General features: G+C 33.7%; 6 protein-coding genes across 20 annotated transcripts; 3 read left to right on the top strand and 3 right to left on the bottom strand.

Moving 5' to 3' along the window:
* Nucleotides 1–25,261: 25,261 nt before the first annotated feature.
* LOC143231964 (uncharacterized) lies at nt 25,262–67,813 on the bottom strand. Of its 3 annotated transcripts, XM_076466869.1 has the most exons (5): nt 66,726–67,813; nt 64,648–64,852; nt 51,778–53,656; nt 28,596–28,681; nt 25,262–27,454 (listed from the first exon to the last, which is right to left on the bottom strand). In XM_076466869.1, the coding sequence occupies exons 3-5, from the start codon at nt 52,383–52,385 to the stop codon at nt 27,213–27,215; spliced, it is 936 nt and encodes a 311-aa protein (XP_076322984.1). In that variant the 5' UTR covers nt 52,386–53,656; nt 64,648–64,852; nt 66,726–67,813; the 3' UTR covers nt 25,262–27,212. The 3 variants fall into 3 exon arrangements, with proteins under 3 accessions (XP_076322984.1, XP_076322982.1, XP_076322983.1); XM_076466867.1 differs by lacking the exon at nt 64,648–64,852; XM_076466868.1 differs by lacking the exons at nt 64,648–64,852; nt 66,726–67,813 and adding an exon at nt 58,297–59,192.
* A 3,350-nt stretch (nt 67,814–71,163) lies between these two features.
* LOC143231966 (nuclear receptor 2C2-associated protein) lies at nt 71,164–78,117 on the bottom strand. Its single transcript, XM_076466870.1, has 4 exons — nt 77,962–78,117; nt 76,091–76,181; nt 74,234–74,410; nt 71,164–72,144 (listed from the first exon to the last, which is right to left on the bottom strand). The coding sequence occupies exons 1-4, from the start codon at nt 77,997–77,999 to the stop codon at nt 72,028–72,030; spliced, it is 423 nt and encodes a 140-aa protein (XP_076322985.1). The 5' UTR covers nt 78,000–78,117; the 3' UTR covers nt 71,164–72,027.
* A 146-nt stretch (nt 78,118–78,263) lies between these two features.
* Nucleotides 78,264–96,978, top strand: LOC143231963 (methyltransferase-like protein 25B). Of its 5 annotated transcripts, none has more exons than XM_076466863.1 (12): nt 78,264–78,525; nt 79,659–79,768; nt 80,107–80,249; nt 83,365–83,474; nt 84,411–84,575; nt 85,865–86,035; nt 86,931–86,981; nt 87,900–88,033; nt 89,316–89,440; nt 90,727–90,856; nt 94,727–94,914; nt 95,284–96,978. In XM_076466863.1, the coding sequence occupies exons 1-12, from the start codon at nt 78,421–78,423 to the stop codon at nt 95,427–95,429; spliced, it is 1,578 nt and encodes a 525-aa protein (XP_076322978.1). In that variant the 5' UTR covers nt 78,264–78,420; the 3' UTR covers nt 95,430–96,978. The 5 variants fall into 5 exon arrangements, with proteins under 5 accessions (XP_076322978.1, XP_076322977.1, XP_076322979.1 ...); XM_076466862.1 differs by having other exon boundaries at nt 83,365–83,516; XM_076466864.1 differs by lacking the exon at nt 89,316–89,440 and having other exon boundaries at nt 83,365–83,516; nt 90,761–90,856.
* Nucleotides 96,979–100,539: 3,561 nt separating this feature from the next.
* cert (ceramide transfer protein) lies at nt 100,540–142,496 on the bottom strand. 2 transcript variants are annotated; one of them, XM_076466860.1, is made up of 14 exons: nt 142,344–142,496; nt 131,289–131,600; nt 123,949–124,065; nt 121,810–122,056; nt 118,331–118,435; nt 117,563–117,744; nt 110,201–110,299; nt 109,462–109,551; nt 108,379–108,459; nt 106,850–107,011; nt 103,976–104,039; nt 103,251–103,453; nt 101,985–102,111; nt 100,540–101,163 (listed from the first exon to the last, which is right to left on the bottom strand). In XM_076466860.1, the coding sequence occupies exons 2-14, from the start codon at nt 131,514–131,516 to the stop codon at nt 101,036–101,038; spliced, it is 1,833 nt and encodes a 610-aa protein (XP_076322975.1). In that variant the 5' UTR covers nt 131,517–131,600; nt 142,344–142,496; the 3' UTR covers nt 100,540–101,035. The 2 variants fall into 2 exon arrangements, with proteins under 2 accessions (XP_076322975.1, XP_076322976.1); XM_076466861.1 differs by lacking the exon at nt 142,344–142,496 and adding an exon at nt 135,366–135,429.
* Nucleotides 142,497–147,040: 4,544 nt separating this feature from the next.
* betaggt-I (geranylgeranyl transferase type-1 subunit beta) lies at nt 147,041–168,309 on the top strand. The gene is given in 10 exon segments (XM_076466859.1): nt 147,041–147,204; nt 150,562–150,686; nt 152,955–153,022; nt 154,480–154,628; nt 160,703–160,756; nt 160,758–160,833; nt 162,012–162,057; nt 163,267–163,451; nt 164,515–164,623; nt 164,902–168,309. Coding segments are annotated over 10 exon segments (1,110 nt in total). The 5' UTR covers nt 147,041–147,064; the 3' UTR covers nt 165,060–168,309.
* A 10,218-nt stretch (nt 168,310–178,527) lies between these two features.
* LOC143231959 (myocyte-specific enhancer factor 2C-like) lies at nt 178,528–224,447 on the top strand. 8 transcript variants are annotated; one of them, XM_076466851.1, is made up of 9 exons: nt 178,528–178,970; nt 209,152–209,454; nt 212,100–212,303; nt 212,572–212,712; nt 213,593–213,746; nt 214,010–214,218; nt 218,776–218,884; nt 220,702–220,816; nt 221,365–224,447. In XM_076466851.1, the coding sequence occupies exons 2-9, from the start codon at nt 209,401–209,403 to the stop codon at nt 221,633–221,635; spliced, it is 1,257 nt and encodes a 418-aa protein (XP_076322966.1). In that variant the 5' UTR covers nt 178,528–178,970; nt 209,152–209,400; the 3' UTR covers nt 221,636–224,447. The 8 variants fall into 8 exon arrangements, with proteins under 8 accessions (XP_076322966.1, XP_076322967.1, XP_076322968.1 ...); XM_076466852.1 differs by lacking the exon at nt 178,528–178,970 and adding an exon at nt 184,942–185,176; XM_076466853.1 differs by lacking the exon at nt 178,528–178,970 and adding an exon at nt 184,954–185,318.
* The last annotated feature ends 584 nt before the right edge of the window (nt 224,448–225,031 follow it).

Below are 225,031 nucleotides of genomic sequence, written 5' to 3'. Positions count from 1 at the left end.
AAATTTGATTTGTTAGAAAGGGATCAGAGAAGGGTTACTAAAATGGTGCCTAGTATGAAGGGTTTGTCATATGAGGGTAGGTTAAAACCTCTGAAATTGTTTTCTCTTGAAAAGAGAAGAGTTAGAGGAGTCTGATAGAGGGATCTGATTTAGTAGTGTAAGACTAGAGGGAAGGCAGCTAGTCATCACCACCCACCGCCAACTCTTGGGCTACTCTTTTACCAACGAATAGTAGGATGGACTGTCATATTATAACGCCCCACGGCTGAAAGGACGGGCATGTTTGGTATGACAGAGATTCGAACCCGCAACCTTCAGATTACGAGCCTAATGTCTTATCCACCTGGCCATGTCGGGCCGAAGATACATATGATAACATTACTATATCTCAGTAATGAAAGCAGCGGAAACACAGTTATATTAAACACTTTTGTTAACTGTTAATGCTAGAAATAATTCGTTTCCACTTCCTAAACCTTCTCACTCTATACAGAAGTTTTGGTTTTTAAACATCAGACATTTTTCCTAATTCCAATAGCTGTTGCTTATTCCTAATGGTATATTGGATCTTTGTTTTTATCGTTGTCTATTTTAAGTGCAATTTCAATGTTTTTCTTTTTTTTTTCTACCGGTACCTGAGTGTATATTGGGAGACAGTGTCACTTTGTGCTTTGCACTCACAGTCGAATTGTTACGAACTTAATCCCAGCTCAAGGCATGCTATTGTGTCTCCGAGCAAGTTACTTTAACCCAATTATTTTAATCTACCAGCTGTGCTAAGAAATTAACCTACGATAGACTTGCAAACCATCCAGGTATTATTATCCGCTCGTGCCAATGAAACAGAATTTCAGAACCGGATTCTAAATGCTGTACTGACATAGGAGGGATTTGACCTCGACCTTTTTAGTGTATCTTGACACTGTAATTAAAGCCATCTATTAAAGCTAACAGTCTGCATAACTGAAAACCTCAAGGAATTTTTAGTGGAATCAGGATTTCTTTAACAAAGAAGAGAAAAGCACTTTAAAACATCTAAAATAAATGTAACTTAAATTAGCACTAAAGCTGCTAAAGACACTACTCTTATGATACTATCAAAAACAGAATTCGAACAAAAATGTTATGGAGAATTTTACAAAAGTTAGAAAATAAAACAGTAACTTAAATAAAACATAGGAAAGGAAACGTATTTTTAAAACACCTGAAAAACAAAATTTGACAAAGATTATTTTTAAGACATACATATGCAGGACACTAACGCAACATTTCTCAGTAAGACCAATCTTTCCAACATATGACTGCTTCAGTTACGAATTATATTAATAATTAGTTTGTACTTTAAAACTATGCACACAAAAATGTCTAACTGTCATGTACAGCTATCAGAAGTAGCAAACAAACTAAAAATAATAATCTCTTAATAGTAATGTGTTTAGCTTAATCAATGCATCGTCAAGTAACGCTGAAAAAACATTTATATTGCTCTAAACAAAATAGACAATGATGAAGACAGGTATCTGCAAGAAATCTTTAGACGATAGGAAATATTTATTTGAATTAGCAACTGTTTTGTGTTTGAATAAAGTCTTCTATGTACAAGAAAAGGCTTAGAAATAGAACACTCATTATCTCCAGGATTATCAATATTATTCCCCCATCAGCAAAAAATTAGAGACCAATAATACGCTTGTATTTACGTCACTTTTCTAATAGATACGTTGATGACATCCCATGTGGTTTTAGGAGAAAACAAAAAATAATTTTCTTTCACACAATATAAATAAGACAAAAACATAAAATGTACAACAGAAAAAGAAAAAAAATCAAATAAACTTCCTTAACGTTGAATTTAAAAATTCACCAAAAGAAGACTCAAGACGTGTCTTCCCGCATACGATAAAAAAAACGTAAAAAATCGTGACATTAAATGGTTACGTAGTAACAGCACTGAAACTGTGCATCAGTGAAAACGTGGAAAACGAAGTTCATATAATAATAGAATGCTTCAAAATAAAATAAAAATCCAAAGAAAATTGATGACACAGTCATGAACACACCAAATCAAGGAACGAAATAGGCAAAAACAACAAGAACAAGGATTGTTTGTTTGTTTTGAATTTCGCACAAAGCTACTCGAAGACTATCTGTGCTTGCCGTCCCTAATTTAGCAGTGTAAGACTAGAGGGAAGACAGCTTGTCATCACCACCCACCGCCAACTCTTGGGCTACTCTTTTACCAACGAATAGTAGGATTGACCGTCACATTATAATGCCTCCACGACTGAAAGGGCGAGCATGTTTTGTGCGATCGGGATTTGAACCCGTGACCCTCGGATTACTAGTCAAACGCCTTAACACATGTGGCCATGCCATACCCAAAAAAAAAAAAAAAAACAAGGACACCAAGAAACTGATTAAAAACAGGAAAACAAATTCATTTGTTGTTCAGTGGTGGCGTTTGTAGGTATTTTAGTGAAAACATTACTTAACTTGAGGAGGAAATTAAGTAACAAATGCAAACTAAACGTAAATAATTCGGGAACTAACATTATTTTATATTAAAAATATTACAGCGCCATAGTATAATGTTTGAACTGCGGAAGTTCCTACATTAGAGAAACAGGTAGGAAAGTAACAACTGAGTAAAAATAACACAAATTACTGAGAGAATTAAATGTGAATGAATATATGGTTGAAAAATAATACAAAATAAATTTTAAAATCTAAAAATATTTTACGTGGATCAAACCAAATAAATGAAGAAATTTGGAAGTATTAAGAATATCAACAACTTATAACCCAACTTAGATAAAACATCAGAAGTACTGTCATTTTGGTGTAGGTAGTGTTATTAATTTATTCATTTTGTGTTTGCAATCTATTGATGTCGAGGCTATGGAAATTTCTAGAAGGCTTAAGTTGTAGACGTATGAATAACCGCGACCAGACGAGCGAAAAGTAAAGTCATGTTAAAGAAAAGTTTAATCAGAGGAAATTTAGAAAACGTAAAGTTAGCCATCGTGGAAGTGAATAGTGGCCTGACGGTTGATACGTTAGAGTGACATTAAAAGTTTGAAAAAGGTAAGGAAAATTATTTGTTTCGTCAAATGGTGTTTTAAGCTAATTGAACTGGTTTGTGTGGACTTTGACAAAAAACAGAAGACTATTGCAAGTAAGAAAAGAAGTTTATTGGAGGTTCACGATACAACTGTGATAACTCATGCGACAACGCGAATGAATTATATATGGATACTATTGCGATAAAAATAGAAACAAAAATAGTTCGGCTTGCCAACTAAATTCTAAAGCAAATGAACTAGCCTAGGTGGACTTTTGACAAGAAGAGAACTATACAGTGTTTAATGTACAACATCATAGTGTAAAAAATGTTTGTACATACATTTAACTTGTTTCGAATATATATATATATATTTACAAAACAAGTGAAGTGCGTGCTGTTTGTTTATTCTCGAATTTATCGCCAACACATCACATACACCTACTTTAGAATAATCCTTAACCCAACACACCTATATATTTACATTACTATATGGACTATTAAAAATTAGTTTTTCAAAGCACTGTTATATATCTATTACGTTATTTACATGAAAAATACATAGATGAAGCTTTATAATAATAAAATTAGAGAAAACTACACTACACTCCAAATATTCATAAGAGAACTTTAAATCAACATTTCACCTTTGTGGTTTCTTCAGGACTATTACATGAAACTGTTTGATATTAGAACATTCATTAAACTATACAACTGATGTTGTAACTTTTTCTAAGTTTGCTATCAAAATATATTTAAATTCTCCCAGAATGAACTACAAACTTAGAAAAGCAACAAACTTTCAGCACCACCTTTAAAAATACTGTCATTTGATTGGATGTATACAAGGCTTGTTATGCGCAGAAATTTAAAGTTGACAACTATGGGGGATTAGAGCACACATACTATATAGTTATAAACCATATCAACACACATATCACATGCATAATAATAATAGCATTATACTTACCAACATGACCGAGTCGGTATGCATAGAGATGTTGGGCCCCCCACCCTTTGCAAATACCTGTATGTACATATAATGTCAATGTATGTGTACTTTAAATGTTGTACTGGATCATGCCTCACCAGTAGCTCTTTCAAAACCTTTATATAGGTTTATGGTACTATCTGCAAGACAAACAAAATTATCTTCTCAGCATGTCTGCTACGTGTCCTTTTTAAACAACCAATAGCAAATCTTTAATACATCTTTAGATAAGGGATAACTTTCGTTATTCTAATGGCTGTAATATCCCAAAAGGCAAAATGTTTATTCCCTTGTTTCTAAGTGTGGTGGATGATGGGATTGATTTGATGTAGCAGGAACCGTAAATCTGACTTCAAGATATCAACATGAAATGCTAATATCAGAAAATAGATCTCCGAAAGTTTTAGACATCTTTCGTGATCGATCCCATGCCCTACCTTCCACTTTTATGAACAATTTCAAGTTCACGTCTAGTGTCAACCATTGTGTGAAACTTAAATTCATGTCCGACGTCGCTCACCACGTAAAGAGAACTCTGTATTGAAAATTATTTTCCTCATGAATAATTGAGTTCTGTGATGAAGTGATTTGTTTTCAAAGTGTCAGATATTATTTGAAAAACAATTTATCACTCTTGAAGATGGCTTGGAGCTTTTGTTTTTGATCTACTAGACTTTTTAAACAAAAAACATTCTCAAACGTGGACCGAAAAATAATCACTTTTCTTCCTACTCCTGACACAGTTACACTAGAACATACTACTGTTCTTTCTAACCCTGAATACAGATTCCACTGCCATATACTACTGTACTTTTTAACCCTGAATGTAGATTCTACTGGAAAATACTACTGTTCTTTCCAATCTGAACACAGATTCAACTGGAATATACTACTGTTATTCTTAACCTGAATACAGATTTTACTATAATATACTACTGTACTTTCTAAGCCTGAATGCAGATTTCACTGCGATATACTACTGTTCTTCCTAACCCTAAATGCAAATTCCACTGCGATATACTACTGTACTTCCTAACCCTGAATGCAGATTCAACTGGAATATACTACTGTTATTCCTAACCTGAACACGTGTTCTTCCACAATATACTACTGTACTTCCTAACCCCGAATACAGGTTCAACTGGAATATGATACTGTTATTCCGAACCCTGATCGCAGATTCCACTGGATTTGTTTGTTTGTTTTTTTTTAAATTCACAAAAGCTACTCGAGGGCTATCTGTGCTAGCCGTCCCTAATTTAGCAGTGTAAGACTAGAGGGAAGGCAGCTAGTCATCACCACCCACCACCAACTCTTGGGCTACTCTTTTACCAACGAATAGTGGGATACACCGTCACATTATAACGCACCCACGGCTGAAAGGGCGAGCATGCTTGGTGCGAGGGGGATGGGAACCCGCAACCCTCAGATTACGAGTCGCACGCCTTAACGCGCTTGGCCATGCTGGGCCGATTCCACTGGAAGATAGTACTGTTATTTATATTACAATAATTTTACTGTGAAAGCTATTACTATGAGAAATATATTAACTTGAAATAATTATGTTTGTCTGTGCATAACAATCTCTGTACAAAAGCAGTTGCTAGTACTCTATTTATAATAATAATTATGTAATTCTAGATAAATAAAAAGTACTTCAGGTGTCTGTGTGATTTTAAAGTATGTCAATACATCTGCCATTGATATGGGGGAGTATGCGAATTACCAGAGTAATAAATACAAATACATACCCTCTGAATACTTCTCAGTGGTCAAACCGAACTAAAAGCTTTAAGATATACCATATCAGCACGATCAGTAGAACATTGTATTTTTTGTTTTAAATTATTTATGTTTGTTTGTTATGAATTTCACGCAAAGCTACTCAAGGGCTATCTGTGCTAGCCGTCCTTAATTTAGCAGTGTAAGACTAGTGGGAAGGCAGCTAGTCATCACCACCCACCGCCAACTCTTGGGCCACTCTTTTACCAATGAATAGTGGGATTGGCCGTCACATGATAACGCCCCCACGGCTGAGAGAACAAGCATGTTTGGTCCGACCGGGATTCGAACCCGCGACCCTCAGATTACGAGTCGAACGCATTAACCATCTGGTCATGCTGGGCCAATTATTTATGTAAGATGTCTTTAAAAAAAACAGACGAAAATGAGATGAATTTTATATCCAAACGCTGTACATCACAGTTAAAACTCCAATGTATATTTTTAAAGTTTTTATTTCACTCCAAAAATGACTCAAAGAGAGGTTCTACGATCGAAAATAATAAGACACACAGATGTACCTGACGTTACAATAGACAGCTACAGATACGATAAATGAACGCACATTTGACTACTTTTATATTTCTGTTTCTTCAAACGATCAAACTACTCTTTATTGTCGGATACGATCCATCTTAGATTTCTGGAAATCTCATGATTTGATTCTCTTTGATATAGAAATGCTTCAGCGTCTTTTTAAACAAACCAAACGAGCTCCACACAGTTATTTTAATGTTTTACACATGTTCCTTTTTGAAGGTTCAAAATAATCCCAGAAATGAAGTTCTACAAAAGCCCAAACCATATAGGTACTTCGCCTCCTATACGAGAATGGAGGGAAATACATGTGTAGGAGAAGGGGGGGAGGTCTCTAAGGAGAAAAAGAGTCATCCATCAACTACCAAATAAAATCCACCAAGAACTCAGGTTAAGAGTTTGCTAACCTTCTATTATTCATTCAGCTACTAAATAGTACAGTAGAGTTTTAAAAACGTTACTAGGTGCCATCACTTCCTTCTTGTGCGTGTTTCTCTACTATATAGAATCATCGTATTTGTAATGCGTTAGACATACTAGCTGCCTCTCAAAACATGCGTTGAGCAAACTTACCAACCATAAAATGTATTTGTTCTTGTGTAATGTCTCTATTGGTTTTCGAAGATAAACTCTGATTTTGAATTTCCAATGTGTGTGTTTGTTTCTTACAGCAAAGCCATATCGAGCTATCTGCTGAGTCCACCAAGGAAATCGAACCCTCCTGCATAGTTCCCCAAAAAAAGCTGAAACCCTTGGGGTTAAATAAAGGTTCAACTTGAAAGCACGTGAGCTTCTCTCTCTCTCTCTCTCTCTCTATATATATATATATATACATGTATGCATAATAAAGTTGTTCCATTTCCTTTTGATTATTTATTAATTATTCACAGAATTTTAAAATTAAAATCAGAAAGTCGTATCACGCACTATCTTTTTTCTTGTTAGTAAGGTAATTCATCTGACTATTTGTCAAAGGGAAATGGAAAACCGGGTGATTAAACTGTACTTACTAATGTTTTCAGAGAATGGATATATTGTTACACATATTCATTGTTTTAAAAAAGGAGTTAGATGAAAGAGTGTATAGAAATATCAGTATTGCGAGACAAGATAAAACTAATTACGAAACACGTTTAACAATTTATATTCGACGATCCTACCGTGCACCAATGGTGTACGAAAAATAGAATTTGTTTATATTGTTATTTTTCAGGAAATTATACGACACTTGATCTTTTTAATTGTGGAATGAGTCTAAACTTACCTCACGAAACAATAAACTGTGTACAATAAATTTGGTCAATAGTAGTATAATCCTCAGTTTGGCGAGTTGATTCTGTACTGTTGTATCCACATATTGGGTAATTTTCTATCCTGATACTCGGTAAAGAACTAGATAAAGTAATTGAGTGGTATAACTCTCTGTGTAAAATACAAGAACAACATTTATGGTATCTTATTAGAAATCCTGTAACCAACACTCAGGGAGCCTTAACCAAAACGGTGCATTGAAAGACAAAATAACAAAACGGGATGGTTTTCGTCGCTAATTTTGGGATTAGAAACAATAAATTAGAAACATTGAGATCTATAAGTACGATACAAATGTTGTGTTACATTATATCTTTATAAAACGTAAGCTCCCCGGTGTCTCGCGGTTAATCTATAGACCTACAACGCTAAAAATCTGGTTTCGATATCAGTGGTGGTCACCGCGTAAACAGCATCTTGGGCTGCTTTGTGATTAACTACAACAAACAAGCATACAGAATGTTAACAATTATCCTCAAAGTTCATATTACAGCGTTCCAAAATAGACAAAAATAATGTATGTGCTGTAACTAGTTACACGCCATAAATGATTTTAAAATTAGAACTAGAACCTTACTGAATGACACACAGTCAATAAGAATAGCAGAAGATCAGCCAACATTTCTAACAATTATTGTACCAAAAAACAGCACCATTGATAAATAATGACTAATACGAGATATGAGATTAAAAAGCGATCTTCACTTCAAATGTCTGTTTATTGAATGTGTATTGTTTTCTGTTCGTACTAGCGATTTATTGTTCCAATGTATAGTCTCAATACATGCTTTAATAAGCACCTTTTACCCAAACAATAGGTACTATTACATGAGTGATAGTAAAAGAAGTCAGCAACGAGTATGTAACTCCAGTTAAAAATCATTGTTAAATAACAATGATCCTGTTTGTGTTTTTTAATTTTCGCGCAAAGCTCTACACGTGGGCTATCCGCGCTAGTCGTCCCTAATTTAGCAGTGTAAGATTAGAGGGAAGGAAGCTACTCATCACTACCCACCGCCAACTCTTGGGCTACTCTTTTACCAACGAATAGTGGGATTGACCGACCGCACAGTATAACGCCCCCCACAGCTGAAGGGACGAGCATGTTTGGTGTGACGGGGATTCGAACCGTCGATCCTCGGATTACGAGTCGAGTGCATTAACCCTCTGGCTATGTCGACCTCTTGGACAATAAAAAGAAGTCATTATAACGATTCTTCTGCTCGGATTTCTTCATATTTTGAATAGCGGGAAATTGTGATTTAGAACTGAAATGTGGGTCTTACGGTTAAAGACTAAAATTGCAGGATAGCACAAAGCTTGTTTTGTATTAAAACTCATTTTAGCGAAGCAAATTATTTTGAAAATAACATTGCACAACAATTTTTTTGAAAAGTTTTTGCTGATTGTGACAGGTACCTGGTGGATATGCACAAATATAATTTTGGTTTTGCTTCATCACGTAGGAACTCTGAGAAATAGACAGTTAACTGTTTACCGGCAGTAACGTATTTAATTGCGTTTATGTTTCTAATACGCTATTAGGTTCAACATAATTAAAAGTGTTTTGCTCCTGATTTTCGTTTGTATTCAATGTCCGGTGCATCACGTTGCAGTGTCCAATAGTAGTCGGCAAACATTAACGGATTCCAGTTGCCCTGATATCGTTTTTCCATTGTAATAATGTCCTGGTGAAACCAAATTTATAGGACGTGATGAGTAAATATGGATTCAAGTTTCGTGATCAGCAGCCAAAAATCTATAAGGAACACCCAACATTGTTCAAGAAGCAAAAACTTTGTTGTGCAGTGTAATTTTCATAATAACCAACCACTCAGTCTACAGAAATCCGGCGTAAGTGCAATTCATGTTTGTTTATTTTTTATTAATACGGTGTATTTGTAGTGATTGTCATTATTGATTTATGGTTGTACAAAGACGTTATGTTATCCAAAATGAGTTTCATGTTATCATAAATATTTTTCCATCGTACAAAATGAGAAGTTACACTTGAGGTGAAGGGGGCTGTTTTATACACCGTATCCAGTTTTCACATTAAATTGAAATATAACTTATGTTTCAGCATCGTTATAAAAAGCCATAATAACATTATGTAACAACATTTTTACTTTTTCTTGTTCCTGGACAGAAAGTGTTATTTTCCAATTGCTTATGTCTAAAGTAAATGAAAAAGACCTATTTTTCTCTTCAAACTTTGCTTTTGTGATCTGGGAGCGTATAACGAAAGCACGATGGGAGACTATATTTGAGGGCTGATACGTAAAAGTGACGTATTAGAGTCGCAAATCTCGAAAAACTACTCACTTCTAAATATTTTTGTGTAACTTTGGTACAAATACATGTAAATCTTGATTCATATGTTGTTTTATTCAGACCTTATGAAATTGAAAATGTGCAAATTTGCCCGTTTTTACATAGAAAATAGTCTTTTGGTATTTTTTTTATCTAGCAATGATGTAAGAAAACGAAATTAAATGTTCTGTACTTGTTTATCATGTGCGATATCAAACTTGTGCGGATGTCAATTAAAGTAGCAACACAAAGATGATTAAAATTCATGTGTAGTTTCTTGTAGCCAAGTAAGTTGTTTACACCAGTGGAGAAATATTGCACAGCATATTCCTGATTTTCAATACGTTGTTATTGTCGTCGTACGTCCACCTCTAGAACAGCGGTAATAAGTCTACGAATTTACAAAACTAAAACTAGGGTTCGATTTCCCTCGGTGGACTCAGCAGATAACCCGATGTGGCTTTGCTATAAGAAAACATACACACACACATTGTCGTCGTAAACAACAGCTAAATTGGTACATTAAAACCAAACTGTTTTATCTATATAAATATATAATAACAGCACTGTCTGATGTATGGCCATGTAACTGCTTCCCAGGGTGCGGATGAATCTTCGTCAAAATTGGTTTGAAGGTTCATGCGGGGGAACATAAAAAATCTTTTGTTTTGTATTTTACATTTCGTGGTTTCTATAGGTTTTTTGCGATTTGTATCCATTACCTCACTTTGTTATAAGTTTTTCAACGGTTTCTTGAGGAAATTCGTTGATGTTGATGAAGTGTTGTTTTATTATGTTGATTAGATCGTTAATTCGCCATTCGCTAGTACAGTGGTAAGTCTCCGGATTTCCAACGCTAAAAGCAGGGGTTCGATTCCCCTCGGTGGGCTCAGCAGATAGCCCTATGTGGCTTTGCTATAAGAAAACACACACTCATCATTAATTTTATCTGGTGACCATAATTTTGTGGCTGTGTTTATTTGGTTTCTTAATATGTTGAGTTTTTGTTTTGCTTTACTTACTGATCGCAGGGAATGTATAGTTCAGTATGGTTGATTTTTCTGTGGATTTCTGTTTTCAGTTGTGTATCTGTTCTTGTGATCTTGAGGTTGAGAAATGCTATTTAGTTAGTTTTCTCGTGTTCATAGGTGAACATAACGTTTGGGTGTATGAAGTTAAAGTGGTTGATAAAAACCATATGTGTTTTCTGTACATATGAATCCAGTAAATGTATCATCAACAAACCTGTACCAGCATAGTGGTGGGTGTAAGGCTGAATTGGTTGCTTGTGATTCAATCTGTGTCATACAAATGTTGGCTGGAACTGGAGACACGGGATGCCCCATACTTAAGCCATTTTTTTGTAATTAGTTTTAGTCATTCAACATTAAGTTAGAGTTCACTACCACCAAACCTAAATCACCTTCTCTACTTTACTTTAATAAAAGTTTTAATACCCTTGCCAGCCATCTTGAGATACTCGTGGTGGGGCAGAGCACATATAGTCCATTATGTTGGTTTGTGCTGAACTTCAATCAAACTAATTAAATGCGAATTGACAGAAGAGGGTGGAACAAGTTAAGCACTCGTTCCATTCTCCCTGGCATGGCCAAGCGCGTAAGGCGTGCGACTCGTGATCCGAGGGTCGCGGGTTCGCGCCCGCGTCGCGATAAACATGCTCGTCCTTTCAACCGTAGGGGCGCTATAATGTGACGGTCAATCCCACTATTCGTTGGTAAAAGAGTAGCCCAAGAGTTGGCGGTGGGTGGTGATGACTAGCTGCCTTCTCTCTAGTCTTACACCACTAAATTAGGGACGGCTAGCACAGATAGCCCTCGAGTAGCTTTGTGCGAAATTCCAAAACAAACAAACCAAAACAAACCTTGACATTTTATCAAGCGTTCATGATGAGCGAGTTAACTTGAGATAATAAAGGTACAATTCACATAATAGAAAGCTATCTTGCTCTGTGTTCTTCGCTTATCACGGTTCGAGTGTTTTGCCACCGAAGCTATATAATGTCTTCATAAAAATACTAATGTCCGATGTGAATTTGCTCAAGTTAAGTGGTTTGTAATATTCGAAATTTATAAACATTCCTTGTGAAATATATGAAGTTCCCAATTAATAACGTTAATTACAGTTATGGCTTTCGAGGTTTATATTACACCAATTATAGCAAACCAATAACATATAATGTCTATTTGTGCGTCGCATTGGTTACATTTATAAGAGTGAGGAGAGTGTACAGAAATTCCAGGCTGCACAGCAATATTAACGATACACTAGTGTTTACGAACACACACATTTTGTTGATTTTTACAGTCGACAATCCTTTATACTTTTAGTAAACAGGTGGGAATTTCTTAATACATATTTAACAGTATAATTTGTGTATATCTATAAATATAAATGAACATCTATGTTAAAATAGATATATAATAGTAAACCTGTCACACGTTTTTTACAACTGTTACGTACGAGGTCTGTTCAAAAAATACGCGGACTGTTTGAATTGCGCGGCTCCAGTTAGTTCCAGGGGAATCCGCTTGGTGTCGCTAGGTTCGCACAGATCAGCTGATTACGACGCCATTTCCCGATTGCAGATATCTTCATTTGTGTATTAGCTACGCGGTTTTAAGTGAAGTGCGATTTTTTTCGTTTGGCGGATTTCAGAATGAATGACCTGAAGGAGCAACGACTTGCTGTGAAATTTTGTGTTAAACTTGGAAAATCTGCGACTGAAACTTTTGCTATGCTTAACACGGCTTACGGTGATGTTGCTATGAAGCGTACGGCATGTTTCAAGTGGTATGAACGTTTTAAGGATGGTCGACAGTCCATTGAAGATGATGAGCGTCCTGGACGTCCTTCCACGTCAACTGACGACCCACACGTCGACAAAATCAACACCCTGGTGCAGGCAACTCGCCGTCTGACTGTCAGGGAGCTTGCTAAAGAGTGTGGGATATCAGTTGGATCTTGTTACGAGATTTTGACCGAAAAATTGAAGACGCATCGCGTTGCTGCGAAATTCAGCCCTCAGAACTCGTGAGTTTTTGGCCAAACACTCGATCACTGTTCTTCCACACCCCCCTACTCACCTGAACTTGCTCCTTGCGATTTTTTCTTATTCCCCAAACTCAAAAGACCCTTGAAAGGAAGAAGATTTGAGACAATTCCCGAGATTAAGGCAAATGCGATGAAAGAGCTGGAGGACATTACAAAAGAAGCGTACCAGGACTGTTTCAACAAGTGGAAACACCATTGGGATAAGTGTGTGCGTTGAGGAGGAGAGTACTTTGAAGGGGTCCCAGACCTGTAACTTCTAAATAAAGTACATTTTGTTTTATGACGTCAGTCCGCGTATTTTTTGAACAGCCCTCGTATTACGATTTCAGTTCACCGGAAATTTGAATTTGAATTTAGAAGTTAATAAAATGTTAATATGTCAAAGTTATGACATTTTCCAACAAGATTGATACACAAAATTTTCTTTTTCAACACAAATATATTTTAATATACACACAACAATACAATTTATGCTGCCACACCTCTTTTGAGCTAGTTGGTTCGGTTGGCCTAACGCCACTTATAAGCTGAATTTTACCGATGAAGATATTTAATGTCCTCGTATAAATACTAATGTCGGAAGTAATTCACTAACATTGAACGGTTTGTAATGTTCGAAATATAGTTTTGTAGTTCTGTAGTTTTCCAATTAATAAGCATTAATCACAATTATAGCTTTCGAGACTTATGACACACTAATTGTAGCTGACCAATAATAATCTTCTGTCTTGACTTACTGCTTTTGTACGACTCACGTGAGTTTGTCGAAGTTTCAACGACATTCGAGAACGAGCTACCGTTTTCGTAAAACAAATATTATTGATTCTCACTCTCAAGAATCTTCTACATATTTAGAGAACAGGCGGTATACAGCCAAGAATATACGTCACATGCAAAAAAATAAAACTATGCTGAAATAAGCATATGTATTAAAACAAACGTATAACGGGAAATTCGTATGCTACTATCTCACCTAGTGTAAAGGATATTCACCAAATTTTGTACGAAGGTTCATTAAGTCCATGAGAAGATAAGGCAAATTTTGAGTTTTGTATTGCGCAGTTTTTACTGACGTTTTTTTAACCAATATTTCGCCCTCATTAGATGGATCTTCACCAAATTTGGTTTGGAAAGTCCCTAGATTCGTAAAGAGACACATACAAGATTGCGGTTTCACATTTTGTGTTTTGCAGTTTTTATGGGCGTTCTCCTGTTGTTTTTTTTCTTTTTTTACAACTACATATAAGGGAAGCAACTTTTCATTAATCGTGAATTTACATAACTTCCGTCGACAAAACAGGTTCTCTAGTTAGTTAGTTTATGTATTAAGTTTCAAAATGATGTGATCCCTGAATTTATCAAAACATGAGGTGTTCATAGAGACAACAGTGTTGTTGACAAGCTGAAAGTTTTTGAAATATGGAAGGAATAATAAACAAAAACATAATAATTTGTTAAACTTACCAAATAAGTCAAAGATTACCAACTAAGGAAACTTAAACCTGGAAGGTTAGAACAAAAAATTCAACTATATGGTTTTGAGTCTGTTTTACTTCACCTAAAATCAGAAAGGTTCGAAAAAAACTGAACTATTGAACTTACCACATAAATTAAATGTAGCAACAAAAGAACCTAAAGCCAGAAAGATCCGAACAAAAACTAAATGCCAAACGTTTCAAATAAGTTAAAGGTACCAGCCAAATATGTTAAAATAAGAAGGATCCCAAAAACAAGTAAATAAAGTTATTGAACGTGACAGATAACTCAAAGATTACGAAGCAAACAATAAAATGGATGTCCAAGCAATATTGAAGATGTTGAGCTCAACCCAAATGAATTAAAGTTAATAAAAATAAAAAGAGAGAATAAAAAAATCGAATAAGCTACTTTAAAAATTGATATATTTAAAAGATTGAAATGCATGCTGGCAACATTTAATAGTAATACAAAATCTGTCCAAACGCAAAGAGTGGAAGAGGCCCTGCTCTGAAGAAAATGCAAGATATACTGTGATTCACAAAATTTTCGTAGCTTATTAGACGAAAATAAAATTATGTGGCCATTAAGAAATAAAAAGTCTACACACATACAAAATATATAAGGTATCTCACGTTAATTTGCAATATAATTTGGGAAAGTAAACAAAAATTACAAAATAGTCTTCAGACTACGGTAGTACAGAAAAAAAATCAAACGAAGACATTGCAACTCGATGGTAAACAATAAAATATTGGATATTTATTTATAAAAGGATAATCGATAAGTCGGATAAGATAAAATAGCATAGAATGACTGGCCAAGAGTATGTTAAAACATACCTATAACTGTCGTAACTAAGAAGCAAGATTTATGTGCGCACAGATTCTGAGATTTAAATAAATGGTAGGGGATACACTTTTTTCGTAGCTTTTGCAAGACTTGTGAATTTTTTTTTAATTTCTCCGACTTAAAAATACCTTCAAATTTTCTGACTTTTCCAGATTTGTATGAATGTGTGCTTTATTATAGTAAAACGACATAGAGCTATCTGCTGTGTCCAGGTTTGTGAACACCCTGATTAAAATAATAAGAACACAGTTTATTTTTATTTTATAGGAGTAACAGTAAGACACATATATATATATACACACACTGTATGATACTTTCCCACCATATTCTTCTCAACAGAGTTAAAATAAATTATTCTACCAGCACATCTAATTTATATAATATTCAGTGTGTGTCACGTCAGGCTTGATTTCTCGATATAAGTGTCTTTAAAAACTAAAATGCACTTGGCCAGAGAGAATAGTTTGATTACTGCCTGCTCATTACGATTTCAATTACGGAGGTGCAACAGGGCCGTGAGGAAGAGTTATAGTGAAACCTTATAAGTGTAGTAAATATTGGTATAATAAACCTAAAGTAAATACAAAGTGTGGGATCACCTAGCTTAGAGCCATGTGCATAGCATTTATTATGAAACTTAAAATTATCTATGCAATTTTTAACTTAAATCGTTTCTGAATTAAGTTATTTTCTTTTATATCACCAACGTTTCAAATAAAACGCAAACCCCTTTAATTCGCGAAGACTTCAAGAAACTAACAAATATTTTTTTCCAGTTTTGTTATTTACACATTTTATTTTAAACTTTTAGTACATGGACTAACAACAATATTAGATTATACCTTTGTTGCTAAGCAACATAGCATAAAAGCCATTGTTGGAACATGTGTTACCAAACCGCATTGGCTTTACTATATATTAGTTGTTAATCTGATTTTTACCAATAATTTTTATTTGAATACGCTACGAATTCACTTCGTAAATGAACTTAAATTTTCTGGTTTATAAAGGAATTTACATACGTTTGACTGCCTTGACCACAATTTTCTGCTTTTTGTTTGTGAAGTTTGACTTCACAAAATTGATTTATGTCACTTAGTTACGAAACGTGAAGTGGGGTGGTAATATTTGCTCCGACATTTTTGAGGGGTGGGCAACATATTTTTCATAGTGGCCACAACTGTGGATAATAAAAACAATGTTGGCCACACTATTAAAAAAATAATAATTGAAAGATGTTAGTTTGATCAAAATAATTGCATTTCAACTAACCTTCAATATGAAAATTGATGGGGTTTTCAATTAACAAGTTTCGTGAAATTTGGCTTAATATCTATGCTCAATGAGCATCTTAGCTTTGCCTCTAAATTTATGTCAGTAAGATGAGATCTGTATTTAGACTTGAGAAAATCTAGCGTAGAAAATGTTGACTCACACACCCATGTGGGTCCAAACATGGAAAATAATTTTGAAATTGCTATCTTTAAATTTGGAATACTCTCATTTATCAGAATAGTGAGCCACCTCTCTCTTATAGAACATTTTTGTTTACCTTTTATTTGTTCTACACTTTGCAGGGTAAGCATCTCGTCTTCAAATTCACACTTATCCAAAGACAAAAATTTCCTAAGTCAAATTGAAATGGATCATGCAAAAATTCAAATAGCAATTTCAAATTTTTAAATTCGGAGAAACGTGATTCAAATTTTTGTTCCAGTTTACAAAGAGATCATCTTTAGCATCAGATAAATCATAGTCCTTATTATTTTCTAGAAAAATATTCAACTTTGCAAAATGTGTCAAATCATTATTTTGTAAATGTTCTGCAAGAAGACTTATCTTTAATTGAAATTTATGAATAGACTGTGATTGCTCGCTTATTATTTTACCTCTTCCCTGAAGCTTCGTGTTCAAATTATTCAAGTGAGCCATCAATTTCAGGAAAATTTTCAATCTTACCTTTATCAACAAGATACTCTTTCATTTGAAGAAATAAGGAAGTAAATCGTTCCAAGACTTTTCCTCTACTTAACCATCTTACTTTTGCAAAATCTGTAAGGTCATCAAAAGTACAGTCACTGCTTTACTTCAAAGACTCAACAAACTGTTGATTGATGAGAGAGCTTCCACTTCTAATATAATTCACAATTTTTACAGCAATGCCCATCAAATTTTTCAGTTCATAGCTTTTAGACATTTGAGCACATAGATTTTCCTATTGTAAAATACAATGGAAAAATGGCAGTGTGGATTCACATTATTTTTAATTAAATGCTGCTTCAAAAGAGAAACAAATCATAATTTTGCCCCAGTCATGGCGGGAGCATCGTCTGTTGTGACAGAAGTCAACTTTTTAAAATCGAGATTGAATTTATTTGACATTTCAAAAAAAGTTTTAAAGATGTTTTTACCACATGTTCGATCTAGTAATCCACAAAGGCCAAGCATTTCTTTCCTCACTTGAAGATCTGAGGTTACATATCGAATCCAAAATAGCAGCTGTACAGATTCACTAATATCTGTTGACTCATCTAGTGCCAAAGAAAAATACAAACAGTCTTTTACTTGTTTAAGCAACTGATTTTCTGTCTTTCTCTAACTATAGCATTTTACGGACAATTGTTCTTCGACTTAATTGCAAATTATTTACCTCTTGAAGAATATCATATTCTATTTTTGAATCATAATTCTCCAAGAGTTTCAATAAATATTTCTTTTACTAGTTCAGCATCAGAAAATGAATTATTTTTTGAGCTAGAATACAAACTACTTTATAGCTAGCTAACGTAACTAGCTCCATCAATGATAAAAATCTTTTTAGGCCTCCATTTTGTTTATGAAGTTGTGCTTTCAGACGACTAATTTTATTCATATGATTTTTGCTATCATCCAATTATTTTACATCAAATTCGTTGTGAAAATTGTAAAAGTGTTGCTTAAGGTTGTATACTTTATTATTCCTAAAAAACTTGGTAACCAAAAGACACACTGACTTATTACTTGCTTCAATCACTACAAATTTCAACTACCGTCTTTCATTAAATTCTAGTTTCATGTTTTTTCCAGTCACGCGCCATTCTCTTTTCGACAGTAATACCAGAATCAATTAAACTGTCTTTATTTTCTGAGTGTTCACCATCATCTGGATTCTTTTGTTTTCGAATTATCTACTAATCTGTATTATGGGATTAAAAACAAAATATATCTGAACACTTAAAAGTTGCACAATAAAAATATGTTTGCAAGCGCATTTAAAACAACGCACACTCAACAACAAACATCTAAACCAGACTGACGATACAAAATGATCGGAGTCGATGGCAGTGATGAAGCGCGCGACATTAGCGATGACGTGAGGCAGTGCAGTTGCTGATTACCAAATTTGCGATAAAAAATAAATGATGGAAAAAGTTGATTCCTAAACTTGAGCTAGACACATATTGTGCTATCCATTGGCCACATGTGATCATGGAATTGCCCACCCTTGCACTAGTATATCTTAATAAAAGGCCTGATTAACCTTCTGATGTTAAACTTTAAGAATAATTTTATCTTCAAGCTGTAAAATGTTCTATTACCAAGCGTAAAAAGGCCCGGCATGACCAGGTGGGTTAAGGCGTTCGACTCGTAATCTGAGGATGGCGGGTTCGAATCTCCATCGCACCAAACATGCTCGTTCTCTCAGAAGGGGACGTTATAATGTGACGGTCAATCCCACTATTCGTTGGTAAAAGAGTAGCCCAAGAGTTGGCGGTGGGTAGTGATGACTAGCTGCCTTCCCTCTAGTCTTACACTGCTAAATTACGGACGGCTAGCGCAGATAGCCCTCATATAGCTTTGCGCGAAATTATAAAAACAAACAAACTAAGCGTAAAAATTTGGTGTTAAATCTGTTAAATATTCTAATGCTGAAGAATTAATTATATGATTACAATTCAGACGGATAATTTTATTCATACGATTTCTGCTATCAACTAAAAAAAAACCTACTCGTACTTGCTAACAAATATCATACTATGATGAACTGGAAACTTAGGATTCGGATTCTCTATCTCAACCAAACTGGAAAATAAAGCTCCTTATCTAAAGAAACTTTATATCTCTTTACTTTATAATTGGCAACAAAATATGGATTATATCAAAACACACAAACACTTTACTGTTCTTGTTATATCGAAGGATGGTTTGAAACATTCGAATATTTTATTTCTTTGAATTTCACACAAAGTTCCACAAGGACTATCTACGCCAGCCATTCTTGCTTTAACAGTATAATTGTGGAGGAAAGGCAATGAGTAATCACCATTCGGCTGAGAGGGCGAGCATATCTGGTGTGACGCGGATTCGAACCCGAGACACGTCGAGTACGAGTCAAGCGCTCTAAGCACTTGGCGATACCTCGCAGGTATTTTTCACTAAACATAACATATTCTGGTTGGTTTTCGATCTCATAAAACAGCTTATAAATTATAAAGTTAATCCTCCAGAAAAGTTTCTCAGATCTGGTAATCAAGAAAACTGATACTCTAAATAAGTAAAATTAAATTTGTTATTTATTAAACTCTTTATTTGACCGTTATGTTTTTCCGTTATATTTAAATCATGGACAGTATCATATTTAAAGTATCTTTCTTATGTTCAGACAAAGTTAATGAAACACGCTTTATTTAATATTTGCAATTTCATTTCAATTTACTTTTAGTAAAAATACATAAAACTTACTTAAGAGTTTGTTTACTTCCTTGTTGTTTATTCTCCATGACTGAATTCCAGGAGTTCCTAAAGATTGGAATAAAAAAACAAGTAGCGAAACATCACGAGATCGATTTCACATTGCAATGTATATATATATTTCACATTGCTATGTATATATATTTCACATTGCTATATATATATATATCAGACAACAATTCTTTGTTTTGTGTGTGTGTACGAATAAGGACGATAAAGGAAATTATAGTTTCTTTTACAATTATATGGAATTTAATACCAAAAATAAAAAATCTTAAAGTACCAAGGATAATAAATATTCTGAGACGAAACATCATAAAAGCCTCTAAACATTATCTCAGTTAATCTATAATTTAGCCCTATATAAAATTCAATGTGTGTTACGTCGTGACACGGCTGATTTCTCATAAAAGCCAAAATGCATTTAGCCAAGTAGAGTAGTTTGGTTAGTGTCTCCCATTCAGTGACGGAGATGCAACGGGGCCATGAGGAGTAGGTGTAGTAAAACCTTATAAGTGTAGTGAGCGTTGGCATAACAAGCCTAAAGTATAGACGCAGTGTGGAATCACCTATCCTAGAGCTTAGTGTATAAAACTTATCATGATAATAAAAATATCGAATCAATTTTAAATTTAAATCGTTTGTGAATTAAGTTATTTTCTTTTACATCACCAACGTTTTTAATAAAAAAGTAAACAGCTTTTATTTGCAAGCACTCTAAATAATGAAAGCAACAAATATTTTTTTCCAGTTTTGTTGTTTACACATTCATCTTTACTTTCAGTGCATAGACTAACGACAATACATTGTATTAGGTTATTTTTGGAACACGTGTTATCAAAACGAACTGTCTTCTCTATATATTATAGGTTGTTAATTTGAATATTGACCAATAATTATTCTTTGAATACGCCACGAATTCACTTCATGATGATCTTAATGTTGATTGGCTCATTAAGGAATTTAAGGACGCTTGACTACCACGACCAGACGTTTCTGCTTTTTGTTTGTCAAGTTTGATTTCACAAAATTGATTTACGTCACTTAGCTACGAACGTGGGGTGGTGGTGGTAATATTTGCCTCGCTATTTTTAAGGGTCTATACGCTAGTGCGTCTTAATAAAAAGCGTGATTAACTTTCTGATGTTAAACTTTAAAAATAATTTTATCCTCAGGTTGTAAAATGTCCAATTACTAAGAACAAAAATCTAATGTGAAGCCTGTTAAACATTCTAATACATTATACATTATAATATTCTTGTAATAGTAAAAAAAAAGCCTACTCGTACTTGCTAACAAATATCATACTATGATGAACTGAAAACTTAGGATTCGGATTCTCTATCTCAACCAGACTGGAAAATAAAGCTCTTTATCTAAAGAAACTTTATATCTCTTTACTTTATAAGAGGCAACACAATAGGAATTACATCACAACACACAAACACTTTACTGTTCTTGTTATATCGAAGGACGGTTTGAAGCATTCGAAAATTTTCACTAAACATAAACATACATTATTCATGTCCTAATTAGCTTTAGATCTCATAAAACAACTTATAAATTATGTGCCTTCGATTGTTACGAGTGTGAAATAAAGCCACTTCAGATAAATATATTTTTCGAAAAAGGAAATTCATAAAAGTCACACACGTCAAGGTTCACGTAATCTCATAGAATCCCCAAATTTTAATTCACTGCTTTTATCTTTCTTAACATTTTTAGAAAACCAAGTTTGTTCAGGGATTTAATTGAGGATTCAAGCCATTAGCGTTCCTGGGATTTTGACTAGAATATCAAAGTTGACCACAAGAGGGTATTCCACCTATTTCAAAATCAAAATTTAACCTCTAGTCTTATCAATTTTTTAAAACTTGTATAGTGTAAAGAAAACGGCAGTACATAAAATACGATGTAATATATTTAACCAGTTTAACACCTGAAAACAAACACGATAATTCTCTATTGGATCCTAAACACATAAAATATTCCAATACATCAGAATTTTAGTAGAAAACATTTCACTGGACAAAGAGATAAAATATTCATTACCTAAATAGGCAGGCGTGTGTAATAAATATATTTATCATTTTCTTTTTTATATTAAGTACTTTTTATTATGAGAATTATTTTACGTAGCATATGCAGATGAATATGTTATTGCATATAAACACTTGGTTAGAGTCTGAAAATTGGTAGTTATAATGGACTTAATGGTTGATGGTTGGGGGGTTATACTAGTTAGTTTAGATAACTAGTTGTGACTATTTGTAATTATAATTTGTCTACTGAGCTACTATTTAGTGCCCATAATGTGGGCTGGAATGCCATCTTCAGGAGTTACGTACATTTTGTTTACCCCCTAGTCGCAGTACTTGATTTTTCTTTACTTTGGATGGTTGTTGTTGTTTGTTTTGAATTAAGCACAAAACTACTACACAATGGGCTATCTGTGCTCTGCTCGCCACGGATATCGAAACCCGGTTTTTAGCGTTGTAAATCCGCAGACATACCGCTGACCAACTGGGGGGGGGGGCACTTTAGGTGGTAGTCACCTTTCCATAACTGTCTGCAGGCAGTGAAGGGTGATATAAATGTGGGACGTTGTGGGTTTGAACACCCACATTTCTTTCTCTTAATTTCTATTTCTTTTGATTATTTAATAATTATTATTATTTATGAATCCATACGTATGAGACTGGTGAATAGAGGTTAAGACTAATAGACGGTGTATCCCAACCGCAAATTTGTCGCACTTCTACAGTCACCTCCGAATCCGAGAGTACATTTTTTTATCCCACGTTATAGCATGTGGATCTTTTTAACTTATGCAGCGTTTTAAATTTTTGTTTAGGCTTGTTTTTACTTAATGTAAAATATTATTCGTCAGAGGTTTAAACTTCCTGTTTTTAACGCAGTTCTTCCTTTTGATTTTGTTTCATTTTACTTGAGTGTTGAGTATTAATATTTTGACAGGGAATGACCAGATGGTTAAGGCACTCGACTTGTAATGTGAGGGTTGTGGGTTTGAATCCCTGTCACACCAAACATGCTCGCCCTTTCAGCCGTAAGGGCGTTGTAATGTGACGATCAATCCCACTATTCGTTGGTAAAAGAGTAGCCCAAGAATTGGCGATGGGTGGTGATGACTAGCTGCCTTCCCTCTAGTCTTACACTGCTAAATTAGGGACGGCTAGCGGAGATCGCTCTTGTGTAGCTTTGCGCGAAATTCAAAAAACAAACAAATATTAATATTCTATATAAGTGTGTGTGTGTGTAATATTATATATATATTTATGTGTGTGTGTGATTCAAATATACCTCCATATTTACTAACATTTAAATATAGTCTATCTGATGTAAATGACCTAATTCAGATCAAAACAATTTCAAAAAATTATCTACATTTGTTTGTATTAATTCAATTAATAAGAAAGAGAAACGTCACTGAATAATGTTTGGTATTTCATACTTTTAGACTTACAGCATTTATAACTGAAAATTAATTTAAAAGTAAATTTATAAAACTAGTTTTCTTACTTCTTTTTAATAGTTTTACATTTTGACTTTCAACTGTCTTTAGAACAGAGGAGAAAGAGAAAGTACTTTGATTTAGCCAACGTTACATAAAATTCTCCTTATGTAAGCCATATACAAAAAAAAAGTCACATTTATATTGTAATTCCTGTTCTCTGAATAGCCTAGACGATAATAGATTTTTCCTATTATTTTACTCATAATTAATTAAAATTGAATAACTGAGTAAAACTTTATATTATAATTAAAAATACACGATTGATATCAAATGTACAACTTAGCTTTCAAATGGCGTTTTAAACTTTTCCATTACTCTTTCATGCTTCCTACAGCTTACAGAATGGTTTGCATTATTGTCAACAGATGGCAACACAAGCGGAAATAAAAATAATAGTGTGGCAGAATTCCAGCTTTTACCGCTGAACACGTTTTGCACTTTCAACAACAAGTGTTTTATAAGAATAGCAATCAATCCTGTATTCGGCTCAAAGTAAGAGGGGAAGTAGGAGGTGATGACTGGCTGAGCTCCATTTGGTCACTGGTTCAAAAGTCGGTGCTGTACATAAACAATAGAGGTCTTTGCCCTTGCCATTTAGCCCATAGAGTGTCGTTTATTACCACGTTACAACGAATAATTCTCAACATCGGTCTAAAAGCTGTCACTTTATTCCTAGAATATTAAAACGTATGGCAATACTTAATAATTATTTTGAAAAAGTAGTGAGAAAATAACACTAACCGAGATACGATGTTAATCCTGGACGATAAAGTTCACAGAAAGCGCCCTCTATCCATTGACTTTTCTATGATTTCTCACCGTAAGAGAAAGGCAAAGGTTTAGTAGAGAGAGAAAAAAAATTGATACTTTCATATCAGTGAAATTTGTTTGTATTTGTTTGTTTTGAATTTCACACAAAGCTACTCGAGGGCTATCTGTGCTAGCCGTCCCTAATTTAGCAGTGTAAGACAAGAGGGAAGGCAGCTAGTCATCACCACCCACCTCTAGCTCTTGAGCTAAATCAGTGACAATCGCAGTATAGAGAATCTTAAATTACCATATTTCAGATGTAAGTGGGAGACATTCTCTTGTCTGCCTGGATGTTTAAAAAGTACGATTTCTCCTGAAAGCTCATGTTTAAGTGGAACAAGATATGCATAGATACAAAAACGTCCAAACAGGTGACAACGTTTAGGTAGTGAAATTATACGCATCTTAAAAAACAACAACAAAAAACATGAACCAGTTTGTATTTTTGGACTAGTGTAAGCTAATGAGCTGTGTTTGTTCGTTTGTCTTAGAGTAAACCCACATTGAACCATCTGCCGTGTCTGTCCCACGCGGGAAATGTCAGCCTTGATTTTAGCGTTGTAAGTCCTTAGACTTACCGCTGTGCCAATGGAGGACACGATTGTAATAAACAAATACATATTTAATTTATAAAAATGCTCCGACTGTAAACACGTAAGATATTTCTCATAGATTATTTTCGATCCAGCACACGAATTGTAAGGCCATGAAAATAAGGTTAATGATATGTTATAGTAACTTCGTGACTTACTTCTAAATCTTTCCAATAAATCAAACAAAATCCTGAACGTTAACAAACAAAAACAAAGACATTTATTTGTATATTTCGTGCTGCATTTATGTGCAAAAAGCTTCGTACAAATGCCTACACGGCGCTTGGTGAAGGACATTAAAAGTACTGCATACAAGAAGCTAGAGCTCAAATAATAACATTATTTACATATGCGCAAATATACACAACATGCGATATATATATATCTTTTTTTTTTTACATACAAATGTTCAATACGCCCTTTCATTAAGTACAAAGGTTATAAATACTATTTAACCCTGTCTTCGTTACTGTGCTAAGTGATTGGTGAGAAAATATAAACCTTGCCTTACGCTCTTAAAACATATAAGGAACTTTCCACATACAAAGTTTACTATTCATTGCACTTGTTAAAAAAAACAACAAAAGTATATAATGACGTTACCTTCCTTATCAGTACAATGAAAGTTTTAAACAAATAAAAAATCCTGTGGGGGGTCACCGGATCTAGTTTACGTCAAATCTGGGATTAAGAGAATAATGCACAATTTTAAACACTAACCATATAATGATCATCTATCAAAATATTATTATCAAAGCGACATTAGTTAAAATGTAGTATTGCGTTTCACATATGTACATCCACAATATTATTATCAAAGCGACATTAGTTAAAATGTAGTATTGCGTTTCACATATGTACATCCACAATATTATTATCAAAGCGACATTAGTTAAAATGTAGTATTGCGTTTCACATATGTACATCCACAATATTATTATCAAAGCGACATTAGTTAAAATGTAGTATTGCGTTTCACATATGTACATCCACAATCAGCCAATTTACAGTAATTTCACGCAACAGTCTGCAAACTAATTTGCTGTCTTAACTCAGTACACCCGCTAAGCTCGATATGCTACTCGTATAATACACGATTCCGAGTAACATTAACGACACTAAAATTTCGAAAAACTGAATTTGAAAAAAAATCTAAATACCAAATAATCGACGACTATAAGTTAATGAAAACAACTGAAAGCATGGTGAAAATTACTTCTATAGGTATATTCTCAAATTTCTAGGTAACTAAAATTTTTAACAAAAACACTGGAATAAATGTTGTTTTTTCTGATATTACGAAAATTGTGATTAATCAGTTTTAACAGCATTTTATATTTTAAACGATACAGTAGGCAAAATAAACATTTTTTTTTCTCTCAGGGGTATAAATAAGATGATTTTTTAAACATCACAATAGTTTTATCACTGTTCTACAACACACACATTTATAAGTTATTCAAGCATGTAAACTAATTAATGGTAATGAACGTACGATTATATCTAGCACAGAAAGTGTCGTATAAGACTGTAAAATACCCACGTTGAAAAATACTTTACGTAGCACAAGAGGTTTTTACCATTATGGAAAATTTATAACCACAGCAACCATATTTTCAATCAGACTGAAAGTCCACACTTAAATACAGGAAAAAACTAAAAAAATCTCTCCAAAGTTACTGTTGAATTTATATCAAAAATACATTTTCGCTAAACTTGATTGTCGTCTTTGTTCAACTAGGTAATGAACAACAATGAAAAATCACTATTGTGGATTATGGTATCAGACTTATGACTGGATGAAAATTGTATAAATACACCATATGATATTATATTTCAATTCACCAATACTTCGAAGGCTGGAAGGAAAATGGCCGTCAGCTATGACATGACGCTCGTTATTGTGACGTCACAACAATTGTGATTTTGATGACCGCAGCAAAATCTCGAGGATAAAAAGGTAAAACTTAAATCTTCAAGCAAATAACTACAGTGGAATCAGTTGTACGGTATAATGCCACCAACAATCCATACCACCCATGTGAATAATAGTGTGAGGCTTTTTCGCCGATATAATATGGCGTGTAATCCACCGAGCCCTGCAGTGATGAGTCTGAACCCTGTTAACAACTTGTAAAAATTTAGGCCTCACACGAGGGTTGAGAGTTCCATACTATGAGCCGTGACGTCTGGCCCTATTAGTCCAGACTCGCGGAGTTGACTAAGTCTGCTTTCCACTCTCTCCCTGCTTTCTTGGGTTTTCTCCCATTGCCACAAGTAAACGTTCTGTACTGATACTGCCCCACAGAACACGATTCCAAGGCCTATAACTATGCTTGTAACTATGGCCGGAACCTCGTGAAAATGAATGAACGTGAACAAGATAACACCTGAAAAAAATAATAACAATTATCGGTTAATGCCCCGTTCAAATTGTATCCTCTTTTAATTATTAACAAAGTTACAAATTATACATTTTATTTCTTCAATCTGCTGCCCTCTTTATATCCAGAATAACCGAATTTCAACCCACGTTTGAGTGTTTTTATTTTCTCTAAAGATAGAATCAGATCTAGCCCAACTGAGAATTACTATAAATTGAGCGAGAGTTCTGTGTTACAAGAACACGTCGGCTCGGCATGGCCAGGTGGGTTAAGGCTTTCGACTTTTAATCTGAGAGTTGCGGGTTCGAATCCCCATCGCACCAAACATGCTCGCCCTTTCAGCCGTGGGAGCATTATAATGTGACGGTCAATCCACTATTCGCTGGTAAAATAGTAGTCCAAGAGTTGGCGGTGGGTGATGATGACTAGCTACCTTCCCTCTAATCTTACACTGCTAAATTAAGGATGGCTAGCGCAGATAGCCCTCGTGTAACTTTGCGCGAAATTTAAAAACAAACAAACAGAAATACGTCCACTAATAGTAATAATAATTCAACACATTTGAAGATAATGCTAAGAAGTTCTAATAAAAATAGTAAAAACGTAAAGTCCCAATATAAAGTTTTAGTTTATTAAATAAGTCATTAACTTAATTACTTAAGTTCAGAAAACGTAGTGCTGTTAAGCTAAACTTCACAGTGGGAAGGCAGCTAGTCATCACCACCCACCGCCAACTCTTGGGCTATCTTTAACCAACGAATAGTGGGATTGACCGTCACATTATAACGCACCCACGGCTGCAGCTATGTTTGGTGTGACGGTGATTCGAACCCGCGACCCTCAGATGACAAGTCGAATGCCTTAACCACTTGGCCATGCCGGGCCTAAAGTCAAACGGTAATTATTCAAACTGAAATATCATTATCTAACCTAGTCTACCTTCTATTGTATCTAGGTTTGGTTGTTGCTAAGTGTAAAGCTACCTATTAGACTAGTCGTGTTCTACCCATCACTGGTATCAAACCCTATTTTTAGCGTTTTAAACCCGCAGACGTACCTCTAAGCAGCTGGAAAGCTCTTGTCTAGCATAAAAGATATATTTTATTTTTAAAAATTATTCACAATTGTACTTAATCAATTAACTTACCAGTGAAAAATATGGGTATGGACAAGAAAAACCCACCAATTGCAATTATCCTCGTGCAAGAACTTCTTTTCAAAAATTTAATGGTCCTGAAATGATACAATTAATAATGAGTATGTTATATATATAAACACACACAACTGATATTATTATATGATTAGAGCCAAAAGACCATTGGCATGAAAGTATTAATAAAAATGAAATTTTACCAAAAATATAACATCCGAGCAAAAATCATTTAGACTTCAGAAAATGAAGCGCTGGATCAAATATATATAGAGAGTAGTGCGCAGACATTCGTTTCCTACCTTATTGTTTTAATATAGAATTTTTCACGTTACATTCCTTTCACTCAAGTTACCCATTGTTCTGTATCATTCACCGAAAGTAACATCTTGTCTGCCTATAGGAAAGATGGTTGTAAAGTTGTACGTAATGTATAAAAGAATACAGCAGATTTCTTCAATGGTAGGGCAAGAGTCGACCTGCCAAGAACCATAACAACCACCATAACATTTTGTTTCACCATACGGCAATCTGAGGAAGATTGACTCTCCCGAAGAATGGCACGACCTTCCTGGCTGGAAAAGGGGATCTGATAACTTTGGGATTAGCTTCTTCAGACAATAACAGCTTTATCTCGAGACAAATAAATCATTTCAGACATTACCATGGCCAATAAGCAGTCCACCATTTTAAAGAACCTGTTGTTAGGGTTAAGGTGAGATTGAGAGAAGTTGGACCATTAGACTTTATGCTTGTTGAATATTTGTCAATTTTTGAAATTAAATTTTGCAAATACTTTGTGTGTCAGTTTTATATTCTATTTACTTCTCTTGTTGTTCATGTTACTAAATTCGTTTTAATTTGTTGCTTATTACTATTCATGTGTTAACAAAGCAGTTCTATCTGCTTTTAGATGTATTGTTATATATATTTGTTATTCAGAAATACTAAGTTTAGTCCTTCTTTATGTATCATTTGGTTATTATTATTTGAAACATTTGAAAAATCTATCTTATTTCACACTCTCTGAACTTAACATCTTATGTTAAAACTACGTCCTATTTTAAAGGATTATATTTATGTTTAAAGTATTAAGGTATTTCCTTTTGTTTCTGATGTTTAAGCTGATGGTTATGAGGGTCTTCTTACTTTAATATCACATGTTTCGTGAATGCTATTTAACATAACTGCCCCGGCATGACCACGTGGATTAAGGCGTTCGACTCCTAATTTAAGGATCGCGGGTTCGAATCCCCGTCGCACCAAACACGCTCGCCCTTTTAGCTGTGGGGCCATTATTATGTGGCGGTCAATCCCACTATTCGTTGGTAAAAAAGTAGCTCAAGAGCTGGAGGTGGGTGGTGATGACTAGCTGCCTTCCCTCTAGTCTTACTTTGCAAAATTAGGGACGGTTAGCGCAGAGAGCCCTCGTGTAGCTTTGCGCAAAATTAAAAAAAACAACAATTAACATGGTTTACTTTGTGCAAAAATGCATTTATTATTATTTTGCATCGTGTATGGAACTTTTCAATATCAAGCTGAACTACTTATTGAATTACGTTTGCATTGAATAGTTTATTTTTTATGATTTTCGTTCATAGTATTTGTTAAAAGATTTTAATTATGTTTCGAGCATTGTATTATCGAAATCGTAGCTGTATTAACGTTTTTCTTCAGTTGTGAATACCACCAAATTGCATTATCTGTTAAAGATCATTATTATTGTGAAACAACTATTTAAATTGGCCTATTAATGTTTTATACTTATTACAATTATTACTTTTCAAGGTTTTTAATTTTCCGTTTTATTTCCTCCTTAGAGGGTTTATTATGTTTCATTTTAAGGTCAAATGACTTATTTTGCAGTGTATTTTTGCTAAGAGGCATTCTTTATTTCTGCAGTTGCCAATGTTAATCGTTGTTAAAGAGTTTTGTTTCTGCTATTATAAATAAATATTTTTATAGGGGCGAGAGAAAATTACAACATTCCTTCACCAATACATACATATAAATTTAATTCATCTTAGAAATTACGATTTTGTCCCAGCTTGAAGAAAAGTGTAGTATGCTTGTTTATTTGTGAAGTTTGCGCAAAGTTACACCAGGGCTATTTGCGCTAACCGACACTAATTTAACAGTGTAATACTAGAGGAAAGGCAGCTAGTCATCACCACTTACCGCCAACCCTTGGACTGCTCTTTTACCAACGAATAGTGGGGTTGACCGTCAGATTAGAATGCCCCCGCGGCTGAAAGGGCGAGTTTGTTTGGTGCGACCAGGATTCGAACCCGCAACCCTCAGATTACGAGTCAAATTCCTTAACTATTTGGCCATACCAAGCTGTTTAGTATGTGAATACATCAAAGGAAGAAAGCATAGCACGCATTTCCAACCCTCTTGTTTCAATATATTTTTTATAAGTTTTCATTAATTCATTAATTCATCAACCTTATTCACCATTCAGAGGAACTGTTGATAAGAAGGTGGAATTGTAAAACAAGGACCGTAAAATTTGCATCATTATATTTTTCGTTTCAGTATTATATAATTAGCAGTATTTACTTGCATTCTAATAACTTAAAGTTTTATGCTGTTTTGTTGACTTTGATGACAGTTATTTTTCATAAAACCTCACGAGTTGTAAACTCTGCATCACTAACCAATTGCCCGGCATAGCCAGGTGGTTAAGGCACTCGACTCGTAATCCGACGGTCGCGGGTTCGAGTCGCCGTCACACAAAACATGCTTGTCCTTTCGGCTGTGGGGGCGTTATATGTCAAGGTTATTCCCTAAGAGTTGGCGGTGGGTGGTGATGACTAGCTGCCTTCCCTCTAGTCTTACATTGCTAAATTAGGGACGGCTAGCGCAGATAGCCCTCGAGTAAAATACCTACAAACGCCACCACTGAACAACAAATGAATTTGTTTTCCTGTTTTTAATCAGTTTCTTGGTGTCCTTGTTTTTCTTGTTTTTTTGGGCATGGCATGGCCACATGTGTTAAGGCGTTTGACTAGTAATCCGAGGGTCACGGGTTCGAATCCCCGCCACACCAAACATGCTCGCCCTTTCAGCCTTGGGGCGTTATAAGTGAGGGTCAATCCCACTATTCGTTGGTAAAAGAGTAGCTCAAAAGTTGGCGGTGGGTGGTGGTGACTAGCTGCCTTCCCTCTAGTCTTACATTGCTAAATTAGGGACGGCTAGCGCAGATAGTTCTCGTATAGCGTTGCGCGAAATTCAAAACCAAACAAACATAAAGTATCACACATTGTGAACCTCGTGGTCTGATATTGTGATAAATTACTTCAGCTATGACTCGTCTTTAGTTTTTAAAATTTTTAACAGGTATCTTTAAAATCAATCATCAAATTGAAGTGGTTTTAATGTAGAACTGTCTAACAGTATTAATGGATTTGTCTCCGTATGAATCTTTGTCTAAACTGGCAGTACCGTTGCCTTTAAAAGAAATGTTCAGGGGAACTTAAATGTAGCTAGGCACATAAATTACGAAGTGTGTGTTTTTTTTCTTACAGCAAAGCCACATCGGGCTATCTGCTGAATCCAAATTAAGAAGTGAATCACTTAACTTGCAGGAATGATAGAAAAACGAGGCCACACCTAAAACTTCAGTGGTTAGGCTGTCAAATGATCTATTCCCATTTTGATTTCTTTTTTCCTTTTTCATTCTTATGCTGTTGTAAGAAAATTTACAAAATATAATTTAAATCTATTGATCCAAAATCTAAGCCTAAAGAGAAATCCTTTTCTTCAGTTTCGGTCGGGGTATAGTTAGATAAGCTATGTGTTATTTTGGAGGGGTCTTTACTTTTCAATTTAATTCAAACATTGTTTTTTGTGTTTAGTCACTTAACACGACAAGGAAATATTTCACATTTCACTGTGCATTGCCTTCCTTAACTTTTCAAAAGACGTCAGAATGAAAAAAAAAACTACGTAGATTCTTAATATTTTATTCAGAGATACAATAAACACTTCGTAAGATATGTAGAACCTATCTTTTGCATATTTTTATTACCTGGCCGCTGTCGATGATAAAACGAAAAAAAGAAGGCGTTTAAAATTGTATATAATAAGGTATATTTTAACCGCAGCAATAATTGGTCAGTGGTTTGAGTTTCGCGCAAATGCTACTCGAGAGATATCTGCGCTAACCGTCCCTAATTTAGCATTGTCAGACAAAAGGGAAGGCGGTTAGTCATTATTTTGAGGTACTTTTTTAACAACAATAGTGGGACTGGCCGTCAAATTATAACACTCCCACAGCTGAAAGGGCGAGCATGTTTGATGTGACGAGGACTCGAACCCGCAACCCTCAGGTTACGAGTCAAACGCCCTAACCATATACCCATGCTGAACCTTCGATACGTAAAGAATCGCCTAAAGTTCACAAAACTAAGTGTCCTATAAGACGAGAAATATATGTATATATATACTCTTCAAAACAAGAAACGCAAAAGGGATATTTTTATTATTTTAAAGAGAAATATATGTAATAACGTTACAAGCTCAGAGTATGTGATGTTACACGTGTTAAGGCACTGATTGTCAGACCAAAATGACAATAAAAGTTGTACACTTTGAAAACGGAGGAAAACATCGGATTTTTCGCCAAAACGCATGCGTGTCCAATATATTTGTTTGAGAGATCTGCATGTTCTGCAAGTACAACATGTGCAAAATCCCTATAAAAGTGATGGGTTCTCGGTTTCCGTAGCTCAGTGTTAAGCCACCGACACGCAATACGGTTACGCCAAGACTGATTGAAGCACAACGCAACAACGCCATTGGTCGCTTGGAAGCAGGCGAATCTCGATCAGATGTTGCCAGAGATGTGAATGTCCACCCAAGCACCATCACAAGGCTATGGAATCGTCACCAACAACATGGATCAACTCGTGACCGTCCACGATCTGGCAGACCTCGTGTGACCACGCCCGCACAAGATCGCTACATCCGGTTACGTCACCTTCGGGATAGGACTACCACTGCAACGTCTACTGCCTCAACCATACCAGGGCTGCGTAGGATTTCCGATCAGACCGTACGCAACCGTCTACGAGATTTTTAGGCTCCATGTGCAACCCATCATGGTGAACGTCAACGACGTTTTTCAACATGACAACGCCCGTCCTCACACAGCCCGACTCACCACTGTCTTCTTGAGACACCACAACATCAACGTTCTTCCCTGGCTATCCAGATCACCAGATTTAAACCCCATCGAACATCTTTGGGATGAGTTGGACCGACGTCTGCGACGGCGACAACCTCAACTGCAGACTCTACCTCAGCTTGCAGCAGCTTTGCAGGCTGAGTGGACAGCCATTCCATAGGATGTGATTCGTCATCTCATCGCTTCCATGGGCAGGAGATGCCAAGCAGTTATTGATGCTCACGGGGAGCATACTCGTTATTGACGTTGAGTAAAGTTAAACTTCACCTAGTGAGCGTGGACTTCGCCTTTGCAGACTTTGGATGTTCAGCAGTGAATGTGCAAAGTTTCACATATGTCATACAGAACTACCCGGAAAAACTTGTTAACAATTCGTCTCATAATTTGCCTTTTGCGTTTCGTTTTTTGAAGAGTATAGTTTGATTTATGTATTTATATTCGTAAGATTCTATATCACATTTAGCAAGGCCCGGCATGGCCAGGTGGGTTAAGGTGTTCGACTCGTATTATAAGGGTCGCGGGTTCGAAACCCCGTCGCACCAAACACGCTCATCCATTCAGCCGTGGGGGCGTCATATTGTGACGGTCAATCCCACTATTAGTTGGTAAAAGAGTAGCCCAAGAGTTGGCGGTGGGTGGTGATGACTACCTGCCTTCCCTTAAAAAAAAGAAACAACAAATAAACGCATCCAACAAAAGATCGAGCTGAGACTAAAACTATGCGTTTGAACTTTGTTTGTTTAAATGATTGTGTTGTTCCGATTACGGATTTTTATGTCTATTCTTGATGTGGCGCAACTTCAATGTTAAATTAGTCACAGAACAGTTGCAGTTATTAAAGGAACACCATATATGATAATCACGTTCTCGCAATCAAATAAATCTCAGTTTATTTTGACACTTTAAAAAATCAAGTTGAGCTTTACAAGTATTGTAAACAAAGAAAAAGATTAGCGTCGTTACACTTTTTAACATATTTAATTATACTATAGAATCTATAACACTATCAGTAGCTGCATCATTGTCGTAGAATTTATTGTCTGATTAACTTGTACTAAATCAGCTTGTTCGGCCAAGCCTAACCGACAAAAATCCTGAAAGAGAAGTGGCAGTAAAACCTGACCTTCAGAGAGAGAGAGAGAGAGAGAGAGAAAAAAAAGAGATAAAAAGAAATATGCGGGTGAAAGTAGAAAGATGCCGGACAGGGGGAAGGGAAATCACCGCGCTGAACGGGCCGTAAAAAAGTCATATTCGAAATTATCGTCCAACATCCCGCTGGCCAGTGACGGCTTCTTGCACGTTTTTAATTTCGGTCGTGCCGCACACAAGTGATGAAGCCATGCGTCTTAGGTCGATGACTGACCACTGGGGACACGAGCATGGGTTTCGTTCACTTAAAATTAGGTTTCTTAATCTCACACCACTTAGAAGCAATCCAAAGTTGTTTACAGTAATTGTATGGAAATAAAGAGTTCGTTTGTCTGTTCGTTTTCTACAGCATATCGAGCAGTGAAACACTGAAGTTACACGTGCTTGTGCAAAATATTAATAGGGGCCTTTGTTGCAATATAAATTAGTACAAATGATGATAAAGTTTTGTTGTAATTTCTTTATTATCTGAGCCTTGCAAAGAATGGACAGGTGGTTAGGGCGTACGACTCGTAACCTGAGGGTCACGGGTTCGAATCCCCGTCACACCGAACAGCCGTGGAGGCGTTATAATGTGATGGTCAATCCCAATATTCGTCGGTAAAAGAGTAGCCCAAGAGTTGGTGGTGGGTGGTGATGACTACCTGCCTGCCCTTTAGTCTTACACTGTTAAATTAGGGACGGCTAGCACAGATAGCCCTCGTGTAGCTTTGCGCGAAATTCAAAAACCTGACAAAAACCTCTCAAAAATGTCACCCTAAAAAAACTATCCTTATAGGATTTGCTGTTCTTCTTCAGGTGATATTAGTTCCAAAACTGAACTTTGCCGTGATTTATTGCAATCAGGTCCTCGGTCAATGTGACCGATATGATAAATGTTAGATTTAAAAAACACACACACGATATTCTACTAACAAACTAGGCATTCACACAGCAAAAAGCATACGTTTAAACGGTAACTGTATTTGATATTTTAAAAGTTGTACCCTTGACATTCAATAATGTGACAATTACGTTGTAGTAATATTTCAGATTCGTTGAGCATATATTACGAACACGAAATATCGAGTGACCCAGAAGCCACCTTTCAGAGTACTGTTTAATTTCAAGCTCAGATATACAACACTTAAAAAGGAAGCAGATGATACGGTAATCCAGAGGGAAAAATCACCTATACGTCAAAATAGTCTACAGATAAATCAGGCCATTATAGTCAGATGTGCAAAGTAAAAAAAATATATGTTCGTTAAAAGTTTTAAAATGTCATGATACATTCACATAAAAAAGCATGCCTTCAAAGCTTCTTTCCTGATTAGCACTTACACACTCCTTACAAACATTTTATTCCATTTCGAAAAAATATTAAAAACAAGTAAAGAAAATATTGATTTTGTTGCTGAGTTTAGAGGGCGCCGCTATTTTTAAGTTTGGAAAATAAAGTATAAAGCTATAGTTTGAAAAACAGACAAAGAAAATATTGATTTTGTTGTTGAGTTAGAGGGCGTCGCTATTTTTAAGTTTGGAAAATAAAGTATTAGCCTATAGTTTGATAAATGTAACCTCGTAAATTTCACCGAACAAACATTCAAAAATGTTAGATACGAGTATTTCACGAGTTATAAACAGGATTAGAATATCGAACATCTTCAAAATCAAAGGCAGAAATATATATTTGTAAAAGAAAAACAAAAATCGAATCCAAAAGCTTTAAAAAGTGCTTTATCTCATAAACAGATTCAAATAGTCATCTTATTTTAGAAAGCGCCAAGGATTGAGAATTTTGTGGGGTAAGTAATTTCACTTCGTAATATGATTACGTTAAAATATTTATGAAAAAAAAAATTCGTTTCATAGGTTTGAAATTATACTAATTCCCAAAGTTGATGGATACGAGTTGGCTTTGTGGTAACGCCGTGTTCAAATTCTTGTAATATCGTAAAACAGATCCCGTATTTTAAGCTATGCGTGCGTTATAAGAGCTACAGTCAAATCCTTAATATAAACTGTTTGTGATTAGGGTACTGTTGACTGGCTTCTTTCTCTCTGGTCAATGGTACCAAATTAAGGGCGTCGGCGAAAAGGCTTAGCAGTTTTATTGTAAGTACAAAATACAAATATTTATATTTAAATAAATAATGCATGTTGATTTGTAAATACTTGAAGAAAATGTGCCAATGCAACTTAAAATATAAAAGAGCTTTCCCTTGGTGTTTAGAAGGCAAAAATTATAACGTTGTTTATGTAGTAGCAAATATATGAAGTACCCATGAGCACAAAAATAAACATAATAGAACTCGTGATTATTTATAAGTTAATTCATACCACACATGATAATAATAATAGTAAATTCAATAATCGCTGTAGATGAGCTTTTATTGGAAACCGATTTAAATTCTAATAGAAAGTTAAAGTCACAGAACTGAACACTATTACCATAATTGTAATAAAAGTAGTACACAATAATCGTTGTATCAGGCATCGCAAAAACAGAAGGAAAATAAACAACTTGTTTGACTTTAGAGAGTCTGTTTTTAGGCCCAAACTTGGAATTACAGTATATTCAACTTTTCACTGTATTTACAAACAAACTGCAACAGTGATACACCTCCAGCTGTAATCACACTATAAGTTCAAATTAATTGACAAAATAATGCTCTGTGTAGCAGTAAAACACAGAATTATCAATGTGTAACTTGAAACTGTGGTTTTCATTCAAGCACAAGAACAAAATTTAATATACGGACATGAATTTCATTTAGATACAAGGATAATGTGTAATGTGCGAACATGATCTGTAGTTTTCACTAGCTACATGACAAATATATGTTTGAGCATATATTTGAATCAGTTGTGGGGTAAATTTTGTGTTGAAAACATCGTTGATTTGTTACTGAAGGTATCACGTATTTGCCCCTCGTGAACTAAATATCATTTTCACCTCTTACATACACAGTAACAAGGCGCATCTATTGTACAGATCTTGTATAAATTATCTGTATTTATTTCTCACTTACGAACAGGAAACGATATATCTGATGTGTTTCTGTGTGCTTGGTTTTCATGTTCTATGTGGTTGTTGTATTTGTGCAACATAAAAGATTAAGTGTATGATCCATCCTTAATTATTCCTGATCGGAAAAGCAAAATTCAGTATAATAAATTGGCTTTAGTAGCTTATGAATAGTGTTTTCTCAGCGAACAAAAAATATCTCAGTCTTTTTCATGAAACGAGTTTCGTCAGAACAATAATAAAAATAAAAATAATAGCGAGTGGCCTATGCGAACAGCTCATAAATCGGTTTCATTGTAGTTTTTATGAGGCTCCAACAAATTCATTTTTAAAAACCGGTTTCACCTGGAATTTTAGAGCTTTAATGTGAAATTCTACAATTTTAAAAATATTTTAACACTTGGATACTATATACTTGTAAATACTTCTAGCAAATATAACACGGGGTGCTTATATTTTTTTTCCAAAGATAAGGCCCGGCATGGCCGGGTGGTCAGAACGCTCAACACGCAATCTGAGGTTTGCGGATTTGAATGCCCGTCACACTAAACACGTTCGCCCTTTCAGCCGTGGGGTCGCTGTAAGTCACAGTCAGTCCCACTAGTAGCCCAAGAGTTGGCGGTGGGTGGTGATGACTAGTTGCCTTATCTCTAGTCTTACACTGCTGAATTAGGGAAGACTAGCGCAGATAGCCTCTATGTAACTTTGCGCGAATTTCAAAACAAGCAAACAAACAATCAAAAAATGAAAAAGGGAAATAAAATGTGTAGCATTATAAAAATATAAATCCGATATTGGAACTGATATAAAAGACAATTATTTTACTGTATTTTATATTTCATAATGGAAAAGAAAATTTTATCTTGATTTTATTCAGGATGTCCGAAAAACACATAGGTTCAATAATTCTTGATACAAAATAATAAAAAAACTTATAACATGAGCACATTCGAAAGGTATGCCTTTCTTCTTGGCTCGGCATGGCCAGGTGGTTAAGGCACTCGACACGTAATTAGAGGGTCGCGGGTTCGAATCCCGGTCGCACCAAACATGCTCGCCCTTTCAGCCATGGGGGCATTATAATGTGACGGTCAATCCCACTATTCGTTGGTAAAAGAGTAGCCCAAGAGTTGGCGGTGGGTGGTGATAACTAGCTGCCTTCCCTCTAATCTCACACTGCTAAATTAGGGACGGCTAGCACAGATAGCCCTCGAGTAGCTTTGTGCAAAATTCAAAACAAACAAACAAACCCTCTAGTCTTACATTGCTAAATTAGGGACGGCTAGCGCAGATAGCCCTCGTGTAGCTTTGCGCTAAATTCAAAACAAAACAAACCAATCTAAATTTTTTCCACCTACTGACCGGAGTAATTAGGAAAAGAAACAACTTGTTTATTTAACCACACTGCAACTTGATAGGAAAATCTGACACTCAGTAATTTAGAATCATGGAATAAACTGCGACTTTAAAGAAGTCATGAACCTCATGGGTGACCCCCACATTTTGTTTTGGTTAAATGGCTTTGGGTTTCTTAATGCACCTAGCTTATTTTGCTACGTCTCTAAATTGTCAGGTTCACATTTACCGTAATATTAACCCTTTTTAATATTTATATATTAAGCTAAATAACCACGAGTAACATTCGCGGTAACACTTGTGCACTGTTCTTGGGAACTCTTAATACACTGCTCAGCATAGTACATGTGTTTGTACAGTCTAATCAGTGCATCTGATTTTGTAGAATAACTTTACTAGAGCCCCCCGCTAGTACAGCGGTAAGTCTACGGATTTACAACACTAAAATCAGGTGTTCGATTCCCCTCGGTAGACTCCACATATACCCCAATGTGGCTTTGCTATAACAAAACGCGCGCGCGCGCTTTACACAAAACTAATTTTAAATATGTAATTGTCATTCACGGTTTGCTATGAAAATTTCATGATGTTGCTTGCGTTAAAACATTACGAAAACCTGTATGTAAACAGGATGAGCTTAGATGAAAAAGGTGGCTATTTGCAATGCAAAGCAAAAGGCTCTAAAGTTATTCTGATTTTAATTAACGGCCCACTAAACATTTCATACTTAATGTAAGAACACTGCGAGAGGTTGACAGGAAAATAATTAACGTATTATACAAATAATAACCAAACACTGATAAAAAGAATGATAAAATTACATGCTATATTTAACACTAGCATTTAGAATTAGTACTGGTCGGGGTTCTTTATCTAACTGTATATATATATGTATGTATATATGCGACTGAAAGGAAAAGTTTCACAAATTATGAGTTGTATTCGTACATGATTTGTGAAATAGCACCTTGCATATAATTGGATGTCAACCCATCAAACCACGATGGATACTTAAAATATCGAATGTTATTACTACTTAACAAATGAATATTTTCTTTTAATTTAAACGAAAAGGAAAAGATCTTTGCACGAATGCATAATAAAGAAAAGAGCTCTAACTTCATAAGGAATTCCTAGCCATATCTCTAACTTCATAAGGAATTCCTAGCCATATCTCTAACTTCATAAGGAATTCCTAGCCATATCTAACTTCATAAGGAATTCCTAGCCATATCTCTAACTTCATAAGGAATTCCTAGCCATATCTCGAACTTCATAAGGAATTCCTAGCCATATCTCTAACTTCATAAGGAATTCCTAGCCATATCTAACTTCATAAGGAATTCCTAGCCATATCTCGAACTTCATAAGGAATTCCTAGCCATATCTCGAACTTCATAAGGAATTCCTAGCCATATCTCTAACTTCATAAGGAATTCCCAGCCATATCTCTAACTTCATAAGGAATTCCTAGCCATATCTCTAACTTCATAAGGAATTCCTAACCATATCTCGAACTCTTGGTAATTAAACTAGGTGTTTTGTTTTGTGATTGTCTATAACACAGTTTCACGGAGGTCTTAACACTATTCATTAAGCTCATACTAATTACAATTATTTATACACGTGTCGATAAACACGACAAAAAATATAACAAAGCAGCGTATTGTAACAAAACAAAACAAAAACTCCGTATACATAAATGTGATGGTGAAAGAAGGAGAAAAATAGGAGAAGTAAATAAACTTAATTAATATTATTATTGAAAAGAATGAATGAAACAATACCACTTTTAATTACCTGATTTTGAGGGCTAATTATTAACTTGTTACGAAGCCCCTCAAATGCAACCACAATTTACAAGAATTCGATTTGTGTTATGTTTGTTTTTAATTTCGCGCACTGCTGTACACGAGAGCTATCTGTGCTAGCCGTCCCTAATTTAGCAGTGTAAGACTAGAGGGAAGGCAGCTAGTCATCACCACCCACCGCCAACTCTTGGGCTACTCTTTTTACCAACGAATAGTGGGATTGACCGTCACACCAAACATGCTCCCCTTTCAGCCGTGGGAGCATTATAACCTCAGATTACGAGTCGAGTGCCTTAATCATCTGGCCAAGCCAGACCACGTTTGTGTTACACTCTAAACACAGACACATATTAAAGGACTGTTTTATCCTGTGGCACTTCATTAGAGATAAAAAAATGTTCAAGAAAATATCGTTTACTCCACGTTAAGATTGATGTTCACGAGCGAAATCGAATATGTAAAACCGCTACATGAATGACGTTTCCTTAATATATAGATAATCCTTCTCAGCACGTTTTCATTATTCGAAACAAGATATATATATATACTGTCAACTTTCACTAACAACCGTTAGAGTGTGAATCAGTTCAAGTAAATGAATTTTAATTAACTTTATTTAAATAATTTAAAAATCAGATTTTTATATAAGAATTGATGACGCAACATTATTTCAATACTGGTTATTTATTTATTTGAATTAACTCCACAATCACTCACAGAACTGACTTTTATTGTTTTTGCTCGCAAAATAAACTGATGAAATATCGTATGTAGATCAGTCAGTGGATAACACTCAAACCGTCAGATAGCACGTGTAACACCAGCATCACCAAACTTAACAGGTTGTTTTGGAATTAAGAAACTAATGAGGTGGCAAGTCTGATTTGTTTTTGAGTTTCGTACAAAAATACTCGAGGAATACTTACACTAATAATCACTAATTTAGCAGCGAGAAATTATAGATAAAACAGCTAGTCAATTATAATACCTCTGTGACGACGACTCGAACCTGAGACCCAAAGATTGAGAATTGATCACCCTAGCCGTCAGTCCATGTCAAACCATAAAGGGTGGCAGCTGGTTTTTCCCAATAGTCCCACTGTAGGATTGCTGAGTTGTTTTTTTTTCCCTCGAGATACTGATTTAACTTTGCTTTCAATAAACATTTGTTCTTAATTATGAAAGTAAATCTTATTTACATGTATGAAATAAAACAGTAAAAACATTGAAAATTTAGATTGATTTGAATTTGTTTTATATTGTGCCTGAAGGTGTTAAGCATTATAAGGTGAGTAGGAATCTTAGACTTTGACATAAATATCTTCAGGACAAGAATCGTTATGATGACTACATGACAAATTCCAAAATGTGAAATGCTAAATATATTTATCGATTAAATAGTTTGGTATCCAGCAGATGGCGCGACACACAACTTGAATTATTTTATATTAAGAATTCACCGACACACTTGTTGTTAACAAAGCACTTTGAGATGATTAAAAGCAAAACAAGCTTCAGTTTGTCCTGTTTTATGTACTTTACGCAAACAATGTACAAAAATAATTTTAATTAAGCGAAAAAAATGTCACATTCTGATATTCAAATACGCTCCCACTTGGTTTGAGATATATATACTCTCACCGGCAACAATCTGCCCAGATCAATTACCCTAAAATTTTTAAGAAGTATGTTAAAAGAGTGGTTAACAATAAAACAGACTCTAAAAAAATAAAAATGAATTACCTTCGAAGAATTTGTTTCCAAATACGAAAATGTTTCTAGTTTCTCTCGACAATGTGTCTCAAAAAAAAAAAAAAAGAAAGACAGAGAGAGAAAGCAGTAACGTTATCACGAAAATCTTACGCTATATTTTATGAATCAAACAAGATCGTATACACTTTCTTTAACGACTTTTCATACAAAGAAACAACAAAAACGAAAATCATACGACGCATAATAGTTATAATAGTTATCTAGTTAATTCTAGTATATTTAACCAACAAATTATTTAATTAAATCCATCATAATTATCTCTCTGTTCAACAAAATAAATGCGAGTTAGTTTTATCTACATTACAAATAAATTATTACATTAAAGAAGCTTTTAATTAAATCAACGAATCAAGATCCACAAGAGCACAGGACTATTCCATTTAACGTACCAAAAAAAAAAGAGGGGGAGTTAGCCTCAAACACTTTTCACATTTTCTCCTCCAGCCATTCCTGGGCCGTTGGCTGCTTATTTCAGATTTAAACCCCTGAGTTGGAAGGGCAGACTAACGAAACGTTTGTTTGGATATCAAGACGAATATTTTTTTGTTTTTTTAATTTCGCGCAAAGCTACTCGAGGGCTATCCGCTATTTAGCAGTGTAAGATTAGAGGGAAGGCAGCTAGTCATCACCACCCACCGCCAACTCTTTAGCTACTCTTTTACCAACGAATAGTGGGATTGACCGTCACATTATAACGTCCCCACGGTTTCGTGTGACTGGGATAAGACGAAGAATGTTAGAAAAAAATAAGTTAAATTAAGTAGCTACCTCTACGTTTAGACGAAGTTTAACGTACTAAAACGTTTTAAAACGTTATGGTAGTTAACAATATTCATTTTTTACCAACGTGTAATTAGAGAAATGTTTCATTACATTATCAAACTTGACTACACATTACGACCCCCCATCTCTCGTAGCTCCTTTGGCAGCATGTTTCTTTGTAGTTGAGCAAATATTTACATAATAGACTATTTGTGCTTTGTGTCCCACGGTATCGAAACCTAATTTTTAGCATTATAAATCCGAGGACTTTCTGCTGAATCCCTAAATGACAGCAATAAACTTGCAGGCTTGTAACACTAAACTTCAGTGTTTGACACCCGCAATTGGCACAACGCAAGTAATCCATTGTACAGCTTTAAACTTAAACGAAAAAAAATCAAAGACAGTAACAAAATATTCACTAATTTATTTTCAAGGAACAGGTTATTCCATAACACTTGCAAAACAATAGGAACCATACAAAAAAATGTGCGTGTTGTAATTGGCCCACAGAGGTTTTCTTTATTGCTTCACATTAAACTACTTGGCACTATATTTTATTATCTGTAATCAGCGTACTCTCTTGCATTAATTTATAGAGTTAAAAAATTGGTTTGCTAGGAGGTTTAAACATACAATTACAATGGAGTACGTTTGGAAAGCTACTCAACTAATGTAAAGCAACTCTGACTATGAGCTCGTTTAATTATATAAAAAGAACTTTAAACGTATCTTCTACAGCGGTGATTTCCAAACCCTTTTAGTCTGAGGCTCCACTAATGTGAGGCCCCCCCCCCAGTGGTACAGCGGCATGTCTGCAGACTAACAGCGCTATCATTCGAGTTTCGATACCCGTAGTGGGCAGAGCACAGATATCCCCCCGTGTAGCTTTGTGGTTAACTTCAAAACAATAACAGCCCTTGATGTGAATTAAAAACTCTGAGACCCCGAACTTATACAACTGCCTTAAAATGCTATTTTAAAATGCCCTCCACACACACTAATTTAGCATGTTGATAGAAAAAAATAATGCCGTAGTAAAAACAAGCAAGAACATCACCTTTCGACATACCATATCATTTGATTAACTCAACATAATTCTTCTCAGTGTAATGTTTATTTAGAATTAAAAGTATGGTTTGTTTGGTTTGGTTTGGTTTGAATTTCGCGCAAAGCTACACGAGGGCTATCTGCGCTAACAGTCCCTAATTTTACAGTGTAAGACTAGAGGGACGGAAGCTAGTCATCACCACTCATCGCCATCTCTTGGGCTACTCTTTTATCAACGAATAGTGGGATTTACCGTCACGTTATAATGCCCCTCCCCGGCTGAAAGGGCGAGCGTGTTTGGTGTGACGGGGGATAGGAAACATTCTGTTTCCGTAATGACATTTTTTTTAATGCAGACATCAGCGAGCAAAGGTTTCTTAAATACGTCCAGACTGTCTAGCTAGATTTTTCTAAAGTTTGTAAAAACAGTCAATCTGAACTATACAGTTCATAGGCACTAAACCATTATTTTTTTCAACAGAATAAAAATGCACTATAACCAACGTATGGAGCGTCATTGGCACTGTTTTAAATTAATCGTGGGCTGTTAATGCTCATATTTAACACCATTCTACAGTTGGTTATGTTTATACTATACACCTGATAGTTTGTTATCGTAAACATAATTCAACCATCTCACTAGTATCACAGATTCATACTCTAAACGTAATATCCATTTATGATCAAAGCAACTGACCTTACATAGACCAAATATGGAAATAAGATCAATCCAGTAAACAGTATAATTAAACATACTTTTATTAAGTTCCTACGTAAGCTACTGTTGTTTTGAATTAAGCACAAAGCTACACAATGGGCTATCTGTGCTCTGCCCACCACGGGTATCGAAACCCGGATTTTAGCGTATAAGTCCGCAGACATACCGCTGAGCCACTGGGGGGAGCACGTAAGTTCTTATAAAGGTTAGAATAGACTTCATCAGTTGTTTTTACTCACTGTTAACCTAAAGGCAAAAGTAACGAAATGCCACCTTGTACATATACGCTGTTCTTGTTTACCCACCCTTGGAAAATGTAAAATTTAAACCGACCCTTTACTTTTCTAGAATCATCGATTTTAACACCTAAAAATCCTGGCTATCATCTACTACTGCCGACAGCAAACTCATTCCATAAGTCAATCACCCTGTTAGAAAAATAAAGCTGTCTTAACTGGAGTCGAACCAGTCTTTTCTCTTAGACGTATGCAAGTTATTCGAGCATAATTTTAAAACAGCTAAAATGTTTGAGACCCAGCTATATAGACGCGCCTAGTGATTATAGCGAAAAAAAATTTTTTTTTGTCGTTGTCAGGAACGTGGAAACAATGCCAGAAACCGAGCGTGAAGACAACAAATATGGACATAAAAACTTACAAATTATGTTTGAAAGCGAAACTAGGCTCACATTACTTAAAATGAAATCTGAAAATTATCTAATCGGGATTTTTTACAGTGACATAACACTTTTAATAACCGCACTAACTATACAGCATTGAGAAAATCTGACACAAAATAGACCTCTGTTTCTTCATATTCATAAAAATACAACTTGCCACCTCCATTGTTTTAATTAATACGTGGTAGTACAAAAGATATGCGAACGTAGATTCCCTTATATTCCGAAGTAATTATTATACGTTTGCAAAGGTCTCTTTTAAACGTATTTAATATCAACACTGAAATAAAAGTAAACAATATGGTGCCCGCTAAGCCTGTTAAAAAATTTCAAATATTTCTTCGCATTCTAATAAGTGTACTTCAGTACGTCATACATGTGTGATTAACATCTGCGCACTTTCATTTCACATGGGCCAACGTTTCAATAGAGTTCATTGTAAATGAATCCGTATTCACACTTGCTGTTCAAGGTCTTTCGTGTAATACACACATTTCGTTTTCTTTTTTAAACTTCTTGTTTGGCCACACAACGTGCTTTCACGTCTCGGGAAAGGAACTGTCAGGACGAAATTATTCTTCGATGCGTTAGCAAATCTAAGCGTTACTTGTCTCTGACCTACTGGCAAACTTTCTATCGCCGAATCTTCGTACAAAACAATATGCAACGTTTTTAGACGAGTATTTCCCACGTAAATAGAAACATGGTTCGTTAAACTTCGCTTGAAATTAGTTGTACGTCATGACATTCTTCTAATAACACCAGTAAACGAACAAAAACGACAATTACAAATGTCAGTACTTTTATAAACGATTTTAAAAAAAAAAAATCTAGCGCTATTTTAAACCCTTCTCAATTTTCAGTTCATTAGATCTCATGAAACGTATGATATATATATATATATATATATATATAGCTTTAACCATTATCATATCATTAACTGGTTCACATGCACTGGACCCGGCATGGCCAGGTGGTTAAGGCACTCGACTCGTAATCCAAGGGTCGCGGGTTCGAACCCATCACACCAAACATGCTCGCCCTTTCAATGACGGTCAATCCCATTATTCGTTGGTAAAAGAGTAGCCCAACAGTTGGCGGTGGGTGGTGATGACTATTTGCCTTCCCTCTAACCTTACACTGCTAAATTAGGGATGGCTAGAGCAGATAGCCCTCGAATAGCTTTGCGCTAAATTCAAAAAAACAAACGAACAAACACGTGCACTGTATATGTATACTCTTTTCAGATCTAGGCCTAACGAGACCTAGTAATCAGGGCATTCGACTCGCAGTCTATAGGTCGAATTTCGCGCAAAGCTATTCAAGGATTATCTGCACTAGCCGTCCCTCATCTTGTGATGATAAACAATGGGAAAGGCAACTAGTTAACACCACCCACCACCGATTCTTGGACTACTTTTTGCCTTCGATAGTAAGAATGATCGTCATATTATTATGCCCTCACGACTGAAAGGGCGAACATGTTCAGTGACAGAATTCGAACTCTAAACCCTAATGTAACGAATCCCTTTAAAAATGGCATTAGTAATAAAGCAAAAAAAAAATAAAAAACTGTTGTATTGCATAAGAACTTTTAAACAGTTTCGTTCTCTACAGACAACTTGTCCTGATAAAAGTTAATGTTAACAGAAGTATGCTCCCCCCGTTTCCTATCAAAATGACGTAATTATTTTATATTTTGTATTGTTAGTGGTACCATTATAATGGAAAAACAAATGTAATCAGTAAATAATTACACAACCATCGCTAATTTTAAACCGACAGCCTAAAGGGAAATCAGATCTCTTTATAGTACCCACTATGGACTTCTTTTAAATCAGTGGTTCCCAACCAGGGGTGCTCGCATCCCTTGGATGTGCGAGATAACATTTGTTATAGCCACCTTCACCTCTATTCTTAAATACATAATTACTGTGAGGGGTGCGAGAACATATTAAAATTTTTTTTAGGGGTGCGGGGCATGAAAAAGGTTGAGAACCACTGTGTTAAATTTACCAAACAATGAATCCTCAGTTTGGCACTCTAGCCTCTATGCCACATCAGGCCCTTAATTCAGAAAAGAAAAACGATTATATGATTATTTATCAGAACGTCTTGTGTTCTCCCAGTTATACAACATTCCCAAAATCCCTTCAGATTTTCTTCTTCGGTCGTTCCAATGTAGTTCGCTGCTCTTTGTACTTTGTTCAGTATTTGAACCCCTGAATTAGGAAATGCGTGATAATGCAAGTCTTAGGCGAACTAATACAAACTTCCACATATTTATGGTTTCATTCTTTTACTATTTAATAATCCGTTTTCAATGGTTTCCTTTTTTTAAGAGTTGGACCTGGTTAGCGTTCCAAACTTTGTCACAAATTCGTGTTCGCCACTTTGGAGATTTGGGTGTGTTACATAAGTGTGAAGGTCAGAAACATTCATCGATTACAGTAGCCAAAGATTTGACAGTGGCTACTGTTCAGTAGCTGCTTTCCCTCCTGTATATCAGTTGATAAACCTTTCCTTACCTTTAAAGACGCAAGTACCTGAAACAGACAACACTACTTTGTTTTCGACAAGAAAGTTCAGTAGATAATGTTGTCACATCACGCGAAATTATTCCCTTTAGTTCCTACTTGCGTATACTATCCATCCCTTCACTACTGACCGGCGTTCAAGCAAGATGGTTTCGCTTCTTCCTCTTCATGGGTATTAGGGTATGTTCATAATTATATACCCAGGAGGATAAGGTGAAAAAAGACCTCTTCCTCCACCCCTAACTTCAATCCGCAGCTACTACTATGATATAAGATGGCTTACGATTATGTATTTGTTTTGAATTTCGCGCAAACCAACACAAAGACTATCTGCGCTAGCCGTTACTAATTTTGCAATGTAAAACTAGAGGAGAGGCAGCTAGTCATCACCACTCACCGCCAACTCTTGGGCTACTCTTTTAACAACGAACAATGGGATTGACCGTCACATTATAACGCTCCCACGGCTGAAAAAGCGAGCATGTTTGGTGTGACGGAGATTTGAACCCGCGACAATCAGATTACGAGTCGAGTACCTTAACCACCTGTGCATACAATGATAGGTTTGTCTGTTTGTTGTTAAGTCTGGAGCTTTAAACGCTAATCCAGATTTTGATAGTCGTGGTGAGCCCAGCACAGATAGCCCATTGTGCAGCTTTGCACTGAACAAGAAACAAGCTCTCCAGCCATCCTGCATGACATTCGCGTATGGAAAAAATAAATAAACATCTTTTTTTCCGCTACTAAAATTTGAATAACGATTCGAGTTGAGATATTCACCATCATTGAACTCCGTAAGTTTAATCGCATTTTCTTAAGAAGGATTTGGATATACCAATGACGTAGCACTTCATCGCGTTTACTATCTGTATAATTATACTTGATGTTCCTTGATGTATCTTCAATAAACTTTTAAGTCTACGAGCTCAGTGGTAGTTCTGAGAAATTATAACGCTAGATATCGGGTTTATTTCGATACCCACTATGAGCAGGAAACAGATAGCCCATTACATAATTTCGTGCTTATAACAAACAAAAAACAAAAGTATATACTTATTTTACTTGAAGTTAAACGTGGTTTGGGATACCCAAATCCACTACACTGGAGAGTCTGTGTGGTCTAAGGTTGACCTCGCAATCCTTTGCGGAAACTTGCTACAGTGGAAATTGTTGTGTTGGGCAAAACTGCGCAATCATGACTATCAACCATTGCACGGTCGATGATGGAAATGGTGATTCCAAGTGCAGAAAGGAACCTAGAGCGTGGATCACATTAAACTGATTAACCCTAAGTTGAAATAAACGGAGTAGATAATTTTAAAGCTGAGATGATCAAACCTGCAGTAACCGACTACATGCTCGATGTAGCAACATTACCATTATGAACCTGTTTAAATGTAGACAGAGGAGAAGAGGAAAGAGGACACACTATTAGAAATCAGTCAACATTTAGCGCAAGACTTCAGTAAAACAAAGTTCAGATAAGTGGCTAGAACTCTGAATATATTTGTTTGTTTTGTTTTGAATTTCGCGCAAAGCTACACGAGGGCTATCTGCGCTAGCCGTCCCTAATTTAGCAGGCGTAAGACTAGAGGGAGGGTAGCTAGTCATCACCACCCACCACTAACTTCTGGGCTACTCCCACGGCTGAAAGGGCGAGCATGTTTGGTGTGACGGAGATTCGAACCCGCGACCCTCGGTTTACGAGCCGAGTGCCTTAACCACTTGGCCATGCCGGGCCTTGTAGGCAGAAGAAAAAAAGAGACAACTTAAAAAAAAAATTAAAAGTGAGAAAGACTCCTAAAATGAAATTATTATAGAAAGATTTTATACTACTAGCACAGTGCCTTTAGAAAAAAACAGACCAGTTTCATAGCTGACCGATTGTTTGTTTATTTTTGAATTTCGTGCAAAGCTGCACTAGGTCTATCTCGGCTAGCCGTCCCTAATTTAGCAGTGTGAGGCTAGAGAGAAGGCAACTAGTCATCATTACCTACCGCCAACTTTTGGGCTACTCTTTTACCAACGAATAGCGGGATTGATGGTTACTTTATGACGGCCCCACTGCTGAAAGATCGAGCACGTTTGGTGTGAAGGCGATTCGAGCACCCTAACCAGCTGGCCATGCTGGGCCACCTGATCAAAAATGGTTTTATAGACATCTGTAGGCTCAATATAACATTTTTGACTAATTTAAACTGAAAACTTCAATCCATGATTTAAAACATCTATTGTGATTTCGATTTATAAGTATGAAGATTTTCGGTAGCAACTGTTAGTGTTGACTATGGGGTTGTGTTTTGCAGTTCCCACAGATTTACGAAAACTATTAAATTTTAAGATAAGATATTTTTTTGTCTAAATGTTACCGTATAATATACATCACATCTCAAAATCGGTTCAAAGTAGTCGACTTAAGAGATAAATAAAAGATCTGACACTTTCTGAGTATAATATTAGTATTGTGTATACATTACGATGACATACATTAAAACCCAAGCCCCTTACAAAAACAAGTAATTTTAAATGACATACACAGTTGTTGTACTAATACAACAGTTCCAGATGTTATACTACTAAATAATACGAGCAGATTATGTTTTAGACGTCAAACACCGAGCAATAAAACGAAAACTAAAACAGTAATAACATCCTATAAAGTCTTGGAGTGCATGTTTCATTTCAATTCATATTTAAAACCGATTAATGAAAACATTGTGGTCACTATAAACGAGTAGCTTCTGCAACCAATGCAAAAGTTCACGGAATTACAGCACTAAAGCACGTGTTTAGATTCCCCACAATGGACACAGCAAACAGCTCAGCGTGGCTTTGCTCTAAATCAAGCAAACTAACAAGCCGATATAAAAATACGATGCTCAACTTTTCTTTTCAAAAACGCTTAAAATCTGCCTCCCTCCAAGAATTTTACAAACTTGCAACGCTAAAAAGAAAGATTCGATTCCCCTCGTGATAGACAGGGTGCAGATACTTTTTTTCGAAGCACTAAGAAAACAACAACCTAAAACCTGACACTGCCGGTAATTGACACACGAATCGCTAAACTGAAAATTGTCCTTTAAATACGCAGTGTGAGTGTATTCTGGACTAAGTAATAGGTAACTAGAAGTCAAGGTTCTTACCTTTCATCTCCTTGAGGAGCTTTAAACAGTTTGATAGCGAAGAGGAACTGTATAGAACACACAAAGAGGCAGCACAAGTTCAGGGATACGGTTAGTGTACTCAGAGCAACTGATACCTGGTAGACAGTAACAAACTCTTCACTTCCCACTACGAGTTTTTTAGGTGATTCAGTACTAAATGATTTTCCATTGCCCAAGTTTAAAGTCAATGGACCAATCTTTTGTAGGAAGAACAGGGCTAAGAAAGCCATCATTAGAGCCAAAAGACATAATAAAGCTAAAGACGCTAAAGTGTGATATATGCCATGATCACTGAGGTCTTTGGTGTGGAGGTCATCCTTTGCTGGGGTCAAAGTATGGCGGGATAGGTTCATGCTCGGATGACCCGTCGTTGCACGCGACAAATCCAAAAGTGGCTTTCCAGGAGTACTAGTCATCGTGAGATTGGTTTGTCCAGCGCCACCTGTAGGTGACCCAGTAGCTAAGCTATGCTTAGATGTGTTCAGAAAACTAAAGTTAAAACTTGGACGAGTGTTGATTCCCCCGTTCATCTTTTGGGTGGAAGGACTCGATGAAACAAGAGGATCCACGTTAATAGATGTTGACATGATGTTCTGGAAAGAATGCGTTTTCTTTACTGGACTTAATAAATGAAAAATGAATTCGAGTTTCTGTTTTACTGGGCCATAGGTTATAGCATACAGAAGAAAACGAGAACGGAAGAAGTTAAACAATACGCTGTGCTGTGTTATATGGTAAGTTGTACGGCATCGTACTGAAGACCTTCCACTAACCTGGCCTGCAGGTTTGGCTCCGTAGGCTAACTTTTAACGTACTCTCTTTGTAATCGTTAAAGTTGTCGAATGGTCCCTCCTGCTGTTAGCTTGGTTGATAATGTTATATGTTTCAGCATGGCTTGTGAAACATGGTGCATGCAACCTTGATGTCTAAATCGTAACTAAACTTATATGTGTTCCCAATACGAACGGTATATTAAACATACTGTTGACATTTTTTAATGGTTATTACCTTTTTAAAAAAAACTTCATTTGTGTTAATTAGTAGACGTATATAATTAATCTTAAACCCGCTATTTCGAGCATATTAATCACAGCTGTAACTGGAACGACAATGGCTGAATACAATGTTGATTCTCCCTAAGAAGAAAGACACAATATAGCAACAGTTTCACCAGGGCGTGGCTAGAGAACACACTGTGTTCGCGCAACTATCTCCTTACAGACACACATCACACGAGCATTAACACTGACATTTACCGTCCATCCAGAGGTTAATATACATATAATATTACAAAATTACAACTGAGAAAGTGGTCTTTTCAAATTTAAAACATCACACAAAGTAGGATTTCTTGTCGTATAACAGATGGAACGAGAGATGCTTTAGAAGAAAAATCATGCGTTTCTGCCTTCAAATGATCTGTACACATTGTGAAAAATATATCTGGTTCGTTAGCGAAGTCAACACCCTGCCCACTCTGCTCAGTTTATTGTGTCATTAAAGTCAGATCGTGAAGACAGTACTCAGAGCATCATACCGAAAGCTTCAAGTCTGGCTTGACCTGTATGGCAGGTGTTGGTTGATAGAGAACAGAAGTATCCACTGTACTAAACAAGACCACGTGTACGTCACAAAGCGGTTATAAACAGCATGGACTGATACGGTTGTCAACACAATACCAACACACATATAACTAAGAACACGTCACCACAACTTTTCCACCGCCCACTCTTTATAGATTTAGCGTTATTTAACAGGTTTCGGTCGGATATTGTTTTTTCTCCGTCACTTCCGGTCTGTCTTTCACTTCCTTTCTCTAGCAGAACAGAGTTCACATGACTCACTGAATCACTTTCACCTATAAAGGAAATTGTATTCACGGTTAATGTACACAGTACTATAAAACTCCCATTCTTCCATTGCGGAAGTTTAACTTAACATTTTCATTTGCTTCAGAACATAATGAATCTACAACATTTCTTCTTTTATTACATTTTAACTGCATTAATTCGGGTTTTATGAATTTACGTGAAAATGTCTATTATCTTTATGATACATGAAATTAATTTTACATATCTTCTATATTATTTAGAATATGAAAGTTAAGCTGTTTTCATTCTGTGCTGATTAAACACAATAAATCACACATTTTGGACATTTTCACCAAATGCACTTAGTACCTAAACAGCTAAGTCGGTGGTAATATAAAACCTGATATTCGAAACCTGAAAGGACGTAACGGAAATCAGTGGTCCAAGAGACAATCGTCAGATTTGAACTTTACCTTGGCAGTAAATGGTGACGTTTTTAATCTGTCTCTTGAAGTTGATAGCCAACAGAACCTTCTAGACTGATTTTTTTTTTTTTTTTTTTTTTGCGGTTTAGAAAATGCATATTTAATCATTGTCCACAGACAGTCATGGCTGCAAAATGGTAAAACAGCCAGAAATAAATTAGTTTCTATGACAATAGGCCTGGTATATTAAAATACCTACTACAGTTTTTGAAGTCATGTTCGTAAACAAACTTCGCATTTTACATTAAGAAATATGAGTGATATACGACGTGTCTTCAAATCTAAGTTTATAAAGTTCATAATGTTAATCTGATTAACTCTCAATTTCGTAGGACGACACACAATCATTACTAGACAACGTCAGTAAACCAACGTGCTAAATACTCGCATATTACGTATGGAACTAAATTAAAACTAGATAACATAAGATAGCTTTAACGACTAAATAAGTTAATTTCTGGCATTACCAATACCAGAGACTGGTGGTTAAAGCACTGGACTCGCAATATGCGGATCGAGAATTCGAATCCTCACCACCAAATATGCTTGTCCTTTCAGCAAGAAGAGAGAGTTGTTATTTATTCCATTTCTTAAATAGTAACAGTTATATAGTTTTCTTGGCTCTACAACTGTAGGCCTGGCATGGCGAGATGGTTAGGGACTTTGACTCGCAATCTGAGAGTCGAAGGTTCGAATTCCTGTGCCACCAAACATGCTCGCCCTCTCAGCAGTGGGTGATCATTATAAAGTTACAGTCAGTCCCATCATTCGTTGCTAAAAGAGTAGCCTAAGAGTTAGCTATGGGTAGTGAAGATTAGTTACCCCCTCTCCAGTCTATAACTGCTAAATTATGGATGGTTAGCACAAATAACCCTCAAGTAGCTTTGCATGAAGTTTAAACGTAACTTTTAACGTATTATAGAAGTATTGTTTTTGATCATTTCTGTACTTTTTAACATATATTACCCCTTTTATATTTCCTACAAAACTGAAATGATTTAAGAGTTCTATTACATATAAATATCTGCACTAGGACAACAGAAATCCTGACGCTGGGCATCGTTCCTGAAAACTCAGTTTAATGTAAATAAACTTTCATTTTACTTCTAACTATGTGGGTTTGATATCGATAAAAGCAGTGTAACCCATCCTCAAATATAAAACTAAAGTTAAATTATAATAAAAATTACCGTACTCTGAAATAACTCAAGAAAAGAAATCGCATGTGGCTTTTATTTGTATAAATTTTCACGTAAAACACTGCGAGTGCATTTTGTATTAAATTACCGCCATCTGTTGGTGTTGTTAATTTTAACAGATGTATAGGTAAATATGAGCAAATATAAAAGTCTTGCTCCAAATTTAGGAATTCAATGAACAGAAAAGTGAAGGCTCTTAATGATCACCTAACACTAGTATCATTCTGTGTTTATCATTAAATCTGCATATAAGCAAAATAAACAACCGTTTTTGCACGTACGCGATATTTCCACGCATTATAAGCGTAATATCTTTGAGGCTTCATCTTTAAGTCTCTTATTTTATATTTTAACAACTCGGGCGTGGTATGTAGTTATCAGATCAAATAGTCTACATCGTATTTCCGAAAACATCCTGCAATTTTAGCTGTGGCAACATTATAAATAAAAAAAACAAACAAACTCGACAACAATGAGTTTCATTATGACGCTCAAAGAGGGTGCTGATGATTAGCTCCCTTCTATCTGGTCATACTTGTTCAAATGTAAGGGTCTTTTATTTGTCTGTTTAGCCTAAATGCGATAAGACGGCAATGAGTTTGGAAAATCCATTTTTTTCTTTTATTGTTGACCGACTGTGACTGACTACGTGTAGCAGAATGAGCCATGATTTCTTCTGTCGACCTGGCGTTGTCCTCACATTTTTGCCTTTCACGTTCCCGACCTTGCTTCGTTAAACTATGGGAGGGAAGTGTTTTCTTTATTATTTCTTTTAAACGAACGTATAATATCCTCCTTTGATTGTGCGGGACGAACAAATGTATGACTTGAAATTAATGAAGTATATTTACAAACCACAAAAAAAACAAAACGTATGAATTTAAAAATCCCTACCCGAGAGATAAAAAAGTCATATTATTCGTGTAAAATTAAAAAGGTTTTTTAACTTCGTGCAAAGCTACTCCAGGGCTATCTGCGCTAGCCGTCCCTAATTTAGCAGTGTAAGACTAGAGGGAAGGCAGTTAGTCATCACCACCCACTGCCAACTCTTGGGCTACTCTTTTACCAACGAATAGTGGAATTGACCGTCACTTTATAACGCCCCCACGGCTAAAAGGGCAAGCATCTTTTGTGCGACGGGGATTCGAACCCACGACCCTCAGATTACGAACGACTTAACCCACCTGGCTATACCGGGCCCAACGGTTCAGAGATTCCACTCAGATGATTCGTTAAAGTGTTACATAACTACTTAATTAAAGGAAGCATCTGCATATATCAGGTGGTCTGAGAAAAAAAAAAAAGGCGAATTGCAGATTTAAACAAAACTCTGTTATTAGTTTTTCATGCAGTGACCAGATTTATAAGAATACTTTTAGGTCTGACCAATATAACTGCTTCGTTATAAGATCAAAAGTTTTGAATATTTTTTCTCGCTTCATTTGTGTTTCCAGTTTTAAGTTTATCAAAGGCACTGAGACGCCATCACTGTACAAAAACTCCGTATCAAAAAACTATTTTTTTTTAAATGAGTTATTCAGTTCAAGTATACTTATGACAATGTACTGGCTCTCCTTTTCAAATACAGCTTTAGGCAGTCACGTGCTCCTGACGGGTAGGACGATAAATGACAGTGCTACGATCTCCGTAACACTGCTCTACTCTACTAGTCTAGTGTTTCGTCTAACAATGAATTGTGACACTGAAAATGCACGGTTTCGATACCTGTACCATTCGTCCATTTTGTCAGGCAACGTGTCGTGAGAAGAACAGTCAAAATAAAAAAGGTGAAAAATAGAAGAAAAAAAATACGTAGAGGTCGACTACACGGCACCATCCCATACTCACGCATGAACGAAAAAACTCCCCTGCAAAAGCAAAACGTGTAGTGTTGAGTGCAGACGATAGCGTGGTTTGTACTCGCTTTAGTGCTGCATGTTTTAAATCTGCCTGTAGAGGTCGTTGTCTGGACAGGTATGTGACACGTGGGTCATTTAAGCTCTAAGCGTTCCTCTGAGGATCCAAGATGGCCTTCCGTTTAAAGCTGTGCTAGCAGTTGATGATTCTAACACCAACATACTTAAAAACACAGAAAAGCAACCGAATCTATTACTCTGGGATCGCAAAATAATACTTTAATAATAGCAAACTTATTTGGTCTTCTGTATACCAGATACGAGCATTTCTCAAGAGCTAATTTCCAACATGATCACAGATTACAGTTTAAAGAAATAACGAAAATTTTTTATCAGTAATTTATACATTTTTAAAAACCTTTTAATGTAAGTGTAATTTGAAATATATGTTTTGTCGTTATATTCCGACGACTCTAACGACACTTAATTTTAAATGACATATAAAGTATAACAATCAAAACGTTTATTTCGTCTTTTGTTTTACACTATCCCTATCAATATTTTCAGTTACATACAGCCTGCTCAAGAAGGCAGTTTCTTTATTTTATAATATCCAAAATAATAACATACGTCCAATATAACAGTCAGTTTTGTTTGAATTTCGCGCAAAGCTACACGAGGGCTATCTGCGCTAGCCGTCCCTAATTTTGCAGTGTAAGACTAGAGGGAAGGCAACTAGTCATCACCATCCACCATCATCTCTTGGGCTACTCTTTTACCTACGAATAGTGGGATTGGTAGTACCATTATAACACCCCCACGGTTAAAAGGGCGAGCATATTTGGCGTGACGGGGATTCGAGTCGAGTGCCTTATCCACCTGGCCATGCCGGACCAATCAGTTTCATAATTCACCTTTGTCTTTAGATCGATAGTGACGTTTTGGGGGAAAAAAACTCATTAAGATAACCTATGACGCTCATTATTAATTTTATATTTTATTATGAAACATAAATTTTATTTAAAAGAAAGATTATTCAAGCTCGTATATAAGCTCTTAATAAATTACCAGTCACTTTTAGATTCAGAAAATAAGATCCAATCCTTGAAACAAGTGAGTAAACCTTTAAAAAGTCCGAAGTACTCACATGATTAATATCCTCGTATGACTTCCTCGCTGTCGCCGGAAAAAGAAACCAAGTGACTTTCTTTTGTGCTTTCTCCACACGATCTGATATACACGTGTGTTTCACATGCAGTTCCCAGGAAGATCAGGAAACTGACAACTGGCGTGTATAGAATCAAGTTTCCCTTGCCCCCCTCCCCCCCAAAAGAAGACGCTAGCTGAAAAATCTTGCAATTCGCTAGTGTACGCTTCGTCAACATAACTATCGTTTCAGTGTTTTGTATCAGTACTTTCGTTGTGAGCTTTAAGTGTTCTACAGATATGCTTACATTTGTATCGATAAATTGAGGTTGTGTTTTTTGCTGATGTAGTAAGTTTTATATTTTTAGAACTGTTTGTCGTATATATATATATATATATATCAAATTGCTTCTCTTAATAAAATGAACTCAAATGAATCACTAAAAACTGTAGTTTTTCGTCGAGAATAAATGTTCTCATTGTCCTAATTTGTCCGAATATTTATCTTGATATCAGGGTATGTACACAATGTGAATGTTGCAAAACCGTCGACAGAACGTCTGACTTTATGTGTTAAATTTATTCAGAGCTTCACCAATACGAATGTTTACCAAAATCTTTAGTGTGTATGTGTGTGTATGTATATCTACTGTGACAAGCAAAAAACAACAAACAAACTTAATTTTCACAGCTATCTTTCAGTAAGAAGATGGACAAAGTGTCACTGAAAGCGAAGTATTCAAACCTGACAAAATTAACGATGAAATCAACAAAATAAAACAACACTTCATCAACATCAACAAATTTCCTCAAAAAACCATTGAAAAAATTATACGCACACACCTAGACCAACAATGAACAAACAACCATAAACCCCAAGATACAACAAACTACAAAACCTTATACTGCTGCGTACAATATGTTCCCGACATCAGCGAAAAAAAACATTTGGAAAAAAAAAAACTTATAACAAAACACAACACATTCCAGTAAACACCAAATTTATTTAAAAATTAGTTACAAAACTAAAGTCCATACTATGTAAAAACTACACTAACAAACACAACACCAACATAATTTATAAAATACAATGCAACAATTGCCACGACTTCTATATTGGAGAAACAAGCAGAAAATAGAAATTAGATTCAAAGAACAAAAAAAAAAAAAAAAACCTTCACACGTTTTTGAACACTACAAATCAAATAAACACAGCACAACCATAGAGAACACCCAGATATTAAGTATCGAAGCAAATATAAACAAACGCAAAATCAAAGAAACCCTATTTATACAGCAACTAAAACCAAAATTAAACCAATATAAAGAAACACCTTTATACCTATACTAATTAATAACCTAACATCCAACTGCAACGCCTCTACAATCCCGTGCTAATTTATATTCTCGTCCTTAAGACATGCGTCCGTCAACGGTCACATTCAAATTCTCTCTTTCTTGACCTGAAGATGACCTAGGAAAGTCGAAACGTTGTTCTCTCCTTATCAGTAACAGTACTAATACCCATACCAGCTGTTCTGAGATACAAAGTATTCAAACGTTGATAATTTTCACAAATGTTAAAGTGATAGACTAGAAGTGTGGTAGTCAACACAAACCATTGCCAATTCTTGATCTGCTTATCTCAGAACTGTGTAGTATAACCGTCACTTTTATAAAGCACAAGTGGATTCGAAGTGCAGCGATCTGTTGAACCTTTTTTTCTTTATTTCGGAACGTAAACTACAAAACCTCTGCTCAATAGTACGACACGCTAACACAAGTAGTTTAGTAAAAAACAAACCCCCTCGTGTGAAACAACGGTAAGTCTGTGGACTTATGCTGCAAGACGCTGGGTTTTGATACCCGGGTGGGAAGAGGACAGATAGCCCCTGTCAGCAATAGTAAAAATATAAAAGATTATAATCTTAACAATCCACTGATGTTTATATAAGTAAATGTTATTTAAATCGCTCAGTAACAATAGTAAAAATATGACATTTTATAATCTTAACTATCCAATGATGTTTATGTAAGTAAATATGTTATTTAAATCGCTCAGTAACAATAGTAAAAATATGACATTTTATAATCTTAACCATCCAATGATGTTTATGTCAGTAAATATGTTATTTAAATCGCTCAGTAACAATAGTAAAAATATGACATTTTATAATATTATCCAATGATGTTTAAGTAAGCAAATATACTATTTAAATCGCTCAGTAACAATATAATTTATCTTGGCTATCTATTGGTGTTAATAATATGTTTTATTAACACTCTTTTAGTGAAAAAAACAAACAAACAAACAACTACAGCGCGATAACAAACTTCAACAATGTCAACGTTTATCACTGACGTCAAATGATATTCGGTTTTGCATTTATATACAAAAGAAAATTTTGAGTATGGAAATGTTGAATTTCAATTTAGTGTACCCTCTCCTTATATATTTTCCAACACTGACACGCTGAACGTTTATCTTCTGTTGTTACAACACTAACACGCGGTATGTTAAACACATAATAATGAAACTTTTGCTTATATGATACTGGAAAAAAAAAATTATTTCGTGATGCGCAACTCCCAACTTCGCGAAATTTTTATCATGTGTACATGTAGATTTGCATTAGGAGTCGCGATATTTCCTTTCGCCTCCGTCTCCCATCACGGAAAACTTTATTTTTCTACATTCGAATATTATTAATGTTGCAATTTAAATGTTCTCTAGATGGAGGTGCGGATTATTAAAATAGGCCTAAAACACAAAACAAAGTTCTAAGGATGAAACGTAATGTTTTATTGTATATGTATAAACATAATAGTGATGACTATTGTATAACCATGTAACTACTTCACAGGGTTTGGATAGATCTTCACCCGAATTGGTATGGACGTTCATTAGGTCCATACGGGGATACATACATTTTGTTTCGTTTAGCATTTTACGTCTTACGAATTTTTTATTGGCGTTTTGTTTTCTTACCACTATCCCATCTTGAAATGTATTTTCACCAAATTTGGTATGGATGTTCATTGGATCCAAGGGAAGATACATATAAATTTTACTTTTGTGTGTTTACTGTTTTCAAGGACGATCTTTTTTTTTTTTATTACAGTTACATGTAAATGGAACAACTTTATGTCCTAAGATAACCTTTCATTAATCATGAATTTACACAACTTCCATCTGAGGGACGGGTACTTCAACTAGTCTTATTTAATCAGAACTAACAAGCTTATGTTTACTTTCTCCAGCCACAACACTGACATGTTGAATGAACCCCATATTATCTATTCAGAACACTAACATACTAAAAAATCCCCTTATTATCTGTTGAGAGCATTGACACGCTCAAAGATCCCCATATTATCTGGTCAGAGCATTGACAGGCTGCAAGATCCCCATATAAACTACTCCGAACACTAACACACTAAAGGGTCTCCATATTATCTGGTCAGAACATTGACACGCTGAAAGATCCCCATATAAACTACTCCGAACACTAACACACTAAAGGGTCTCCATATTATCTGTTGAGAGCATTAACACGCTGAAAGATCCCCATATCATCTACTCAGAACACTAACACACTAAAGGATCCCCATATTATCCGGTAAGAGCATTGACATGCTGAACGATCCCCATGTTATTTACTCAGAACACTAACACACTAAAGGATCTCCATATTATCTGGTCAGAGCATTAACACGCTGAATGATCCCCATGTTATCTACACAGAACACTAACACACTAAAGGATCTCCATATTATCTGGTCAGAGCATTGACACGCTGAACGATCCCCATATAATCTACTCAGAACATTAACACACTAAAGGGTCTCCATATTATCTGGTCAGAGCATTGACACGCTGAACGATCCCCATATAATCTACTCAGAACACTAACATACTAAAGGATCCCCATATTATCTGGTCAGAGTATTGACACGCTGAACGTTCCCCATATAATCTAGAGCTATCATACTGAACATTTATCTTTTTCCTTCCTTTTTGTAAAAAGAAATGACAACAACATATAGTGCTAAACAACTACTTCCATATACAGCAGTTCATGGTTAATACTGGTTTATTTTCTGTATATTTTTAATCCTTTAAATAACATCCCAAAATCAAGATGTATAAAAGGAAAAACATCACTGCTGGTAAACAGCATTTTTTTTCACCATATGGAGTTTTAAATAGTCTTAGTCTATCTTCATATATTTACTTGTGGTATATTTGAGCATTTGTAACGTATAGTTGGGTGTTTTAAGAATCCAGTATTTGATTTGTAACTTAAAATAAGTGCAATCCAATATATATCATAGTGTATAGACTAAAAAATAAAGCAGAATGCTGAAAATTGTTCCTTACGAATGCCTTCTTTCCATAAAAAGGATGATTATGTTATAATTAAACGGTTTTGAAGTCTCACCACGTTGCCACGTCTAACGACCGTGCATCTTGATAAAGTTTGTTTGTTTGTTTTGGAATTTCGCACAAAGCTACTCGAGGGCTATCTGTACTAGCCGTCCCTAATTTAGCAGTGTAAGACTAGAGGGAAGGCAGCTAGTCATCACCACCCACCGCCAACTCTTGGGCTACTCTTTTACCAACGAAAAGTGGGATTGACCGCACATTATAACGCCCCCACGGCTGGGAGGGCGAGCATGTTTGGCGCGACTCGAGCGCGAACCCGTGACCCTCAGATTACGAAGCACACGCCTTAACGCGCTAGGCCATGCCAGGCCTTCTTGATAAAGGCTTTAGTGAAAGGCTGATATGTTCCAAACACATAATTTCTCTCTGTTACTTTCTATAAGCCATCTAGTGTATGTTGACGTCGCTTACCCAGCGTCTGTTCCAACATTCTAATCACAAAAAGTCCATAGGCACTGAATCCGGCAATTTGACAGGTATTCAAATTCATTCGCGAGATCTGTGAAGTAAGTGAAGTTAAAATAGATATGTCGTGGAAGCAGCTTCTGTACATGTGGCTTATACCGCTTTTTCAGAAATATTTTTTATTATGTTGCTTACTGCTGCCTGAGTCAGGTGGACGGTGTTTACCACTGATATTCGTGTCATGAATTTTCACCTGTTACAAGGCGCCGCATTATGTTTACCACGGCTGGTCCGCTATTTGAATAGTCTCTGGTACCCCAAGTTGATCCATATTCCCTTGTTTTACAGTGTTACTAGGTACAAGGTATATCTCCCCTTATTGAAATATTTTTGTGTCAGAAAGGACTCCAATATTTGTTTCCCAAAAAGCGATTAATTTTCGGTGGCATCATACACCAACAAAACGTAAGAAATTGTAAAATGTAGTTCTGATACAATCCGCTCCACTGGAATTCTACATCGGCTGTGGTTGTTACTTGACTTACTGATTGACAAAATCAAAATACATTTAATACAATGTATTCAACCCTCTATATATCTGTACTGATGTACTATCTCAAAATGACTGTGAGAAATATTCGATTCCATGTAATAAAATAAATTTCACACGATCCTTGAAGTGGGTATGATAAATTCTTGGAAGTGTGATACTCATTATAAATGCGGTCCGGCATGGCCAGGTGGGTAAAGGCGTGCAGCTCGTAATCTGAGGGTCGCGGGTTCGCATCCCCATCGCACCAAAGATGCTCGACTTTTCAGCCGTGGGGGCGTTATAATGTTACGGTCAATCCCACTATTCCTTGGTAAAAGAGTAGCCCAAGAGTTGGTGGTGGGTGGTGATGACTAGCTGCCTTCCCTCTAGTCTTACACTGCAAAATTAGAGACGGCTAGCGCAGATAGCCCTCGAGTAGCTTTGCGCGAAATTCAAAAACAAAACAACAACAAAAAACATTATAAATGCCCTGATACGATGCTGGAGGTAATGCCATTCAGATTTTTCTGGAAACTACAATTTGATCTTGGCCTGAAAAAAAAACACTTTTGTTTCATCTGTTTATCTGAATGAATATCAGGACTAAAAGGTTGGTTACTAAATCTTATGAAATGTTCGAAGTTATACTAAAAGCAGTTATTAGAACGAACAGAGAAGAAAAATCACTTACAGCTCAGTGTAAGAGTACAGAATCTGAAACGGAAGAAAATATTAGAACGGAAGATAAAATAAGCATATTCCCAATAGCACTTAAAAACCTCAGTTGTTACCAACAATATATTATGTCACTTATACTGCGAGTTAATGAATCTTACAAATCAAGGAACAAATGGTGTTTAATATGCAGACACAAGTTTAAACTGTCCGTCACTTTAAATTGCTTAAAATACTGCTGCCATGTAAACAAAAGATCTACTGATTATTGTGAAATAAAAAATATAAATTACCTCAGAGCTATATTTTGTTCATTCATTGTAATTGAATGACAGGGGGGAAATAAAAACTAAAATGGGAAGACTCGAGGTTTGTTGAATCAGACGAGATAGAAGTTGACAGCGAGTAAGATACAGGCGATGTCCATACGGAGCTAATAAACACGTGAAGAAACGTGGGAATAAACGCGCTTCGAAAAGGAAACGTGGCACGAGATTACTAAATAGAAACAAATAAGATTATTAACGACAAACAGATTAAAAATGAAAGTTGGAAGTTTATTTAAAGTGAATGATAAAAGAATGGAAGAGACAGAAGATAGTTTCTAGAAGAAGGGTGATGAATGAAAGCTCACGTTAGTTAATTAAACAGAAATGTTTTGCGTTCATGGTAGAACTGTTATTTTACCTACAGCCGTCTCCAAGGGAAATGACCAGTCAGCAGCGCCATCCATGCTAAGAGATTCACTGTCACTCTTATAACGTACCCACAGATTTTCCATAAATGAATTCCTCAAATATGCACAGAAACAAATGTACTTGTCTTTACGAAGCACGAATAAATTTGAAATTACCTGAATAATTTAACGACTTCACATTTATATGCTGATATCACTAATTTACGTTACTTTATAAAAAGTGACATGTGAAAGGTAAGAGGTTGTTTGTTTTTTTAATTTCGCGCAAGGCGACTCCAGGGCTATCTGCGCTAGACGTCTCTAATTTAGCAGAGTAAGATTAGAGGAAAGGCAGCTATTCATCACCATCCACCGCCAACTCTTGGGCTACTCTTTTACCAACGAATAGGGGGATTGACCGTCACATTATAACACCTCCACGGCTGAAAGGGCGAGCACGTTTGGTGCGACGGGGATTCGAACCCGCAACACCTCTGATTACGAGTCGAACGCTTTAACCCACCTGGTCCTGCCGGACCTGAAAGGTAAGGATGACCGGTTCGTTATACAAGTCATATTCATACTCAATCACAAACTATTTACATGATATGTCTACGCATGACTAAAAATTAGTTCAAAGTCTCAAACGGTCATATTTAGGTGTGACGTTAGCGATAGTTTCACGAACGTAACATTTGACACCGTGAGATCCAATCCTATTCTGAGAATTTAACTGGAATAGAAAAAAAATATATTTAAAACTTTATATTCCGTCTGCGCAAGACTGGCTTTGCATCTGTCTTGCTGTTATTTATACACGTTTAGATGTGTATTTCCTGTACATCGTTGATAACGAACGCAATGTTTACGATCTTTTGTAGACCATACAATGGGAGCATGAAACGAAAGTATTGGCGTTACAAAGAAGTCTGTGTAATGTAGATGTATGTATATATAGCGAACTGATACAGTCTCTATAGTTATTGATGGTAATATATTATTTGCCTGTGCACATGTCAGCCCAAGTTTTAAGATATTAATAATTAGAAGATGTAAAGTAATAGCAACAACTGATTATAGTTACTTGAGTGCTCCTACAAAAAAAAACAACGGAACTGTCAGGCGTAAAAACGAGACAGAACCATGTGAAGTCCGCCAGTTTGAGTATTACAATCTAATATTTTTGTCAAAGAATTTCTATGTATCACACTTTTGTTTCTTAACTTTATATACAGATGCTGTTATAACTTGTCTTCATTAAACGTCTGTTAGGACGTTGCATTCACTGATGATTCAGTCAAGCCTACAAAGTGATGTATAACTAATGTTAAATAGCTATGAACTATAAATATTGAGAAAATTATACACGGTAAAGCGCATGCGTAATTTAATACTTACGAACGTAAATGTTTGAAAATGTTAGTTTGAACTGTATCCAATCGCTCAGGAGTCAGGTTGTCTATCATAAAAATTTCAGTTTAAATACGTAAGGTAAATTGATTTGGGACATGGATCGAGTGCTCGTGGAATACAAAAATAATTACTGCAATATATACGAGGTTATGAAGAGAAGAGAAGAACCACATTTAGTTAAACAAACTATATTCTCAAATTGAGAAGAAAGGATAAACCTGATGCAAACATTTTGAGTCTTGTGCAACATTAAAGCTCGCGAACTGACATCAAAATCCTTACCGATAGTTTCTTGTCTTGTTTCATTCGGAACTTCTAACGGTCGAATCAACCTGTCCTTCCCGCCATCGACAGATGTTCGTTAGAAACGCGTACGTTTTGTTTCAAGCACGTGCGCACGCCTTACACAGGGAGAGGTAGCAGCTGCGCCACTGTGGCGACGCCTCGCGGAGCATGCTCAGTGATATAAATGAATGGAGTCTCAGGTGAATGTGCTCTTTGCGTCTCATGCTTTTGCTAAGTTCGTGAGTATCTCTTTCCAACGATTCCTGACAGTTTCAAAGAGTTGCTTCACCACTTGTAGAAGTCGTACTTTAGCCTAACAAATCTGCTTAACTGTGTTTGGAGAAACAACAAACAAAAATCACAGTAAAATAAACCACCAGTTTTACTCCAAAGGCCTTTACCAAGAATCACTATGGCTACGTTAAACACTTCCAAGTATAAACTAAAACTCCACACGACTCTTAACTGACGCACTAAATTTCCATACGTAAGCGCGTTGTAGAATCAAGCGTAAAAACAAGACATTTAACCAGCTTACTTACCCATTTTTAAAATCTGTGTTAAAAGAAATACAACCCTTGCGAGTTTGTACCTTGATATTTAATTCTGATCCATATAAGTAACGTTTTTTTAAATAAGGACCGAGAATTAATTACCCATTGCTCAACTTTTTAGCATTTTGAGTTAGCATAAAACAATCAATGTACACAGCTTGTTTTCAATGTAACTCAATGTATGGCATGTTATCCTATGTAATCAGTTATGGGATTTATGTTCTTTCCCATATAAATGAATTATTCACATGGACAAGATCTGTTTGGAGGTTAAGAGGTGGATTACATTTCTGTCTTTGTACTGATGTCTTCCTTTCATGTCGCCTACAATGTCACAATACCTTCACCTATAGTATCTTTAAAACCTGCCAAATCACATACAAACAAGCAAACACAATTTAAAGCGAGTAACTTTTGAAGAACTTATAAGCTTCCAGTCACGACCGAACTACGTATGTTTGACTTCAAGGTGGAACTACGTTACTTATATGTGCGATTCGTTTACATTTTTCTAACACACTTCTATTTTACGTTCTAACCAACCAGTTATTATGTATCAATTTTAAAGATAATTGCATGTTACATAATTTTGCAAACAGAATAACAAAAATTGTTTTTATAGGTTTTTATTTACTTTGTTTGTAGTTTTATCCAAGTATAATTTTAAAGAAAAGAATAAAGGATTGATATATTTTTTCAATAAAAAAACCTGTCGGTTAAATCAGTTTCGAGGAACGGCTCTCTCTAGTATCTCTTAGCTACGGACAAAAAAAAAGCAACAATGAATGCTCATTAAAAAGAGAGACAGAAATTTAATTTATATTAACGTTGATTCTAACTTATCTGTCTTCCGTCGAGTCACAGCAGTAAGTTAACAGATTTACAACTCTACAAACCAACGTTCGATTCTCCACGATGGACAGAACACATATTACTCATTGTGTAGTTTTTACGCTGAAACAAATAGGTCCAGCGTATTTAGAAAACCTAAGGCATCTCTGTCAGTAATAATTTTCTCTCATTATGGTTCACGCAACCTGCCATATTAATTATCTAGCCACAACCGGGTCTATCATAAATTTCACATGCTAATTTGATATCTTTTAAACTTTGAAGATTTAGGTGAAGAAAAAATGAAAGAATGATAGTTAAAGGTCGGATAACTCTTCAATTTTATTTCAGTTACTCGAGATCAGTATATGATTAAGTGTCAAATGTGGGAATAATTTGCAATATTTGTATGCTGTCATTGAAATAACACAGCTTTCTCTGACCAGATTCAAAATTTTTGCTACTAATCCTTGTTTTATAACGTAATAAAACTTCATTATGAAGTCTGTAAAAAAAACACTCTAGAATCTAATACAAATTTGTATATAACGTCATAAGCAGTTGTATTCGAGTGAAATAACGAATATACTGATAAAAGAAAAATGAAGCAGTGATTTGTTTGTTTGAAGTTAAGACAAAGATACACACACTGTGGGCTATCTGTGCTCTGCCCACCATAAGTATTAAAATCTGGTTTCTAACGTTGTAAAGTCACAGACATGCCGGTGTGCCACAAGGGAGCTGAAGAAGAGAACTCTTGGAGAGTTTTCTTAAGAGACTGATCTTTAAACTTTATCTTTTTACAAATCAATGTTAAAACTGCGAAAATTTGTTTTTGTTCTTATGAAGTTGTTGTTGTTTGTTATTAAGCATAATGCTACACAAAGGATTATCCGTGTTCTGCCCCAGTCCCCCTCTGGGACAGCGGTAAGTCTACGGATTTACAAAGATAAAATTAGAAGTTCGACTCCCTTCAGTAAACACAGCAGATAACCCGATGTGGTTTTGCTATAAGAAAAACACACACATTCTCTACCTACCACGAATATCGAAACATAGTTTCTAGCAGTACAAGTCCGCAGACGTCGTTCTCATGAAAAATTTATGGTTCAAATGTCTTCTTTCAATTGTTTGATTCTTGACATTTTTATCTCAAACTTTTGAAAGTTAAACGTGTGTTTCAATACTTTTCAGAAAATTTAAAAAGCATAAAATTCAATTAGATATAAAAATAAACTATGCATCCGTATAAGGATATAAATTAATTATATATTCCAAAATGTTCAAACAACAGCCTGATGTTGACGTCATAACCATCACGCGAGTGCAAACTCTCGTTGTTACTGTGAAACGTGATAGGCCTCGAATATATTAAGTAACACTTGTAATGTTAAACATTTATCACAAGTGGGAATGATCTTATGTTCATTTAATAACAACAACTTACCGGAGCAAAAATTAAATTTTTATGTATTCGATCGGGTTAAATAACTTGTGAAGATAAAGATAGCTGCAATAACGAATACCATTACGGCTGTTCGAAATTCACGAGTTGCATCAACTGGTTATTCGCATATATATCGTATTTCACCAAGTTGAGCACAAAAATTAGTAAAAACTATAATACCTTTTCTTGTTTCTTTCTGGTTTGAAGTTTTATATTTACCTTCTAGAAAATACAAACACATAAATCGCAACTCCTGTGTATGTCTAAGTGTGCTTGACTAACAAAACCACAGAACTCTACACAAGGATGATATTAAAACTCAATCATTAGCATATATTCTGTAAAATTGTCTTGATATTAACAACAACCAAAACAAGAGTTAAAGAAAATCTGATTGAGGATTTTACGATTGTTAGGGAAACTGATAGTGATGGTGCGTCACCTTTTATTGTATTTAATGGTAAGACTAGAAGACACTAACTTTGGCAAGAGAGAAGTCATCTTCGTTTTCCTAACAGGGTGGATGGCCGTTGGAGAGGTTGCCTTCGAATGGGTGTATGCAGTTAATTTAAAGGAAAGCTTTGAGTTGTTGTTGTTTTTTATTATCATAATTAAAGATTTAATAAGCAAGTTCCGTACTCATTACGCAATACGAAAGTGATAGTGAATCCCGATATTTGGTTATGAGTAGCCTCTAGGAGGCGGATGGTGCCGACCATTTACTATCCTTCTGATCGGCGGTTCTAAATATGGGCAAACTGTGGCTAAACCTTGGGTCTCTGGCCTTGACGTTTACTTCACGCGTCTTATAAGTTGCCGTTTAGGCTGATAATACATAATATTAAGGACCACTACTCTCTTCTGCTTCTTTTTACAGAAGCACCGCCTACAGGAAAAAGGTTGATTTACACACACACACACCAAACAGAAACTGTTTTTTTTTCTTTTTCTTCTTTAAGAATCACTATGTGATTTTTATGAGGGTAAAGTTTCATTTTTATATTCTTCAGTTGTACAACTAACTGTGTCCCTATGTACATCCCAGGGCTCATTACTCTAAACATCAGGTTTCAATACAGTAGACATACCACAGATAGTCTATTGTGTAGATTTGAGCTTAACAATAAACAACAACACATAATTGTTCAACAATGCAATAGCATGTGTTTACGATGATGCTCAGTTAACTCTGACATGAATTCAACAAATGTATATCTATTTCTTTTATAATCCATTTCAGTTGTTCTTTCATAATTTGCTCCACAGTTTATGAAAATAATTTAGGTATAATAATCACTAACTGAAATGCTTTACATATTACATGCAAGAAAGTTTTTTAAGTGACTATATGTATGTATGTACATTTAAATATACAGATATCAGAATAACTTTGAATACGTGACCTTTGTGCTAAACATAACTTTGGTATTCTCACTCACTAAGAAATCCAACTGATGTGAAAAATTGTACAAGTGGTCAAGTTCTTTATTTATTAGTTTTTAAACATTACCTTTGAAGCAAAGTAACAAAATGGTCTCATTCTGTTGACAATTATAAAAATTTTCCACCAGTAAATAAATGCATAAGAAATATAAATACTTGCTTCCTTTAATAACAAATATTTTTATTGCTAACTGTGACGTTTTAGGCATTATAATTTTACAAAATTTAACATTGAAAATGTGAAGGTATTTTAAAATGACAATTTATTTCAAGGATTCCACCAAAGGTGTTTGTTGTTATTATCTGAATAAGAAAAAAGCAATTCAAAGAATTAGGTTTGTCAAAATATGTCAGTTTATCATTCACAATGGTTGTCTTTATTTGTGCTTCTGATTAGTAAACACAAATTGAAGGAATTTACAAAAGTAAAATGTTTTAAAACTGAATATAAATTTATGACATTTGTTGGAACCTGCTACTTTATAGACAATACTGTTTGTACAAAATGCGTTTATATTATAAAACAGTAGCTGCTGGGTAGCAAAAATAATTTACTTTTTTGTCATATGTTTAAAAAAATAAAATCATGACTTTACTAATAACAAGACATCTTTCAATAATCTTTTTAATACATATTATTTATTCATTTTAAAATTGAGAATTATGAAAAACAAAATGGTTTTCTAGGCAGTCTCAAACTCTGTGCTACTTGTGAGAAGCTGGAAATTTAGATCATAAAATGTACACTCCTTAAATTGGCAAGTTAATATAAAAGATTTTAGTCAACCTTCAAACAAATATGTGAAAAGCAAAATAGTTTGCAAAGCAATCTATGACTCCTTGCTATGTGCAATTACATGAAGTGAGTGAGAATTCACTGATGACACTTGTTATCAAAATTATCATCACATCTTAACCAAAAATAAAAAGCGATAGGTGAAGGATAAAAGATATTCCATATATTCACACTACATTGTATGACAAATGTATATTTTTATTACAATATTCAATTAACAACAAAATGTTAACTTTCACCCAATATTTCAAGTTTATAAACAATAACTCTACCAAAAAAATCTGTGCTTGTATTAAATACAATTTTCATATTACTTGTTTCTACAGCCTGCTTTAAGTTAAATGTCTGAAAAACATGTTAAGAAAAATTTCTGTTAACAGCAATCACCACACACTACACTGAATTATTAGATAACTTGAAAACAATTATGTATTTTTTAGTTTTCAACCTTACAAAAATAGTTAGAAGAGAGATTTGAAATAATTTTGCAAGTTGTTAAAAATTGTGCTTTTCAATACTTTAAATCCTAGTAAAAATTATTTTTATAATTAACTTCAAACAGCAATTAATCATGAGTGTCCTAGCACTTAGTGATTAGGATATCAGAATGTAGTGTTAAAATCATATTTGTTCCTTTATTCTTTTTACTATTACAACTATCCTATCATAATATCTGGTTCTGTAAGTAACTGTATAGAAAGAAGGTTGTGTACATTATGTTAAAGGGATTTTTAAGCCTCTCCAGGTTATTACAATCTGTGTGTGTGCCACATATGGTAGACCTCTATATAACTACCATGCATCTTGACAAAAGCTCTGTAGTATAGTTTTTATTGCAAAAGGCTCCACTGTAAGAGTGTCATGTTAAAATCACACAATTCCTCTTTGAAAATTCTGCATAATTCACCTATTATATGAATATGGTGATTTGTCATTGCCTGCTTCAACAGTTTTACCACAAAGAAATGTATAGGTTCTGTATTGGTGGCTTGAGTGGTATGTCTTTGTATGGAATAGAATGAATAAACAATTCATTGTCTAGCTGCTCAAGGTATTTGACTGTTAAATGGAGATATAACTGGAAGATTTACCCTAGTGAACCCATACCCCTTTGGAATCAATTTCATTTGAAGATCTTTCTAAATCATGTTACACCTTGTTGCTTGGAGTATTTACCTTTGTGTCATGGATTATCACATTTTGTGTTTTCTATGCCATTAAGTACAAGGAATATTCCCTTTATGATATTCTAAATCCCCAATTTGTGCGAGTATTTTAAAATATTGCATTGGAAAAGACTTGTATAACTTACCCAGAAGTAATAAATGTTCAGTTTCACTACCTATGAAATACCAAACAATGTCAAACTGTAAGTTATGATAATACTATTTCACAATAACTTTAAATCAGCTGAAGTTGCTATATAACTTGCCAGTTTTAAAACACCATATCAAACCCTGTGTAGGTTATGACTAGAAACTGTTCTAATAGACCATACTCAGCCCTTTGTAGATTATGATAACTGAACTTTAGTTTTAATTAATGAAATACAGAATAACTGTAAACATTTTTTACAACATTTCTTAGCCCATATATTATTATTAAAATATTAAAGACTCACTTTGTGACACCAGCATTGGCCATCAGATGCTTATATTGAATCATCACATTAACTCACAATTCAAAACAGACTGTTTTGTAAATTATATCTATACCAATCAGTGTAATTTTAAATATCTGAAAGTCATTACTTCTTGTGTAATTGTTTTTTGACTTATCTATAGCATACAACTACATAATTTTAAAACAAAAACTTATATTGTTCACACATGTGAACTGGGATCAAATTACTGAATGAGAAATGTATGAAGAGAACAACCACGATCATTGTGTTGCACATCAACACAAAAAACACACATAAAAAATAAAAGTTTGAAAAACACGTTTGATGTCTTTTCTTTTATTTCATTACATTTGATATTTATATGGAATATTGAGCAAAAAAATTCATCTTCCATTTTTTTAACGCTTATCCTGTATTCTTTTTAAATTATATTTACGTCTTATTAAACTTGTTCAACGTAGCATACCCCAAACATAAAACGAAAGCATGAAATAACCTACATCATTAACTTTGGGCCATACCTACTTGGAGGATATTAGACATACAATTTTAGAATCAATATTACATTTACCATACCTTAAAAATAGCTAAAAAAAATCATGGCTACATTTAAATTAAATTATAAATATGTTTTTAAAGATAATTATAAAAGCATGAAACAAAATTCTTAACATTTTAATTTGTAATTACAACAAAATTACTGATGGCTTAAAGTCATGTATCGTGAATCTGACAATATTTTCTAAAAGTTATATGAAAACTACAGTTAATATATAACTTAAAAACTTTATTAATAATCACAAAGGATACTTGTAGCATATTTGTATCTTCCAGGAAAACATCCTGAATTTTCTGAAATTTGTCATCTTTATTCACACTTGCTTCAATCCAGCAGTCCTTTCCAACAAACCCACCCTGGAACTGAAGTTGAAGTTTTTCTACTTTCACAGGTTTTGAAAAATTCAGACATATCCACTGGGGTGAACCCTGTTGTTGTTTTTTTTGTTATTTGAAAATAGGAACCAATTAACAGTCAAGCTAAAATCATATAATATGTAAATTATATGTACACTGACACTAACAGTGCATTTTAAAGCCAAATAATGAGTACATTACCATTTTCAACCGAGTACAAGTGATACATTTAGCAGAAAATTGCTGAGAAACTGAGGAAAGGTGTGTTAGAGAGGAGTTTGAAGTGAAAAAAAAATGAATAGATACTTTTAAACATTATATTTATGTGCATCTGCTCAGATGGGTTTTGGGATAAGCCAGAATACCAAAAGATATAACACAGAGAAAAAAATATTTTATTTTTGTTGTTTCTGGTCTAACTTTTTCATGACATAATTTTTCGAATTTAGGTGCCAAAAGTTTTGCATCCAAAAGCAGTAACTACTCCCAAATTTAGTCGGATATTACCATTATTGTCTTCTTTTGAACTTACACTAGTAGTCTGAAGATAACATATTTAATTTTAAACAATGCCACTATAAAAATATCAAATGTCTACAGTAATATAGAGCTAAGATATATAAAATAGACAAATGTCATTAATATTTCTAAGCAGATTTGTTTCATTTAACAACTAAAAAATACCACAATTTACAAATAGCTTTGAGATTCACATTTGAATATCTGAATGATACAATAAAACAATCACACAACTTTTCACTGTTGTAATATTTATAATAAAAATATATATTTTTGTATTACAAGCTCTACATTGAACACACAAGTTTTTCCATGAAAACAGCCTGGACACGGAAATTATTGCCGTGAAAACAACCTGAACATGGAAATTACTGCCATGAGGAGGGATCACACCAGGCAATAATACAGCCTAGATTCTGTAACGAACACATCACCACCTCTTGGTACAATGGTACACATGCACATCTGTTGTAATAAACAACTTTTACAGTTGTGGTATACTTTAAAGCCCATTTCTTCTGTTACTCAGGTAGCATTTTAAGACTTTCCAGTGTACTTTAGTCACAGTTAGATAAAGATTTCGAGCTAGTTCAGACAGATTTTGGACATTGTTTTCACCCCACAGTGATGAGTATCAATGCAGAAAAAAAAATATGATCCTTCTATATATAATTTCTATATATTATTCCACCAATGAAGAGTGTAACATTTCCCATAATGTTACAAAAGAGAAAGGCTCCAATAACTAATGCCAGAAGACCAACTAAAACAGGATCACTTAATAACCTATGCATTTCTGCTATACAGATTCATATTTAAATAATTCTTCTGTTTTTCATCAAACCCAGATCTGTGTATCCAAAGTGTACAATAAGCATTATGTTTCATTGTTCTAACTAATGGTTTTTTTCCATCATTCCTTACCCCAATTTCAAATCTAAAGGCATAAAGATAAAGATAATTACTTGCATCATCAGCTACCAGGAGCAATTTATGGACTGTAAACTTTTCATGTGCTGGTCATAATTTTTAGCTTTCATTAAATTAATGTCGGAGACATACTGAGGAAGATAGTTAATCTGTGTGAAGAGGTAATTTATAGTCCCAGATATAACACAATTTGTAATACATATTATACACTTTAAGTCATATATCCACACTAACACAAACAGATATGTTTGTATAATTATGAAAATTGAAAAGAATGCCACAAATATTTGAAGAACAATTTACCTGGTCAGAATTCCAGCAGGTGTCATCATTTCTATCTATCATGTACTGCTTACCAAACTGTTTAACATCTCTATTCAAAACAGAGCTTACCCTACAAATAAATAAAATAAAAAAAGTACACAACTTTTAATCATAGTTTTACTGTTAATTCAAACACAAGTAGATATAATTAGGTATATTATTGCAGAATAATATGTTATACACATAATTAAGGGTTATTTGACCCACAGGTGCAAAACTTATGAGCTTGTGGATTCAAATATACCCCAACATAGTTAATTAAATTATTAGTGTTGGGGTATATGAATATGCCATGCATTTTGAATTGTCTATGCTGATATCATGTTATTCTGAGTTTATCATTTATTTTGTATGTGTGTAGGTTTCACATAACCCATGGTTAAGAAAGTTGTAAAATTATTTTGTTTTAACTGCCTTTGTTATCCTTGGAGATAATACCTTTTCTACCTATGGAGGATATTGCTGTAATTCTGTACATTGTCCAAGAAAGTAGTTTGTTACATTCTTCAAATGTAGTTCAAGTGATACTTTGAAGTTATGGTCTTTCCAACACTTGAATTAGAATGACCAATCACATGACTACTGCTAGTTAATCTAGGTAAATCCAACATTACTACAAGCTTAGGACTGTTCAATTTAAATATTCTGGTAGTCTAGATCTGATCAGTAGAAGCAACTTCCTGGGTCTATAAAGCAAGTACACACTCTGTGTCTGAGAGTTAATAAAGACTGTTTTTATTTTATACTGTGTCCAGTCTCTTTTTTTCTCACAAACTCAGCTTCTAAGAAATTCAGTATTTCTATATACTATAATCCTTGTAGGAACTCCTGTTATTAAGTAGACTTACCCAATTGCTTTAAGTTTAATTCAATTTTACTTAAGAATATCACGCTGTTGAATATGTTTATTTGATTGCACAGTTTTGTCTATTTTCTTCAATAAATAAACTAAAACAAAATTAACAAGTTGGATTCTTAATGACTGCACAAAAAGAATAAACACAAACTGAAAAAGGAACAACTGGATTTTTAAAGGAATAGGTGACAGTTTTCTTACCAAATATGAGTAATAAGGTTATTCAGACAATTCGTTTTATTAGGACCATTGTTTTTAATTATTTTACATCTATTTTAATATAAATAATATGGGCTGTAAACTAACTTAACTGGTTTAATCAAAATTACTTTGTAAAACTGTTTATATTCAGGTTATATTATTTTACATCTGAAGGATCTCAAGAGACTTAGTCATTAGTCAAGAATATGGATTATGTTTCAGTATTTACAAGTTAAAAGTTACATGATTAGAATATTGAAACCTTTTTTGGACAGGTTAGTGACTGAAGATAAAAAATGGGTATATTACAAAAATGTTAAGCACTGCAGACAATGGTTCATTGCAGGTACACTGACTAAAGCACAACCCAAAATGGACCTCCACCCTAGGAAAGTTTTGTTAAGTGTTTGGTGGGACATCAGACTTCTATTATCAAATACGGGTGTCTCTTTCAAAAATAACGAGGTGTTAGATGTTACATTTTTAAATACTAAACGACACTGGGCAAATACACTACTATAGTTAGTAGAAAACGGATAAAATAATTTCGTTACTTCAATCTGTAACGTGCCTAACATTGTGTTTTAAACAATCGAACTAAAGTCTAGAATGTCGCACATTAACGCGTTTAGTCTTACTCTTACCGATAGTTGTTTGAAATTTAAAGTAGATCTCTAATTTATCTTATTATATTTTACTTATATTATTCCAGCATATTTTGTGTCATGCCACAGGTGTGTAGCTTAATATTTTATTAATAAAAACTTTCACGATACAATTAAATGAAATTCACCTAATCCTTTCCACATTTTGTAATAAGGAAGCTGCCATTTTGGTTGTTCCGAAAACCAAATACCTTGTACCGGTCAGTGTTACTTTCTGACAAAAATTGTAGAGGGCTATCTGTTCAACTAACGACGCGAAAATGCATATTCACTTGAAATATTTAATCAGTCAGAACTAAGTAATATATTATATGAATTGAACTGTATTTTGTAGGCCTTTGTATAGACACTCACAGCAAAAAAAAAAAAAAAAAAAAGTCACCATTTAGTACAAGCATTTGAGAATATTATTTTGTGTAAAGATAGCCAGGTTTTCATGATGCAAAGCGGTAAACGTGCACAAACATCAAAAGCTACACCAATTTGAATGTGATTGTTATATTCCGCAAAGTGTTATAAAGATACAGCGTATAACTGGTTATTATGTCATGTGATTCAAACGAAGCTTGATTTTTTAAAATTATAAAATGGTGCATTGTAGTAACGAAAATTTTAAATGGGTAAAACAGTACTCATTGTTATTGATGAAGTTTCTAAATGAATATTCATGGCTCACAGAAGCCTTTGTTTTGGTATGTTATTAATTCACTATACAATCTTTAGTGCTGTATATAACTTTTTCTCTAATTGTTTTGTTTTCTTTGCTCTTACTGTGAAACAGACTGCCCATAGGCCTGAGGGAAAGTTTTATAATGCATTTTATGGTTAACTAAATTAAAATAAATAAAAAAGATCAGTCTATAAAATATATTTTTCCACTGTAACAAGATCTTTGTTACTTAATATATGATTTGAATTCAAACGATGTAGTAATCAAGTACACAGATATCTAGAAAAAAAAAAGTCAAAATTCCTACAGAATTTATGTTCATGAATGTCAACCTTAGAATATATTGAACATGGACAGTGAAGGAAAACATAAATAATAGTTTGAAATATAAAGTTCTTTATTTATGCATACAGTGACAAAACTTCATCTGTCTCAAGTCACTCAGTTAAATCCACATAAGTACTAAGGATTGTTCGAGACAAGGGTGTCACCTGAATTTAGTAACAGGGGGGATAATTATGAACTAGATTTGAATTTGGTTGCTTTGAGACTTTTAAGCCCTTACCTTCCAGTCATTAAAGCATTTGTTTCAGGGCAAAAGTGTGAACCACAGTTCTTGAGCTCAATGCTTGCCAGGTTAGATTTTGTAATATTCCAATCTGTTGTAATTTTTGACACTCATGTACATTCATAGCTAAAAGTTTGATGGATGAACATCTGACATCTTGCCACAAAAATGTAAAGATGATAAAATTAAATGTTTACCAATTCATTTGAATGAGGTTGCTAATAAGTAGCTTACATTAAAACAATTTAAAGTAATATGTATTTAAGTACCATTTTGTCATCATTATTGTTCGTCACCACTAACATTGTAAAATAACGGTGTTATTACTAAATGTTTCAACAATTTCTGGCAAAATATAGAAATTTGCCCACAAAGATACATTAAGCCATAATATGTTTATTAAAAAGAGAATGCTTCCTTGCATTTAGTAATATACTAAAAAATTAATTTTTGAGAGCATATTTAGTGATTTTTTTTCTTAAGTATAACAAGTTAGGTTTAAGTTTTAAAGAGCTTTAAGTGTTAATAATTTGTTTACTAATTTATCTTATTGTTAATTTATAACATTTTTAATGATGCTTTAACAGGACTTTTTTACTGAGAATCACTGGAACAAGCTGCCACTGTGCTGGTCTTCTTTTCTATCCAATGTTGGTCCTCAAGAGCTAGGTGATTGGCTCAGTGAAGGAGACATTTCGTATGGCTTATTTCAGTTTTTAACTGTTTAGAAGTATTTTTTTTGGTAAAAAACTATTTTAATACCATGTTTAAATTAAAGTTAATGTAATGAGGAATAGATATTTAAATAGGGAAAGTATTTTATGATGAATTTTTTGTAAAAGGTGTATAAAAATCATGTTAAGGTCATTTTAAAGTAAAAAATTACCAGTTTTTGTAAAAACCCTTTTGTGATTCTTGAAGTTTGCTGATCTTCATAATTAAAATTACTAAATCAGTGTTGTTAACTATTCATAGAAATTGTGGAATTATTGTTCTTATATTAGTGCACTTGTATCATTTTCCAAATTTTTTTAGCTATAAGCAAGTTTGGCCTTTGAGTTTACAAGCTTATCGTGCAACTGTAAATGCATTAGCACTTACAAGAAAGCCCATAAGCTCACCAGAAGCTGTTTACTTATTTTTGAATAAGATCATACCTGGTCATCCACATCAAGAAGGTATATTTTAATTATATTTTTTTTGTAATTATTAATTAGTAAGAATAACTGGTGGGGACCATAGTTTCTGCTTTGTCCTCTACTTAGAAATTATAACCCTTTTTTTATATTTTAAAAATTTAATGCAGCTGATTGATTCAATTCATAGTTTATACTTTTGTTTGGGTCACAATAATCTATCGGGTTTAGAAGTATTGTTGCATTGAGTGGTAATGCTTGTTAAGGACACTTATTACATTGGTTCCCTATCTCATAAACTATCTTGCAGTCTGTATGTAATTGAGAAAGCTTCAAAGTTCTCTGTCTGTGAACATACTGTTGAGATGGTATTAACTTAAATATTGTGTGCAAGTACATAAAGATTTATAATTTGGATCTCTAATTTGATTGCATTTCACATTTACATATGTCTTTTGAGTCGTATTGACTGGTAGAAGATTGGTTTAACCTATCATACTTACATGTCTACACTGTGGCAGTGTTGGAAAATATTCTAAACTCAATTAATTGTAATTGGATGAAGAGTAGGACTTTCTTTTTGACTTACACTGAAGGAGTATTCTGTAAAAAGTAAGAATTACTGTGACAAGTGTATTAGAATGACTTGTTTGTTTGTCTGAACTTAGAGGAAGTGAGAGTAAGTTATAAGGAATTTTTGTTTTTCAGCAAACTTTTAACATAAGTAGACATCACTAATTCAAACCCTTTAAGAAACAAATCATAATTTTATATATTTTAAAAATGGCTGGTATGGGTGGAGAAAGCACTAATAGAGGAGCGAACAATGTTTCGACCTTCTTCAGTTATCATCAGGTTCGTTGCAGATTATTAAATCATAATTTTAGTATCATGCAATAAAACTATGAAAAATGAACATACTTTCAAAATAAACTTTTCACAGTTGCATAAAAGGTTTAACATAAAATAACCCCTTCATTAAACTACAATAAAAAATGAAATAACCACTTCAATGTAAATTACATGGAAAAAAACACATTGTTAATTTAACGAGATAATATAAAATAAAAATGATGTAGACAAATGAGAAAGCAAAACATAATCAAAATAACTATTCATATGAAACATTAATGTTACATATAATTTATAAAATTTACAATTTAATTATATCAATTATAAACATTGTTGTCTCATCAGGAAGTATTTGGAATAAATAATTAATTGTTTGATATCATCATCATCATCTGCCACTCGATTCCATTAAGGAACATAGGGCCGCAATCACTGCGGTTTTCGTAACAGGAATTTAAGTGAGTAGGTTGTTAGCCCATTGCACCTAGCTGTCCCTAATTTAGCAGTGTAAGATTAGAGAGAAGGCAGCTAGTCATCACCACCCACTGCCAACTCTTGAGCTACTCTTTTACCAACAAAAAGTGGGATTGACCATCACATTATAACACCCCCACAGCTGGGAGGGCGAGCATGTTTGGTGCAAAGAGGGTGCCAACCCGCGACCCTCAGATTACGAGTCCCACGGCCTAACACGCTCGGCCATGCCGAGCCAATTGTTTGATAAAATGATGATAAATTAGTTAACATAATGTTAATCACAGAGCATTGTAATCATGTGTAATTGGTTAAAGGAATTTAAACTGGTGAAACAAGATTGTGCTTAATTTCAAATGATTCATATAATGAATAGAATAGTTCATTAGTTATATGTGTCAATTTTATTTAAGCAATTGTATCATTCAAAATATGCACTTAATATTGCTTTTTACTTATGTTTTATTCTGGTACATTTTGGTGTTGAGAAGGGAAACTTGGGGCCTGATTCTAGCATTGTGGTAAATAGATTCAAAATCTAGTAACACTGAGAAGTTTCACTAATCAGTTACATATAGTTTTTTTTTATGTTTGCTAGCCTTCAAAATCAGATTTTCTACCAAGTTTTTGTCACATCATTCTCTTGTAGGAAAAGTTTTAGACAAGTTAGTAATGATTTTATTTTACATTAAAGAAAAGTTAAAGAGTTAAACATAAAGACATGGTGATGCAGCAATAAGTATGACACAAATCTCGTATTGTGAAGCCATGAAACAATTATATCAATGCGTCATCCAATACAGTACAATACAATTTATATATCTTCATGAAATTTGGTCAGCTTTAGACAAACATTATGAGTATTTTGTACAGAAAAAAATCAGAATTTCTAATAAAATATTTTTGCTAAGAATTAATGATTCAGTTAAAGAAAATGAGTATCGAGTAGTACAATTTGTCATAATTTCTTTTATCAAAATCATTACGTGCAAAGTAACATAACAATTTAACAATAAGAAATTAGATAGACATATATTAATTTTGCTTTTATTTCGCTTCTCTTGCCAGCTGCCATTTAGTTGATTGAGCCTAAAAAAAATACTGTAAAGTATGAAGAACTTAAAAAAGATAATATTGGTAATATAAATAATAAATTACAGACAAGACTGTCAAATTTTGTAATAAAATGTTTGTAAAATACCTCTATCTATATGTGCATTGTATCAAGGCATCAGTATCTAGATATATATCTTGTCAACTACTATAGTGAGATGGACGCCCCTTGTAATAATAAAACATAATACAATATCTATCTAGCATTTAAAAATATCTCTATTATTAGTTTTCTTAAAATCTGATTTTATTCAAATTTTTTAATTTGTTTCATTTTGTAGTTGAAAGTGAAGCTTTACGATTTTCTGTTTTTGAGGCAAAATAGTTAAGGGAATTTATTTATGCTTAGCTGCAATCACCAGTAATAAGAATTGTGTGGATTTATGTGGTAACTCCATCCAGATGGAGCTCTATGAATCTCCAGTTTAATAAATTTTTAGTTTTTATATAATTTGCCACTTTCATTTTTATGTATGTTTAAAAAAAATATATCATTTCTTTGAATGCCTTCATTTTGCATTATGACAACATTCCTGACTTCTTGCCTCATTATGGGGTGGAGCTTATTTCAGAAGTAACACAGTAAATATTTATACATTACTTGAGTAACTATGTAACTATTTTATTACTAAAGCTTCAAAGCTGAGTTACTAATTATTCAATGATGTTGGCTTACAGTAAAAAGAAATAAAAATTGTTACTTTTTTGTTTTGAATAGTTCCTACAGATATGACTAAAGTCTCTAAAATAAAGTGGTTGAAAGCTGTGAATGAATTCTCTGCTACTGGTGGTCAACATGTGAACCTGGAACATATTTTCAGAAGACGAGTAAGACCAAAGAAACAGCATGAAATTTTGAGATTAACCCAGGTTAATTTATCTTATACAACGTGTTCAAAATTAGAATAATGTTTACTGTATACCAGTTAGAAGATCATTGGTAGAAATTTAGTAAGTTACTTGTATTTTCAAAGAACTGTTTTTTAAATTTTTTAAAAGGATGCTTAAAAATGAAACTACATGAAAAATAGATTGTTCAATAATACATATGACCTAAGAGTTGGAAGAAGTTACCACATCAGTTGTTTATTTATGTAGAATAATAATTAAGTTATTAATAATGTAGAAACAATCTGAGTATTATTTGATTTTTTATTTCAGACATAACAGTTGGTATATTCTCTATATGTTATTCTATCTATAGTTACAAGTTATTCTATTTTTATGGAAAAAAAAACATATGAGTGGAATAATATCACTTAAGTAAATAACTTATTGCATAGCATTTCAAGTAGTAACTCTCATTCTTAAGTTGTGATATAACCTGTAATGCTGGTAGGTTTTTTGAAGGTTTGACAAAAAGAATTTGCTTGAATAGTTGAAAACTTTTGTACTTAGATGATCCTGTTTTTATGTGTTTTCTAATTTTCTATGTGGACATCACTTCCACTTTTATTTAAACTTGTCAGGAAGTTTGTTTTATTATTATCTTGTTACAAAGTAAATTTTTACAAGCTTTCTTTTAAGTATGTTTGTAACTAAGAGTCTGCATTTAAAACAATTATTTCTAATATATATTGTAATGTAAAAAGGTTATTCAATGTGAGTCTTTAATCATAAAAATTATCTTAATGTGTTATCTTTAACAAAACAACACTGTATCTTTTTATTTGTAAGATGGAAACTTAAATCTTCAGTTCCTAACAATTTGCCACTTTTAAAAGGGGTTTTGATACATTCAATTTTGATGTTTAAATATTTTAGGTTATTGACTTGGTACTTAAACAGATTCAGTGTGACCAGGTTATTGATGTTGGTTCTGGTCAAGGCCATCTTGCTCGTTTATTGGCTCTTGGCTATCATTTTCAAGTGGCAACTGTAGAAGCAGAAGAACAGCATGTCTCAGGAGCTCAGAAGTTAGATGAACAAGTTAGTTAATAGTTATGTATTTGTACACACATGAACACCTTACCTTTGTCCTGTAGTTATATTTACAAATCCAAGCTATTTAATTATATAATAGTTAGTACTTGCTAGTAATAATAAGCAGTGCTATTTTTGTAACCACAAAAGAACTGGTGCTAAAAATGTCATATCTTGGCAAAACACAGCTAGGAAATTTAAAGAGAATGGTAAGCACAGCCAGTTGTATAGGAGGCATATATCAAACGACAAAAAAGAACTATAGGAGGAAAAACTCAACAAATAATGTTGTTACAATGTTGTTTTCAGCAACAGCAACAAAAAACGGTATTGAAAACAAAAAGTTGAACTGAGCTACACCATAAAAATAGGCCTGATAACAATAAATGCATGTATAAAGTATAAATTAAAATACTGTTTATATATATTGTGAACCGTAGTGTCTGTCTAAATGTTCATCTGTCTCCCATTTAGTGTGGCTGATTTCTGCACTGCATTTGAAAAGCTGCACACACCAATAAAGCTCAACATTCACTTTTGAAATAACAGGAGAACAAGCTTAAATAATGTCAATGTCAAATTTTATGTTACAAACAGGATATTCCACACTATTAGTCATACTATCATACACTTTTCAACATGTGACATAAATAACATAAATGTAGATTTACCTATGTTATTGTTGGGCAGCTCTTATTGTGACTGAAATGCTCAACAATTACTTTTTGTTGTGGGCAATATAAGCAGCTCAGTGTTTTGACTTTGAACGAAATCAAGAATGCATCACAACAACCTTTTAAAAAGTCCATGAAATAATTTAAATTGATAAATTAACTTATTATTTTCTCATCATTGGGGATAGGTACCCTTCTTTTTCCACTACTGTTACCTTTGCTTGTAATATAAAATTTTCAAATTAACCTACAAAGGTAAACAAATAAGCTATATAAGTACAATAAAATAATAAATGTTGCTCTGAAATATATGGATAGCTTTTTTTCATTATTTTAATATTCTTTTTCTAATAAAAAATGTTTATGGAGTTACTATTGCAGGCCATTGTGTAGACTTTTGCACTGTAATATATATATATATATATGTGTGTGTGTGCTTTTTATCTTGTATAGACCATTTAGGTATACTCTTTCAGAGGAAAATATTTTTTAGTTATAATTTATTTTAAGAATATTGGCCAAATTGTGTTTCATGATGATGTATTATAAAACATTTTTTTAAAGCGTTCATGAAATTTATTTTTGCCAGAATATTTCATGGGTTTTGTTTCATGTAATAAGGCCTTAAGTCATATGAAGAAGAAGGAACAAAGATTGGCATATTCAGTTGAAGAGGATATTAGTAATGAACTTATTGAAAAGTATAAAAAATTTCCAGTTTGCTGCCATGAACCTCCAAAACACCTTCGTTATTGTGTTTCAGCCTCTTCGACTCCAGACGACCTGTTACAGGTGATAAAAGTATAGTTAAGTTACAATAGAAATAATACAACATACTTATGTTACTTAACATATATTTGAATTAAAGGAATTTCTTGGGTATTAGCTTTCAGGATAAGAGGTAATGACTAAAACCACTGTTTTAGTACTTATGGTGTATAAATGCCAAAGCTGACAAAGCATAATCCATTAGTATCACATCACAATAAGAAAAACAAATCATACTTCTCTAGTTTGAACGTTATGCAGAGTAAGATTTAATGTATCACACATGACTGTATAAATATCATTTCAAATGAGTCTTTGTCTATTATAGTCCAGCTAGACTCGTAAACTCTGTTGTACTGAACAAAAGACTTCATTGTCTGCTTTATATATCAGACAGAGTGTTAATTGTTCCTGTGCTGTCATAAAGTTAATTCCATTAGCTGTAGCCTTTCATTAGCAGAAAATGTATGAGTGAGTTACCCTAAATATAAAGCTTAGATCTAGAAATAACCTTTCTTCATTCTTAATTGTTATGGTCATAAATGTATGCTTATGTCTGATTTTTACAGTTTTCTTACTATACAAGTAATTTTTTTACAATTAAATCATAGAAAGTGTAAAGCATATGACTATAAATTTTGAATAATGCTATATTTAGTTGTTAGTAAGATGTAGGGCTTATTGTTGTTTAACTGTTTACGAGATGTTTTGTTAAAGTCATGTAGTGTGTTGTACTTTCCAGTCTAACTATTGTGCTAGCTATTTGAAGATTAAGTTAGAGTCTGGGATATTTTTCCAGTTTAGATTTACCAGTAAGTTTTATTTAGGTTCAGATGTAAAGGGAATTGTGATCAATCTGTTTTACACTGTCATGAACTTTTTAATATCTCGCTAAAAATAATACTCTTCACATTTCTAGGTCCTCAATGATTCTTGGCCATCAACGAAAGATAACTTCTTCAATGATGTGGTAGGAACAAGTAGTCCTGAGTTATTACTACATATAACATACATATCTATATATATGGTGTATCTAGTCTGTTTCTGGTAGGAACTAGCAGTTCTGAGTTACTACTACATATAACAAACATGTCTATATATATGGTGTATCTAGTCTGTTTCTGGTAGGAACTAGCAATTTTGAGTTACTACTACATATAACGTACATGTCTATATATATGGTGTATCTAGTCTGTTTCTGGTAGGAACTAGCAGTTCTGAGTTACTACTACATATAACAAACATGTCTATATATATGGTGTATCTAGTCTGTTTCTGGTAGGAACTAGCAGTTTTGAGTTATTACTACATATAATGTACATGTCTATATATATGGTGCATCTAGTCTTTTTAGAAACAATGGTACATAATACATATGAAAACCAATGAAGCATCGTACCAGTTTCCAGTTTGTTCAGTGATTGAGAGGTTATTGAAGTATTAATATCAGGATTAGCTTTTCTGTGTATTCAGTTAATTTGTTGATTTTGTGTGAAATTGTTCTAGTAAGCTTTTTGGTACATTACTTATAGTACTGTTAGCAAGTAACTTTTTTTTGGAAGTGAAAACTTCTACCAGTGATAGTAGCCTGTAGTGGCAAATACTAAGAAAGAATTAAGTTCATTTATTATTATTATGTGGACTTTCTTTCATATTATTTTTTATGAATAATCTATAAATGAGTCTGTCAAATCATGGAAGTGATAGAACATAACAACATGATCCTTTCAAGTTTTACATACTGGAAAGTAATAAGTGTTTATTGTTCAAACATATTTTAAATTTTGACAGTTAATTGAGTAATAAATATTGTAGTTTCCTCTACCAAATGATAAATTTGCAACATTGATTCTAACTGCAGTTGAACTTGCATATTAAATGCTTACAGACTCATTTTGGCCTTGTCGGACTACACACTTGTGGAAATCTTGCTTCAACAATGCTACGACTTTTTACGGAAACTTCAGAAGCAAGAATGTTGTTATCAGTAGGATGTTGTTACATGAAGTTAGATATTAACAGGTAAAGACTGGAACACTTAAATTTTTTTGGCAAGCCAAGTAACATATAGTTTAAATAAAACAAGTTCTGTCTTCAATACTGGAACTATTCTTCTAAACATTGTTTTAAACAAATGCAAAAGAGTTGTATAATTTTTTGTGAAATATATTTGATTTTGAAGAGAGCCCTATCAAATGCAGTATTAAATAATTTTATTTGTATTTTTAAATTTTTTCTCCAAAAATTAATAACACTTTTATTGTTTCTCACAATTTTCAGATATACCATTATCAGTATGAAAGTAATTCTTTGTAGCTTAAGCTTTCATTAATCATTATTTCAACTTTAGGTTGCCCACTCCTATACCCTAAGGATTTTCTTATTATCATAGTCACATGTGTCCAAAGATATTTCAGAAAAACTATACATTATAAACTAAAAGTAGATTGAAACTGAATGTACAGATAATGCAATAGTGTTTTATTGACCTTGCAATTTTACTGAAGTTTTTTTATATGGTATTCTAATTTATCCTAATAGCTTTAGTAATTTGACGTATTGTACAAGACTGCACAAGGTGTATCAACTGAGGCTTTGTACATTGTAGACCAGCCTGCCTAATAAGCTATGCTATATTGAGTAAAAGGCCTTGCTGTTATTGGCATGATTGAGAACATAAAACTAAATATTCTTACTGAGCAAAACATCCATAGGATTTAACAAGATATTTTTAACTCTTTTTGAATAAATGTGTGAAATATATGTCATATTTCAGTGTTTAAAGTGCAGAGTTCTAGCTTTTTTTTCTATCCTTTTGTGATTTTTACTGTGTTTAATGGAAAAAATATGTTTTAAATAATTATCAATTATAACTTAATTAATTCTGCACAAAATACAAGGAAGGAAGGAAAAAATCCAAAAGATAAATATTATTAAAACACTTAATTGTAATTTTTATAAGTAATGTTTAAGTGAAGCTACATCTTTTCTCTCACATTATAAAAATAGGATGGCTTGTACAAAGACTGGTTTTGTCTGCTGTGGAAGTAGGCAATGAGAAGTAAACGCACTACACCTTTGTGAAGCTCAGAATATACAGTGTTAATTGTGTTTTTTATTTTCAGTGTAAAATGTAGAAATAAATTTTTTAAAAATCTAAAAATTCAATTAAATTTTGTAAGAAATTTCAGATAGAGCTGTAACTGATTAAAATATATAAGGTATAGAAATAATTTCACTGTTTTCAGAAAGTTAAAACTATCCTTCAATAAAGTGTTTATCCTTGTATTTTCTTATTTGATAGTACTGGTTTGGCAAGTGGTTATCCTCTAAGCTCATTTATCAGAAATAAACCTGAACACAAATTAAATTATGAGGCACTAGAAGTAGCCTGCCATGCCATTGAGAAATATAGCAAGAAACTTAAAGGTGAATCTGTTTGCTTATGTATATTTCATGTGTAAGTTTATTTCAATTGGTATAAGATTCTGCATAAATAAATTATTAAACAATAAGTTAGAGGACAAAAGATACCACTCAAACTTTTAAAAAGCCTACAAGATGAAATTGCACTTTCAGTTTCAAAATATTTGGTATCAGTACAGCTTTGTTCACCTCAAAATGTAAAATGATGTTGTTTTTTTTACAATGTATTAAAACATAAACAAGACTGTAAGATACAGAAATATTTAATATAAATGGTTAGTTAGAATAAGCTATGTATGTAAATCAAAACTAAAAATCAAATTAGTAATAAGAATATAATTGAATATGTTGTTCTTACATTTTTACTTTTATAAAGATTAGAATGCATTATTTTATCAGTTAAGTATTCTCTGTTAGCAATATTTTTTAACAATAAGCTTTATAATAGTTAGTGCTTGACTCGTAATCTGAAGGGCATGGGTTCGAATTCCCATCCTACCAAATATGCCATGGAGGCATTATAACATGATGGTCAATCCCACTATTTATTGGTAAAAGAGTAGTCCAAGAGTTGGTGGTGGATTGTGATTATAAATAACCATCCCTGTAGTCTTTCACTGCTAAATTAGGAACAGCCAGCTCTGATAGCCCTCATGTAGCTTTGCATGAAATTCAAAACAAAAAACAAAAACCCAATAAAACTTACAAGGTAAGACCAGCTAATAATGCTAAATAATTTCTGCAATAAAAAGTAATAATAATAATAAAGATATGAAAACTTGTAGAATATTTCATTAGTGAAAATTAAGAACAATTTCATAAGGTTTGAAGCTGCTCTGTTGTATATGCTATATGATTAGCTTACAGGAGTTTTTCAGAATTCATAAACAAAACAAAATATATTTTCTAAGCACGCGAATTAGACCCTATTTTGTGTCAATGTGAAATTATTTCTTTCTTTCAGAATTTGAAATAATTTATAATAGTGTTAAAATCTATATTTATTTTCTAGAAATGAAATTGCTAAATATATTTAATGAACTTTCTTCTAGAAATCAAGGTGGAAACAAAATAATTCTGAGGTTATAGTAGGAATGAGTAAAGTATTTTCTTAAAACATTGTGTACTATAAAGAACATTTATAACTGGTTACTGTAATTATTCTCATTATTTTGTCACCTGATTTTTCAGTTGTTTTACCTTGTAATAATGAATGAAAGATTTCTGATTTACAAGTAGATAAAAATGACTTAAATGTTTCATGGATGTTTTGTGTAAATTTTGTCTAGAAAATGCTAGCTCCTTAAAAATTCATTGCTATAGAGCCACACTTGAAGCATTGATAAGCAAATATTATCCAGACAAACGTCGATATGGACTTCGAAGTGTCAGTCATGCAGACAGAATCACATTTACAGAGTAAGTGTGTCAATTTCTGATTTCAATTATTGTACTGCCTGTTATGCCATGGTATTACAAATGGTGGTAAAGAACTTGAGGCCTGTTCATGTAGATTTCTTAAATTCTATGATATGACTTCTAAGAAATATTTGCTATCTTCTTATTTGCTTAGAGGGTTATTTTTTTCAAATATTGAAAACAAATCTAGTGCATTTATTTAGTATTTAAAGTACATTATTGTAATTCATTGATTTTGTTATTAAATTAGGATAATACTCACTTTTTAGTTTGTACTTTATCATTAAGAAAATTCATTTCACTTGGTAACATGAATCAAGTGAAATTGAAATAAATACATTAAAAAGTACTAAGTGATGGATGAATGATGTGTATTAAGTACCATAGAGACTGATCCAAAACTTCATAAAAGCGGAGAATACAGATAGACAAAATAAAATTAATCTTATTATAAAAAAAGTGTGAAAAATAGTTTTAGTTTTTTTGACTCCCTTCAGAAATATAATCTTTTATTTGATTTAATATTTTATAACCAAATAAAGGGCCATACTGGCATAGAAACCTTTTTTCTTTTTATCAAGAGGAATAGGCTCGGCATGGCCAGGTGGTTAAGGTACTTTACTCATAATCCAAGTTTAACAGCACACTTAAAAATAACACCAACTAAATAACTATTTATAACTGTTTCTGGATGTAGTTAGTGGGCTTATAATCCATGAAGCCTGTTGCTCGTTTCTTCAGAATTCCTCTAGGCTTACTTGTGTTGTTATGCATTTCTGTAATGATCCCATACTCGACATAGCATAATTATTTCATTGGTGCATATACCATTTCACCCATTTAATTTTAAATATCTGTGAAGAATGTCCATAAGAGAAAAAATTGTATACATCTTTATCTGTTTTCCATATTCACTTTTGTTTGTATTTTGAGTTAGTTTCATTTTCATTGTTTTTTTGTTTTTGAGTCTCCTTAATTTTTTCAACGCTGTTTTAAAACTTTCCACATAATTTGTTATCATAATCTTTTTTTCAAACATTATGAGTTTTTCTGTTGAAAAAATAATGATTAACAAATACTGCTTTAAAACTAACAATTCTATATATTCAGAATCATGTAAAACTGTTTTTGGATCCAATAATTGTTTCCTTCATTAATTTAAAATATTTGTAATATAGTTTTCAATTTATTTAATATTACCATAACACAATATATTTTATACAATATTATGATTAAATATTAATTAATATTATGATTAATCTTTAATAGATGGATAAAATTGTGATTATTATATAATATGGAGTAGTATTGCCCTTTTAGATGTATTGAAATGCAGGAGTTTGCACAAACAGCAATATTGTTGGCTAGGATTTCAATATGTATAACATAAGGCTTCCAAGATTGAAATAACATATGACAAGTACATGGGAATCAAGTGTTTAGCTTGTCAAGTATACTTCATTGTAAATGTGGCCTGAAAAGAATACATGAAACTAGTTCTGTTGAAAATAGAAGTGGTAAAGGTAGAAAGCCAAAAATGATCAGTAGTGATGTTAAGCATCTCAGAGCATTTTTGGTATGGATACATAATGGTTGAATACATATAATACCAATGATCTTGCTGTAAGATATACTACATTAGAACAAATCTCAATGGATGTAGCTGCTCAGAAACTGGTGCAGAAAGGAGATAACTAAACCTAAACATTGAAACTGGCATCAAACCACAAACAGTATATTGAGTAAAACTAGATACATGTGTTCTTTACAAATGAATCCTAGTTTCAGTTATTGGGAAACAGTCACTGACAGATTGTTTGATAGTCAAAAGAAAAACAGTATCACAGTCAAAGTGTATAATCTACAATAAACCCTGGTAGAGGAATCAATGCAGGTTTGGGATGCATCTTAACCAGTGGTGTTGGTGATTTATACAAAATTGTTGGCCCTCTGATTGGACAAGCACATTCTGACCCATCTTGCCATTCTTTCAAAAGTCACAAGTCATTGGGCATCAGTTTATTTTCCTTATGCAAATATGGTGAAATATTTTGGGAAGCTCATAACCATGGCTGCATAGAGTTCTGCTCTAAATTATCTTGAAGCTATGTGGATTTAACACCTAAGAAAGTCAAAAGTCAAACAAACGATTTATCTCATTTTAACGGAGTAATATAGAACATTTGGAACAATATTACACAATTATGCTTAGGAAACCTGTATGGCTACATGAACACATGGTTTGAGTAAAGCAAAGTGCTCATCTACAAAAATACTAGAGTGCTGCTCATGTTATTTGTGCTTTCTTTTGTATTTTCTGTGATAATATTTTATAGGCTCACCATCTAGTTACTGGTGATTGTGATGACTGTAATGGCAATGCTTGTGTGTTTCCATTATTGTTTGTCTGATTAAATGAATTCAACAGAGCCTTCAGTCATTTGCACAATATTTTTTCCTGCTCTTTAAATAATTCAATTACATAAAATTTATTAAACATGAAAAACATCATTTTCTGATTTCACTTATTAAAATTTAGATTCACTATGTCTTGACAAGCCAGGATGTAGGAAGTTGAAACCCTAAAATTAACTTTAAATGGACACTTATTTGTTGGAATGTATTTTGATGTTATGATTATTGGTAAACCTAACTTTTTTATAAAATAAAATGAATATTCTGATTATTTAGATTCAACAATATTATATGGCACCTTTGGATATGATAACTGTTCTTAATGTTACAGTTTTTACTAGAAACTATTTTTAACTTATTGTTTTCAAGCCTCATTCATTAAAATGGTATAATTCTTTACCCAGAGAAAAATATCTTTTATATAGCTGCTTAATTCAGTGAATTAAGGAGAATTATTTAACTACTTACTTTAATTTCTTATTAACCAATTTGTTAGCAAAATCATTCTAAATTAAGAAAATCATATTTTGTCCAGACATGAAAAATTGTGAGACTTTAGCAAAATTGATATTTCTTCAGTAACTTGTATTGAATACAATGAAGGTTTCTATACAAGTCATAGCTTAACAGATATTAAGTTGTTTTCTGTCTTTTTCCTTACAATATAATTTGAAAATAATACATTAATATGCAACTTAACTTTCAACTTTGGTTGGACATGCATATTGGTCAGCATGTCAAGTAAAGACTAGGAAGATGTTACTCTTTACCACTGAACAGCACTTTAGATGGCCCACCATAGAGGTAACAGTCAATTCCACTGTATTTGACAAAGAGTAGTTGTGTAGCTAGTGGTTGCTGCTGGCTGGCTTCCATTTTTCTGACCAGTATTCCCAATTAGAGATAGCTACATCTTAATTTTGTTGTATCTGACCTAACCATTCACCTGTTGCATCATGTAAGATGCTGTTTAGGTTGAAAGTATCGAATGGTAATCTTCTGACTTAAAACAAGTTTTACAGTATCTCAAATAAGCTGTATACCTAAGGCTTTTGTGAAGATATCTGAAAGTATGCTTGTGACATTTTGTTTTTCTTAATAAACATATATAATTCTTATAGTTTGGAATCTTCCTCGGCGAGTACAAGATTAATCATCTGTGTTAAAATAAGTTTATTATGTTAAAAAATTATCACGAGATTAAAGGTGAACTTTTGTATTTTGTAAAGTTCCGACACTTAACAATAACAGTAGAAGTGATGGCAACTGCCTGTTGTGGAGACACAAGTGTAGAGGACAATGTTTCAAAAGTCTGAAGATGAAAGACTTTCAAAACATCATCCTGTACAGAACAGGCAGTTGCCATCCATTCTACAAAGTTTCATCATGAATACTCTGCCTAAACAATCTATCAAAGAACAGTAGAATTTTTAAAAACACTTTCTTTTTTTGCAGATATGTACAGAAAGCTCTTAATAGAATTCAGTTGTACATTCCTGATAAAGATGTCAACTCGTCTTGGGTTGCATCATATTTGGAGCAATGGGAACATGTAGTTGTGTTTTACTCCTTGCGCTTGCTTTTGGCTCCTGTGATTGAAAGTTTAGTTCTGATTGATCGAATGTTGTATCTATATGAGAAAGGTGATGTTGGCTTGTATATTATACATTTCTACCCTGGTGTTTACAATTCTGTGTAGTGTACATGTCACAGATAATAATAGAAATATTTGACCAAACAATTACAAGTATTTTTAGATGGAAAATTTTGTGTTTTAATGGTATTGCCTATAAAAAAAAAGTTTAATTATCTAATTTTTACCTCTTGGTAAAATGTTTAGTTTGAATTATATTTCTAATATAGTTTTTGGTTTTAATATATAACATGATAAAAATAACTTTCCAGTTATTGCCTGAAAATAAAAAGATTAAAACAACAAAGATTTTATCAAATTTATTATAATATGTATAATTAATTATATGTAGAAAATATTACTTGTGTTATTGAAACAGGTATACCAAGCCTTTTAATACCATTATTTGATCCTGATATGTCTCCTCGAAACCAAGTGTTATTGGCTGTAAAGGTTCCTGACCCTCCTGAAAAGCAAGCATCAGCTAGCCAGCCTAAATCATCATCTCTAATATCACAAGTGTAATTTAACTGTAAAACATTTTTATTTATAATAAAATTTTTAACACCATTAAATTATAACAGTGGTTGAAATAATATTTTGGCATTGTAGATTTAGTGAATATTTAAAACAATGTCCAATGGTTATACTGTTGAAATAATGTCCTGGCATTGTAGATTTGGTGAATATTTAAAGCAATGTCCAAATTATCAGTGAATAAGATTAGTATTAGTGTGTATGAAGTTGATACAGTGGAGTTGAAGTGATGAAAACTGACTCAACATTTCCAATCATTATTCTATATCAGTTTTTACTCATACATGAATGCCACATTTAACAATATTTTTTTTAGAAACAGATTATGCTTTTTGATCATAATAAGATATTAATTAATAAAATCACAATTCAACTGGTTTCAGCAGTGGGTATTGGCATTATTAAAATTGTCATTACACTGCAACCTCAGCCTGTTTATATCCAAAAGAAGGAAAGAAACATAGAAACTAATATTTAAAAATTATAAACAGAGGGAAGAATGTTACTTTTTGGGCCCACCATGAATATTTGTACAAATGATTATTATGCATAATAGAAAAAGACATTCCAAAAGTTGTCTTCTATAAGATATAACAACAGTGTTTATTAATTCTGGCATTTTTTAGAAACAGTTCTTGTATTCTTCTGGTCATACTTCCCACTACAATACCAAAAATGTTTGGCCATTGCTGAAGATAACTTTTAACATTTTCTTATCACTTAGATGACTTTTTGTATCTTTTTAAATATTTTCTATTTTGACTATATAAGCTTCACCACATGTGCAATTAATTTAATACACAACTTTTTGGAGAAATTATTTTTTTTAATAATTTTCAGTTTTTTTTTGTAGAATAATAGCTAAATTATACCATGTTCTACTTTTTTTAAATACATGAAATACCAAGAAAGTAAGGTATATTAATAAGCTGCTATTTTAGAAGTCAGTTTGAAATGTCAATTGAAATTTTTATCCTTTCTTTTTTTAAGACTTCTACTGACAGCCAGCTTTTTGATACTGCTTCTTGTGGCTTAAATCAGTTATGAAACCATTTTTGCTTTAAAGCATGATTAGACTCATGATGTAGGGTCATGTTGATAGCAAATAACTTTTGATACGTTTTAAACTAGTCTCCATAATTCTTACCAAAGCATCTAAAAAAGGATAAATTCTATTAAGTTTAGGATGACACTTTTGCAAAATCAACATTTAACAGTGTGCAATGAATTTAAAATGAAATTGTCCCGTGTCTAAATACAATAAAAATGTTTTACTCTATAATTTTGTTGTATAATAACAAAACAGAGACTGGGAGCAGCCTCATAAACTACAGGTTCTGATAAAATGTTTTCATCCCACTAAATCAAGTACTTAGTTTTATTCGTATAATCAGCTAAAGGTAATATATCTGCATTATGTTTTATTTAATCTGTATTGTAAATATATTGTATTTTGCCCTGTACAAATATTTTCACATTTGCATGTTATTTTGTATATACTAGTTTTTTTCATTAAATCCATTTAATCTTCAACAAAGAATCTGGTTGGACATCATCATCATTGGTTTATATACTGGAAAAATAATTTGCATTTCAATTGTTGCATTGTTTGTAAATATAAACCATGTATAAATGGTAATATAAGTCTTTCTAAATGTTTTCAGCCATTGGTTTAAACAATGTTTTTATCTCCATTTTTTATTTATTTTTTTACAGTTCTGTCAGCAATATCAGGACTAACCTTTCTCCATTGCTACATACTTGACTGACAACAACACTGTTAATATCCTATTTGTAACAGTTTTAAAATTCTATTCATATAAAAATGCATAATGCTAATGGAACTAAACATTTGATTCATTGGGAAAATACTTTAGCAAAATCTACAAATATTAATAGTAGTAATACTAATGAATCTATTAAAACAATTAAATGTAACAAAAATAATTTTAAAACATTAATAAGGGTGAAGGACCAGATGTTACTAATAGATAGTGGAAATTTTATCCACTGAACTGTATGCAAGTTTAATAATGTGATTATTGAAACTGTGTATAGGTCTTAACTCTTGCAAAATATTAAACCCCTGATGAAGATTCAGTTACACTTTGAAATATCTAAAGTATGAGACTATTTCCAGGCTCACTGTAGATCATCTTTATACATTTAAGTATAACAATTTTTATTGTATTTTGAGACTAGGAGCAGTCATTTCAAATTTATTTATTTAATATATACGAAGGTAAATTATATTCATGAGTTTCCATACTAAACCCTTCTTTATTCTTTTTAATATACTCTAAAACAAATACATTAAAATATGTTTTTGCGATGTCTCCAGACCTTGAACGTATAATTACCAAACTTTTTTTACCCAGCAGGTTTAAAAATTTGTTTTAAAAATATTTTTAACAAAATCACTTAGAAAGGAAAGGAATTCATACCAAAAACCTGTAATTAAAATTCATTATTAATTTTTAAAAATAAATTTTGACTAAGTAAATTAATTTTTGCTATTAACTAAAATTTGCAAGGCTTTATCAAAAGGTATCTTTATTGTTGGTTAGAATACAAGAAAAATTTTCACTTCAATACCTTTTTACAACTTAACAAAATCAACAATTCCTAAACATATATACATGAAGTTTTTGAGCACCCACGAGGTCTGGGAGATTATAATGCTATAAACTGTACTGTGAACGAAGCAGAGATATTCAAATCTACTGTGTAGCTTTGTGCTTAACAAACACATTCTCAAGATTACTTTAGTTTCTTCATTCATGAGATGTGCAAGTGGATTGGGATGACATGTGAGAAGGTCTGTGTAGTTTTTTTTTTTATAGATTTTTAGTAATTCCTATGTTCTGCACACACAACAATAGCTAGAAATACAATCCCTTTTCTTCACTGTTTGTTAAAATATTAAAATACTAAATTTTCAACAAGTTTTTATATAAAATAACTTGAATTTCTTTTATTCTTCTATATGCGTTTTACCATTTTGATATACTTTCTTCATATTGATCTGTTCATCTCTTAACTCCTTTACAATAGTTTGGAACTTTTCCCATTGTTAGTCCATAAACTTATCTTCAGAAAAAAATTTTCAAAATACTTAACATTCAATTTTTAAATTCATCAGTTTTTCTGATTCTAAAACAAAATTTAAACCAAACGATATAACTCTTTTGGAAGTTAATTTGAAATGCAATAAATTACTTTCAAAATAATTAAACTTCAAATATTTTAATCTCTATTTTCATTTACTTTTAAGTTTAAAACTCTAAATATTTTTTATTTCCTGATCCAGTAAGTTTCACCTTCAAGCACTGTTTTTAAAAGTTTATTCCAAAAAAAAAAAAATAATGAAATAAATCCCATTCTTGTGCACTCGTAACCTCAAGATTTGTGCAAATCATATATGAAATTTTACATCTTTTATCCTTGTTGATCAATAAATATACTCAGTTCCACCTTTAAAATCTACTTCCCTCTTAATTTTTACATTACAGTTACTTCTACATAGGTTAGTAAGACATTTTGTTCACAACCAGGTAGCAATATGAGAGTAAATGGTTATACAATGTAAAAAACTTTCCCTGAAACCTATCAACTGTTCTTTATATGTTAAAGCACACAATACTGTTTATTTGAAATATAGAAAAAAACTTTAAACATAAAATACATATTTAAAATAATTGCTAAAATAAATCTTGCATAACATTAATACTTCATTTTTCAAAGAATTTATCTTAATTTATTTCAGTAGCAAGTACTAACATTTCTCCACATACAGATCTATATATCCATAGTAGTTAGGAAGGGTATAAAATCTGGCATCAGATATTTCACCAAGTTAAAAAAAAAAATCAACTGACATGGTCAAATATTTGAAACTTAATCGCATACATTGAATTTTATTTAACTTTGATTACATTACTTTGTATACTGGCTTGTCAACACCACATTAATATAACTAAATCAGCCAAAGTTTTGAATTACTTTTGTGAAGTTTTACAATAAGATAAATTTTGTCTGATAAGCCCTTTGAATTTTAAATACAAAGCAACACTTATTTGCATTCTGCCCACCACAGCTACTGAAACCAAGTTTCTAGCATCATAAGTCCACAGACATACTTCTGTACCACTGGAGAGACCAAATTACAAGTACTAGAATATCATAATAAAATAAACAAAAATAATTAACTACTGTGAAAGGAGTTTCACACACATAAAATGATGATTTAAATGGTTATTGTTTAATAAATTAAAATTGCATAAAATAAACAGTAATTTATTACCTCCTCCAGCCTCCTGAAAGTACACTACAAATGCTCTATACAACACTGCCATTTTGAAGTTACCAGCCATTATATTTTGTAACTATCAGTGTTTGTTAAATAATATACCATTGTTATAAAATTATATTAGCACTTTAAAAGAATTGATATTATAACATTACTCATCTACTAACATTTCAGCAGGGACCTCTTAATTATCAAATTTACAAAATATGTAAAACTTTAATATTAGGCTAAGACAGTAAAAACCATTTATTTTTTTTTTTTTTTTTTTGAGTTGTGTACATTGGTCATTGTGAAATGTTTTAGTAGGGGTGTAATTTCAATAACGTATAGACAGAGGGGAAACTTTGGGACCCAAAAATTAGCAAGAAAACTGCAGCTAATATGTTGGTTACTTAATATATGTTTTTAAATAATTTGACTGGTTGAAAAATAAGTAGTCAAAAGACATACTTGCCAAGACTGGTTCTTGGAAAAGTGAATGCCAATTATACATGTATAGAATTATTATTAAATGACAAATATATGAATTACTTGTGTGTTTTAACATTATTGTTTATAGCTGGGAATGTTATTTTCCATGATGAAAGTGAACTTAAGTTACCATAACAGAATAAAACTGTTCTTGCTGGTGTCATATGTATTGTCTAGTAACAGCTTAATACAATCTAAAAAGATATAGGGTACTACGTATTGCTTGTGAGGATACTGGTTTATTTAAAATTGTCTATGTATTACCTTCTGTATTAAAACAATTTAAAAAGATTAATGTACTAACAAAAGACAGAGCCATCAGTAACAAGACATTTTATTCCATCATGCTGCTGTACAAACTTCACTGTGCATATTTTTGAAATATTTGGGACAAGCAACTATTTACATCACTCTGTGAATCAATGAATGGAAATATGAGATTATTTTTTCATTTTCCTTTTTCGTTTTCATTTCACTAGTAACAATGGCTTATAAAATAACCATAGTAACTTCTTCCATTTCATTCAATCTCTTTGTCAGTTAAATATCTCAGCACATTTAACATCAAAATATTAACTATAATTCTTATTTTTATTATATATATATATATATATATTTTTTTTTTTACAAACCATGAGGTAAGGCAAAAAAAGTGTTCCAAAAACTTTACTATTTGAATTATTTTAGAGCATATTAATTACACCAGTTTCAGTTCAAAATATAGTAGTAAAGCTTTTGTTAAAACAATGAAATCAATTCACCTGCTATATAAAAAAAAAGCACCTCGTCCAATTTGACATGGAAATAATTTCATTTAAAACAGGATAGGCTTGGTTTCTGTCATATCTTTAACATATTGAGTGAATCTTTTCAAAAATTTTGGGTACTCTCGCTTATAGACGGCACGGAGGACTGAGGCTGGTGCCCAACCACCAGGGTTAACTAAGAAAAAAAAACATTTTATGACAAATTATTCTGCAAAAAAATTTTTAAATTACTTTTAATGCGAGATTACTACCTGTAATCTATCAAAAGAAGACAAAAGCAATTGTTTTAGAACCAATACAATAAATATCATCCAACAAAATAACTCGCATATATCAAACATTTACTACGACAAACAAAAATATCTATCTGAAGCAATTACCACCCACTCATCTGTTTTTACATCTATTAAATCTTACTGGCTATACTGTTTTTATAATAGTTTTTAAACTGTTGGATTATGATAAAAATATTGTTAACAATGTGTGTACCCAACCAAATATTCCACATTAACGTATTTTACTCTTTTTGATGTCTCAAGTTACAAACATTTGTTTTAGTAAAATTTATAAAGTTTATTCTAAATTAAGTATAAAACAATTCAAACTAATATATCTCTGGAAAATAAGATTTCCTCTAATTGCCTAAAAACATTCACAACTTGATTTTTCAAATTTTGGGTAGCATTATAAATTAAAAACACTCATCTGTAGATTACTGAATAAATATTGCATGAAATGATCGAATTAAAAAAAAATTCAATACATATAATTCTAATTTCCAAAACAAACATTTCTAATTTGAATATATTTTAAGTTTGTTTGTTACAGATCATTTTTCTGCCTTAATTTTGGTAAAGACAAGCTATACAGTATATCTTTAAATACAAAAACTGCTTTGATATCCATGTTCCACTGCATCTCAGCTTGATACAATTGTAAGGATCAAATGGTGACTTCTTACAAGAATATATAACAGTATTAAATTAAAGCACTTACTGGTTGAGCAGTAGATAATCTTGCAGGTTATGTTTTCTCGTTTTATCTCCTCATTTTCAGCAGGTGGGTCAATAAAAGTCTGACAAACTAAACTAATGGTAAGAAATACTCGAACACATTTTCCCACCTTTAGCAAAAAAACAAGACAGTTTTTATGAATCTGTTGGAACTGGTCCATTTTTATTCAGCAAAGATTAGTACAACAACAAAACTAATATACTTATTTCTACTGCCAAATATTTTTAGTTACACAAAATTACCTGCTTTAACTAATAAAATTACTTAAAAACAGATATATTTGAAAACAAACACAGGAAAAAAGTATTTTGTCATATTACAAATTACTATCTTTTTTTATATTAACTTGATCCAGTCCAAAATATTGTCAATTAAAGCAAATGACAAAGTCTATACAATTCACTATGATTACTTTAATACCCTGCAAAATATAATTATAACCAACATTTTCAGATTTTAAATTGTTTTACTGTATATTTTATGAACCTTTTTATATATAAATAGATATAAAAGCTTTATTTCTTCCTGTTTTATTTATATTGATCAAATCAATACTATATTTTAAGAATATACATATCCACTAAAATAATTTTCTTGATTTATGTTGCATTTTCTGATAAACGTACAAAATGCTTCTGTTGTTATAGAAAAAAGCAGTCAATTATTTACCTTAATAAAAATCAAACAGTTGAAACAATTCATATAATTTGATAGTAAACAGTTTTACTGACATCCAAATGTCTTCCTCATTTAGTGTTTTGAAATCAACAGCTTCTTGCAGCATATGATTTTGACAAATAAAGACAGATGTCAGGTTCAAGACTATTTACATTTGTCACACACAAAAATAAAATTTACAGAACACATATGAAACTAAAGCAGCAAGTTACCAGTGAAACTGAAGCAAGTGGATGGGAGCTAATAACCCTATTTCAAACAAAAACTCACCTGCCCAAAAGCCACAATTCTTTTTTCTGTCTGTCTGTGTTTCTCTCTCTCTCTCTGTGTCTGTCTGCCTTTTTCTGTCTGTCTGTGTCTGTGTGCTTTTTAACCCCATGAATGATAAACATGTGCCTCTGAATATTGTATTTTAAGCCTTTTACGAAACAGGTATTTCAGGGGTTTGGACAAGGATAGCTGTGACAGTAGGCCAATACTCCATCAATAATTCAGTAATATATAAAATATATATGCATATACATTAATACATTTCCAGTAATGTACTTTACTAATATAAATAATAAATACCGGGACATCATCATGTTCTGTGGAATGATTACAAACGATCCAGATATGTTGTCCATCTTGATCATCGCTGTTAGGTACTTGTCTTATATGCGACCAGAACAAGGCATCTCGTTGAGTGGCAGGCCAAACTCTTTTGTGAACTTGATGAAATATCAATGTATTAGCATCAATCTCTTCAATTATTTTCATGGATTCAAGTGTTGCTGTTAGAAGAAAAACAGTTTTAAAAAACATTATCTCACAACATATGAAACATGCACTATATCAGTAGAGTACTCTTCAATTTTTAAAGCTGCGATATTTATTTCTTTAGCACAATGCTTCATAACAGATTACCTGCACTCTGTCCATTGCAGGGTACCCAACCATAGATTTTAAAACTGTTAGTCTATAAACTCACTAAAGATCCAGTGGCAAGAAAGAGAATATTATTATTATATTAGTAAATACAAATGTTATTATTTTATTATTCAAAGGACAATTTAAGTATGAGCAACATAAAACCAATCAAACTGTCAAACAAAAAATGCTTTCATGAAAAAAAATTAACTCATTAATACAGAAAAAGATTATTTCTAGGGGGGTTAAAATAACAATATAAATACACACACTAGCTTAATCTCTGTACTGTTTGCTTTCTATAGTTGAATACAAAACTAAGTAAGAAGAATCACTAATTTTTCTTTGAAATTATTTTATATTTGTATATATGAAATGCTACATACTCTCCCATTCAAACCGTACATCAGGATTAAAGAAATAATGACACACTTCATGCCCTGTAACACCCTGTAAAAAGACAAATAGAATAGTTTCAGTTACCAAAGTTTATAAGCAAATATTTAGCTCTCAAATTATCACCCTTTTCCACTCAAATGTTAATAGCAAATGTCACAAATAGTACATTAAAATACTCTTGCAATTTGAAATGTTAAACACCACTCTGAAACGTAAACAATTAAAAAATAAAGAACTCTGAAGTAATCAAATTACTCGAAATCAAAACACTGTTCTTTAGATTTGTCAATTTTGAAATAAATTAGTTTATTGTATGAACTACACACACACACACAGTCAGTATTCATGCCTAACAATATATATAGCTGAACCAGTAAATGTTTATACTCCCACAAATAAAACTATGAATTTTCAACCATTTATAATAAGAACAAATTTAGCAAATTTGATTTTCAAACCCTTAACATAATTTTAATTATAAAATTTAGTCACTGTTTTTTAATCAACCTCTGAATAAGGAATTAAAACAAATAATAAAACAATTTTTCTAAAACCAGTTCCATACATTATTTGTGTAGATAAAATTGTGAAATTCATTTGTATGTTGTTTTTTTTGCCCTATCCCCTCTTCAATGTGTGCAAATTTAGTCAACTGACAATGACCTAGAATTAATTTGACTATAAAAAACAAGGTGCATGAAGTAAATAAAAAAAATATTTAGTCAAGTAGTAGTACCGTTAGTACAACAAAGATTAAGTTTCATCAACAGTCAGCAGCAAAAGACCCAGATAAGTACTATTTTTGTTTTACATGTGTATTCTTCATAATAAAATAACTTCAATGAAAAATCAGAAAAAAATTAGGTAAGGGTAGATTGGTTACAGTTCAAAGAGCAAGAATAAAATTTAAGTAAAAAGAAGATATGTATTGTTGATTGTTATGAACTTTACTCAAAGCTACACGAAGGTTATCTGAACTAGCCGTCCTTATTTAGCAGTGTAAGACTAGAGGGAAGGTAGCTAGTTATCACCACCGTCAACTCTTTGGCTACTCATTTACCAATAAATATTGGGAGTGACTGTCACATTATAATGTCCCCACAGCTGAAATGGCGAGCGTGTTTGGTGTGACAGCAAATTGAGCTCGTGACCATCAGAATGTGCGAGTGAAGTGCCTTAACTATTTGGACATGCCAGCCCATGTAGATGTATATACTGTTTAAGCTATTTAGGATAGTAAGTGTAGTTTCCTGTTACAACATGCAATTATTGTAAAAAGGAATAAAAAAAACTATGAGATCAGTCAAAGTGACCATCCCTAAATAGTGTTAAGGTAGAGAAAATAACAAATGAAATATGAACTTTTACTGGAAAAAGTTTTAAACATATTCAAGGCAGTTTTAGAGATTGTTCAAATGAAATTTGACAACTTTCAGATGAAGTAAAGTATTTTTAACCTTAAAATGGAAATAACTGCACTCAAAGCAACAAACACTTTGACAATATTTATTCACCAAGAAGTTTTTAGTAAAAATATTTCATTAAAAATTCTGATTTTTGTTTGTCTTCAAAAGACTTCCAATGTTTACCAAAAGCTTTCAAAATATTGTAGAGACATACATGACATATTGTTATAGTATGGAAATTCAAAAGGCTAGATTGGGGTTACAAAGAAATTCTTAAATTTCAGTTATTTTTTTCTTAAAACACAGAAGAATAAATAAAAAAGAAATGAAAAATTGATCTCTATTCTAGTGTTATGAAGTTTTTCGTACTTGTATGTCGCACTTCCTAAATTTTTGAATTTCACAGAATGAGAAAGTTAAAAAAAAACTTTTATATATACATTTTGAAGTAACAATATTATAAATTACTACATCAATATCACATAATTCCACTGATTTATCAGGCTTCCTAGCTATGTTGTATTCAAGTCTAAAAAAATCTTATTTCCAATCGGTGTATCACATTAATTACTGCTCTTCAGTGGTTGTAACAGTTTTACCCACATAAATACTTCAAGAAGACTGACAGGGTTATGGAGTTCTTTCAGCTGGATATAAATATGTACTTAATACACTCGCTACCACAAGTGGCATCGATAATTCTTACCCTAGTGCCATTTAAGAGGTTCCAAGGAGCAGCAACAATGTCCCAAATATACATGCCAGAAGAGAAATGCTGCTTTCAAACCTAACTGTTTGTGATCTAATTATGTGTCATGTAGTCCATAACTAAATGTTGGTTTGATGCACTGGTGAGGTACATTGTAGTGAATATATTAAGAACAGTAGGCACAGGTAAACAAATAATGAAGAAGGGGGCAGAACCATCGTGGTGAGTTCATAAATATAATATCTTGGCAAATAGTAAAAGGTAGGAGGTTTTATTTTATATTAAAGCTTATAAATGTTGGTAATTTGAGTTTGTAATTCATTAAAACTTGTAGACTTTACATTTTGTAACACTTACAATAAAATCTGAGTAAATGCAGAAGATGTGACAAAAAATTCAACACTTAGCTATTTTCTTAATATTTACTTTTAAACTAAGAAATTAAATAATATATAGTATTAAAACTGGCATTACAAATTATAATCTTAATTCCAAATTGAACTACATACATTCAAATGTACTACCTTAATAAAATTTTGAATATTAGTCTACAAAACATGAAAACATGCACCTATTTGAAAATAATTAAATGCCCCTTGTGAGAGGACCAATTTTGATATTTTAAAAAGTTATATTTTTCAATAAGCTGAAATACAATATAAAACTTCCAGCAGTTAAAAAATTATAAATAACAAAAATATGAGTTGTACAGTTTATTTGTAGACTACTTTTGGTATTGTACACACCTGCACTGTATGAACTGCCTTCAGAGGATCCACCACAACACCACATTCTTCTAACTCTCTTTTATACATTCTCATTTCTCCATCTTCTGCAAACAACTGCCAACCACCTTCCCCAACACCCATCTTTGCATAACTCAGCTGTTCTGTAGTGATAGCCTCAATCTTAAAGTTTAAAAAAAACAACAACTTTAGAGCAAAGAGTGATTTAAAAAGACACAAATAAAGAGTAATAGAAACAGACCACCCTTTTATTAAAGCTCGTACCTTCCAACAATTAAAACTTGAGACTCTTACAGGTTGAACACAAGGTGTGACAAAGTTTAAAACTACTTAAAAACAAAGTGTTGTGTGCAAAGATTAAATGGACTGCATTTATATTAAAAGATTAAGACTCACTTGACTGAATTGTAACTTCTTCCATTACAAATACAAGATTCTATTACATCATCTCTCTCAATGTGTGTATGTTATCTACATATTCAACAGTGAAATAATAGATATGTCCTACATGTATCATCATTTCCATTAGCAGATGAGATTACTGTCCACACTTAGAGTATATTATATTCTGCATTGATATTTCCCAAAAGAGCACATACATTAACACAATAAAGGAATAAACCAGAACAGGCAGCTAAAGCAAAAGGAATTTAATCACACTCCATTATCAAATGTTCTATTGTTAAAACTACACAAATGTGTACACAAAAAGTTTGAAGATTCTTGGTGAACTTTAAATATTCACCTGATTAACCATAAGAGATGAGTTGGCATATCACAGATTTATAAATACAATATTGTATAAAATGACAGAGAGGGAGAAGTAACAGTTATGAATGTATATTACATTGAAAAAAATAAAAACATACTTACACTGTTAAAAGCACGATGCTGTTCAGAATAAATAATTGTAATTTGCAATTACAATTTAAAGTCATTTTACGAATAAAAATGGTAATTGATTTATTTCATACTGTTTTTTGTAATGGTTATAAGGTTGTCAAAATGGACAGAACTCATAGAGTTAGGGTAGAAAAATTAACAGATTGTTTTACTGAAAACAAAAAACTTTAATATTAATTCAGGTGATTCTACATATTTTGCAAATGAAATAAGAAAACTATGATGAAAACAAGTGTATTTTTAATTTTAACATGACTAGTAAGAAACTGATTTATACTGTGACTTTTGTAAGTTCACAGACACATTTTAGTTAAAATTTGTATTACAAAATTGCACTTCTAATGTTTATTAAAAGCTGCTAAATCTTGTGTAGATATATTTAGTACATTAAAAGCAATACTATGTATATTTTCATGGTTACATGGTAGTTAAAATGTCAGTCAAAATGATTGAAACCTAAAGTACATTGTAAGGAAACAGTACATGGAACTATGGAAACCTGACTTCACTTCTTACTTGTGACTTTTTCTGATCATTCAATACTACAGTCTTCATGCTAACCATTCAAAACGTTTTGTCAAAAAAGTTTAAACACTGAAAATTAAAAACAAAAGAGATCTTGTCACCTCAGGCCATAATCTGTGTTGACATGTAAGAATAGATGGTGGAGGTTGAGTTAAGTCAGCTGTTATTTTCTTGGAAAGTCTCTGAAAATATATTAAACTAATCAATATAAAACTATGTACAACGACTAGGAATAAAATTCAAATGTTTTTAATCAAAACATTTCTTAAGTGTCTAAATAAAATTACTGGTCAATAACAACAGAAAACTAGCACACCCACAAATGATAGCAAATTTTTTTCCTGATTAAAAAAAAAACTTAGCCAAATTACATGAAAGAATCTACACAGTAAGGTTACTGAACACTGTTTTATGATGGTTAAATTTCCTCAAACAATATTCATTAAAAAATTTAAACACGCATACAAAACATACCAGTAAATTTTCATTAAAAGTTTATTTCTTAATCAACTGACAACTTCAAGTTGACAATTATTTTAATTAATTTCTAAGGTTATGCAGGATTTCTTACCTATACACATTTTTTTAACTATAAAACGTTTCTCTGAGATAGAAAAAATAAATTCTTTAGAACACAGCAAAAGTATAATAAAATTACACTGAACAAAGCTTATAGAAATATTCCACCAAAACAGAAATATGTTCCAATTTATTTGGTCACAATGTTTCAAGGAAAACCCTTCTTCAGAACAAACTGTCTGAAATAATGGTGGAACTTTAAAAATAGCTGCACTTCTTTTATACCTTTTCTTTTATTAGCAGAGATTAATATTATATTAGTTACTATAACACAATTAGTTTCATTTCTTCTGGAAAAGCTAATGAAGGCTATCTGCACTAGCCATCCCAAATTTAGCAGTTAAAGACTAGAGGGAAAGCAGCTAGTCATCACCACCCACTGCCAACTCTAAGGCTACTGTTTCACCAATGAATAATGGGATTTACCATTATAATATAATGCCCCCACAGCTGAAAGGGTGAGCATGTTTGGTAAAATGGAGATTTTAACCCGTGACCTTCAGAGTGCAAGTGACATTCTGTAACCACCTAGCCATGCCAGGCCTAGAGCATCACAGCCAAGAAAACTATATAACTGTTAGTATTTAAGAAATGGAATAACAAACCCTCTCTTCTTCTTGCTGTTCATGCTTGTCTAAAGCAGCATCAACTGCATCAAAAAATTCTTCTTCATTAATTACACTGTGTGGACCTTCCTGATGTTGATTGGAATAGAAGAAAGGACAGCTTAATAACACTGAACAGAAACTTATTACATCAAGTTTAAAATCTAGATTACATTCACAAACAATTCTTTCAAATTTCTAAAGAAATTGTTCAACTTTGATCACATGTAAGTATTTAATTTTTTTTATTTCACAGAATCATAAATATTTTTTTTTTAAATTCCCAAGCCAAAGTATAAATAACAGTAAGATACTCTTAATTCAGCATAAGTTGTAACACCACCAAATAAATTGCATGTTACACTGTAATCATTAAACTTAATTTACTCTCATGATTAGTTTTCCAGTGATAATATAGTAATAAATTAAAGTTAGCATTTGTTTAATACGGGCTACAAACTTTGATGAAGTATATTTTCAATTAATTTAGTTTTAATTTAATGTGTTAAACTGAATTTAACACAATTCAGTTGTGTTAAAAAATTTAACATTACCTAAAATGTTCTTTATGATATATGGAAACATTAAATTTATTCATAGTTGCATAAATAACACAAAAGTATGTCTGACAATTTCTGTTCCATTTTACTTAACATTGAAAGTTGCACTTCCAAGAGTGATAATACTTTGTAATGTTTAAAAACAATATTTATAAACTTAGTGGATTTGTTTTACAAACCTCATAATCTGGACCTCCCAACACTATTGGTTGTTGTGCCTTGGCTTCTGAGACTGCTTGTTTGTATAGCTCATCTAATTTCCTTCTTTTTTCTATTTCCTGGGAGGATTAATTTTTCAATTCATTCATTATGCAATTCAGAAATAACAACATATATTGAGCAAGCAGTAAAAATTTATGAAAGGATAAATACTACACTAATTCTCAAACAGCTTAAGACTTGTATACATAATTTCTTGTAGGAAAAATGAACCTTTAACAATTTGTTATGAATATAATTATTTTTCATCATATTCAGTGTTTTATGAAGACAACATTAAAAACCAGTTAAGACTAAAATATTACCATATCAGACAAACAATGTTTTTCAATCTAGCTGTAGTCATTATCAATGATACCAAAATCTGAAAATTCTAACATCTGCAATACCAAACTTTTCTCTTTCTCTGCACTGAAAGTTTGGTTTCGTGAATCAATTAAAGTCACATTGTGTGATTTGTGTTATTGCATTTCCAAAAACTACTGGACAGAATAATTTGAAATTTCAAATTAACTTTCACAGGATATGTACCTTCTGTAAATAATAAAATATCTATTTTACATGTGATATTTCTATGAACTGGCAGTTCAGGATATTCTAAAAGATTTCAATGTGAAAGGTTCTTTTTATGAAACCATAAAGAAAGCTTACATCTTTCTATATTCTTCTAACTCTTTTCCCATAGAGTTTTTATATTACAAAACAATAAATCCTTCATTTGTTTTGATTTGAAAGATACATTGTGCAATTCCCGTGTTTACAATCACTAATGCACAGTAAAAATAACTTTACTACACTGTATGCAAACCATGTTTTTTTGAAACTGTTAAGTTTCATTTAATATCCTTATTTAAAATTTCTGATTTTGGTTGCTCATTCAATGAATCATTTAAGCTGATATGTCATCCTAACACAAGGATTTTTGTTGACAAAATAAAGCCTGATATAGTGGTGGTTGGTTTGGCATTTTATGGCACAAAGCAACTAGGCTTTCTGTACCAAACATCCAGTAAAAAGTGAAAATTAAAGTAAAAGTATTAAAATTTGTAAAAATGAATCAAGGTAAAGCAATACAAAGTTGAATTTTTGAATTAAAACTTAAAGAGCATGAAAAACAATTTTTATATCTAGTGTACAGCAGTAAGAGAGAAATTACAATAATATTAGTTTTAGAGGACACTCTGTAGCATAAGTTGGTCATAACTCACCAAGATGACTAACAGGTAAATACAAAAGTCAGTGTTAGTCACCTGAAGTTGGCCATTCCAGTCCTTGTTTTTAATTATGTGACGTTACTGCTATTTTCAGAAATTAAAGTAATAGAAGTTTTAAAAAACTTTCTGTTGTATAATTTTAATTATTTAACTCACCAGGATGACTAACAAGTAAGTTCAAACATCAACATTAGTCACCTGATTTTGGCATTTCCAGTCCTGGTTTTGAGTTATTTGATGTCGCAACCATTTTCTAATTTCATATCGAACTAGTTGTACTTCAAAAAGGGATCATAAAAAGAGGTATAATCTATGAATTAAAAACTTCTTCAATAGTGTTTAAAAGGTCAATGCCTTTAAAAAAACTAAAAACATTTGTAATGTGGAGAGTGTTACCATCACCGATAACACTATCCAACATTATTCATAAACCTTGGAACAAAATGTCTAAAATGGTGCTGTCATTGAGAGCCATAATGACGGCAAAACAGTAAAATGTGGCTTATTGTAACTTGAGTGTCACGAAGACAACACATTGGTGTATCAGCCCCATAGAAAAGGAAACAATGAGTTAAAAAACTGACCAATGCGTAGTCTAGTCAGGACAACTTCCTATTTCCAATTCTTATGGAAACAAGATGGCCAAAATCCAATGTAGAATTTTATTTGGAAGAGCTTGTTTTCACATTGCTCACTCCAAATCAACTGGCATAGAGCTGAGCTCTGAACACAGGACCATAGACCATGTATGGAACAGACTTAGCTGAGGTGTTGGCAAGCTCGTTCTCACAAATACCAACATGGCCTGGTATCTAGAAGGACTGGATAGAAGTAGATATTAAAGAAAAGTGGGCCAGTCAGTTTTTAATATCAGCGAGAATAAGGTGAGAATTGACGTGAAGCAATTCCAGGGCTAAGAGAGAGTTAAGTGAATCGATATAAACAGTACAGTTTGTGTACTGCATAGCTTCTATGTGATCCAGGGCAAAAGAACTGGCATACAATTGGGCAGTGAACACAGAAAATGTAGAGGGCATTTTCTGTGCAACAACCAACTCATTGCAAACAATGGCAGAGCCCACAGAGTCATCTGATTTCGAACCATCTGTGTAATCTCGTAACGAATATTATCAGGTCCAACTCGTGTATTGTCAAACTGGTAAAAGATACTTTGCAAAGATATTTAACAAAGTTGAAAATTTTGTTTAACAATAAACAATTTCAGTAGGGGAAAATGTTGCCTTACAAATCTTTTGACAGTCTTTGAAGATGAGAATAAGGCTATGAATTTGTTGTATCTGGATTTTCAAAAGGTATTTGACAAGGTGTCACATAATAAAACTTAAAAAAAGATATTCAGGTTTAGGTGATAAGTTAGCTCATTGTATAGAAAAGTGGTTGAATGGAAAAAGAAGAAGGTCTTTATATATAGAACTCAGTCAAACTGGATTAATGTTACAAGTTGGGCACCCACAGGACACAGAGTTAGAACCTTTAACTATATTTCATTTACATCAATGATATAAGTGAAGGAATGCTCAATACATTATTTTAATTTCCACCAGTGTAAGAGGGCAATTATAGTTATAGAGATTGAAAGAAAAGAGGCAATTGTTCTGCCTGTGTTTTGATGGCCGAGATGGAGAATGAAACAGAAGTACTAGATGCATGAGAAAAGCTTTTGCTGAGAGTATTGGCAATGCTCCGGGTATCAGCAACTTCCTGGCCATCAGAGAACAAGATTGAAAAGGGAAGGCAGAAGTATACTGGCCACTAACCTTTCCAATTTCGTCCCATATGACTTTGAAACTGGTGGTAAAAGAAATGCAAGAGGTGTATTTAGTATAAAATTCCTTCTGGCTTTGAAGTCTGAGCTGCCGAGCATGTGCATGGGCCTGCTGAAATGTAATGAGGTTTAAATGTGGGGTATCTATGAAAAGGATCCCAAGCCTGTTTATGAGCTTTTCTTTGTCATGTGGCAGGCAGGATTCAACCAAGGACGAGGATATTGTGGGAAACGTGTCAAGGTTTTAGGAATACACTGGGTAGCTGCCTGAACAATACAGTCAGTTACTGCTGCCACACAGTCATCTATTGATGGCTTAAGCATGATGGCAGGATCAACTTCTGAGAGTGGTGAAAGAAGGCAAGTTAGCCTGGTCCAACATCCATCAAGGCACATGGACCAGATGGCATCAACCACAGCCAGTCTCTCTCAAAATTATATGAAAATTATCACAGCCCTATGAATTACTGTCGACTCAAGAAAAGTCAGTGAAAAGTGAAGGGGAGCAGATAGATCTATAGCAGTAAAAACTGACTAGATGCAAATGACAAGGACAGGGTGGGCACATACTGATCAACCAGCAATGCCACCCCACCATACACCTATCCATACCATCACCCGACATTTCTAAACAAGGAAAATGCCAAAGGGTGATTGTATCAGCAGGATTCAGAAACATTTCCTGTAAAGGAAAGGCACACAAGATCATAAGAATCAATCAAATCCTTAATGTCAGGTGATATTATTAACAGTCTTTAAGCATTGCACCTCTTTCCATTCTGATGCATATAGCCTAATTGCTTTGCCCTATAAAACACCAAACCAACCAACCAATCTTTCTCTTCTACCCGTTTAGGGCAAGAAATAGAGTAAGAGGGCTGTGGGCCCCTCCAGTTAAGACAGTGCAATTCCAGGTTGCACTTGTGAACATCATGGTCTTTACCAACACAACAAGTACATATCAAAGAACCACGACATGATGTTTTTGAGTGACCAAACCACTGACACTGGAAACATCCGACAGGGTTAGGAATGTGAGGCTGTACCTTACAGTTCAGATAAACCTGCTTTGACTGTGATAGGAGGACAAGCTGATGTAAACGCTAATATTAGAAATTTGGTAGGGTCCATAATTCCATTTTTACGAGTGAAGATTCAGTGTACCGTGGTAACAAGTTGGTTGGAGAAACCAGTGAGGATTTCTGACTTGAGAATGTTATTTAAATCCCTCTCAACTATAACGCCTCTGGAAAAATTCAAAGTCACATGGGGAGTATCCTCAACAGGTATATCCCCAATGTCTTGATTTCAAGAGGAGTTTGGTATGCTATGGTGGAGATGTTTCCACCAATATGTCTCCAGAGTGCAACTTCTTCATTGACTTTGGAGAGCCAGCAACTCCCTCTAATCCCTTCTGAATTAAAAATGGTGACATCTGCCCCAAGGATTTTTCAGATAAGGAATGGAGAATCAGAAATCGAGGTGTAGAATCTGGCTATGACACTGACTGTACAAAAGAGTCATCCATGGGTGGTCATTTTCCAATGATCTGTTGTTTTTTTCAAAATTTTCATTTATTTATTTTGTTAGAAAGAGGGGTATTCATAATAAAGAACCTACACTTCAGTGCCCACTGACCCCACCCACCATAGAGCCCTACTAGGGGAAGTACCACAGTGACAAACCAGAACAATGCAGCAACACCAGGGTTTCATGAACACAATACCCAAACACCAGCATCAGATACAATGTCCACAACTCCTGTTGTAAACATCCAACACTGGTACATGGTTGACCCTAGCTGAAGTGGACCTGCCGACTTGACCATAGGGAGGTCACCTCAAGGCTGCCCATCTACAGGAATTCAGGGCAATGTGGTGTGTTAGGGTTGGACCCCTCAACCACCAGGATTCTCTCCCCCCCTTTACAGGTCACCATGTACAACAAACATGTGGGTGGATGTTTAGATCCCAGATGAGGTAAGCTGAAAGAACAGAACCTTTCCTGAGAGGTCCCATCACTACATACAGGAAACCACACCAAGTGAACCTGATATAGTCGAGTGCAAAATGATTCAACAAAGCCAGTGGTCCTTAAACTTTTTGTATATCACCTTAATTTATTTTTTATCCAAATGAACTAGATGTATACATCATGCTGCCATTTCCTCTCCATACTTATGAAATATTGCTGTGGATCACCTGTTTAGATCACTTCTGAATAATGAGGTATAGAAAATTATAATCACGTCAAGTCAATTACTTTGTTCAAAACTATTTCAATGCTCTTCCATAGGGGTTGAAAGTATGGAATTAAACAAATACCTTTTAATTTTAAATAAATCTCAGAACTGAAGTTTTCTTTTTAATATGTGGAAGAATGACAAGTTTATTGTCAATAGTGAAATTTTGCCCTTGAAGCATAATGTACCTATCTAGGTGTAAGGAGTTAAAGAACAGATCATTTAATTTTAGATAGATACATTAAAAACACTGCATAACATTATACAACACCTAATTAAATAACATATCTGGAATAAAAAAAATTGCAATAATTAATTTAACTATATACATAATACCATAAAGCTTACAGAAATTTCTAAAACTAAAAATCAAAACTAGAAGCTAAAGATATATTTCCAAAAGATAAAAATAATGAGCATTACCTTCTAAAATAAAATTTCCTTTTAATTTTACATTTAGATAACTTAACTTTCTCAGCATGAGCTTGGTTGCTGGGACCAACTGTATGATCTTTTCATGTTTGTTATAGTTTCCATGCTATAACTTTCAAATTAGCAAGCATATATTTTCAAAATTTGCAACATTTATTATCAGCAAACTTTAAAATGCTTTCACATGCAAAATATCACATTGTTTTTACAAAGCCTCAAGATTTGTTCAGCAGTGTTTTTCTCATGTTTTCTTTTTCTTTTTGCATGCTGCATTGACAACATGCAAAGTAACTTTCATTTTAAAATACTATTATGCACCAGAGAATTTTCTAATTTCACATGCTTAATCCTTATAATGTCCAGATGGTTATTAAAGTTTCTTAAAAACTTTATATTTTATCTGTTATTTTTGCTAACAAATCTATAGTTTGTCAATTTGACCAATCTTGTAACCACCATAAAAATTAGGAAATAAATACAAGTTATCCCTTTTTTATTCCAAAATAACTACAAATTTAAACAAAAAAATAAGTATTTAGATTAAGTAGCTTAAACATTACAACATTATACATTTTTATTATATTAACCTTTCAGCTGTGCCTGGCTAACGATAAAGAAGTTGCAATAATGCAGCAGACGTGCATTAATGTTACAACATCCAATAATATAAAACTGACCTGTATTGATCGTGTTATAGTCACATTTCAAATTATACATTATTAATATTTACTAACAAGATTTTAAATTTATTTTTCTTAAAACATAGAAAAGTAAATGGAGAATTAAAGCAAACAATTATCTTACATATTTACGACCTTTGACTTAGTTGTCGCTTGTCACAGCTTACAAATCCTTAAGATATTTCACATGTGGAGGATGTGATAAAATTTTTTTTGAGATTTTATATACACATCTGAATAACCATAAAATAATAAATTAATGTACCAATATCACATAAATCCTTTATAATTTCTCACGCTTAGTAACTTTGCTGTATTTGCACCTGTAAAAATATGAAATTTCGAACAGGCTAAAGACTGAACTAACCAAAATAAAGGTTTGTCTCAAAAGGAAAAGATGCTTTTAAATTTCAAAATGACTAAGAAAGCTACTAGCTTTTGATTTGTTATTCAGATATCATATATACATGTAGAAGTATAGATAAGGAACTGTTTCCAAAAATGAAAAGAGGTAAGCTGGGCCACTGTGTTTAATTCAGTATGTGAGCAATATATCTCAGCAAACAGAAAAAATATTTTATATTCTAACTTGTCAATACAAAATTATGGACATCATTAACCTCTAATATTAACCAGTGCTGCATGTAACATACCAAGTGATGTATAAATTGATGTTCAGGTTTTTTTTTTAAATTTACTTTTAAAATAAACAATTAAATAATGTATAATATGAAAATTTGAATTATAACCTACAGTTTGATGCCAAACTTAAGGACATAAATTTATAAAATAGTAATTCATTAAAATGTTGAATGTGAGTCAACAAACAAAATGCCCAGCCTTTGACCTGTGACCCATCTAAAAGTGGTTATAACATTCTAGTAAGACTTTTATAATGCATGAAACAGTCTTTTGTCAAATTGCAAAAGCATATTCCTTACAATCAGATATTATAGAATTAACATTACCTTCTCTAAACGTCGTTTCCAATTTTCTTCCCGTTGCTGCATTATGTCAATACAGTGAGAGAGAGTAGAAAGAATTCCTGCAGTTGTAGCTTTGAATGTAATAGCTTCTCCTTTAAAATCTACAGCATGAGCCCCATGTTGGGATAATAATTCTTTGGTTATGTGGGGGATGTGTGTATGATCTAAAACACATGTTGGTAATATTAATTTAACCTGCTGTTACATTGGATCAGATATTGATTCAAAAGTACAGGTATAAACATGATAGAAGATATGAACTAGAATCATTTTGTTTTTCTTATGTTATGTAATCAATTTGATTTTACTGTTCATCAAGTCTTAAGTTTTTTTAAGAATGTTAAGTATTATCTATGAACACTTATGTTGATCTTACACATCAAATGTATGTCATGCAAGCAAAAAATATAAATATGCTAAAAATGTAAAATCACTAATAACTTCATAAATTTGTGCTAAACCTGAGAACATAAATTACACTGTAAAATAAGTTTAAATTAAAACATATTTAAAGCTCAGTCAAACCACCTGTTTCCATGAACATCAAGTCAAATGTGAATAACAAAACATACATTTCATATTTTTTCATCAAAATAGTTATATAACTGAAATGCATTACCCAAATGAGTTAAACTATATTTATAACAGATGAATAACAAAACGTTTTCAGATTATAAAGTTATTGATCTAAACCATTATAATGTTGTTCAATTATTATTAAATGATATGTCATACAAAAAACAAACATACCTTTAAACCTACAGGATCTAGATGGTAAATCACAAAGTATATCTTCAGAATTGACAGGTGGATCTTGAGTAGTGCCATTGTCTTCTACATCTTCAAGTTCATCCACTATTGATTATTATAATAAAAAATATTACTTTAATCAGTTATGATGAAGATTTAAAACACAATTTCACCTTGGAAAAAAAACTTCTTTAAAGCATTGCAACTGTTGTTTTACAGAATTTAGATGTTTATCTCACATCTGGTTTTAGAGAAAAAGACACCACATACATAACTGTGCTTTTTGAAATTATTATTAAAAACTTTTCTGTACAGAAACAAGTTTTTATTTTATAGAAAAAGTGAAATATATGTACTAATTTGAGTTATGAGTAGATATTTCAACAATATATTCAAATCTGTGCTATAATCTGAAACTACTTACAATCTAAATTTCCTTATACAAACTTAAACATCAAAACAGAAGCATGAAATAGAAACCATGATCAAAAATTTATTGACATTGTATTAAACCTGTTATATAAAACTTGGAAAAAAAGATTAATTATATCACCTTTTATTTAACAAATTTGTAAAGGTTATTTTATAATTAATGTGAGTTATATAATAAGCAAATTCACTTTAAAAAGTTACTCAATGAGTATTTGTGTTAGTCATACCTAATTACAAAATGATAAACTATAGTAAACAACACCCACTTCTCAACTCTTGACTGACTGAATAACAGGAGTTACACAATGTAAATGATAGACATGGGGTACAACCTTAAAACTGTGAGACTACACAATGTATTAGGCTGTCCATAAATAAATGTTGGAATTCTCACCATGACATTTAGAAGCTGAATATTGAGAAACTTATTGCTGATTGGTTGGTTGGTTTAATCCAACATTTGTCACTTCCAAGGTGTCTTAATTGTCTGCTGTTTCAACTCTACTCAGAGCAAGTTTCACAACCTTCAAGGCAGCATGGACAAGAAGGACTTTCATCTGATTTTCCTCTACAACTTCAAACTTTGATAAAAAAGCTATCAAAACCACAAAGAACATCAACCAGGCATTAGACCATAGATCTGTTACTGAACATAAAGTTCAGCAGTGATTCCAAAGGTCCTGACATGGAGATAAAAGCCTTGAAGACTATGACGGTCATGGAAGGAAGCCATCCTTAGATGAAAACACATTAAGGGAAGCAGTTGAAACAGACCCTCAAAAAACAGTAAGTGAGCTTGCAGAAAAGCTAGCCACAAGCAAATCAAGCATTGCCAACCACCTGAGTGCAACTGGAAAAAAAAAGTTGGTTGAGTGGGTTCCACACGAGTTGACTGAAGATTAACAAAATCAATGTTATGAGACCTGTCACGGATGACACTCCAAAAATTGAACAAGTTGGGAATAAAGGTTCTGCCTCATCCACCTTATTCCCCAGACCTTCCCACTACAGATTTTCATTTTTTTCAAGAACTTTGACAACGTTTTGAACAATGAATGCTTTCAAAACCAGGCAGCTGCAGAAGAAGCTTATAGGGAGTTCACTCACCACAGAAACTCTGATTTCTACAGCAGGGTCATAAACAGCATCATTACACATTGGCAAAAGTGTGTTGAAGCAAATGGTGCTTACTTTGATTAAAGCATGTTTTACAACACTGGTTTACACTTTTCCAAACTTTGCAGTTCAACATTTATTTCTAGACAAACCAATTACTCCAAATTTTAACAAGTTTTTAGTAAAATTAAAAGGTTGAAGTCTTTCTGCTAAAGATCTGTCTGTAAGTAAATTTTGAAAGTCCTTAATGAATCAATCTGAATTAAATGCAAAAAGTAAAAATATTTTTTTCATCTTAGTTTTCATTTTTATTTGTGTAACGTAAAAACCTTCTTATTAAATACAAAAGTTGTTTGTGGTAAAACAGTAATTTTTCTCTTATCTATTCTGGAACTAACTGTAGAGAAACTATTAACATACATCAAAATAAAAACTTAAAAAAGCATGAACTAAAATGAAGTGTAACTTGAACTGACTGCAGTACTAATCACAAAGTCTCAAATTATTTATTTTATAGCTATTTTAGTTTTATGGTTTTTAATTTATATTTTGTATCTAATGGAGCAGTAATCCTCTGGTCAAAAGAAATAAATCATAGAGTTTCTTACTGATATAAATAGTATGACCTAAGTGTAACTTCTAACCATACTCGAGCAATGAAATTTTAGAATTTCAATTCACTGAAGTTTTGTTACATTAAGCTGAATAGCAGTAATTATTCATCAGCCATTCTGTAATCTATTGCTAACAGTAGTAATCAATCATCGGTCGTTTTGTTGTCTACTGTTAACAACAGTAATTATTTATTATTCATTCTGTGGTCTAGTTAGTAATATTAATTATTCATCATTATTATAAAAAAACAAGGATTTATAGGACTCACTATGAAACAGAGCAATTTGCACTTGACTACATCTTAAGATATTCTTCCTGAAGTTCCATTTGGTTTTTCAAATAAAAATTCATACAGCTTTCAATTTTGCATTTTATAAAACAATGTATTAGTCCCTAAAATATAAAATCCCAAAATTATCAGAACTTATTTGAAATATTTAATGTATGAAGCACCAAACCTGATCAAAACAAACTAAGCTATTCTTTTTGACTAATGACTTATGATGGGAAACCTGAATAGAGAATTGTAAGATTTATACACAGAAAAAAATTAGCTCTTTCCACAGATCACAGAAATGACCATCAACCATATAAAATTCATAACAAAACAATACTGAAAATCAGAGATAAAAGGGAAGCTTCTGTGGCAGGTCTGATAACTTTACTGATATATCAGCAAATCAAGAAGGAAGAACAGAGAAAATTTAGATTGTTCCTTGTAATAACAGGAAGTTCGTGTTTTCAAGTGGTTGGAACTTGAAGCATCTAATTTTAGAAGTCAAAATCTTCTGAAGCAGAGAAATAAAAGTTGAGGTTCATCAAATGACAAAGAAAAAGAAATAGAGATTTTTTATAATACTTTTTGAAATCAAGAAGTTAAAATTCATATAATGTAAAAATCATAAATTACATTTCCATGCCAAGTTTACTTATATATACAGATATAATACAGTTTTTTTACATTTTGAATACAACACTAAAAGACTGTAAAAGGTCACTTGGTTGTACAAAACCTGAGGTAAATAACAGGTATCAAAAAACATGAAAAATAATTATTAAAAGTTATAGTAAGTAAAATGTAAGGCAAGTCAAAATGATTAGTGTTTTTTTCCCAAAGATAAAATGAACTAATAACTGAACTTGAACAAAGAAAATAAAATCATTAAGCAAAATAGTTTATGCTAAAGAACAATAGAAAATATAATTTATTCAAAATTCAGTTTCAATAACACAGTACGTATTTTTTACATATCCAATGTCAAGCTTTGAAATATAATTGTAAAAATCTTAATAATAAGCAAAACACTAGTACTAACAGTGAGTATCACTTTCTTTATCATTTGCTGCTGTAACAGTATCAGCACAGGCATCAAAATAGCTTTGAAGTGTATCAACTTGTCGACACAAAATGTCTCTGAATGTCTCCATCTCAGCAAGTTTAACCCTGAGACCTCTTGCTTTTTTAAAAGAAGATACACTGGCTGTGGAGAGATTAGCTGAGCCAAGAGAAATGGCGGAACCATGGCGACGTAAGCTGTTCTCACTTCCATATGCCGAATCTGCCTATATGGGAGAAAAACTTGCACATACATACATATATCATGTTCATGAAACTATTTTAATTGAAACCATTTGCCAGAAGAGTTGTTTACTGTATAATGTCTGAGGATATATATTTGAAGTACGACTTAACACAACCACAACACCACACAATGATAGATGTAATATGTGGGGAAAAGATTTAAAAATAAAATGTAGTCTGAAATATGATACAACAGAAACAAAGTTAAAAAGCCTCAACACCACTTGTCAGTTAAATGTGTGGACAATTTTAAATACAATTAATATTCACAATAAATCTGAAAACAGATAAATGCTTGGTCTGGGTGGTCTGTAATTTTATTTTTGTTCATAAGTGAAAATATTTAAATCTCTATACTTTCTAACATTAATATTTTACATGTAAAATGGTTTTAAAATGTTTCATCAAAACCAGCTGTTTATTACATACATAAGGGTAGGCAGATACTGTATTATATCCCTTTTCTTTACTAACTCAGTGTCAATACATAACACATCTTACTTGTTATATCTTGTGAAAACAAATGCAACAACCATAGCCACTCTATGTTATTTTTTCTTTACCACACAAGTGTTCCTGAAAGCCTATTAGTACACTGTTTCACATCTTTCACAATTACTCTCCTGGTCTGTGAGATTTCAAACACATAAACATGAAAACTAAGAAAATAATCATATATTAATTTTTTTATTTTTTTAAATTGTATTTGACTTTCAGCAAGTTTTAACAGTTTTGAGGGGGGGGTGCAGTAAGCCAGTCTCTGGTAACTAAAAGGTTAAAAAATGCTGATGTTGAACAATTCAACTGAATAAGAAAAATTTTTAATTATTCTATAACACCTATTGTGGGACAGAACTGAAAGAGTTTGACCACTCTGAAGAAGTTAAACTGACAATTAAAATCAGGCTCAAAGGAATCCAGGGATCATTCACAACATTTTAATTTAAAAACATAGAATTCTCAACTCTTAAACACTTTACATTCCTTACAAGCACTAGAAATTCCTCCAATAACAACACAAAATCAGAGAGAAAATTAAATGGTATAATTGCACATGGCTTGAACGAAAGTGAGAATCCTTAGAAGTCTAACTCACTGACGTTAGTTTGAACAGATATGGAAAATAACTTATTACTTTGAGCCAACTAATATATGCCTTAGCCATAACTGTCTTGTGAGAAGGTACAAGTAGTAGTGGCTGTTTGATTGCAACAGTTTGAGATGTAAAATGTTAAGCAGCTACTAGAGATTTGATGGAGATGTGTTTTAGAACATGATGAGTATTTACAATTCATGCACAACTAAATTCTCTTTGCATAATGCACAGCAATGGACAAATATATGCCGAGACTAAGACACAACACCTCCACAAAGCACTCATACAATTTTACCAGTAGAAAAGCAGTCTTTGCAAACTAGTTTATGCACAACATACAACACAAACAACTCAACTTTTCAATATCCCAAAGACCTTCACAGCATCTTATTTATTATTTTTTGAAAGGTTTGGATGCAATATACCAAGCTGTTTTTGTTCCAGGTTGGCAAAAGAATAACAATAATTACAAACGGGTCATAATGAACATATATTTTGTACTTGTAAGTAACATGCTGTTTGTGTATTTTTTTTATAATTGTTCAGCCTTAGCAGTCAATAGTAAAGGTTTTTAAAGTATTGTTTGAACTAAATCTGTACTGTTTAAGATGCTTTTTCCCAAACATTCTATTAAGAATTTTGTAAAATTCCTTGAGATCCTTTAATGAATATACGAAATGTAAACAGTTTTTTGTAAGAAATATGAAAAATTCATAATGTGTCTGTTTAAAGACCTTCTTACTTAGGTACAAACCCATCTTAAAAGTAAAAACTTACCTTACAAGCCTCCAAAATTTCTACCCATTGATTTCTTTCTTCTGGGCAGTCAGTACGTAGATACCACACAGAATCATGGACACTCACATCAAATCTACATTCATCAAATTCATGTGGCTAAAAAAGAAATAAAATCCAAAAATTAAGTATATTTACAAATACAGAGCAGACTTAGCAGCAGTGTCAGCAAGTTCGTTACCCCTAATACCAATGTAGCATGGTATCCATAAGAACTGGTTAGAAGTAGATGTTAGAGAGAAATTGACCAGTCAGTTTTGAATATCAGTAAGAACAAGGTAAGAACTAACATGCAGCAATTCCAGAACCAGTAGAAAACTAAACGAGTCAGAATAAATAGTGCAATTCAAGTACTGCTTAGCTTCTATGTGATACAGGGCAAGAGAAGTTGTGCACAATTCACCAGTGAACACAAACTGTAGAGAGGGTTCTGTGTGTAACCAGTGAACCACAAAAAACCATAGCAAAGCTCACTGTCACCTAATTTCAAACCACCCATATAAGTGGCAATAGAAGGATGGTTCAAAAGATGTTCAGCAAATAAAGCATGGTACTTCCAATCAGGAGTTTCCACTTTTCTCAGATGACTTAGAGAAAGGTCACATTTGAGGATTGTAATATGCCATGGTGGAATGGGCTGACCACTGGATACAGCAATGTTTTCCAAGGACAGACCCAATTAACCCAACTGTCTCTGGATACAAAGGCCAAAAAGAACAATGACAGACTGTATGTTCTGAAAAAGCATGGCCCACCAAAGAAGGAAAACACAACCCCAAGTGGGATGCTGTGGTAAGGACTGAAGTTTCAAAGCATACAATAAAGACAGTTGCAAAGGACAGAGGTGTAGAGGAGGTTCATGAGACTCTGTTTAGAAGCTTTGGACTGAAGAAGTGCAGAAAGCCATAATGCAAAGACAAAGGCCTAAATGATGAATGATGTGCAGCATCTTCAAGGCTGAGGTCCTGGTAGAGCCACAAACCAGAGACCCACAGTCTAATTTTGATCAAGTAAGAACACAGTATATCCTTAGCATAGAACATCAACCAGTTCCCCAAGTGGTGGAAGAGAGGACATGGAGGATATTCAACACTCTTGTACATTTGACTTGTACCTGTTTGATGTGTGGTATATAAAGTTCAGCTTATAGTCAAAGATAACCTTCAAGAACTTTGTCTCAAGGACTACAGGCAGCACAATTTCACCAACACAAAGTTCAGGATCTGAGTGAGTACCCCATTGGTGGCAAAAATGCATGCAAATGGTTTTAGAGAGAGAGAAGTTAAAACCGTTTGCTATGGTCCACTTCAGTAAATGATTGAGGGCAGTCTGTAGCTACCACTAAGTATACTTCATGTTTGACGACTAACATGAAATGTGAAAGTTGCTTACACAGAGCACATTTGTGACAGTAAGAGGAAGTTGTTCAGTGATAGTATTAATCTTTATACTGAAAAGTGTAACACTCAAAATGAAGCCCTGAGGGGCTCCAAGTTCCTGTAGAAAAGAATGGGAAAATGTCGAACCCACACAAAATTGGAATCTCCTATCCATTAATAAAATTTTAATAAAAATGGGCAAATGGCCATGTAACCTGTACAAGTGAAGGAATCACAAAATGCCATACCTCCCACCTAGTATCATAAGGCTTCTCAAGGTCAAAGAATATTGATTCAAGATGTCATCGTTTGAGAAAGGCTTCTCTAATTGACGTTTTAAATCAAATCAGGCAGTCCATGGTGGAGTGTTGTCATCAGAACCCACACTGGATGGACAACAGAAGGTTGTTTGATTCGAGGAACCAAACAAGACGAGCATTAACCATCCTCTCTAACGTCTTACAGAGACAGCTCATCAAAGCAATTGGACGGTAGTTTGAAGGAATCTTGGGATCCTACCCAGGCTCAGAGAAAGGTATGAAAATAGCCTGGCAACAGGCATCAGGAAAAACATTCTCCTGCCAGATCCAGTTAAAAACAATCAGAAGAATAGCAAGAGATAGATGGTGTAGCACCCTATAGTGTATACCATGAGGTCCAACTGATCTACTGCCAGACTGATGAAATGCCAGTTTGAGTTCTACCATTGTAAAAGGAAAATTGTAGCCATAAAGCCAATCAGCTCAAAAGAAAAGAGGTGATTGCTCTACCCAAGTCTTGATAGCTAAAAAGATGGGGGATGAAGCAGAAGTGCTATATGCAAAAAAAAGAGCTTTCACCGAGAATATCAACAATGTTTCTGGGCATCAGCAACTTCCTCGCCATCAGAGAGCAAGATTGAAAGAGGGACAGAATTATAATGCCCACTAACATTTTGAATTTTGTCTCATATGACTTTGGAACTGGTGGCAGAAGCTATGCTGGTTGTTAACTTCATCCAAGATCCCTACTGGTTTTGACGTCTTACCTGCCGAGCATGTGCACAGGTCTGCTGAAAAGTGATGCAGTTCAAGAGTGTGGGATACTTATGAAAGGTATCCCAGACCTGTTTTTGAGCCTTCTGTGCCATGTGGCAGACAGGATTCCACCACTGACAAGGATATCATGGTAAATGTGTTGAGGTATCAGGAATACATTAAGCAGCTGCCTGCATAAGTCAGTCACTGCTGCCACACAATCACCTGTTGATGGCTTACAGATGGTAGCAGGATCACGTTCTGCAAGAGTAGTGAAAGAGGGGCAGTTGGTTTGATCCAGCTTCTACCAGGGCATGCAGGTCAGGTGGCATCAACCACAGTCTTTCTCAAAATGATCTCTACCTTATGGGTCACTGTCAACCCTTAAAAGTAGGAGAATGGTGAAGGGAAGCAAATTGAGAGATCAACAGCAGTAAAAGACTGACTAGATGCATGAAAATAAGTATAAGAACGAGTACTGAAAGAGAAAAATTGTGATCTGAAAACATATGCTCTATGGAGCAACTTCTCCCATCAATATTAGCACCTCTCCAGAGGAGATTATGTCCATTAAAGTCTACCAGGATTAAAAACAGAGATGGCAACTGTTCAACAAGAGCATCAAGGTCTGACTGATCATAAGTCTCTTCAGGAAACAGGTAGAGAGAACAAAAAGTAATGGTATGAACCATGAAAACACAGATGGCTACGGCCTCCAAGAGTGTGTTAAGTGGCAAAGACAGGATGGGCTGGTCAACCAACAGTGCTACCCCTCCATGCACTCATCCATCACACAACCTGTCATTTCTGTACAAAGAAAACTGCTGAAAGGTAACTGTATCAGCAGGTTTCAGAAATGTTTTCTATAAGGAAAGACATATAGGATGGTAAAAAGTATTCAGTGCTTTAATGTCATCTAGATTAGAACATAAACCTCTATAGTTCCATTGTATCAAACTGGCCAATTTTATTTGTGTGTAGACCAATTGGGTGGAGAGCCCTTCTGTTTTTGATCACATATTTTTTATCTTTTTATTTGAGTGAAGTCAATTGACCTCTATGGATCCTGCACTGGGTCAGCTGGGCAGGTATTTGTCAGTAGAAGAAAATTCCAGAGGCTGAGGACACAAATGAATGATTGTTTTGCATTTTGGGGCAGAAGAAGATGTATTCAAGGAAAATCCCATATCGAGAACCAAAGGAAGTAGATATTTTGGTTTGCTTGAATGAATGTTAGGGACAGAGACGGGTTATGATGTAAATTCATCAACTCTCTTAACCATGCAGATCAAAACACTTTTCATATGGTTTGAGAAACTCCTTGGGTCAAGAAACCAGAGAGGATCTCTGACTTGGGGATGTTCTTCAAATCTCACTCAACAATAACTCCTCGTGCCAAATTCAAAACAGCATGGGGAGTAACCTCAATGAGTATGTCCCCTATCACCTTCAAATGCAAGAAGAATTTTTAGAAGTGAATCTTTCTACCATTGTCATCAGAGTGGAGCTTTTTTACTGACTTTAGAGAGCCAGCAAGTCCTTCTAATCCCTTCTGAATAAAAAAGGGAGATATTTGTCCTAAAGAGAATGTAATATAAGAAAATGAAGTACAGATATTAGAGATGTTGAAGATTGCTGCTCAAAATCTTCAAGACGTGGTCATTTAACTATGGGCTGTTTTTTCACTACTTTAGGTTTTTATTTGGAGATCCATAATAAAGAATGTTTTGGTGCCCACTGACCCCCCACCTACCATGAAGCCCTACGAGTGGACACATTACAATGTCAAACAAGAACACTGCAGCAATGCCAGGGTTTTGTGATCACAATACCCAAACACTAGCATCAGATAATGTCTACAACACCCACTGAGAACATCCAACACTGGTACTTCGTTGACCCTAGCCCAAGTGGACCAGCCGATTGAACCTAGAGAGGCCACCCCCAGGCCATACATCTATAGGAATTCAAGGCCAAAATGGTGTGTTAGGGTTGGACCCCTCAACCACCCCTTCATTGGTCACCATGCACAATAAACATGGGTGGATGTTTAGATCCCAGAGGAGGTGACTTGAAATAACAGAACCTTCTCTGGGATGTCCCCTCACCACATACAGGAATCCACACTGTGGGGGGGGGTTATAAATGTTTCCATGTCAATTTGAAAATATGACTTCAATAAACATATCAAAGTCTGTAGTCAGTGTTAGTGAGAGCATTCATTATTTTTGTATTCTTAGTTTTCTTCATTTGCAATGATAAATTTTTTTAAAACAAAAAATCTGAAACAGATTCACCAGATTTGTGGACAAAAAACTATCTCTGGGCAAGCAAAATCATTTGCTGATCCAACACTACTGCAGAATGAAAAGGAAATAAAGATATTTTGTGAAAAGTGAACATCCATTGCTATTTTCTGACAAGAATAAGATGATTTTAGCTCTTGCCAACAATTTAAGAAAACAAAAAAGTTACTTATTTGTAATAAAATCTGAACCACTGACCAATTGAAAACCTGAATTCTCACTGAGCAGATTGTGTTGTGAAGGCTATGATTAAAATAGGAAAACACAATAAGAAACTAATGGTACACAAAAGTTCAACACTGATTTCTCCCCCGTTAAGCACGAAAAGCGCTTCACTGATTTTGCAAAGTTAAAAGAGATGCAAAATACAAACTGTAGAGATGGAAGAATTGCAGAACGTTACAAGAGTGACAAAAATTTTTATTTTTTTTATATGTACCTTGTCTACTACAGGAAATCAAACCCTGAAATTCATCATGTGAGTTCATAATTTACCACTGACCCACCAGGGAACAACATAAGAAATTAATTTTATTCAGTAAACTGCAAATACCCAAGAGAGAAAAGTTTCAAGAAAAAAAAATATAGTTCAGAGTTTATAGATCTAGCATTAGATAATTCAACCAACAAAATGAACCTTAAGTATCATTCTCTTGGGTTGAGGAATAATTCGTGAGCGTTTTTTCAAGTTAACAAAATATATTCATAAATGAAACGCTTTCGAAAAATATTTCATGCCATTTGGTAGATACTTTTTTGCTCTAATAGATGGTGTGTTTGATTTTCATATGTCTTTAATTTTTGCTTTCATTTTCAGCTCATTAAATGGAATGTCAAGTGGACAAAATCGAGCATTTTCGACACCATCTGCTTTTCACATTTAATTTCTTGCAATTTTGTTTAAAACAATGCATACTATATACCTAGGTATTACATGAAATAAAGTATCATAATAAATGTTTTGGGTGTAATCTGTTCATGCATTGAAGTATTGTATAGTCTTGCATGTAATGCTTGAATGAAATTATTTAAAAACGCTCACGAATTATTCCTCAACCTAATACTTTTCATACTTAAATCATTAACAGCAGACACACAATGTGAAAATTGTCAGCACTAAACTGTGCAAAAGAGGGGCTGACTGTTTTTTTTTCGATACATTTACTGAGCTTGATGTTGATGTCAAGAAATTGTGCACAATTAGCTGTAGATTGTCCCAACATTATTAGTAAAATAGAAATTGATCAACAGTGAAACTGTATGTTTTTATTCTCCATTCAAGTAGGTTCTCAAACTTCTATCTACAGAACATTTCAATTTATCTTTCTCATGTACTGCAATAAGATTATAATAATATATTACTATTTATTTTTCATTAACTTGAGAGGAACCTGTGGACCACATATTGAAAATCCTACAAATCTTTCTTAACTTGAGAGTTGACATTTAACGTTAAGATTATGGGTTTATTTAACAAAGTCAATGTTCTACTTGATGGAGGGGACGGTGGGGGTTGGGGGTATTTAACCAAAAATGCAGGAGATATTGTCCCACACAGGAATGCAATATGGACCAAGAGTCATGAAAGCACAGATATAAACTTCAAGATGGAAATGAAACAGAAAAAGAATGGAGTAGTATTCAACAACTTTGGATTTTGTTAAATCAGGAAAATATTAGTCTACTAGTAAAAGATGCTACTAGTGATAGACCTGATTCATTAAGTAACAGGCATTTGTCCAGAAATGTTACTGCTTTCTGCTTTTGATTTCAGTAAATTGCCAACATTGTGAATGAGTTGACATTTTCCAGAATGGAATGACCAAAACCTAGCAAATTGTTTTTTGTTTTCTAAATTTTATCACCAAATGACAATGAATCAAAACAGAAATAAGCATTTAATGTATGTCAATGAGCAAGACATGTGCTTACAACCACAAATGGAGATGGGTGTACAATTAAGTTCTGGCTAAATACATTATGCAAGAAAGAAATTTCAGTTAATCCTAGAAACACTGAAGAAGTTTGTTGTAATATATTCAACAGCCTGTAATGAACAAGGCCTCATAAAACAAAGTCTGACTGGAGGTAGAAACTCAGAGAAAATACAGTGAATGAGCTAATGCTTTTTTAATTCAGTGATTACATGATTGTCAATTTTGACCTAGAACTAACCATTATACTGTGAAGGTTTGATAACACTGATGAAGAATAAACAAACTTGAAAACTTGTTAATGATCAACTCGGACATTAGATCAGACCCTTAAAAACTAGAGTATGCTAGTCAGACACTGACTATTTGGACCATCATACTGTCATACCATTAATTTTGTTCATCATACTGTCCAGAAAGGCTTCAAGTTTTAAAAACTGTGAAGAAATATTAAATTTTTCTTTTCTGTTAATTTGGTTCAGGTTACAATAAAAATATTTCTGCCTGTCACCAACAAAAGGTAAAACATATTCAGTCCCTTTATGTGTAGAAAAAACAGAATTTGTAGATAAAAATTAATGTTCATATTGCACTTTTAAGTTACTCATTTCTTACAACAAATGTTAATACAAAAACAGAAATTAGAATACATTTGATTAATACATTAGTATGAAAACCAACACTCACTTTAATAGTGGCTTTGTGTATACTAATGGCACCCCGACAACCGTATCCAGTATCATTTTCAGACTTATAATACGAGAGTGTGCCATCCTTTAAGACGATATACCTTGACTGCCATCCATGTATGTAGTTTGTCCATTTGTTGAGAGTTCCTTGAAGCTCTGAAAGTTGAGCCTCACTTTCAAAATCCTCATCATCATCACTTAAATTTCCACTATGGTCATCAGACATTTTTAAACAGAGGGTATGCTGGTTTTAATTAACAATTCACATCAAGAATTCATCTGTTTATGCTTGATGTCATAAAAACACACCCTGAAAAATATAAGATAACTTTTAGATTTGTAAGTAAATGTAAACAGAGAAAATGAGTCAGTTTAAAAGTTCCTAAATCTTTAAAACACCAAGCCAAAATTCCAAAGGATATTTTTCCATACAGAAGAAGGTAGCTTGTTTAATGCTTTATTAGTCTGTTTTTGGAAGTTTTTTTGTTCATTAATCATACTCACAATCTGGACACTTTTTTTTTTTAACTGATAAGTTCTTAAATTTATTAACAATACTAAAATTCTGGGAGAAATTGATATTACTGACTTTCTGTTGTTCTGATAGAGCTATATCAAAGTTCATTCTTGAGCCAGTAATTTGAAGACAGTTGTACACATTCAAAGAGTACATCACGCAGGCAGCATTCAAGCAGAATCAGTTTCTATTATTAACAATGGTTAACATTTTCTTACACCGAAATGTATTTCCAATGAGTAAGTACAGTATTAGTCATTCTGGGGACTTAGGCAGAATTTAGAAAATGGAAGCCCCATAAGGTTAAAAAGCACAACACTGGGGACCCTTACATGTGTCAGGTCCCAGGCAATTGCATAGTTTGTCCAACAGGTAAGACCATCTATGCCAATAGTTACTTTCCCAGAGCTATCTCAATCCTGGACTACCCTCTAAGCAATACTACAATATTTTGCTATCAGTGCACCAGTATTTTCACCCCCTAAGTGCTGCACCATTCCAGAACTTGGGCTAATTATGTGATTACCCTACATCAATCAAAGTGTCCCTCTACACTAGCACAACTAACTCCATCTACTATTTTGATTCTGACTTTCAAGAACTGGTAGATACAAACCAGAAACACTGATATATATCAGTGGGGAAGAAAGGTGAAAAGTAAATACCATAAATGCATTTTCAGTGTAAGAAAATGTCAACTACCAAAATGGTCTTCCCTTCTCCCACCCAAAGCCAGAATCATGAATTACAAAGGTGGAGAGGCCAGTGAAGGTGCATCAATATTCAATAAAGTAGAAGGCAACTGAGCTGAAAGAACAGGTGTACAATAACATGAAAAGAAAAAACCACCTGTGTGGTATAGCACTACTTCTGGGCAAAACATCTAACAAAAATGCCTTGTGTAAGATATTGAGATCAACAAATGCAATCCTTCTGGGTAAAAAACATCCAGAGGAAGCACCTTGGGACAAGTTAAATTATGTCAAGTGAAATCCATTCAGGCAAAAACACCTAGCAGAAGGACCTTGCATAAGTTTGCGATATCAATAATTGCAGTTTACCTACGCAAAAATCTCTAAGAGAAGCACCTTGGGATATATCAGATTATGTCTAGTGCAGTCTATCCAGGAAAAAGATATAGAGTGGAAGTGGCTTGCTAAAGATTTAGTAATCAACAAATGCAGAATCATCATAGAAGAAAGATGTCTCCTACTCAAGGAAGATACAGCTTGGTTGTGCAACAAATGTATTGGGAGTTGTCCACATATCAGCCTGAATGGTTTCTTCTAAAGGATGGTGGATTCAAACAGCTAAAGAAAGAGTTAGATGATAAATTTGGTGTAAAGAAACACTATGCGGACGGTGACCTTCCATGGACAAGTCAGAATATGCCAGTCATACGAGTTGATGTAACCAACCAGTAAGAGAAATAAATGATAGATCACAGGAAACAGAAAAATTAAATGGAACAAACAGATCGGTACAAAAACCCCGAAAGGAAACAGAACGAGCCACATAACATCACAGGGAACAAACTAAATGAGGTAGTTGTTCAAGATCCAAATGGGTGTACAGGTAGGAAATGGAAAGTAAGGAAATAGTAGAAAAGGCTAAATACCCAATCCAGATAGAGGACAACAAAATGAATAGTAAAGGATGCAAGAAACATGAACCACTAAAATATTGAAATAACTATGACTGCATACCAGAAGGAGAAAGAAATAGGTCTTTAGGGAAAGATGGTACAAGAAATACATTACAATGGGTTCAAATGCAGAAATGTATAGGGTATGAAGAACAACATAGAAATCCTAATTTGGCAGAATAAAGGAAAATGTTATGCATGGGCCAGATGAAAGCAATGGAAAAGGAGGGAAATAATCAAGGAAGAGAAGTCTTTCTGGAAACAGAGAATGTTCAACAGGGCAGCCCAATAACTAGCAAAACATGATACAGACAGACCCTAATCAAACAATCAGGTGAAAAATTGGGACAGATGAGAAACAAGGATATGATGGGCAGAAGCCAAAATGAATGGACTAAAGTATAAAGGAAGACCAATGCCTCTGAAACACACACAAGGAAGAAGATTGAAGGGTATGTGCAAGAAAACATACTATACAAGGGGCTAGTCCTTGAGGTGAGACAAGGTACTAGGACAAAATCCATGCATGAAGATTGAGTTTGATGCCATCAGGATAAAAATACATCTAATCACAGTTGTCAAAGTAATGACCAGGATAGAGGTATGGGCAGAGGCTGTTGCTTCAGTAAAAGCAAAAGAAGAGATAACCATTCCTGAGTCAGCCACTATGAAGCAACTACCTGAACACAAGAAATTATCTAGATAGGGGAAATGACTCTGAAGAAGAAACTGATCAAAGGGCAAGCCACTGAATGCATCCACCCCCAGAGCTAACAAGTGTGAAACTGGAGAGCAAAAGAAAGGGAAAATGGTATTCCAGTGAGTGGCAAACACATCTACATGTGGTGTTCCCAGCTGAGAACACACCACCGCAATACCTGAAAAGGGAACTATTTCATAGTAAGAACCAGGTTTGGAAAAGATAAGCAATCAGCCACAAGATACATAACTCAAGGAACATGACAGGCCGGGATCGTCCAGTCTTGGTTGTTTGTCTAATATAGAAGATCCAGTGTTTGAAAACACAGACCTGAACTTGGTTCTCTTTGCTTGGTGATACAGCTGATAACAGTGGAATTGTCGAAATTAATCAGAACCAATTGCCCATGCCAGAGTAGGAGTAAAAGAAACACAGCAAAGCAAACTGTAAAAATTCCTGTGATTCTAATATGGAGAGATATGAGATAAACAGATGGAAAAGCCTTTCTACATGCTCTCCAAGTTCAGCTAGGGTATCTCATTCTTTCAATTGGGCAGCATTATGCACAGTTCAATATTCATTATTCCATTTGTTCATTTTAGAAATTATACATTATCCAGATAGACCTCTCATGACACCTTTTTATCACAGTCTCAAAATATTTTCTATTGTTAGCATAAACCATTTAATAACACTTAAATAGTAATCACACATTAAGCATCACTCACACGGAAAATGATTTTTTTCAAAACAGATAACATTTCAATCTTCTTAGGTCATCTTCTGGTTAACAAAAAGAGTTAACCTAAAGATGACCTAAGAAGGTTGAAACGTTCTCTGCTTTATCAGTAAAAGTGTTTAATACCCATATCAGCTGTCCTGAGATACAATAATAATCCATGTTTTAGCATTCCATTTCAACTTTCTGAAAACCAGTATATTTATTAGCTGTTGAGCACAATACTTTAGTATTTTTCATTCCCAAAGAAATGTTCTCAACACAATTACAATAAATTTTAGTCCTTATCTTTCTTTAACACAAAATATCACCAATATTTCAGTTCTGTAACTTTTATCAAGATTGTAACATGTATACTAAAATGTTCTACACAATTTTTAACCAATTAGAATCAAACTCAGGTTAAGAATCACAAGTTATCTGTAGGGTGAGAACAAGTTATTCCTAAATTAATGATATGAATATTTTATTCACCATTTCTCTGATCCAAAATCTAAAACTCTGATATTTCTTGATGGTGTTTTGGCTCAATCTTCTAAAAAAGTAATACTACTTAGATGAATAAAACTTGTACCATTATTTATCCAAATTTAGAAATTGAGAGCATTAGCAAATTATATGCTTAAGAATTTTTCTAGTAACATATTAAGCATCAGAGATGCTTCATTTGTAGTATAGTTGGTAACTAAAGGATCTAACAATTCTTGATCATGATGCTAATTAGAATATCATGTTTATTATCATGTATGACTAATATACACATAACTCATAATTTTGTAACAATTGTTCAATTGATAATTTTAGCAAGTGATAGAATTATCAGCCTTGAGTCATAGAAGACTTCTGTAATAACAAAAATATAATAAAAATATATACTGTTTACAATGTGTAACATGATTATCATATAAAAGCTATTTTTTATACTGTGGAAATTCTGTACACGTACTGTCCACATTCCTAACAAACATACATTATATTTATTCATTAGTAGCTACCATAATCTAAGGAAGTAATTTTCTGTCTCAATTCACACAACCATACTGTATACTGTTTCTAAAGAATACTAAAAGTAAACAAGCAAGTAGGTTCAAAAACAACTCAGGTTCACCCAGTACATGTTTAGAGTTCTGACTCTGGATTACATAAATATGAAGAACTGGTTGGTTGGTTGGTGTTTTACAGTACAAAGCAGCTAGGCTATTTGTGCCAAATGTCCGATAAAAAAGATAAAATTAAATTTAGTAAAATTAATAAAAGGATATTAATATAAAACAAAAAGTTTTAAAAACATAAATAGCATTAAAACTAATGTTTACATCTAGCCTACAACATTGAGAGAAAAACTAAAGTAATAAAAGTTGTAAAGGACTTTCTCTAGCATAATTGTAATTATCATAACTCGCCAGGAAGACTAACAGGTAAGCACAAAAACCACTATCAGTCACCCAAAGTTGGCCTTTCCAGTCCTGGTTCAGAGTTATTTAATGTTATGGCCATTTTCTAATTTCAAATCGAACTAGATGGACTTCAATTCTTAAAAAAGAATCACATCAAAAAATGTCTTTTGTATAAATTAAAAACTTAAATGGTATTAAAAAGATTAATGGCCTTTAAAAAACTAAAAACATTACCAAGGTGGACACATCAATAACACTGTCTAATGTTACAGACAGAACATGTTTAAAATGTTGTAATTATTGAAAGTCATAATGACAGCAAGAAATTAAAATGTAGCTTACTGTAAGTGTCACACAAACTACACACTGGTGCATCAGTTCCAGATAAAAGAAAACAATAAGTTAAAAAACTGTGACCAATGCATAGTCTAGTTAGAACTTCCTCTTTCAGATCCTTACAGAAGCAAGACAGTCAAAGACCAATAGAGGGTTTTATTTGGAAAAGCTTGTTTTTGCGTTGCTCACTTCCAGTCGACTGCCAGCTGACATGGAGCCGAGCCTTGAATACAAGACCATAGTCCGTGTATGAAGAAGGCAGAGCAATGATAATGCCAGAGCAGATAGATTTAGCTGCAGTGTCAGTGAGCTCATTCCCGTGAATACCAACGTGGCCTGGTATCCAGAAAAACTGGATAGAAGTAGATGTTAAAGAGAAATGGGCCAGTTGATTTTGAATATCAGCAAGAATAGGGTGTGAACTAACGTGAAACGATTCCAGGGCCAGTAGAAAACTAAGCAAGTCAGTATAAATAGTGCAGTTTGAGGACCACTTAACTTCTATGTGATCCAGGGCAAGAGAAATGGTATACAGTTCAGTAGTGAACACAGAAACTTTAGAGGAAATTCTGCATGCAACCACCGAACCACAACAAACCATGGCAGAGCCCACACAATCATCTGTTTTCAAACCATGTGTATAAATAGGAATGGAAAGATGGTTTGAAAGATGTTCAGAAAATAACAAACAATACTTCCAATTGGGAGTGTCTGCTTTTCTCAGATGACTTAAAGATAGGTCATATTTGGGGACTGTATGAAGTCACGGTGGGATGGGCTGACCAGTGGATACAGCAATGTTATCCAAGGACAGACCCAATTCATCCAACTGTGCCTAGATACAAAGGCCAAAAGGAGCAATGGCAGATCATCTGTTCTGAAAAAGTATGGCCCACCAAGGAAAAAAACACAACCCCAGATGGTAGACTTTGGTAAGGAACGAAGTTTTGAAGCATACGATAAAAACAATTGCAAACGGCAGAAGTGCAAGGAAGGTTCATGAGACTATGTATAAGCTCTGAACTAGGGAAGTGCAGAAAGCTGCAGTGCAGAGCCAAAGTCCTTGATGATAAATGGGGTCCAGCATCTTTAAGGCTGAGGGTCTGGTAGAGCCATAGACCAGTAATCCATAGTTGAGTTTCGATCGAATAAAAGCACGATATATCTTCAGCATAGAAAATAATCCACTTTCTAAGTGGTGGAAGAGAGGACACAGAGGATGTTCAGTGCTCTTGTACATTTGACCTGTAGTTGCTTGATGTGTGGTATAAAGGTCAGCTTATAGTCAAACATAAGTCCTAAGATCTTGTCTCAAGGACCACAGGCAGGACAACTTCACCGATACAGAGTTCAGGATCAGGGTGAATACTCTGTTGGCAGCAAAAGTTCATGCAAACAGTTTTAGAGAGAGAGAGAAGTTAAAGCCATTTGCTGTGGTCCACTTCGGTAAATGATTGAGGGCAGTCTGTAACTGCTGCTCAATATACCACATTCAACAACTGACACGAGATGTGAAAATCGTTGACATAAAGCCCATTTCAAATAGTGTGTGAGAGTTATTCAGTGTTGGCATTAGTCTTTATATTGAAAAGTGTGACACTCAAAACACAGCCCTGAGGGACTCCAAGTTCTTGTAGAAAAGAACGGGAAAGTATCAAACTCACACAAACTTGGAATCTCCTGTCCATTAACAAATTTTTAATAAAAATGGCAAATGGTCATGCAACCTGTGTAAGTAAAGGTATCGCAAAATGTCATACCTTCACCTAGTATCATAAGGCTTCTCAAAGTCAAACAACATTGATATAAGATGTTATCGTTTGAGAAAGACTTCTCTAATTGATGTTTCAAATCAAATCAGGCAGTCTATGGTGGAGTGTTGTTATCAGAACCCACACTAAATGGACAAGAGAAGGTTGTTTGATTCAAGGAACCAAACAAGTTGAGCATTAACCATTCTCTCTAATGTCTTACAGAGACAGCTCATCAAAGCAATTGGACGGTAGTTTGAAGAAATCTTTGGATCCTTCCCAGGCTTAGAATTCTACCACGGACGAGAATATAATGGAAAATGTGTCAAGGTTTTAGGAATACACTGAGCAGCTGCTTGTATGATACAGTCAGTTACTGCTGCCACACAGTTGTCTATTGATGGCTTACAGACGATGGCAGGATCAAGTTCTGCAAAAGCAGTGAAAGAGGGCCAGTTTGCATGATCCAGCTTCCACCAGGGCACGTGGGTCGGGTGGCATCAACCACAACCAGTCTCTCTCAAAATTATAGGAATATGATCACTGCCTCATGGATTGTCAACCCTCCATGAAAATGGGAGAATAGTGAAGGGGAGCAATCTGAAAAATCAATAGCAGTAAAGGACTAAGTGCATGAAAATATGTATAAGAACCAGTATTAAAAAGAGAAAGGTTGTGATCAGTGAGCACATGCTCTGCAGAGCAACCCCTCCAATCAATATCAGCACTTCTCCAGAGGGTATGATGACTATTAAAATCCCCCAGGATGAAAAAGGGAGACGGCAACTGTTCAATGAGAGCATCAAGGTCTGATTGATCATATGTCTCTCCAGGCAACAGGTAGAAAGAACAAACAGTGATAGTATGACCCACGGAAACACAGATGGTTATGGCCTCCAAGGCTGTGTCGAGTGGCAAAGACAGGGTAGGCACATGCTTATCAACTAACAGTGCCACCCCTCCATGCACTCGTCAAACAAACAGCCTGTCATTTCTGTACAAAGAAAACTGCTGAAAGGTGACTGTGTCAGCAGGTTTTAGAAATGTTTCCTGTAAAGAAAGACATACAGAATGGTAGGAAGCAATCAGTGTCTTGATGTCATACAGATTAGAATGTAAACCTGGACAGTTCCATTGTATCAAGGTGGCAGTTTTTATTTATGTGTAGGCAAATTGAGTGGAGAACCCTTCTGTCTATGACCACATCTGTTTTCTTTACTGTCTTTATTCAAGGGAGGTCTATTGTTTGGACCTGTATTGATTGGACAGGTCTTTGCTGATGGAAGAAAATTCCAGTGACTGAGGATGTGAATGAATGATCATTTTGCATCTTGGGGTGGGAGAAGAAAGTATATCCGAAGAAATGCCTGTACCCAGAACTGAAGGAAATAAATCTTGGGATTTGTTAAAATGTATGCAAGGGACAGAGATGAGTGTTGACGTTGATTCATCAACTTTTTTAACCATGGAAGTCAAAAGTCTTTTGTTTTGAGAATGATTCTTTTGGAGGTACAAAGAGATCCGTCTGCACTCCCACTGTAGTAGTGAAACGAAGTGCAGCAGCATACGTCAGAGATGAAGTGGTGGACAGTAACTTTCGAGCCTCAGGATAAGTTATGTTATGAATCATTTTCAAACACTGTACCTCTTTTTCCTCCAACAGTTTAGGGCAAGTAGAAAGTATTACAGGTAAGAGCCATTGATGCAGTGAGGGTCTCTTTCACACTCATAGGCATCATGGTCCTCGCCACTGCAATGAGCACACTGCTGACACTGGAAACATCAGAGAGGCTGTGGAATGTATGGTCGTACCTTGCAATTAAGATAACCTGCCTTGATGGTGCCAAGTGCAAGAGGTGATGTAAATGTCAGAATGAGGATATTGGTTGACATCCTAATTCCATCTATTCAAGTGGAGATACTCCTCACTGCAGAAACTCCTTGTGTGGAGAAACCAGCAAGAATCTCTGACTCTAGGATGTTCTTCAAATCCCTCTCAACAATAACTCCTCATGATGAATTCAAAGTAGCATGAGGTGTAACCTCAAGAGGTATATCCCCAATTGCCTTTGAATGCATGAGGAGTTCATTGTGTTGAGATGTGGATGTTTCCACCAATACGTCACCAGATCAAAGCTTCTTTACTGACTTTGGAGAGCCAGCAAGTTCCTCCTGAATGAAAAAGGGAGACATTTGCCCTAAAGGTGTGTCTGAAAGAGAATGTATTATCAGAAAATGAGGTACAGGTGTTACAGATGTTGAAGATTGCTGTTCACAATCTTCTAGATGTGAACGTTTATCTATGAACCGTTTTTTTCACTATTTTATTTAAACTTTTATTTGGGGATCTATAATAAAAAAAGAAATTTTGGTGCCCACCCACCATGAAGCCCTATAAGGGGATGCACTACAATGTCAAGTAAGGACACTGCAGCAATGCTAGGGTTTCATGGGCACTATACCCAAACACCAGCATCAGATACAATGTCCACAACACCTGTTGAGAACATCCAACACTAGTACTTGTTTGACCCTAGCCCAAGAGGTCCAGCAGACTGACCAAAGAAGAGGGCCACCCCAAGTCTACCCATCTACATGAATTCAAGGCCAAAATGGTGTGTTAAGGTTGGACCCCTCAACCACCAGGATCCTCTCCTCCCCTTCACAGGTCACCATGCATGGCAAACATGTGGGTGGATGTTTAGATCCCAGAGGAGGTAAACTGAAAGAACAGAACCTTCCTTTGGAGGTCCCCTCACCATGTGCAGGAATCCACACCAAGGGGCAAAGAATTGACAGGCAGATTTATTAACTAGGATCTACATTTTGGGCAAACTCCTATTAAATTAAACTAACTAAATATATTTTATATATCATTACAAATAAGAAACATCCTAACATACAGCTGCATTTTATACTGGTATTACAAGCTTTATTATATTCTAGCACCAGTTAGTAGTTCTGAAATCTTATGGGTGAAAACAAAATACCCGTGACGTAAATCACATTATATTTGCCATATAAAGTGCCAACAATGCTTTTTGTCTGCCCAATATTAGAACTCAAAGTTTTGTGGGATATCTAAAAATAATGGATTACATGAACTTATATTAATTGAATAAATTAAGCAAGTGAAGTGTACTTACTATAAATTTAAGTAATTTACAAATCATAATTATGTTTAGTTTTCAACATCAATTATCATTATTATTTGGATTAATATTACTACCATTCACATGAACTGGTGAACCAACAAGCTGCTCTTCTTCTTCCTACAAAAAGCCAAGCATAAAAGGAGAAAACTACTAAGTAGTTTTAAGAACTTACTCATAAAGCAAAGAAATACAAGTTAATATTAATACGTCAACAACATATCAGCCACACTAACAAGCTCTTTCACTCAACATTAGGGGTCATAAGACTGCCTGTAATATAACAAAGTAGCAATCTCGACACTATTTATATCATTAATTGCAGAATATTACAAAATATGTTTACCATTAAGTATTTAAAGTGTAATTATTGTCAAGTTTACTTAAATAATTTACAAACCAGAGTTATGATAACGATTATTAACACAGTTTTGTAATACTCACAGTATCACATCTACAAGTGTTAAAAGAAATTAAAACTAATGGTATTACTAACTGTACTTTCTAATTCTAATTAGTAATACTAACAGTATTATTAGCATTACTACAAATTCTAGTAATGAAAATGACTTCAAGTACATCCGCTACAATGTTACTGTTACGACAGAGTAAAACACAACTAATGGTAACGCTGCTAATATCTAAACACATCAAATCTGTACAAACTTAAAAATGTTAAATCCTTAGCTTAAGACTAACTCATAGACAGTCTTAAGCCTAACATACTTTTATATTCGACCAACAAAGTGTTGCTGAGCTTTATAATATGCCTAGTTGGTAGTTACTACATAATATTTATTTAACTCAATTTCTTGCCTTTTAAAACCTTTCGAATGATATTTCTTCAACTCCGAACAACTAACAAAAAATTATACGTAGTCTTAGTCTTATGACTTCGACTCCCTCTACCATTTGCAATTATCATGATAGAATATTTCTCTCTCCCGTAAGAATGAATATGTGTGCTACCTGTCGGAAAATATTAACATTCTGGAATTTTAATTGGAACATTAATGTTGATTTTAATTTATCCATATGAATAACTTCTTATTTTCAATAAAATAATAAAATTATTTATTAGCATTATAACTATAATCTTTATACAATGGGATATTCAGAAAAGTTATGTTTATTTAATTGTTTTATAATACCTTTACTTACTTTACTGCTATCTGTATCAGTCGTAAATTCTACAAATATAGGTTTTTCACAGAGGCTCACCAACAATTATGTAGATTTACGACGCTAAATTGTGATTTCGATTCTCATTATATAGATTTGTGCTTAACATTAGCAAATTTAGAATACAAATATAGCGTAAGAGAAATATGTAATATACACTATAACATCTTGAACAATATGGGATCAATTGGTTCATTTTGGTTATTCCATCCTCTAGACCAGCCGTCACCCACTGAGGCATCGGTAAGTCTTCGCATTTACAATGATAAAATCAGGGGTTCGATTTCCCTCGGTAGACACAGCAGAGAGATGATGTTATTTTTGCTATCAGAAAGAACAACACATATTGTCTAAACTAGCCCCACAGTGGCACAGCAATATGTCTGCAGACTTGTACTGCTGGAAACAGAGTTTCAATACACGTAGTGTGCAGTGCATAAATAGCCCTTTGTGAAGCTTTGTGCTTAGTAACAAAGAACAACAACATCCTCTGAACTAAACTAAAATAATTTTAAAGCTAGCCTTTATATAAATATTGAATTGTATAAATTCGATTCGAACAAACCAATCCACTTACAAATGAAAAGACCGTGATGGAGAAATCTAATTAACCAAAATATGCCATGCCTTTTTTTTCAGTCAGTTTATCTAAAATATTTTATAACCTAGGTTCTTTGCTTTTACCTTAAATATTCATATACACATACAAAGGTTTTTACACAATATATTGAAATAATACGGGAATGAGCGTCCTAAAATTCTTCTAATTCTACACAAGCGATTCTTGAAAACTCATTTGATCAACCCAGATACACAAAAGTTTATTGGAGGTGTCTGCGAATGATAAAGCATAGATTACTATTTATAGAAGAACACGTATATCGATATAGATGTTTGGCTGAGATGTATATTATTGACATTCATTTCATATAAGGTTGATATTAATTTGTAGTATAGATTTTAAAGTTATGTGATAGTATATTTGTGTGTTTTCTTAAAACAAAGCTACATCTGGCCATCTACTGAATTCACCGAGGGGAATCGAACCTGTGATTTTAGCGTTGTAAATCCGTAGATTTACCGCTGTACAAGCGGGGGACTGTCTGATAGTATGCAGATATCTTAACTCTCACTCATCTCGGCTTTCTAGTTAATTAATTCTCAGTAAATCTCTTAATAAGTTGTGAGAAGACTTTACAGAGTTAGCTATCTAGAGATGCTGTTTGAATAAAATCTAATAAAACATAAATTAACATGTATAATTAAAATACTTATCCGTTTCGAGCAGACGCCCTTTGTCATGCAAGAAATACCGTGTTGCACAAAATTTATGTGAAGAAGGAATCATTGAAGAATTAGTAAAAGTACTGTCTTTCGTTTAGTGCTTTTGTTTAACTTTGATACGCTATTTTCGGTATTAAAGATTGTTTTTACTGTGTATTTTACATTGTGTTCAGTCTCTTTCTTTTACAAACTCGGTCAGGTTCAGATAATTTGGTATAACTTTGCAATATTTTTTCTGATCAAATATTCTATTATTCTGCAGGATTTAACTTGACACTCTTAAAGATGGGTTTGCTTTGTTTTGAATATCGCGCAAAGCTACACAAGGGTTATCTGTGCTAGCCGTCCCTAATTTAGCAGTGTAAGAATAAAGGGAACGCAGCCACTCATCATCACCCACCGCCACTCTTGGGCTACACTTTTACCAACTATTCAGTGGGATTGACTATCGCTTTATAACGCCCCCACAGCTAAAAGCATGTTTGTTGCGAAAGGGATTCGAATCCGCGACCCTCGGATTACGAGTCGAATGCCTTAATCACCTGGACATGGCGGGCCACTCTTAAGAAAAATCAGTTTTATTTGAGAATACACAGTTAGCAATAGGGAAAACTTTCGGTCCCGTGTCCAAAAAAAAAATTATTACAGAGTTTCTATTTTCTTCCTAACGTCATAATTTTTCTGTGCTTTTCTGAACTCTTATGTTCTTACGTTCCAACAGTCCTTCTTCTCTAACTAAAGGCGTTTTTCACGATTTAAAAGACTTACTATCAAAATGAAGAACTAGTCAATAAGGGTGAAAGACTGTTGGTAAGAATTGTATGGTTCCAGAAAAACATTTGTTCTAGACATTGACTTTCAATATACTGTGAATGCCCATGACTTTTTCTCATCGTTATTGCACGATAAATGCCGAAATTTGGAGTACTCAAAACAATGATTAATTTATTATCCTGAGGAGGCACACAAATGTGTTACTATCTATGTTTAAAAATATTCGTTTTGTATAGTTTTCAATATATTTATCTTTTTCTATATAGAGTGAAACCTCTTTAATCGTAATGCATTTTTAATTAGTTTATTTATCTAGATTATTGACATAACCAAGTAATTGTACCAGTCATTTTGAATACAATAGATATGATCAATAGCACGCTTTATCAATCGATACATAAAGATTGATAAAGCAACTATATACACTGTATGACCTAAAGTATGTAGACATCCGACCATCACACACATATGTGCTTGTTGAACATCTCATTCCCAAACCATGGACATTAATATGGAGTTGGTCCCCCCTTTGCTGCTATAATAGCCTCCACTCTTCTGGGAAGGGTTTTTACAAGACTTTGGAACATGGCTGCGGGATTTCGTTCCTATTCAGCCCCAATAGTTGTGCCATTCATATTTTTGACAGCCGTGGGGGCTTTATAATGTGACGGTCAATCCCACTACTCGTTAGTAAAAGAGTAGCCCAAGAGTTGGCGGTCGTGGTGATGACTAACTGCCTTCCCTCTAGTCTTACACTGCTAAGTTGGGGACGGCTAGTACAGATAGCTTTCGTTTAGCTTTGAACGAAATTCAAACCAAACAAAACTAAATAACTTACAGAATTCACACAGTTTTGGTCAAATATTCAACAATTCACTTTCCAAAGAAATATTTAACTATGGTCTACCTTTTGAACTGATTCTTTAAGCTTCTCAGCACTCTAAGCAAAAAACACACCATCATCTTTACATAAATTACTAGTTTTTCACACATTGATGACGTCTCTAAGAGTAGTTTGTTTGTTTGTTTAGAATTAAGCGCAAGGCTACACAATGGGCTATCTGTGCTTTGTATCGAAACCCGGTTTTTAGCGGTGTAAGTCCGTAGCTATACCTCTGTGTCACTAGGAGGCCTTTAAAACTACCTTGTGTTTTGTTAAAATTGACTGGGGGATCATATTCATTGTCAAATTTACAGTTACCATGTTCTTGAATCAAAATGTTTTATCACTTATTTCTGCTAACACGATGTTGAGCTACTTTTCAGTGGACATAGTGTTATTAATACTCAAAATTAAAGTATGAATAATAGATATGATCTCGCGTTCCCAGTCTCTGATGTCTCAACAAACCCAACAGTTTCACTCTTTTTATGCTGCAGCAAAATCTTTACATTCTTGAACAATTTTTATACTTCAATAATAACACTGTACCAGTTGAAACTTATCCTTGTTAAAGCATTATGCACATTTAAAGGTTATGTATGGTTCATTATTTTTTGCACGTTCTACATATTTCCTAATCAGATGATGGTGAAAGTAAGCTTTGGATGACCTGATTATGGTAGCACCTAGTGTGACTTGACGCAACTGTAGCATAAATAACTCTTAAGTCTTTTCGATATTTGTTGTAATATATATGTACGTCCTTGCTGTGAATGTCATTCGTATAAAAACTCCATAAACCGGTACTCATTTCAGTGATGTCGAGAAAACCCACTTGTAGAGAAATATAGATCACAAATAATATGAACTAACAAATGAGTACCGAAATATATATGCAAAAACGGCTCGTTTGGGTTCTTCTACGTAAAATATTTTCTCTATCCAAACGAGCCGTTTTTGCAAATATATTTCGGTACTCATTTGTTAGTTCATATTATTTGTGATCATTAATTGTCACCTCGTTTCCTGTTCTGATCAATTCACACTTGGGGAAAATGTTGTCATCACTTACAGCTCCTCTTTCTAATTTCCTATACATATATATTTTGAAAATAGATAACGTTTTATGATTTTTATGATTTTTGTCACATGGTTAACAATATTTCGACGAGTGGGTGTAAAGGTCAGTTTTATCGCCGAAAGTCCTTCACGTGACCATTTTTACTAAGTGGCTGTTGAGCTAAAAAAAACTTCAATTTTAGTGCAAACAAATAATAAAAAAACCACCATTATTATATTACTCTATGCAATAAAATAATTTTGAAATTAATAAATTCTTTAAGTATTAATTTTATTTTTAATATTAAGATACTATGCCAGTAGAGGTATTGATAAATACTAACCATATTAAGTAATGGCGGCTTCCAAGTGTGCAGAGTTGCATACTAAAAGAGATGACGATGAAGTAATTTTTTTGAAAGATAAATGTATCCGGTATTTTAAGCGGTGTCTTCAGGTTTTACCAGAAAGGTTTTCTTCGCTCGATGTTACCAGGCATGTTGTTATATAACCCATTTTGTTATGAAAAATGCATGAAACGTTTACTGTGGCGTGCTGGTATATTTGGTTTGTCTAGAGTAAGTTGTAATCACAATAATTTGCATGCCTTTAGAGTTATACGTAATAAGTAAGCACTGATCTGAGTAATCGCTATTCGGTATAGTATTTATTGTATGATCTTTGGTACTGACTCAAGTAAACCGTTTCCTGTCTTCTGTTGCTTGTCTTTAATTCAGGTTACAGTTAAAATTTTTACCTGTTGTTTTCATTTGTTTCGTGATATATTGATATGGTATGATATTTTGAAGTTCAATATATTTTTGTCAATGTCGCATGTACAACACTCAGTTCTGAAAAAGAACAAATTACAACACAAATTCTGCATAACAAGTTGTTTCATTTTAATTTTTTGCTCTTTGTGGATCTGAAGAGAATCTGAGGACTTGCAAATATTAGAATAAGGTTTCAATAAGCACGTTGGGAACAGAACAGATACAGTTCATTGTTTAGCTTTGTGTTTAATAACAAACAAAGCATTCTGGACAAGGGAAAGGTTGTAAACTTAGTGTATTTAGATATTAAAAAGCCTTTGATACAGTACTGTGCAAAAGATTGGGAAAAATCACCTTATTAAGGATAGTGGAAAGAGTATTAGTTAAATTGATTATATGATAGTTGTGTAGAAGAATGACATACTGGATCCATTTTACTAATGAAGTATAATATAATAGAGGTATAATTACTAAGGTTTACTCATGACATTAAACCTAGACTATTCAAGCTATATTGAGATACTGCTGAATAAAATGAATCAGTTGGTAAGTTTGAGGAATACTTGTTAAAAGATATTTAATTATTTTAAGTATGAGGTAGTGGATTTGGGTTGTCCTAACTTGTTTCTTATGTTAATAGAAATGTGATATAATAGTAGTAAGAGTGGAAAAAAAAAAGACTGGTTAGTGATGAATAAGTTGCCAAAGCCATTGATATAGTGCTTTTACTACTAGGAGGAAAGCTAGTAGAATTTTAAGGTGCGTATATTTTACACAAAGAAGTAATTATGCATATACAATTCAATAGTTAAATCTTACTTGAAATACAGAAACTGAATTATTGGTTAGCATTCAAGAATAGGCAAGCAAAGATCTCTTATTTTCTTGTGAGAGAAGAAGGGTAAGAAGTGATTTTATTTAAATTTACATGATTATCTGGGGTATATGATGGGATGAATGATTCTAGTTTATTTTTGCTATATTTAAAGATAATAAGTGAGAGAGCAAAAGTTAAAGATCTGGAAAAGACAATGTCAGCTTCAGTTAAGAGATATTTTGTTTCTTTTAACAGGGTTATTGGCTTGTGAAATGTTTTTCAGTGATAGAAGCTATTAATATGTAGGAGTTTAAGAGGCAGGTCAAGGATTTCTTAAAAATTTGTACTTTTCCTACAAGTTGGGGTACAAAGACAGCCATGAAGGACTAAATTTTCTTTGGGTGTCCATAGGTCATTATAAAAATTAACCATTAATTTTCTATGGATTTGCTGCAATCTGGGGTGCATGGCTTTGAAACCTTGTCATCTAATATTCTCACCCTTTCAACCATGTGATATTGGAATGAAAAAGTTAATCCTACTATTTGTTAATAAAAAGTATCCTGTGAATGGTTGGTGGGTGGTGTTGATTAGCCTATCACTGCTGAATTAGGAATGGCTAGCACAGATAGCCCTTGTGTGACATTGTATGAAATTCAAAGCTAACCAGATTAAAAAGAATGTTGTATTACCTTGAGGGCAAAATATTCATTGGAATTTTTAAACAATTTAAGGTCTGTTATATAAAGAAATGTAATTGAAAAAACCATAAAAATTTCATATCAGTGTCATTTACCAAAAAATCTTAAATTGTAAAGGCAAAACAAAGAAAAATCCTTTCTAAAATTATTTTAAGAACAATTAAATTCCAGTTTTGCAAATGCTTTTTTAAGTTACTTCTAACAATGATTTTAACAAGAAAATGTAAAATGGCAGATGTAGAGTTTGATCGATGTTCCATGATCCCTTTTTATAAAGGGGGATCACTTTGTTAATTTTTCAGTCATTAAGAACTCCCTCAGTATTAACTTCTGAAGAATAAAATAAATTCCCCACTTTTTGTACAATTTCAAGATCATATGATAAATTTTGTCAGGACTAAAAGTCTTATTCTCATGAAGTTTTTTTATTTTTCTAAAATGATAAAATTCTCACAAATTATAGATGTTAAGAAAAAGTAATCTGAACTGGTAAAAAAACTGGGAATTTCTACCTCACTTTCACTAAAATATCTTTAGTACCTCAGCCACATGTTTTTCTTCTGGAATAAGGTTTCCATAAAAGTTGAAAAAACAATGAATTTCATACCATTTTATAAGTAAGACCAAGTTAACAAAAAAGTATTTAACATCTGGAGTTGTGGAAAGAAGGAAGGAGGAGGTCTTTTTCAGTAACTTCTTTGCAAAAAAGTGTGCATTCTTTTTTAAATGATTATTGCTTGTTTTCAAAGGGTGTCCATTTTAAATAGAAGTTGTCTTTGATATTTTTCATCAAAATGATTCAGAATTTGATAAAAAAAAAAGGTAAAATAAATCAGCTGTGTTCATCTCATTTCTTTATTCAGAAGTCTTGTTTTTGTGTGATTGAAAAATGGAAATTTAAGAAAAGGAAAACATTACTGAAAAAGTGAGAGGAGGTGGTAGCAAAAAGAAAAAAAATAGCTAAACAGGGATGCTAAACATCAGTTCTTCATTTCACTTGGTCTGACACTCTTAACATGGTTTTAGATTATGTTCTGTATGTTCAGTAAGTGTGACATAGAAATTAATTATCAAGTCATTACTACTTCTATATATATAAACAGATTTTCATAAAAAATTGTTTCATAATTTATTATAATTATAAATAAAATGAAAAAGTAGAAATACGATGAAACGGAGAGGATATTTTATGTATGAGGGTCATTGGGTATATCAGCTAATTTATTTGTTCACGTGGTATGTTATAATAGTCCTCTACCACAACTAGAAATTACTGGTAAAGGCTAGTTAGCTACCGAGGGCATTTTTTTTTATTTTTTTTGTGAATAATTGAATATATCAACAAAATTCCTACATGGTTATCATTTTTATCATGAAAAATTGATTGTATAATATAGTGATTAAGTTTTTGGTTTTATCAGTACTGTAAGTAAGAGTTCATTGGTGACATATTCATATAATTGAAATATTTCCTATCATCCACAAATAACCAGTAATAAAAGCTTGTATGATGCAGCTTAATGCTTGTGTAATATTGTATAACACTTTTATTTTACCTTAGGCTTACAGTTGCTTTCTTTGCTATTTCTGGTTTGGACTTGTTGAATGCTCTTGATGCTATTAAGGATGAAAAGGGAAAAATTATTGAGTGGATTTATTCTTATCAAGTGTTACCTGACAAAATAGGTGAGTTTTTCTTAAGGCAGTTTGACATTAATTCTGCTTTTGCTCTAATTTTACCAAGTAACAGCACATGTTAGTTCCAGTTAACTTTTGTTGCATTATTATTGTGTGCATTAACTTTTTCAGGCCCCACAATCATTCAGTGGCATGTTTGAGAACTTGCATGGATAAAAAGTGGGCTTCAATACTCATGGTGAGCACAATACAGACAGCCCATTTTGTTGCTTTGTGCTTAACATTGAAATAAACAAATATTTCAAAATCCATTTTTCCCCCAACGTTATGAAACACATGTCAAATTAGCACATTGTATTACGTATTGTGGGTGATGTGAAATATCTTAGTATTTGGTCTGATTAAATGTAGAGAATGTACATTTTGTATGTGTGTAAGTTTAATAATTTAAAGGATGAGATGTATTCACAGGTATTGTATATGACTTGCTTGCTCTGATTTTGTTTTGAAATCTTTATTTTTTTATTCTTAAATTAGTATTGTATTTTTTATTCACCACTTACATTCTTTGTAGTTGGTAATATTTTCCTACCTTTATTGTTATCTATTTTTGGAGACGCACACATATACACTGCTGGCCAAAATATTAAGGCTAATGAACATAGAAAAAATATGCATTTTGCATTGTTAGACTCAACCACTTATTTAAGTAGAGCTACGAAAGATGAAAATAAGAAAAGGGAAAAAAAACAAACAAATTTAGCATTCAATAAGGAAAATGTGAACACTATGAAATTAGTTTAAATACTAGCTGGTCAATAGTTTAAGACCATGAAGATGCTTTTTGTAATAAGTGGCAACTTTTCAAAGATTTTTGCTCTTCATCCCAGCACATCACACATCTAAGTTCCTTGATCTAGCAGTTGACATATGCAAGTATTGTCCAGCTCTTTCAAAAATGTTTTCTATTGTTATTGTTTTATGATGACACTAAATCTTTTCAGATGGAAGACTTGATTCTAGGCACATGAAACTGTGGTCCTGTCAAGATTTCAAAGTGTGAATAAAGTGAACTCTGTCAGAATGTGCATAGAGAATTTCAGTTCATTTATTATTGCAAATATAATTTTGTGCTGATGTGCTGAGTTTATGTTTTCAGTTTTTCTCGGGTATCTTTGAACCATGACAGGTTTGTTCTGACGCATGAAGCATGGAAGTATTTTGTCCTTGGTAAACATACTTTTTATGGGATCCTATAAACCAATCATCTGAGTCGAACCTACTTTAAGAAACAAGTGGTTCCAGAAAACTTTCCTGTTTTCTGATTTTCTGAAGTATGTTATTTGCAGTACACCTTTCTGCATTTGACATGCATAGTGAAATATTTTAATTGTCTTGAGTGTATCAACGTGCTTGGATGTTCTTAACAAGAATAAATAAGACCAGTTTGATAACATGGCTGCTGTCACATGGTTGTTGTCTCTGTACTTTCACGTTCATTGTGGTCATCGTCTGAAGTTCATGGAAATGGTGGTGTTTTCATTTACATTTTACATGTGGTGTGCCTGTTATAACAGTTATTTTTGACATGGTGTATGAAATTGTGGCTTTTACTTCCTTTTAGGCTTGTGGTTGCCTAATCTTAATCTATTTAATGAATTAACTGTAGATTTATGCCCACTTTTGGTGCATATTAGCTTAATATTGCCAGTTTTCTATAGATGATGTAGTTATCCAAATATATTTTTCTGTTAAGACCGTTTTCTTCAAATTTATTTCAGTGCTACCCATTTTTTCAATTGTGGTTTTCAATTTGGCCCATCATATCAATTTGCAATACAATTATAAAGAATTGATGTTTTCATGTACAATGTAGTACTGCTAAAGGCATTATTTCTTTTCTTATGGGACATTTGTGAACACTGAAAACAGAAGCCTCTGTTGTGTATATTCTGTATCTCGGTTACTTTTATAAATTTGGAATACTGTTAGGACCGTTTGAAAACTTTTCATAATGTAGTTAAACTATATTTTAAAAAATGTGATTGACAGTTTTAATACATCCACTTAACAGTAGTGTATACTTGATAATATAGTGAATATTATTGCTTTAAGACAAAGCTGGGCATATCCTACTAATCCAGCCTTATTGATTATATGAGTTTGATTTGTGCACAGATCTTTAACCCTAGACACAGGGTCAACCATGTTAAATATTTTCACATATGAAGAGTAAGAATTCATTAAGACTTAATTTTTACCTTTGAGACAGTGCTTTAGGTTAAAATTGTTTGCTTTGTTTATATTTTATTTCAGAATCTAACAGGAGTCGTTGTGGTTTTAGGGGCTCTTCAGCACTTGGAGCTCCACCAAGTACGGGAAAGGTAAAACCTTTATTTAAAGTTTATAAGTTTTCATTATTTGTTGGTTAAAGTTTCTGCTTTCATTTAGAATTATTTCAGACTTTATTTACAGTTTTTAAAGATAACATTCCAAATATTATTCCCAGTAATCTGACTTCTCAAAAAAGCTAATGAAGTTAGCCTTATTTATATCTCTTTTAGTCATGCTTTAATTTGGAGTTGCATTTTGTTAAGCTACCAGTGTCTTAATTAGTACATGTCTTATTGAAGAATTGGAATAAGTATATGTATAAAGTAGTTTTTAGAAACATAATCAAGGTGGTAGGAGAAAACATTGAAATAAATATTTGTCTAAAAAAGTAAGGGTCTCCAACCAAGAATGACAGATGTTGAAACGGCACACAATTTTCAAAACTATCATTCAACTGATTTATAGTTAATTTTCTTACTTATACCTAATGAAAGAAGTTAATTTAAACTTTTAGCAGTCACTCGGTTATCAAATCGACACAAGTCCCCAATTATAAAAGACAAATTGTTCAATTTAAAAACAATCCATGATGTAGGTTATCAAAGCTTGTACTTATTACTTGTAATATTCTTATCATTATAACTAATCTTTTCAGTTTTTTAGTCATAAAATATTTTTCTCTAGCAGACTATATAAGGCCTAACAATTAAGAATACTTAAATCAAGTCACCACTTTTTTTTTTTTTTTTGACTCTATTAAAAGCAAAGCTACCTATATACCAGGTGGTTTTTGTTTTTGTATTTCTTCCTTGCATGTTTTCCAGTAGAATAATCCAAGTTTATAGATAGGTCGTTTTAACATGATTAACCAACGTTATAAATAAACATATAATAATCTTCTCTCTACACAACAACACTTAATTAAAATAACCTTTCCGAGTTTCTGTATCCAAAGTACATGACATTTTACACGATTGACACCTGCTGTGCACTCATCTCTTCAGAAAAATAGGACAACTATTAATTGTTGACTGATGTTGAAATACAGTATGAGGGGTTATTAAAAAGAAGTGTTCTGTGTTAAAAGAAAAATAGTATTGTCATACTGCTAAAAAAGGACACCTATTGTTATTTCATGTGATAAGATGAAACAGCTGGAAGTAAAAGATATGACAGAAATGTTTCAAAAAACAAACACTTCTAATAATGCAAAGATTTGGTGCTGGTATTTCATAAAGGCATAAGAATAGTGTTACTGAAGTGCAATATTTTCTAGAATGCAACAGAACACTTGACTAGTATTACAGAGATCTGATCCTATTGTTACTAAATATACTTGATAAAATGTGCTTCAGTGATATGAAACATTGCTCCTAATGAAACATGGTGCAGTTTTGACCTGCTTAGAATAGAAATATTTAATGTGAAGTGCAAGTCCAACTTAAAATAGTTTTTATATGTACAAACAAATTTAGAATATTAACAGAATATTTCTTTTTTGAACCAGCCAGACAAAGCCCATCCATATGATAGTGGACACATTGCTATGACTTACTCGGCTCTTTCTACACTCTTAGTGTTGGGGGACGATTTAAGCAGAATTGACAAAAAAGCAATTATTCAAGGTGTAGAAGCCTTACAACAGCCTGATGGAAGGTGAGAGTACAGTGAATTGCTTAAATGCAATAATATTTGTATTCCTGAGTTGGACTTTTTTAGGGGGGGGAATTGATTCTTACCATTTTTATCAGATTTATCAAGATCTTTTGTTTGTATTTCTAGAAAAAAAATGATATTGTAGAAGTGATATCTTAGTCTATGTATAAGCATCTTGTCTTCTATTGACTAATGACCCCTTGATGTGGATTCCTGTATGTGGTGAGGGTACCTCGCAGAGGTGGTTCTGTTCTTTCAGTTTACCTCCTCTGGGATCTAAACATCCACCCACTTGTTTTCTGTGTGTGTGGCCCATAAAGTGGAGGAGAGGATCCTGGTGGTTGAGGGTTTCAACCGTAACATACCACTTTGGCCTTGAATTCCTGTAGATGGGTAGCCTTGTGATGCCCCATCCAGGGTAAATCAGGTGATCTACTTGTGCTAGAGTCAACAGAGTACCAATGTTGGTTGTTCTCAGTGGGTTTTCAGACATTGTGTCTGATTCTGTTATTTGGGTATAGTGCTCGTGAAACCCTGGTGTTGCTGCATTGTCCTTGTTTGGCATTGTAGTGCATCCTCTCGTAGGGCTCCATGGCAGGTGAGGTCAGTGGGCATTGAAATATTCTTTCTTTATTATGGGTCCACCATCTCAAAACAAAAATAAAATAATAAAAAACAGATGACGGGTAAATTACCACATCTTGAAGATTCTGAAGATCAATCTTCAGCTTCTTCAACACCTGTGTCTCATTTTCTGATATTATATTCTTTAACAGACAAATGTTTAGGACAGATATCTCCCTGTATTATTCAGAAGGGACTAGGGGGCTTTCTGGCTCTCCTAAGTCAGTCAAAAAGCTACGTTCTGGAGATGTCTTGATGGAAACACACCCTAACACACTACTTTGGCCTTGAATTCCTGCAGATGGGTGGCCTTTGAGTGACCCCCCTTGGGTCAATCAGCTGGTCCACTTGGGCTAGAGTCAACCAAGTACTATTGTTGGATGTTCTCAACAGGTGTTGTGGACATTATATCTGATGCTGGTGTTTGGGTATAGTGTTCACAAAACCCTGGCATTGCTGCAGTGTCCTTGTTTACATTGTAGTGTGTTCCCTCGTGGGGCTCCATGGTGGGTAGGGTCAATGGACACTGAAATTTCCTTCTCTTTATTATGGATACTCCAATTAAAAAATCTTAATAAAATTGTGAAAAGCAGTCTATAGGTAAATGACCACATCTTTAAGATTCTGAGCAGCAATCCTCACCATCTGTACCACCTGTTGTACCTCATTTTCTTATATTGCATTTACTTTCAGAAAACCTTAAAGGCAAACATCTTTTTCATTCAGAAGGGACTAGAAGGACTTGCTGGCTCTCCAAAGTCAGTCAAAAAGCTTTGATCTGCTGACATATTGGCGGAAACATCCACATCTCAACACAGTGAACTTCTCTTGCATTCAAAGGCCATCGGAGATATACCTATTGAGGTTACACCTCATGCTACTTTGAATTCATCACGAGAAGGTATTGTTGAGAGGGATTTGAAGAATGTCCCAGAGTCAGAGATTCTCCCTGGTTTCTCCACTCAAGGAGTCTTTGCAATGAGTCGTATATACACTCGCAAAGATGGAATTAGGATGCCGACCAATATCCTCATTCTCACATTTACGTTACTATGTCCACCTGCCACCATCAAGGCAGGTTATCTTAATTGCAGGGTACGGCCATACATTCCAAACCCTCTCCAATGTTTCCAGTGTCAACGGTTCGGTCACTCAAAGACTTTATGTCGTGGTTCCTTGACGTATGCTTGTTGCTGTGGCAAGGACCATGATGCCTACGAGTGTGAAATGGACCCTCATTGCATCAATTGCAATGGTTCTCACTCATCCTACTTTAGTTATTGCCCTAAATGGTTGGAAGAAAAAGAGGTGCAGCATTTGAAAACAATTCATAACATTACTTATCCTGAGGCTCAAAATTGTTGTCCACCACCTCATCTCAGATATATGCTGCTGCACTTCATTTCACAACTACAGTGGGAGTGCAGACAGATCTTTCTGTGCCTCCAAAAGAATTGTTCTCCAAACAAATTAAAAGGCTTTTGACCTCCATGATTAAAAGAGTTGATGAATCAACTTCAACACCTATCTCTGTCCCTTATATCCATTCCACCAAATCCCAGGATCCACATCCTTGGTTCCATGTACAGGCATTTTCTCGGATCCATCTATCTCTCTCACCCCAAGATGCAAAACAATTATTCGTTAACGTCCTCAGTCACTGGAAACCTCTTCCAACAGCAAAGACCTGCCCAATCACCAAGAGCAGGATCCATGGAGGTCTATAGACCTCCCTTGAATAAGGACAGTAAGGAAAAAGATGTGGTTGTAAACAGAAAGGTTCTCCTCCCAGTTCGCCTACACATAAATAAAAATGGCCACCCTGATACAATGGAACTGTCGAGGTTTACATTCTAATCTGGATGACATCAAAACACTGATTGCTTCCTACCTGCTGATACTGTCACCTTTTGTCAGTTTTCTTCATACAGAAATGACAGGCTGTGTGATGGAAGAGTGAATGGAGGGTGGCACTGTTTGTTGATCAGCATGTACCCTGTCTTTGCCACTCAACACACCCTTGAAGGCCGTAGCCATCCGTGTTTCCTTGGGTCATACATACCATCACTGTTTGTTCTCTCTACCTGTTGCCTGGAGAGACATATGATCAGTCAGACCTTGATGCTCTCATTGAAGAGTTGCCACCTCCCTTTTTTATCCTGGGGGACTTTTAATGGACATCCCCTCTGGGGAAGTGCTGATATTGATAGGAGGGGTTGCTCTGTATAGCATATGCTCTCTGATCACAACCTTTCTCTTTTCAGTACTGGTTTTTCTACTTACATCCATGCACCTAGTCAGTCGTTTACTGCTATTTATCTCTCAATTTGCTCCCCTTCATTATTTTCTCATTTTTCATGGAGGGTTGACAATAATCCATGAGGCAGTGATCATTTTCCTATAATGTTGAGAGAGACTGGCCGTGGTCGATGCCACATGACTCGCGTGCCTAGATGGAAGCTGGATCAGGCAAACTGGCCTTCTTTCATTGCTCTTGCAAAACTTGATCCTGCCATCGTCTGTAAGCCATCAATAGACGACTGTGTGTCAGCAGTAATTGACTGTATTATACAAGCAGCTGCTCAGTGTAAGATGTCAAAGCCAGAAGGAGTCTTGGATTAAATTTACAACAAGCATCTCTTCTACCATCAGTTCTAAAGTCATATGGGGCAAGATTTGGAAGGCTAGTGGGCATTATACTTCTGCTTCCTTTCAATCTTGCTCTCCAATGGCCAGGAAGTTGCCGATGCCCTGAAGCATCATCGAGAATATCATGCATTTAGCACTTCTGCCTCGTTCCTCACCTTCTTAGCTATCAAGACATGGGTAGAGCGATCACCTCTTTCCTTTTGAGCTAATTGTCTCTTTGAGTATAATCACCCCTTTACACTGGTGGAACTCAAGCTTGCTCTTCGTTGGTCTGGCAGTACATCAGAAGAACCTGATGAGATATTACACCATCTCTCTCCTGTCTCTCTTGCTATTCTTCTGGTTGTTTTTAACCAGATCTAGCAAAAGAATGCTTTTTCTGATGCTTGGCATCATGCTGTTGTCCTTTTTTCTTAGCTTTGGTAGGATCTCAAGATTCCTTCAAACTATCATCCAATTGTTTTGACAAGCTGTCTCTGTAAGGTCTTAGAGAGGATGGTTAATGTTCATCTTGTTTGGTTTCTTGAATCAAACAGCCTCCTTTTGTCCACCCACTTTATGTTCCGATGACAGCGTTCCACCACAGACTACCTGATTAGACTTGAAACGTCAATTAGGGCAGCCATTCTCAGGTGACAACATTTAATTTCTCTATTGTTTCACCTTGAGAAAGTTTATGATACTATGTGGAAGTATGGTATCCTGTGAGACCTCCACTCATATGGGTTGCATGGCCATTTGCTTATTTTTATTAAACATTTTTAATATACTGGCAGTTCAAAGTCTGTGTTGGTTCAACACTTTTCATTATAAAGATTAATGCCATCAGTGGACAATTCCCACCCCTTACAGTTGCAAATTGTTTTTTTGTCAATGACTTTCACATTTCATGTCAGTTGTCGAGCACAAGGTTTATTGAGCGGCAGCTACAGACTGCACTCATGTTTACTGAAGTGGACCACAGCAAAAAGTTTTGTTTTCTCACTCTGAAACCATTTGCATGCACTTCTTCTACAGGTAGGGTATTTACTCACATCTCAAGCTCCTTCTTGGAGAAGTTGTGCCTTCTGTGGTCCCTGAGGTCTTGGAGCTTTTCTTTGACTGTAAGCTGATCTTTATTTCACACATTAAGCAGTTACTTGTTAAGTGTACAAGGGTATTGAACATACTTCATCTCCTCTCTTTCTCCTCTTGGGGAATGGGTCAGCATTCTGTGCTGAAAATCTATTGTGCCCTCATTTGATCAAAATTGAACTATGGGTTTCTGGTCTATGGCTCTGCCAGGACCTTGGCCTTCAAGATGTTGGACCCTGTTCACCATTAGGGGCTTTCTGCACTTTTCCAGTGCAGTTTGTACACTGAGTCTTATGATCCTCCTCTACATCTCCACTGTTCTTAACAGTTTTTACTGTATGATGCAAAATTTTGATCATTACCACAGGATCCTACTTGGGGTTGTATTTCCTTTTTTCAGTGGGCCATGCTTTTTCAAAATAGATGGTCTGCCATTGTTCCTTTTAGTCTTCATATTCAGGTGCAGTTGACTGAGTTAGGTCTGTTGTTAGATCATATTGCTGTCTCCACTGATCAGTCCATCCCTCCATGGCTTATTACTGTCCCCAAATATGACCTTTCTTTGAGTCATGTAAAGAAGGCGGCTATTCCCGATTGGAGGTACTGTCTTCTGTTTACAGAACATCTTTTGAACCATCCTTCCATTCCCATTTATATAGATGGTTTGAAATCAGGTGACTCTGTGGGTTCTACCATGGATTGTTGTGGTTTGGTGGTTGTACACAGGACCTACTCTACAGTTTCTATATTCACTGCTGAACTGTACATCATTATGTGATGCTCTGGATCACATAGAAGCTATGCAGTACACAAACTGCACTATATATACTGAATCACTTAGCTCTCTACTAGCCCTGAAATGGCTTCACGTTAGTTTCCATGCTGTTCTTGTTGACATTCAAAACCAGCTGGACTCTTTCTCTTTATCATCTGTTTCTATATTCCAGTATTTCTGGATACCGGGCCACTTTGGTATTCATGGGAACAAGTTCGCTGACACTGCAGCTAAGTCTGTCTGCTCTAGTGCTATCACAGCCATACATGTTCTGTACGTGGACTATGTTCTTGTATTCAAGGCTTGGCTCTGTGCCAGTTGGCAGTCGACTTGGAATAAGCAACATGATGACAAGCTTTTCCAGATCAAACCTGCTGTTGCTCTTTGGCCATCTTGCTTCTATAAAGATAGGAAGGAGGAAGTTGTTCTGGCTAGGCCAAGTATTGATCACAGGTTTTTAACTCATTGTTTTCTTTTATCTGGGTCTGATGCAACAATATGTGGTTTGTGTGACACTCAAGCCACAATAGCCCACATTTTAATGTTGTGCTAATGTTACAATCCTGAGTTACAGCACCATTTTGTACATATTTTTACCATGGGTTTACCCTTGACATTGGACAGTGTCATGGGCAGTGGTGGCACTGTCCACCTCAGTTGCACTTTTAAATCTCTAAGGGCCATTGGCCTTTTTAACTCTATTTAAATTTTTAATTTGAAAATAGACTTTATTTTTACATATATCAATAATTTTAATTTTTTTTACCAATTGTTTGACACAGATAGCCTAGTTGCTTTGTGCCAATAAACACTAAACCAACCAACTAATGACCAAAGTTTTAAGTAAACATTTTAGTTTGAAGAAAAATATATTTTTTTGTGGAAATTTCCAAATTATATGTGGTGTATACATTTTTATTATTATTATTTTTTTGTTTGTTTTTTGTACCAGCTTCTGCCCTTTAATTGATGGAGCAGAAAAAGACATGAGGTTTATCTACTGCAGTTTGTATTTGTTATATTCTACAAGACTGGGGTGAGATAGACAAGGAAAAGATTGTCAAATTTATTCAAAAGTGCATTGTGAGTTTGAATTTAGTTACTAAAATTCTCTCCATTGATATCAAATTCCGTGTCTAATAAAATATATAAATTAAATCCTGTACTGTAGATACAGAAGCAACGGAATGAATTTATAGCACACAGTTGGGAAGAAATATATTTTTTGCATAATATTCCAAACTAAATGTTATTAATTATACTACTAATTTGGTACTTGTTATAGTATGTATTTATGAGGAAATCTGTTTGACAATTTCTTGTAGTGCATCACTTGAGCTGTAATCACCTGACCTAAACTTCTGAAACCACCTTCAACATTTACTTTCATTGAGAGACCCTGTACCATAAACACCTTGAATGTTTTGTGTAGTTTCTTCTGCACTATTGCCTTTTTTAAAGTTTAAAAGCATTATAAACTATAATGTATAAAGTATTAAATTTTCAGACATTACTTACGGGATGATCTGATACATACTTTGTTTCTATTAAAATTCTTAGTTTTTAATGTACTTTACATTAATTTTTAGATGTATTTGGATTCATTATTGTGGTTGGTGGTTTTTCCAGTAATGACACTTGTAGCTCATTTTAAATATCAAACTGTTAAATGTTTTTTGATAATCATTCTTGAAAGCTATCTTTATCATCTTATACAACAAAAATTTCATCCTGAAAATTTTGATGTTGCTGGATAGGATAAAGCTGTAAATATCTGTTTCTTTTGTGTATATTTTTAAATTTTTGTAAAGACACTTTATTTATTGATTTGTGTAAGAAAAAAATAATCCTTTTACCTTCAAGTATTGGATAATTAATTAAAATAATAATAATGTAATGTTAATGCTTGAGCATGTGTAAGTGTTAAATATATGGGTAGCCATGAAATAGTGATTCCAAAAAAGACATACTTCAACAACAAATGTAAACAAACAAAGTTTAGATGTCTCCTGGTGGGACACTGGTGGGGTAATGGATATACAATGCTTGAATCTGGGGTTTGATTCTCCATGATGGACACAACACATATCCCAAGGTGCCTTTGCTTTAAAAATAAAAAACAACAACTTAAGATTAATACAAGGTGCTATTATAGCTGTGGATTGTCATCTCATTTTACAAATAAGAAAGTTTTTTAAAGTCTATGTATCAAGAAAAAAAATTATTTAAAAACCACTTTGTTATTGTATTTTTCCTTCCAGAATTATGATGGTGGTATTGCTCAAGTACCAGGAGCTGAATCTCATGGTAAGCATTTTTTTAAAATGTTACCTGAACTTTTTTTTAAAAGAAAGTATCAGTGGAAGATGTCAAGACTTGTTCAGTATTATTAAACTTCCACAAATTATATCCTTTTTTGCTTGGTTGATTGTGCAATATGCTTTTTCATTTACTTGGAATTATCTGAAAAAAAAAAATTATAAATAGTTTGAGATTAACTGAATGTATTTGTTATTGTTTTGATGTTTAATTATAAATACAGTTAATTTTATTCATGTACCACATTATGCTACTTGGGTTAGTGTTCGTTTTGTATTTAAATGTATATTTAGATGAAAATATATCCAAGATCATTTTTAGAGCCTGAAAGTTTTATGATGGGAAGGTAAAAATAGCTAGAAATGTGATTTAAATAATTAAAAATTGTGACTTATTTTTTTTAGGAGCTGTCATCATCTAGTGAAATATACAGAAGAAAGAAATGATCATTGTCTGTGGTTTTTCTGGCTGCATGTTTCACTTGATGACATTTGATCACATTAAATATTTAACCATTTAATTATGCTTTAAGCCATTTTAAACCATTTTATCATACTGTGCAAAACTTTTTTGTGTGCTGTGAAGTATTAACTTGAAGTTCCAAAGGACATGGTGACCTGGATCTGTTAAATTATTACAAGTTTTCAAACACTATCTCAAATTTAATTCAATGACATAATTTGTGTTAAAATATGTTAGGTCTTTTAATCATGTAATTTTTGGCATGTTCTGATAAAGAATATTTTATTTTCAAGATTTCAGCTAGTTTTTTTAGTAGTATATAGGATATTGTGATTGTTACAAGAGTTCATCTCTGGAAACCTATTATTAAAAAGAAATCCAAGAAAATGAGAAGCTATACAACAAAGTTTTAAAAATAAACTTAGTTTAAAAGTGGTCATAACATGAATAATGAGTCAACTGAAAGTTTTTAGAGTAAAACTTTAATTGTGAAACACATTTGTGAGGTAATATTGCAGAAATGTGTAACGAAGATACTCGGTTTTTTATATTCTATTTAAAAAAATAACGTGTAGCAAAATGTAAGTAAATGTAATTTATTTTGTTTATTTTAAAAAATCTTTTAATACATCAGCCATTTTATCATTAAATTTTTCATTCAAATGTGTACATTCATCATGAGATTTATGTTGTAAAATTGTATGAAAAGGATTTCTTAACTTTATTCTGGCACAGGTGGTTCCATATTTTGTGCAGTAGCTGCTCTCTCACTGATTGATCAGTTACAAACAGCTTTCAGCCCCAGCCAGATCAATAAGCTTCAGTTCTGGTGTTTAAAAAGACAAGATGGTGGTTTTCAAGGTCGACCAAACAAACCAGTTGACACTTGCTACTCCTTTTGGGTTGGTGCTTCATTAACAGTGAGTTTATCTTTTGTGCTGTACCACTTTCAGATTTTCCTAAGTAAACCTTAAATGGTAGATAATATTTTTGAAATCCATTTCTTATTTAAGAACTTGAAAAACCTTGCTAGTCTGATCTGTGTGTAAGTTTTAAACATATGCTCAATTCACGTTGACTAATAGTGTCAGAAAAGTATTTTTCAGAGAATTTCAAAATCTTGTTGCTCCGTTGACATTGAGCCTCTGAGTCAAGTACATTTGCTAGGTCAGTATTGGCCATCTGATTACAGTAGTGAACTTGTCCTGCCGTATGTGTACCAGAATGGTTCTTATGCTAAATCCAACAGTGTGGTGAGTTTCAAGAATGGTGTAAAGGTTAAGTGGTGGTCATTTTATCATTGTTGATACGAGGAATGTGGGTGTTTCAGTATATAATCTCTGATAGGAATCTATGATGCTGTCTGCTTACATGATGTATGAGTTGATTTGGTTGTTACTTGGACATAGCTAATTAGATTATATATCTGAAATATTTAGACCTCCAAAGCTCACTTGCAAGTTTAAAGTTATAAAGTTTTCTACATGTTGCATTTGTAGCCAGTGTGCATGTGATCATGGTGGGATATCAGTGGATAGATGAAAATAGGAAGGCTCTAGGATATGTACAAAAAGAGACATGGCTATATATATATATATATATTTATACACACACACACACACACACACGATGGAGTGGAGAGTGACTTAAGGAAGGTGCAGCAGATGAGATCCCAATAAGGACAGATGAATGGAATGTTCATAACCTCTCTGACCTTATGACTATTCTTGGCTAAGAACATCATGTAGAGTCTGTCTCTTCTAGTATACTCTATGGAAATGCACTTAGATCATCAAAGATGGATTGACTCTGAATTGTGGTTTATTGTGTACGTAGCCTGAATGCAGAAAATTCAAAATAATATTTTGACTGAGCTGAATAAGGTGAAAACTCCATTAATGTGAAAATATTTCACATGAACTAGAAATGTTTTATTTGCCTTTTTATTTAATGTAGAGCTGATTTGTCTTTTTGTATGTTTAGCTCCTGGACCACTACCAGTTTGTTGATATCCAGCAAAACATTGCTTTCATTCTGTCTACACAAGATGACATAGCTGGAGGCTTAGCTAAATGGCCTGATGTAGTACCTGGTAAGTTTCATCTGATGTAAACATTATGTAATCTCTCTTAAGTGTACAATATTATAAATTATAGCCTTACTTTCCGTAAAATTAGGGTAATTGAATTCTGTATTTAAATGTAACAAGAAAACAACAGCTTTTAAGGCTGAATATGTAGATAAACATATTTTGAGAGACAATATGTTTATGATAAGAAGTAACTGGGGAAAAAATATTTTTGAGAGTTTTATTATATATGTTTTTCTACTTAAATGTCTAGCTTTATGTTGTTGTTAATTTATCAACAGATCCACTACACACATACCTAGGAATTGGAGGACTGTCATTAGCTGGAATAGGGGGAGTGCTTCCTATTCATCCTGGTCTGAACATTAGTAAACGTGCAGTGGATCACCTGAAATGCATGCATGATCAATGGAGGGTAGCCTCAAATATTTACAGTTGACATTAGTAACCACTGTCAGATACAGTTTTATATGGAAGTAAAGGCTCAGAAATCTGAAGCCGAAGGAATTCACTTTGAAGAAAATTAAAATGTGGACAGTTTTAGTTATGAGGGTCAAGCATACTTGGAAAAATCAAGTTCTTAAAAGTATGACACCCTCTTCAGTTTTTTTTTGCAAGTTTCTGTACATGTAAATTGTTTCTGGTCATAGTGAATATTTTTTCTTGAATTAATTTGGCTAGTTTGTACTTATCAGGTACTGGTTAATATATGCATTTTTATCAGGTATCTATAGATTTTTCCTGATGAAGTTTCATAATGTGCTATGAAATTAAAAGCGTGTACTCGTAATTTGAGTCAATACCATCAATGCTGACATGTGTAATTACTGCTCTTAAGTTTCAAGCAAGTGTCAGATTAATAAAAATCGTGTTGGCCACTTTTGTATAAGAAAAGAAGTAAGCTAGAAGCATAATGCATTCATTACTAAGTGCAGAAGATTGAGGCAAAAATTAGTTATAAATTTGAAGATCTTGGGAGAGGTTTAGTAGTGGTATAGAACTTATTCAGTGGGACGTATGTTTAAATAAAATGTGTTTGTGTGTGCAAAATAAATTATGAATTCTGAAAATGGAAAGCAGATTTACATGTGGTAATAGATATTTCATATTCAAAATTGCTTAGTGAAAAATCAGTTTTGTTTGTTTGCAGCTCATTGGAAAGAAGTAAAAGAGATGGTTTTATAATTATTACCTTATCATTTTAGTTGATCACAGAAAGATGTACTTTTATTTTTGGTGAAAGCATTGCTATTTTTGCACTGACTGTTTTATTGGATGATGTCTTAAGTTACTAAAGTAGTAATGAAAATAGGAGATGTGCTAAGTGGGTAAAAGTTTTAAGACCTTGTATTCCAAGTTGTTGAATTCTTGAAAATACTTTTATTCTTGTTAAAGATAGATTTATTAAACCATATTGTGTTTTATGTTACAAAAGAACAATTTGCATTATGTTATATTGTTTGTTTGTTTTTTTTTCAATTTAATGAGAGGTATTTGGATTGGTACAGTAAAAGTTATATGTAATACTGTTGACCACCTTGGAGGTATTACTTTCAAAGGACATACCTCTGGTCTAGTGCTAGGATTAAATAGTAAGAAATGTTTTAGAACTTTTTGTATTTCAGCTGTGTTCTTGTTGGCAAACTAATAAGCTAAATTTATACATTATTTTCACAGTTTGTTACTTAATTATATAGTTATTGTTTTGCAAAGGAACACCTGTGATTCATGAAATAAAACACTGGTCATAATGTAGAATTTTTAAATAGTTTTCAATCTGTAATGGAAGTAAGCTAAGACCTCATTGGAGTGATTTATGGTTTTGTTTATAAATAATAGAACACTTCAAAAATACTAAATTATTTTATCACTTTCAAATTTATTATTAACCCTTTCAGCACTGAATAACAACTTTTAATGTTTGGCATGGCACTGAATATATATGTTTGATACTTCAACTAATTACAGTATCAGTACTAAAAGCATGATATCTCGGCAATAACTCAACAAAAGTCCCTGAAATATTCAGTGATTGTACCCAATACTATATATGTTAAATTCAATACATAAGAATAACAGGAATAAAGGAAGGTCGCCTGCCGTGCTAAGACTTCAAGTTGGCTGAGGTCGCCAACTGCGCCGAAAGGGTTAAGCATTTTGGAAACTATAAACAGTGGAATTTTTTAGCATTATATTATGTGTAACACTGGATGGATTTTTTTAAGGGTTTTAATTGTCTATTTCTAGAGAAGTCTACCAATTCCAGAAGAATCTTTAGTGAAAGAACTGTTAATAAGTCCAAACTACTCTTATTGCCAGGTAACAGTAGAAGACTTGGTTCTTGTCTAGGGACATTCAGAATTAATGCAATAATTAGAAAATTTTGTCAAAGTATTTACTTAAGTTTTTAAGCTAATGAATGCTTCTGTAATGGTTTTGCATATTTAGTGTGGTGTACTTTTGACACTTGGACGGTAAACTAAGTGTTTCTGTGATTAATAACCATGTTGTTTTTTTTTACATGTTTTAACATTAATGAAATTCCAAAGTTTGCCTTTGCATAGGTCCTTTGCCTTTAGGCTATACATTTAAACTAACTAAATGTTTTTTAGGGCTCTGGTATTTCTGTCACTTTTTGTTGTATCCAATTTTCAGTGGGTTAAAATCACTTATAAAATGTGGATCAGCAAACTTCCCTCCCTCCCTGGTTCATTTTAGTGCTAGTTTTTGGTGCTAATCTGTTAAATGTTTGTAAGTAAAGGTAAACAGAGATCAAGACTTATTTTTATTAAGGAGTATGGATCAAATATAAGTGAAATACCATGGTATAAAACATTGTTCTTCATATCGGATCAGAGTTTTTTTATTTTCAGTCAAACAGCTTGTGTGTGTTCATTTTAATCTCTGAGCACACATCTTTTGTTTGTCCCTTGATAGTTAAGCCTAGCCAGTTGTGTAAAATAAGCAGTGTAAAAATTTATTTTTATCTATCTTTGTCGTGAGAAACAAAAATGTGAAATTTCTTAGCATTTTAGTGATGTTTTTTGATAAGTAAGTTTCATAGCTGAAAATTCTAGTAGATATTGTTTGTGTAAAATTTACATGTTTAAAATATAGATGTGTACAGTAGATTTAAAACTTGTTGAAACAATGTGGTTTAACATTCCGCACTTTGTTCTACATCATTTATGCATGAAATTCTAATGAAATAAACTATAATAAAGTGAGATCTATTTCTGTAGCTTTTATATTACTAAACTTTGTCTTGCATTTTTCTTTAACAATCTACTTTAGTTATTAGTGATCTTACACATTGTGTTTATTGTAAAAAAAGAAAAAAATTAAACATGTTCCATCATCTGTTTACTTACCTAACAGCAACATGACACATGACACTTCTTACATAATCTTAGAATGTTTATCAGTGTCCAGAAAGCTATGTAAGTATAAATACATTTATTACAATTGTTTTGTTATGCTATTTGCCAGAAAGTTATAGGAATATTTGATTTCATTTGTAACAAATATTTTAATTTTGTCTCACTTCTTCATCCAATATCATCTTTTACTTTCCAAGCTACTGTAATTCTTGTTTATAAAATATAATGTACACATTATGTATAGCAATTACTATATTTTTTATTCTGTGTAATAAATACTGTGTGAGCATTATTACAGTGATAACAAAACCATTTTGTTTTTATATATACGTTTGGTTACCACACATCAGTTTTCATGGACCATGTTAGTTGTCTAACATACCATTTTCTGATTACATTAATTATCCATCTTCTTCTGGTAGTGTCCTCATGATTTGTATACTAAAAACTAGTATTTTGAGGCCTGTATTGGGCATGGTACAGATAGTCTATTCTGTAGCTTTGTGCTTAAACAGGAAATCTTCTGGTAGCATACTCTTGCTTTTAGGCAATGTTTTCTTTAACCTTATTGGCTGATACTTTTATTTAGGTAGTTGTGTAATGATATGTCTCACCATAAAGATCATGCTCTCTTTATCACTATCTAAAAATAGGCTCCTTTGACCTAAAACTTATTCAGAATATTATCTTCATTCTTTGTCTTTATTCATGGAGTCTTAGAAGACTGAATCCATTATCACTTTGTTTAAGAGCTTCTTTATCATCTCTTCTCTAACAAGCCTGGAATGACCAAGCAGTTGGTGCATTTGATTCACAACTTATAGGTCCTGAGTTTGAATCTCTGTCCCACCAAACGTGCTTGACCTTTCAGCCATGGGGGCATTGCGAAGTGATGGTCAATCCCATATTCATTAGTAACAGCTTGGTCCAAGGGTTGGCAATGGGTGGTGATTACTAGCTGCCTTCCCTCTAGAGTTTCACTACCAAATTAGGGACAGTTAGGGTGGGGATAGCCCTTGTGTAGCTTTGCCCAAAATTTAAAACAAAAGAAACAAAAACTTCTGTAACAGAATGCTTAAACTTTTGGTGTAATTTTTGTTACAACTAGCGACCACAGCATTAACAGTATTTATTAGTTAGAACTTCAGAGTGAAAATGAAATTATATTAATATATCAACCATACGATATTTATACAAGTTAAGGACAACAAAGGACCTGTTGGTCTGTCTTGGCTGTCTCATGCACAAAATTAACCTCAAATATAAAACATTCAAAGCCAGCTTTTATTATTCAAATGTATTTTAAGCATTTACTTAAACCCCATTAAATTCACAGCATATACCACATCTGATGGTAACCCATTCTCAGGGCCCAACACATTATTGGAAAAGTAAAGCTATTTTAGCTAAAGATGACACTTACACTGTCAGAATGTTTATTTATATTCTATAGTCTTAACATTCTCAGAATTAAATACAAAAAAAGATGATGCATCAATACTACCAATTCTATTAACAAGCTTAAAGACCTCGGTCAGATCTTTCTCTCTTTTTCAAGAGGAAACAATTTAAGACCTTAACCTACTTAAGAATAATACTTGTTCCATCTTAGGTGCTTTCCTATTAGTTTTCCTCTGAACCTTTTCCAACAATTCAATGCCTTTCTTAAGGTAATGAGCCAGTAACTGAATACAAGACTCAAAATATTGCTTAACGAATGACATTACGGCCTCTTTTAGACTTGTATTCAATATTTCTGCAGACACTCTTTAAAATGCTATTTGCCCTACCACTAGCAACAGCACATAGTTTGGATGGCTTAGGCGAATCAGCCAGAACCTGAAGATATTTTTCTTCTTTCACACTGGTAATGTTGGTATTGTAATTCACATGTGCTACCTTGTATTCCCATCATTTACATGTGCTACCTTGTATTCCCATCATTTACATGTGCTACCTTGTATTCCCAGCATTTACATGTGTGTGCTACCTTGTATTCCCAGCATTCACATGTGTGTGCTACCTTGTATTCCTAGCAGTCACACGTGTGTGCTACTTTGTATTTGTTATAATTAAAAGCCATCTTCCATTTATTTTGCTTAACTAATTAAATAATTCAATACATTTTCTAAATTATCATCAGCATTTTTACAGCTTGCAAAATCCATGAGTTCGGTTCAACTGTTGTTAAACACAAAGCTATGTGATGGGCTATCTGTGCTCTGTCCACCACGAGCATAGAAGCCAGATTTTTTAGGGTTGTAAGCCTGAGAAATAGCGCTGAGCCACTAGGGGGATCTGCACCACTCAAAACTTTAATATTGTTAAGAACGTTCTTTTTGAATTTCACATAAAGCTATACAAGGTCTATATGCGCTAGTCGTCCCTAATTTAGAAGTAAAAGACTAAAGGGAAGACAGCTAGTAATCACCACTTTCTACCAACTTTTGGGCTACTCTTTTACCATTTAATAGTGGGATTGACTGTAACTTTATAACACCCCCACAGCTGAAAAGGCGATCATATTTGGTGTGATGGGGATTCAAACCCGCAACTCTCAGATCACTAGTCTAGCTTTAACAACCTGGGCATGTTGGGCCACATTATAGTTAGCCTTGGAAAACCTACTAGTAAATTGTCATAAAAAGTGTATTTCTTAATCAACTAATAACTTCAAGCTTGCAATAGTTATTTTAATCAGTTTCTAAAGCTATACACAATTTCTTAATCTTTACACTTTTTTTCGTTGGGGAAAAAAAACTTTCTCAAAATAGAAAAAATATACTCCATAGAACACAGCATAAGTATAATACAATTACACTGAACAAAGCTTATAGAAATATTCCATTAAAATAGAAATATGTTCCAATTTATTTGGCCACAAAGTTTCAAGGAAAGCCCTTTCTTAGGTAATGGTAGTAAAAATTAGTCACAATATAGAAGAAATTGTACAAGGTGATTTCCTGAAGAATGCCAGTACCTAAAATGATGGTGGAACTTTAATAATTGCACTTCTTTTATATCTTTTCTTTTATCAACTAAGATTATTACTATATCAGAATTAATTTCATTTGTTTTGAAAAAGCTACATGAGGGTTATCTGCGCTAGCCATTCCTAATTTAGCAATGAAATTCTAGAGGGAAGGTAGTTTGTCATTACCACCGACCGTCAACTCTTAGGCTACTATTTTACCAATGAATAGTGGGATTGACTGTCACAATATAATGCACTCACAGCTGAGAGGGCGAGCATGTTTGATGGAATGGGGATTTGATCCCGTGATCTTTATATTGCGAGTCGAGCGCCCTAACCATCGTTTGATTTTGACTATATTAGCTGTGATATCATTTAGCAACTGTGGATTTTTTCGTCAGACACCAGATCTGTCTGAGACCCCTTTCCCTACTATTATACCTTAATAATTGTGCCATTCATATTTTTGACAGCTTTGGTGGGCGTTATAATTTTACGGTGAATCCCACTATTCGTTGGTAAAAGAGTAGTCCAAAAGTTGGCGGTGGGTGGTGATGACTATCTGCTTTTCCTTCAGTCTTATACTGATAAATTAGGGACGGCTAGCGCAGATAGCCCTCGTGTAGCTTTGTGCAAAATTCAAACCAAACCAATTATTCAAAATTTGTTAATTATTCTTTTATATGTAGTTTTCCCATAGCACATGACCAAAATAGTCATTAAGTTACCTTCTTTCTTCATTATTTGGCGTTACCTTTAAATAACGCCTGGTCTGCCTATGGGAGGTACGACTGTATTGCTGCAGATTGTATAAAGACACTGACAGCAGTGTCTTCCAAAACCAGGTCAAAAGATACCTTGAAGTTACGACCTCCTTAAATTTGAATAAGGATGACTAATCATCTGGCTAGCGCTAGTAGCGGATTTAAGGTTTTGTAGGCCCAAGGGCTAATAATTTTTGTGGGCCCTACATCCTATGTTATTTTACATAGAATAAAATTATCAATGGGCCTTGTGGCTGAGCTGCTTCTAAATACGCCACTGGCTAGTGCTAATTGCTCTGGGTAAAGCTGGTGTTAAGTTGCTATTAGGCAAAAGTAGTGTAGTAAAGGAACTCGAACAGGTCAATTAGATAAAAGTTACCTCTGACCATCAACAACAACCATCTATCATCAAACAAGTACACTTCAGTGGTATATTTACGGACTTGTACAACTAAAAACCGGGTTTCGATACCCGTACAAGGCAGAGCACAGACAGCCTTTTGTATAGTTTTTGTGCCTTATAACAAATCAGCGGGCCTATTCAATTCCTTTTAAGAAAATCATTTCCACCTATAAATGCTATACCGGTTAAAACAAAAGATTTTATTAACATGTTTTCCCAACTCACTCAAAGTCCATATAACTAATAGTCCCCCACTAGTACAGCGGTAAGTCTACGGATTTACAACCCTAAAATCATGGGTTCGATTCTCCTCGGTGGACTCAGCAGATAGCCCGATGTGGCTTTGCTATATGAAAACGCGCACACATATAACTAATAGAAAAAATAAGTATCCGTTGTACTATATTTTCATCTGGTTGGTAATGTGCCTTCCTCTTATTTCTCGGATAATATATGTATGTCATAAGGTGTATTTTGCTAACTGATTAAGGATCTGTATTATTATTTCTCCCATAATCTATTAATATCCATCATTCAGTACTTTCACCCGCATTTTTATTATGCTTCAAAGTTGCAACTGGTTAATTATCATTTGTTTGATTTAACTGTGCAGTATATATAATTTTCATAGAAACGTAGTATAGAACGTCACGTCCCGCGTCTTTTACAATTGGTAACTGCTCAATTTAACATAAAGTATATCAGCAGTAATGAAAATGCCAATATGCTGTAGCGTGCGACGCTTTAATTGTCTTATTGAATAAACGAAACAAGGTTTTCGACCCCAGCTTTATCCATAATAAAACTCTGATTAACAAGCTTACCAACATGCAGTAAATGAGTGACCGAAGTTGTTGTGTAGACGTGACATTACTTTGCGTGTTTTATTTCTAAAGGAGCAGGGGCCTTTTAATAGTTACCTAGGCCAAGTGGTCCTAGTGGCGGTTGGTTACACTTGACATCTGGTTTTAATGAGGTAACTGCAGTAAAAAAACAAACAAAAAAAAACAAGCAAAATTGAAGTTATTAGTATTGTCACGTGCTGTAACGCATTATTACGTTTTAATGAACAAATAAAATGATAATCACAAAAAGTGCGTGTGGATTCTGACATCTTACAAGCGTATTTCCTATTAGGATCGCTCTCGAAAATTGTTTTTTGAAATACAAGTACAGATGGCGTTACCGTATTTTACTCCTGCTTCGCACAGGTGGTCATATCTTTTGTTGGAGAGCACAACACGCTGATCTCAGATCTATTTAGATAGTTCTTCTGAAAGCTAATTGTTTTTAGAAACAGTTTAACGTAGTTTCTTTTGAAGGTTATAAAACATTAAACCTTAACAAAACAACTTTGACAGGCTTCCTTAGGCTCATGATTAGGTTATTGAAATATTAGAACTGCATATTGATAAAAACAGAATTAAAAGAATTACTACCTATAGTAAAAGGCAACAGGCCTTAGTATTATTTCACATGCACCGCACAATTCGATCAATAAATATCACACTTTTATCTTATCACAGAGTTTATTAATTATAAATTAGATAAAATAGCTAAAGATAACTGGGTTTTTTATAATACGAGTCTGACAAATTGGACCATAGTAGAATAATAAGTTGAGAAACGCAGTAGGAGTTATAAATGAATATGTTTATTTTTTTTCGTTAAACTTTTGATACGTATGCAAATCCAAAATTCTTAAAAAATTATTAAGTTGGAACGACTTAAATAAATATAAGATCCATGGCTTTTTTTCTTTCATACGTTATTTTAATTGTTATTAAGCACAACGCATGGTTATCTGTGTTCTATACATCACGCGTTCCCCGCTAGTACAACGGTATGTCTACGGATTTACAACGCTAAAATCAGGGGTTCGATTCCCCTCGGTGGGCTCAGGAGATAGTCCGATGTGGCTTTGCTATAAGAAAACGCACACTGTACATCATGAGTGTCAAAATCCGGTTTCTACCGGTACGAGTCTGTTTTATTTTTTACAGAGAAAGAAAGTTAACCGTATATCTTACACACACACACACACACACATATAGTATAAACAACCAGAACAATAAAATAATTATTTTCCTGTAAATTTAATTGAGTTCAGGTCATAATATCTGTTTCAATAAAATGGTAAATAACGACAAAACTAGTAGTATGGAAAATAGTTTTCTAATAGCTTTAACAAATGAATTTTCAAATTTGAAAGCTATCGTATTCAAACAGTATAATTGATTAAAATAATAATTCAGAAAATGTATTTAATTTCACGACAATTACAAAATTTTGTTATTGAGATTATATTTGTTGTTGTTTTTGAATTAATCACAAAGCTACTCAATGGGCTATCGGTGCTCTGCCCACCACGGGTATCGAAACCCAGTTTTTAGCGTTGTAAGTCCGCAGACATACCGCTGAGCCACTGGAGGACATTATATTTAAGTTGTTTTTTTTCTTGCTCAATTAAGAGCATATATTTTTTATCGTTTCTCATATTTGTTTTCCTATAAACAACAAATGCAAATAAAATTTTCAGGTAAAAAAAACTGTAAAATTGCGATGTTTTAATTTAAATGTGCGGTACAAACATGGCCTACATAGATCAGGCGGGCATAATCTTATGATAAGCATGGCGGTTTAGGAATATCAAGGTCCAAGGCTCGATCCGCGATATGCCTTTGAACTTGCTCTGCAGTTTCAGCAGTTACAAGTACAACAGTCATTTACGCTAATCGAATAAGGATAATCTCACAGACAATGGTGCCACTGACTGCCAGCATTTTAAGACTAAGAATGAATGCGTCTGAAGCTTAAGAGTCTTTGGTCTGGTTATTTAGTGTTATATGTCAAAACATGTCTTTCATGTTTAAAATACCGTTTTACGATACAGTTAAATTACTAATATTTGTCATTTATGTGTACTTAGAACCAGTTTCTATCGTACCGTCACCTATATTACTTTACTCGTCACTCATGATTCGCTGTTATTGAGTGTAAGTAATTTTAAAAAAATATATATATGTCGATATCTAAACCATTTCACAGCCACCTATCTCTGCAGAAAGTTTCACTTAGGGCTGAAAACTAATACACCCACCGAAGCAAACTACTTAACACCCAAAATATTTTAATTCACCCAACTGATCAAACTTCTTAACATCAAAATTTGCGAGCTCATTTTTGGACTGACCCCATACTGACTAGAAAACCAAGTCAGTTATATGAATATTGTTTCTCTAAAATACATCGAAAAATGTGGGCCAGGTGGTTAAGACACTAGACTTGCAATCCGAGGGTCGCGGTTTCGAATCCCTGTCACACCAAACATGCTCGCCCTTTCAGCCGTGGGGGCGTTATAATGTATGGTCAATCCCAAAAAGATTGACCATAAAAGAGTAGTCCAAGAGTTATCGGTGGTTGGTGATGACTAGCTGCCTTTCCTCTAGTCTTACACTGCTAAATTAGGCGGCTAGCGCATTTTGTTCTCGTGTAACTTTACGCAAAATTCGAAACAAAACAAGGATAATCGATCTCTTGGTTTTAACATTGTAAATCTGAAGACTTACCACTGTTACACTGGGATGTGTAAAAAATAATTTACTTTCAGAAACAGTAGGTTCTCTTGGCAGGTTTTCTCGCAAAAGTATTACGTATGTGGACTCATTCTTTAAGAGTTTCTTCAACAGAATGACATTTATAAGGCCCAGCATGACCAGATGCTTGGGGCACTTCACTCGTAATTTGAAGGTCGCGGGTTCACATCGCCGTCACAATAAACATGTTCACTCTTTCAGCATGTTTGGTGTGAGTGGGATTCTAACCCGCGATCCTCGGATTACGAGTCGAGTGCCTTAACCACCTGGCCATGCCGGGCCGTTGACAGTTGCAGTCAGAACACAGATAGTCCATGATGATGCTTCGCGCTTAACAACAACCAAAAAACTGAAATTGTTTTGTTCGAAATTATACGTATATTGTTTTATAAACTTTTTTTTTTAGTCTATGTAATAAAGTAGAACTTAATGTATGTAGCATGTAAAGGTTCCGAACAAGATAGTTGTTTGAAATTCAAATATTGTTCTCATTCGTTTATTATAATCTTCCCCAAAAAAAAAAAAAAAAGAAGATAAGTATGCCATGTCTGAGGGTAGTACTTCCTTCAGCAAAATGGTTTTGTATTGTTATTAGCGATGCTAATTTTTCAGACAATATTAATGAAATTTAAAGCTGACCAACTGTCAAATCAAAGAAGATGACAATGGAAGTCGTCACTTTAAATAAACATACAAATCTGAACTTGTTTTAAAGACGCAATAGGCTGCTCAGCACGGAAAAAAGTGTATTTAGCGTAAGTGAACGTATTTAATAATCTTAACGTGCGGTTATGTTATTAACTTTACAATCAAATTAATTTCCTCATATAATTATATTTATGTAAAAATTATCATATAAATACTATAAAGACTTTTTACTGTCCCCTCAGTGGCTTAGTCGTAAGTCTGAAGCCTTGTGACGATAAAAACTAGATTTTGATACCTGTAAAAGACACAGTACAGATAGCCCATTATATACCTTTGCGGTCAATTTTAGTTATTTATTTTAATGAATATTTTGTTTTGCATTAAACTGTTAAAAGTGTGAATAATATATTCTTTAATTCTTCTGAATCTCCCGGCGGGACAGCGACGTCTTCGGGTTTACACCAAAATCAGCGGTTCGATGTGGCTTTACTATAAGAAAACACAACACGCATGCGCGCACGTCTTCTGAAAATTGAGAGCTTTTATGTACAACAGAAGTGGTGTTATTTGTTTAATAAAACAACAACAGCAAAAGATAAGAACTGTTTGTTTAAGATCTTTTGAGAAGACGTTATGCTGCTCATTATATGCAATCCTTGCACATGGGTACAAGCTGAAATATTTATATTTTAAAACTATATACAAATTCTAAAACACTTTTATTTTTAAGTGTGATATATGCCAGGCTATCTTTATTGCCAAGGCAAAATAAAACATGGTGATGCCCGTGAACACAAAGGGACTTCCTTGATAACGAGAAAAAATATATGCGGCTCTGATAGATCTATAATCCACTAATATCTTGAAAATACAAACAGCTTTTTCTCAAATAACAGATTCGTCGTAATGACAACTGAACGTCGAGGTGTGTAACATTGCTTGAAGATGTTTATGTTAATAAAGAAAAGAAAAAGTCCAGAACTAGACAGCCCAGAAAGCAATACTTTATCTGAACTAACCAGTGGGAGAGTGATACATAAACGATGAATGGAAACAAGCAAACATTCTAGTTTATTTTTGTATCAATTTAGTTTTTTTCTCTGTAATATTTATTTCAAAAGTCTAGCACTCGGAAAATTCACACAAGACTTCCTTTTATCAGTATGTGGTCTGTTTCACTGCTTTTCGAGAGGTTGGACAGATTTATTGTTTGTGGTTTAAAGCAAAGCCACACAAAGGAATATTAGAGCTGTGCCAAGCACGGGTATCGAAACTCGATGTTTAAGGCTATAAGTCTTCGGACTCACCACTGATCAATGGGGGACGTTGAACACAATGAGAGAAAAATTCATTAGCTTTATTACATCTGTGAACGGCCGGTTAACTGTCTTCCTGAATATTCTACATTTATATAAAATTTCTCAACGTTAAAGAATTTGTAGTAACAAAAGTGTTGTAATTTGGTCATTTGTTTCTCAGTCGGTTCCAAAACTGTATTACTTATTTTAATTTTCAGGTACTCACGAAAAATAAAAATAAAAAATTCAAGTTTAGGTAAAATATTAAAATTGCATTAAAACTTTGAAATATAAACTACTACAATAGATTAAATGTGTTGACATATAGACTAAAGATTCATTTGTTAGTAAATAAGTAAGAAAAACACAACTAAAATTAAATTAGAATTTATTTGTTTTGTTTTTGAATTTCGTGCAAAGCTACATGAGGACTATCTGCGCCAGCCGTCCCTAATTTAGCAGTGTAAGACTAGAGGGAAGGCAGCTGGTCATCACCGCCAACTCTTGGACTACTCTTTTACTAATGAATAGTCACATTATAATGCCCCCACGACTGAAAGGGCGAGCATGTTCGTGTGCGACGGGGATTCGAACCCGCGATCTTCAGATTACGAGTCTAACGCCTTAACCCACCTGGCCATGCCGGGCCTAGAATTTGTTTCTCAATTCCTTTTGTAACAAATTTTCTTACTCAGTGTGGCTGAGTTAGAGCGGAAAAAGAAGTCCTTGAGGGAATGAACTTGCTGTTATTACACTAGTACTATCAACACACCAATCCTCTGATCCTTTCCACGTGCGTCATGCGGTCGTGTGTTTTACGTCAGGTTACTAAAAATAGCAGACCATGTATGGCTTCCTATGAACATCACAGGCCTTATTCTCCAATGCACGTATACAGTACAGACCAAGTATAGTTTTCGCTGTTAAATTGTTGACAGTAAATCTGTATATGAGCTCTGATTAATATGAAACTGTGATATTTAATCTGAAAATATTATCATTCGGATGGAAAAACAAAGAATGAGTCGATTTCGTTACGAATCCTAGGTTGTAAGAGCGATGTATCTTTAACGTAAAATCACATACACAGAAAAACGAGGTATTTTCGCAGACAGAAGTGAAAAAGGAAATTATTTATTTACGCTGACCTTCCAGCTAGCACGTGGTTTTGCCAGCCAACTTCACTCTAGAGCTAAATTTTCTGGCTGTCGTGATGTAGATAGCGCGTGACTTGACGTCATGTTTATACAAGATATTGTACCGATCAACAAAAATACAAATTATCAGGTAAATTGAAGTGATATTTTCTGAACAGACATTGATATGAAATTTAAACAAAGATGGTAAAGCTATATATGTGTGTGTGTATATATATACATACATATACATATATATATATATACACACATATATATTTAAATATAAAAATAAAGATAGAAAGAGAGACAAAATAACATATTTAAAATTACGTTTGTAAGTTAATTTTTGTGAATTTGATCAGTCGAAAGTAAGAAAGTAATATATAACAGTATAATTTTATGATGTGAAATAAATTATTTAGAATAATTTTTTATTCTTAAATAATAATATTTAAGACTTCTAGATATCGTACAAATAGGTGAAAATCAGTATTTAGATATACGAAACTCTAATATGTAAATAAAACTGAAAACCTGTATCGTAAATCACATGTACCCCTGAAATACCAATTCTTTTGAAAATAAGATGTGTTTTGCAGTGCAGCGTTACACGCAGGGGTTAAATTTAAATAACGCTAATTGCAGTAGTCAGTGAAAGGTGAAATAACATAGAATTATTCAAATATCTTAAAACTCACTTTTTTGATAATTTTACTATACATAGTACAGAGTAATGTATTATTTGCTCTAAATGAAATTTATCAATATTGAGAGAAAAAAATCGTATTAAATTCAACGATTTATCTCCATAAAATTATATTAAGTATAAGAAAATAGCTTATTGCATTTATTACTAAATGTTACAACGGCTTTAGCTTTAAATTAAAAGATGAATAGGATTCATACAATAGTCACTTTTGCATGGATAAACAAGTTATATTTAGTGGTTTGATACAAACCAATCTATTTATCACTCATTTTTAAATCAGTATCTAGAATAAGTTAACGTAGCAATAACTAATTATAAGATGATTAGTTATATTTTAACAAACATCACACAATACGTCTTGGAAACAGAGACAAAACCTTTTAAAGCTTCATTCTGATGTCTTTAATTACGAAATGCGGCGTTAGAAACTTAATATGATTTGAAAGCCATGTTATACATAATCAGAATTCTTTTAATACACTAATTTACCAATTTTGGGATCATACAATTTGTTTCGTAATTACTTTATATTTGTTAGACTTACTTCATGAAGACTTATTTTTGATCGTTGTGGTTAAAAAACGAAGCAGAATAGAATAGTTGTTCTGTGTTTTTTGCATTTTATGCTTGATTTAAAAAAAAACACGTGTGCAAAAGTATACTCTACATTTTCAAGCATAAGTGTTATCTATATGTCCAATTTTGATGTCCACACATTTTGACGGATCTGAACCAAACTTGTCATGCACTCGTAGTGTCTTAAGGGGCAATCATATATGCTTTCCACGACACTCTTGGAAAGCCACTCTGAATCTTCATGTATATATTTGTTATGATTCTCAATTAAATTCAGTTTGTACCTTTAGGGAGTTCCGAAAAGTGTCATAGGCGGGAAACTGTTTAGACCTGACCCCCTATGTCACTCCCGAGGACCTCCATTTATTCCCTATAAATCACTGCCAAATTTCGAGGACGCCCAGGGAGTAACAGAAGGAGGGGGTAATGTTGGTATTTCATCACCTGTGTTACATCTCAGGATCTTTATATGACTGGTTTCAACCAAACACAGGTAGTTCCGGGAAAATGTCATAGGCGGCAAGCTGTTCTGATCTGACCCTTCTACGTCACTCTCGAGGACCACATTCATTCCCTATGCTCTTTTATTAACTCATGCCAAGCATCGAGGGCACCCTGTGAGTAACAATGGGGGTGGTTACGTTCGTGTCTCCTCCTCTACGTTACTTTCAAAGTTCTCTGTGTATGTTTGTAGCCACCCGTCACACCTTTAGTTTTTGATCGATGTTATTCAGGTTTTACAAGCATCCTTATGGTCCTACGGGAAGTGACCTAAGGTGGTCGGTTCAGACCTTATCTCCATGTTACTCTTCAAGGTCATCCCTTACCTGTTTACGTTAATTCTTGAGGATTTTTTTTTTTATCGGCCCGAATTAAATTTAACACACTTTTACTTCATTCTAGGGAGTGACGTAAGTGGTTGGCTTTCAAACTTTACCCCATAGACCACTCTTCAGACAGGCCTACATCTTTGCTATGCGTTAAATGGTTCGTTAGCTAGTTATTAATCAATAAATTATTCCTGAGGACTATGGTTTGATTGGTATTTCGAATACGTTTATTTTTTTAGTTCTTTATCTGCTTATGTAAATCAGATATTTTGATAGTTTTTTTATTCTAACAAAAATCTGTCTGCGCGCGCACCAAAAGTCATTCTAGACTGAAACCTAGACTAGAAGATCATAATCTAAACACACACACACAAAGAAAATTCGATTGTGATAAAAATGATATAAACTTATTTTAAATATTCGTTTTTCGTAAACTATGATTTTAAAGACTATTTTATTTATCAATCATTGAGTTAAAATAATAACTTATTTTAACGATAACCTTTGTTTCATGAAAGAAACCAAAATATTTTGCGCTGCAAGTAAAAGGAATTTGAAACTTTCTATTATAGCACTTTCTATCTCGTTTCATCTAACCTTTTTCAGCAATTGTTTTCAAACTTGAAGCTAAAATAATCGATTTGAGTGATCACGCAGGACGAATACTTTAATCATTCTCAGGTAATCTAGATATCAGTCTAATACATAATTATATAGAGAACGTACAATGAAAATGAGAACCGTGAATAATTACGTAAATAGAGGTGTGAAGCATTATTTTAAGCAAAAGACAATTAAACGGCGTCTAGAAATCAAGTATTTAATGTCAGTTTCACAACATAGACAATATGTTTAGAGAAATATCATGTCTACCTTTATGTAGAAAGTCTCAACAACAGTTAAGAATGTATCGCGTATACAATACTGTGAGAGATTCTTTGCCTTAGACTTTGCTCTCGTACATGATGTGATCAATGCGTGACTTGGAGGGTGCACGTGAAGTGCTGTCTGCATGCAAACTGGCACGTGGAGGCGTTGCCAAGAGTAACTTATTTTAAAATTAATATATATATATATTTTTTTGTGACCTGGATTAATTAACATGCTTATTAGAAAAGCCCGGGAGGTTGAGTCGTAGGTGTCACTTTATAATTAGTGTCTGTTTCGTGTATTGATCACGTGGTAATTTGTTAATCTGTTGTCAGAATCCCTGTAGTTTTTATTTTTATTTTAAGAATGCATATTTAAACAGATACAGAACTGTATGCACTTTTTGTAGTCGTCGAAAATTTTATCGGGTGTAATTAAATAGCTCTTCGAAAAGTGAGGTGTTTAAAGGGGACTTCTCTATACACACACATATATGTCAGAAAGTACATGAGAAATCCGTAAGGACACTAGAAGATTGAGTAAAAGTAATGCTCTTGTAATTTATCGTAGGGTAAAAACGTTTGAGTATATATATATATATATACGTAAAATATTCCACTACACGTTTATACGATATAATAATTTGTGTGTTCTTCTCCACCCTACCCTATCCTTTGAAGACAGTAACTCGTACCAGAAACCTTGTTGATAGAGTTTTACATGGAGGAAGAGAAGACGGTTATTTGCAGCTCACCTATTAAGCCTATTACTTCGTTTGGTATAAAGAACGGAAAAGTTCCATCTACATATTAAAAAAAAAAACTTCCAAATGCTATAACAATAAAAATAATGACGTTTTGGTTTTGAAAATAATAAAAAATGAAGTACTTGGAAACATTAGGATATAAGGAAAAGTTATTGATTTATTATTATTATATACTGTGATACTTAAGCAAGTGGTCTTGGTTCATTAATATAATTGTTACAGTCCTTTAGTGGTTGAACTTTATTGGTTGCTCACTTTCAGAACCTTAGAAAGACAGTCCCGATCTTTCCCTTTGGAAATTTTGTCAGAGTTCATTAGCGATGAATCATTGTCTTACAGAACGGTGTAATATGATGTGCATTCTCGTATATATTGGTTCTAACTTCTACTTAGATAGCGACACTCACCATGTTATCGTTTACATAAATCGACATAATGTGGATATGGAACATTACTCGTTCGATGGACTTTTGCCAATCCGTTGAAAGAGGTCACGCAACGAGCATACCGACATCTGGTGCTTAACGTTTTCTTTTTTGAAACACGACAGAGCTGAGGGAGTCGCATACACACAAGAAGTGCCGTTAGAGAAAAGCCAGCGAGTAAACGGATCACGTAATACATATTACTTATTCCATAGTTTATCGCTGGTTATACGAAAACAGCTTTATCATATATTTCTCACTCAACTATTAAACGTTAGAAAGATATACTTTCAGATACATCTTTAAATATATATATATATATACATATACAAAGTAGGTAGATATTTTTCACGCATAAATTATTAGGCAATTAAAAATATATAGTTGTATAGTGGATTTTATTTTAAAAGGTTTTGAGGAGGGATTGAGTCATAAATGCAATCAGAGGGTCGTGGTTTCGAATCCCTGTCACACCAAACATGCTCGCCCTTTCAGCCGTGGGGCGTTATAATGTATGGTCAATTCCCCTTGGTAAAAGAGTAGCCCAAGAGTGGGTGGTGATGACTAGCTGCCTTTCCTCTAGTCTCACACTGCTAAATTAGGCGGTTAGCGCATTTCGTTCTCGTGTAACTTTATGCAAAATTCAAAACAATAAAAAAATAGGATAATCGAGCTCGCGATTTTAACAATGTAAATCTGAAGACTTACCACTGTTCCACTGGGATGTATACGAAACAATTTACTTGCAGAAACAGCAGGTTCTCTTGGCAGGTGTTCTCACAAAAGTATTACGTATGTGGACTCATTCTTTTGTTTTGAATTTCTCGTAAAGCCACACGAGTGCTATCTGTACTAATTTAGCAGTGCAAGACTAGAGGGAAGGCAGTAAGTCGTCACCACCCACCGCTAACTCTTAGGCTACTCTTTTATCAACGAACAGTGTGATTAACTGTACCGTTATAACATTCCAACGGCTGAAAGTGCGAGCATGTTTGTGACCCTCAGATTGCGAGTCCAGCTCCCTAACCACTTGGCCATAGCAGACCATTAATTATATTAGTCACAGTTTAAGCAACGCAGGTGAAAATCAGTTGTTTCTAAACTGTTTATGAGCTAAGAATGACCGGGTCTAATCAACGCTTTTTCTTTATGGGACTAATTGAATTATTTAATGCGTTTATATATGCAGTTTCTGATGCTAGCTGACTTCGTGTTTGTAATACGGACTGTAATAAGGTATAATCTGAGATTCTGAATATCTCTAGTTATACTTCGTTACCTCTGTTTGAACTTGTGAGACGCAATCTCGCGCAGCATTATAAAGTTAGTCTGGTTTCGATAAGAGTAAGATGGTTTTGTAAAACTTACGAAAAAACTGTTTTTGCTGGTTATGTTAAAGCTTAACACAGTGTATAATTTCCTTTATACTTACTTGGAATTAATAGGAGTGTCCTTTGAGTTCTCTGAATACTTGTACTTGTTTTTGGTTTAATCACGTGATTTCTTCGAGATCATGTACCACATGAAAAAAGATCGTCGCTTAAATGCACTAACATGGGTGAAATAATATACTTTAGTGATTTATTAATTCCAAGAAGCACTTAAAACAACTAGCAAACTGAATTTAATACACATTATAAAAACAGTTCTGTTTAAAGTGGAAAAACAGATTAATTTTAATTGTTGTTTAGTGTACCAAAAATATTTGTGTGTGAGAAAAAACGCTATAATGAAAAACGAAATGTCACGGCCTATTTATACATTTTTTTTTCTTCCTGATACTAACCATACACTTAGGTGATAACCAGTGATGTAGCCGTAAAACCATACAATCAACACATGCAACATCTTTAGTTACTGAATGGTGCTTGAACAGAAGGAGCTAAAAAAAAACAACAAAAAACTAATTATTGGCGTGGCGCCATTTTCCTTATGAGCTGGATAGCAGCGCGTTCCTGCCACGGGCACGTGAGACGCGCCACGCGACAGGTCCCTCTCGACTATCCTGTGGCAAGAATTGCTGGTTAATACTGTGCATGCTCCTCTTACCTTATTTGGAAACGAGACTTTCGCGGACAACATTATGAAATTTGAGTGATGTCGAAAAGAATTTTATCTGTATTCTGTGGCTACAAAATGCGGCCTTACTTGAAGACAGCACAACTAAAGTCGTCTATGGTGACGTTTTTTTTAAATATGAAGAAATTATAGCTTCATTTATTTGTTCTACAGTAACTTTATGTTTATCTCTCATGACAATTAATGGAAGAGTTCGTTCAGTTGTCATGATATCTTAGCTATATCATATAACAAGTATTTGGTAAGAAAATTGTGGGTTCAACTTAACTGTTTATGGTTTTTTATATTCATAGTATTGTTAAGACATTAAAATTTGTTTCTGACAAAATAACCAACAAATGAAAAGTAAATTAAATCAAATATCCAACTGTACAAAGTTAAAAGTATTTTTTAATGAAAATTTAACTAGCTTTCTCAATAACTTTTAATTCAAAAACAGTCTGTTGAATACCAGCCCCAATCATTATAACACTGGATATATTTTGAGAATGAAAGGTTAGGAGACACAGGATCATATCTACATATATGAATTTGCTCCGAAATTCAGTTAACTATATAGTAGTGAGTTTCAAAAGGGAGGACATGGCGTTGTGATTAGCGTGCGGATCGTAAACCAGAAATGTCGAGATGTATGTTAACAGAGTGATGGTGAAATCCACCTAATTAAAAGATTTGTTGGTGACTGCTGTTGACTAGCTACATTCCTTGTAGTTAAATAACAGATTCCAGGCTGGAGTCTTCGGGAAATACACAATATATATATATTACTGTTAAGTTAAATTAATGGGCGGTAAGTTCTAGAAGGGCCCTGTGTAAAACGTGTATTAATCATTCATTTAGAGACTCTTTCTCAACATTCTAAAAATGAAGTTAGATGCATTTCAGCTTTAATGCTGTGCAAATATGAATAGTTAATAAGTAAAGAAGCTGTTAGTAATTTTCATTTACAAAAACAGCTTATATGAAACTGACATCATTGAAAATATATATTAATTTTTCACCAAAGGCTGAATCGTCATATATTTTAATCTTTTAAGTGCTATCATATTACCAGTTTTAATAAAGTAATATCTCTTAATTTTTAATGCACTATCATGTTATAGATTTTATAAAAAAAATATTTTTTTATTTATAAGTCCTTTTTGTTTGACTTTGCTTTAGCGTAAAACTACCTAAGGGGGTTATGTGAGATGCGTTCGCCACGGGGATCGAAGCTGGAATTCTAACGTTACAAGCTATCAAGTTTACCTCTGAGACACAATTTGATATTTTTTTGCGCACCATCATGTTATTAGGTTTGTAGGAACGGTGTATTTTAAACATTTAGACACCGTAACGTTTTCTATATTGTAAAAACAGTAGCTTAAAAACCACGATGAGAGGCCCAGCATGGCCAGGTGGTTAACGGGCTCGAATCGTAATCTGAGGGTCACCGGTTCGAATCCCCATCGCACCAAACATACTCGCCATTATAACGCCCCCAGGGCGTTATAATGTGAAGGTCAATCTCACTTTTCATTAGTAAAAGAGTAGCCCATGAGTTGACGGTGGGTGATGATGACTAGCTGCCTTCCTTCTAGTTTTACACTGCTAAATTAGGGACGGCTAGCACAAATAACCCTCGTGTAACTTTGCGCGAAATTCAAAAACAAACAAACAACAAACATCGTTTGTTTCTCTTTATCTCTTTTGGTTGTAATCTTTAAACAATTTCTGATTGTGTAGTGGTAATATCTATGTAGCTATTGTTAGGAAATAAAAATATTTTAACAGCTTCTACTTAAGGCTTAATGAAAAAATATTTAGAAATAAATAAAAGTTTATGTAAGTCAAGCAGAAGTGTAAAAGAAAAAAAAAATGTTGATGCATAGCCTAGTTGTAGAGTTTGAAATGTTTCTTTCGCGCGTATTTGTAAGATGGTATTTAACCTAGAAATCTCTTTAGAAACTACTGTTAGTTTCATTGGTACTTTTGTAAAACAATGGTACTGTTTTTATGTTGATTTCATGTACTTCGCCTTGCATGAACGTCTGTTAACTAATAGTCTTGCGTATAATTCAGTAATGTTAACATGGTAAGTACTTTCTATATTGTTTAAGTATGCTAACATTACTCCAGTTAGTTATAAAATATACATTTAAAAGTACCAGCGGTCTATTTATCAATGTTTATTTCTTTTGGTCAAGTAGAATTCCATGATTACAATCAAACTCGTATTGGAAGTTTCCACTTAAACTATACCTTAGGTACAAACCGAATGAACGGTCATCTTTCCAGACACTTAGAATTTAAGCATAGACGTTTCTAATTTTAAACAACTAGACAGAGGAGAAGCAGCCAGTCAGTAGTACCCACCACCAAAAGGGCTTTGAATGGCTCTTTTGACTCTCGACGTTCTTACTCGCCCTCAGCTGGAAATGTGGAATCTAATCATCAACATTATGTTTTGAACCCCTGACTCTTCCATAAGGTGGAATCTAATCATCAACATTATGTTTTGAACCCCTGACTCTTCCATAAGGTGGAATCTAATCAGAAACATTATGTTTTGAACCCCTGACTCTTCCATAAGGTAGAATCTAATCAGAAACATTATGTTTTGAACCCCTGACTCTTCCATAAGGTGGAATCTAATCATCAACATTATGTTTTGAACCCCTGACTCTTCCATAAGGTGGAATCTAATCATCAACATTATGTTTTGAACCCCTGACTCTTCCATAAGGTGGAATCTAATCAGAAACATTATGTTTTGAACCCCTGACTCTTCCATAAGGTAGAATCTAATCATCAACATTATATTTTGAACCCCTGACTCTTCCATAAGGTGGAATCTAATCATCAACATTATGTTTTGAACCCCTGACTCTTCCATAAGGTGGAATCTAATCATCAACATTATGTTTTGAACCCCTGACTCTTCCATAAGGTGGAATCTAATCATCAACATTATGTTTTGAACCCCTGACTCTTCCATAAGGTGGAATCTAATCATCAATATTATGTTTTGAACCCCTGACTCTTCCATAAGGTGAAATCTAATCATCAACATTATGTTTTGAACCCCTGACTCTTCCATAAGGTGGAATCTAATCATCAACATTATGTTTTGAACCCCTGACTCTTCCATAAGGTGGAATCTAATCAGAAACATTATGTTTTGAACCCCTGACTCTTCCATAAGGTGAAATCTAATCATCAACATTATGTTTTGAACCCCTGACTCTTCCATAAGGTGAAATCTAATCATCAACATTATGTTTTGAACCCCTGACTCTTCCATAAGGTGGAATCTAATCATCAACATTATGTTTTGAACCCCTGACTGTTCGATAAGCAGCACAACACATCAACACCTCAGGCACTCTCGTTCTAATTACAACCAAACAAAATCATTTTTCTGTGTCATCTGAAGTGATTAGACAGAATTTTGGTTGGTTTAGTTTCTCGTTGGAAATATAAATCTGACTATGCAGTTCCATTTAACAAGTATGTACACTAGGAGAAATTTGCCTCCTGTCGAGAGACGGTTCATTTCGTTCTAATAAGACAAAAGCTGCTATGGAAATAAGTAATTATCAACATCGCCAATCATGGAATGATTTACACAACTTGTCCTAAATGGCATATACGTCAGTCTGAAAACAATGACCACAAAAAAAAACCTATGAAAACAAGTCTTTATTATTTAGGTTTTAATAAAATTTGATTAAAATTTACCTGGTTTGTAGTCAAATGCCTCCAGGAACAGAGAAAACACTCACTGCTGTTTTTTCAAGTAAAAAAAAACAAGATAAAACGACTTATGGTAGAGGTATATAACATCATAGTAAATATGGGTTTGGCGTAAGCCTTATCAGAATGTTGATATACATATATTAACGCGAAATAATTATCTACTTGTTTTTATTGAAGATATTAGAAAATTCGTTAGAAGTTTGCTGACAAGAGAGTACAGTAGACATACACCGGTTTGTTTACTTCTCAGAAGGGGAACAGAGCTTGACATTTTATATGCTGTGAATGGCTATTAACCAGAATACTTGTAGACTCACATCACACCAGCTTAACAAAGCAAGGAACGTCTACAATTCTTCTGTTATAAAGGATACGTCATGAACGACGATTTTTAATCTGTCTAAACTTGAAATATAGTTTTTCTACCGCATAAGAGACTTTTAAAAGTGGGTTGATGAAATTTTGATGCCAGTAGAATATATCACTTTGAAAAATATTCAGTTCATTTAAAAAGTTACATAATTAATTTGTTCGGCACAACTTGTAGTACGTGCACTCTGTGTTGTTATGGTAAGTTTTCTCGTTTTGCTAAACTTTGTACCACGTAAACTTCGTGAGACACAGCCTTTTGAAATTTTCTTTAGACGATAGACTTAGAAATAGACTTTTCGCTACGCAACAATAAGTTGACTTCACACACAGAGACGTGTTTGGGTCATGTCCACGTGCAGTGCGTTTCTGCACCGGAAGTTTATTGGCTTACATGGTCTCATCATTTCCGGTGTGTTGAACCAAAAGACAGACCTCTTGGTAGAGAAGCAGCCAGAAGTACTTATTTGTTCTTGACTTTTAAATTCTTATCAGTTGGACACGCATGTCCTATCCTTTACAAATTATACCTCTTCTTCCCCTGTTCCCCCCCTTCTGTTTCTAAAATGCTGAAAAACATATCATAACATGTAACTTTCAGCAGTACTATACGATCATATAAATATTTAATATTTTTCATTGCCAGAAATTTACTGTAATAATCATTGAAAAAAATAAACGTTTTTGTCGTTGTCTCCATTAAAGTGGTATAACTCCTTTCTTTTATTTGAAGTAAAAGTAAACGTATGTATTGACAAACATATATGAACATATAATTCTTACTATAACGTCATCAGACAGGAAATGTTCACAAAGTGTCAATGTACATACTTATGCAAATAAAACTAACCGGTAATTTGAACATTGTTCGATCTGGTATTAATGTTTTGTTATCTTTAATTGAAAAACCAACCGATTTGTATAGACTCGTGTACGTATTGTTTGTATAATACGAAACTTGGCTCGCTGAAAGTGACATGATTTATTGTTCTCTTTGTTACACGTTGCTTCCATTCTGTATTACCGTTAAGCCTTAATATGTGCTCTTTGTACGAAAACAGGAAACTTCATTTAGTTTCGTATGTTCGTTTGAGGTGAATCTTTACCAATCAGTTACTGTGCCATCCTAAACAAAGGTAAGTTACTGTAACCAGAGTGAATACAAAGCCAATCCACGAACAGTTTCGTTTGAATATTCATATTATGTCCCAAAGATTTTGAAGTCACTTTATATAACAAATTATTTTAACAAAGATTTTATTATATCTCGGGGCTTCATCTAATGTCTGATGTAATTATAATAATTCTCTTCTTCAACCAAGGTATGATATAATTATAACAATTTTCTTCTTCAACCAAGGTCTGACATAATTATAGTAATCCTCTTTTTCAACCAAGGCCTGATGTAATTATAGTAATCCTCTTTTTCAACCAAGGTCTGATGTAATTATAATAATTCTCTTCTTCAACCAAGGTTTAATGTAATTATAGTAATCCTCTTTTTTAACCAAGGTCTGATGTAATTATAATAATTCTCTTCTTCAACCAAGGTCTGATGTAATTATAGTAATCCTCTTTTTTAACCAAGATCTGATGTAATTATAATAATTCTCTTCTTCAACCAAGGTCTGATGTAATTATAGTAATCCTCTTTTTCAACCAGGGTCTTACGGAATTATAATAATTCTCTTCTTCAACCAAGGTTTGATGTAATTATAGTAATCCTCTTTTTCAACCAAGGTCTGATATAATTATAGTAATTCTCTTTTTCAACCAAGGTCTGATGTAATTATAGTAATCCTCTTTTTCAACCAAGGTTTTACGGAATTATAATAATTCTCTTCTTCAATTTAGGTCTGACGGAAATAAAATAATTTTCTTCTTCAATCTAGGTGTGGCAGAATTATAATAATTCACATCCTTTAACAAAGGGCTGATGGAATTATTCCACCCCTTACAACCAAGGTCTTAGGTAATTATAACAATTCTCCCCTTGAGTAAACAATGGCGGCTTAAATCACGTGAGTTTAAAAAAAATGATGTTTATTGTATGATATTTTAAGCGAAAATAGGTAAATATATACTGTGTGGACAGATTTGTTTGTCAAGCATTAATGTTAAAAAATGTTACATTTATATTATATTCGTAATTGGAAAACAAAACAATAATTTATTGTACAAAAAAAAAAAAGAAATACTGTGTAATGGTAACCGAGAATGACCAGAAATGTTGCTAAGGAAAAGCCACATTTGCATCGAAATCTAATACCATCATTTACTTACGATAATAATAATATTTCATCATCTGTAATTCTTATGAGTTCAGCATGGAAGTTGTACATATTTTTAATTATGACGCATTTATTGTCGTGTTTATCTAGTAATTTAGCGTTAGTATTACATCAGTAGAATACTATTTATTAAATCTGTACCAGCTATGTCCACTCCAATGAGAAAATAATTTTCAAACGTCGACTAAACCGTTTAAGCCTAACTAAATAAGTGCATTTGTTCTATTTTACAGTTTTTATTATTTCCGTGGTAACACAGATGACGTGACCACGTTCATTCAAGCGTGAAATGGTACGTTCAAGTTATTGCCCTAAAAAAAAAAAGAAAGATGTTAAATAGATTGAATTTATTTTATATCTGTTGTTGTTTCGATATTTTGCGTGAAATAAAATCGCACAACATTCGTTGCTTAGTAAAGGACAGAGTAGGACTTTGAATTTTTTTTGTTACATGGCTGAGTGAATTTGTCAAGAATGTTATCCTAACATCTTACCGAGTACTTATTCGAGCCAGGTGTGAACCCGTGTCCCTCTGGCAGTTTGTAACTTTCTCAGCTTGGTTACTCAGGAACAGAGAAACGAACAACTTAGAATATCAAAGATCTTTTCAGGAAACGGGGTATGGTTTCAGAATTGGCAAGTAAAGGGTCAACCAGAGTTGCAAAACCCTCGTGGGACTTCAATAGTAATAGCTTAAAAGAAGCGCGAGAAATGAGTTTGAATTATGTTGAACTTTACACAAATGAATCAGTGTGCACGAGGAAGTGATGATGTCATCATTTAATTTTTATTTTTCTATTTGTTTTTAATTTCGCGCAAAGCTACACGAGAGCTATCTGCTCTAGCCATCCCTAATTTAGCAGTGTAAGACTAGAGGGAAGGCAGCTAGTCATCATCATCCACCGCCAACTCTTTGGCTACTCTTCTACCAATAAGTAGTGGGATTGATTGTCACAGTATGGATACAGGGATGGATACATGTTTGTAATGTCGTAATTCTATTTTAAGAGGCCCGGCATGGCTAGGTTGGTTAAGGCGTTCGACTCCTAATCTGAGGGTCGCGGGTTCGAATCCCCGTCGCACCAAACATGCTCGCCCTTTCAGCCATGGGGGCATTATAATGTGACGGTCAATCCCACTATTCGTTGGTAAAAGAGTAGCCCAAGAGTTGGCGGTGGGTGGTGATGACTAGTCTTGAACTGCAAAATTAGGGACGGCTAGCGCAGATAGCCCTTGTGTAGCTTTGCGCGAAATTCAAAACAAACCAAACCTATTTTAAGATCATGCGATTATTCGTAATTATCTTCTAGTAACACAGTGAGGTTCGTGGATAACAGCTGTTTAGTTGATTTTTAAGCGTTTGTTTGTGAACTCTACCCAGCTACACGTGTGCCACCTTAGTTATAATAATAAGTTTTATAATGTATTATTATACTTTTGTTACGCTTGTATATATATATTTCAATTTTTTTTAATTTAAACGTGCTTTTGGTTAAGTACTTACTTCTATTTCTGATTTATCTCAAAATATACGCATTTTTCGCGTAAGGTTTTTTTTTGAAACATTATTTTTTTTAATTTTATCTTAGATTATAACTTGAATCTTGATTTCAACATATGCTTTGTTCACAATAAGCTCAAAAAGCACATAAGAACCTTTTAAATCTTCGCTGTTTATTGTATTACTTTTGTAAGTAGCATAGTTTGTTTATTTTTTAATTTCGCGCAAAGCTACTCTAGGGCTATCTGCGCTAGCCGTCCCTAATTTAGCAGTGTAAGACTAGAGAGAAGGCAGCTAGTCATCACCACCCACCGCCAACTCTTGGGCTACTCTTTTACCAACGACTAGTGGGATTGACCGTAACATTATAACGCCCCCCACGGCTGAAAAGGCGAGCATGTTTGGTGCGACCGGGATTCGAACCCGCCACCCTCGGATTACGAGTCGAACGCCTTAACACGCTTAGCCATGCCGGGCCAAGTAGCATAGTATATACCTTCTTGAAAACAAATTATCCTGAATTTAAACCCAAAATAAGGAATTTCTATTAAGACATTCTTGAATATAGTTGTGAACCAACTGACGAGCTTATATCACGTATATCGTAGCACCAAGGTTCATAGATTGAACGCAGTTATGAACTAACAGACAAGATTACATCACATATACCATAACACTAAGATTAAGGGGTTAAATTTAGTTATGAGCCAAACAGACAGGGCTACATCATATAAACTATAGCATTAAGGTCCTTAGGTTGAATATCATTACGAACCAAATAGGTTTACATCACGTATTTCATAACACTAAGATCTAGGGTTTGAATATAGTTGCACTAATGTCCAGGGGTTGAATATTGTTATGAATCAACAGATAGAGTTACATCACGTGTACCATAATAATAAATTAAGGGGTTGAATATAGTTTTGTTCCAAACAGATAGGGTTATATCATGTAAATCCGTAGGTTGAACGTAGTTATGAACTAACAGACATAGTTACATCACGTATACCATAACACTAAGATTAAGGAGTTGAATTTAGTTATGAGCCAAACAGACAAGGTACATACATCATGTAAACCATAACAGTACTGAGGTTTACTGGACATGTGTAAGATTTCGAAATGTGCCAGATAAAGTCAGATAGGCCTAAATGGTGTAAATGACGTTTTATAAACTATTTTTTAATGTAGTTTAGTTATATTAAGTTTATAAAATTATAAAGTCTCTTATTTCAAAATAGGTTTGAAATGTTAGTGTACTGAGAAGAGACAGACCTTGTATATTTCAAGAAAATTCTAGTGGTATTACAAAAAAAAAAGAGTCATTTCCTTCGTTTAGAAGTTGAAAACATCTCGTGGAAGAAGACTACTTGTTGTCAAGAAATCTTGAAAAATCATTTAATGTGTTGTTGCTTTTAGACTGCAAATATAGTTCCTGTTTTTAGTAATAGCTAAGCCTAATTCCTCTCTATGCTTAGCAAGGGAAGAGAGTAGATTGACTTTAAAGTAAAACAATGAACATTTTATTAGTGACTGTGTTAGAAATTCTAATCCATGTCTATGTTTTAAATTTCTCAATGAGACTACTGAATATTTGGTACATTTTGTACAGAGAAAATTAACGCGCACTATACACTGAAAAATTATGCACTAATTTGTAATAATCTAATATACTACTCGTAAAATCAGTAAAACGAAATAATGCAGTGAACTATTAATAAGACATAGCTGTGACAGCAGGGGCGTAGATCCTGGGGGTGATGGGGATGTACATCCCCTCCTTCATTTTAGGTGGGGGGTATGGTGCATACAACCATCCTCCCTACAGTTTGGTTTGTTGAGTTGTTTTATTGCATCACAGGCCTACAAATTGTGTTTGTTATTATGATTCTCGTGTTTTTACCAATCGAATTACATAATTAGGCCTAGATGTAGGCTTTTTCAGTAGCTGAAATGTACATCTTTAATATAGGCGTGCTTCTAAGCTTTTCGAACTAAGCGATAGTTCGTAAGTATCAGTCAGTAGGCCTAAGTATACATGCAAGTATCGTGGCAACAAGATTACTCTGTGACTGCATGTTTACAGCTTTTAGGTTCACGCAATCAGAGATTACCAATTTGCAAATTGAACAGTCCACATAAGTGGTTGCAAAAATCATCCCCCCCATCGGGTGTAAAAAATCTACGTCCCTGTGTGACACAATAGCTATAAAAATAGCTGTCACAGAATGATATAAATAGCGCGTAGACCACTACGGTAAACTACGTTTATCGTAATCCAGCCGGCCTGATGAGTCTTGGTATTGAGCGATAGGCTTTGTCAGCATTGGGTATAGTGGATACAGTGGGGTTGAGATATTATTATGTATTCTTTTTTGATTTCTTTCATAATTCTTAGAATAATTTATAACAGTCATCTATGTCATTCATGTAAATTAGAAAGAGCAGTGGTCCTAAGACTGTACCCTGAGATACTTACAACATTAATCCAGTTTGACTGAACTCTATTAATAAGAACCTTCTGTTTTACTTCCAACAAGCCACTCTTCTATCCAATTATTTAACTTATTCCCTACAACTGTAGATACATATTTTTAAAGCCTTCTATGTAACACTTTGTCAAGCGCTTTTTAAAAATCTAGATACACAAAATCTACACCTTTATTTTCATATACATTTTCAAAGCATGTAAAAAAGATTTGTTTGTGTGTTTTTGAATTTCGCGCAAAGCTACACAAGGGCTATCTGCTAGCAGTCCCTGATTTAGCAGTATAAGACTAGAGGGAAGGCAACTAGTCATCACTACCCACCGTCAACTCTTGGGCTACTCTTTTACCAACGAATAGTGGGATTAGCCATAACATTATAACGCCCCCACGGCTGAAAGGGCGAGCATGTTTGGTGCGACGGGGATTCGAACCCGCGACCTTCAGATTACGAGTCGAACGCCTTAACCCATCTGGCCATGTCAGGCACGAAAATATTTGTAAGGTAAGCTTTTCCCTCAGTGAAACCATGTTAACTATCTGATAAAATTCTAAACTACAGTGGAACCCCTCTAAGCGACCACCCCTCAGATTCGGTCACCTCTTGAAAGCGGTCATTCAATCACAGTCCCTTTTTTGTTTACATAATCCCTAATTATGTACAGTGGAACCCCTCCAATCAGGCCAGTTTGTCTCAGTTCCGAAGGCGGCTGCTTTAGATGGGTTCCACTGTATTTTAAATGACTTTCCAAAGTATCTTTTATCAGACTTTCCAAAACTTTCCCCACAACTGATGTAAGATTAATAGGTCTATAATTACTGGGACAACACTTCTGTTACCTTCCTTGAAGACTGGAGTGATATTAGCTAATTTCCAATATGTTGATACTTGCCCACTGTTTAAAGACTTATATGTGGCTCACTTATCCAATCCTTGACCTCCTTCAAAATCCTCAAGAAAATATTATCTGGTCCAGAAATCTTACCATTCATTAAACTTCCCACTTTTATTTTAACAAGCTCAGAATTTATGCAGTTGTCTCCTTAAACTTTGTTTTCATCTATCAATTGTTCAAGGTGAGGAATACTGCTTAAGTCTTCATTAGTAAAAACTAAAGGAAACACAGGATTTAATAACGTAGCCATGTCGTAATCATCAGATGCAAGCCTTCATTATTCCTCGAATAACACATTCAAGAAAAATAAACAAAAGTGAGAAAAAAAGAATTATTTTCAAAATAACTGTTTGTGTCGACGGTTTATACGTTTATAATATTGTTTTCCCTCAACAATCATCGAAATTCGGCATCAGAATAATTATAAATAACGTTCCTCAAATAACACCATTGTTATTGATGTACAATATATTTACGCATATACATACAGAGTAGTTGAAAGTTCGATAACAATTTACATTATTTTATTATCTTAATATAAACGCCCCCCGCTGGTATATCGGTATGTCTACGGATTTACAACGCTAAAATCAGGAGTTCGATTCCCCTCGGTGGGCCCAGCAGATAGCCCGATGTGGCTTTGGTATAAGAAAAACACACACACACACACTTAATATAAAAATTGTTTTGCGGTAATTTACCAAAATCCAATTGCTGGGAAATTTTTCTGTAACGTATTTGATTCTAAATAAAGTAGTTCTTATCTTTAAAAATGTGTTCAGTGTCAGAAAGTTGAGCATATGAGAAAACTAACGTGTATGTGACTAACACATAATAGTACTGAATAAAAGCACATTTGTAAGACTATAGTTTGAATATGTTATATGGAGAGGGAAGAAGGTAACCGCTGCTTTAAGAAGCAAAGTTCACTGCACTCGTGTCGACGAGCAGCAGTTGATATCTGTTGTATATCTGGGACGCGGAATAAGTTCATTCAGATTTATATAGATGGGTAATACAGTTATCATACTTTTTTTATTTTTAAGTTACATTCACATGAACGTATTTGAAAGGCCTTCAACGATTTTGTCAGGTTCAAAATGTACGTTTGATCATGACTGATTACAGCTTATTATTGTACAAAAATAGTTATTGAGTTTTAACAATTACAAAAGTGTTTCAAGCACATTGCTGCGGTGGCACACTTCGATCTCTTAAGCCATGTTGACGTCATAACTTCAAAAAGAATACGTAAAACTTGAAGGTTTCTGTAACCTCACCGTAACCATGGTACCTGCTTGCCTGATCCGGCAGCCTTTGCTTCGAACGTGATTCTGAGGTGTTTTAACGATCTACCTGGATGACGCGCGACAAACAAGAGAATCGATGGCAGGTAATTTCGCTCTCATTGGCCATTATGTTACTGACGTCTGCTTCTTAGTGCGCATGTCTCTGAATGGCGCACATGCTTGCTGAGCCACAGAAAAGTTGGCAGACTTGGCCAGATTTCGTGGTGCTTGGAGGTAAGCTACTATTTTTGGTGATTTTCTCCTATGGTTATTTTGAGACTTCTTCCCCGTATTGCTTCACCTAGCAAAGTGTTAAGTTTAGCAAAATGATGAGTTGTTAAATCTACGTAAGATTTTGTTTACTTTACCCATTTTAAGACCATCGTTCCCTTCCACTAAATTTCCCTGTAGAAGGTAACTTAAGTCAGTAATAGGTACTCACGTTTTAAGTTTTTTTTAGTGAAAAATATTTACGATTAGTAGAGAATTCAAAGAGGTGTGAGAACAAACTGGTTTTCATATACAGTGATCATTACAGTGCTGGAAAACAGCCAAATACTGACATGAAAACAATTTTTTTTCCAGAAAATATCTTTCCATTTTGCCGTTTTTATGATAATCCGTGGTTAAAATAGGCGCTACAGGTTTGGTCAGTGTTTATAATAGTGCTAGATATTATACAGAAATTATCGAATATTTGAATAGCTTTAACTTAATTCAATTTGTTGAAACATCTATCGAATTATTATTATACGATCTTCTTAAAAAGTAAAGAAATATTATTTACCATTTATGAGATAAAACACTTAGCAAGCCATATTTTCTAGGAAATTAGTGCACTAGACACCTCGCCACTACATGCATAAATTTAGATTGGTTTAAAAAACATAGCTTTCAAATAACTTCGAATTATTTTTTCTTGACTGGCTATTTTCATTAAAGCTTTTGATTTCGCTGATATACATATATTGTATGTTTCTAGGTTCTTATTAGGGTAAACGCTTTATTCATTTAGGCAAATGATATTTTGGGCATTTCGTATTTAACATGAATGATACAAAATTTGGATGTTTATAGAAACCAGTTAAATGATTTCAATCTATTTGTTATTTGCAAATTAGATTCAATCTTATGTTACTTTCATATCGTTGTTGTAGAATATACTTGTAACTCATCCACATAGCAAGATATCCAACAGTACTCAAGCAATGCTTTTGTAACATAATGTCCGGATACACAGAATAACTAAACATTCAAGTCTGTGTATTTTAAGAAAAAAATAGATAGTATTCACATATGTTAGCACAGAAGCCATTGACGCATGTGCAGACAAAACTTTGGTTTGTATTTTAAGTACAGATAGACACAGAGAGGGAAGGCTTTTCATCGTAATTACGTTCTTTTCTTATTAAAACAATTTCCTTTCAATTAATTTCCTTTGGAATTAAGAGTTTTCATACGCACAAACACAGAGGAGTATTGAAAGAAACAAAAGAAAATTATCTCGTATACAGAAAAATTTCATACATTACTTATATCAAAATGCACTGAAGCGTTGTCCTTTCTGGTGATTGCTTCTGCACGCTGTGGTTATTAACATTGCTACGTCCTCATCTGCTATAGACCATGTTTTTATTAGAAGGTGGGAAAATATGATTAAATTGAACTTTGATGCATTATTTTAAATACATAAAGTGCCGTTTTTATGGCATAAGATTTCCATATATATATATATATATATATATATATATATATATATATATATGTATGTATATGTATTAAATGAAAACATTTTTTAATTGTTTGAATCACCTTAGAAATTTCCCATTTTGTGATTTTGTTGTCGTTGTTGAAAGCTTCATTGAAGATGGAAAAAAAAATAAATTTTAGAACGGCAAAGTTCGTGTAAAACTGGTTTACTTGATGGTTACTTATGTCAACCACGTGTATTTCAGTTTCGTTAACCTCCTATCTTTCTAACAAACCAGTCAGAATAACAAGAAAAAACAACAAAAAATAAGAGCATTATTTTTGCTGTTCTTTTCGACTGCCATCTGTTTGGATTATAAAATAGGTTTGGTTTCATTTCCCGCCGGCTGTAATACAATCATTACTATTCACAATATAGTTCTTTTAGGTTTTACCGAGTGCCCCGAAGAAAGTATAAGCTGGTACCTAATGTAAACATATTTTCTTCCGAGAATCGAACATTGGCCTCATTACGGCACATGACCTTGTTGGTAGTGTCCTAGATATTGACTTAGCCGTTCATAGCTCGCCATGGTTGTTTCACCAGTCCAGGCGGACTCTCACACCGTCGTGCCCGGCACGGGAATCTGTAGACTCGACTTGAGCTGATAGCTGCAGGTGAAGAACCCCTCGAACCTGAATCACTTGATGTAGGCCACTGCATTTCCAGGATGACGCCTCCGATGTTTTGGTGCTCAGCCGTGTCTCAACACGTCTTGGTTTTAATCGTATTATCTCTTGAAACGTAATCTTTGAATTAATGTTGAACGACTATTATGAAAGTTCACACCTAATGAGTAGATAAACATTTCACAGTAGCTTTGAACCGAGAGAGAAATACAAACAATGGAGGGGGGAAGTCAAGTCACTTGATACACCAGTATACTCATAGACGATGTGACTTACGAACGTAGAAAAACCTGTCGTGCACGAATATTCGACAAATACGTAAAAAAAAAATGTTGCTCCCAGTGTTTGTACCAGCAACGAGTTATTCATTCCGTCGTCAAAAATAAGGCCGATGTATTACAAAACAGTTGTAGATGATACTACATTCGATTCATCAAACAAGTTTATTCTACTGACACTTGTGCGCATGCTTACAAAAAAAATTGTTGATAAGTGATTTTTCATACAAGCAATAATATTTTCTTTCCGTGAGATTTTGTTTTGCTATTATGAGCTACGAATGGCCATTAGCAATAAGCCTCGCTCTATACTGTAGGTTGTTGTTTTTTCTTTATATTTATATGTTCTAATTTTACGCCCGAATGCGTACAGTGCTGTTTTGTTCAGTTTTACCGGTAACTTTTTCGGCAAGTACCGTTTCTCTTCCTGGACAGATGGCTCTGTAGTAGTAACTATTTCGTACTGACTTTTAACTTCACCCATCTGTCTACAAGCTTATCTACTTTTACGATCACAATAGATACACAGACGTATGGTTTTAGTTTAAGGTCTATTTCACGAAACATGGAGATACAATCTGCAAGAGAGAGTCAGGTTGCCATTTTGTTAACCTCACCTTACGAAGGATTTGACCACAATGTTACACATATAGGTCAGGTTGCTAAGCCTACTGTGATAATGTATATTAAGTATTTGTAATAAGAAAAAAAAAGAAGTGAGAAATGATTCTAAATTTTGTTATATTTAGAAGTGATTCTCGTAATGTAAATATTTAAAAAAAATCGTGTGATTCAGTAAAAGGCAACAAAACAAACGATAAAATTGACTGTTCAGAAATATGTGTAAAAGACAGTTTTCTCCATAATAGTTTCTACAATTATAATCATACAACACCTTTTAAAACAAACCTACATACACCGTTTTTCGAAATATATGACAATATTCATTTGCGATAAAAGACAATAACATGACTTTTAAGTTTTCGATGGTATATTATCGTAGTCACAGAAACATAAATGTATCCTCAAACTTAAGTAGCACTTATTAAGTATACAAAAACATGTAGTAGTTTCAAAATCGTGAGCTATATTGAGCGAAAACGTGTAAATTAAAACGTATTTTTGTTTTAAGAAAATACTTTAAATTAATCATAAATTAACCAAGTAACCGTATCGCTACGGAGTTCCGCTATGTGCAGGATTGAAAATACAGTTAAGCCTAATAGGAAAAAAGTAACATAGTGGAATATGTGTGTATGTGAAGGTGTGTTTTTGTATATGTACGTACTCATTACAGAAACAAATTAGAATACTGTTTGTTTATTTTAGCGCAAAACTACAAAATAGGATATCTGCGCTGTGTCCATCACGGAAATCAAATCCGAATTTTAATTTTGTAAATTAGTAAATTTTCCCCGACCCATCTTAGGACTGATATTAACACATTATTGGGAGTTTTGTATTTAACATTACATTAAGTTTCGAAGAATAATCCCACGATAAACATACCTAGTGTTTTCAGAAACATTTGTTTCTCTCTTTCTTGTCCTCCGCTAGTACAGCAGTAAGTGTATGGATTTACAACGCTAAAATCAGGGGTTCGATTCTCCTCGGTGGGCTCAGCAGATAGCCCCACGTGGCTTTGCTTTAAGAAATCACACACAAACACACTCTCTCTTTCTTTCAGTATAAAATTAACGGTGAAAACATGGTAACTTTTTGATCGGGAAATGTAGACTGATACCTTATGTAAACGTCATAGAAGGTTTTGGTTTCCTCTTATTTTACTTTACAGTCCAATCAAATAATTAATGTGATTATTCTAAACGTAAAAATAAAAAAGAATTCTTTAAAACATTAACTGAAGCAGGAAAGATAAAGTCATCGTAAGGACACGGGACTGAAATAAAGAAACAATTACACGGAGAAACGAACCCAGGCTCGATATGTATATATACTTCATATAAAATAATATGCTATTACATCTTGATGAAACATCACAGCCACGAATGTCAGTTGAAAAATTATGGATGTCATGTTTCACCTAGTTTTCTTACTTTCTTTGTTCCTGAAGAAACCGTTAAGTTCAAAGCATCATTACACGTGATTGTTACACAGTTCTCTCGACAAAGCTTTATTGGTCTATGTAGGTAGAAACTGAGAACATTCAGGTATTTTAACAAAATCCAAAAATTACCTGCTTATTCTAACTTAAGTTATTAAACAGTAATTATATTATACATATGATATGTGTGTGTGCGTATATCCATATATATGTTTTTAGCATATGTGTAAATGTTTAATGTGTTATAAATACCACAGTTTGATTGTACATTTATTACCAGAAGTGTGTTTTAAAGGTCCTTGAATTTATAAGGTCACGATAACTCACCTGATGGCATTTAATAGTCTTTATCTCTGCATATATAGAGGGACACACAAGCCCTACAAGCATGGTTTTATAGTGTTGATTTAAAAATAGCTCTGGGCGGGGTTTTAATGCTGTTTCGGGCGTTCATGGTGAGACCATTAAGGTATAAGAAAGAAAGATATATATTTATTCAAGTCTTTCTCTAAATAAATATCTGGATGATTCGTTTCATTCCAAATGACGTCATGTCATCCGTGCATGCGAATCAATACCTTTCTCAATATTTCCTTACCTTCAAAAAAACACTGAAATGTATCGCATTCGAAGCTCGTGGAAAGACTATAGACGTCATGAAAACCTCGCACAAATTAGATTGGTAAAGCAGCGTATAACTGTGCCAAAGGATCTTCTCACAACGTTTGTTTTATATAGAGTAATGTGAGAAAAACATAAGGTGTGACTTAAGCTTAGATAAAATTTGATGTAATGATATTTAAGTCATTTACATTATTTTCTATGAACAACGTTTGTTTCATATAGAGTAATGTAAGAACAACACTAGGCGTGACTTAAGCTTAGATAAAATTTAATGTAATTATGCCAAAGTCGTTTATACTAACAGGAAAAACAAGCACAGACAGACAGAAGGAGAAGTAGCTTCACTTATCTGTCTATTTATGTAGTCTATATCTATATTTATTAGTTAGGGTAAAGGAATAGATAAATTGATAGTAGGATAGATATTTAACATAAAAAACAGCATAGTGAAAGATTAATGATTCAAAAAGACTTCCAGAAAGATGTCCTAAAAATAGTGTTTTATATTTATGAAGGATCATGGTTATGGTAAATATCATAAGACAAAAGCCAACACAACGAAACAGGTTTAGTAATACGTATAAACCACCAAAACAATAAGTTCGTAACTAGGTCGTATCTATTTCTCGATTACCCGTCATAAGCAGTCATGAAAGTAAGAATACATGTTGGAAAAACTTGACTTAAAAGCTCCTCTAGATTCTGGCACGTAAGGATGCCAGATGTAAGACTCCTGCTTGGACTGATTTCACGAACGTAAACATTCCGAGCAATGCTTACTTGTTCAGGTTCTTGAAGTCAGGGACTTTACTTACGTCAGACCGGAAGTATTATATCTTACCATGTGGGTTCGTCAGCGACCCCATCGGAGTGTTTCATGTGATTATGATGTACTTAATTTACTTTGTGTGTATGTGTGTGCGTAACTCGTCCAGAAGGATTTGTTCGTATGGAGATTAATACTCGATTTAATTTATAAAAAAACTTATTAAATTGAATATGCTTTTAACGTTTTCTACCTTCCCATACAATAGTATATCGAGCCTAAACTATTAACATATGACAGCATACCATGTTTTCCATACCGTGTTGCTCCTAATGAAAGCTCCCTCTCTAATTATTGTTCCCCCTGGTATTTTTTTTTTTATAAAGCTTATCTTGAATGACAACAATAATAATCCAACATATAATCTACACTTATTATTGTAATTTTCATTTAAAAAAGAAGAAAACAAACATATACACTTATTAGCATTGAAATCAACAGATCACGTGTGGAAACAGAATCCAAAACTGCACAAATACTATAATTAGCGTCCCCTTGATAAGTTAGGTGCTATACGTTAAGTTATAATGTATTCAATTTACCCGATTTTTCCACACACATATATGTATTATTATTATTTACAGTTCCACAACTTGACCGAATTAGCTTAATCATCTAAGATTACTTTCCAATACTTATTAGCTAAGTATAAATTAATATTGAAACAAAATGGCCGATTGTGGTTTAGCAACTGTTAGCCTTGTACAATCTCTTGTTCGTGCAGTGAGTATTTCTAGGCAAATGGAGTAAATTTCATTAAATGAAAAAATAAAACGTAACTTCCTTCATTTTAAAAATATATGCTTCATTATTGTATTTTGTGAAATTGATAACGTCAATAAAGCTTGAGAAACTGAGATTTTTTAAAAAGAATTTTTATTATAATTATTATTTTATATGGGCCTATCATGACATGGTGGTTAGTTTGCCAGCCTGTAAATGCAGAATCAAATTATGGTTTTCCATACTTTGGGGTCGCAGATGCGTTATAACAGTGACAGTAAAATATTCTTCAATTAGAGTAGCCCGAGAGTTAAGGGTAGGTGGTGTTGGCTGTCTAGTCTCTCAATTAATATTGGAACGACTAACTCGGATAGCCTTTGTGTAGATTTATGTAATATCTGAAACGAACAATTGTTTTCTATACTTTTTAGGCCAAGCTTCTAGTTAATTTAATTAGTGATTAAACTTAATATTAAAAAAAACGTTTCCTGTGAACTGAAGAACTATCTCATTATTAAATGAGAGTTATGCTCAAAATACTTCCTTAAAATAATTAATTATTCAAGTCAAGTAGCATTAGAGCAAGTGGTCAGTGACACTACAGAAAGTGTTCAATGATACTTCAGAAAGTAATTGGTGACGCTACATAAAGTGATTGGTGACACTATATAAAGTGATAAGTTTTATTAAAACGATAAGTGACATTACATAAAGTAGTCGGTGATATTAAAGTGATAAGTGAGATTACAGAAAGTGTTCAGTGCAATTCATAAATGATAAATGATATTACAGTGAGTGTTCAGTGACAATTCATAAAGTGATAAGTGACATTACAGAACACAATCAGGGAAATTAGAGTGCTCAGTGACACTTCATAAAGTGATCAGTATTGATTGTTTTGTTTTAATGTCCCACATTATGTGATAAAGATTTTCGATTAATAATTTTTTTGTGCTGGTTGAATTTTCAACTAAAGTGACAGGGTTAAAAGAAAAAAAACTAAATCAGAAGAATGGTTATACGTGTGATCTGGTTGTTGGCTGTCAATGTGTACGTGATATTTTAAGCTTCAAACAATATTACCACTTCAAGGTCAGTGTTATTCTAGGTGATGTTTTTACTTGATTGTCAAAAACTTAAATTTGTTCTTAATTTGTTTTCTTTTGATATAACGATTTAGTTTCACTTTAATTGTAATGAAAAACAGTAATGAAATTCCCATCACTGATTAGTTGTCTGCATTAATTCATATGTTTGTTCAGAGTAAAGTAACAGATGTTGTTGGTAACATAGCAATCTGTTTCGTTGTATTATTTTAGTTATTTACATTTTAAGCAGATTATGTCACGACACAATGAATTTAACATCAACTTAACAGCGATAGGTTTGCCAGCTCTTTACAAAACCTGATAAATTACGGTGATATAAAGTCGTGTAATATGTGTGTAAATCAAAGAAGAACGCCCACTTAAAGGTTTATTGTGATAATAATTATAAATTAGACGATGTTTTACGTTTTGTTTCTTAACACAGAAATCTCCTTGTGTCAAGATACGAAGATGTGAATAATTTAAAGTTAAAATATCTAAAGTTTATAACGATCAGATATAATAGTTGCACCACGCTACAAAATTTAGTATTTAAGAAAATACAAGAGTAATAATTTTGTTATAAAGTTTGATTGCTAGTGCATTCTCTTAAGTCAATTGATTTAGTTTAAAAATTACTAGTGCCCCTTTTAAGTTAATTGATTTAGTTTAAAATTTACTAGTGTTCCTTTTAAGTTAATAGATTTAGTTTAACATTTATTAGTGCCCCTTTTAAGTTAATAGATTTAGTTTAACATTTACTAGTGCTTCTTTTAAGTCAAATGATTTAGTTTAAAATTTACTAGTGTTCTATTTTAAGTCAATTGATTTAGTTTAAAGTTTACTAGTTCTCCTTTTAAGTCAATTGATGTCCAACATGGCCAGGTGTGTTAAGGCGTTCGACTCGTAATCTAAGAGTCGCGGATTTGAATCCCCGTCGAACCAAACATGCTCGACCTTTCAGCCATGGGGGCATTATAATGTGATGGTCAATCCCACTATTCGTTGGTAAAAGAGTAGCCCAAGAATTGGCGGCGGTGGGTGGTGATGACTAGCTGCCTTCCCTCTAGTCTTACGCTGCTAAATTAGGGACGGCTAGCGCAGATAGCCCTCGAGTAGCTTTGCGCGAAATTCAAAAACAATCAAACAAGTCAATTGATTTAGTTTAAAGTTTACTAGTGTACCCTTTTAAGTCAATTGATTTAGTTTACATAAATTATTACAGTGTTAAGTCAGAGGTTCATATTTGGGTTTATTTAAATTATTACTATTTTGATTACATTGACGAAATACTTATTTTCACGTCAGAATATGAAGAAGAATACGAGTAACTGAGATTTTACTAAAACGCCCTCTAGTGACACAACGGTATTCTGCGGACTTACAACGCTAAAATCCGCGTTTCGATACCCGTGGTGGGCAGAGCATAGATAACCCTTTGTGTAGTTTCGTGCTTGATTATAAAGAACGACAACCGTTGCCAAAGTGTAGGGAAAAAATAATTACGAGTGTGTTTACAAGCCAAATCTTGATGATGATTGATACGTAGGACTTGTCACAAGTCCCAAGATTCCTTTCGGCGGCCCTAAGCCTGAGCTAAACCGACCTATCCTTAATACATCATTTTGGTTAATACTAAATGAGTTTAGTCACGTCGGAAACTAGAAGAATTGTGAGCTGTTATCGGATTAGTGACTGCGTTCTAAAAATCTTATCTGATGTCTATAACCGACAGTAATAAACCAACAAGGACACGCATTAAATTATGCAACGTGCAACGCTTAATTCTGGTAGTCATTGTTATTGTTATTAAACTGCGGAATTGTTTACATCCATATTCATCAATGTCCTATACAATTTTTGGACTAAGGCATCGTTTGTTTTAAATGAGTAGATTGCCTTGAACTTTATTCAAATTCCCAGGTGCTCAGCAGCAATCTCGAGGGCTTATAACGTCAGAATTCGGGGCTCAATCATCGCGGAAGACATATTTGTAGATGGCCCACTGTGCAAGTAAAAAAACATGAAACCAGAAAGTAGTTAATTAATTTAGTCAAACGCTTAGCTTGTTTGTAAGAATATGAAATAATAAATCGACTTATACAAATATCAAAGTACCCTTTTCCATTCTTTCCTTCCCAGTGGTACAGCACTATGTCTGCGGACTCCCAACGCAAGGATCCGGGTTTTGATACCCGTGGTGGGCAGAGCACAGATTGTGTAGCTTCATTACAAGCAAACACAGTTCTTCATCTTATCATTACAGTTAGTTTCAAATTTATTCAAATAAATTTCACTTCACTAGAATTATATTAAAAAGGAAGAACTTATTGAATGTGTTGTGGTAAGGTAGATACTATAGCCTTTAGACTATTACACTTTCTGTGCATTTGTCTCTTAGTGTAAAAACTCCGAATCCACGCGCCGGAGGTCATAAATATTATTCAGTGAATTGTTTTACCTTTTCTAGATTTACTCTGTTGTGTTATAATTCATTTTTGGCAAAGCAAAATTATTTTGTGTTAAAGCTATTATTGTTATTAGTTTTTTGTTTTACAAAATCTTAAAAGTCTTGTTTCGTGTAGTCTGTTTGTGCTTCTCAAGGGAACATATGAGCGTCATAGTCAAAGGTGTTTGACCTTTTCAGTTCTCTTCTAGCTTTAGTTTTACTGTTGTGTAGTTCTTGAATAAGCGCTTCGTCATTCATTTCCTTGTTTCCATTTTTCATGCCTCGTGGCTTTCGCTTAACTTAGGTAAGCCCTCTGGTGGTGTGTCACCCAGAATTTCTCTAATATTCACTATAAGCATTTGATCACACACACAGTAAAACAAAAAATTTTCCGTTCCATCTGGATGCTTCAATCAGTTAGGAAAAGCACAGGTTGAAAGTAAAGCCACTTACACTAACCTTTGTCTGTGACCAAACAAAAAAAAATCCCAAAACTTTCTGAGTGAAATAATGTGAACTTTACGTTATTTATAGACTTGCGCTGAGAACAAAAGATTCCAATTTAATGACAAAAGATATAAAATTAAAGTTCATTTCAATTAATTAATTTTCAATCTAATTGCAATTTCAACATTATATTTTGTACTACATTTGATTAGAGCGACAAGCAACATTTAATGTTGACTGGTATTAGTTTTAACAGGTTCGAAGAATTCCTTTAAATCTTAAAACGTTGATCAGACTTGTGAATACTTATCACGTAATATCCAAGTTCTATTCAGGTTTCTTCTTATATTGATTGTTCTGTGCTAGTTTCTCTTATGCCACAAATCTACTAGATGTTTCATAAGGTATTTTTGAAGAGTGTTCAAACGAGTCTGAGTTTCAACGAAAGTTTACTTAAAGGGCAAATTATTTATATTAACTTTGAAAGTTAATGATTATGCTATAACGAGTTTGTTTGGAGTATTACAAATTTAAACAATTATACTGATAGCTTAACTTAAGAAGAACTCGTGAAAAGTCTTCAACATTAGTATTTATAATCTCTGTGTATGTGTGTTTCTAGACGCTGCTTTTAAAAGATCAAAAACAATTTGGCAAAGAAGAAACTCAACAACAACATAGCTGAGGGACATATCCAGCGATCCGTAGGAACGGAAGGATTTCACACAACCATAACTTCAGAGTTGGTCAGTCATCAAAACGGCAACAGGAGTTACATTCGAGTTCAGAAGAAGTGAAATTGGCTATTTAGAGTAGGAAGTGACGTCATTTGGTTCTAAAATAAATTAACGTGACGACAGCAAATTATAGAATGGGTCGAAAAAAGATTCGTATATCGAAAATCACCGACGATCGCAACCGCCAGGTAAACAGTGCAGACGAATTGTTGTTTATCCGTTTGAAGTGGCAGTGCTGTCTAATAAACAGTACGTTAGCCGTAAAATTATCTTTCAGTACTCCATCGGCCTTTTAAGCACATTTTTCTAAACTCTGTACATATGATAATTTCACTTGTTACCGATGAGCTCCCTTGCACAGAAAATAATCCAATTCGTTGATATGTTTTAAGGCCCGGCATGGCCAAGCATGTTAAGGCGTACGACTCGTAATCTGAGGGTCGCTGGTTCGCATCCCGGTCGCGCCAAACATGCTCGCCCTTTCAGCCGTGGGGGCGTTATAATGTGACGGTCAATCACACTATTCGTTGGTAAAAGAGTAGCCCAAGAGTTGGCGGTGGGTGGTGATGACTAGCTGCCTTCCCTCTAGTCTTACACTGCTAAATTAGGGACGGCTAGCACAGATAGCCCTCGTGTAGCTTTGTGCGAAATTCAAAAACAAACAATATGTTTTAAATCGCTAAAATATAATCTTGTTTATTAGTTTATTATGATGCAGTATTAAGGAATATAAAAGGAATCAGTGATCTCAGGGTTGATGAACGATGTAATAAAGAATCCTGATCTCAGTAGAAACGAGACCCCAAGCAGTAGCATAATGAGCCCACACAGTCAACTTTGAGGTCGCTCTCTCAAGAGGGAGGGAGCCTTGTCTCCCTCAATGATTTTTTTTTTTTTTACATAAGTAAAGCTAAAAATAGAATGTTTTTAGTTTTAGGAATTATACATTTCATATGTATATACTTTGTTTTTGCCAAAATAATGAATAATAAATATTTTCTTTCAAATAATATTTTTATCTAAACGCTTCCTCCCCTCTCGGTGTCTTAGAGGGCAGAAAACTCTAAATTTCGAGGTTTGATCCGTGCGGTGAACACACCTCAGGTAACCCATTATTTGTAAGCTTTGCGCTTAAGTAAATAAACCTTACTGCGAGATCTCGTGAGGTTGGCTGTTCTCACACAACCGGCACTGATCAGAAATTGATTACAAGTTGGCGTGTGCTGCTTGAATGAGATCTTGATGTTATATGTTCTGTTACTGTGAAAAGGAATTCTTTCTGAGAGTCACTGTCACAATCATACTTTCATTACTAGTGTGTAAATACGTACTGATATAAACTTTAACGTTAGCGAAATTATGTACATATATACCAATCCCGTCTGTCATGAATATCTCATTTCACACAAAACAGTAGAAGCCTAAACTCACAGCAGATTTAGTAGTTTTTTATTGCCTTGACTAACTGATGACGACTATTAACATTTTCTTGTTCAATAATATATTCATATTTCTTGTAGAGGCATAGATTGAATGTTTGTTTATAATTAAGCACAAAGCTACACAATGGGTTATCCGTGCTCTACCCACCACAGGTATCGAAACCCAGATTATAGCGTTGTTAGTCCACATACACACGACTGTGCCAGCGGGGAAACAAAAGCATAGAAGCAGTGCTAACTAATGTTTAAAACAATATATCTAGTGTGTTTAAGTTTTAAATAAATATATTGGAGATTAAATTTATTATTTTATGTACTTAAGACAGTCTGTATAACTGTACAGGGTGTGTGGAAACTGCGCCAATATTTTCTTAACAGAAGTAAACGATCTTGGTAGTATAAAACCCGGACTGTTTTTATTACTGCGGACGAAGGCTTCGTTTCTGTTATGTGAGTTATGTTTAGTATATGCTGTCGTTTCCCAGATATCGATTATCGTTATTATTAATGTTCTTTCGAAATTTTATTCAATTTTTTAATGTATTACTAAAATACTTCTGTAAAAATAATAACGAAAATGTATCAACTTGTCTTTATATACAAGTATTTATTTTTTAATTTCGCGCAAAGCTACACGAGGGCTATCTGCTCTAGCCGTCCCTAATTTAGTAATGTAATATTAAAGGGAAAGCAGCTAATTATCACCACCCACCGCCAACTCTTGGGCTACTCTTTTACCAACGAATAGTGGGATTGACCGTAACATTATAACGCTCCCACGGCTGAAAGGGCGAGCATATTTGGTGTGATGGGGGATTTGAACCCGCGACCCTCGGATTACGAGTCAAGTGCCTTAACCACCTGGCCATACCGTGCCCACATAAAAGTACAACTTGAACATTGATATTTAAAAAAAAAAAAACATTCTTTTATAATATTAAAAAAATTATCTTATGAAAATTTGAAGTTTTATTTTTTTTATTTATTACAAAATGCGGAAAATAGTCATTTCATATAAAAAAAACCAGTGTGCACACATAAAAGTACAACTTGAACATTAATATAAAAAAACACTCCTAAGGTATTTTGAAAAACATACGTTGTGATGTTTTCATAAAATAAGGTGGGGTATTTTGCTCCCCCGTCCAGTGGCACAGCGACATGTCTGTAGACTTATACTGCTAGAAACCGGGTTTCGACATTCCTAGTGAGCAAAACATTGTACAGCTTTCTGCTTAACTACAGAACACTTCTGGTATTTTGAAAAAAATCTCGTGTGTTTTTTTGAAAAAAGTCTCTTATGATATTTTGAAAAAAAATTCTCTTATGATATTTTGAAAAAAATTCTCTTATGATATTTTGAAAAAAAAAAGTTGTTATTTTGTGAGCAGGTGACTTTCACCAAGAGGAAGTTCGGACTTATGAAGAAAGCTTACGAACTGAGCGTGTTGTGTAACTGTGAGATCGCGCTAATCATTTTCAACAACAGCAATAAGCTATTTCAGTACGCCAGCACAGACATGGATAAAGTACTGTTGAAGTATACAGAGTACAACGAACCCCATGAAAGCAGAACAAATAACGACATTATAGAAGTACGTATGGGACATTAACATCCTTTAATTGGTCTGAATATTATTCTATTTAACGAGTACCTAATGTCATTCTGATTATCAAATAAACATATTTGTTTTTCCTTTTTTAAATTTCTGTTTGTTTGTTTTTTGCTACAACGACTTGTTGATTATTTATACTAAATTTATGTCTGCAAGTGTAATGTTTTTTATCTCTCTTGTCAGTGAGAAACGGGTTTGTATCTATGCCATAATTATTCGAGGTTTTTTTTTTTTTTTTAAATTACAGGCGATTTTTAAGAAGGAACACAAGAGCACAATAAATGACTGCAGTAGCCCCGACAATGACGTTGACGATTTTTCCCTACCATCACAAAAAGATGAGATCTGTACGTTAATGTCACGCAGTCCAAACCTGCATGGAAATAGGGTAGGACAATTTTATTATTATAAAGTTTACAGCCGTATCAATCAGTTGTGGAGAATATGAATTTAGACAGCTACTCCTCTGTGTGTTTTGTTAAATGTCAAAGGAAAAAAATCATATTCAAATAGTAATGAAATAGAAACCTTATAACGCGAGCGCTTTTGGAAGGTGGACCTTCTTCAGAAGAAGGATCCTCCACATTTCGAAGGGGCTCGGGTTATAGGGTTTCTATCAAGCCTTCTTGAACCTATGTATTTTTATAATATCGTGAATTATTCAAATAGTAAATATTATCAATTGTCAACGAACGTTCACTGAATACTAATAAAAATTAATATATAGCAAATAACAACATTTTTATTTAAGCTCTATGCGTTTCTTGTTTTTTCTTGCATATTTATAATGTTACTCATTGAATGGACTTATAAGAGTCGATTTCTTAGAAATAACTCTCAGTAAAGTAACCGTAAGTTGGAATGAACTCACTGTTTTCTACTTACCACGAATAGTTACACTTATTATTAAGCATTTTGTTTAGAAATGTGAAAAATGATGGTGTTATTTGAATAGCTAATAAGAATAACTTGCACCTTTTGTTTGCACTAAAAGATAAACCTCTCTCATGCTGTCTCTACTGTTTAGATACCGTCGGAGGTTTTTTTTATAAAAAAGATCCGATATATATTTTTGTTCAAGCAAAGTTTATAAATTAATTATCACTTCTGCTCACCACAGTTGGAGCTTTTTGTTTATCATGTATGTTAAATATTAAAGAAGGGCATCTCCCTATATTTAATTCGGTTTTAAATGTATTATAGAAATTCAAAAGGTACTTTCAAGGTAAGATTTTATAATTTATGGATCTATTCATGACTTCTGGCAGCAACAGACGAATCCCAACCATATGACAGGACTCCAGGCCTTGTCTGTTCCTGTCAATAATACGGTGTACAGCACAAACAACGCTGGTCAGCTAATGCAGCTGTCGCCACAGGTGTCGCCACCTGCAACTCACAGTCCTCATCTCAGCCCTGCAGGTAAGTTCATTCGGTTCGTTGTATTTCTGTCACGTAATGATGGACGTGAATATTAAACAGTTTTCATGATAATGTTATTTTCATTTCGAATTTAGATTAGCAAGATAGCCATATTCAATGGAAAGAAATTGGTAATGCAATAACAACTGTATTATTTCATGTTCTACCAAAAAGTATCATCATAAATTTAACTATTACCATATTTGAATTTTTAACGACCAGCTTCATAATGAAAGTTGTAGAGATATCTATTTTTATTACAGGAAACATACTGGAAGCTCCTCACTTGAACTCACAAGATTTTCATCATAATTCCCGTGAAAATAATGCGACATTAGGAAACACCTCCCCTAGCGGCCTAAACGCGAAGCAACAAGGGTCTCTTAGTAGGCAACACCTTCCTCAAAATGACAATCGTTTGAACGGTCAATTAGTACTATCACATGTGAACCACAGAGCAAGTAACACAATGGTAAGGCAATAAATAATTATTAGCAAAGACCCACAAAATATTTGAAGTCAAATTAGTAACTTTACTTCAAGGGTACTTTTTTAAATACAGAATTTCTAGAATAATACGAAATAATTCCAATTACAGAGTCCGAAACATTGACTAGCCTTAAGCCTAATATTAGTTAAGCCATTATTAAGTACGATTAGGTGATAAATTAACACTGTTACTTTTTGCTTTAGTTTAATTAGGGCTAAACTTTACCGTAATTAATACTATCAGTAAATAAACTTATAATGTTATTCTACAATATAATGGCAGATCTTTTAAATAATAAATATTTTAGTAATAATACGTTGCTGTACAAAATTTTTGCTAAAGTATATTTGCACCTGTGTTTTTTTTTTTTCTACATCCGCATTAAGGTGCGTGTGCATTTTCAGGACAGGCAAAACCTAAGTATTATTATAATAGACTGTTTAAAATTGGTATATTTATGTTTGGGTCTTAACATTTAATATGTTAGAAGGAAGGGTATTCTAAAAGAAATTGAAACTAACATGAAGATATACGCAACTGGTTTCATATATTCTAATTTTATATACGTTATCCATTTCAATTGATTTTTAATTGATTCTTGCATTAATGTACGGTGTCAGGAAGGCGGTAGAACTGTTTATGTATGTATGGATGGCTTGGATTGTTCATCGAAATGATGTTTAAAATATATCCTCAATAGGCCATCAGAACTGAATTACACAGGGTTTCATTTTATATATGCAATGCCTAAGTCACAAGTTTTGAGAATGTTTGCAAATATCATAGCAAAACGTTTGAATTTTGTTTTTCTTTTTTGTTACATGATAACTCAAAACCAAAACAATGGTTCAGCCAATTTCACTGAGGTGGCGTAGTTTCAGACAGAATATTTACTAAGTATTATCAATAAGTTGTAGTTTTAAAAGAAATCATAATTTTAGTGAAGTTATCTTTTCTACAGAAATGTTATGTTCCTTTAAAATGCTTAAGTGCAGGGTGAAAAGAAATTACCAGCCAATGATAGATAATAAATATTACAGTTGGAACCTGGTATTTAGAAGTAATTACCAGTCAACGATAGATAATAAACATTACAGTTGGAACCTGGTATTTAAAATTTGGTTATAAATAGAACCTCTCTATTTCAGTTGAGACACTGCATTAAAAAACAAGCAAACAAGCAAAGAAAAAAACATAAAAAAGGAAGTAGATATAGGGATGGTCATTGTTAATCCTTCAAAACCAATGTAAGGGTGAAAGTTGCATCATTCCAACATAATGGTAGTAAAAATCACAAAATGTTGGTGCTTAGGGCTGATTATATTATTTCATTAATTGTGTTTCTTAATTATCTCTTAGGAGCAATTATATCAAAATACTTTACAATGTTGATAGCTAAGAAACCCCAACAGAGTAACGCAGAGAACTGTGTTTTGATATTTGCTATAGGCATAGCATAGATAGCCCATTCTGTAGCCTTTTGCTGAACAACAAATAAACGAACAGATAGCTAAAAAAAATAAATCATGCGTTATTGTTGAATTACCTTACTGTTCCTTTGAAGATGAAATAACAATGTTATATTTGTAGCTCGGTCAAAGGCTAGCTGTAAGTTTTGTGATATTTTTGTAGCTCGGCTAGCTGTAAGCATTGTGATATTTTTGTAGCTCGGCTAGCTGTAAGTCGCAATATTTTTGTAGCTCGGCTAGCTGTAAGTCTCGCAATATTTTTGTAGCTCGGCTAGCTGTAAGTCTCGCAATATTTTTGTAGCTCCGAACCGTGATTTCTTAGTTGTTTAACATATTACCGCAACGTTTGGAAATGAATTTAATATGAGTGAAAGCAAAGACTGTTTAGCCCAACTTGGGTTGAAAAAACGATGTTTTATGAAACACTTTGACTCCAGTGAGTCAGCGGTCAATTCCTTGACATCTTATGCCAAAATCCAGGGTTTGATTCTCTGCAGTGGGCAGCTCTAAAATGGCCCATTGTGCAGCCTTGTGCTTAAAAAGAGCAATAAAAATTAACCCCAAAACGTCTGTAAGCGAATTCCACACAGAATAAAATAGGGTACATGTTTAGTTCTTTCGGTTTGTTTGTGTAGAATCAAGCACAACGCTACACAAGGGGCTATGTGTGTTCTGCTCATTGGTTTTTAGCGGTGTGAAGCCACAGACATACCGCTGTGCCACAGAGGGGCAGTTATTTCTGACCTGATGAATATAATATTATCCTGTGCACTTGTGTTGCAATCTTTAAGCTATCTAGAATAGAAAAAAAGAAGTAATTAGGAGTATTGTTTCAATTTTGACAATAGGAATATTAATTACTTTCATAAATAGTTCTCGTATGGCAGAGACATTGTGTTGTACACACTTTGTGTCAGTATTTACCATACGCTACAGCTTAGCATGCTTAATTAAAGATCGTTAATATTCACGATGTAACTTCCTGTGACGCAAAATTGTGGTAATCGACATTTTATTATCAGCCTTTAGGTTGTCTGGTTTCTAAATCTAATAAACCTTAATTGTGTAGTCTCATCAGTATGAAACCATATCTTAGAACGTGTTTAGAAACAGCCACACCAATCTTTTTATTTTTGAGTGAATTTTAGATTTTACTCAATGTCCTAGTTTGTTTATTTTTTGAATTTCGCACAAAGCTACTCGAGGGCTATCTGTGCTAGCCGTCCCTACTTTAGCAGTGTAAGACAAGAGGGAAGGCAGCTAGTCATCACCACCCACCGCCAACTCTTGGGCTACTCTTTTACCAACGAATAGTGAGATTGATTGTAACATTATAACGCCCCCACGGCTGAAAGGGCGAGCATGTTTGGCGCGAGGGGGATGTGAACCCGCGACCCTTAGATTACGAGTCGCACGCCTTAACACGCTTGGCCATGCCGGGCCCAATGTTCTTGTCATTCCAGTCAGAATTAGTTGTTGAACATGCTACATATTTTGTATCAATCGTTTGTTTTGTAATTTTGTAATGTTTTCATATCTCTGTACTGTTGTGGTTTTATGTAATGTAATACACTTTTACAACGCTTTTAGAAAAAAACACTTATTTTTAGAAAATGCCCGAGTAATTAATTGTAGTTAATTAATTTCTAAAATTGATTTCATTGAAATTGTTTCCTTCAATAAAAACATGAAACTATAAATAGTTACCCTTTCTACACACGTAGAATTGTGTTGATGCTTATAAAAGCAAAATGTGAAATCATTGCAACTCCCATTGTTTCTAGTACGTATCTTCAATTTTAACTAAACGTTTTTAACAAGGAACGTTGCGGCGACATCTGGTGACATATTTTGTTGCATTCAAAATAATTGGTGGTAATAAACAATGAAATTTGGAAGTCATGTAAGTGGATACTAGAGTAGGTATTAAAAGATCTTATGAAATAAACTTCCAGTACGAATAAATGTGATTATTATTAAATAAACATATGTAATCGTACTGGGACTTCAGTCCATGGTGTTCTAACAGAGGGGTCACATATTAGGTGGATTTCTCTTAATGCACTCAAAGCAGAACTATTTCTTAGAGTTCATCTTCTACGCCTACGTTTCTCCAAGAACAAAATGGGATTACTCCTTACAATTCACACTGCACCCACGTTTCTTCAGGAACAAGATGGGATTACTCCTTACAATTCACACTGCACCCACGTTTCTTCAGGAACAAGATGGGATTACTCCTTACAATTCACACTGCACCCACGTTTCTCCAGGAACAAGATGGGATTACTCCTTACAATTCACACTGCACCCACGTTTCTCCAGGAACAAGATGGGATTACTCCTTACAATTCACACTGCACCCACGTTTCTCCAGGAACAAAATGGGATTACTCCTTACAATTCACACTGCACCCACGTTTCTCCAGGAACAAAATGGGATTACTCCTTACAATTCACACTGCACCCACGTTTCTCCAGGAACAAGATGGGATTACTCCTTACAATTCACACTGCACCCACGTTTATCCAGGAACAAGATGGAATTACTCCTTACAATTCACACTGCACCCACGTTTCTTCAGGAACAAGATGGGGTCATTCCTTATAATTTATCTTCTGCACCCTCGTTCATCCAGGAGCTGAAACCAAACATTCACAAACAAGCTGCTGTTTTGAATGTTTTATATTCTACCATTTTGTCCTTTACTTTCTCCCATCCAACTCGGATAAAATAAGTCTTTTATTCATTGCTTCCTTCTGAATAGTTTTAATTATTAATAAACTTTCCTTTTCAAGTGCTGTGCTTAATATAGCAGTGTGGCGTTGTTTTCTCTAGGACTAATAAAAAAAATAGAATTCTACATTTCTGGTGACATTTGTTTCAATGTGTAATAACTAGTCCCACAATAAGTCAACTGTATTCATCCCCATGCACACTGGAGAAAAAAAAGTGCTTATGACACCTATACATCTGAAGTTTGAAATACACATCTTTCTAATTTATACATATATTTTTGTGTGTTTATATATATTACAAATTATAATAATGGCAATCTTCGTATTCCAGTCTCCGCATATGAACCATCCAATGGTAGCTACTTTACCAATGTCATCATCACATATGCGTGGAATTAGCAGTTATCCGTCCAATGGGGTTTCACCTTCTTTTCAACCAGGTAACTAGTAGCTTTTTTTTTTTTTTTCTCAATATTTTATCCATATGTAGCCAATAAGAAGCTCACTTGTTTTAAATTAATGTCTGTCACGCCCCAAATGGACCTCAGTTTTAATGCTAACAAACAGGGAATATGTGTTATCCACAGTTTAAAACTTCAAAGTTAATTCAAGATTGAAAGATAACTTTGTTACCTCTCCTACGAACGATAAGTTTCTGTAAAGATTAACTGTTAGATTTTAAAAGGTTAAATTATAAAGATGTGAATCGAAATATTTATTAAGTGTCATTATTTATAAACAAGTTTTGGAAACTGATCGCTTTTGGTTCTAGGATTTCAGATTATTTCACTGTGGTTGTGGGCAGGAGGTGGTTTGTTTGGTGATGTTGTGAGTCAGTAGGTGTAGGAAGCCGCAGTATATTAGTGTGGTTATAATCGTAAATGTGAGTGTGTTTTGTGGGCAGGAGGTGGTTTGTTTGGTGATGCTGTGAATCAGTAGGTGTAGGAAGCCGCAGTATATTAGTGTGGTTATAATCGTAAATGTGTGTTTTGTGTGGCTGTGGGTCGGAATTGTTTGGTGATAGTGTTAAATGACAAGAATGGGAAAACAATGAAATATTACTGTGGATATAATTGTGCGTGTGTGTTGTTTGGTGACAATGTTAAATGGTAAAAATGGAAAACAATGAAATATTACTGTGGTTATAATCGTAAATGTGAGTGTGTTTCGTGTGTGGCTGTGGGTCAGGGTTGTTTGGTAATATTGTTAAACAGTAAGTATAGGAAGTAATAAAATATAAATGAACATATGTGTGCGTGCGTGGCTGTAGGTCGCAGGTTGTTTTGGTGATGGTATTAAATCATAGGCATAGGAAGAAATAGAATATTAAATGAACTCTAATGGTAAGTGTGTGGTTGTGGTGGGTTGTCTGTAGATGGTTTTACCCTCCATATTTTGCATACTGCATTTTACGTGAACTTATTTCACGTGTTTAGTCGCATTACTATCCGTATACTGTAATTTATAAGTACAGTTCTCTTTACATTATGGAGACATAGTTCAAATTTTAGCTGGGATATAGCTCGACTAATGCCACCATGACAAAGTTAGACATTGCCAGTGATGTCACAACGGAACATTAACATTTCACGAGTTATGATGCATATCTAGTATTTAAAAGTAAACAAACGTTTTATATAATAGTAAATTAATATAACACAGACTGTCTGTTACTTTGTGCTCTATTTCGTCAGTATTATGCATACGATCATTAAGATAGATAAATAGTAACTTATATGCTGTTTTTATAAATATTTCAACCTGATGCATGAATGCAATCTCTATATATTAAGTTTTTGTTAATATATCTTTGCTGAAACTATATATACACTTAAGTTGATGTTCACTTTGCTGAAACTACATATATTGTTAAAGTCCCTTTGTTGAAACTGTATATACTGTTAGTGTCCCCGTGTTGAAACTGTATATACTGTTAGTGTCCCCGTGTTGAAACTGTATATACTGTTAGTGTCCCCGTGTTGAAACTGTATATATTATTAGTGTCTCCTTGTTGAAACTGTACATACTGAATTCATGGTAGAATATTTTTCCGAACATGAACATTTTTAAGAAAGGTTAGTGTCTTGATTTTTATTGTTCACATATCAATAAGTCGACGTTTAATATTGTCTTCAAGTACATTGAGCGTGGATTATATTTGAACAACAATTGTTGCTAATGGTTAGTGAAAGTTCTCTTATCAAAACATTTGTCATTAGCAGTATTGAGATAATTCATAAGTCTTCTACTGGTACAGATGATTTCCAGCTCAGTACCGAGATGAATCTCATGGGCTACCATTCATCAAGTCCGCTCACCAGCTGGTCGCCAGGTGATCAAAGACTGTTGGCTCCGGTAACTGTCACCAGGAGGTAAGTAAACTACCACCTGTAGTTGATACGAGCTATCTATTTCCAAAAATAACTCGTAAATAATCAACTCTAGTCACAGTGCATTTTTTGTAATTTTACTTGAGTTCCGGGATTGTATGATAAGGTATGTTTTAATATTTACATGTATTTACTTTGAAATATATCATATTGAATCGCCGCTACATATACACACAAAGAAGTGTATAATTTCTCTTATCTAATTGTAACTCAACTGTAATATCAGACACCATTAAAAAGCAGTCTTTCGTTTATTTAGCGCCATCTATTGACCATTATAGACATAAATTTATTTTGTCTAAAATATATTTCTTCTAACACCGTATTTATATGAATGTTAGACAGAATTCTTTCAACTTTCGATTTATTCATTGTATTAAGGTATAAAAAATGATAGTTGGTTTGGATCCATATTGTTTTAATTTAAAAAAAAGATCTTTCACAGTAAAGAACAGAAAAAAAATTCTGTGTTGTTCTTGTAAGAAATGTTTAGTTTGAACGTTCAGGCATCCATGACTTCTTCATTTCAGTTCTCATGCAATGGTCAACGGATCACACCACTTATCACTCAGCAGTACCCCCCCTCCAACATCTAACTCGCCACATCAAGTAAAGATTAAAAGTGAGCCTGTATCTCCTCCGCACGATATTACACTTTTGAGACCCTCTTCAATATCCGATCAGTTTTTGTCAGGTGACCCACTAAGTAATGCCTCACGTTCGTCACCTCCTGGGTGTGGACAGTTTGAAATGGCGTCAGTTAAACGACAGCGTCTCTCCGCAGATGTGTGGACTACATAGGTTTGTTTCTTGGGGGGTAAATTTTATATTTATATAAAACACAATTTCCCCGTCGAATGCTACATTCACCACGACTGAAATTTGAGCAACCCTGCATCGCTAGCTGTGTATGAAACAAATTGTGATCACCCAGTTTAAAAAAAAAATTAATTAAATGGCTTTATTTTAGGAAAGTTGACGTCAGCAAGTGATGTTCTCGAGCTTTAGGCCTCTAATTAACCAAATTTGTGTTTTTGGATGTGAATACCCAGTTCGTTGTTAAAACAAAATATATAATCACCGCACTTGTGATTCTTTCGAGTCGCTAGATAACCCCCCTCAGCTTTTTTATGACGCCAATTGGAGGAATAAAACTGGAAAACAATAGTGTATTTGTACCAGAAATTACACTGTCTTTTAATCTGGCCAGTAAAGAAGTTTGGTGAAGATGGGAAAACCATGGACAGAAGCTGTCTTGTTGTTACTCACTTTCTGATTCTGTCTACACATATTGATAAGTATGTGTGTTATGGATATTCTCGAATTATGGTATCGAAGAGGAAAAAAACACACAAAAAAACAAACTCGAATAAAGTATATTTTCTGTCAGTGCGACCATTTTTATCTTGCACTATTGACACTCGTACTGAAAAAGCCATCATATATTGTTCAGTTGTTTTATAGGGAGACACTCTGGTGTTCGATTAAGAAGTAATGTTAAGTAGGAGCATATCTGTAAAACACAAAAAGTTGTAACCAAAGTTTATTGAATTATTTACACTGTTGATGAACACGTGACGAACGCGTGCGTTTTGAGGTAGAAAGGTGAAGAAAATTAGTTACATAATTTATGTTAGTCAACCTGGTGTAGGATTTGTAAATTAAAAAACAAACAAACAAACTATAGATTAAATAATATATTTAAAAGTGTTGAAAAACGAGATGCCTTAATAATTAACATTCGAATATTTAATTGTATGATGTTTTCACATTACAGTATTGTTATGTTTATAGTGCTTGTTTAGCATGTAAAAATAACACATATATATATGTGTATTTATTTATATCACATATGTAATACGTAAAACTATGTTAGTGACGATATGAGAAACTTATGGTCATTGAATTTCTGTTTTCGATGTGTGAGTGAAGCTCTGAAAAAAAAAACAATTGTTTGTGTGCAACCGTATGATTACAGTCACGTGCACCTTAAAAAACTGAAGTAGTTCGAAAATTTCTCACTGTTGTAAAAATATAGTTCATGATGACAAAACAGAGTAATATAAGAATACTAGGTTTGTGTAACAAGTTAACAAATTAATGTCACGACTTTGGTTTCAATGGTCATGATGTTAAAGCCGTTTCTAAGTTTAACGACTATGGTTTTCTTCACTGGACGAAACGGTTGAAGACGTTTTATGAGAATGCTAGTCGACAAAAGATGTTATGTACGTTAGAACATTTGATATGTATGAATTTCAAAATTTTGAAGTAATTAAATAATTAAATGAGTTAATTTTAATTAGTACATGATTCTAAAAGAGTTGAGAATAGCACTGAACTAGTTCACAAGAATTTCGTTTTGATACTATGTTAAAGCGAAGGGTAAAAGTGTCGTTTGGTCAACCAAACAACTACTTACGTCTAACGGCTAAGAGTTCTGCAGCCCAGTGTTACGTCATTCAGTATTAACAACACGTGGGTTAGTGTTATAAAATTCCTCTAAAGAGATCGAAATGAAGCAGTGTTACAAAATAAGAGATAATTCTGAATTTTAGTTACTTTGTTTGGTCCAAGGCAATTATTCATTCCGCAAAATGGTGATGTATCGCTTATTTATAATTAAAGAATGCCGCTTAAAGATACGTAATACTGTGTTGTTTACAAATGTTATTTCATTTCGAAATAGTTTCGAGATTCTAGGTAGACACTGACAAAGCTTGTAGGATTCAAATCAAATACTGGTAAATGTTATATTCTTGCGAATTTTATCGAGATATGATGAAGTGTTCTTTTAAAATACCGCGGGAAATACGACAGTAACCTCAAACACCTTGTCTTAACAATGTGTAAAGAAGTTATATCAAGACACCATGTTTCAATTGTCTTAAGAAGTTGTTCAACTGTATAGATAGTGGATTGTTGTTTTTTTTTATTATATTCCATGGATCAAAGAGTATATCTTCACAGTTATCTGGAAAACGTCAGACTAAACAGATTTTGAATAATAATGTTTATGCTTTTGCTTCAGTTATAATATGGGAAAGTGCAAGAAACGAATGATAAAATAATAATAACAAGAGTATCATTCTATGTTTAGTGCTGCCATCTATGAATAAGATTTCGTACAGAAGAAATTTTGGATTTTAACAATTTACGGTAGGACAAACCATAATGGCTTGTTTGTACTTAGTTTTTGCCATAGGTGAATTTGAATGGTTACTCGTACATGAATAGAAATCGTCACATTTGTGTATTTTATTCATTAAAGGTAAATAAGACTCTTAAAACTATTTTTGTCGATTAATTTTCAATCGATATATTACTTTTAATTGTTAACAAGATCTTAGGTTTGAAAAAATTGTTGCACGTATACAATGAGTGAATCGTATTCGTTAGTTTAATTTGTTTTTCATGTGTAGATCTCCAGTTAATATAAACTGTATTTTGTTCTTTACTATATTTGTGTCGTAAAACAAAATGTGTTACACGTGATCGTGTACGCTTCTTCTTACGTCCACTGTTAAACGTCTTTACCATTTTGTTTATATTACAAAAACGTTGGCTTTTTGATGTGGTTTTCAATAAACTAGTCTGTTATCTTGTGTTAAAAGTTTCGTGTGAATTTTGTTGTTGAAAGACAGGATAATCATAACAATTCTTTCATAAAATGATATGAAAAATAAACAGTCGTACCATTTTTGAAAATTAAATCCGAAAAATGTTATCATACTAGAGATTTGTTTTGAGTGTGTTTTTTACAGCAAAGCCACATCGGGCTATCTACTGAGTCCACCGAGGGGAATTGAACTTCTGATTTTAGCGTCGTAAATCCGTAAGAGAGTTGTCAGGGAACTAAACACGTTATAACTTTGGTTCTTTTAAACGTATATATTTAATAATGTTTCCATTAACTAACACCGAATTTACTCTTTTTGTGAATAAAAATGTTATATGGACTTTCTTTTACAATTCTGCCATCGTGAACAGTTATGTGAAGTTATTTAATAAACACATTAAAAAATTCGCACTGTATTTCGCATAAACAGTAAAACAAATAACTCAATCTCCTTGTATGTATTATATTAATTTTGTTAATTACAAAGAAGTAATTTCTGTAACTGTACATCTTTTTGCATTTGAGGTCGTAATTTATTTACTATTTGTAGTTACGCGGCACATGTTTTAAAACTAGGG

The sequence above is a fragment of the Tachypleus tridentatus genome, chromosome 11 (assembly GCF_004210375.1).
Source record: "Tachypleus tridentatus isolate NWPU-2018 chromosome 11, ASM421037v1, whole genome shotgun sequence".
Taxonomy (NCBI): Eukaryota; Metazoa; Arthropoda; class Merostomata; order Xiphosura; family Limulidae; genus Tachypleus; species Tachypleus tridentatus.
Note: the sequence above shows the minus strand (reverse complement) of the source record. Positions and strands in the feature narration are given on the sequence as shown.

Excerpts from the sequence above, each read along its gene's own strand:
- LOC143231964 (XM_076466869.1), bottom strand. The coding sequence starts at position 52,385 with ATGTCAACATCTATTAACGTGGATCCTCTTGTTTCATCGAGTCCTTCC. Across the intron at positions 28,682-51,777 it reads GCTCCTCAAGGAGATGAAAG|GACCATTAAATTTTTGAAAA; the intron begins GTAAGAACCTTG and ends GTATCATTTCAG. Across the intron at positions 27,455-28,595 it reads CATACCCATATTTTTCACTG|GTGTTATCTTGTTCACGTTC; the intron begins GTAAGTTAATTG and ends TATTTTTTTCAG.
- LOC143231966 (XM_076466870.1), bottom strand. The coding sequence starts at position 77,999 with ATGGCAGCTTCCTTATTACAAAATGTGGAAAGGATTAG. Across the intron at positions 76,182-77,961 it reads CAAAATGTGGAAAGGATTAG|GGTAAGCTCTGTTTTGAATA; the intron begins GTGAATTTCATT and ends ATTTATTTGTAG. Across the intron at positions 72,145-74,233 it reads AAGATACAAATATGCTACAA|ACATTTAACTTAAAGCAGGC; the intron begins GTATCCTTTGTG and ends CATGTTTTTCAG.
- LOC143231963 (XM_076466862.1), top strand. The coding sequence starts at position 78,421 with ATGGTGCATTGTAGTAACGAAAATTTTAAATGGGTAAAACAGTACTCA. Across the intron at positions 86,982-87,899 it reads ATAACTTCTTCAATGATGTG|ACTCATTTTGGCCTTGTCGG; the intron begins GTAGGAACAAGT and ends AAATGCTTACAG. Across the intron at positions 89,441-90,726 it reads ATATAGCAAGAAACTTAAAG|AAAATGCTAGCTCCTTAAAA; the intron begins GTGAATCTGTTT and ends AATTTTGTCTAG.
- cert (XM_076466860.1), bottom strand. The coding sequence starts at position 131,516 with ATGTCTGATGACCATAGTGGAAATTTAAGTGATGATGATGAGGATTTT. Across the intron at positions 124,066-131,288 it reads TACACAAAGCCACTATTAAA|CCACATGAATTTGATGAATG; the intron begins GTGAGTGTTGGT and ends TTTCTTTTTTAG. Across the intron at positions 101,164-101,984 it reads GATTATCTACTGCTCAACCA|TTAACCCTGGTGGTTGGGCA; the intron begins GTAAGTGCTTTA and ends TTTTTTTCTTAG.
- LOC143231959 (XM_076466851.1), top strand. The coding sequence starts at position 209,401 with ATGGGTCGAAAAAAGATTCGTATATCGAAAATCACCGACGATCGCAAC. Across the intron at positions 209,455-212,099 it reads CCGACGATCGCAACCGCCAG|GTGACTTTCACCAAGAGGAA; the intron begins GTAAACAGTGCA and ends TTTTGTGAGCAG. Across the intron at positions 214,219-218,775 it reads ACAGAGCAAGTAACACAATG|TCTCCGCATATGAACCATCC; the intron begins GTAAGGCAATAA and ends TTCGTATTCCAG.